The sequence below is a fragment of the Bos taurus genome, chromosome 6 (assembly GCF_002263795.3).
Source record: "Bos taurus isolate L1 Dominette 01449 registration number 42190680 breed Hereford chromosome 6, ARS-UCD2.0, whole genome shotgun sequence".
In the NCBI taxonomy this organism is placed as follows: domain Eukaryota; kingdom Metazoa; phylum Chordata; class Mammalia; order Artiodactyla; family Bovidae; genus Bos; species Bos taurus.
The window spans coordinates 58,621,777-58,881,965 of NC_037333.1; the positions used below are offsets into that span (position 1 = coordinate 58,621,777).

At 38.7% G+C, this 260,189-nt stretch overlaps 2 protein-coding genes and 1 non-coding gene across 17 annotated transcripts; 1 reads left to right on the forward strand and 2 right to left on the reverse strand.

The window, feature by feature from the left end:
* Nucleotides 1-7,963: 7,963 nt before the first annotated feature.
* Nucleotides 7,964-152,539, reverse strand: SMIM14 (small integral membrane protein 14). Of its 13 annotated transcripts, XM_059887647.1 has the most exons (9): nucleotides 68,935-69,157; nucleotides 59,181-59,376; nucleotides 55,757-55,826; nucleotides 55,009-55,041; nucleotides 46,361-46,432; nucleotides 40,553-40,662; nucleotides 19,354-19,402; nucleotides 13,315-13,457; nucleotides 7,964-11,183 (listed from the first exon to the last, which is right to left on the reverse strand). In XM_059887647.1, the coding sequence occupies exons 6-9, from the start codon at nucleotides 40,625-40,627 to the stop codon at nucleotides 11,151-11,153; spliced, it is 300 nt and encodes a 99-aa protein (XP_059743630.1). In that variant the 5' UTR covers nucleotides 40,628-40,662; nucleotides 46,361-46,432; nucleotides 55,009-55,041; nucleotides 55,757-55,826; nucleotides 59,181-59,376; nucleotides 68,935-69,157; the 3' UTR covers nucleotides 7,964-11,150.
* A 287-nt stretch (nucleotides 152,540-152,826) lies between these two features.
* On the forward strand, nucleotides 152,827-232,457 carry UBE2K (ubiquitin conjugating enzyme E2 K). Of its 3 annotated transcripts, none has more exons than XM_024992978.2 (7): nucleotides 152,827-152,960; nucleotides 198,542-198,635; nucleotides 202,811-202,869; nucleotides 214,331-214,413; nucleotides 224,252-224,351; nucleotides 227,307-227,435; nucleotides 228,073-230,505. In XM_024992978.2, exons 5-7 carry the CDS (start codon nucleotides 224,262-224,264, stop codon nucleotides 228,145-228,147), a joined length of 294 nt encoding a protein of 97 aa, XP_024848746.1. In that variant the 5' UTR covers nucleotides 152,827-152,960; nucleotides 198,542-198,635; nucleotides 202,811-202,869; nucleotides 214,331-214,413; nucleotides 224,252-224,261; the 3' UTR covers nucleotides 228,148-230,505.
* On the reverse strand, nucleotides 205,820-205,942 carry LOC112447195 (U6atac minor spliceosomal RNA). The gene has a single exon (XR_003035301.1). It is a non-coding gene; the product is annotated as a U6atac minor spliceosomal RNA (small nuclear RNA).
* Nucleotides 232,458-260,189: the final 27,732 nt, after the last annotated feature.

Here is a 260,189-nt window from a genome sequence, read left to right on the forward strand (position 1 = left end):
GACCATTTTGAAACACGTCGAGGAAAGTGGATAGAAGTTTATAAAGGCACGTTAAAATACCATATAGATGACAGATTTCTGATATGAGCATGACGGGCACTTGAAACAAGCTGTTGAATTGTTGTGAATCCTAGAAAAAGTGATACCATATGTAGGTGTTGTACATTCTATATGCTTAAATTGATTTATTCAGCAAAGATTTAGTGCCTATTGTGTTAGACATTATCCTAGAGATCAAAGACAGATCAAAATCCGATTCTTTCTTCCAAAACTCACAGGTTTGTGAGAGAGACAAATGAACAAGTAATTTCAATGCATTTAATAGAAGTGTCTTTTTTTTTTTTTTGGTCTTTTGGCCATGACACACTACTCTGCATATGGCATCTTAGTTCCCAGACAAGGGATTGAACCCACACCTTCTACATTGGGAGCACAGAGTCTTAACCACTAGACCACCAAGTCAGTCCCAAAGGTTTTTTTTAAGTTGGTGCATACATAGATTTGTTTACTGTTACAGTCAGCTTTCTAAAAAACCCACTATTCTAGTCCCTTTATTTTGAATTCAACATTTTTCTACCTATTATTCACTTCACATTCTTTGTATTTTAACAATGATCATAATCTTCACAAAGCTCAATAGAATCTTAGAAATGAAATCAAATTATATTAGCTAGAATGGGCCTTTAGATATAGGACACCGGTTCTCAGGGATCCAGAAGGTAAAAAACATTTTTATGATAATACTAATATGTCCCTTTCTTTTTTCACTCATTCTGTCACAAGGATATGGTAGAATTTTCCAGAGGCTATATGACATGTGATATTATAACAGGTCAGTGCGTGTTAGTTGCTCAGTCATGTCCAACTCTTTGCAACCCCATGAACTATATATAGCCCACTAGGTTCCTCTGTCCATAGGATTCTTCAGGCAAGGACACTGGAGTGGGCAGCCATTTCATTCTCCAAGAGATCTTCCCGACCCAGGGATCGAACCCTGGTCTCCCTCAGATTCTTTACATCTGAGCTACCAGGGAAGTCCCTGTAACACATCAGTGCAGATATTATAGATTTACAAAATGTAAAGCAATGCCAATCTTCTAATTTTTTATTTAGAAGTAACTTTTTAATAAAAATACATTATATTGACATGTAATGGACTTACAGCTTTCCTCGTAGCTCAGTCGGTAAGGAATCTGCCTGCAATGCAGGAGACCTGGGTTTGATTCCTGGGTTGGGAAGATCCCCTGGAGAAGGAAATGGCAACCCACTCCAGTATTCTTGCCTGGAGAATCCCATGGATGGAGGAGCCTGGCAGGCTTCAGTTCATGGGGTCACACAGAGTCGGACATGACTGAGCGACTAAACTACCACCAATGGGCTTATTATTGCTAAGTTTAAGGAACTGATGTATTTCTTTGTGATTTATCAATTTTCATTTCTACAGGGTCAATACAAATGGCTATAATATGCATGAAAAAGCTTTTTGGGGTCTTCAAATTTTTAATGTGTAAAGGAGTCCTGAGAACAAAAAGTTTGAGAACTCCATGTGGTAGAGAAATTATTTTCAGATTATGTATCATGGAGCTCTGAGTTTCCCTGGTGGTGTGTCAGAGTCTATATGAGAAAGAAAATGAGTGGGAAGTTAAAGCTGACAGAGCACTGTGTCTCCGACTTCCTCCTCCGTATCAGAGCAGTTCTACTTTTATCTGTCAATCTGCTTCATATTATCAAAATTTCATGTAGGATTTCAATTTACAAACAAGTTCCTCTTAAAATTTAAAAAGCGCTTGATTCAGTCATTTAATAGGAATTTCCTCCAAGTGTTTACTATGTGATAAAACTGTGCTAGTCATTAGAAACAGAATCGTGAGTAAAGAATGGTACATTCCCAGCCTTCCTACATTTTACTCTCTATGGGGAAACATCAGTAACACAGATGCATATAAAATAACTATTAAGGAAGATACATACAGTCTTGTGGGAATACACAATAGAAGCATCTAACATAGCAGGTCAGGGATGCTTCAAGTTTATTTATTTTTGGCTGTGCTGGGTCTTTGCTGCTGCTCAGGCTTTTCTCTAGCTGTGGCAAGCAGGGGCTATGCTCTAGTTGCAGTGAGCAGACTTATTGCAGTGGCTTTTCTTGTTGCCGAGAACAGGTTCTAGGGTTCAGTAGTTGTGGCACATGGGCTCAGTAGTTGCAGCTAGGCTCTAGAGCACAGGCTCAATAGTTGTGGCAAATGGGCTTAGTTGCTCCGAGGCATGTGGGATCTTCCCAGGACCGGGGATTGAACCAGTGTCTCCTGCATTGGCAGGCAGATTCTTTACCACTGAGCCACCTGGGAAGCCCCTTCCTGAAGTCTTGAAAATTAAGCTCCTAAAGGAAATATAGGCATTAACTAGGGGAAACAAAGAGGGTGGTCAGAGGAATAAAAAGGATGAATTTAGGGCAAGCAATTCAGAGCTAATGACAGCCATCAAGAATTAGAAGCAGTATGTCCATTGTAGTAACCCAAGAGATTTAGAGCAATGAACAGATTCAAGAGATGATCAGGACTTCCCTGGTGGTCCAGTGGTTCAGAATCCGCCTACCAATGCAGAGGACAGGTTTGATCCCTGATCCTGGGAGATCCTATAGCCACAGGGCAACCAGACCCCATGTGCTGCAACTATGGAAGCCAATATGCCCTAGAGCCTATGCTCTGCAACAAGAGAAAGCCTACATGCAGCAATGAAGACCCAGTGCAGGCAAAAAATGAATAATATTTTTTAAAAAAGAGCAAGATGATCAGGGAATAAAAGCATGATGATTTTATTAACATCCTCCCCCTCCTCTCATCTCACACCAAAGGTGACACTATCTTGGCTTTGACAGTAAAGGTTAGTTATGCCTTGCACAGATATATTTAAGGGTATCAATTTCTTAATCAACTAAGGGAATAAATTTCTGGCTCAACTTTCACAGGTACTCTTTCTCAAAATTAATTTGTCCAAGAATAGTGGAGAAGGCAATGGCACTCCACTCCAGTACTCTTGCCTGGAAAATCCCATGGACAGAGGAGCCTGGAAGGCTGTAGTCCATGGGGTCGCTGAGGGTCGGGCACGACTGAGTGACTTCACTTTCACTTTTCACTTTCATGCATTGGAGAAGGAAATGGCAACCCACTCCAGTGTTCTTGCCTGGAGAATCCCAGGGACGGGGGAGCCTCGTGGGGTGCTGTCTATGGGGTCGCACAGACTCGGACACGACTGAAGTGACTTAGCAGCAGCAGCAGTGCATTTTACAAAAGAAAGACTTACCTTTTATCCAAACAAACCCTTACTATGATCCATTCACCAGGGGTAAAATTCTGGGAGCCAAACAAAGGGATAAAGTGAATTCTGGTTTGGGGAAAGTCCCTTATACTGAATAATCAAGACACTTCAAATCTGTCTTTCCTCATTTTATATTTATTTTTGTTAAGGGTGAAGGTCAGAGGTAGAAACAGGACATTTTGGACATGTTCTGAATTAAAAAAAAAAAAAAGAATCCACTTAAATTAATGAGTTGGAATATTTTAAAAGCAATTTAAATATTTTGCAGGACTACAAAAAATGGCAAGCGGTAGTGGATAAAATTGACATGGATAGAATTTAAAAGATTTATTCAGTAAAATAGTTAGTTATATCAAATCTTACAATACTTTTTCCACTTGGAGGTTTCATCTTATATGATGTTTAATACTTTTATTAACAAAATTATACACACTTATATCTAAAAACATATTAAATGCCAACTTAAAATGGTCTGAGCATTGACTAAAGTCAGAGCCATTCTCGAAAATTTCCAAGGTGTTTCAGTTCAGTTCAGTTACTCAGTCATGTCCAACTCTTTTCGACCCCATGGATTACAGCATGCCAGGCTTCCCTGTCCATCACCAACTCCCGGAACTTGCTTAAACTCATGCCCAGCATGTCGGTGATCCATCCAACCATCTCATCCTCTGTCGTCCCCTTCTCCTGCCTTCAATCTTTCCCAGCATCAGGGTCTTTTCAAATGAGTCAGTTCTTCGCATCAAGTGGCCTAAGTTTTGGAGTTTCAGCTTCAGCATCAGTCCTTCCAATGAATATTCAGGACTGATTTCCTTCAGGGTTGACTGGTGTGACCTCTTTGCAGTCCAAGGGACTCTCAAGAGTCTTCTCCAATACCACAGTTCAAAAGCATCAATTCTTTGGGGCTCAGCTTTCTTTATGGTCCAACTCGCCCATCCATACATGACTACTGGAAAAACCATAGCCTTGACTAGATGGACCTTTGTTGGCAAAGTAATGTCTCTGCTTTTTAATATGCTGTCTAGGTTGGTCATAGCTTTTCTTCCAAGGAGCAAGCGTCTTTTAATTTCATGACTGCAGTCACCATCTGGAGTGATTTTGGAGCCCAAGAAAATAAAGTCTCTCACTATTTCCCCATCTATTTGCCATGAAGTAATGGGACTGGATACCATGATCTTCGTTTTTTTAATGTTGAGTTTTAAGTCAGCTTTTTTTCTCTCCTGTTTCAATTTCATCAAGAAGCTCTTTAATTCCTCTTCACTTTCTGCCATAAGGGTAGTGTCATCTGCATATCTGAGGTTATTGATATTTTTCCTGGCAATCTTGATTCCAGCTTGTGCTTCATTCAGCCCAGCATTTCTCATGATGAACTCTGCATATAAGTTAAATAAACAAGGTGACAATATACAGTCTTGATGTACTTCTTTCCCAATTTGGAACCAGTCCTTTGTTCCATGTCCAGTTCTAACTGTTGCTTCTTGACCTCTATACAGATTTCTCAGGAGGCAGGTCAGGTGGTCTGGTATTCCCGTCTCTTTAAGAATTTTCCAGTTTGTTGTGATCCACACAGTCAAAGGCTTTGGTGTAGTCAATGAAGCAGATGTTTTTCTGCAACTCTTTTGCTTTCTCTATGATCCAGCAGACATTGGCAGGATGTTGATCTCTGGTTCCTCTGCCTTTTCTAAATCCAGCTTAAACATCTGGAAGTTCTCGGTTCACGTACTGTTGAAGCCTCACTTGGGAGAATTTTGAGCATTACTTTGCTAGCCTATGAGATGAGTGCAATTGTTCAATAATTTGAACATTCTTTGGCATTGCCTTTCTTTGGGATTGGAATGAAAACTGACCTTTTCCAGTCCTGTGGCCACTGCTGAGTTTTCCAAATTTGCTAGCATATTGAGTGCAGCACTTTCACAGCATCATCTTTTAGGATTTCAAATAACTCAACTGAAATTCCATCACCTCCACCAGCTTTGTTCGCAGTGATGCTTCCTAAGGCCCACTCGACTTCACATTCCAAGGTGTTTAATCACACTGATTCTGGCATGAAGGACAGCAGCTGGGCTTGCAGTTATCTGAATGCTTTGAGGCTATCAAGTTTTGTCTGCAAGTCTTACAGTTTCTTGTAGTTTCTGCATTATAATCTTGCTGTTACTTGTAGCTTTACTGAACAACTGTATTGAAATAAATGAAGGTAGTTGTAGAGATTGTTTGGCTTGCTCACACATGGAGCCAAGTTTAGGTGAAAGGTACAAATCAAGGCTTAGATCCCCTTCTACCTCCTTGTGTATTTCAGCAAAATACAGAAAAAAAGAATTAAAATGACATCAGTAGTACGGTTTCTGAAGTGGGACGGACACATATGAACCTATGTTAAGAAAGAGCATCAAGATTGCTTTGCACTGACTTCTAAAAGGAAAAAAAAAACATTTAAGATAGTATGCCACTTTTCAATATTCTCTTAGGAACATACAAGTAGTAAAGTTTAAAATTATAGGTCTAGGATTTGCTCATGGAGTGGACGGCTGCAGGTGTGTAGAAAATGAGATAACTAGAGGATGTTAGGGGACTGAGTATTGAAAGGGTTGTCTTCTTGGATACTGATACCAGAATCACCATAGAAGAATGCTGAAAAGACAGGCAGAAGTCCAGTGCTAAAATCTTCAAGGAGTGAGGAGTAATCCAGAGGTCTATAAATAACTGTGAAAGCTAGGGTAGAATACTCTAACAGCATGAGCTTCAAGAGTTGGAGAGTTTTAGGGAGGACAGAATGATAGCCTGGCTGTCCAAGAGAGAAAGTGGGAAGAGGTTCACTGTGTCTCCATTCCTTGGTCATTGGTCTGGAAAAGAAAACCGCTCTCACTCAAGAGGCAAGAGTTAGTACCCTTAAGAAGATACCATGTTTTGGGGAAGAGAATGTTCAGAGAAAGGGTTGAAAATATGGGGCTTTTGCAGATGATGACCCTTAAGTTTAGGAGGTTTGGGGCATGAGGAAAGGTATGAGATTGAATCAGCTGAGGGGGAATGAATGATGATGGCCTTGGAGTCTTGGACTTATGGAAGCCAATATAAACAGGGGTATAGGACATGACAGGATTAATCAAGGTAGTCTCTAAGGTGAATTACCACAGCCAGGCCATGAGTGTAGGGAGAGAGTAGGGAGCCTTGGCAAAAACATGTAGGTATCAGTGAGTCTTGCTGTCAGACACGATGATATTGGGGCTGAGGCCAATACAGGGGTGACCTCACTGTGGAGGGGTCTCTTTGGGTATCACCTGACAACTCTGCACATATTCTTATCTTCCATCTTAAAACAACAGGAATAGAAACTTCTTCTCGTCCCAGACCCACATCGCTCTGAAGTTACTACTCCATTTCTCTGCTCCCAATCACTGTAAACCCCCTCCAAAGAGTCACTTGTACTTGTCTCTCCTTCCTTACCCTAATTTCTTTCCTTAACTACTCCAAGCTGGGTTTTCATCATTACTCTAACAAAACATCTTTTCTCAAGTTCACTATGAATCCTTTGTCAAAATGTTTAACTCTCCACCTCGATGTTTTTTCTCAGTAGAATTGAACACCGCTGAGCCCTCCTCCCTTTAGAGATTTGCTTTCTTTCCAGGCTTCCAAGACTACATTCATATGGTTTTCTTCTTCTTTCACAGGGTGCTCCTTCTCAGTCTATTTCGTAGGTTCCTCTTTCAACCAGGGCTCTAAATACGTACCCAGGTCCAAGTCGAAATATAGTTGACATAAAGCATTATGTTAGTTTCAGGTATACCATGTAGTGATTTGACATTTATATACATGAAATCATCAGAAGTCTAGTAACCATCTGTTTTCAGTTATTAGACTATTATTGACCATAGTCCCTATGCTGTATATTACCTCCCTGTGACTTATTTATAACTGGAGGTTTTTGCCTGTTAATTTCCTTCAGCTATTTTGTCCTCCCCTGCTTCCCCACACCACCTCCCACCCCGCTCTCTCCCTTCTGGTGACCACCCATTTGTTCTGTGTATCTGTTTTCATTTTTTCTTAATATTTCACATATCAGTGAAATCATATGGTCTTTCTGACCCACTTCACTTAGCATAAAATATCCTCCAGATTCATTCATGTCACAAATGGCAAGATTCCTTTTCTTTTAATGGCTGAATAATATTCTATTCCATGTATACCACATCGTTATCTGAGCATCTGTCAATGAACACTTAGTTGCTTCTGTGATCTTTAGTATCTGGATGCACTCCAGGTCATGGAGCAAAAGCAAATTTTCACTTTTGTGTGTTTTCGGAACAGTTACATGTCTAGCTCCTTTTGGGTAACATATATCTGCTCATATAATTAACACTATTGGATAGCAAATGTCTGTCTACTGGACCTGTATTCTAGGAAGAAATAACAAAGGAAATGTAACTGCAATCTAATTTCCTAGAGATTCTTAGAATCCTTCTGAATACTGGCCCCAGACTGCTATTACATAAATATTCTTCGTATAACTCAAAGTTCTTCTTGCTCAGGAATGTCTTAGTTAAGGGTAAAAAAAATCTTACCAAAAAAAAACCCTGTTTAATAAAGGACTTTAACATTTTACTAGGCAAAAGATGCTTGCTTCTCTTCCCACAAAAATCAAACAGAAAACAGTGAGTGTTACTAATGTTTCCTATTTATTCATTAATAAAAAGTGCATAGTACAAGCCCTTTTTCCCAATCCAAGTACTCAGTAAAAGATTACAATAAACCCTGGATGGCACAGACATGATTTGTTTGGCATGATTTAAACATTTAAAAACAGCAGTTAACATTTGGTACATCACATGACCACTTTTGCTTTTAACAAAGTAATCATCAGACACAGTAACAAATACATATGACTTTTCATTTAGAAATGTTATAAAGTTAAGACTAAACCTACTATTGCAACAACAAAAATTTCACCCATTAATTTAAACTCTCGATTTCTCCTTCAAGTTGCTGTTTTGTGTCTTAAGCTGAGCTGGTCAAATTTTAGCACATATTCATTGACAGACTTTGATTCAGGGTGTGAGACTTCTGAGGTTCCTTTGAAAATATAAGATACAGATAATTTATAAACACTGTAACATCGCATATCACAAAGACACTAAAAGTAACCACTGAATGGCTGTAGTTAATAGTTACTTTAGAAACTCTCTCCAAGTAGTTTAAGTAAAATATGACTTGTTGAACATGGGATAGTGTTTGGATAGATACATCATAAAATCTTTTACTATACACAGTTCTAATGTTTTTTCCATGTGGAAAGCAAAACAAAACAAAACATTATTTTGCATAAAATAACATTAAATAACTCTAAAACAAAATAAACTATTAATGGCATTTGTGGGCTGTTTAAGAGCCAAAAGTGATTAAAATGTGAAGCTTTTTTCCAGACTATTTAAAAATTATTGTAGCCATAATTTAGGTGAATGTTTACAAGCCAAATAATGAGTAAGGGTGTGCTCAATACAGAATAATATAAATTACTAATTAGGTTAAAAGGAATACTTTATGTGCTACCCCATACTATCTTTGTTGGGAGGGCAGAGAAATTGTACAAGCAGAAAAACCAAGACTAAATACTTCACTAAGAACTTTTGTTATTAAATAGATGGTCCATATAGGAAAAGGTTAATATTCTAATGTAATGTCAATTAAGTATATGTGACAGAAATGAAGAACTAGGAATAAGAACCCAGATTTCCAGGTCTCTAGCTAATACTAGATATTGTTTCTAGGTCACAGCCACTTCCTTCAACCAAAGTCAATTCTTCTTTGTGGCTTACAGGGTCTTAGTTCCCTGATCAGGGATTGAACCTGGGCCCTAGGCAGTGAAAGCATTGAGTCCTAATCACTGGACCACAGGGAATTCCCCGAAGTCAATTCTTAGTTCTTTGTGAACCACAGATTCAGTGACACATCACTATCTCTTCCAGAGACTAGCTTTCTAGCAGCTTAAACAGCAGACCGTTACAAGATATGTACTAGCCTTCAAAGTTCAGGGGTGAGGGCAGAAAAAGAAATGATTACAGGGATTCAGCTCCATCTTAGGCCATTCCTGCCCTTTCTGCTTTAAAAGCTATGAAGCTGAGAAGGCTTTTAATAGGCCATATTGAGAGGAAAAACCTTAAATCTATGGTGTTCTTTTACCCAGGATTTGACTTACCTGTGTTATGACACCCCTCGATTAACACAAGTAATTAACAGTAGGTTATTTTATTTCAAGAAAAGTTGAGCACAAAGCCAAGATGCACAGGAGGAATGCAAGCATTCGATATCAGGTTATATAATGAAATGAAGCCCTTACAGTGTTTATAGCCTAGAACAGAATCATAATAAAGGAGAAAAATACCCTACAAGTGTCACGTAATTGTATCAGAAACTCTATTAAACAGTACAATAATATGGAGAAGTTTATTCAATTCATACAAGTAATTTCTCAGATCTATACAGTGAAAAGCTAAACTGATCTGGGAGGTGGAGCATCCTTACATTGACAGCAAAATATCTTCTAGCCCCCATAAATCATCTGCAATCATTTGTTAGAAAAAAATTCTATAACCACACAGGTCATGCAGACTTTTTATGCCATTTGTATTCATTTTCTTTCAAACTGAACAAGAACAAATGAAACCTTTTACATTTTTATTCATTTCAAAATTTTCCTTATATTAGTGCTCCTCCCCACCCCAATCCATCCTATTACCAAACAAGAATGAGACAGAGATTGAGAAAAAATATCCTTGATTGTTTCTCATTTTCCTCCTTTTCCCTTGGAGTAAACCAAGAATTCATTAAATATTTTTTAAAGTCAGAAAGATAACAAGACTCTAAAATTTTTCTTCCAAAAAAAAAAAGAGAGTAAGTAAATAGCATTCAAATGTCAGTAATCAAACAGGCCCCCAAGACAGCTTTAAGATCGTTTCATTTAACAGGGAAGTTTACAACACAAAAGCAGCTTCCTGAGAGGCACCCACTTTAAAAATAAGTTATAGCTTAAATTATTACTGTATAGATTATACCTGGCAAAGGTAGAAAGAATTAAATTTTTTCCTCCTTTCATGAACTGTGTAATAAGGCTAGTGTGCAGAGGCTTACAAATTTCATATAATGGACTGTAAATCATCCACCATATTTAAATCATGTTTATTTAAAGTTTTCTTAATATTAGACATTTTATGGGAATAAAAACTTAGTAAACAGTTATTTCATTTCTTTTCTCCTCTTCTTAGCCACATAAATCATCTGTAGTGGATGATACAGATTTCAGCTGTAATTTGTAAAATATTCCAAAAGTTGTCACAGTCCTAAGAACTAGAGAAAACTGCCATCCACAAATAAACTACCAAGGTAAATATAAATACAGTGTGGTTCTAATCTTCTTTCATACAATCTCAGGTAACCCCAAATACCTTTATAAATACCTTATTAAAAAAACAATTTTTAAACCCATTGAAACTACTTAAAATATTTAAATGTAGAGATCTCAAATTTCCTTCTATCAGGCCGGAAATTACCACAAAAATTATGATCACAGTTACAAACAGAACGAATGGAATGTTTAAGTTCAGGATAACCAAAAAAGCCCCATGTAACTTTTTAATGTAATCATTTACTCAAATATAGGAAAGGTGATGACACAGGAAGCAAAAATAAGCTCGCAAGTGAAATTTCTAGAAGCTCATGAAAACAATACCATCCCATACTGCAGATGCAAAAGAAAAAACAGTTCTAATGGGGTTAAGAGTACTCTGGTCATCTTCGTTCATTTGGTCGTGCAAGGTGTTAAACTATTTTCACTTCCCATATCCACAAAGTTAGTCCACAGGAGGGGCTGGTGGATCTTGTCCCTGACATCAGAGAGAGAGAAATTATGAAATTGACTTCTTAAATTCCCCAGTGCAACCAATCTAACACATACAGTAAGAACTGAGCAGCGATGGCCCTCAACTTCCCATCCTAAATCATATACTTATTTGGACTTCTATGTTTCTGCACAAGAGAGCACTGTGATTCACCAACATTTATCTTTCTTTGTAGTAAGGAAAAAAAGAAAATTTTGTAACAGTGATATTGACTTAGGTGAAAGTGCTCTCCCTGACAGCTCCAGAGGTGATATTTAAACCAGTTAAGGTAGTCTCATCCTTCTTGCTAATAAGGTGACTGAGTACAGTACAATTAAAATGAAGCTAAGGACTTGTATTTCTCTCTACAGAACATCTGTCAGTGAGGAAATAGGTGGCTCCAGCTCCTACTGGTAGCTGTCCTACAGGGACCAGAAAGGGAGCCTACCTTGGAATAAATAATGGTCTGAGGAAGAAACTAGGTCTCTAATGAACTGTTAAAACTTTCTAAACACTGACCCTCCCTCTGGATTTCTTGATATGTACACCAATAAAGCCAATTACTTAAACCAGGCTGAAATGATTTTTGTTACTTATAATAGAAAGCATCTGAACTGTAAAGGAAAGAGCAGAGCTTTTAGGAACCTTTAGCAAGATTCCACTTATTTATTACTCTGATATGCTATATGAAACCCCAGATGAGGATAATCAATTTTTCTGCTTGGAATTGGTCAATATGTCTTCATGCTTATTCACAGAGCTGTGGGACTACCACTCCTAGAACTGCTGGTCTACAATGAACTAAGGTTCAGGGGATGGTAATCTTGCATTTCTGTCACTTTTAAATGGCTTCTAATTTAGCTCCAAACATTGAGGATGTTGCTCTTTGATATGAAAGTAACAAAACTGTACATAGAAAGAAAAAAGGCTAGGGAGAAAGCACTTTATCAAGACAACATACAAGCTGTTTTATGGATACACTCCTCCTCTCCAAGAAAACCTAAAAATAAGGCATTTTATATAGGGCTAATGACAGCTTCTTTCTTAACTAAAGTCAGCATGTACATATCTAAATGTTCCAGTCCCAAAGCACTGACCAATTAACGTTGCATATTTGCTTTCTCCTATATAAGCAACTGGTCTAGTTAAACTTCTTTTTAATATTAGCAACACAAGATTGGGGGAAAGAAGCAATTATTTTAGGCTGAAGAAGGGAACTAGTGGGATAATTTGGTGTCATCAAGTGAATCCACCATGGAAACAGTTTTAAAGAGATAATACCCAAATGAAATGAGAAAGAAAAAAAGTATAAATATTGGCTCTGAAAAGAAAAAGAATCCTTTAATGGAGGCTCTATTAAAGACGGTAATCAAAAACTCCCTGTTGGGTCACTATATTGTATTTTTCATTTAGGTTCTAAAAATTGTTATAATCATGATATCAAAATTTATCAACATAAATGATTCCTACCATTCCTTTTGCCAGCTCAGCTGACCTATTGAGATGCAGAACTGTCAGAATGAATTTGAGAGAAATAGGATGGGAAAGCAGGTTGAGCCAGATGGGCTCTGTGTCTCTGCTATATTTGACATCTAGGACAGAAGGGGAGAAAATGGAGAGAGAGAGAGTGAATGAGTGAGAGACAGAGTGTGTGTGTGTGTGTGTGTGCGCACATGCAAGTGTGTGTGCACGCACGCAAGTGTGTGTGTGTGTGTGTGCACGCGTCCGCCCAAGTAGGGACATTTGAACTGTAGCTAGTAAGAGTATCTATGAACCTTGGGACATGAGAGGCAAGGGATCAACTGTGAGGTGGACAGAACTAGAAACTGGAGGACTGAGATTTGAGAACTATCACTGTGGATTATCATGAACTGGACCATTTTTTACGTTTCTTGTATGAGTAAACATTGAAATTCATCTTAAAATGATGTGGGGGCTATTGGTCTGTACTTCTCTATGTGTAACGCCATGAAAACTAAGCCATTTGGAATTGCAAGACTTACTGGAACTACATAGGAAGAATTTAATTTACTCTATGAGCTAAATCTTCCTTTTGCTAATTTAGATATTTCAGTCAAAACAACTCCACCCCTTTCCCAGACTACACCCCAAAAGATCTCTAATCCACAACACTTACATTATGAGGACTGGCTGGTTTTCCAGTTAGGTTGGATCCTCTTAGATTAGGAGGTCTCAACAGAAACAAGATCACTGCAATAACCATCCAGGCCATCAAGATCATGGTAATACTGATGCCATTATCGCTAGAGGGTCCTGGCACTAAAGACAAACAGAAAATGTATTTGCAACAAAAACTGTTGAATAATTACCATGTTGTTAGTAAATGTAAAAACAAACTTTAATGTTTAAATAACTTCAAAATTGTATTAATATAAAAACTATTAATAATTTTAAGAATTATTAAATATTTACATCTTCAATTTCCCTTTCCTCCTGTGAGAAAATCTAAATGGTAAATGGTATAAAATAGTCATAAGCCAGAGACTATTAAATAAAGATTCTTAATAGTATAGTAGTTCTTAATAATTTGGGGTAATAGAATCCTTTGAGAATTTGATAAAAAAAAAAGACTCCACTATAAGAATCCATGTATACACATTTAACAATTTTGTATATATTAATAATTGCAACAGATTCATGGCAATTCATAGCTATACTGAGATCTGCAGAACCCAGGTTAAGACCACTTGATATACAGAAAAGCCATGCTAGGGGAGAGGGGATTATGCATTTTAATTACAGAAGCATCCTGAAAAAACAATAGAGCTTAAGGAAAAGGGGACATCTCAGTTGTGAATTAAAGATCCCTTTAATGACATTTTCAAACAAAGAGATTAATTTGGCCTTGTTTTGGAAAAAGAATTTGGATTCAGATCTAGCTATTTCAAAGTCTATGCATTTATCCAGAGGGAAAAAAATCAGGTCTGTATAGCTATCAGTCCCTCACGGCAGCCTTATCTTATTTATTTCAGAATAATAAGTACCTGGCTCATGGAACAAGCTTAACAAATTTATAATATATGAAATGCGTATTAGAGAACTCAACGTATCAGAAATGAAAATTCTAGATGAGATTTCTAGAGAAAATAGTATCTATAGGTGGTTACTGTCAATTTTAGTTTTTAAATACCACTCAAATCTGTCCACTTGCAGCTCCACACCCACACTTGTTCAAGCTGCCATCACTTCTTGTCTGGTGTACTGCTATGGCTTCTTAACCAACCTCCTCATACTTACTCTTGACTCCTTTAATTCTATCCTTTAAGCTGCTTCAAGAGTGATTTTTTAAAAAAAGCAAAATATTATCTATTATTTTTATTACTAAATAATAGTTAAAAGTTGAGCGGCTACTTTGAACCAGGCATTATCTCTCTTAATCCCTTTTAACAATCTTTTTATTTTTATTCTGGCTGAGCCTAGAGACGTGTGGGATCTTGGTTCCCAGCTTCCCAGACCAGGGATGGAACCCAGGTCATCAGCAGTGAAAGTGCTGAGTCCTAACTACTGGACCTCCAAGGAATTCCTTAGCAATCTTATTTTATGGCAGGTATATAATATCTTTCATTTTATAGATGAGGAATCTGGGGAATGGAGGGTTAAATCCCAATGTCATACAGTCGGCATGTGGCAAAGCTGCAGTTTAAATACAGTGGTCCCATTCCAGGGTCTGTGCTCTTAACCTCTTTACTATGTCATAATCTCTGACAGTATCACATAGAAGACAGGCCCCTGAAAATTATTACTCCTGTGGGTAGTAAAATTGGCAAATACAGATTTTAAAAGGATTTTTGATAAATTTACAACTAGCTGTTAGAGTATATAAAGGTAGTCAAAGAAAGAGAACTGTGCTGTCTACATATGATTACTTCATATAGTGCACCACTCAGAAGTAAAATGCTGCACTGGTTAGACCTCAAGTGTAAGCCCAATGCCAATTCAGTGTAGAAAATGGGTCCCTTGCTTTTTGATGCTCTTCACGAGTAAAGGACTGTGAAGTTTCAGATAGTTAAACCTCTGATCCCAAGTTTGCTAATGCCTAGTTCTAGACAAAGCAAACGTGGTAAAATGCTCACTCTCTGTGTGAGACTCTCATGGTGCTAACATGACTCCTAGTCCCCCGATGTTGTCTCCTAGCTTGGTTCCTACCGCAGCCTCTCCTTCCTGCACGCTGCTGCTGAAAAAGTCTGCTTACGACACTGCTCTTCACACCCCTCTGCTGACTAACCCAGTGACTCACTCTCCACTGTCTACTGCTTTGACTCTGAATGCTTCAGCCTGGCCTTTCCTCATAAGACGTGGCCCTACTCATCAATGTTACCTCTTACCATTTCTCAGAAAAATCATCCTCTGCCCTAGTCAACCTCACTCCTTCTTCCTCCTTTATCCAGTGGATCCCTGACTTGCCTGCCCAACAGAATAGCCTGTGACAACATCAACGTCACCATTTCTAAGGCCCTGCCTCATATCATCTCATTCAGGAGCACCTCCGGGGTGGGGTCAGGAACCAACAATATTTTTAAAGCTTTCCAAGTGACTCTGATGCAATAGTTCAATGCTAGTTTGGCTGCCATTCATCAACTTCGCAAACTCTGTCCTTCTGGGGACTCATTATTTTTCCCAGTCTGGCATGATCTCATTTAACTCATTCAACAACATCCTACAACCTGCTCTCGTCTGGTGAAAAAAAGCTCCATTTTCTCTGCCCATTCTTTCCTTTCTTCTCTAGACTAGGGTAGCATTTCTAGTTTGAAAGAACAGTTTCCTACTTCTCCTAATTAGTTCATTAACTTTTTAAAAATGAGACTATCTCATAGCTGTTTGACTTTACCTCCCCTTAAATAAATAATCCCTGTGCCTCGATTTTTTTTACCTGTGAAATGGCAATATTACCACCATCTCACAGAACCGTTGTGAAGACGGAAATGATCAGTACACGAAAAGGAGCACAGTACCTGGAACACAATAGGTATTCGATAAACATCAGCCATTACTGATCTGTGCTCTAGCTGATATGTCCATTACATAGACATACTCTGCAGGGTTATTAACAAAAAGCTGAAAACAGACCTAAACATTTGCCAAGAGCATCCAATTAAGAAATTATGGTATGTGGGGGTTGGGGTGAAGCTGTAACACAATGGTGAGGTTTACATGAGACAAGCAACAAGCTATTTCTTGACAGAGGGGAAAAAACAGGTGAAAAACAGTGTGTACTAAGAAAGGGGGGTGGCAAATAATAAATATTTGCCTGTATATGCACAAAGAAATTGTGGAAAGATACCCAGAAGGCCAATAATACCCAGAGACAGGACCTGGATAGATGGGAGAATATGAGCAGGAAATCATCTTTTCACTATATACTAATTAACTGCTTGAGTTTTGAACCACGTATTTTGGGATTAGAGATACCGGATACCTGAACTGACTTAGGCTTCTTCATGAAGTCTCAGAACATATAAGCTACTCAAGCTCCCTGGCACTGCATGCAGCAAATACAAACAAGTATCAGGAGCAGCTGTTGTAAAGTCAACAGGGAGAAGGGAAAGAGCCTTTACATGATCTGGCCACTATGGTTTTTATTGTGATAACTTTTTGGTACTAAATATTCTAAACATTAATATAGTACCAAATAATCTGATATTAAAGAAGTACAATCACATGGGGGATATAAAACCTGTTCTCTTCACTGCCTAGGAATTATTTGCCTTAAGAGGATAAATACTTTTTACTCTATGGTCTAGAAAAATGTCACATCATAAAAATGTAAAAGGATTTTGTACAGTAAAATACACTGTTGCATTCTACTCAATGGTTAAGTCTTTGGTTACAAGAAAAAGTAAGTATTATAATCAAGTAAGATGTCAAACGGGATAGTCACAGTGACGCTATTAACTTAGTTGGACACAAGGAAGATGATAAAGAGAGAGGATCTAACAGCTGACAGATCCTGAGGGATTATTTCTCTAAACTTATATAGACGGCCAATGATCTAGTCATTCACGCCTATGAGACGGAACCTCCATAAACCCCCTGAATGATGGGGTTCACGGAGCTTCTGGGCCAGGGCACACATGGAGTTAGCCGGGAGGACGGTGCACCCAAGAAGACAGGGAGGCTCTGCACCCCTTCCCCTGGTACCCTGCCCTACGCACCTCTCCCATTTGGTTGTGGCATCTTTTATAATAAACTGGTAACAGTAATTTAATTATTTTCCTCCATTCTGTTAGCCATTCTCACAAGTTACTGAAACAGAAGCGGGGTTGTGGGGACCCCTGATTAATACATATACTTTATATATGAGCATTAGCTCGTTGCTGAAGATTTAAAATACACAGAAAAATAATTACATATCACTCAGAGGAAACAACTGCTTAAACCACTTAAAGACATGGCTGTTAGAAAGGATTTCCACCAAATGCTAAAAGGACTGGGGTGAGCAGAGCGGGTGGTGGACAACTGGCCAAGATAACTGAATTAATACTCAAGCTCTAGAGTCTTGCTTTTATGTTTGGATTAAAGAAGTGAAATTTCACCCACAGAAATAGGAGTATATTTGGTTTACAGGTGGGGCTGGCTCAAGGGTCACAAACATCATAGATACAATAAATTTATTTTTTCCCCCATAAGAAGTTCAATGAGATTAATTTCAACAAGAAGAACAGGTTTTAGTTTTTCTGCTGAGGCAAAAATCTGAGCTGCTTATCAGAGGGAACACTCTAGGTTAGTGAATGCTGCTGAAGAGGCAACGTGAAGAAACCTGGAGTGGGGGACTGATCACCACCCATCATGCCCCAGACCTAATGGAACGTCTGTCCATTACTTTCTTGCCCAGAGGCGTATGGTTATTGTCCTGTTGCACCAAACGACTACCTTCTGACAAAGCTTCTACTTTGAGCCAGGCACTGTACTAGCTTCTATTTCTCTAAGTTGTTGCATTTACAGAATTTGATGGGATGCCCAGTTCACACAGTATTAACAGTAATTAATAATGTAGTAACGAGCCTCTTTATAATGATACCTTACTGTGTTTTGCTTTAGCTTCATATACATAATAAAGCAGCACTCAGCTTCAGAGATATGAAGTACAAGCAACTAGCCTACTAATTAGTGCAATTTGGCAATATGTCAAAAGCCTTAAAATGTACATAAGGATGTTTATTTAAATATTATTTATTATAGCAAAAATATATTAGTAATCTAAGATTCCAACAGAAGGGAATTATTTGAACACTGGTACATCCTCATAATGAATTATTATTTAGTAAATATTTTTAAGGTAAATACATGTTGATATAGTCACAACATAGTAGTGAAAACCAACATATACAAAGTGACCCCATTTTTGTAAGTATATATGAATGGAATTGTGCCAGGCTTCACCATCCTGTGAATGTCATACTTCCATTCCTATGGTCAAATTATTATGGTACAGGACTGGTTTGGCTATGATTTCCCCTCAAAGTATCCCTCAGGTTATTTCTGCCCTGAAAAAAGATGCCTCATATTAGGGCCACCAAAGTCCGCCAGCTACATTCACCATGCAGGATCCACCTTCCTACACTGATTCTCACTTTATCATCACCACTGCCTCAAAAGTCACGGAGAAACCTCCCCACTGTCCATACCCTCTTGAGACTACGAATGTCAGAGCCAAGGGAATGATTCCAACGGCTCCCAAAGCTTCCAAACCTTGGCAAAAAATGGCCTCCCCTTCCTGCGCTCACAAACTCTCAAAGTTTTCAATGGATGCAGACAGATGCTAGGGAAAGAGTGAGGGGTTTGTGCTAAAGCCCCGGTGTTCAGTTCAATGAGCCCAAGGTGCCCGGTTCCTCACATATTTGCCCAAAAAAAAAGGTCTGCGAGGGTTTACACCAAGTTGTCAACAATGGTCATCTTTTATTATTCTGGAACTTTTTCTTTATTTGTATCTGTGGTTTTATGATTTTATTCAATGAACCAGTTCTGATTTCGTGGCAGGACCAAAAAACACATTTTTAACTTAAAAAATTAAGTATTTTAAGTAGGAGATATGTTACTGAGAGTCATTTCCTTAAACAGCAAACTGTAAGAATAATTTCTGGCAAATGTTCAGTCGTATTCTGATCTCTAATTGTGCCCCCAATGCCAAGCGTCCTCCTGTCCCATCATTACTTACATTCCTGAAGACATTCTGTGTCTGTGCAGTAGGACTGGGACTGCCTCAACTACAATGAATAAGAAAAAAGGAAATTAGCCACCAGACTTACCAAAATGGATACTACTTATCAGAAAGATCATGCTTTGTTTTTGTTTTTGTTTCTTCCGTTTCTCCTCTCTTTATTTTTTTTTAATTTTATTTTTAAACTTTACAATATTGTATTAGTTTTGCCAAATATCAAAATGAATCCACCACAGGTATACCTGCGTTCCCCATCCTGAACCCTCCTCCCTCCTCCCTCCCCTCCCTCCCCTCCCCTCCCTCTGGGTCGTCCCAGTGCACCAGCCCCAAGTATCCAGTACCGTGCATCGAACCTGGACTGGCGACTCGTTTCATACATGATATTATACATGTTTCAATGCTATTCTCCCAAATCTCCCCACCCTCTCCCTCTCCCACAGAGTCCATAAGACTGATCTATACATAGGTGTCTCTTTTGCAGTCTCATACACAGGGTTATTGTTACCATCTTTCTAAATTCCATATATATGCGTTAGTATACTGTATTGGTGTTTTTCTTTCTGGCTTACTTCACTCTGTATAATAAGTTCCAGTTTCATCCATCTCATTAGAACTGATTCAAATGTATTCTTTTTAATGGCTGAGTAATAGTCCATTGTGTATATGTACCACAGCTTTCTTATCCATTCATCTGTTGATGGGCATCTAGATTGCTTCCATGTCCTGGCTATTATAAACAGTGCTGAAATGAACATTGGGGTACACGTGTCTCTTTCCCTTCTGGTTTCCTCAGTGTGTATGCCTAGCAGTGGGATTGCTGGATGATAAGGCAGTTCTATTTCCAGTTTTTTAAGGAATCTCCACACTGTTCTCCATAGTGGCTGTACTAGTTTGCATTCCCACCAACAGTGTAAGAGGGTTCCCTTTTCTCCACACCCTCTCCAGCATTTATTGCTTGTAGACTTTTGGATCGCAGCCATTCTGACTGGCGTGAAATGGTACCTCATAGTGGTTTTGATTTGCATTTCTCTGATAATGAGTGATGTTGAGCATCTTTTCATGTGTTTGTTAGCCACATGCTTTGTTTTTTAATGAACGCTACCACACTATCTATTATACCTTCAAAATCAAATATCAGATAAAAACACAGAATATATATAGGTCCTGATCAGTTTGGTGGGATTTTTTTCTCCTCAACATAATACTCAAATATACTGTGCTCTGGTGCAATTCACCTACTTAAATTAGGAATTTTAAAGTTACTTGTGACAGAAACTCCTACTGCCATATGTTATTAAACTTACCAAAGGAAAAGCACTTAACCATAGAGGACAGCTACTGAAGAAAGAGTAAACTTTGTTAACAAGATTTTTTTCTCACTTAAAATTAGAAGCAAAGAGAGAGAAAAATAGGTTCTCTTTATAGAAAAGGCCTTTTGAAAGAAAGGAATTTTTTTTTCCTTTTAGCTTACATCTGCATAAATAGTAGTTGGATAAATAAGAAACTAATAAAAATGATACCACAGGGATTGGGCAGTGGGTTGGAGGAGTAGAGCAGGTTCTGATGAGATGGGATTTGAAGTTTTCATTGTCTATCTTAACATAATTTCATTTTGGAACCATATGATTATGAATTTTAAAAGATAACTGGAAAGAAAAGACCCATCTATCAGTAAACAGACATCATCCTTTTACGAATGTTCCCCCCATGCTGAGGCCTTTTAGGATGTTTAAAAATGATAATCTCATATATCTTAAAAGAGATGATAAACAGAATGAGCATGCAACTTTTCAATTCAGCCTCATTACTTTATAATCACACCCTCTCTCCATTAAAGCAGGTTAACGTCACTTGCAATTATTGAGGGAAGCCACTCCATGGCAGTCGTGTTTAGCTGGACTCTGAAGAAAGACAGATCTTGATTTAAAGTCAGGCTCTGCAACTTTCTAGAGTTTCAAGACCTTTGGCAAATTTTTTAACACCTTTAAGCTTTAGTTTCCTCATGTGGTAAAATGAGGATACTGCCTATATCTGAATACAGGTAAGAATTAAATACACAGCCCATATGAAATGGAGTGACAACCCAAGAAAGAAGAAATGTTAGCTATTATTATTACCATGCTAGACAAATTATGACCTCATCTAAAACAACAGAATAAATCATCTTATAAATTGCTAAGATGATCAGACTTGTTTTTCTGTATACCATTAAAAATAGTTTTATTTGAATTAGAATGGGAAAACAGATCTTAATTATTGTAAAAAAAATATTCTGGATACTTTAAACCTTCCTAAATATGCAAAGAATCAATTCAAAAACCCTTTTATACATTCTACAGCTATTATCAAAAAGACAGTAAATAATGAGAGCTGGTGAGGATGTGGAGAAAAGGAAACCCTTGTACACCATCGGTGGAAATAAAAATTGGTAGCAACCACTATGGAAAACAGTACGGAAGTTCCTCGAAAAGTTAAAAACAGAACTACTATATAAAGCAAGCAGTTCCACTTCTGGGTATTTACCTTATGAAAACAAAAACACTAACTCAAAAAGATACATGCAACTGCATGTTTTTATGTAGCATTATTTGCAATATCCAGGATATAGAAATAACCTCTAAGTGTCAACTGATGGATGAATGGATAAAGAAAACACACACACACAAGTAATACAGGAGTATTATTCAGCCATAAAAAAAGAATGAAATCTTGCCACCTGCAACAATATGGATGGACCCCAAGGGCATTATGCTAAGTGAAGTAAGTCAGAAAAAGATAAATACTGTATGATTTCACTCATATGTGGAATCTAAAAACAAAAATCTCATGAATATAGAGAAGAGACTGGTGACAGCCCGAGGCAGGGGAAGAAGGGGAAGAAGGGAAAATGGGTGAAGGAGGTCAAAAGGTGCAAATGTCTAGTTAAAAGAAACATCAGTAAGTTATGGGTATGTAACATACAGCATGGTGACTATAGTTAATACTGTAAACAAATTATACATTCTAAAGAAATTGAAAAAAAAGACTTCTAGCCCCTTGGGTCACAAATCAGACCTAATGAATCTCCTACTTTGTGTATATTCTGTTTAAGTTTTACTAATTTTTTCCCAATAAGTAATATGTATATACAATACGGAATTCAAAAGTACAAAAAGATACTCCATGCATGGTAAATCTCTCACTCTCTCCTAACCTTCAGTTCAGTTCAGTCACTCAGTCGTGTCCGACTCTATGCGATTCCATGAATCACAGCACGCCAGGCCTCCCTGTCCATCATCAACTCCCGGAGTTCACTCAAACTCATGTCCATCAAGTCGGTGATGCCATCCAGCCATCTCATCCTCTGTCATCCCCTTCTCCTCCTGCCCCCAATCCCTCCCAACATCAGAGTCTTTTCCAATGAGTCAGCTCTTCGCATGAGGTGGCCAAAGTACTGGAGTTTCAGTCCGTTCTTTGAAAGGACTGATGCTACAGTCCTTTCAAAGAACACCCAGAACTGATCTCCTTCAGAATGGACTGGTTGGATCTCCTTGCAGTCCAAGGGACTCTCAAGAGTCTTCTCCAACACCACAGTTCAAAAGCATCAATTCTTCGGCGCTCAGCTTTCTTCACAGTCCAACTCTCACATCCATACATGACCACTGGAAAAACCATAGCCTTGACTAGATGGACCTTTGTTGGCAAAGTAAGCCTCCACAAAACTCAGGGATTTTTGTGAATCTCGCTAGAGATGTCCTTACATTTTTATAAGCATATGTATCTTTTCCTATTACTCCTCCTCCACCTCTAAGTAGATTATGTAAAATATAAAGGTTTATTAGGTAAAAAGTGTCACTGGGTAGGACAAACACTATCTAATCACTTAAGACATCAAATAAGGAGTAAAAAGAACTTTTGTGGGTTTAATATTTAGCAACCACACAGCATATCCCCAAACCTACAGCTCTGATTGAAATGACCAATGAATGATCACTTCTTTGTACATTATGTAACTCAAATGCCGGCTCTGGCTTCTGGCTATAGCTCTACTAGAACTGCTGCCCTTGTCCTGAGGTCTGACTTGCTGGCTAACTGGAGCTCAATGACATCTACAAATAACATGATTTCCATGTGAAAAGCCCTCAGATCCATTTCCTCACAGATTTACTTCAATGGAGGGCTGCATCACCAGCTCTAGGCTTCTTCTTCATGCCTGCATCAGTCCCATCCTCCTGCTTCAACGTGGGTCTGCCAGAGAAGATGCTCAGTGTGTTCTTTTTTGATGTTCCAGCGATGATGCAGGTCAGAGTTTCACCCCACACCCTTGCAGTGGTTTTGTAGTCTATAGCAAGGTCACCAATCTACAACCTGCAGGCTGGAGGCCTATTTTCAAAAATGGTTTACTGAACCATAGCCACATCCCTCTGTTTACATATTATCTGTGGCTGCTTTCACTAAAACAGATGAGTTTAGTAGCTGCCATAGAGACTCCAAGCCTAAAATATTTACTATCTAGCCCTTAAATCATTCAACACTACTTATAATGACATCAGGTAAAGCCATTAGGAACCACCGATGAAAGAAAAGAAAAAAGAAACATTTTTGTGTATCTATATACAAATGCTCATTTTAAAATGTGAGATTCTCATTAATTATGTCTAGTTATAATGCAACAATCATTTATATTCACTTATTCATTCAAAATGTTTACTAAATGCTTACTATGTGCCAAGTACAGTTCCAGGTACTGATGATATGATGTGAAAAGGACAAAATTTCTACTCTTAAAGGTCACACAGTCTTGTGGGGAAAATCAGACAACTAAGAAATATAAAAATGTCAAAGAGTCCCAGAGAGAATGAAAATATGGCATACAAGGGCAATCCAGCAGCCACTTTAAATCAGGCACACAGAGGCAGGAACACTTATGGGACTATCCCTATGACAGTAACAGTAAAGAACAAGGACATGAGAATTCAGGAGTTCCAGACAGAATAACAACTAGGAAAGGCCCCTGGATGAAAAGGTATCTGGGAGTTGGTGTTGAGGAACCACGAGGCCACTGTGTCTGGGGCATACAAGCAATACTATTCAGCTGCTGGATTTAGTCAACCTCACGCTCTTTGTACATGCACAAGTCAGCACACGTTGCTGTTAATGACATTAGTCTGACTGCCTCTAATTCTAAGATAAATAACAGATACTGATATGTTTAATCAATGTGGAATAGGAGTACCTTATTATTATCATATTAGAAGTACATTTAAATACAAATACATTTTAATGATATGAATTTATAAATATTACTTTAAATTATAATTTAAATAATTATTTGTATTACAGTATAATACAAGAAACATTACAGAATACTTAGGAATTAATGTGGATTAATTCTCTGCCTAGTACAATTATCATTATGTTTTCTAGTCTTAAAATATGCAAGTTTCACATAATCACAATCAATCACCAAGGTTCCTCGTGGCTTAATCGGTAAAGAATCTGCCTGCAGTGCAGGAGACCCAGGTTCAATCCTTGGGTGGGAAAGATCCCCTGGAGAAGGGAATGGCAATCCACTCCAGCATTCTTGCCTGGAGAATCCCAGGGAGAGAGGAGCTTGGCAGGCTACAGTCCAAGGGGATGAAAGAGTTGGACACGATTGAGCAACTAAATCACACATAACTACAACCAGTATAATAACAAATATTTACTAGGAACTTTCATGTGGTAGGGACTATACTAAGAATTTAGATAATCCTCACACTCACTAGAGGAGGCAGGGGCTATTATTCCTTCTTTATAGATGAAGAAATTTGAATTTGGAGGAGGTTAGCTAATATATCCAGTACTAACTCTGAAGTAGAGATTTTTAAGCCCAATTCTATTTTACTTTACAATGTACAAAATGTTGTATCATAATTTTTATTAACATATCATTAGACTGAAACATTGTGTAACCAGCCACAATTTTGAATGGTTACAAAATATTCCAGTGAATTGATATACAACTGATATACAATTGAACAGAAGCAAATTCAGAGTAAGGTGAAAATGACCGTATCTAATTATCTAACGGCCTCTAAGATTAACATAGCCAATGTTTTCCTTCAGCACTAAAAGAGATCTCTTCCTTTCGGTATCACTACATGGAATAAGCTTCCTTTTGGGACTATGATAAAAACAGTAATGTATAATTTGTGCTGCTATACAAATTTCTAGAAAATTAATTCACTCACATACAATTGACAAATATAGAAATTATGTCAGTTTTATGTGGTAGCTATGTCGATTTAGAACTGATTTTTTTCTAGGTAAGGGAAGCCAGAAAGTGGGAAGTCAAATTACAACTCATGCCTTGCAGAAAGAAGCCCTTTCAGCTTTAATAAAAATGTTAAAAAGTGCCTGCACACACACACACACACACACACACACACACACAAGACCAAGAATGAAAAGAAATTATTCACTGAGAATCCGGCTGACTGAAGCACCATGTCTCCAGTCCAAGCTGCAGCGAGTCTTTGGGACATTCCACTGAGAGCTGGAGCTGGATCCTGCTCTCCTGGCTGGTCTTCCACACGTTACTGGCTACCTACGCTCTACATGTTCACAGGCAGACGATGCTGCAGGCTCTGCATAATGAGGTGCCAAAGTATCATAACCACATTTCTAGTCCTGGACTTACATGTTCTGTCCAAACCAGTGTGTTGGGATATATATTCAGTATGTCAGATTCAAACACTTGTGATGGGTAAAGTATACAGTCTTTAAAGAATTAGAAAAACACATTTGGTAAAACAAGAGAATCTCACTGCTTTGATAAAAGTCTTTAAACGGAGGTCTAATTTACAGTGCATCTCAGTATTCTCTTGACTTATCTGAAGAACACGGTGGGACTACTGATGCTGATTTTGGCCACTCCAAAAGGAAGTCATTTGTGAAAACAAAATAATTAAAAGAAAATCAATAAACAACAAGGTCCTACTATATAGCACAAGGAGCTAAATTCAAAATTCTGTGATAAACCATAATGGAAAGGAATATAAAATACAATGTGTACATATATATATATATAATACTGAATCACTGGTATATGACAGAAAGTAACAGAACATTGTAAATTAACTATACTTTTATTTTTTTTAAAAAAGGATAATAATATAAGGGAAACAGGCATAGCAGTAACTTCAAATATTTTCTGTATTGCAGTGGAGTGGGGGGAACCACATGCAGACTATTTAGTCAATGGTTGCTCCCCAGGTAAACCCTTTTGCTAACTAACACTGATCCCAGGATCGCAGGGAAGAACTAAAAGTAAATTTAGATTTCCTCACCTAACCAGGATGGTCATGTAAAGTTCCTTAAATGAATTAGCTTCAAAAAAGATGAGACAAAATAGCATGGTTAGAATAAATGTTTTTCTTCATTGGGGAAAAAAGGAGAAAACAGAGATTAAAAGAATGTAAGAGTCTTGGCACTGAGATTTCATGTTAGGGAAAATGTAGAACCTAAAATAGTCTCTTAGGATATCTAGGAAGCCTAATATAGAACTTTGGCTGTCAGAGGCTGATGGAAAAAAACATAGATCAAAGAGAAGACTCTAATGGCAAAAAAGCAGATAAATGAAACTTCTATGACTCGATCGACAAGAGTCTGGGTGAACTCCAGGAGTTGGTGATGGACAGGGAAGCCTGGCATGCTGCAATTCATGGGGTCGCAAAGAGTCGGACACGACTGAGCAACTGAACTGAACTGATGAGGAATCTTAGCTTGGAGAAATTCTTTAAAAAAATTACAAGAAAAACAGAAAATCTCTCTTTGGAATTATGAAAAGGTATCTGCTATGGATGTTCGTATTCCCTCCATCCCTCCAAATTCATATACTGAAGCCCAAATGCCCAGTGTGATGATGGAGTTTGGGGGTGGGGGTCTTTGGGAGGTGATGAGGTTTAGATGAAGTCATGAGAGTGGAGCCACCCTGATGGAATTAGTGTCCTTATGAGAGAGTGAGAGCAGAGCCCTCAGTCTCTCTGGGCCACATGAGGATACAGCAAGGCGGCTATCTGAAAACCAAGAAAAGAGTCAAATCACCAGATACCAAATCAGGCAGCACCCTGATCTTGGACCTCCCAGAGCCTCCAGAACCACGAGACGTAACTACTGTTTGAGGCCCCCAGTCTGTGGTTTTGTGCTAGAGCAGCCCGGGGCAACTAACACAGAACCTAAACAAGAACTTATTTGCCATTTTCTGTGTCTACTCAAGAATCTCATGTGTATTGGAGGTACTCTTCTTTCCCAGGCACAGGATCTACCTGCAGACTGATAAACAGTGTGATACAGAACAGTGGTTCAAAAAAGAAGCTTCAAAGTCAGAGGTATCTGGGTTCAAATTCTGTGTCTGTTACTTTCTAAAGCAGAATGTCAAGCTACAAAAGAAATAAATACAGTCTGTTATCAATGTTAATATCATGGTGAGGATTAAAAGATATATACAAAATCAAATACAAAATGTATATAAAAAACTCAGGTCATGGCCCATAGTATGCTTTAAGATTATAGCATTATGCAGTAAAGGGCTGTCTGTTTATGTGAGTAAGCTTGCTCATAGTTATCACTTTTTTTTTTTAAGTGAAATGCCAAAACCAACAGCAAAAATGTACTTTCAAATCAATGGTTAAACAGTTGGTCAGTGTTCCCTAACCAGACCTCATATAGTTCTCAGTAATAAGAGTGGCTTGAAATAACCTTAGACTGTCAAAACCCAGCTCTACCTAATTTTTAATACTGTACCACATTCCATTTAAATACATAATTTCCAAATTTGTATATGAAAAACAATGTTGTGAATGTTTCTATAAAAACATTCTTACATACTGGTTAATCTCTTTAGAATATAGAGAAGAGTTGCTATAATGAAGGTATATACATTTTAAGTTTTGATATACATTGCCAAATTACAGAAGGAAAACTTTAAAGAAATGACATAATACAAAGTTACATTCAAGAATTCCTGCATAATCACGCCACTGAGGAAAGGAAGCCCAATGTCTCAACTGAGAGATAGCTAGAATCTAATTATATCTGATCACATTTAGTTCTCTTAACTCAAAAATGGTTTAAAATTAACTCAAAATAAATTAAAGACCTGAAGCCACAAAAATCGTAGAAGCAAACATAGGTGGTAAGCTCCCTGACATTAGTCTTGGTGATGAGTTTTTGGATGACTCTAAAAGCAAAGGCAACAAGGGCAAAAATAAATACAAATATGCGAAAGTTGTTTAGTAGCTAAGTCACATCCGACTCTTTTGAGACCCTATGGACTGTAGCCCACCAGGCTCCTCTGTCCACGGGATTCTCCAGGCAAGAATACTGGAGTAGGTTGTCATGTCCTCCTCCAGGATGTGTACACACACACACACATATAATGGAATCATTATTCAGCCTTAAAAAAGAACAAAATCTTGCCTTTCGTGGCAACACGAATGGACCATGAGGGAACTATGCTAAGTGAAATAAGTAAGAGAAAGACAAATAGTATATGCGGAACTAAAACAACAAAAAATAGAGCTCAAAGATACAGAGAACAGATTGGTGGTTGCCAGAGGTGGGGGAGTTTGGGGGTCGGAGGTGAGTGAAATGGGTGAAGGAGGGCAAAATGTACACTTCCTGTTATAAAATAATTAAGTTATAGGGATATAATTTACAACATAGTGATTATAGTTAATAATACCATATGCATACTTGAAAGTTGCTAAGAGAATAGATCTTAACAGTTCTCATCACTAGAAAAATTATGTACATACAAAACATACATACACATACTGTAACTGTGTATGGTGACAAGTGTTATTAACTAGACTTACTGTGATGGTACTTTCCCAATACATGTAAGTCATAAACCTGAAACTAATGTTAGTTATAAATTATACTTCAATTTTAAAAAGAGGTGAAGTCTATTGCCCCTCTTCTTGAAGCTGAGCAGGCTCAGGACTGCTTCAACCAAAAGTATGGCAGAAGTGTTGTATGTGACACCTTAGGCTAGGTTGCAAGAAGTATCTAGCCACTGCACGCTTCTTTCCCTTCCTCATCCTCCCCTGGGATGGATGCCTGCCCTTGGAACCATGCCACTGTGCTGTGAGGAAGGCAAGAAGCCACATGAAGGGCCGCATGTAGGTGTTCTGGCTGACAGCGCTAAGCAGGGTTTCAGCCACCAGCCAGCATCAACTGCCAGACAACAAGTGAGCAAGCCTTCCATGCTCTTCGTGCTCCCAGCCTCTCAGTCTTCCAGCTAAGAACCCAGACATTACGCAGCACACTAGCCATCTCCACTGTGCTCTGTATGAACTCCAGACAGAGTTTGTCCACTTAATTAAAAGGTTTTGTTATGCCACTAAGTTTTAGGGTAATTTGTTATACAGTCCTAACAATGGAAATATAAAAGAAACTATGAATAGCTTATAATTAGTAAAGCGGCAATGAGAGCTGGCAAACATAGGGAGATTCTTATTTTCCCCTTTATACACTTGGTACTCCTTGAATTTTGGGCCATGAAGACATGCACTAGTTATTGTTATCTTTTAAATAAAACATAACCCCCCTTCTGTGAAAACAAAGGAAAACCAGGAGGCCAGAAGGGAGAGCTCTTACACAGTACAATTTGATGCCAATTTTAAGATTTATCGATTGTTACAGACCTCAGTAGAAGAGTCATTAATTATAGGCCCCAATGGTACAAGATGGACGTTGCATCTCCTATAAGAAATTGACTACCCCAGAAATTCAGCCAATGAGAAATCATAATCACCCTGAACTCTCACTTTTCTCCAATGGGCTTTTGTTCAGAATGACCCCTCCCAACTTTCTCCTTTTTCTCTATAAAGTAATGTTCCTTGGACTTGCCTACGGCTTTCACTGTGGCTTGCTTGTCCTGAATTGCAATTCTCTGCTATTCCCAAATAAATCCATTTTTTCTGGTAAAATAACTGACTTTTTTCTTTTCAAGGTCAACACTTTCTAATTGGTAAAATCAATTGTACCATAAATTACAGGACTATTTAGTTTTCCAGTGGCTAGATGATATTGATAAAAAATATTAAGATTTGAAAGAAGGAAATACAGAACATCTCCTTTACTGATTAAAGTAAAAACCAAAAGTCAACCATATTATTAAAAAGGCTTTAAAGCAACATGGAAAATGCTCAATATTATTAAATTGGGGATAAAAAATATATATCATAGTATCTAAATGTTTGTTAGAAAGATCTGGGAAAATGCATACCAAGTTCATCTAGGGAAGTAGCATTATGCCAGATACAGAGAAGTGAGTAAGGAGGTTGGTCTTACTTTTAACACATTGATTGCTTTTTTGAAAGAATATTACTCTATTTTTTATTTCAATAATTAAACATTTAACAAAAAATATATTAAGAGGAAAAGATACTAGGAGTAGATAACATTTCCTGGGTAGAGAAGTTTCTTAAACTTTTAAGGCATACATCTTCCAGGCCAATAACAGGTCTTACTTAATGTGATTTATTTAAGTACAGTGGACATTAGTCACAATTTACAAGGCCTTCAGGCTTTTAAGCGGAATCGGACCAATGATCTCTCAGAGCACATGTTTATAGTACTTTAATACAGAAACAAGTTTAAGTAAATTAAAGATGCTGAAGTTTCAGGTATACTGTTTAGATAAGGGCTGAACTACAGAGCTCAACAAACAAAAAAGGAATTATCTACATTTCAAATCTTAGGTTACAACGGAAGAGGAAAAACACAAAACATAATCTAAATTCACATTTTTAAATCCATCTGTTCTCTCCTTCCGGAACTCCTATCATTAATAGATGAAACTGTATGCCAAGTGAAGCCAGTCAAGGAGAATAGAAGGAGGTGACAAGAGAGCAGAAGAGGATAAAAACAGAATAATTCTGCAAGTGGCTTCAGTGGGAACTGAAAAAGCCTCTCTCCAGGCCATCTTTATGGTTGTAAGGAAATATAAGTGATTTTTTAAAAACCAAAACAAACTAGATATATTAGTTATAAGGAAACACCTCTTTTTAAAAATACCCTCCAAGACACAAAAATTATATAACTTAAAAGAATGATTTATAATTAGACTGTGATTTTGTGTTGACATCTTTCTATCTATCTAATAGCATTCTACTACTACATCAGTAAAAACCAGTATTTATCAACAGATGTATTACCACTATTAAATCAAGTAATGAAATAGAATTATATGTAACATGATAAAGATACCTGATTTTAACTGAAAGGGATTTACTGCATATTCCTATCCATCCCTTTAAGTCTTATCAGCCAGTATCTAATGAGTAAAGCATTAGAGTTCTAATTAGAGTATTAGGCTAGGATAGAAAGAGATCAGTAACGTCAGATAATGCCTCCATTTTTTCATGTTTCTGAACATTAACAGAACCTGGCAAAGAAAACCGGGCAAAACACGTGCCTGGCAAAACACAACCGCATTAAGAACAGTCTGACGCTTGTGTAACCTAAGGCAACATGCCAGCAGAGTAAGTAAAGCTTTGTCATGAGCACCCCAAAATGGGCATTCTCTGTACTGCAGTTTTACCAGCCTTGAACTGAACCACCATTTGTAATGTATCATTTAAAACACTCCTATGAGAATGTAGTCAGAAATAGTCATTTGCTTTAAAAGTCTTATTGGAAATGTACAATAAAATGTATGAAAACCAGATTTATATTCTTTGTACTGGTACAGCTTAGCAGTTAAAATAATCAGACCTTACACAGCAATGATGAGGCAGTGGTACAGAGTGTGAATTGCTGTTAATGTCCATTTAGCCTTCGGAGACATACAAGGTTTTCCTAATTTTATATATATTTTTGACATGAGAAAAATTCTACCAATTTAGAAATCAACAAAGGTAAGATAAGACAGTCTTATTAAAGTTATTAAAAGGCTAGTAAATATTGCAGTATATATTTTCTTTGTAACAGTGCATTCAAACACTTTGCTATTCAGTGGGAAAAGTCTAATTAATTTTGGTATATAACTGTACTGCTTATAATGCCTTTGAAATGCTAACAAAGTTTTATTTCTAAGTTAATTACTTGAATAAGTAATGTACTCACACAGTTTTAAAAGATAAAAAAGTACAGTGAAGAGTCTCCACTTTTTTCCTATCCTTCTACCCACCCACCCTTGATCACAAATACAGTACTTTTCAAGGTACGTGACGGAAACCAACAGGGAGCAGAGCAGATCACCATACTGAAGAAACAGCACAGGGTTAGAGCTAAATGTCAAGCCCAAGTGTGCCTCTGCGACTCGCTGGTCAGCTTTAACCCTTAGGAAAAGTGACTAAACCTCTCTGTACCTCAGTGTCCGCATCGGTAAAAGGAGACTCCACGGGCTTCCCTGGTGGCTCAGTGGTTAAAGAATCTACCTGCCAAGGCAGGAGACACGGTCCGATCCCTGATCCGGGAAGACCCCACAGGAGACAGTGCAAGTAAGTGCATGTGCCACAACTGCTGTGCTCTACAGTCTGGGAGCCGCAACTACGGAGCCTACTTGCCTCTCTGCAACAAGACAAGCTACTGCAGTGAGAAGCCTGCAAACCACAATGAAAAGTAGCCCCCGCTCACCACTAGAGAAAAACCATCGCAGCAATGAAGACTCAGTTCAACCAAAAATAAATACATAAAACTATTTTTTTAAAAAAGGAGGATCAGCATCAGAGACTTTCTATGGCTTTAAAAATAGTGCCTACACTCCTGTCAAACTCTCTCCAATATAACCATTGTTATAAATCTGAGATATATTCCTTAGATCCTCTTCCACACATTTACAAATGTGACCTTGACCTACACATTTTTTGTCTTCTTTTTGGGTGCTGTGCTTAGTCGCTCAGTGGTGTCCAACTCTTTGCAACCCCGTGGACTGTAGCCCACCAGGCTCCTCTGTCCATGGGGATTCTCCAGGTATGAATACTAGAGTGGGTTGCCATGCTCTCCTCCAGGGGAATTTTCCCGGCTCAGAGATCGAACCCAGGTCTCCCGCGTTGCAGACGGATTCTTTACCAGCTGATTAAGATTTATTTATTTATTTTAGGCTGGGCTGGGTGTTAGTTGCTGTGTGCAGCTTTCTCTAGTTGCGGCAAGTCGGGGGCGACCCTTGTTATGGTGCATGGACTTCTCGCTGCAGAGCTCAGGCTCTAGTGCCTGGGCTTCAGTCGTTGTGGCACAAGAGCCTAGTTGCTCTGTGCCGTGTGGGATCCTCCCTGACCAGAGATCAAACCTGAGTCCCGTGCACTAGCAGATGGATTTCTAACCACAAGACCACCAGGGAAGCCTGACCTACACACACTCTAACCTGAACCTGCAAAGGCATCTCTATGGCTTTCACTAACATTTCTCAGACACTTCCAAAATATGTTCCTTCTTTCATTTCTAATAGTTTTTGCATTCTCTGTTGTTTGGGACATAAATAGCTTGTTCCAAACACGATGGATTCTATCTTTTGACAGTATTATTCTTGTGTTCAACTGTTTTGGCTTTGGAGTCTATTTTGTCTGAGATTAATACCACATCCTTTTGGGACAGCTTCCTGCCTCTCCACTTGTTTATCACTTACCTACGATATTTTGTTTTCAGTGTCTATCTCCCCTGTAAATAGCATTTAAAAACTCCAATCTGTCTCTTTTAAAAAGGGACTATAATCCACTCACATATAACATTTTACTTTATGCTTTCTATTAACCATGCTTCTCTTCTTCATGTCTGCCTTCAGCTTATTTGGATTTCCTTTTATGAACCCTGTTTCTCCCCCTATTCAAAAGTTCTCAAGTGTGCCAGTACTAGGGCATCTGGACATCTGCAAAGCAGCTCTTTGGTTGTTGTGACTGGCTGGCACCCCTCCTAGCTTTCAAAGGTCCTGCCACATATTCATGTAAGTGAAAAATCTGGGCCTAAAATCTAAGCCCACTTCAAAGAGTAACACAAAGTTATTTTTTGGGTGGTTTTACTTGAATAGAATTATCGAGGAATTTAACTGGACTTTCACATTTAAATCAAGGGAAGATATTAATTTTGTTTTTAACTCCACCAAGAATTTGGTGACGTTGTAACTTTACCACTTAGAAAAATCATGTTGCCAGTGGTACTTAAGACCAGCACAACCTACGTGTTTGGGTCAGTATTTACAGCTATACGTTCATCATGACTTCTGTTTTTTTGGCTGCACTGGGTCTTCACTGCTGCACTACCCTCCAGGTGCAGTGCTTGGGCCTCTCGTGGTGGTGGCTTCTCTTGTTGAGCAGCACAGGCTCTAGAGCACCTGGGCATCAGTAGTTGCGGCACACAGGAACTTAGTTGCCCTGCCAAGGATCAAACCCATGTCCCCAGCACTGGCAGGTGGATGCTTAACCCACTGGGCCACCAAAGAACTCCCCATTATGACTTTTCATATTAGAAGGATCTATTTCCTCTTGTCTTCTAATGTAGCTGTACCTGAGACCACATTGTAGTACTTGTGTTTGCTTCAACTCTTTGCTTGTTTTTCTGTTCATATTTATTAATGAAGGACTACGCTGGGTGAGCAGTTAGGGTATACAAATAGCATCCCTTATCAAGGAAGCATGCAGGCAGCCTGCATGTACTGTACCCCACCAGGCTCCTCTGTCCATGGGATTCTCCAGGCAAGAACACTGGAGTGGGTTGCCATTTCCTACTCCAGGGACCCATGCAGGCCGCCTAGAGAACCTCTTAAGGTTCCAAGTAGGGAAGACTTCATTTTAAGGCTTACTAGTGCATCCATTCTTGGACCAGGCATCCTTTTTTTCCCTCCTATTTCACATCCACTATAGAGCTTGGGGTTACCTTGGCTTCTGTCTTGGTCCTTAATACCCAACTAGCAGCCCTCCCATGAATATCTTCCACTTTCCTTTAAAAAGCAGTAATCCTGGTTTCTGCCTGGTAGCACTTTATATTCCATAGAGGGGGAAAGACACACAACATAATTAGTTATCCACAAGTCGCACCTTCTTTTTGTATTCACGAACTTGTAAGGATTTTGCTCTTTAATTTTTATTAGTTATGCATGTAAACAACTTCAACTGTTCTATCAGTTTATTCTCCAAAAGAGCATTTCCTCAGCGCTTCCTATTTCCCCCTCCACAGAGGCATACCACTTTCAACTTTTAGCTGATTATTTTAGCATTTACCTCCATGTCTTTTTTTCTTGGCCATGCCATGTGACTTGTGTGATCCTAATTCCCCAACCAGGGATCAAACCTGAGCCCAGCAGTGAAAGAAACAGTACATGAGGCAACATTTTTGAAGACCCTATTTGATTGACAGTTTGGTTGGATATAGAATGATGGATTGGTAATAATTTCCCTTCAGAATTTAAAGTCATTGTGTTGTTGCCTTCCAGTTTTGCTGTTGAAAAGTCTAAAGTCATTTAGACTCTTGATCCTTTGGATGTGACCTGTATTTTTCAGGAATGGCAACTGGTAGAACTAAGTTAGCAAAGACGAACCAGTGGGGTAATGGGCCACATAAATTTTGTGGGTTTATTTTTTTTTTTTTTGGTTGTGCAGCATGACATGCAGGATCTTAGTCCCCCAAACAAACGAAACGTGTGCCACCTGCAGTGGCGGGTGCAGAGTTTTAACCACTGGTCCGCCAGGGAAGTCCCTAGGTTTTTTTCTACTACAAATGTCTGAAGGGGGAGCTACTGCATAACTGTGAGTAAAAGAGGTATATTAGCTGACTTATCAGAAATAAATCATTTAAGCTGCTGTAGTGAGACTACAGTTGAAGAGAATGGAGATGACAAGAGGAGAGAAGCAAGGAGACTGGCAAGAAGGCTAATTTCAATAATCCTGGCAAAAATGACAGTGTAGATTAGACTAGGGTGTTGCACTGGAAGTGTGAGAAAGGGATGGATTCTGGATATATACTATTAAGGTTGATCCAAAGGGACTTTTTTTTCTTCTTTTTTTTTTTTCATTTTCAGTCTTATTTATTTCTGAAAGGTGATTTAGATTAGATAATTGAAACATTCTCTGTGTGCCCACTACATTAGATTTTTTTTTTAACTTTACAATATTGTATTGGTTTTGCCATATATCAACATGAATCCGCCACAGGTATAGTATACTAACGCAAAGGGACTTTTTAAAACTGACCCCTGGTTTCTGCATTAGCCACTGGGTTGAAAAGAACAGAGTAAAAAATGATGCAAACACTGTTGCCTGAGCAGCCAGAATAATGGAGTGAATGGAGAAGACAGGGAATTGCCTGGCAGTCCTATGGTTAGGACTCAGTGCTTTCACTGCTGTGGCCCAGGTTCAATCCCTGGTCAGGGCACTAAACTGTTGCATGGTGTGGTCAAAAAAGAGAGAGAGAGAGAGAGAAGACAGAAGTATAAGGTTGGGGCTAAGAAAAGTCTAGTTAAGCACTCATCAAGTATAAAATGTTTACTATTTGTCCAAATGGAGATAGTGTATCAACAGTGAAATATACCAAAATCTGAAATTCAGGAGCAGCAGCTTTTTGGCTGGGCCAGTTTTAAAAGCATGGGCTCCTTTTGGTATTTACATTCCCTTTGCTCCTATTCATTTTTCCCTGCCAGTCTCTTCAGTATGAGCCACATGATACTTTTTTAATATGTCCTTTTCCTGCTTAAATCAGTTAGAACTTCTCTTACTTACAATGAAGAACTTACAACTGATATAATTACTAAATCAGGAAAATAAATTAGTTCTAAATTGTGAATGAACAGAACTTTATTAAAATGGAAAGGAACTAATGGCAAAATCTTAACTGCTCCTAAACTGAATATATTCCTTGGCAAAGCCCACCTATTTCCACAGAATAGGCCAAACAAAACTGCAACTCATTAGCAACATACAGCTAATGAGCTAACCATAACCAATCATTAAAATCCTCAAGTTTCAAGTTTTTACTTGCTATTAGTATTTTAAATTCTCAGGAATTGGTAATAACTTTAACCTATAAGAAAATCCAATTTTATTATACATGAAGTTGAAAATAACAAAAGTTCCAAATTAGGACTTGAAATTAATGAGATGTTACTTTATTACAAAGATGAATTAAATGTCCAGTTTTTTAAAAAATAAGAATCTCTGCCCTGTCATCACACTATAACACAGTATTATTACACCCGTGAGTTTCCTGAGCATGCAGACATCTACATTCTGGTAGCTAGAACTAATATAGAAAAATTATATTAAAAGCAGATAAGCTGCTTTTAATATATATGCTGTAGACTTAAGAGTTCTACAAGGTAATAAGACAATGCTGCTGCTGCTGCTAAGTCGCTTCAGTCGTGTCCAACTCTGTGCGACCCCATAGACGGCAACCCACCAGGCCCCACCGTCCCTGGGATTCTCCAGGCAAGAACACTGGAGTGGGTTGCCATTTCCTCCTCCAATGCATGAAAGTGAAAAGTGAAAGTGAAGTCGCTCAGTCGTGTCCGACTCTTAGCGACCCCATGGACTGCAGCCTACCAGGCTCCTCCGTCCATGGGATTTTCCAGGCAAGAGTACTGGAGTGGGGTGCCATTGCCTTCTCCCAATAAGACAATAGGTACTGTGAAAAAAGGATCCTGTGCAGTATAAGTAGAAGATAACACATGCATGAGAGGTAGAAAAGACACCTAATGTATTACAAAAGGAATACTGATAACATTTAAACGAAAATGTTGATAGCTTTCATTAGATACCCTTTTTCTGATTATAAGATTTATTATCACAGAAAATACAGGAAACTATAAAAGAGAAGTCTCACCCTATATTCCAGAGATTGCCAATTTTAACATTTTGATGTATTCTCTTCCTAGTCTTTCTTCCTATGCACACATACATATGAGGTATGTGTGCACACAAAAGCAAGATCATACTAAATGTCATTTGTGTATTTTTTTTTCATTTCATATAACACACATTATTTCCCTTGTGTTTTTAAATATTGTTCAAATACAACTATTGCAAACAAGATTTTATCATATAATTTCCATGATATAATCACTGCTCTACTAATTGACATTTAGGTTGCTTTTAACTTTTGATTACTATAAGTAGTATTATTCAGAAATATTTGAATTTATGAATTTAGAGACCATATTTCTAAAGACACTTCTTTAGAAAAAATGTTTAGAAAGCACTTAAATACCAAACGACTGAGTGACTGAACTGAACTAAATACCAACAAAGAGTAGTTATGACCCCAAAATGCTGCTTGATTCTGAATTTAAATCAAAGAATACAAATGAAATAAAAATTAAAAACCACAATTCAATATCTATCAAACTATCAGCATGTTATACACAAGCGGAACATTCATCAGTAATTTATAGTGATGTGAAAATATCTAGCACACACTAAGAGATGTGGACTTTTAAAAATTTGTAAAATCTGAAATCTAGTTTATCACAAAATTACTATTTCAAACCAAGATTGCTATAAATAATGTGCCATCAAACATGAAATAATATGCTCATTTTTATGCCTTATATTTGATTGAATTAAGACATTAAAACTATCAGCTTAAACTTTATAAATAAACAGGAGAAATTTATTTACTAATTTATTTTGCTGGACCGCACACCTTGTGGGATTCTAGTTACCAGACCAGAGAATGAACCCCAGCTTGCTGCAGTGGAAGCGTGGAGTCCTAACCACTGGACTGCCAGGGCATTCCCAGACAGTACTTTTTATCTTCTCTCCTCAGACTGGTGCGTCCCATGTGGCTCTAGCAGTAAAGAACACGCCTATCAGTGCAGGAGACAGAAGAGACTCTGGTTCAATCCCAGGGTCAGGAAGATCTCCTGGAGGAGAGCTCAGCAACCCACTCCAGTATTCTTGTCTGGAGAATCCCATGGACAGAAGAGGAGCCTGGTGGGCCATGGTCCACAGGGTCGCAAAGTGTCGGACATGACTGAAGGGACTATTCAGATTAATCAATTTTTATGTCAAGTTATCAGAGAGATGACACTGCCACATTTCTATACTCAAAAAAGTCTGATTTAATTTTTAAGTTCCTAGTTCATCTCTACCCTCTTAAAGCATTTTTAAGGATCATAAGCCCTAGTATAGGCTAACTCTCAAGGAGTATCATTCATAATCAATGCACTGATTACATACACACTGAGTAGGCAGGAAACTTGCTAATTAACTACCAACAATTCAAGTATTTCAGCAAATGTTTGAACCAGCCTGTATTAACTGGCCTATAATAATACACCCTTGTACAAGACTTAAACGAACAAAATGTTATAATTAATAACATAATAATAACATACAGCTGATCTCTGAATGAGGAGGTTAGAGACGCCAACCCTCCATACAGCTGAAAATCCACATCTAACTTATAGTCGGCCCTCTGTACTGCAATTGCTCCCAACAAGCAGTCCTGTATCCTCAGATTCAACCAACTGCGGGTCACGCAGTACTGTATGTAGTATTTTACTGAAAAAAATCTGCACATAAATGGACCCTCAGTGTTCAAACCCATTCAAGCGTTTGTTGTTCAAGGGTCAATTTTATTCTATTGTTAATAATAGTGAAGTCTTTCCTTAAACAATGTATATTATATATATATATATATATATATATATATATATAAATTATATAATACATAAACAGCCTTGTGTTTAAGGTTATAGACTAGGCAAGTCTTAAACCTACAATTGAAATCTCACTATACTCCAATAGAACCTATCAAAAACCTGTTCAGAAATCTGCCTCTATCAAATAATTGCTTTGGATTTGGAAATGATCTATATAGAAATCTTTATTGTCATGCCATTCTTTAGAGTAGGATTTGAACTATATCATAAGAGGATGTGTGACTTCATAACAGTTTATCAGGTAAACGAGCTCTGTATAACCAAAAACTATATGCATTAATACAGAAAAGTCTACATAAATGTGTTTACCACTCACGATGGTGAATTCCACCAACATAAATCTACTATAAATGAAGACAGCAATCTGTTTTTATCTCTAGTAAAAGAAATGCTTGGAAAAACAAAAAAGAAATGCTGGCAAGCACTGTAACCATTATGACTTAAACCACTGTGGAATTTTCATTATGAAGTAATTTTTAGTGTCCATCGGATGAAAATTTTCCAAAACCAACATTCTCCCAAAAACAAGACAGAGGGGGTACAGTTCAGTTCTGAAGAGGACTGTCCTGTTCATCTCACCAGATTGATCAGCCTTCTCATCGCATGTTCATGAGAGCAAACACATTCACAGGGATCGAATCCACCTTCTGCCATGATTACCCAGCTTGATTTAACTTGACTGTTTAAATCTAGGAGGAAGGAAAAAATATTATAAGACTGCTATTCAGAGTTACTCTTTCTCTTGAGCTATGAAGAATTCATGTTATGTATAGATTCATAATAGTTCTCTTTATAGTTCAAGTTTATTGACATATCTATGAATTACTATTCTTGAATTATGAATCTATACAAATGACTGGCTACCACTTTACCATCAGACTGATTTTCTATAAATACAAAAGTCTTCATATACTCTCTCTACTGGTCCCACCTGTGAAGATGCTGTTGCTAGAGCCCTATTCTGCTTAATCACCTAATCCTTTAACTTTGTTAGCCTCAGCACTGCTATGGACTGAATGTTTGTGCCAACCGCTGTGCTCCCCCCAGACTCTTACGTTGAAGCTTTAATCCCCAAGGTGATGGTATCTGGAGGTAGGATGGTTGGATGGCACCTCAACTCCATGGACATTAGTTTGAGCGAACTCCAGGAGATAGTGAAGGGCAGGGAAGCCTGGCATGCTGCAGTCCATGGGGTCACATAGAGTTGAACATGACTGAGTGACTAAACCACCACCACTACCTTTGGGAGGTAAGGTTATCAGAGTAGAGCTCGTATAAAACGGATCAGTGCCCTTAAAGACGAGACATGATATCCCTTTCTTTGACATGTGAAGATACAGCAAGAAGGCATCCATCTACACAAGGAGGAAGAGATTCCACACCAGGCACCTGAGTCACAGGCCTCCCAAAATCCAGAACTGTGAGAAATCAATGTTGTTTAAGCCATTCAGTTTGTGCTGTTTTACTAAAGCAGCCTAAGCTGTGTCAAATGGAGAAGAAAATGGCAACCCAATCCAGTATTCCTGCCAGTGTAATCTCATGGACAGAGAAGCCTAGCAGGCTACAGCCCACGGGGTCAAAGATTTGGAAATGACTTAGCAACTGAACAACAACAGTAAAGCTATGTCTACTTTGCAGTCTTCATCCTACCAGGAAAGTCCTCTGAAAGAAAAGAAAAAATGAGTTATCTAAAATGATATCCATGTCAGGGGGAGGGGGGAAGAGGGGCATGAATTAACAAGACAATAGCCAGGAAACGGCTGGAAGATGTTGAAAAACAAGAGTAACAAGTGAGGAGATCTGTCCAAGATGGCAGGGTAGAAGGACGTCCCTCTTCTCCTGAGAGCACTGAAATCACAACCATCGACAGGAAGACACTGGAACCCACCAAAAAAAAGATACCTGACATCCAAAGACACAGGAGAAGCCATAATGAGATGGCAGGAGGGGCACAATTGTGATAAAATCAAATCCTAAAACTGCCAGGTAGGTGAGGTGCAAACTGGAGAACAATTACGCCACTGATGTTCTCCCACTGTAATGAAGGTTCTGAGCCCCACATCAGGGTTCGCATCCTGGGGGGGTCTGGCAACAGGACTAGGAATCCCCAGAGAATCTGACTTTGAAGGTCTGCTGGATTTGATTATAGAACTTACACAGGATGGGGGAAAGCAGAGACTCCTTCATGGAGGACACATAAAGTCTTGTGCATAGCAGGACCCAGAGGAAAGCAGCAGTGACCACGGAGGCTGAAGCAAGCCTATCTGCTAGTGCTGGCAGGTCTGCAGAGGCAAGGGGCGGCTGTGGCTGACTGCCAGCAACAAGGGCACTGACAGCAGCAGTTTGGGGAAGCACATCTGGGTGGAAGCCCTTTTAGGGGCCACCAACAGCTCCACCCGGAGAAGGCAATGGCACCCCACTCCAGTACTCTTGCCTGGAAAATCCCATGGATGGAGGGGCCTGGTGGGACGCAGTCCATGGGGTCGCTAAGAGTCAGGCAAGACTCAGCAACTTCACTTTCACTTTTCACTTTCCTGCGTTGGAAAAGGCAATGGCAACCCACTCCAGTGTTCTTGCCTGGAGAATCCCAGGGACGGGGGAGCCTCGTGGGCTGCCATCTATGGGGTCGCACAGAGTCGGACACGACTGAAGCGACTTAGCAGCAGCAGCAGCAGCAAGAGTCCCACCATACAGCTGTAAGCTCCAGTGCTGGGTCACCTCAGGCCAAACAATGATCAGGGAGGGAACACAGCTCCACCCATCAGCAGACAAACAGATTCAAGTTTTATTAAACTTGCCACCCCTACCCACCACCAGTCCCTCCCATCAGGGAAGCTTGTACGAGCTTTTAGATAGACTCATCCACCAGAAAGCAGACAGAAGAAGCAAGAACTACTACAACCTGCAGCCTGCAGAACCAACCCTCCAATCTCAGAAAGTCAGACAGGCAGAAAAGGCAGAGGATTACGTCCCAGATGAAGGAACATGATAAAACCCCAGAAAAACAACTACATTAAGTGGAGACAGGCAACCTTCCAGAAAAAGAATTCAGGATAATGATGATGAACACAATCCAGGATCTTGGAAAATGAATGGGGGCACAGTCTATGAAGATTTAAGAAATGTTCAACTAAGACCTGGAAGAACTAAAGAGCAGTACATCAAATCACTGGGGGAAAGATAAGCTATTCCGTAAACAGTGTTGGGGAAAGCTGACTCCTTATCCTCATTCCTAAAACAAAACAAATTCTAGATGCAGGAGCAATTTAACTTTTTAAAGTGAGGCCACACACACAAATAGTAACCAGAGCAATGGATCAGAACAGAACGTTGGCAAACTGACCTATGATTTTACCAGAATTTTGAATGTAATAACGGTGGTACTTTATTTATTTTTAGAATATTTATAAAAGTTATTCTTAGAAATACTCTATCTAGACACATATGTATTACTTGAATTTATTTTTTATAACAACTTCACTGAGATAAATCACAATACTATACAGTTCAAGTGCTGAAAATGTACTATTCAATATTTAGTATATTCTCAGAACGGTGCAATCATTGCCACAGTTTTAAAACATTTCATAACTCCAAAATGAAACCTTTACCCATTAGCAGTCACTCTTCACTTTCCTCTCTTCCTCCCAGTACTAGGTAATCACTAACTGGCTTTCTGTCCCCATGAATTTGCCTATTATGAACAATTCATGTAAATGAAATCATACACTATATGGTCCTTTGTTATTTGAATTCTTTAACCAAGAATTACTTGTTATTTATGGACAAGCAAATTAAAGACACTTTAGCCCATAAAGCAGAGAAGTCAATGCTACCCCACTCCAGTACTCTTGCCTGGAAAATCCCATGGATGGAGGAGCCTGGTAGGCTGCCGTCCATGGGGTCGCTAAAACTCAGACACGACTCAGCAACCTGACTTTCACTTTTCACTTTCATGCATTGGAGAAGGAAATGGCAACCCACTCTAGTGTTCTTGCCTGGAGAATCCCAGGGACGGGGGAGCCTGGTGGGCTGCCGTCTATGGGGTCGCACAGAGTCGGACACGACTGAAGTGACTTAGCATAGCATTAGCCCATAAAGAATCCATCCGCAATGCAGAAGATGCAGGTTTGATCCGATCCCTGGGTCGGGTAGATCCCCTGGAAGAGGAAATGGTAACCTACTGCAGCATTCTTGCCTGGGAGATCCCATGACAGGCTACAGTCCATGGGGTTGCAAAGAGTCAGACATGATTGAGCAACTAATGCTTTCACTTTTCATTCTAAAAAACAAACTTCAAAGGACTACTGTGTTGTTGGAAAAGACTCTTGAGAGTCCCTTGGACTGCAAGGAGATCAAACCAGTCAATCCTAAAGGAAATCAATCCTGAATATTCATTGGAAGGACTGATGCTGCAGTTGAAGCTTCAACAGTTTGACCACCTGATGCGAAAAGATGACTCATTAGAAAAGACCCTGATGCTGGGAAAGACTGAAGGCAGGAGAAGGGGATGACAGAGGACGAGATGGCTGGATGGCATAACTGACTCAATAGACATGAGTTTGAGCAAGCTTCAGGAGATGGTGAAAGACAGGGAAATCCGGCATGCTGCAGTCTATGGGGTTGCAAAAAGTTGGATGTGACTGAGCAACTGAACAACAACTGTGTTATCATATGCCACAGTGGTAGTAATCCAAAATATAGTTTTCTATGAGAGATTATATATCCAAAAGTTTGATTCACCATACTGAACATGGTGACTGCAGCCATGAAATTAAAAGACGCTTACTCCCTGGAAGGAAAGTTATGACTAACCTAGATAGCATATTCAAAAGCAGAGACATTACTTTGCCAACAAAGGTCTGTCTAGTCAAGGCTATGGTCTTTCCTGTGGTCATGTATGGATGTGAGAGTTGGACTGTGAAGAAGGCTGAGTGCCGAAGAATTGATGCTTTTGAACTGTGGTGCTGGAGAAGACTCTTGAGAGTCCCTTGGACTGCAAGGAGATCCAACCAGTCCATTCTGAAGGAGATCAGCCCTGGGATTTCTTTGGAGGGAATGATGCTAAAGCTGAAACTCCAGTACTTTGGCCACCTCATGCAAAGAGTTGACTCATTGGAAAAGACTCTGATGCTGGGAGGGATTGGGGGCAGGAGGAGAAGGGGACGACAGAGGATGAGATGGCTGCATGGCATCACTGACTTGATGGACGTGAGTCTGAGTGAACTCCGGGAGTTGGTGATGGACAGGGAGGCCTGGCATGCTGCGATTCATGGGGTCGAAAGGAGTCGGACACAACTGAGCGACTGATCTGATCTGATTTTGTCACTGAGAAAAGTTTCCTAGTTTACTGTCTGAGCTTTCTTAGTAAAAATGAGCCAAAATCTTCAGCTCTGTTTCTTGAAAGGTGCCATTTTAAACCATGGACTATTTAGAAATGGTAAAATAGCTGTCTATTTCTTTAAAGTACGATGCATACATAAAGGACTGGAAGAAAATACATTAAATTTAATGAGTGATCAGTTCTGGAGAGGAGAATATAATTTGGAGGACAGACATTCATTTTGTTAATTTTTAAACATTTCTTAATAATGACTATGTACATATATATGAAAACTTTTAAAATATAGAAAAAATTAAAAAGTCACAATATATAACCACAACCAGGTCACTGGGATGAATGTAGAAGAACGTAATTCCAAGAAACTATAAAGGATCAGTAATTTTGACAGTTAAAGTGATATTCATTACTATAAGCCAAAAATACACTGTGAAGACAAAGAACTTAAAAAAAAAAACACCTTCAACACGTATCAGGGTTAATTTCCTTACTTTACAGATAGTTCTGAAAAATCAGTATGAAAATGGCAATCTAACAGATAAAAGGAGCAAAGAGCATGTTCACAAGGAAAAGAGAACCAATAAGCAACTACAAAATGGAACAAGTGCAAATCTAAACATCACTTTTACCAGAAAATTGGAAATTTTACATGAATGACTTAGATATCCATATCCAAATAAACATGCAAAATTTTTGTATAAGGATGTCCACTGCAATGTTTTTCATAAGAGCAAAAAGTATTAATTCAAAGTGTTTATCCATGTAGCTCTAATTAAATAAACAATAGTATGAGTACATGAAGTCCTATACAGCTGTTGAAAAGAATGAGTCAATTTTCTATGTGATGATTTGGGGAAACATCCAAGATACACTGAGGTGAAATCAAGTGGCATAACAGTCAGGGAAAACCTATTTCCCATCTAGTATCTTCTTGCCTGAGCTAAGGGAAGTGGGTTTGGGGAGGGGAAGCGGAGTTCAAGGCAACCTAAGCTGGACAGTCTTACTCTCCAGAAGGTAGGAAATATCAAATACAAACTCTGACTTACTTCAGTTTTGTCTGAGGCCACTCTGTGTCCATATGTTCTTTTAATTGATAAGCTTTCGATGTAGAGAAAACCCTGAAAATAAACATAATTTACCCTTATGTGTACATAAAGTTCAGCCTTGGAAGTCTAAAGGGCTCGGATTGTGCTGGGTGTGGACATACGCAATATCCGCAAATATGGGTCCTTCCTCCTGCCCTCTCAGTGCCTTGCCAGGCCAATACAATGTTGGTTGAAATTAAAAGATATAACCGTAAGTTTTTTTTAAATAAAATTCAAATACTAAAAGTCCGATGTCTATCCAGTTCTATAGTCCCTTAACACAGAAATACTCTAAGAAAGTGCTATCAAACTGACTTTTATAAAATGAAAGGAGACTTGTTTTTTAGCATCTATCAAAATTATAAAACAGCTATTTTTAGGTCTCTTTAATCTATTTGATTTACAAAATTAGACTCCACCACTACCCACCCCTCCAGACAAAAACACAGCTTGGGGGCAGGAGCCCATTTTAGTCATCACTCTGTCTCTATAAACACCTCCCTCTTTGCTTAAGCCACAACAATGAACAAGTATTCTTTAATTTTGGACAATGTTTATTTTCTCTGTATCTATATATGCCAGGAACATGTAAATCAACTAGAATTTAAAAGTATCTGCTGGTCTTAATTAGCCGCCAGTAAAATACGAAAATGCATTTACAAATAGGACATTCCTCAATAGTGCAATGCTTCTGTGGAAATTTCTGTATGTAAGCTTGAGCTGTTCTATGTACTATTTTCAGTTAAGAGTTTCCACTTTAAAATTACTTAAAAAAAAAAAAAAAAGAATGGAAACAGTTATCTTTTGGCTAGGACTTCAGAACAAGCACCAATGCACATCAGCAGCTGAGTACTAGAGCAAAAACTACCCGATTCCACCCCATATTTAAACCCCTTGGTGGCCAAAGACATTAAGAAGCTGCTCTACCCTGGGCAAGACACAACTGGGCTACTGCATCAGAATTCTGGTAAATCGGCCGAGAAGAGCCCTTTCATAGAAAGTAACTTAAAACAATGCTTTTGCTTTTCATGTTTCAGAGGAGTTATTCGCCTCCTCAATACACTTCCCTAATGTGAGAACAATGCTAAATAATGTCAAAGTTATGGGTTTGACCCTTGAAGACAACCAGTTTTACTCCAATTGGTCACAAAAGGCCAAAGTCATACAAAATAAGAACAGTGTTCTGAAGAAGTTCAAAATAATCTAGGACAGGAGAGAAGTAAATATGGCACAGAAGAAATAGAAGTGGCCATGAGTTGATAATTACTGAAGTTGAGTGATAGATACAAGAGAGCTTTTATACATTTCTACTTTCTTCTATTTTAGGATTTGCCATAATAAGCATTTAACTTATATACCACATCAGTATTTTCCCACTATAATGAATATTTGTGATATTATGACTGGGTGTAAATTAAGCAACAGTTTACAGATGACTTTTTAATGCAGTATAAAGGACAAAACATATCTAAAGCTCTCAAACCATCCACTCTTCAACAACTCTCAGTACAGGACAGCAGTAAAATAATCCACTCAGTATGCTGGGAGGGCAAACACAATTTCCCATATTCCTCAGATCCGGGTCATTTCCTCCACCAACTACAACTAATAAACCTTCCCCAGTAGACTTCAGCTGTAGTTAAATTGGTTGAGTCATCCTGTTTCCGTATGTGCTGAAGGAATTTTCCAGTGCTGTTAACCAATTTACTATCTGCGGTTAGAACCTTAAACACTCTAGCTCACGCTAGGTAGGTTTAATTTACCTTAGTTCATCTTTGGGGAGTCAAATTCAATTGCCTGTTTATAACTTTGGAACAGATGAAAAAAGTAGACACTACTTTTCTATTACTGTGTTTTTTAGAATTATGCTATGGAATTGCATGCTTATATACAGGATTGATTCTTTAGGAAATAAAACTTTTAAAAAGTGGTTCCTGCTTAGGCCAAACACTCTTAGTAGCAAATATTTGTAAAACAGCAACATTATCAGTGTTACATATTTAGTATCAGTGGTACCCCCTGGAAGCACAGAGTAAAATGGCAAATGTCAACCTTCCCATTTCTTGCTTCCCAATTCTCCACCCTTTCCCCAGATGTACCATAGTTAACAGTCAAGTGTGACTACATTCAGGTCTTTTTATATGTATTTATATCCTTTTAAATATATATACACACACATCATTTTGGTAGGTTTTAGGAGATCATATTATACATGTGCTGCAGCTTGCTTTTGGGTAACGTAAGTCTTGAAGACCTTTCAATATATAAAGCTCTACTTTATTCTTTTTAATGGTTACATAATACTCCAAAACATGAACACACAATCTTAGCATTTCTTTAGTAAAGATAATTCAGGGCCTTTCCAACATTTGTTACTATAATGTTGCAACAAATATCTCTGCGCCCATATTTTGTAGGACTAAGTTAAAAAAAAAAAAAAGAAGAAATTTCTAAGTCTAAAGGCATTCACAAAAAGCCTTTACCAATTTCAATTCTATCAGAAGCACATAGTACATATTACTAATTGCACAGCATGGTAGTTAGCAATTCATACAATGTTACCATCACTAATAGTATAACAATACTTAGATATACCAAAAAAACCTTTTTTTGCCAGAATGTCAGGCCCCAAAATATGTCTCATTGCTTTTATTACCCATGTAATGAGGCTGCACATCTTTTCAAGTTATTTCTTCTTTTTCAAACTCTTTTTGTCTAGTTGATTTTAGGAGCTCTTTATATTATTGAGTATTAATCCATTATATCACAGTAAGATTAAGAATGTGTTATAGGTTATTTGCTTCCTTTTCTTCTAGGAATCTAGAAGACCTTCTAGGAATCTACAAAGCCAGATTTGTACGGGTCTCAGTTCAGTTCAGTCGCTCAGTTGTGTCCGACTCTTTGCGACCCCATGAATTGCAACACGCCAGGCCTCCCTGTCCACCACCAACTTCCGGAGTTCACTCAAACTCATATCCATCGAGTCGGTGATGCCATCCAGCCATCTTATCCTCTGTCATTCCCTTTTCCTCCTGCCCCCAATCCCTCCCAGCATCAGAGTCTTTTCCAATGAGTCAACTCTCCCATGAGGTGGCCAAAGTATTGGAGTTTCAGCTTCAACTTCAGTCCTTCCAAAGAACACCCAGGACTGATCTCCTTCAGAATGGACTGGTTGGATCTCCTTGCAGTCCAAGGGACTCTCAAGAGTCTTCTCCAATACCACAGTTCAAAAGCATCGATTCTTCGGCGCTCAGCTTTCTTCACAGTCCAACTTTCACATCCATACATGACTACTGGAAAAACCATAGCCTTGACTAGACGGACCTTTGTTGGCAAAGTAATGTTTCTGCTTTTGAATATGCTATCTAGGTTTGTCATAACTTTCCTTCCAAGGAGTAAGTATCTTTTAATTTCATGGCTGCAGTCACCATCTGCAGTGATTCTGGAGCCCAAAAAAATAAAGTCTGACACTGTTTCCACTGTTTCCCCATCTATTTGCCATGGAGTGATGGGACCAGATGCCATGATCTTCGTTTTCTGAATGTTGAGCTTGTTGAGCTTTAAGCCAACTTTTTCACTCTCCTCTTTCACTTTCATCAAAAGGCTTTTTAGTTCCTCTTCACTTTCTGCCATAATGGTGGTGTCATCTGCATATCTGAGGTTATTGATATTTCTCCCAGCAATCTTGATTTTAGCTTGTGCTTCTTCCAGCCCAGCATTTCTCATGATGTACTCTGCATATAAGGGTCTATTTCCATTTAAATATTTATTTATTAGACTGTTAGCTAAAGAGTTAACAGAACTGTAAACCGTAGAAAAATAGATCTAAAATCCCAAGAGCAATTAAAAATAACATCCAATGACACTGTGAAATATTAGGAGAGTACTCTCATTTTCTTTAATGCTGTAACTAACACACTATCTTCTTCCAGGAACAAGCTGGAAGAACTGAAGGGTAACCATAAACCCTTGATTTTCTTTTAACAATTTTACTTCAGCTCTTTTACTTTGGAATTATTTGTTACTGTCATAATTGTTAAGGACTAAAAGGAAGTAAAAAAAAATAAAATAAAATGTCTTCCAAGCCTAAAAATTTAGGTGGGAAGGCCTTTATATATTTGCATATGTGTGAGAGTTCATCTTGGTTTCTCTGACAGAAGAAACTATTTGGTTTGAATATATCTTTGCAAGAAGCTATTATCACCTACGTTTCTTTTCTAAGAAATTATACTTTTTTAAAAAGAGGGTATTTTACAATATCTAGGGGTAATAAAAATTCCCAAAACATACTAAAATGTTAACATAGATTTCAAGAATATAAAAGTTAATCTCATACTTTTGTAATAAACTGCTGTTGCTGCTGCTGCGTCACTGCAGTCATGTCTGACTCTGTGCAACCCCATAGATGGTAGTCCACCAGGTTCCCCCGTCCCTGGGATTCTCCAGGTAAGAACACTGGAGTGGGTTGCCATTTCCTTCTCCAATGCATGAAAGTGAAAAGTGAAAGTGAAGTCGCTCAGTCAGATCCGACTCTTAGCGACCCCATGGACTGTAGCCTACCAGGCTCCTCCGTCCATGGGATTTTCCAGTCAAGTAGTACTGGAGTGGGTTGCCACTGTCTTCTCCATAATACACTGCAAAATAGTAAATATTTATAAAGTATAACATAAAAGTACTTTTAACACAAAATGCTTAGGAGAACCAGTCATGAATTTTAAAAGCAAATAATTCATATGCTAGACTACCCACAAAGAGTTCTCACATTAATTTGGAATGGAATTACCATTAGATGACTTTTACCTAAAATGGCCTTACTTCTTTACTTCTTGCTTTACCAATGGCTGCCAAATTTCCTTATCATATATACAGGTAAATGCAACAAGAGGAAAAAAATTTAAAAGAATACAACAGGAAGAATGATGTGATCATAAGATATGAATAAAAGACAAACCCCTGAAGATGATTAAAAATGAAGGACCAGTAAGCAAAATGTAAACAAATCTCTTAAGTCTCTAAGAGAAAAAGGAGTTAAAATAGCTAAGAGAGTCTCTAAAAGACATTTAAAATAAGTAAAGACCAAGGGAAAAGATAATTCCCAAAAGAGGTGCTACAGCTAATTAACAAACATTTTAAAAGGTCACCCTAACAAGTAAAATAAATGCAAATTAAAACGTAAACTTTCACCTAAAAAAACCCCAAAAAAGTACTATGAAAGTTTAGTCATGCATTGCTAGTCCTCCAGTTAACGGCCATAACCCTTCTGGAGTTTAATTTAGTAATATGTATCACTGACTCAATGGACGCGAGTCTGGGTGAACTCCGGGAGTTGGTGATGGACAGGGAGTCCTGGCGTGCTGCGATTCATGGGGTCGAAAAGAGTCGGACACGACTGAGCGACTGATCTGATCTGATCTGATCATGAACTATAAAAATTCTATCAATGACATGTGTGTTATCTATGGTTTGCTTTAAAATACTCCCACAAAGGGAGAGGAAAGTAGGAGGGAAAGGGACAAATCTTACTTATAAAATTCCAAGTAGTATTAGATTTATCATGCTCTGGGAGGTAAAGCTTAATCCTACCCCACCCTTAAACATGGACTAGATTTCCTGACTCCCTTCTAAAGGACAGAATTCAGAAAAAGGTAACTTTACAGTAGAAAAACCTATCAAACACTCTCTTAACCACAAGATCAAGGTAAGCCTACAAAACAGAGGAGACAGACTAATATTACTTCCAGGCGATCCTAGGAAAGTCCTTATAAATGATAAAAAGAAATTGACTATTACTGATTTTACTTATCTTAAATTAGTAATATTGAGTAATATAATATTTTCTTTATATTTCTATTTATTTATTTATTGGCTGCGTCACACAACCTGTGGGCTCTCAGTTCCTCAACCAGGGATCCAACTGGCATCCCCTACAGCGGAAGCATGGAGTCTTAACTACGGGACCATCAAGGAAGTCCTGGGTAACGTACTATTAATTCCACCAACATTTATTGTCCTCCAGAAACATTTTGGGATCGCCCTCCTTGAAATCCTACCAAGAAGTTTATAAATTAATATTGCTTTGAAGCAAGTACTGTGCATTACGCTTCCCTGGTAGCTAAGATGGTAGAGAAACCGCCTGCAATGCAGGAGACCTGGGGTGGATCCCTGGGTGGGGAAGATCCCCTGGAGAAGGCAATGGCTACCCAAGGCATTTCTGTCCTTCCACGCAAACATTTTAAACAACAAAATGTCAGCTTATCCTTGGATTCAATCTTGGATTCAATACTCTCTAAAAAAAAAAAAAAAAAAAATCAAAAGAAGAAAAAAATAAGAGCAATCATTTCTAAGAACCTCGAAATACAGAAACTTGACTTTTCCTTTATTTTTCTCAAGATTGAATTATAAAAATATGTACCCTTATTTAACCTCCATACTCTTGCCAATCTCTCATTTCCCCTCTTCTTCAATAAAGGTTAGTTCCCTGCTCCTGCTTCCAAGAGCAATATTACTAAGAAATTCATATCCCTTATAAGAGATGAGTCAGAAACCCAGTATGCTCAATACGAAATTCTTGTGGTTAAGGGGGGAAAAGTATGTAGAAGTATTATGTGGCCAGCATTTAAGTCTACGGGAGAAGTACCAGTTCTGTTAAGGTTATCAGATGTTTTTTCTTGTTTTCCTAATTTTCTATATTTTATTTTTTAAATTGAATCACATATTTACATATGGGTATGCAAATCTGTCACATATATGTAAACACAGATACATGTAAACAAAAGATTCTATCCAAAATAAATACTAAAGGTTGATGCCAAACTTCCTTCCATTAATAACTTAAAGATAAATTTTCTTCTATGGACACTCGCCAATCATCTAAAACCATAAGAATTTAGTATTCAAAAATGATGTGACTAGTGGCCCAAGTGTCTAAGGGACAGAGATAGTAAGAAAACTTGTCACTGTATACTGCCTTTGTGTCTTCTGAGTGATTCAAAAAATATTAACTTTTCAAAAGAATAACTTTACCGTGAGCATCCTGTTCTTCCCATACCAGAACCATTTGCTCTAGGGACAAATAATTACATCTCAACTTTCCTCTTGAACTGAACATGCTAAATTATCTTAAGCACACTATCTGACCTTCCATCATCACTGAATTTGTTAGCTAGCATTAAGCATAAAAAATGGTATTCTAAACTCTGGAAATATATGTGTTACAAAGTAAACCAAATCCCATTATTAGTGAGAAATAACCAAGTATATAAACAGACCATACAATGGATATTTCTAAAGTCAGCCTTTGCCCTAAATCTGAGGTAGTCATTCTTTATAGTATACTACAGACTAAGAACCACTGGTCTAGATATATAAAAACTTGTCTCTGGATTGGAAAGTACATAAGACTATACCCTCTGGCTCAGGGTGTAGCCAGTTTTCAATGTTTTACCTTTCCCTTCCTCTACTCATCCTCTGGTGGAAGTATTAACAGTTAAAGAGGATCAAAATGCTGTAACAACGGAGTATGCTGGTATAATGTTTTGGTAACATCTGGTCAATTGAGTTTAAAATAAAAGCAAATGGGAATTCATTTTAAAAATACACATATAACAAGGAAAATAAAGGAAAACAGATGAGAACTAGACTAGGTTTTTTTTTAAGTGTTTTCCCAAGACTCAGTCAGAATCAAAGACATCTGGATACATTTCATAGACGGGAAGCAGAAAAAAGAGGGTGGAGGGAGGAGAGAGATAAGCGATAATATTAACACTCAGTAAACAGGAAAACAATTCCTTTTTCTAGAATTTTCTGAACATACCAACCACAAAGTGTATTTATATATCAAAACTTGAATTACAAATAAATGAGGGGATCAATAGTTTAATAAATGCTAGGAATGTACAAAGTACATGCTAAGAATGCCTTCTAGCAATTAAGGAAAAAAAAAACCCTAAGTGATTCTAGAAGACAAATTTAGGTGAGTATTTGATCTTTAACGGCAGAACAATGAAAAATATCAACAAACTTACAACATAATATATGCATTAAAAAATCTCAAATACAATTACAACAGCCAAAGAATAGGGGGAAAAAATCACACTCCACTAATATGATAAGCAAAGATTTCTTAATAACATAGAACATATACAAACAGATTCTTAAAGTGGGAACTGCACTGGAGATTACAAACTATAATTTTATGGCAATATGAATTCAGAAATTAAAAAATGTTCATGCCCTTTGAATAATTCCACTTCTAAGGTTCTATCATTTTTTTTTAATCTGAAATACAAAGACCTATGTACTAAGATTGTTATCACAGCTTTATCACAGTGAAAAACTGGAAACGGTCTAAATGTCTGGCTGGTGACTCAGTGGTAAAGAATCTGCCTGCCAATGGAGGAAATACAGGAGACTCGGGTTCAATGCCTAGGCCGGGAAGATCCCCTGGAGGAGGAAATAGCTACCCACTCCAGTATTCTTGCCTGGGAAATCTCATGGACAGAGGAGCCTGGTGGGATGCAGTCCATGGGGCTGCAAAGAGTTGGATGCAACTAAACAACAGCAACAACAAATGTCTGGCTAAAAGGAAATGCTTAAATTAAGATACATACTGTGAAGTATCGTGCAGCCAAATGCTTCATCTTCTTTCATAATGACATGGGGAAATAAGCACAACGTAATATTAAAATATATTAAAAAGGATATAAAAATAAGCAAAGTACATGCATATATTTTAAAAGCGAAAAAAAACACACTTGAAAAAGTTGAAAGAAAACACAGGAAAACTAACATCGGGAATCTCTGAGTGACAAGATTTTACTTTTCATTCTGTATATTTTATCTTTCAATATCATAGAATTTTTTTTTTTTTTTGCCAAACTGCAAGGCATGTGGGGTCTGAGTTCCCTGACCAGGGATCAAACTAGTACTTTCTGCATTGGAAGTCAGAATCTTAACCACTGGGCCACCAGGGAAGTCCTCATCAAATAATGTGGAGTCCCTATCAAATAATAATTATATATTAACTTTTATTATAAATCAGGAAAAATGCTGAATGCAGCAAAACTAAGGAAAACTAACTCCAATTTTTCAATAAACAAATAGTAAAAAGTAAACAAAACTTCAAGCGATGGCAGGGATATGGTTACAGTTTAAGAAATTTTAGAGCTATCAATCGAATGCTGTATATAGACCTTGTTTGAATCCGGAAGCAAACAAACCTAGCAAAAGGACAATTACGATACAAACAAAAAGGAACTCTGAACACTGACTGGATTAAATGTCATGTAGGAAATTACCCTGCATTAAATTTTTTAACATAACTATAATGTCAATTGTCACATCTGAAAGAGTCTTTACCTCTGAGAGATCTCACTATGTATTTCCAGTTAAAGAGATTTTTATGCCTGGGATCCAGGTGAAAATGACCCTGCAAAAGGGGAGGTGTGGATGAAATAAAAGTCATAAGTTCAGTAACTGCTGAAGCCAGCTGATGGATACATACAGATTCATGACCGGTTAGTACTAAAAATTTCAAGCATACCTCAGTTTTTTAGAAATACATTTTTATAGACTAACGAAAATTCTTTTGATTTCTCCCCATGCAAACAGAGGGCTCTTCTTGAGAAAGCAGGTATAACCAAGCCTAATTCAAGGTAAGAGGATGAAAACTATCTTTCTACTGTAATTTTAAGAAGGTGACTTATGATAAAATCACTTTTTCAATTAGTCCTATCTTTACAGTGATCAAGACAATGTCAAAATTCTTCCCACTTAAAAGTTAAAAATAAAAACCCACAGCAAGGGCAAAATACAAAGTAACAATTTAGAATACATGCAATTTGTTTTTACAATACAGAAAATAGAGATGCTGTCAGTGAAATGAGGAACTCAGAAGTATTTTATACATTTTTACCTAAAAAGCATCAGTGCTACTAACACTCCAAAGTTATAAAAACCAAGAGAGTAAAACATACCAGAAACAGCTACAACTGCCCCTCAGACATTCAGGAAGATTACCTTTGCATTTACTTTCTATTTTTAACCTTATTCCCAATTACAGGAATAATTACTCTACTCTTAAAAATAATTTTTCTACAAGCTCCTTTCTGAATCCGCTTTTGCCCAGTAGCCAATTAGAAAACTGATCAACCAATTAAGGAGAGCTATCCCAAAACTCTGGCTACCTTTCATATTAAACAGGGAGAACAAAATATTTGCCTATCAATTTCAGTAATATTATATCATACACTGACATGTATAATTAGAAGTTCAGATTACTTTTATCAGATGACTCAACATCTTAATGTAATAAGGTGTTCAAATTCCCACAGATACAATGTTTTTGCAACATACTCATTTGCTTTATTCTTTTATCAGAAATGGATCTCAATCAAACAGTCATATCTAAAATAGTTATGCCTGCAGCTTTCTAACTACTTTCATAGCTTAACAACAGCCCTTCCAACAAGTTAAGCAAGAAAATTATTCCTCTTTTAAAATGAGGAAAATAAGTTCAGATAAGTGAGCAATTTGACCATGATCACATTTCCATCCAGTATGAGAGAGACCTTGGACAGGAAGTCATAATGTAAATTCCTGACCAAGACTCATTGCACATCTGTCGGATATGACCAATCATGAAGCTTATACTTGTTTCACTCTCATAAAGACAACTTTAGAGCACTACAGAAATTAGATAACCATCAATTAACTTCCTAATGCTTCTTTCGAGTTACATATTTTTCTCTTAAACTACATCTGCAAGTCTGATTCTCTGATGGGAAGTGCGCAAGGAGAAAGGATGCAGTTTCAAGTTCAGGTCAATCGTCATTTGGTAAAAAACTAGGCTAAAATGCTGCCTGGGAGATTAAAGTCATTTTAAAATGTAAATGTTGAAATAAATCCATTATATTCCTTAAATACCACAATTCTCTGTGCTTAGGAGTTAAAACTTCCTGAGTTCTATCATGACAAATTTTAAAAATTTACATTAATAACCAAGCAATTACAGTTACAAATTCCTAATACTACTCCCTATTTGATCCAACAGGGTGACCCTATACTGTGTGTAAACAAAGAATGTTGCCTGCCATTCCAGTTCTTTAAGGATCAAATCATTAGCCACAATAGCTGCTGATCTATAAGTACACAATGAAAGAATTTAGGGTGACACATTCTGTGTTTTGGATTAATGGACCCCTAGGTGGGCTTTCCTGGTAGCTCAGCTGGTAAAGAATCCTCCAGCAATGCAGGAGACCTGGGTTTGATTCCTGGGTTGGGAAGATCCCCAGGAGAAGGGATAGGCTACCCTATCCCTTCAGCTCCAGTATTCTTGGCTTCCCCAGTGGCTCAGATGGTAAAGAATCTGCCTGCAATGCAGGAGACCTGGGTTTGGTCCTTGGGTTGGGAAGATCCCCTGGAGAAGGGTATGGCAACCCACTCCAGTATTCTTGCCTGGAGAATCCCCATGGACAGAGGAGCCTGGCAAGCTACAGTCCATGGGGGAGCAAAGACTGGGACATGACTGAGCAACTAAGCACAGCACAGCAGCACAGATAGTTGAAAGGCCTATCTAAGGAAGAATTCCAATGACCTCAGATTGTTGCATCTTCCCATGCACAGAAAAGCGCTAAAATTGAGATATCTGATCCATGCAACTTCAGTAACCTTTCAACTGACTGTACATATAGATACCAGCTCCTCCAGTACCTTTGGAATGGTTCCTCAGAGCTAGCTGAGAGCCTATCTCCCGTGTTATTCCATGTCAGTAAGACATGGAATAAACTCAACTCATGACTCTAGTGTTGTGCATTTTTTTTCACGTCGACAGGCCCATCCAGAATTAGCTATTTACAAGAGAAAAATAAAATAAAGACCACATCCGAAAATCTTATTATAAAACATTTTTACAGGATAACAGAAAGCTTAAATATATTCTTTCAGAGGGCATACTATTCAAAAGGAAGAGATGAGAGTAGGCTAGAAAGAATGACAATAAAATGTTCTTTCTTCATCAAGGAGAATGGGAATGTACAGGAAAAACAAGGTCAATATGACTAGGAGGCCTGTGCAAGACAGCATAGTATAGATGAGGTATGTATCAGAGGATGCTAAGTCTTCATTTATTCATATTCAACAAACCACAGCTTCATAAATGGTACTTTTAAAATGCTGGGGATGCAGCAGTTCTCATTCACTCATTTAAAGAGAAAAAAAATTGAGACCCTGAGAAAGTCAGTGACTTACCCAAAGTCACCCAGTAGAGCAGGGCTTCAAACCCCTGTCTTCTCTCACTTCTCCTTTACTGAAAAGGATCTATCTGACAAGTCCCCAGGGGACTAGGTAGCTAGCAGAAGAGTTCAGAGGAGGATACAGAAGAAATAAAACGTTAAGCCCTACCTCCAAGCGTTTGCAATCAAGTTAATTACTAATTATAATTCATTCTTATTATAATAATAATATAATCACATACTAGTATATAATTAACAGCCAAAATAAATGTCTCAGACAAACAACTACTGTGATAATCTCTCCAGAGAAAGTTCAAAAGGAGAACTACTTAACTCACTTAACATCTATGCCTTTTATACTAACAGCTGTACTGTTCACAGTTATCAAGAATTTCTGTATCTCCTTAATTCCTCTATGTGGGTGTAGCACAGGACTCGGTTAAAGGTCCCCCCAACCCCCACGGCTGCCATTACTTTTCTGGAAATTCCCTGCTAATGTGACCCTATTTTCCTACACCTTTTCTTTCCTCTACAACCTTTTTCCCCCTTACCTGTATCTGATTGTGGGCTTCCCTGATGGCTCAAACGGTAAAAAGAATCTGCCTACAATGCAGGAGACCCAGGTTAGACCCCTCAGTCGGAAAGATCCCCTGGAGAAGGGAATGGCAATCCACTCCGGTATTCTTGCCTGTAGAATTCCATGGACAGAGCCCGACTGTATTCTAGGAATCACCTTAAGAACACCTGCTAAAAACAGCATGGGATAGCAGAAAGAATATATCTTAGATAAGTGACTTAAGTTACGACACTACTGAAAAAATGGATAAATGAGCCTCTCTGGAACTTCAGTTTCCCTACCTATAAAACAAGAGTGATAATTGAAACTATTTATTTTAATAGGTTGTTCCAAGGATCGGATGAGAATTTTAAAGAGTGCTTTATAAACTGTAAAATGCTCTGAGGCAATTCAACTCTAAGCCTTTAGATTTGAAATGTATCTTCAACCCTCAACCCAAGTTCTTTGTATACTGCTTTGGGGTTGGGGTGGGGGTGTGTGGGGGGGTGGGGTTGAATTCCCCTGGGGCTCAGCCATCACTCCTTTGCATAAAAGTGAAAAAGAAGAAAGAAGTCTTCTGTTCTAAATCTTGGTCCCTCATCTACAAATTTTCTGTTCTTCCCTGGCTATTCTTTACTCTTGTACAATCTTAAAGACTCTCTCAAGGCCCAGGGGTAAAATTTATTATAAACAGCCAAACAAGAGAAAAGTCTGCAATTGAATCATCTTTGTTTATATTCAGTATCTTAACCCAAAGTTTCATATTCTGAAAACGTTCTCTGAAATTTCTACTCGAGTACTACTTAATCACATTCTGAATAAAAATTTTTTAATTCAGGAAAAAACACTGTGTTCCATAAGTTAGAAACAGAAAAATTTAACAGATGGTATAAAAATTCCATATTCTGTGACCGCCCCCGCAAATCATAGAGGATACAATTGTTACGAAACCAGTTTTCAATAGCTATATTACAAAATAACAAGCATGGTCTGAAATTCTGAAGTACATCACAAGTCATGTTACACATCTGCGAATGATTTGTTGTTATTGTTCAGTTGCTAAGTTGTGTCCGACTCTTAGTGACCCCATGGCCTGCAGCACACCAGGCTTCCTGTCCTTCACCATCTCCCAGAGTTTGCTCAAATTCATGCCTATTGATTCGGTGATGCCATCCAACCATTTCATCCTCTGTCGTCCCCTTCTCCTCCTGCCTTCTATCATTCAACCGTTCAAATAAACCAGAGCAGAATCAAAACTTTTTCTATTACTCCCCTTCACTTCCTTGCCTACATGATTTTTGTCACAGAACAGAGTTATGGCTACTACTCTCCCAACTCAGATTAACCATGGCTTATCTCAGCCATGCTACAGCCTAGACGACCTATCTGAACACAGGTGCACACAAATGCCATTCATAATGACAGGAAAAAAACGCTTAGAACCACTGTGATACAAAAAGCAACGTTATTAAAAAATGAAACTCGACTCACGACCATAAAGCCTGTGCTCCACAAGAGAAGCCACTGCAATGGGAAGCCCGCACACTCTAACTAGAGACTAGTCTCCACTTGCTGTAACTTGAGTAAATCCACTCATAGCAACGAAGACATACCACAGCCAAAAAATACATCAATCTTTTAAAAAAATGAAATTTGAATAAGCACCACAGGAAAAACAGAAGTCTTCAAAATTGCAAGCAAGTCAGTTTCTTCTACATTACCTCTGCCAGGAGTACAGAGCAACAAAATACATAATATGTTAAAAAAAAATTAGCTTTTTTTTAAAAAGTATAAGCTAAAACAAGATAGCAACCAGAACACATCCTCTAAAACTTCATTTACCAAGAAGATGTTCACTGTGTCCCTAACTTGATTTGAAGCATCTTTATCATTCTTAAAATTTGAAAGTGCTGCACCTGCAATACTTGCCAATGAGCGCAGTCAAGCATAAATCAGCTTTATTCTGTACTTTTACAAACTTGAGACTCACATCTGTGTTTTCACCTAAATTTTAAAAAGGAAATGAAAATTCGATATGAAAATAAAGCAACAAAAAGGTAACTTTCTTTAAACAAAAGCACTCAAGTTTGAAATGTTACAAACAAAATATAAGCCTTACTATAAACCTAAAACTTGGTTCTGGTTTAGAAAAACATACTTTCTCAAGGAGTTGAACTTTTTTTAATTTTAAAAGCAATCACATTTATACTTTTACAATTCAAATACAGAAGTTTAAAAAAACCACAAAAGTAAAAAAGGTACTCTCTTCTTCTCAGAGGCTGCTGCTGCTGCTGCTGCTGCTAAGTCACTTCAGTCGCGTCTGACTCTGCGGCCCCATAGACGGCAGCCCACCAGGCTTCCCGTCCCAACCCTCATGTAGGAGCGTCCCCGAGTGGCTTCAGTTCAGTTCAGTTCAGTCACTCAGTCGTGTCCGACTCTTTGCGACCCCATGAACTGCATGCAGCATGCCAGGCCTGAGTGGCTTAGTGGTAAAGAATTCACCTGCCAAGGCAGGAAACACGGGTTTGATCCCTAATCAAGGAAGACTGCACATGCCGAGAGGTCACTAAGCCCGTGCATCAAAACTACTAAAGCCCAACTCTAGAGCCCATGCTCTGCAAGAGAAGCCACTGCAATGAAAAGCCCGTGCGTCGCAACTAGAGTAGTCCCTACTCACTGCAGCTAGAGAAAGCCTGTGTGTAGCAAGGAAGACCCACAACAGCCAAAAAGTGTTAAATTAACAAGTAAAATTATTAAAAAAACAATAAAAACCCTCGAGTAAATTTTCTAGGATTGCAAGAATATATATGCTGTATATACTTGCTGAACGATGATTAAAATCGCATTTCAAGTCATTAAAGTGTGATTATGTTTTTTTACATAATTAAGACTGGTTGGTTGGCTATTTAAAGCCATGGTTCACCACAATATTATTTATAATGGTGAAAACTGGAAACTACATTCATGTTTAATATTAAGTGAAAACTTCAAGTAAACCAGTTTATTCAAAACATCTTATAAAATGCAGCCAGTTAAAATCAAGTTTAGGTATTTTCTAAGGCCATGGTAAAAAGATCACTATGTTGACCCCACTCTCATCCCTCAAAAAGAATACAAGCTTATGTGAGTATTACATCTCAGCTGTACCAAAGATGAATTTTAAAAGTTAAAGACTGGAAGGAAATATATGTACAGGATTGTAACTTTTGTTGTTGGTTTTATATATTACTATCCTTTGCAGCTTTTCAGTAACAAGCATGTCTCAGGTTTTTTTCTCTTTTTTTTAAAGGAGGGACTACTAGACATGCATATCCAATTTAGGTTTAAACAGAACAAAACAATTCATGAAAGTACTTCTAGTAGCATAATCTGACAGCTAAAACAAGTAGGTTTACTTATTATAGCTCCCATGATTCTCTAAGACAAAAAGACTACTCAACATTGTTGAAATATAAAGTTTATGAATTTTGGTCAAAGAAAATTGAGTTTGAATCCCACAAGTCCCAAGTGGCTTTACCTTAAGCAATTTACTAACCAGAGCCTGTTTCCTCCGGTATAAATTGGGGGTGACAATGTCCGACTTGGAGGGCTGATGTGTAAGCTAAACATATAGGAAGTAATGAAAGTCAAGAGACTAGCATATAGACTCCATAAACAGTAAATGTCATTGCTATTGAGATTCAGACAGGTAACTGTTTTAATTTCAGATTCAAATAATTTTCAGCCTTCTTTTCAAATCACTTTGAAGTGCCCAAACTGTTACTTAACTGTAGGATCTAATGCCACATGCATACAACCAATTCAGATGGTTAGCCCTTGTTCCGTGGACTGAAACATGAACGTGAACATAAGCACACACCAAAAGAATACCTTTGCTTATAAGCTTGTAGTAGTACAATCTTAAAAAAAATTCTAATATAAGTCACAATATAACTGTCGGGAGTGCTTACTTTCTGCAAAATCTTTACAACTCATATATTAATATATCACCATTAATTATCAATGTAAACAATTTAGTATCTTTTATTGAAGCTTTTGTTCTAAGTCTTATTAAACTATATGGGAAAAGATTTTTACAAATACTGCTTTTTAGCAATGTACTGCTTTTTACAGATATAGTTAAAGTTGATATTTTTCTTCATTTATTTATCCCATCAACAAGCCTACTGTTGCTTAATCGGTCCTCCCTGACCTCATGGGCCTCCCAATCAAATAAGCCAAATAGCCACAGACAACTGAATATGAAAAGTGAAGCTAAAGGAGCCACACATGGTTATTTACAAAAGCCCAAGATGGGTTATGATAGAGCTCTGCTAAAGATCACGTGTGACCAGAGCTTCCATAGATAAATATAGCTATCCAGGCTTTAAGACTAGGAAGAGAAGAAAGACAACCAGTATTTCTCTAGATTAAGTATCCTCCCCACCCCAAATCAAAGTGAAAGTGAAAGTCGCTCAGTGTGCCCAACTCTTTGAGACCCCATGGACTAGTCCATGCAATTCTCTGGGCCAGAATACTGGAGTGGGTAGCCTTTCCCTTCTCCAGGGATCAAACCCAGGTCTCCTACATTGCAGAAGGATTCTTTACCAGCTGAGCCACAAGGGAAGCCAAGAATACTGGAGTGGGTAGCCTAACCCTTCTCCAGTGGATCTTCTTGACCCAGGTCTCCTGCATTACAGGCGGATTCTGTACCAACTGAGCTATCAGGGAAGCCCCCCAAATCAATGCATCAATCAAATTCAGTACTTTGAACTCATTTGGAAAGGGTCTTACAGTGAGAAATCTGTTCAGTTTATGATGATCCCATGGTAGTTCAAATATTACAACACCCAAATCAATGAAGGAAATGTATGAAGAATTCAAATGAGTATATGAGCAGGTAGAAAAGTGATAGACTCTGGGTGTGTGGAATGCACGGCAATGCATAGGGAGGAGAAAAGACCTCAAATTCACTTTAAACCTGGTAGTTTTAAATCTGAAAACTCAATACAACAAAGCAAGAAGACGCAGGAGTCTTTACAGATGCTCCTTGAGGTCATCTACCAATTGTGCAACTTCAGGCACAAAGACCAAAAAACAATGATCTTCATTAAGGACTGGAAATGGGACAGAAAACATTATTTTGCCCTTAACAAAAAAATGGCTTACTAAAACTAAAGGACTGCATATAGTTCTAAACACTGTAGGGTATACTGATTAAGAGAACTGACTTGGGTTCAAATCCAACCTTCTACTCAGTATGTCTCAGTTCTTTTATTTGTACAGAGGGAGCAGGAACACCTATATCTGAGTTGTTTTACAGTTAACTGAAAAACATGTTAAAAGTTTTTAGCATAGTATCTGACACATGCAGGAGACATACAAGACTTGGGTCTGATCCCTGGGTTGGGATCCTCCCTCCAGGGAAGATCCCCTGGAGGAGGGCATGGCAACCCACTCCAGTATTTTTGCCTAGAGAATCCCCATGGACAGAGGAGCCTGACAAGCTACAGTCTACAGGGTACAAAGAGTTGGACACACTGTAGCAACTGAGCATAGTCAAAACTATGATTTTTCTAGTACTTATGTATGGATGTGAGAATTGGACCATAAAGAAGGCTGAGAACCAAAGAATTGATAATTTCTAACTGTGGTGTTAGAGAAGACTCTTGAGAGAGAAGACTCTTGGACTGCAAGAGATCAAACCAGCCAATCCTAAAGGAAATCAACATTGACTATTACTGGAAGGACTGATACTGAAGCTCTAATACTTTGGCCACGAGATGCAAACAGCCAACTCACTGGAAAAGACCCTGATGCTGGAGAAGACTGAAGGCAAAAGGAGAATGGGCAGCAGAGGATGAGATGGTCAGACAGCATCACTGACTCAGTGAACATGAATTTAAGCCAATTCAAGGAGATAGATGCTTTTGAGCTGTGGTGTTGAAGCAGACACTTGAGAGTCCCTTGGACTGCAAGGAGATCAAACCAGTCAATCCTAAAGGAAATCAATCCTGAATATTCATTAGAAGGACTGATGCTGAAGCTGAAGCTCCAATACTTTGGCCACCTGATGCAAAGAGCTGACTCATTAGAAAAGACCCTGATGTTGGGAAAGACTGAAAACAAAAAGGGATGACAAAGGACGAGAGGGTTGGATGGCATCACTGATGCAATGGACAAAAGTTTGAGCAAGCTCCAGAAAATGGTGAAGGACAGGGAAGCCTGGCGTGCTGCAGTCCATGGGGTCGCAAAGAGTCGGACACGACTTAAGTGACTGAACAAAAAGTATAACACGGCTGTTCCCTGATCCAAACATCAAGAACTATTGAAGTAGGAGAATCAAGGTACACCCCTACAAAAGGAGACTGAAAATTAGGGTTCTGCCATAAAAAGAACTGGTTTAAAAGAGACAGTAGAGGGGCTTCCCTGGTGGCTCACTGGTAAAGAATCCATGTGCCAATGCAGGAGACACAGGCTAGATCCTCGGTCTGGGAAGATCCCACATGCAGGAGAGCAACTAAGCCTGTGCATCACAACTACTGAACCTGTGGTCTAGAGCCTGGGAACCGCAACCACTGAGCCCAAATGCAGCAACTACTGAAGCCCACATGCCCTACAGCCTGTGTTTCATGAGAAGCCACCGTAATGAGAAGCCACTGCAATGAAGAGTAGCCACACTCACCAGAACTAGAGAAAAGCCCAAGCAGCAATGAAGACCCAGCAGTCAATAAATAAATAAATAAAATTAAATATAAGAAAAAGAGTGCATTCAACAGTAATACAGATATGTTCAAGTTTATTCATTCAACCATCATATTGAGCACCTGCTTGGCAGTGAAAAGGACAGACAAGGTCCTCATTTGCCCAGAGTTTAATTTCTAGTATAGGAGGCAGAATATAAAAACAAAGGAAATTCCAGATAGTGATGTTATAAAGAAAATGAGAGAATGGTGGGATAATTGTGGGAACAATCTCCTTGAAGAGACTGAACTGAGACCTGAATGACATGATGGAATCAGCTACAGGAAGATCTGGGAGAAGACTGAAGCCACAAGGAAGAGCAAGTGCAAATGCCGAGGCAAGAACAAACCTGGCAAGTCCCTAGGACAATGCTAGTGCAGCTGGAACACAGGAAGAAACTGCTGTTGCCATTCTCCTGGGTCCTGATTAAGGCATTTGGATACAAGGTGAGACAGAGGAAGGCAGTGCCGAGACCTCTACTGCTTGGCAAACCTTGAGAAAGAGGTTGGATTTTATTCTGAACGTGATGAGAGACTTTCAACAAAGGGGTGACGTGATCTGACATTTTAAAGGATCCCTCAGGCTGTGGGAAAGGGGATGCACCATAAAAAGCCAAAGTGGAAGCAGGGAGACCAGAGGTTTCTGCAGTAGGCCAGGTGAGACACAGTAAGAGTTGGCAAAGGTGGTAGCGGTAGAGAGGGGAAGAAGTGGACAAATCTAGAATACATACTGAACACTACCATTCAAGGCACATGTAGGTAAGTTTATGACTAAGGGACCCAAGTGGGCTATTAGTATATTTAGGATACTCTTTAGTAAGTACTTATCCTTTGAAGCTGAGGTACGGGGAACCTCACTTCTCTTTTGGCACCACTGATAAAGCACTGGACTAAACAGGCACACATCCAAGACTCAGTGTTCATAAAGCATACTAAGTGTATAAAGTAAAATCTTATAGGACCTTACTGCCGGAGGCCTTGCCAGCTGGTCAACATTTGGGACATACAGGAGCTATGGCACAGAACTAAACCCTTACCTAAATCAAATCACCAAGTGACCAAAAGCTTTTCAAACTTCCACAGTGTTAACTCAGGCTATTCTGTGCCTGTTTTGCCAAGAGTTAAACAAGCAAAGTCTTAGTTTGTCACACAGTGCATACTGATTTCATAAATCTTATAATATCATCATGAGAGATTTGAGAGGAAATCTTTTAAAACTATGATTTTAATCATTATGGTTTGGCAAACATACAGCGAATACTCTATAAAAGTTAAGGTCCAAGAGTATCTATTAAAATTGTAATGTGTTACTCAAAAACGAAGTGAAAAAAATATGAAAAAGTAGGTTACAGAAGAACATGAGGTATGATACCATTTTTGTATAAAATATCTAAATGCAAAAAAGTCTGGAAGGATATAAACCACTGCTGACATTCTGGTGGTCTCTGGATGGCAAGAATACTGATGACTTATTTCTTCTTTTTTTCACTTATCTGCTTTAATCAACATTTTCTCCAATTATCACAAATTATTTCATATAAACAAAATTATTTAGGTATAGATTAGCTTAAAAAATAAAAAAAAGAGAAAGAACTTCAAGAAAACATAATTTCATTTGTTTCGATCAGCGGCATTCCAACTGTGGTATTAAGAAAAAACGATCTCGATTGCACACGCTGAAGGAAGAAATTTGCTAGGAAGAGGTCCATTTTATACCACACAAGGACATAATATACCCTTCAAGGGAGTAGTTCAAATTCCTAAGATCTCTTCCTGGATTTGATATATGACAATCAATTTAATACATAGCTCTTTTTCTTTCTTGCCGTTTGCTAAAGAAACACCTCAATTAATGAATTCTCTGGAGGAAAAAAAAAAAAAAAACTTTAAAAAAACTAAGGACAAAACAGAGGTTTGGTCTTCTGGTCTCATTCATGCGGTGGAAAGGCGCGGAGGGTGGCAGGGCTCGAAGCAGGCTACCCCAGAGGAATCTGCGTGGCGGGTCATCTAAAGTGGAAGGGAACACAAACCCTCTGCAGGCTCCACAGACTCGGCAGTGAGAACACCTCCTAAGGGTCTCAGGACTTCCCCTGGAAGGGCTGACGCCGTCCAAGTTATTCTACGCTGCCAACGGTTTCCGACAAAACACAGTAACTGGAAGATCTCTTTAAACGCGGGTATTACGTGCAGGAAGCTCATCCGACTTTCTCTATGCAAAGCCAAGACATTCTCCTAAGGCCACATCCTCGCTTCTGTGAACTAGGGCAACTGAAAACACCCTATTGACTCTCTCCGGCTAAAGAACATCACTGTGGCTAAAATCCTAATACACACGCGAACAGACACTTCGGAAAACTGGCTCTAATGGTAACACGGGACTTCAGGTACTCCGGTAACCAGTTTATCGCACTTTATCTGTTACAATAAAGGGTACCACCTCTTTACTGTCAGCTCTGGTTCCACGTACTGAACAAACAGAAAAAGGGATTCCTTTAAATTCACAACACAATAAGGGCTAAAAGCTCCCGCTTTCCGGATGGCAGCTTTCTAGTCTCATCAATCACAACAAAGGACGCATACCGGTGACTACATCAGACCCGGCAAGGGCTGAGAAACAGAGGTAAATGATTTAGTGAAGATTGCAAGGTTTGTGAGGGATTCCTTCCAGCTACGACTCACTCACTCTTCTTTTTACTCCATTATACGCCTCCACCCGAGTTGACTGCTTGCCCTAAAAATAAAACCACCCGTGGCTACCGTCCACTTCCCTGCCAAGTCCCGACTCTGGTCTCCTGCAGAGAAAGCCAAATCTCAGGCTCTTCGCCCCACTCTTCGCCGAAGAACGCGGGCTCGACAGCAGCGGGCTTCTCCCGATGCACAGTCGCCAGCCCGGTCGGGGACCCCTTGAGCCCGAGAAGCAGCCCCGCACTGCCGCAGCCGCCGCAGCCCGCCAGAGCCCCCAGGAAAAATCGGGGCGAGGGAAAGGTGGGCCGGCAAACGGCGGTGGGAGAAATGGGAGACACTCACCCGCCCAGACAACAACCGACGGGGCGGGGAGGTTGGGGGCCCGGACTAAGCCTCGGCAGAAAGACCGCCTGGAGCTTCCGGAACGCTGCGGCTGCTCGGGAAGCCGCTGCCGCCGCCGCTCCTGGCCGCCGGCTTCCTCCCCTCCTCTGTTTTGATTCGACTGACCACGTCACTCTAAGCCACGAGACCCGGATCTGCCGGCTCCCGCGGGCGGAGGCGCAACAGATTGCAGCGGCTCAAGACCCAGGCAGCCGGCCTGCCGAGCATGCGCGCGCCCCGCGCCTGCCCAGTGGGTCCGGAGGGGCGGGGCGGCCGCGAGCGTCACGCGGTTCGAGGGGGCGCGGAGCACCGGAGTTGCAGTTCCGGTTGGGAGGGGTGGGGCGCAGCGTTGTGTGATGGAGAGGGCGAGGCCCCGCGTTTGTTGAAGTGGTCTGCGTAGGTTCTGTTTCGTGTGTCGTGGACGTCCTCTGCAGTGTGTCTCCCTTTGCCGAAGCTGATGGCTTTCCTCAGCTGGAGTCTTGAGAATAGCGGGGGTAGTGGTGCCCAAGCTGATGGCTTTCCTCAGCTGGAGTCTTTAGAATAGCGGGGGTAGTGGTAAGTGGGGGCGCAAGGTGGTGTCTGATGAGACTTGTAGAGATTGTTTTGGATCACTTAGGCTCAGGTGAAAACTGGAGATCGAGGTTTGGTCTTATATATACAAAAGTATGACAGACGTGGCAGTTATTGATCCCCTGTCCCGGAGGCAAACTGCACTCGGAAAGCTGGCTAAATTCAGTTCAAGAGGAGTGTTAAAGGGAATGTGGGACTGATAGAGCGATAATGGGGAACTGGGAGAGGAAAGCTGTTGTTAGGCAGTCAGCTCAAACCTTTGTTGCTTTGACCTTTGGGATTGAAATACTTATGGTGTGAGAACCTCATTTCTTCTAAACCAAGGTGATGCTTCCTACTCTCTCATTCTGGCCTTCTTAGTCTCCCCACTGAACAACGGGCCCGAGAGGTTTCCCACTTTGGGAAAACTTCGGGCTACTCTGTTTTCTTAGGTCCATAAATGGACCGACTTTAAAGCGAGACTAGTGTTTAAATGAAAGTGTGAGTTCCAAAGATTTCACAGAGGTGCTTATTTGCCTATCGTGCAGGAGAGGTGAAAGCTGTAAGAAACTGCCTTCCTTATTCTGAGTTGACCTTTTCGCCTAACCTGGACTTCTACCTCAGTGTCTGGTTTATCACCTCAACTAGCTGAGTCACTTTCAGCGAAATTAGTATAATCTGCGAGAGCTGCTTTTTTTTTTTTTTTTCAATAGTACTTCCCTGGTGGCTCAGACGGTAAAGCGTCTGCCTACAATGCGGGATACCCGGGTTCAATCCCTGGGTCGGGAAGATCTCCTGGAGAAGGAAATGGCAACCCACTCCAGTATTCTTGCCTGGAAAATCCCATGGACAAAGAAGCCTGGTAGTCTACAGTCCATGGGGTCACAAAGAGTCGGACACGACTGAGCAACTTCACTTATTTAACCTAATTTATCCAAAATATGGGGCTTCCCAGGTGGCTCAGTGATAAGAACCCACCTGCCAATGTAGGAAACTTAAGAGAGGCGGGTTGGATCCCTGAGTCCAGGAGGTCCCCTGGAGGAGGCCATGGCAACCCATTCCAATATTCTTGGCTGGAGAATCCCACGGAGAGGAGCCTGGCGGGCTACAGCCAATAGGGTCCCAAAGAGTCCAACACAACTGAAGCAACTTAGCAAGCATGCATCCAAAATATAGTTTCAACATACAATCAATGTAAAAATTATTAATGAGATGTTCATGTTTACCTCATACTAAGTCTTCAAAAGTGGATGTAAATTTGCACTTAGAGCAGGGCTCAAGTGCTGGGTGTGGCTAGTGTCACTATATGGGACAGCACAGCTCTAGAGCATGTGAGCTAACAGGCGTGGGGGACTGGCCTGGGCCTAAGCTGGAGGCAAGACCCAAGGACAGTCGTTTGGGAATGACAGGCTGCTTATTTCGCCCAATCTCCTTGTGCCTTGACTTCTTTTAGAATAACCTATGTAGAAATAGGTTATTTCTTTCCAAAGAAAGGCAATGCCAAAGAATGCTCAAACTACCTCACAATTGCACTCATCTCACATGCTAGTAAAGTAATGCTCAAAATTCTCCAAGCCAGGCTTCAGCAATATGTGAACCGTGAACTTCCTACTTCCTAATGTTCAAGCTGATTTTAGAAAAGGCAGAGGAACCAGAGATCAAATTGCCAACATCCGCTGGATCATGGAAAAAGCAAGAGAGTTCCAGAAAAACATCTATTTCTGCTTTATTGACTATGCCAAAGCCTTTGACTGTGTGGATCACAATAGACTGTGGAAAATTCTGGAAGAGATGGGAATACCAGACCACCTGATCTGCCTCTTGAGAAATCTGTATGCAGGTCAGGAAGCAACAGTTCGAACTGGACATGGAACAACAGACTGGTTCCAAATAGGAAAAGGAGTCCGTCAAGGCTGTATACTGTCACCCTGCTTATTTAACTTATACGCAGAGCACATCATGAGAAACGCTGGACTGGAAGAAACACAAGCTGGAATCAAGATTGCCGGGAGAAATATCAATAACCTCAGATATGCAGATGACACCACCCTTATGGCAGAAAGGGAAGAGGAACTCAAAAGCCTCTTGATGAAAGTGAAAGTGGAGAGTGAAAAAGTTGGCTTAAAGCTCAACATTCAGAAAACGAAGATCATGGCATCTGGTCCCATCACTTCATGGGAAATAGATGGGGAAACAGTGGAAACAGTGTCAGACTTTATTTTTCTGCGCTCCAAAATCACTGCAGATGGTGATTGCAGCCATGAAATTAGAGGACGCTTACTCCTTGGAAGGAAAGTTATGACCAACCTAGATAGCATATTCAAAAGCAGAGACATTACTTTGCCAACAAAGGTCCATCTAGTCAAGGCTATGGTTTTTCCTGTGGTCGTGTATGGATGTGAGAATTGGACTGTGAAGAAGGCTGTGAAGAGTGCCGAAGAATTGATGCTTTTGAACTGTGGTGTTGGAGAAGACTCTTGAGAGTCCCTTGGACTGCAAGGAGATCCAACCAGTCCATTCTGAAGGAGATCAGCCCTGGGATTTCTTTGGAAGGAATGATGCTAAAGCTGAAACTCCAGTACTTTGGCCACCTCATGTGAAGAGTTGACTCATTGGAAAAGACTCTGATGCTGGGAGGGATTGGGGGCAAGAGGAGAAGGGGACAACAGAGGATGAAATGACTGGATGGCATCACTGTCTCGATGGATGTGAGTCTGAGTGAACTCCGGGAGTTGGTGATGGACAGGGAGGCCTGGCGTCCTGTGATTCGTGGGGTTGCAAAGAGTTGGACACGACTGAGCGACTGATCTGATCTGATGTAGAAATAATTGCTGTGACTTTAAAATAAAACATTCGTAAAATGGCATGTGGACTTAGAAAATCGTGTTCTAGCTAAAGATGGGTAAATCGTTAAGGGCAAGAGCTTTTTAATTAAAGTGGGAACACAGGTAAAAATGTCTAGAAAATGAAAGGTTTCTGGTAAAACTCACGAAGTGTTTCAAAGTTAATTAACATTACAAGTAGGTAGAAGTCAAGCTTCTTAAACTTTGCATCTTGAACTCTGTTTACTCAAATTCAGAGAGTTTTAAGTGGTATCTAATGAAGTTCACAGAAGTTCTAATGTGACTTAATGAAGTTCAGAGGCTGACTGTAACACAGGGTCTTTAATCTGTGGAGCTTCATTCTGTGGAACAAAGTCTCATGCTTGAGTGCGCCCATGTGCACACATGTGTTTGAAAGTACAGCTGTGTTTGAGAGCAGTATGCTACAAAATTGGAATGGTACAAAACATTGAAAAATTATCAGTATTTGCTTTATAAAGTAAATTACAGGAAAATCAAGATGTTGGGATCTTTCATAGCTAGCTTTCAAGATAATCCCCAGTGATTAGTGATTCTCAACTCTGGAAATAAGATTCTTTCAGTCTATTGAAAAAGGGCTGCTCTGACCTGTAAAATACAGTTGAAGGTGTGTGACTTCTAAGGCTAGGTCATAAAGGCATTGATTGCAGCTTTCCACCTCATTGTCTTGGATTGCTTGCTCTCGAGGAAGCAAGGTTCCATGACACTCCACTCAAGCAGACCTATATTTGAAGATGCCCAGGTGGAGAGAAACAAAAGCCTCCACCAACAGCCTCATCAGTTTACCAGCTGTGTGAGTGAACCGCCTTGACTGGGCTCATCCTGCATCCCCAGTCTAGCATCAGATTACTGCACCCTTGCTTAACGTCTGCTTGCAATCTCATGAGAGATAGAAAGGACCAGCCCTGACACGAACAGTGAGACAGGATCATACGTGGGTTTTTGCCCTAAGTTCAACCTTTGAAAACTAAGCAGTGGAAGAGTCAAAAAGTATGTGTATAATTCTCCATATAAAGTAATTTAAAAAGCAACATAGAATTCCCACCACAGTACTTAGAACATAATGAATAAATATTTGTTGAATGGACATATATAATTAAAAGACAAAACAGTCTGGGAAATATTTGGAATAAATGTTGATAAATGAAAGGGTAATGTAATATATGAAGGACTCACACAAATCACTAAGAAAGATATTAATGCCTCTAATATGTGTATGGATAAAGAGTATGAGTTACACACAAAAAGACACAAATGACTTAATAGTTATTTGAAAATCTTCAATCTCAGTAGTAATAAAAAATACAAGTTAAGATTTCCTTTTTTAACTACAAATACTTTGGGAGTTTTTGGGGGGTTTTTTGCTTTTTTTTTTAGCAGAGAGGGAGATATTTTTAAATATGACTATCTAATATTGGTACTGTTAGCACTGCTGACAGTAAGTTGGCAGGTACATTTTGGAAATCAGCTGGCAATATATATCAAGTTCTGTAGAAGTATCATGTCCATTGACCAATTTTCATTACTGGGAAACTAATGAAATAGTTTTAAAAAGAGTAAAGTTATAAAGATGTGAATTTGTATTAATATGATGGGCAAAAAATAAGGAAATAACCTATGTGAACAATGGTAATGGAAAAGATAATGTTACATTGTATGTTAGGATCTAAAAAATATGAGGATGGAAATAATTTTAAATGACTATAAGGAAGTTATTAACATTTTATGATGGAAAAAAAATCTAGAAATAATCTAAATGTACAATGGTAGTAGAATGTATGAATATGTAAAATTATGTTTTAGGCATTAACAAACTTGAAGATATCTTCCTTTTTTTTTTTTTTTTATCTTCCTTTTCTGATCCAGACCTACTTTGATTTTTGCATTAGAAGTAGAAAGTGTTTGTAATTCAAATATATATGCCCCATGTATTCATAAAGTATTCTGATAGATATTCTTATAACTATTGGCATTGGTTATTCTGGGGTGGGGGGTATGAGAGTCTCCCTTATGATTTTTTACCCTTTGTATAGTTTGAATTTTTTCATATCAATGCATTATTTTTGCAGTTCAAAACATCATTAGTGAGTTTTTTCTTAAAAAAAAAAAAAAAAGCTGTGGTTATGTTAGGCTACTCAGGCTCTCATAACCGAATAGGACAGACTAGATGTCTTAAACAACAGAAATTTATTTTCTTGAAGTTCTGGAGGTAGGAAATCCGGAAGATCAAGATCTGGCTTGCAGATGACCATCTTGCTTTGTTCTCACATGGCCTTTACTCTGTGTGGAGGCAGTTCTGGTGTGTCTTTCTTTTCTTATAAGGACATTATTCCTATTGGATTAGGGCTTGTCCTTATGACCTCATTTAACCTCATTTACCCACTTAAAGGGAGATTTCCCCTGTAGCTCAAACGGTAAAGAATATTCCTGTGAGGAAGGAGACCAAAGTTCGATCCCTGGGTTGGGAAGTTTCCCTGGAGGAGGGAATAGCAATCCACTCCAGTATTCTTGCCTAGAGAATTCCATGGACAGAGAAGCCTGGCAGGCTACAGTCCATAGGAAAGCAAAGAGTCGGACACGACTGAGTGACTAACGCATTATAAAACACACCCCCTTAAAGATCCTATTTCCACATAGTCGCAATGGGGGTTAGGGCTTCAACATATGAACTTGAGTGGCCACAAGTCAGCTGTTAACTGGTTAAATATGTATATAACTTAACATTTACCATTTTAACCATTTTTAAGGGTACAGTTCTGTGGTATTAAATACATCCATCTTGTTGTACAACTATTACCAACATCTATCTTGTGAACATTTTCTTATTTACCTATTAAAACTCCGTGCCTATTATACTCTTAACTCTCCATTATCCCTTCATCTCATTCCATGGAAACCACCATTCTACTTACAATCTCTGTAAATTTGACTATTTTTAGTACTTCAAGTAAGTGGACTTGTTTAATATTTATCCTTTTATGACTAATGTATTTCGCTTAGCATAAAGTAAGGTCATCCATGTTGTGTGTGTATATATACACACACCATATTTGTTTATTCTTTCATCTGTTGATGAAAACTTAGCTTGCTTCTATATTTTGGCTACTGTGTATAACACTGTTGTGGACACGGGTGTACAAATAAAGTTCAAGTCCCTCCTTTCAATTCTTTTGGGTATATACCCAGAAGGGAAATTGCTGGATCATATGGTTATTCTAGGTTTAATTTTTTGAGGAACCGTTTCACAGTGGCTGCATCATTTTACATTCCCACCAACAGTGCATGATGTTGTTGCTGTTCAGTTGCTAAGTCGTGTCCACCTCTTTGTGATCCATGGACTGCAGCACGTCAGGCTTCCCTGTCTGTCACAATCTCCCCAAGTTTGCTCAAACTCATGTCCATTGACTCGGTGATGCCATCCAGCCCTCTCATCCCCTTCTCCTCCTGCCCTCAATCTTTCCCAGCATCAGGGTCTTTTCTAGTGAGTGCATGAGGATTTCAGTTTCCCCACATCCTCACCAACACTTATAACTTTTTTTTTTTTTCAATATTAGCCATCCTAATGTGTGTGAGTTGCTGTTGCAATATAGTCTTGATTTGTATTTCCCTGATAATTAGTGATGTTGAGTATCTTTTCATATTCTAGTTATCAATTTGTATACCTTCTTCAGAGAATGGATTACTAAAGTCCTTTGCCCATTTTTTAATTGGGTGGGGTTTTTTTTGTTAAGTTGTAGGAGTTCTTTATGTGTTCTGCATATTAATCCTTTATCAGGTGTATGATTTATGATATTTTCTCTGATTCTGTGACTTTCCTTTTCACTCTTTGATAATGTCCTTTATGCAGAAGTTTTTAGTTTTGATGAAGTTCAGTTTATCTTTTATTTTTATGAAGTACAATTTATTTTTTCTTTTGTTGCCTGTGTTTTTAGTGTCATATCCAAGAAATTATTGCCAAATCCAAAGTCATGAAGCTTTTCACCTGTTTTCTTCTAAGATCTTTTTATAGTTTTTAGCTATAACATTTAGGTCTTTAATCAATTTTCACCTAATTTTTATGTATACTGTAGGGTAAGGGTTGGACTTCACTCTTTTGCATTGGATATTCATTTTTCCCAGCATTTGTTAAAAAAAAAACTATTCTTTCCCCATTGAAAGATCTTGGCACCCATGTCAAGAAGTTATTTTATTATATATGTGAGTTTTTTCCCTAGGTTCTCCATTCTATTACATTTGTGTATATATATCCATCTTTATGTCAGTACCACATTATTTTGACTACCATAAGTTTTGAAATCAGGAAACGTGAGACTTACAACTTTGTTCTTTTCACTTTTAAGATTCGTTTGGCTAGTCAGGGTCTCTGGAGATTCCATCTGAGTTTTAGGATAAATTTTTCTATTTCTGCAAAAAAAGTGTCATTGAGATTTTGATAGGGATTGCATTGATCTGTACTATCACTGGATAGTATTGATATCTTAATAATATAAGATCTTCCAATCTGTAAACACAGAATATCTTTCCATTTGTTTGTGTATTTAATTTCTTTCAGCAGTGTTTTCTAGTTTTCAGTGTATTAGTTTTTCACCTCCTTGGTTAAGTATATTCCTAAATATTTTATTCTTTTTGATGCTCTTATAAATGGAATAGCTTTTTAATAAAGATTTCTACTCTTTTTTTTCTACTCTTCATCTCTCCTATTTGCTTCAAATATTCTTTCAGTTCACTATCTTTCATTTTATTAATTATAATTTTAATATACTAAAATTAAATTTTAAAAATTTAGTCAATTGTTTCCTATTTTCCTTTGAGACAGTTTTTTTTTTTTTTTTTTTACTTTGAAACCTACAAGGTTATCTGGTTATCTTCAGTTCAGCAGGTATATGTGGAATGCCTACTGTGTCTTTGGCTCTAGGGGCACATTTATGAATATGAAAATCCTGAGGGCTACAAAGAACATTCAGATCCAAACATTTAATAAATATTTCATTCAAATTTCTTCTAACTTTTCAATTATTTATTATATTTAAACAATTTATTTGGAATTAATTTTGGTCAACAATGCTTCTCAAGTTTTTTGAGAGTTAATGAGGCAGTTAAAGCCATTTTATTATTTGGGGTAAAACCCTCACTGTTAGCCAGTTGAAGTTACTTACACAAATTTGGGAGAAATAGATCTTGAGAAAGTATGTTCACTTTTATAGGAATAAATTAAATTACTCCTATATTTTGAAGAGTTTACAATTTCACTGCTATCTTACTATTTCCTGAAGATAGAGAATGTGAGTAGTATTTTCATAATTTAAAACTTCAAAGTGAAACATTCTACATATTTATTTTTTGCTATATAACAATTGATATATTGACAATATTCTCTGTACCAATTTTTAAGAAAGTAATAGAATGATTTTTCAAGAATTTATGTAATAAAAATTGAAGAAGGGGACCAAGTGAGGGAAAATAAGGAAGACATTAGAAACTTTATGGGAAGAAAGAAAGATATTTAGTGTGAAGAAAATAAAAGGCAAACTGAGTTCTGACCTTGGGGATAATGTTTAATAATAAATGTGGAAAAGCAGCTGTGATAGCTTCTGTATGACTGCCAAGTGCCCTAAACATTTCTTTTTTTAGAAGATATTGCTTATTTCATCCTCTGGAGCATGTTATACAGACACACACACACAAGGAGATAATTGAGTTCTGGAATTCATTATGCTATGTCTATTTTTATTCCTCAATCTCCACCTAAACTGTCATAAATGTATTTCAGTCTTTCTCTAAAGTTTATCTAAAAGATATATCACCTTCTGCGATCAGGATATTATTTCTCCTAATGTGATGTTTAGGATTGTGAATTTTGAAGGAAACTGTCAAAATACAGGAGGATTTTAAGTGCTTCTATCCTATTCCTAACCATTACATTATCTATTACGAGGAAATCCACAGACTTTTATTTTAGCTTCAGTCACAATCCAAATGGCATACTAGACAAGGTTGTAAGAATTAAAAGGAGGAGGAAATAGAATCATGGAGGGGTACACAGGGCCCCTTCCATGGGCTACTTATTTAACTTTCCCTTAGTAGCAGAAACCAACTATCAATATATACACCTTAAATTCTAAGATATATGTTTTTCTTATATTGTAACAAAGACAAATAATGGTAGATATGCAGAGAGTACAAAAATCCCAAGACAGATTCCAAATGCAATTGTTAGAAATAATCTACGTGCCAAATTAATGGGGGAATAAAATTGATGAAAAGGTATTCTTTCCTAAAACAGGTTTTAATCTAGAATCAGCTCTGACTAGAATTCTTGTGGGTCTGGAAAGGAGGCTATGCACTTTGAGGAGGAAAGGTAATTGGAAAGTTAACTAGGAATCCGGGGTACTCTGGAATTTTCCAGTGTAATCTCTGGATAGGATTGTGGATCAGCGATAGCCCAGACAATTAAGTGGCACAGTATATGTGAAAATGGTTTGTTAAAAGTAATGACTAAACTATTAAAAAATCCAACCAATACTGAAATTTGTAAAATTTGTCTTATACATATATTTGAGAGTCACTACCAGAAATGAGGCACTTACACTGCTAATTATATGAAACAGCATTGGAAAGGAGTCCAACCCATATTATTGTTTATATCAGGGATTCTTCATCTTAAGTAGAATGAGATCCTGTTTTTGAGCTCAGAGCTAAGGATATACAGCTAAAGATAACACACTCATGTTTGAGAAAACATCAGCTTTTGGAATCTCTCCCTTCCCCACTGGATCCAGTGAGAGGTACCAGTTAGGAAAATCAATGCTACCCTCACCATTATCCCCTTCCTCAGAAGGGGAAGACAGAATAAGTGGAAGTTGCCCTTTGTGGGGAATGCAGTGTTCCAAGGTGAAGTTATTCTCTCTCCCTACATTATGAGAGAAGGCAGAGAATGTTTCCATTCTCTATGACTGAGGGGTCATTAAAAGAGTCATTAATGGGTACTGGCACAAAGACAGAAATATAGATCAATGGAACAAAATAGAAAGCCCAGAGATAAATCCACGCACATATGGACACCTTATCTTTGACAAATGAGGCAAGAATATACAATGGATTAAAGACAATCTCTTTAACAAGTGGTGCTGGGAAAACTGGTCAACCACTTGTAAAAGAATGAAACTAGAACACTTTCTAACACCATACACAAAAATAAACTCAAAATGGATTAAAGATCTAAACATAAGACCAGAAACTATAAAACTCCTAGAGGAGAACATAGGCAAAACACTCACCGACATACATCACAGCAGGATCCTCTATGACCCACCTCCCAGAATATTGGAAATAAAAGCACAAATAAACAAATGGGGCCTAATTAACCTTAAAAGCTTCTGCACAACAAAGGAAACTATTAGCAAGGTGAAAAGGCAGCCTTTAGAATGGGAGAAAATAATAGCAAATGAAGCAACTGACAAACAACTAATATCAAAAATATACAAGCAACTCCTACAGCTCAACTCCAGGAAAATAAATGACCCAATCAAAAAATGGGCCAAAGAACTAAATAGACATTTCTCCAAAGAAGACATACAGATGGCTAACAAACACATGAAAGGATGCTCAACATCACTCATTATCAGAGAAATGCAAATCAAAGCCACTATGAGGTACCATTTCACGCCAGTCAGAATGGCTGTGATCCAAAAGTCTACAAGCAATAAATGCTGGAGAGGGTGTGGAGAAAAGGGAACTCTCTTACACTGTTGGTGGGAATGCAAACTAGTAGAGCCACTATGGAGAACAGTGTGGAGATTCCTTAAAAAACTGGAAATAGAACTGCCTTATGATCCAGCAGTCCCACTGCTGGGCATACACACTGAGGAAACCAGAAGGGAAAGAGACACGTGTACCCCAATGTTCATCGCAGCACTGTTTATAATAGCCAGGACATGGAAGCAACCTAGATGTCCATCAGCAGATGAATGGATAAGAAAGCTATGGTACATATACACAATGGAGTATTACTCAGCCATTAAAAAAGAATACATTTGAATCAGTTCTAATGAGGTGGATGAAACTGGAGCCTATTGTACAGAGTGAAGTAAGCCAGAAAGAAAAACACCAATACAGTATACTAATGCATATATATGGAATTTAGAAAGATGGTAACAATAACCCTGTGTACGAGACAGCAAAAGAGACACTGATGTATAGAACAGTCTTATGGACTCTGTGGGAGAGGGAGAGGGTGGGAAGATTTGGGAGAATGGCATTGAAACATGTATAATATCATGTATGAAACGAGTCGCCAGTCCAGGTTCGATGCACGATACTGGATGCTTGGGGCTGGTGCACTGGGCCGGCCCAGAGGGATGGTATGGGGAGGGAGGAGGGAGGAGGGTTCAGGATGGGGAACACATGTATACCTGTGGTGGATTCATTTCGATATTTGGCAAAACTAATACAATATTGTAAAGTTAAAAAAAAAAAAGTCATTAATGACTTCCCTGGTGGTCCAGTGGTTAAGACTCTGTGCTTCCAATGCAGAGGATACCAGTTCAATCTATTCTGGGGGAACTAAGATTCCACGTGCTGTGCAGTGTGGCCAAAATTTTTTTCTAATTTTTTAATTGAAGGATAATTGCTTTACAGAATTTTGTGGTTTTCTGTCATATATCAACAAGAATCAGCCATAGGTATACCCATGTCCCCTTCCTCCCAGACCTCCCTCCCATCTCCCTTCCCACCCAACCCTTCAGCCTGTCACAGAGCCCCTGTTTGCGTTCCCTGAATCTTACAGCAAATCCCCATTGGTTATCTGTTTTACACATGGTATTGTAAATTTCTATGTTACTCTCTCCATACATCTCCTCTTCTTCCTCTCCTCCCACCTTGTCCATAGGTCTGTTCTCTATGTCTGTTTCTCCATTGCCGTCCTGAAAATAAATTCATCAGTGCCATCTCTTCAGATTCCATATATATGTGTCAGTATATGATATTTATATTTCTCTTTCTGACTTACTTCACTGTGTATAATGGGCTCTAGTTTCATCCACCTCATTAGAACAGATTCAAATGTGTTCCTTTTTATGGCTGAGTAGTATTCCATTGTCGGAGAAGGCAGTGGCACCCCACTCCAGTACTCTTGCCTGGAAAATCCCATGGACGGAGGAGCCTGGAGGGCTGCAGTCCATGGGGTCGCTGAGGGTCGGACACGACTGAGCAACTTCACTTTCACTTTTCACTGTCATGCATTGGAGAAGGAAATGGCAACTCACTCCAGTGTTCTTGCCTGGAGAATCCCAGGGACGGGGGAGCCCGATGGGCTGCCATCTATGGGGTCACACAGAGTTGAACACGACTGAAGTGACTTAGCAGTAGCAGCAGCAGTATTCCACTGTATATATGTACCACCACTTCTTTATCCATTCATCTGTCAATGGACATCTAGGTTGCTTCTGTGTTCTAGCTGTTATAAATAGAGCTGCAGTGAATATTGGGGTACATGTGTCTTTTTCAGTTTTGATTTCCTCAGGGTATATGCCTTGGAGTGGGATTGCTAGGTCATATGGTGGTTTTATTCCTAGCTTTTTAAGGAGTCTCCATATCATCTTCCATAATGGCTTTATCAGTTTACATTCTCACCAACAATGCAAGAGTGTTCCCTTTTCTTCACACCCTCTCCAACATTTATTGTTTGTAGACTTTTTGTTGATGGCCATTCTGACTGGGCTTCCGTGGTGGGTCAGATGGTAAAGCATCTGCCTGCAATGCGGGAGACCTGGGTTCAATCCCTGGGTCAGGAAGATCCCCTGGAGAAGGAAATGGCAACCCACCCCAGTACTCTTGCCTGAAAATTCCATGGATGGAGGAGCCTGGTGGGCTACAGTCCATGGGGTCACAAAGAGTCAGACGTGACTTCACTTTCACTTTCATTATGACTACTGTGAGGTGGTATCTCATTGTAGTTTTGATTGGCATTTCTCTGATAATGAGTGATGTTGAGCATCTTTTCATGTGCTTGTTAGCCATCGGTATGTCTTCTTTGGAGAAATGTCTCTTCAGGTCCCGTTCCCACTTTTTGATTGGGTTATTTGCTTTTTTGGTATTGAGTTGTATAAACTGCTTGTATACCTTGGAAACTAATTCTTTATCAGTTGTTTCCCTTGCTATTATTTTCTTCCATTCCGAGGGTTGTCTTTTCACCTTGTTTATAGTTTCCTTTGTTGTGCAAAAGCTTTTAAGTTTAATGAGGTCCCACTTGTTTATTTTGTTTTTATTTCCATTACTCTAGGAGGTGGGTCATAGAAGATCTTGCTTTGATTATGTCATCGAGTGTTCTGCCTATGTTCTCCTTTAAGAGTTTAATAGTTTCTGGTCTTACATTTAGGTCTTTAATCCATTTTGAGTTTATCTTTGTGTATGGTGTTAGGTAGTGATCTAATTTCCTTCTTTTGCATGTAGCTGTCCAGTTTTCCCAGCACCATTTATTAAAGAGGCTGTCTTTGCCCCATTGTATATTCTTGCCTCCTTTGTCAAAAATAAGGTACCCATAGGTGCATGGGTTTATCCCTGGGTTCTTAATCTTGTTCCATTGGTCTATATTTCTGTTTTTGTGCCAGTACCATACTGTCTAGATGACTGTAGCTTTGTAGTATAATCTGAAGTCAGGAACGTTGATTCCTCCAGCTCCATTCTTATTTCTCAAGACTGCTTTGGGTCTTCTGGGTCTTTTGTGTTTCCATATGAATTGTGAAATTTTTGTTCTAGTTCTGTGACAAATGCCATTGGTAATTTGATAGGGATCACATTGAATCTGTAGATTGCATTTGGTAGTATAGTCATTTTCACAATATTGATTCTTCCCACTCAGGAACATGGAATATCTCTCCATCTGTTTATGTCTTTGACTTAACTAAATCAAATTATTTTAAAATTAATTTTTTAAATTATTTTTAATTTAAAAAATCACTAATAAAGTAGGGGTCCTTGAACCCTCTGAACTATTATCGACTTCAATGAGCTGAGAATTAAGGATAACCTCTGGACCAGAAGTTGCCAAGCCATTCTCCTGATGGCTAGGAAATAGAAAAAGGGACTTGAGAGAGTAGGTAAAACTGAAAGAGGGAGGTGTCAGCAAAATAGTGAGGCACTCTGTATTTCTACGATTTGGAATGATAAAAAGATCCCCAAGAGTTAAGTGGTACTGCATGATATAGTAGAGCCCAAGACAACGGCCTATGACCACATATATACACAAGTGCACATATGACGAACACCATACCAGCTGTATATTATTTCCAGTTCAAGCAGTGAAAGAGAGTTCTGGAATTTCTAAATCTCATTTCCAAATTTTAGGGAGAGAAGAGCCAATTGGCCCAGCTTAGTTTATTCCTGGCCCAACTGGCTGGGGGCTGACAAGGGAATAACATGTGTGAGCAAACTCTTAGAGTAGGAGGCGCAGACAAGTTCATTTAAAGAAGAGAAAGGGTGGAAAGGAAATGATAGACATCATGGCACAGTTATGTACAACCAATATTTTGATGGTAAAACCAAAATCATGAACACCACCCACTGTAGAAAAAAAACATGTTCCATTTCCTGCCCAAATCTTCCATTATGAGTTAAAAATCTGAAGGACAGAAAGAGAAAGTACTAATTTGGAATAACTGTAGTTTTAGTTAATCATTATGTAACTGACTGCCGGGCAAATGTTTCTTGGACCAGGAAGAAGGTTCACAGTCCACAAATAGTCATCATTGTCAACAAGGATAACAAACATGTATCGAGCGCTTGTAAAAGGTCAAGTTCTGCTGCTGCAATCTTGGTTCAATTCAGTTAAACTGAGAGCCTTCTATGAGCAAATCATGGTCTGCAGTGCTATGCTGGTTCTGGGACAACTGGGAACCCACGTTAAAAATCTTAAGTACTCAGCTTGAGTTTTTACATATGTAAATACGCATGTGACCACCACCTAGATCAGGATATAAAATATTTCCAAAGATTCCCTCATTCCCCTTTCCATTCAATAAATTTAAATGGAGGAAAGTCTTTAAAGAGAAATTTACGGCCGAATGAGTTTCTGGGGAATGCAGAAAGGAAGAAAAGGAGAGCTGAGTTAGCTAGTATAAGACTGAGAAGTGGCCTGAAGTGTAACAATAGGACAACTTGTTTCCATAGTAACTTAAAAATATTCTAATAGAAAAATTGCTACCTATGAAGTTTATTGTAAGTGGTTTCATGTATTTCAAGGATCAGCTGAGTACAATAGTTTCATAAATTTTAATTCAGTTTAAAAATCCAAATAAATCTGAGGAATTAAAATTCCTTAATTATTTGTGATTTTCTTAGCATTTAATGTATCTTTAAAAAAATTATTTATTTTTGGCTGCGTTACTTTGCCAACAAAGGTCTCTGTAGTCAAAGCTTTGGTTTTTCCAGTAGTCACCTATGGATATGAGAGTTGGACCATAATGAAGGCTGAACGCTGAAGAATTGATGCTTTTGAGCTGTGGTGATGGAGAAGACTCTTGGGAGTCTCTTGGACTGCAAGGAGATCAAACCAGTCAATCCTAAGGGAAATCAGTCTTGAATATACTTTAGAAGGACCGATGCTGAAGCTGAAGCTCCAGTACTTTGGCTACCTAATGCGAAGAGCTGACTTATTAAAGAAGACCCTGAAACTGGGAAAGATTAAGGGCAGGAGAAGAAGGGGACAACAGAGGACAAGATGGTTGGATAGCATCACTGACTCAATGAACATGAATTTGAGCAATCTCCAGGAGATGGTGAAGGACAGGGAAATCTGGCATGGTGCAGTCCATGGGGTGGCAAAGAGTCGGACACGACTGAGCAACTGAACAACAAGGTCTTCATTTCTTTGCGCAGGCTTTCTCTAGTTGTGGCGGTGGGGGCTACTCTTTGTTGTAGTGTGTGGGCTTCTTATTGCAGTGGCTTCTCTTGCAGAGCATGGGCTCCAGGTTGTGCAGGCTTCTGTAGCTGCGGCATGTGGACTCAGTAACTGTGGCTCCTGGGATGCAGAGCACAGTCGTTGTGGCCCACAGGGTTAGTTGCTCTGAGGCATGTGAGGTTTTCCAGGATCAGAGATTGAACCCATGTCTCCTGCATTGGCAGGCAGATTCTTTACCATTGAGCCACCAAGGAATCCCCAATGGTTTTCAAAACTCGGTCATTATGATTATTTATTATAGTTTTCTCTTTAATTTTGTCAAAATTGATCCATAACTTGTATTTATTCAAAAACATGTTTCTTGTTGGATATTTTTCTTATCATAAATGGTATTTTTAAATGTATTTAACCATGCTTTTCACTTCTCTATGAAGAGCTCATTGTTAACCATCCTAGTAATTAAGAGTTCAGTATATTATACTAGGGGCTTCCCAGGTGGCTCCATGTAAAGAATCCACCCACCAATGCAGGAGACATAGAAGATGCAGGTTCAATCCTTGAGTTGAGAAGCCTGGTGGGCTATAGTCCATGGGGGTTGCAAAAGAGTTGCACACAACTGAACACAAATACATATTTTACTAGGTCTACAGATCAGTAACTGAACCAGAAGTTTGAGAAGTTCTTTACAGTCTTTCAGAAGTTACATGTGCAACACTGTATTTATGATTTTATACCCATTATTCTTTCCATGTGTGCCTATTAAACTTACATTATCAATAATTAGTGTTCTGCTGGAATCAACTCAATCTTGCTTCTTCCCTATGAGAGCCAATTGTGCCCATTTCTTTCCAAGTTCAGTGATGTCACATTGATAGTTTGAAACTAACACATTCAGAATATTTACACCATTCAGTTCAGTTACTCAGTCGTGTCTGACTCTTTGCGACCCCATGAATCGCAGCACGCCAGGCCTCCCTGTCCATCACCAACTCCCAGAGTTCACCCAAACACATGTGCATCGAGTCAGTGATGCCATCCAGCTATCTCATCCTCTGTCGTCCCCTTCTCCTCCTGCCCCTAATCCCTCCCAGGATCAGGATCTTTTCCAATGAGTCAACTCTTCGCATGACATGGACAAAGTATTGGCGTTTCAGCCTCAGCATCAGTCCTTCCAATGAACATCCAGGACTAGTCTCCATTAGGACTGACTGGTTGGATCTCCTTGCAGTCCAAGGGACTCTCAAGAGTCTTCTCCAGCACTACAGTTCAAAAGCATCAATTCTTAGGTGCTCAGCTTTCTTCACAGTCCAACTCTCACATCCATACATGACCACTGGAAAAACCATAGCCTTGACTAGATAGACCTTTGTTGGCAAAGTAATATCTCTGCTTTTGAATATGCTATCTAGGTTGGTCATAACTTTCCTTCAAAGGAATAAGCGTCTTTTAATTTCATGGCTGCAATCACCATCTGCAGTGACATTGGAGCCAAAAAAATAAAGTCTGATGCTATTTCCACTGTTTCCCCATCTATTTCCCATGAAGTGATGGGACCAGATGCCATGGTCTTAGTTTTCTGAATGTTGAGCTTTAAGTCAACTTTTTCACTCTCCTCTTTCACTTTTATCAAGAGGCTTTTTAGTTTCTCTTCACTTTCTGCCATAAGGGTGGTGTCATCTGCATATCTGAGGTTATTGATATTTCTCCTGGCAATCTTGATTCCAGCTTGTGCTTCTTCCAGTCCAGCATTTCTCATGATGTACTCTGCATATAAGTTAAATAAGCAAGGTGACAATATACAGCCTTGACGTACTCCTTTTCCTATTTGGAACCAGTCTTGTTTTTTCGACAATCCAGCAGATGTTGGCACTTTGATCTCTGGTTCTTCTGCCTTTCCTAAAATCAGCTTGAACATCTGGAAGGTCACGGTTCACGTATTGCTGAAGCCTGGCTTGTAGAATTTTGAGCATTACTTTACTAGCATGTGAGATGAGTGCAATTGTGCAGTAGTTTGAGCATTCTTTGGCATTATCTTTCTTTGGGATCCAGTCCTGAGGCCACTGCTGAGTTTTCCAAATTTGCTGGCATGTTGAGTGCAGCACTTTCACAGCATCATCTTTCAGGATTTGAAATAGCTCAACTGGAATTCCATCACCTCCACTAGCTTTGTTCATAGTGATGCTTTCTAAGGCCCACTTGACTTCACATTCCAGGATGTCTGGCTCTAGGTGAGTGATCACACCATCGTGATCATCTTGGTCTTGAAGATCTTTTTTGTACAGTTCTTCTATGTATTCTTGCCACCTCTTCTTAATATCTTCTGCTTCAGTTAGGTCCCTACCATTTCTGTCCTTTATCGAGCCCATCTTTGCGTGAAATGTTCCCTTGGTTCTCTAATTTTCTTGAAGAGATCTCTAGTTTTTCCCATTCTGTTGTTTTCCTCTATTTCTTTGCATTGATCGCTGAGGAAGGCTTCTTATCTCTCCTTGCTATTCTTTGGAACTCTGCATTCAGATGTTTATATCTTTCCTTTTCTCCTTTGCTTTTCGCTTCTCTTCTTTTCAAGCTATTTGTAAGGCCTCCCCAGACAGCCATTTTGCTTTTTTGCATTTCTTTTCCATGGGAATGGTCTTGATCCCTGTCTCCTGTACAATGTCACAAACCTCCATTCATAGTTCATCAGGTACTCTATCAGATCTAGTCCCTTAAATCTATTTCTCACTTCCACTGTATAATCATAAGGGATCTAATTTAGGTCATATCTGAATGGTCTAGTGGTTTTCGCTACTTTCTTCAATTTAAGTCTGAATTTGGCAATAAGGAAGGAGTTCATGATCTGAGAAACAGTCAGCTCCTGGTCTTGTTTTTGCTGACTGTATAGAGCTTCTCCATCTTTGGCTGCAAAGAATATAATCAATCTGATTTCGGTGTTGACCATCTGGTGATGTTCATGTGTAGAGTCTTCTCTTGTGTTGTTGGAAGATGGTGTTTGCTATGACCAGTGCGTTCTCTTGGCAAAACCCTATTAGCCTTTGCCCTGCTTCATTCCGTATTCCAAGGCCAAATTTGCCTGTTACTCCAGGTGTTTCTTGACTTCCTACTTTTGCATTCCAGTCCCCTATAATGAAATGGACTTTTTTTGGGGGGAGGGGGTGTTAGTTCTAAAAGGTCTTGTAGGTCGTCATAGAACCATTCAACTTCAGCTTCTTCAGCATTACTGGTTGGGGCATAGGCTTGGATAACTGAGATATTGAATAGTTTGCCTTGGGAACGAATAGAGATCATTCTGTTACTTTTGAGATTGCATCCAAGTACTGCATTTTGGACTCTTTTGTTGACCATGATGGCTACTCCATTTCTTCTGAGGGATTCCTGCCCATAGTAGTAAATATAATGGTCATCTGAGTTAAATTCACCCATTCCAGTCCATTGTAGTTCGCTGATTCCTAGAATGTCGACATTCACTCTTGCCATCTCCTGTTTGACCAATTCCAGTTTGCCTTGATTCATGGATCCAACATTCCAGGTTCTTATGCAATATTGCTCTTTACAGCATTGGACCTTGCTTCTACCAGTCACATCCACAACGGGGTATTGTTTTTGCGTTGGCTCCTTCCCTTCATTCTTTCTGGAGTTATTTCTCCACTGATCTCCTGTAGCATATTGGGCACCTACCGACCTGGGGAGTTCCTCTTTCAGTATCCTATCCTATTTTGCCTTTTCAGTTGGCAAATGCTATAAATGAAGGACTGCTTTCCTTCTCTCCACCATACATCCCTAGACATTTGTTAAACATTGACCATCACATCACTGACAATAAGGCTTTTCTTGCCATATGAAGTAGATATCTGTAAATATTTGTTAGGTATTCATCGGAGAAGGCAGTGGCACCCTACTCCAGTATTCTTGCCTGGAAAATCCCATGGACGGAGGAGCCTGGTAAGCTGCAGTCCATGAGGTTGCTAAGAGTCGGACACAACTGAGCGACTTCACTTTCACTTTTCACTTTCATGCACTGGAGAAGGAAATGGCAACCCACTCCAGTGTTCTTGCCTGGAGAATCCCAGGGACAGAGGAGCCTGGTTGGAGGCCGTCTATGGGGTCGCACAGAGTCGGACACGACTGAAGCAACTTAGCAGGTATTCATAGTGTAATTAGCACAAAGGTGCCCCTCTTGAAGGAAATTTGATACACTAAAGACTAAATTTTATAAAAGTATTAAAGGAACTAATTATTATTTACACTGCAAAAAGAATTTTTAATTTTAAAATAATTCTCTGTATGAGAGAGTCATTTCCTAGGCAGGTTGATAAGGAGTCTAGGGGTTCCCAAGGAGAGAGGGGTCTGGAATTCTCAAGGAGGAAGAAAGGACAAACCTTTTTCTTTCTCCACATTCCTTAGGATTATATAACAATAATGTATCCTGCCTAAGGACAGTTTTTGGATTAAACCTTCTGTTATCTTAAAATGTAAATTATGGGAGTAGGTCTGATGAGGTCTTTACAACCTCCAGACATTCTTTGGATTATATAACTTCATGGTTAACACTAGCAAGCGGGTATTCTTTCTGCCCCCTTCTGATGCCTATGTCAGAAGCTTTCTCTACCTCCTTATACTTTAATAAAACTTTATTACACAAAAGCTCTGAGCGATAAAGCCTCGTCTCTGGCCCCAGATTGAATTCTTCTCCTCTGGGGGCCAAGAATCCCGGTGTCTTCACGTGATTCAACAACAACCTTTCACGTATAAGCATTATACATAATTGTCCAAAACTGGAAACTGTCCACTTGTTCTTCAATAGATAAATGGGTAAATAAACTGTAGTTCATCCACACAATGGAATGCTACTCAACAATAAACAGGAACGGATTATTGGTACATACATATGGATGACTCTCAAATGCATTACGCTACGTGAAAGAACCAGTATCAAAAGATTATATTCTGTATGTTTCCATTTTATATGACATTCCAGCAAAAGCTAAAATATAGAAACATATAATGCATCAGGTCAGTGGTAGCCAAGATGAAGTTTAGAAAATGATCTAAATACAAAGAGGCAGCAGGTTGGCATTCTTTCAGGTGTTAGTGGTTTTGTAGCCTGTCTGTGGTAGTGGTTACAAGAATCTATGCTTGTGTAAAGGAGCTCCCTGGTTGGTAGTCCAGAGGTTAGGATTTGAAGCAGTCACTGCTATCGCTTGGGCTCAATCCCTGGTTGGGAAACTAAAACCCTGCAAGTTGCATGGCCAAAAAAAGAGAAGAATCTATGCATGTATAAAATCTCAGAAATGTACACACATATCATCATTTTGTGTTCAAATTTTTTTTATTAAAAAAAAATTCTCTGAATAAAGAGCTTCCTTGATGCCTAAAAAAATGTTACTTTGTTTATCTGTATTTAGCTTATTACGAGTTTTCATAAATAAATCTGTGGTATGAATGAAGTTCACTAAAACTATACCAATTTCCATTAAGAAGTTTCTATATCTGTGAAAAAGATCAAAGATTTTTTTAAAACAATCTTAGTGAGATAAAAGTAAATTAAAATAAACTACATGTTTAAAGACGACAACTTGATGAGAATTAACGTGCATATACATCAATCAAACTATCACCACAACCAAGAAAACTAAGTTATGTAGAACACCAAAGTGTTGCTTTTGTAATCTCTCCCTTCTCTTCATCCCAGTCCCTCCTTCCCAGACAATCACTCATCTTAGTTTCTGTAACTGCAGATTATTTTACATTTTCTAGACTTTTAGATAAATGAATCCATATAATATGTACTCCTTTTTGGTCTAGCTTCTTTTACCCAGTATGCTTATCCCTGTTGTTTCATGTATCAAGACTTAACTCCTTTTTATTGCTGTGTAGAAGAATTGATGCTTTTGAACTGTGGTGTTGGAGAAGACTCTTGAGAGTCCCTTGGACTGCAAGGAGATCCAACCAGTCCGTTCTGAAGGAGATCAGCCCTGGGATTTCTTTGGAAGGAATGATGCTCAAGCTGAAACTCCAGTACTTTGGCCACCTCATGTGAAGAGTTGACTCATTGGAAAAGACCCTGATGCTGGGAGGGATTGGGGGCAGGAGGAGAAGGGGACAACAGAGGATGAAATGGCTGGATGGCATCACTGACTCGATGGACGTGAGTCTGAGTGAACTCCGGGAGTTGGTGATGGACAGGGAGGCCTGGGGTGCTGCGATTCATGGGGTCTCAAAGAGTCGGACACGACTGAGCGACTGAACTGAACTGAGCATTCCAGTGTATGGATATACCAGGATTTACTACCCACGCACATTTGGGTTTCCAGCTTGGGCTGTTATACTAGGAACACTTGTGTATAAGCAAGGCAATGTTTCTTGAGTAAACACCTATAAGTGGAATAGTTGGGTCTTATGGAAGGTGTGTATTTAACTTTTAAGAAAATGCCAAACTTCCAAAGTTTCACTTTAAATTCTTACACCAGTATATGAGGATTAATTCCTCCATATTCTTACCAACAACTGTCATGGTCAGTCTTTTTAGTTTTAGGCATTCTAATAGGTATGGAGTGTTATCTCATCAAGTGTTATCAAGTGCCATTGACTTGCACTTCCCTAATAGCTAATGATGTTGAGCATCTTGTCATGTGCTCATTTGCCATCTGTATATCCTCTTTGGTAAAGTAAGTCTAAATATGTTAATGAAGCAGCTTTCAGGAGATATAAACATGAAGTTTTGTTTTTGTTTTGGCTGTACCACTTGGCCTGTGGGATCTTAGTTCCCTGTAATAGAAGCACTGAGTCTTAACCACTGGATTGTCAGGGAAGTCCCCAAACATGAAATTTCAACTTTCAAATATTTATTATTTTCTATAAGAGCTCCTTTTTAATAGTTTATTTAATAGCTTTATTGAGATACAATTCACACAGCATAAAATTCACCCTTTCAAGTGTACAATTTAGTGGGTTTTAGTATAATCATAGATTTGTGCAGCTATCTACTTTCAAAACATTTTCATCCTTCCAGAAAGAACCCCCATAGCCGTTAACAGTCATTTCCCATTTACCTCCTTCCATTCCCTGGCAACCACTAATATACATTCTATTTCTGTGGATTTGCCTATTCTGATCTAGCAGCAGAATTGCTGTGAAAGTGTCCAATTCAGCAATTCAGTTGTTTCTGACTTTTTGCGACCCCTTGGACTGTAGCCACCAGGCTCCTCTGTCCGTGGGATTCTCCAGTCAAGACAAATGGAGTGGGTAGTCATTCCTTTCTCCAAGGGATCTTCCTGACACAGGGATCAAACCCAGGCCTCCGGCATCACAGGCAGATTCTTTACTATCTGAGCCACTAGGGAAGCCAGCAGGAGAATTCCTAGGGCATATGATAACTCTAAATTCAACATTTTGAATAACTGTAAAACTGTTTTCCAAAGTGGCTATACCATTTTACATCCCACTGGTAATGTATGAGTATTCCAATTTCTCTGTATTCTCACTGACACTTGTTACTGTCCTTTTTTTTTTTTTTTTTTAATTTTAGCCCCCTTGTCAAATATGAAGTGGTATCTCAAAGTGCTTTTGATTTGCATTTCCCTAAGAGCTGACTCATTGGAAAAGACTCTGATGCTGGGAGGGATTGGGGGCAGGAGGAGAAGGGGATGACAGAGGATGAGATGGCTGGATGGCATCACTGACTCGATGGACATGAGTCTGAGTGAACTCCGGGAGTTGGTGATGGACAGGGAGGCCTGGCGTGCTGCGATTCATGGGGTCGCAAAGAGTCGGACACGACTGAGCGACTGAACTGAACTGAACTGAACTGAATGACTAGTTATGTGTGACATATTTGCGTGTGCTTATTAGCTATTTGTGTCTCTTCTTTGGAAAAATATCTACTTATATTTTTCACACACTTCTAAATCAAATTGTCTTTTTATTGTTGAGTTGTAAGAGTTCTTTATGTACCCTGGATAAAATATCCTTTATCAGATATATGATTTGCAAATATTTTCTCTTATTCAGTGGGTTGTCTTTTTCATTTTCTTGATAGTGTCCTTTGAAGCATGAAGTTTTTAAATTTTGTTGAAGTCCAGTTTATCTTTTTTTTTGCTTTTGGTGCCACACTTAACAAATATTGCCTAATTTGGGGTCATGAAGATTTGCCCCTATATTTTTTCTATGAGTTTTATATCTTTTTAGCTCTTAGTTTTATGATCCATTTCGAATTAATTTTTTATGGTGTGAGTTAAGGGTCCAAGTTAATTCTTTTGCATGTGGAGACCCAGTTGTCTGAGTACCACTTGTTGAAAAGACTATTTTCTCATCTTTTTAATAATTGTAAGCTCTGATTGGGAAATATATCTATGCAAATTTATACATCATTTAATTTCTAAACTATCATTCATACTTAATATCTACCAGAATTATCTGTCATCTCATGATTTGAACTTTAATGGTCATAGTTTTAGTTCGCTTTGACTTCTGAAAGATCTCCAAGATGTAAATTGTATTTGCTTTTTGAAGTTATGATTCTAGAAGTTCCAGAATTGAGGGTCATGGCTCAGTATGGAAAGTTGTGGCCCGCTGTCTAACAGTAGTAAAATTCTCATCAAGGAAGATAAAAACAACTTGGTCCAGGAGGCTAAATTATAGGATGTATTCCTGGCAATGATAAGAATTAGATACAAGTAAACACCCTACTTTTTGAGTATATACTGACTCTTGACCAGTGGATTTGCATATTAACCTGGCAAGTGGACCATAGATGACTGGGTGATAAAAAGGATACTGCTATTTGAAAATCTTTATGTAAGTTCTAAGAGCAAACCAAAGTAGTGCATGTTGATGCTCACCAAAGAAGCCTTATGCAAAGAATCAACAAATCAACTAAGTTATGATTTAGTTTGACCACTTGAATTGGCAGCCTGGGTACATGAATAGAGTCTACATGGAGGAATTCAAATCATGTATCAATGGATCAATTGACAGATTTACCAGTAGCCCTTACTGAAGCTTAAACCATTAATAATAAATATTCCATTTGCCATCAAAAAGGCAGTGTTTGCAAATAGCCCTGGGAAGTATTCCCAGGAGGGAAGATCCAACTCATAGCTGGCAAGTAGATAATACTGACTCTTTATCTATTGCCTGGGGGGAACTTAGATGGATATTAACAAAACTTGACTCATATTTTGGGTTTGGCTTTGCATACCTAGTGACTGAAGCCAATGCTTTGAATACTATCAAAAAGTTAGAACAAAAATATTGTACCAGTTTGGCCTTCCTAGTTACATTTCCTTGGATCAAGACCCTCACTTCTCTGCCCACATGATACTAAAATAGGCAAAGAAATACCACATTCAATGGACTGGATTTATCATATTCCTTATCACACCCAAAGTAGTAGATTAATAGACAATTGAAACTGAACACAACTGCTTAAAAAGGTGTAGGGGTGATGACATATTGAAGGATTGAAGGATTGGTCCAGAACCTATAGCCTGTAGTTTGCAACTTAACAGGAAGGTGACTAGAGTCATGTCTCCCTTAGATACATTGTTTTTACTATGGAAGTAGGGAAAATAGAGTGCAGAATGATGCAGGAATTTAACTACAAATCTTCCATAATTTTCTTTTTCAATGCTGTCTTTGTTTGGGCTGCTGTCTTTGGCCACCTCATGCGAAGAGTTGACTCATTGGAAAAGACCCTGATGCTGGGAGGGATTGAGGGCAGGAGGAGAAGGGGACGACAGAGGGTGAGATGGCTGGATGGCATCACTGACTCGACGGACGTGAGTCTGGGTGAACTCCGGGAGTTGGTGATGGACAGGGAGGCCTGGCGTGCTGTGGTTCATGCCGTCGCAAAGAGTCGGACACGACTGAGTGACTGAACTGAACTGAACTGAATGAAGTGTCATAGACTGAATGCTTTATGAACAACAGTTCTGGAGGCTGGAAGTTGGAGATCACGGTGCTGGCAGGGTTAGATTCTGGTGAGGACCCTCCACCAGGTTGCAAACTGCCATCTGCTTTGTTCTTACAAGGCAGAAATTAGGCACCCGCAAGCTCCCTCCTGACTCTTATAAGGGCATTAATCCCATTCATGAGCCCTGCCCTCATAAAGTGTGCTCAGCCACTCAGTCGTGTCCAACTCTTTGTGACTCCATGGACTGAAGCATTTGAAAGAATACTGGAGTGGGTAACCATTTCCTTCTCCAGGGGATCTTCTCAACCCATGCATCAAACTCAAATCATGCATTGCAGGCAGATTCTTTACCATCTGAGCCACCAGGGAAGCCCTCTGCCCTCATAATCTCATTTAATCCTAATTACCTCCCAAAGACCTCACTTCCTAATACCATCACACTGGAGGTAGGGTTTAACATATTAACTTGAGGGGATACACAAAATTCAGTCTATGACAAATGCCAAATTCATACTCTCTAGACTAGGTATGTAACTAAAACTCCAGAGGCTGATAATGCAAAACAAGATACTGTTATTATTTTGAACCTAATGCAAGAATTCCAAAGAGATTAGTGGGATAGATTATCCTTTCCCCCACTTCCACAGGCTGGGGTTAACTGTAACAATGTTTCTTTGCTCGTGGACAGGAGAGCATTTTCTCTACTTATCCAATCTGACCTCATACAATTAGGAATGGACTGAAGGGGAGTCCAGCCATGTCCAGCCAAGATGAGCTTGCTACCAGTCATACAGACAAGCTCAGTGGTTGAACCACAGAGATCTAATAGGGGAAAGACTAGGATTAAAATTAATGATTAATGAAAGCAAGGTGAAATTATTGATGAGAGGAAAGAAGCCAATATATGGGTTTCATGAAAAGGAAAAGCCAACAATTCTGATGAGACTTAAAATAAAAGAATAATATTCTGTCAACTTGGACATCAATGCTTTTGGGGAGAAGGACTCTGACAAAACTTTTTTCTCTTTTGAAGAGCCAAGAAGTGAGCTGAATGAAAAATGAACTTCCAGAAGTAGTCTACATTCTCAAAATGAGTGAAAAAAGGGGAGCTCTAACTATGGCCACATAGAAAAATACCAATGTGGCTACATCTTTTGATTTTTCTTTCATAAGACATTATTTCTATGGAGAAGAATTGACCTAAGGAAGATGTAGACTTAATTAATGGTAGATTGATTATGATTCTTAATCATTTAGCTGGTATATACCTTAAAGTTCAGGTAGCTATAGATCAGAGAGGCAAATGAATTATAAAGTCAGTATAAAATATGAGAAAATTTGTGCTATTATTATTGGATGGTTTAGTTTCTGTTTAAATCTATACCAATGCCTCACTGATGACTGCAAATGTTTAGAACCTAAATGTGCATTTTGATAGTAAGGCAAGTTAATCTCTGTTAAATTAAGGATAATTGTTTTGTCGTAGAAAGGTCTTGAAACACAAATCAGGGTGGTAGACCTTACTGTGACAGTTAATTACAAAAGGCCAGGAATCAACCTGCACTAAAGTTCTTGCATGGCACTGACCCTTGTCAAGTCATGAAACATACTGATTGACAGTGTTGATTTGAAACCACAAGTTGGAGGAGTTTCAGGGTTGTTGTGGTTCGTGCCACTTCGGCAACATTGATTATTAAGAGATCAGTGTTTTACATCTGGACTCAGCTCTGTCATTGAGACTGGTTATTTAGCAGGAACTTGTCTATGTGACCAGCAAATATAAAAGACTCTGCCTAAGACTCCATTTGGAGCTTTCTGCTTTCAAAGTAGTCTGTGTTCACATCAGTGGCTCCTGGGCCCTCATCTGACCTCAGCTCTTATAGAAGGTGAACAAAGCAGCCCCACCTGGCCTCCCTGGACCCCTTACAGTGAAACAGCCTTTGCAGGGATGCAATCCTTACTTTCTTTTGAACTGTGGTGCTGGAGAAGACTCTTGAGATTCCCTTGGACTACAAGATCAGACCAGTCAATCCTAAAGGAAGTCAAACCTGAATACTCACTGGAAGGACTCATGCTGAAGCTCTAATACTTTGGCCACCTGATGGGAAGAGCCAACTCACTGGAAAAGACCCTGATGCTGGGAAAGATTGAGGGCAGGAGGAGAAGGAGGCAACAGAGGGTAAGATGGTTGGATGGTATCATCAACACAATGAATTTGAGCAAACTCTGAGAGATAACAAAGAACAGGGAAGCCTGACATGCTGCGGTCCATGGGGTCACAAAGAGTCAGACACAACTGAAAGACTGAACAACAACAACAATCCTTACTTTAATACCATGGATATAGTCTTTTCCTATAGTAAACTGTAAATTTATAAGCATTGACATTTAGAGTCCTTCAAATCTTTTTTATCAGTAAAACTCTATTTATAAACTACTACTGTTAGTGCACATATATTGCACATTAAATAAATTATTCTAAGACAATAAGGTCATGAGGTTAGGCTATTATCAGGGGCTCTGTTTAAAAGATAATAAAAAATGACAAAAGGAGGTAATATTACCTAATTAGGAGAAAAAGTAATAAGCAGAATATTTTGACACTAGCTCTCCCATTACTTAACAGGAGAGTCAACAGTGGCTGCGCCAATTCCAGTTAGAACCATCTTCAACACAGAAGCTTATTTGAAATTAAAATACTTGGCTAAACTTTTGGCTGCTATGATATCACATGGCATGGTTGGCCAAAAGTACGGTCAGATTTCAACAAATGATTTAATGATATTTAAAACATTCAATCCTACATTCTCTCCTAACTCCAAGCTAAGGGCACCATGGTTCATGTCTAAAATGAGACTCTGATGGGAATTCCCTGGAAGTTAGGATTCCATGCTTTCACTGCCAAGGGCCCGGGTTCAATTCCTGGTGTGGCCAAATAAAATAATTTAATTAAATGAGACTCCAAGGAAGTTTAAGGAGAGGTATTCATAAATAAATAAATTGGCATGTCTGATGAAATATTAGGTTGGCCAAAAAGTTTTTTTGGAGTTTTCAGTATGCTTTTATGGAAGAACCAGAATGATCTTTATGGTCAACCCAATACTCTGTAGCCTCCAACGTGAATTGAAATGAGAAGTTGGAAACAGATACCTCCCACAGAATTTTCAGTTCTCTAATGTAAGTTGTCTAGGGCTAAGGCAACAGTTTTGAGACAGCATAAGATCACCTAAATCCAAACAGTAAGAATGAAAAAGAGATTATATTTGGGCAAGAATTTGAAAGCACAGTGTGAAAAATGAAGAAGTCTTACTCTAAACATATAAAAACCAATGTATTTTTATTTGAACCAGGGACAAAATCTGGGATGCAGTTTTCTGAGCAGAATGATTTATTTGGGTGGAGGCCTGCTTTCTCTATGGAAAGACTGACCTGACTTACAGACATAATTTGGGTTCAGATATCATTTTCAACAATTAAATCATAGATACTGAGTAATAGAGGGCCAAAGACAGACACTGAGGTTACTTAATGACTGAATAAACATGACACAGAAACAGAACACAGAGTCCTTGGCTTTGATAAACAGTTCTCCACCCAAATACTGGAAATCATATAAGCAGCAACTGCCATTAAATCATAGATGACTCTGTCTACCAATTACTTGCACAGTAGATAAGTCACTGGGGACAGTCTAAAATAAAACCTAACAGTCACTCGCCAGCAATTGCTGAGCATTTTTTATTTGCCAGCCCTCATGCTGTGTGTGATTCTCACAATAATGCAACAGATAACATTATTACTTTTTTACAGATGAGGAAACTGAGAAAAAAAAATGGCGTTTCAACTTTCTGACTTGAGAGCCAGAACTTCTAATCTCTTTTCTCTAAAACTCTCATCTCCACAGTCCATTGTTTCATGACTGGTGCAGAGTGGTTAGAAGCAACACTGGGGAAACGATTTCTGAAAATAAAGCAACTTACTAGACTTTAATCACCCAAAAATGATTACTTCAAATGAAGAATTCATCATAAAGAATTTATTCTACCTCTTTTTTTTCTATGAGGTGTACATAATTTATGTGTCATAGCGTCGATTACATTTCTACGTGTATAACAGTTTCTCTATCATCATTATCCAGCGTTAACTGTAAACTGCACATGGCGTGGATGATAGAATCTTAAAGAGTCAATCAATTAAAAGGCTAATTGACTCCCAGGGTGATTCCTGATGCTTCCTAGTGTGCTGGGGATTTTATTAGATGCTAATTCCTTTCAATAAAGTAAAATAAACCCTGCCTACACAAGTTTTCAGAAGGCATTGCATGATACAATTAGATAATGTCTGTCTGATAAAGAGGTGCTTCTTTGCCCTTATCTTACTTATATGCAAAATATACACATTTAAACTCATATTCTGAGAGGAGAAAAGCAACAAAAGAACCACTGAATTGACATTATGTAAGGCAGACTTTTTTCCCAAATGCAAAATTTTACATTTTAAACAATGTTGTCGTATTTTTAGTAAATATGTTTCAAACAATGTTTCTGAAGACAACAGTGTACTCAGGAGATGCTTCCTAGTGGTTTTACAAGCACAGAAATAACTTTTAGTTTGAAAATTTTTCTTTTAAATATGACACCAATGTTTGAGTCTAAGTAAGATCCAGAGTTCCTCAAATGTTCTTGCTTGTTTTGGTTGCACTTTTCTCTATGCATTCATACAATGTGCTTTCTTAGCCAAATTTCCCACCATAATAAAAAAAAATTAACAGCAACAACAAAAACCAATTAACAGATAACTACTCAGCATTTGTCATATATATATGTGTATATATGCAAGTATGAGACTTATTTTGAGGGACATTCTGAGTTAGAGAAAAAAAAGAACGGTAATAAATGACATGCTGTTATTCAGTCACTCAGTTGTGTCCGACTCTTTGCCACCCCATGGAACTGCAGCATGCCAGGCTTCCCTGTCCTTCACTATCTCCTAGAGCTTGCTCAAATTCATGTCCATTGAATCGATGATGCCATGCCATGAATGACATGGCATTTGCCTATGAACAGTACTTAGTTGGAGAGGTAAGAAAAAACAATTGAAAAGTAAACTCTCCTGCCCCTCTCATGGTTACAGAGAAGCCATTACAGCCATTACAGTATTTGGTTTCACAAATACTGGCCTCTCTGGGCATGCCTCACTTTTTTTTGTTGGTTCCCATCACTCAGCATTGCAACTGCTCCTCAACGTTCTCTTGTTCTTATCATACACTGTCACCCTAAGTGCTCTCAAATTCTCCCAAGTCCTCAAATTAGCATCAGTGCAGACGACTTCCAAATCTGCCTCGCTTTGTGCTCTGGAATCACATTTGCAGTTGTCTGCAGGGCTCATTCTCGTGGATTTTATCTCCTCTATCCATTACACCCTAGTTCCAACAGTAGGTTTCATTGATCTAAGAATCCTATCCAACCACCTTGCTAGTAATTGGTTTAAATGAGCACAAAGCATTCCTCTGGTCTCAGGGATTGAATCATGCTGGGCATGAGATTCAATCTAGGCTCTGACAAGTGAGGAAAGACCAATCTACAGGTGAGATGGCCTCTTTGTTCTCCAAGATAGTCACCTGCAGGTGTAAGGCCAGAATAGTTGCAGCATTCTTAAAAATCAGCCCAAGGAACAAGCTGACATAGGGGACAGAGAAGAGCCAAAGGAACCACTGGAAAATGGAATTGGAGACACTTTAGGTCAACCCTAAAGCCAATCCCTGGAGAAGGCAATGGCACTCCACTCCAGTACTCTTGCCTGGAAAATCCCCTGGATGGAGGAGCCTGGTAGGCTGCAGTCCATGGGATCGCTAAATCGGACATGACTTAGCGACTTCACTTTCACTTTTCACTTTCATACATTGGAGAAGGAAATGGCAACCCACTCCAGTGTTCTTGCCTGGAGAATCCCAGGGATGGGGGAGCCTGGTGGGCTGCCGTCTATGGGGTTGCACAGAGTCGGACACAACTGAAGTGACTTAGCAACTTAGCAAAGCCAATCCCACCTTTAGATTTCCAATTTGTGAGCGAAATATTGCCTTTATCATTCCAGCCATTTTGAGTAGGGGTTTTTGTTGCTTGTGGCCAAAAATGTATTCATTGATGTGCTCATGTAAATAGGCTCCTGACTGGCAGAAAATTTCAAGATATCTAGAACTAAATTCATCAACGCTGCTCCCAAACCTGACCCTCACTCTGTGTTTCCAGTGTTGGCTCTTGGACTCATCATGATGCTAATCACTTAAAGCTAGAAATCTAGTCATTTTGGATGCCCCCCTCTTTCATAATCACATTGTTCTGTTGTTTCTGCCTCCACAATGTATCTCACTTTGGTTCCTCTTTCCATCCCCAATTTCCATTTCCCATTGCTATCACCTCTCACGCACAACACTGCCAAATTGCCTAACTGGAATCTAACTTTAATCTTTACTCTTCCTTAGATTCATTCAGCATGTTTCTGCCAGATGTTTCAAAACATAGATTCATGCCACAGTCTTATAGAAACTCCAATGGACTTCCGTTACCTATAAAATATAAAAGCAGTTCCTAAAATGTGTTTCATAGAACAATAGACCCAGGAAATTCCCTTTTTTATAAAAATGTTTTATAATCAAATACATTTAGGAATTTAATCATTGGTAGCCAAATTCCAAGCTATGCCCCCATGATCCTTGTCTCATGGTATTTCCTCCCTTCTGTGGTGCTTTTCCACAGTGTATCAGAGTTGGTCTATGTGACCACAGCAGAAGTGATGGTGTGCCACTTCAAGGTTAGGTCATAAAGGCTAACTTTGTGTTGGTCTTTCTTGGGTCACTCATTGTGGGAAAACCAGTTGGCACATTGTAGAAAGGGGTCCATTTGACAAAGAGCTGAGGTATCCAGTTAAGACCCACAGTCTGCCTGCTAGACTTATACCCCTTCTCTACTGGAGTGCTTAAAAAGAATATTGTAGGGACTTCCCTTGAGATCCAGTGGCTAAGACTCCACGCTCCAAATGCAGGTGGCCTGGTCAAGGAACTAGATCCCACATGCCACAACAAAAAGCTCTCATGCCACAACTAAATATCCTGTATGCCACAACAAAGATCGAAGATCCCATGTGCCACAAGTAAGACCCAGTGCAGCCAAAAAAAAAAAAAAAGAATATGGTAGAAGAACTATTTCCCCCTCACTACTCTGTCCTTTCAGCCTCTACAACTAAACAGACTCTGCTGGAACAGAACTTAATAGGAGAACTTATATAGGAGAATTATAATATAGAAGAGGCAGGCATTAACATATCAGTTCAGTTCAGTTTAGTTGCTCAGTTGTGTCCGACTCTGCGACCCCATGAACCGCAGCACGCCAGGCCTACCTATCCATCACCAACTCCTGGAGTTCACCCAAACTCATGTCCATTGAGTCAGTGATGCCATCTAACCATCTCATCCTCTGTCATCCCCTTCTCCTCCTGCTTTCAATCTTTCCCAACATCAGGGTCTTTTCAAATGAGTCAGCTCTTGGCATCAGGTGGCCAAAATATTGGAGTTTTAGCTTCAACATCAGTCCTTCCAATGAACATTAAGGACTGATTTCCTTTAGGATGGACTGATTGGATCTCCTTGCAGTCCAAGGGACTCTCAAGAGTCTTCTCCAATACCACAGTTCAAAAGCATCAATTCTGTGCTCAGCTTTCTTTATAGTCCAACTCTCACATCCATACATGACTATTGGAAAAACCATAGCCTTGATTAGACGGACCTTTGTTGACAAAGTAATGTCTCTGCTTTTTAATATGCTGTCTAGGTTGGTCATAACTTTCCTTCCAAGGAGTAAGTGTCTTTTAATTTCATATCAGCTAACTTGAAATTTCCCTTGCATTCCAAAAGGAAAAGCACTCAAAGATTTCATTAGGAGGGAGTCCTCATTGGGCCCTCTCCTCCATTCCTAACAGGAAACTCCAGGCTTTGCCCCTACCTCTCCCCCAAGCACCTCCTCTTCAAGACACTCAGTCCTACAACCCCACATTACTCCTGGAGGCGGGGGTGGGGGAACACACTGCTCCTGTTCCTTCCACAGGAACAGATTCATCCCTTGGACCTTTCCCCCTCAATCTGCCCTAGTCTAGCCCTATAGACTCAAATATGGATTACAAGACAGAAGGAAGGCAGCACAAATCACCTCAAGAAGGCTGACTACATCGCATATCAACATTAATGTGCTCTTGCTAGACAAGAACTTTCTGAATTTTAACTAGGTGGGAAGCAATACTGCCAGTCCCTGGGTCGTATACAATGTGACTATTACTCCCAAGGACTTGCATTAATGGTTTTTATTGAAGGCATCAAAGTCTAGATTCATAATGAAGAAAGAATGTGTTCTCTGTCATCAAGACTCACTGTTGAGTTAACTTTCCAATGATCAATGGCTTCTTTTTCCCACTCTTCCATGGAGTTTGAGGGCACCACAGATTTACTTACTGGCTATTAAAGTCTCCTCGCTCCCTCTTACACAGAGATTCACACCAGCCTCAATTATATTCTTTGGACTCAGACACTACTCCTGATAAGAAGTGAGAAAGAGATAGTTAAATAATATTTTCCATCATAAGAGCATGGTCCGAACAAAGCAAGGACAAAAAAAGATCAAAGGAAAAAAAAGAAAACCGAGCCAGTGATAGCCTGAATGACTAATACTAGGAGAATGTTTCCATGTTCATTCATTCAACTATTGAGCATCTGCTATACGCCAGTCATTATGGGTATAGACAGTGAGGTGCAGAAGATATGAGACATGATTCACAGAGAACGCATAGTATGATAGAGTATTTATTGTTGAGAAATTGTTTAGTCAGGTGTTCTAAACTCCAGTCTAAATGTGCTAAATGAGGCATTTTGATTTCCTTGTCCTTAAAGCACAGTAAAAATCTCCTGAGAGTCTCAAACCATGATTGCCTAGGTTCTTAAATGTACAGTGTTTGATTTGGACAAATCTGTTACTTTCAGTTCCTGTTTCCTTTTCTAAGTTGACTTCAGAAATAGACTAGTATTAATAGAATCCAATCTCAAAATGCCTCTTTAAATTTATATCACAACCAAAGCAGCCAGCCAGCTCTGTGCTGCCTCCTCCTGGATCCCTTTAATTGTCAAGAATTAAAAGGTGAAGAAGGTATTCTTTCAGAGAAAGAAAAAAAGAAAGCAAAGCAAAATCACCAGCAACCAACAACAACAAGTGAACCTCAAGTTATTGTGAAGCCTTAAGTTCCAAATGTTAAATTTTTTAAAAAGCCTCTAACCACACAGTCTAGGCCAGTTTCATTCTCTGTCACTCACAGTCCCCTCAATTCCTTTCTAAGTCTCAAAACAAAGCGTTCAGTCCCCTCAATTCCTTTCTAAGTCTCAAAACGAAGCGTTCAGACATAATTACCTAGGGAGATATAAGTAGGAAATTTGTCTACTTTCCTTCCAATGAGCAGTACTATCAAAACAGCACTTGCATTTTCATGGAAACTCCAACCCCTCTCCCTCATCCTTGTCTTCATTTTGGATTCTGACACATTCCCAGCATCCTCTCTGCAAAGTGCAGTTGAGAGAAATAGGATGGGTGAAAAAGGTTGGAAAGGGAAGCCCACACAGGCCTGGAGAGCCAGTGACTAATTATAAATCAGGATTTTTCAATTCAACATGACAAACAGTTGTGACGTTGAAAATACTTCCCATATATTACTTTGTATAAAAGAAACTTGCTTTGACCTCATTTTCTTCTCATCATCCCTCTTCTCCTTTATCACCTATTGCAGGTTTTTTGTTTCTGTCTTCTTTTTATTGGATTTACATTTTTTCATAGTGTCCTTTATGCATTAGTTCTCCTTTTCCCTTTTCTTTGCACTGCTTAGTATATTGTACAAATGTATATTTTAAAGTTTCTCATACTTTTTGTTCTTGAGTAGAAATTGGGCAAGAGGAGGAGTTTATGATACAAGAAATTTGTGGTAGAGTCATTGTCTGCCTCGGTAGTGAAATAGTGCCTTCTAGTGTTTACAAAAACATTTTGTGTTTGCACCATTTCATCTGAAAAGTAAAAGTATTATCTTGTAATACTTTAACGTTTTGTAATTTTCCTACCATATTTTAAAATATATGGATGGCATTATTATCTTTATTTTGGAGATTTAAAAACCAGAATCATAAAACATTTATTTAATGATGGACAGGGAGGCCTGGCGTGCTGCGATTATTTGGAAAACTCAGCAGTGACCACAGGACTGGAAAAGGTCAGTTTTCATTCCAATCCCAAAGAAAGGCAATGCCAAAGAATGCTCAAACTACTGCACAATTGCACTCATCTCACATGCTAGTAAAGTAATGCTCAAAATTCTCCAAGCCAGGCTTCAGCAATATGTGAACCGTGAACTTCCTACTTCCTAATGTTCAAGCTGATTTTAGAAAAGGCAGAGGAACCAGAGATCAAATTGCCAACATCCGCTGGATCATGGAAAAAGCAAGAGAGTTCCAGAAAAACATCTATTTCTGCTTTATTGACTATGCCAAAGCCTTTGACTGTGTGGATCACAATAAACTGTGGAAAATTCTGGAAGAGATGGGAATACCAGACCACCTGATCTGCCTCTTGAGAAGTTTGTATGCAGGTCAGGAAGCAACAGTTCGAACTGGACATGGAACAGCAGACTGGTTCCAAATAGGAAAAGGAGTCCATCAAGGCTGTATATTGTCACCCTGCTTATTTAACTTATACGCAGAGCACATCATGAGAAACACTGGACTGGAAGAAACACGAGCTGGAATCAAGATTGCCGGGAGAAATATCAATAACCTCAGATATGCAGATGACACCACCCTTATGGCAGAAAGTGAAGAGGAACTAAAAAGCCTCTTGATGAAAGTGAAAGTGGAGAGTGAAAAAGTTGGCTTAAAGCTCAACATTCAGAAAACGAAGATCATGGCATCCGGTCCCATCACTTCATAGCAAATAGATGGGGAAACAGTGGAAACAGTATCAGACTTTATTTTTCTAGGCTCCAAGATCACTGCAGATGGTGACTGCAGCCATGAAATTAAAAGATGCTTACTCCTTGGAAGGAAAGTTATGACCAACCTAGATAGCATATTCAAAAGCAGAGACATTACGTTGCCAACAAAGGTCCGTCTAGTCAAGGCTATGGTTTTTCCTGTGGTCATGTATGGATGTGAGAGTTGGACTGTGAAGAAGGCTGAGCACTGAAGAATTGATGCTTTTGAACTGTGGTGTTGGAGAAGACTCTTGAGAGTCCCTTGGACTGCAAGGAGATCCAACCAGTCCATTCTGAAGGAGATCAGCCCTGGGATTTCTTTGGAAGGAATGATGCTCAAGCTGAAACTCCAGTACTTTGGCCACCTCATGCGAAGAGTTGACTCATTGGAAAAGACTCTGATGCTGGGAGGGATTGGGGGCAAGAGGAGAAGGGGACGACAGAGGATGAAATGGCTGGATGGCATCACTGACTCGATGGACGTGAGTCTGAGTGAACTCCGGGAGTTGGTGATGGACAGGGAGGCCTGGCGTGCTGCGATTCATGGGGTTGCAAACAGTTGGATACGACTGAGCGACTGATCTGATCTGAAAGAGTTGGACACGACTGAGCGACTGAACTGAACTGAACTGAATGCTGACTTGATGATAGCACTTGGACCAAACATATAAAAGGATTAGAAAAATGTATTCTGTTCAATGGATTCCCCATCCAGCTGCCCCCAGTCACCAACCAGTCATGAGACAGATCATGGATATGATTCATGATACCGCCAAGTCCACAAAAAATGCCGTAGACAGAGAACTGCAAAAGCTGGTTGAAGGCAACATGAACAGGAAATGTTACAAAAGAGTTGCTCAAACTTTCTATCCTTCAAGGTAACACTTTTAGGAATGAGTTGATTGACATGTATTCTTTGGTTCTGCTGCTCCTGAGTCACCTCACTTTCTCCTGGAACTAGCCATGTTGTTTTAGAGAAAAGCAGTGCTCTCAGAGAGGCAGATATATTCTTAAGAGTTTTATCAGATGTGAGAAGTTAGCTGTTGCCTAGTATTTCCCAACTTCTTGTGGATTTGCATAAGCATTCCCTGAAATAGATTCTTATTTGTTGACTATTCTGAAGACATGAAGAATAAGTACGTACACGTGTATATCTATGGTATGATATTAGTGTCCTTATGAGAAACAGAACCATTAAAATGTGTGTGAGTGTATTTATAATTATAAAGAGAATTATTACAAGGAATCAGCTCACATGATTGTGGGAGCTGAGAAGTCTCAAAATCTGGAGGGTGAGTAGTTAAACTGGAAGCCCAGGACAGCTGATATATTTCTAGTCCAAGTTGAAAGGAACAAGAACCAGGAGAGTTAATGTTTCAGTTTCAGTTCCAGTCCAAAGGCTGGCAGTCTTGAGAACCAGAAAAAGTTGATGTTTCAGTCTCAAGGTAGGAAACAATCTCTCTGACTTGAAGGAAGATCAGCCTTTTAATCTAGGCAGGCCTTCAACTGATTAGATAAGGCCCATTCTCTTAATTAGGGGGAAATCTGCTTTACTTAATCTACTGATTCAAATATTAATCTCACCCGGAAACACCCTCACATACACACCCAGAATAATGCTTGACCAAATATCTGGGCACCCTGTGGCCCAGTCAAATAGAGCTATAGAATTTACCATCACAGGTATTATCAACATATATAAATTAAAATATGTTTATTTCTTTGTCCTGCATACTCCTTAAAATGTTTCCAGAACCATGGTTTTAAAACAAGGATATGACTCCAGTATTTGTATCTTATTATTTCCTTTATTCAAAGTAGCATACTGTACAGTCTCTACATGAGTTATTATAGACAGCACCCTTGCTTTGCAAATAACTATTAATACAAGGAGTATGAAGATAACATTTATTCAATACCAACCATCTATTTGGAATTAACTATGTGTTTGTATGTTTAATTCTCACAACAATCAGTTGAAATAGGAAAGATTACTATCATTTTGAAAATGAAAAGACAGGCCTTGAGGAGTTAAATAACTTGACCCAAAGTTGCATAATTAGGAAGTGGTAGAACCAAAATATGATTAGAAATATTTGACTAAAACCCCATACTCTTTCTACTCCAATTTGTTATTAATAAGCTATATAACTGAAGGCAAACTAACTTCTCTAGGCTTCTGTTTTCTCATTTGCAAAATGACTATGACCTAGATGATTTCTTGGGTCTCAATGGTTAGGCAGAGATTTCAAATTGTCTATGCAATATCAATCAACCTATTCTTCCTTACCAATAGAATGGGGATAAACTCATTTGGCATTCATACTTCCTTTTGCTTTTCACCTTTACCCCTATTCCTTCCTGGAATACAGACATACTGTTGGAAGAGAAGCATTATGTCCCAATTTCTTGGTGCAATATTTGTTTTCTACTGTTCTCCTAGTTAATGATTTTTTCAGCTCAATCCCGGAAGGCAATGTTGGCCTTTGAAACAGAGGGTCACTCTTTCACACAGTCCACTCCAGGGCAGAAGTAAGACAATTATAGGTATAAAAATATAAATATACATATATTTAAAGCCATAGGTTTCTTGTGAATTCAGGGAAAACTTTTTCATTGAAGTAAATTGGAAAATACAGAAAAGTAAAAAATTAGAAGCTTGTTATTTCATAATTAAGAGAAAGAGCAGAGACTTACCTGGTGGTCTAGTTGTTAAGAATCCGCCTTGCAATGCAGGTGATGAGGGTTCAACTCCTGGTTGGGGAACTAAGACCCCATGTGCCACAGGGCAGCTAAGCCTGTGTGCTATAACAAAGAGCCTGCCCACATACCACAACTAATACCCCATGCAGCAATAAATAAATAATTATTAAAAACAGAGAAAGAGAAAACCATTTTTGAATTGGTGCTGTATTTGGCTTCCACTTCTGCTCATAGTGGAATAATCAACCATAAAACAGCACAAAACATATTAAGCAACTATTTTGAGAGTATACAGTAAACAGCATAGATTTCAGTTTCTGAGAGAAAGGATACTCATGAGGTGAGTTCCATGATTGATCAGCTCTCTGCCTGGGAACAATTTTCTAATTATAGTACAGACAGCTTGAATTTGAGCAGAGAATAGAGATCTTGCTCAACTGAGGACGCAGTATGAGAGTCTGCGGCCTCTGAGTTGGCTAAAATCTGCGGGGCAATGCATTAGAGAGGAACAAGCTATACAAAAAGGAGGCTCCAGATATATGTATATAGATATATAAACATAAGTATATAAATATATAGAGAGATCTAGATATATAAATATAGGTAGCTATGTATCTCCTGTCTACCTAGACAGAGAATGCATTTGCTAAAATTCAACAACCATTTATGACATAAATTCTCATCAAATTAAGAATAGAAGAGAGTTTCCTTAGTCTGAGTAGACACGTGTACAAACACTGCAGCTAGTATCGTACTTAATGGTGGACTAAGGAAAGCTTTCCCTCTGAGATTGGACATAAAGATAGACTATCCACATTCACCACTCCTATTACTATTATACAAGAGGTATTAGTTAATGCAATGAGGCAAGAAAAAAAAAGATATGGAGAGTCAAAAGAAAAGTAAAACTGTTTCTATTTGCAGATTATGTGATTGATTTGTTACACAGAAAATCATAGGGAATATACAGTAAAGTGCTTTAATTATTAAACAGATTTAGCAAAGAAGCAGAGTTAAAGAATCAATGGATGTCAACATCTTAGCAACAAACTATTGGAAAATACAAAAACTAAATATTATTTTTGTTGTTGTTGTTTAGTCGTTGTGTTCAAATCTTTGCGACCCTAAGGACTATAGTCCACCAGGCTCCTCTGTATATTGGATTTCCCAGGCAAGGATACTGGAGTGGGTTGCCATTCCCTTCTTCAGAATATCTTCCTGACCCAGGGATGAAACCTGAATATCCTGCATTGGCAGGAGGATTCTTTACCATTGAGACACCACTGATTCCTAAATACTATTTACAAAGCATTAAAAAATAACTGTATTACAAAGTTCCCCGATGGCCTACTGGTAAGGATTCTGGGCTTTCACTGCCATGGCCCAGGTTCAGTTGCTGGTCAGGGAACTGAGATCTTGAAAATTGCATGGCATAGCCAAAAAATGAAAAAAAAAAAAACAAAAAAAAAAACACATATGCTATGTGCTCAGTTGCTCAGTTGTGTTCAATTCTTTGTGACCCCATGGATTGAAGCATGCCAGGCTCTTCTGTCCATGGAAATTTCCAGGCAAGAATACTGGAGAGGGTTTCCATTTCCCCCTCCAAGGGATCTTTCTGACCCTGCGTCCCTAGTGTCTCTTGCACTGGCAGGTGGATTCTTTACCCCTGAGTCGCCCAGAACATAATCAGGAATAAATGTAATAAAAAGTGCCCAAGACCTCTCCATTGCAAAAGAGTAAAACATGACTGAGAGAAATTAAGGGTATAAATAATATACGATATTCATAGATTGGAAAACTCAAAATTGTTAAGATGTCAATTATCCCCAAATTGATCTACAGAGTCAATGCAATCTTAATCAATATTTCTGAAGACTCTTTAGAGAAACAGACAAACTGATTTTAAATTTTATAAGGAATACATTAAACTAAAATAGCCAAAACAATGTTGAATATCTTATTGTTTCAACATTATTTGTTGAAAAAGTTCCTTTCCTCATTGGATTGTTTTGATGCCTCTGTTTAAAAAAAGAAAAAAGTGATGTTATAAGTGTGGATCTATTTGGGGGCTCTCTATTTTATTCTATTGATCTATTTACTGATTTTTTTATGCTAGTACTAGACCATTTTGAAAATCCCATGGACGGAGGAGCCTGGTAGGCTGCAGTCCATGGCGTTGCTAAGAGTCGGACACGACTGAGCGACTTCACTTTGACTTTTCACTTTCATGCACTGGAGAAGGAAATGGCAACCCACTCCAGTGTTCTTGCCTGGAGAATCCCACGGATGGGGGAGCCTGGTGGGCTGCCATCTATGGGGTCACACAGAATCGGACACGACTGAAGTGACTTAGCAGCAGCAGCAGCAGACCATTTTGATTGACTTATATAAGGCTGTTGTTTCTGAGTATGTTTCTTGAGTCTGTACAGAGCAGGTACACAGAGAAGAAAGATGGATGTGAACTGGGGGAGGCAAGAACAAACTGAAATCTGTGAAGTTAACAGGATGGACTGGAACTGAGGTGAGTCTTTTATCACCTCCGAGTTTCCAACTTTAATGATGGGGGTATAATTCAAGGAATAAACTCGTGACTTTTATTGAAGGACTACTCAGGCATTTTCCCCAGGAGGTGGAGAAGCTGATGGAGGAGAACTAGCAGGAGCTAAAGTTTCTGTTAGTCTCTCTACTGCCCCATACCAGCAGCATGAGCCAGCAGATAAGAGACAACTCTAATACTTGCTAGTACTCTGCACTAACATTACAATTACACAAAGAAGATGGCTGCTACTTCACTTTCGCCTTCTAAATCTCATGCAAAAAATCCCTCATGGTCATCGAGCTATGTGTTGGGCAACAGTTCTCCATGGTTCTCTTACTCTTCTGTACATCTTGAAAAAAGGCTATATCATATTGTATTACAGTGCAGCCTTGGAAGAGAGAGATAGTGTCTTGCTCTGGGACAGAGGGCAGGTTGCCTTACTCTGCAGTATAACCAGACAATAATGTGATGTCACCTTCCAAGGCAAAGGTTGAGCAGATTTGCTTGCATTGCATGCTCAGTTGCTCAGTCGTGTCCGACTCTTTGCAACCCTATGGACTGTGGCCTGCCAGGCTCCTCTGTCCACGGGATTCTCCAGGCAAGACTTCTGGAGTGGATTGCTGTTTCCTCCTCCAGGGTATCTTCCTGACCCATGTCTGGATGGAGCCCATGTCTCCTGCATTGGCAGGTGGATTCTTTACCACTGAGCCACCTGGGAAGCCTAGATTTGCTTGCAATCCATTACAAAAGATTGGGAGGTTGTGTGTGTGTGTGTGTGTGTGTGTGTTTTGGTCAGGGTGGAGACACAAAATGAGCCATATGAACAAGAAGCTTATGCAGCCTGCTATGCTGTGAGTAACAAAACCTCTAACTGTAATCTTGGAGTCTCCTGTCTTCTGCCAGATCCCTGAACTGTGGCAGACTTTTATATGCACAGAATTTCAAGACTCTTTGCTACACTATGCACAGAAATGAATTCTGGGAAATGTAGTTCCAGCTTAGCTAAATTGACAACACAAATCCAGTGCAGAGGGCCAGGGAGAGAGAAGGGGGAGGAGAGCCACAAATGTGGCAAAAAGTTAGCACATGATATATCCAGAATAAAGCTATGTCAGTATACATTGTACTATTCTTTCAAGTGAAATTTTACAAAATAGAAGGAGGGAAAAATCACTCAAACTGCTATGTAAGAGAGCAGAGTGGGAAGAATTGAAGCAGGAGTACTAGCTATCCAAATCACAAACCAGAAATCTAGTACCAATACTTCAGTCAGGACCTAGGCTAATACAACAATCTCCTAAATGGTGATTCTGCCTTGAGTCCAACTCTCTGTAAGTTATCCTCCATATTGCTGGATGCTAGGATGATTTTCAAAGATCCTTCTCTGATGAGTCATTTCTCCATTCAAAACCATCCAGTTGTTGTTCAGTCACTAAGTCGTGTCCGACTCTTTGTGACCTCATGGACTGCAGCAGGCCAGGCTTCCGTGTCCTTCACTATCTCCTGCAGTTTGCTCAAACTCATGTCCATTGAGTCAGTAATGCCATCCAACCATCTCATCCTCTGCATCCCCTTCTCCTGCCCTCAATCTTTCCCAGCATCAGGGTCTTTCCCAGACAGACAGCTCTTTGCATCAGGTGTCCAAAGTATTGGAACTTCAGCTTCAGCATCAGTCTTTAAAATGAATATTCAGGGTTGATTTCCTTTAGGATTGACCGATTTGATCACCTTGCTGTCCAAGGGACTCTCAAGAGTCTTCTCCAGGCCCACAACTGGAAAGCATCAGTTCTTCGGTGCTCAGCCTTCTCATGGTCTAACTCTCACATCTGTACATGACTACTGGAAAAACCATAGCTTTGACTGTATAGACCTTTGGGCTTCCCTGGTGGCTCAGATGGTAAAGAATCTGCCTGCAATGCAGGAGACCTGGGTTCAATCCCTGGGTTGGGAAGATACCCTGGAGAAGGCAATGGCTACCCATTCCAGTATTTTCACGTAGAAAATTCCATGGACAGAGGAGCCTGGCAGGCTATAGTCCATGGGGCTTCAAAGAGTTAGACACAACTGAGAGACTAACACTTTCACTTTCTCATCCAGGCAAAGTTCAAATTTATTTACAGGGTATATATGACATATGACATCACAATTTGGACTTCACATTCCACTTACACATTGCACTAGAACATTGGTCATCTTTATTTTTACACACATCATGTTTTTACATGGTATATCTGCTATCTGGAATGTTGTTTGCATCTTGACTTCTTGCTGCATACCTATTCATTCTTTCATATCTGTGACTGTAACATTCATAGTATTCTGTGACACTTTTCTGAACCTCACAATGAGAGTGTCTTCCTTTGCACTATTTCACTCCTTTGCATATGTTTCCCTTGTTTCACACATCACACATGGTTGTATTATGTTGGCCAAGAAGTTCGTTCGGGTTTTTCTGTAAGGTGTCATGGCTAATGCCAAACTAACTTTTTGGCCAACCAGTATTTTTATTCCTTTTTTTTTTTTAATTGATATGGCTATCTTCCCAACTAGGCTGTGAGTGTCTTAAAGGGAGAGACTGACTCATAGTTGTAATCCAATGCAAATAACAGGTACTAAATGTGGCAGCTGTTTTAGAACACTTCATTGAAGTGAACTGAAAATCCTGCCACATTAAAAGAATTTAGGGAAGGCAGAGAAGACATGAAATGCTGAACATAAACCTTGCATAAATTTTACAGTGGCTAAATCCTAAGATGCCGACCCAAAGAGTCATCTCTGAGTCACCTCTTTTGAATTTCAAAGTCACATAAATGAAGCAACTGAACATAGCATCTAACCACTTACTTTGAAGAGGATTTCTTGCTAGCTATTTGGGGAAGTACAAAATTATGCAAATGTCTTTTTTTAACGGAAAATCTATGGAAATTCAAATCAAGTATAAAAACGCAAGGCCAGCTTACCTCTCCAGAGAGAATGAGTAACTTGGAAGGGGGGAAAATAGTCTAAACAAAATTTGTGTTATTAATATAGCATTTCTTATTTTTTCCTGCATTATCATTTTGTACTTTCTGGGAGATGGAACTCAACTTCTATTCCTACCATTTAAACAGGCTTCCACTTTAATTTGAAAAAGCTGAACGCAGAGAAACAGAGAATAGAATGGTGGTTACCAGGGGCTGGGGGAATGTGGGAAATGGGGAGATATTGGTCAAAGGGTACAAACTTCTAGCTATAAGATGAACAAATTCTGGAGATCTAATTAATACACAGCATGGTGGTAATTATAGCTAGTAACACCATATTATGTATTTGAAAGTTGCTAAGAAAGTTGATCTTAAGTATTCTCACCAGAAGAAATAAATGGTAGCATTGCATGGGATGGAAGCGGTAGCTAACACTATGGTGGTTATCATATTTCAATATTTAAATATATCAAGTCATCATGCTTGTACACATTAAACGTATACAATGTTCTATGTCAATTATATCTCAATAAAGTTGGGGGGAAAGGCTTTCATTTTAACAAAAAAGTAGTTGAATTACTGTCTGAAACTGCATTTTCAAGGAAATGTTGTAAATAGTATACTTTTCAGTTATTGTTTCATGAGGGAACAGCTATAAAAATGCTTCAGAATAGGTAAAATATTTTTAAAAGCAAAGTTTTGTACTAAATTGCTTATGATGTAGTTTAATAAATTAACCCCAAAACACTAACTTGTAATAATCATGTTTAACAGAACTAATACATAAAGACAATGTCAGGGAAATTGAGGTTCTGAGCAAGAAGAACAAGGAACAGAAGGTGTGATGACAACATGGCAGAGAAAAAAGCAGAATTGATCAGCTCCTACTTTGCTTCCATTTTCTATCACTGAGAATTATCATCAAATTAGAAAGGCTAGGACCTACATGGGAAAGAGGGTTTTTGGGGGGTTTTTTTTGACTGAGACACATGGCTCACAGGATCTCAGTTCCCCAACCAGGGATTGAACCTGGGCCTTCAGCAATGACAGCTCAGAGTCCTTACCACTATATTGTAGATAATTCCCTTCATTTTCTATAATGAGGGGGAAAAAATACTATAAGCCCGTGAGCACAGATTTCCTTGGGAAACTATAAGCCCAAGAGCACTTTTTTCCTCGGGAAAATTATGGAATAAGTAATTAAACAAATGATATGTGAATATTTAGAAAAGTGATGAACATGAGGCCAAGACTGACTTCACTAAGAAATAAGTGGGTCTTCCTGATAGGTTTCCTATTCTCCCTGGTCTGATCCCAGGCCCACAAGGGAAGAAAGTGGGCCTTGAACTGGAATGAGGCTGAATTTCAATCCTACTTCCACCACTTACCAAAATTCTCTGAGCCTGTCACATTACCCAAATGTAATGGAGCTCTTTGGGGCTAGCTCTATTCTCACCCAGGGCCTTCCTGGAGAATAGTCTCTACACATGGCCTTATCACAATGCAACAATAATAATCCAAACTTTGAAGGCATTGATAAAAAATGGGAATTATATATGACAAAACAAAAACTCCACAAAAATCCCCTTACTTAACCTGGACCTTTCCCTAAAATTCCTCCCCAAGGGTATCCAAATCATCACCTTCACTTCCAACGCTCTCAAAACAACAGCAACAACATTCCAGTTTCTCCAGGTATATTTCTGCTTTCCCACCAGTCAGGAAAACAATAATACTTAGAAAATTATGTGGTTAGGCAAAACCAAACCATACCTGTGTATGCCCTAGGGAGCCTGAATTATTCTGCCATAGCAAAAATTAAAATAATAACAGTGGACTTTCCTGGTGGTCCAGGGGTTAAGACTCTGTGCTTCCAATGCGGGGAGCATGGGTTTGATCCCTGGTCAGGGAACTATGATTCCACAATAATAAAATAATAATATGATAATAATACATACTTAACAGAATTTTTGAGAGGATTACATTTAAAATAATAAATGGAAAAATGCTTAGACTGTTGACTCAATAAGTATTCATCACTATTATTTTTCATTGTTACTCTTACTACTGTAGTAGATCAAGAAAATGGTGTGAACCTTATATATCCTTATTTTTTACAGCATTTGACAAATTTTCATGAACATGGAGAGCCAGATGATAGTACATTTTGTTGGAAGTTGAAATAATTAATGATTCCAGTAGTTTGTCAGAGGCCTTTATATAGCCCCATCCTGTTAAATATTTTCATGAATTACTTAATATGAATGAACATACGGGAAGCTCATTATCAAGTTTTCAGATAGTACAAATTGGGGGGGGGGTGTTTAGTAGATGATAAGCTAAATGACAGAATAAAGATTCCAGAAGATCTAAAACAGGCTGATCCAAAAGGAAATTTCATATGGGCTAAATAGAGGAAAACAACAGAATGGGAAAGACTAGAGATCTCTTCAAGAAAATTAGGGATACCAAGGGAACATTTCATGCAAAGATGGGCTCGATAAAGGACAGAAACGGTATGGACCTAACAGAAGCAGAAGATATTAAGAAGAGGTGGCAAGAATACACAGAAGAACTATACAAAAAAGATCTTCACGACCCAGATAATCACGATGGTGTGATCACTGACCTAGAGCCAGACATCCTGGAATGTGTATGGTGAATGGTATATCTTTATCTACCCTCCCCTCTCTTTATTTATCCATTATTTCTTTAAATGCTGTCTTGGCCCTGTTCTCTTTCTCCTCTCCTTCAGGGCTCTGATGATAGGAATATTAGATTTTTTGTTATAGTTTCATAGGTCCTCAAGATTCTGTTAATTAAAAAAAAAATCCATTTTTTCTCAGTTGTTCAGAGCAGATAATTTATATTCTTCTATCTTCAAGTTATGAGGAGCTACCCCATGTCTGAGGTTAGGGGCGGAAGCCGGGAGGACCCCATGCCCGAAAGGCGGAGGCCAAGAAGAGTTACCCCACGTCCAAGGTCAGGGGCAGCGACCGAGAGTGCCAGGCTGCGATGGCGCAGGAACGGCCAAGAGGAACTACCCAAGTACGAAGTCAGGGGTGGTGGCTGGGAGCTGCTACCCCACATCTGAGGTCAGGGGCGGCAGCTGAGAGGAGCTACCCAAGTCTGAGGCCAGGGGCGGCGGCCGGGAGGAGCTACCCCACACCCGAGGCCAGGGGTGGCGGCCGGGAGGAGCAACCCCAAGGTAAGGAGCAACTGCTGCGCTTTGCTGGAGCAGCCATGAAGAGATACCCCACGACCAAGGTAAGAGAAACCCAAGTAAGACGGTAGGTGTTGCAAGAGGGCATCAGAGGGCAGACACTGAAACCATATTCACAGAAAACTAGTCAATCTAATCACACTAGGACCACAGCCTTGTCTAACTCAATGAAACTAAGCCACGCCCATGGGGCAACCCAAGACGGGTGGGTCATGGTGGAGAGATCTGACAGAATGTGGTCCACTGGAGAAGGAAATGGCAAACCACTTCAGTATTCTTGCCTTGAGAACCCCATGAACAGTATGAAAAGGCAAAATGATAGGATACTGAAAGAGAAACTCCCCAGGTCAGTAGGGGCTCAATATGCTACTGGAGATCAGTGGAGAAATAATTCCAGAAAGAATGAAGGGATGGAGCCAAAGCAAAAAGAATACCCAGCTGTGGATGTGACTGGTTATACAAACAAGGTCCGATGCTGTAAAGAATAATATTGCATAGGAACCTGGAAGGTCAGGTCCATGGATCAAGACAAATCGGAAGTGGTCAAACAAGAGATGGCAAGAGTGAATGTCGACATTCTAGGAATCAGAGAACTAAAATGGACTGGAATGGGTGAATTTAACTCAGATGACCATTATATCTACTACTGCAGGCAGAAATCCCTCAGAAGAAATGGAGTACCCATCATGGTCAACAAAAGAGTCTGAAATGCAGTACTTGGATGCAATCTCAAAAATGACAGAATGATCTCTGTTCATTTCCAAGGCAAACCATTCAATATCACAGTAATCCAAGTCTATGCCCCAACCAGTAATGCTGAAGAAGCTGACGTTGAATGGTTCTATGAAGACCTACAAGACCTTTTAGAACTAATACCCCAAAAAGATGTCCTTTTCATTATAGAGGACTGGAATGCAAAAGTAGGAAGTCAAGAAACATTTGGAGTAACAGGCAAATTTGGCCTTGGAATATGGAATGAAGCAGGGCAAAGACTAATAGAGTTTTGCCAAGAAAATGTATTGGTCATAGCAAACACCCTCTTCCAACAACACAAGAGAAGACTCTACACATGGACATCACCAGATGGTCAACACCAAAATCAGATTGATTATATTCTTTGCAGCCAAAGATGGAGAAGCTCTATACAGTCAACAAAAACAAGACCAGGAGCTGACTTTGGCTCAGATCATGAACTCCTTATTACCAAATTCAGACTTAAATTGAAGAAAGTAGGGACAACCACTAAACCATTCAGGTATGACCTAAATCAAATCCCTTATGATTATACAGTGGAAGTGAGAAATAGATTTAAGGGCCTAGATCTGATAGATAGAGTGCCTGATGAACTATGGAATGAGGTTCATGACATTGTACGGGAGACAGGGATCAAGACCATCCCCATGGAAAAGAAATGCAAAAAAGCAAAATGGCTGTCCAGGGAGGCCTTAAAAATAGCTGTGAAAAGAAGAGAAGCGAAAAGCAAAGGAGAAAAGGAAAGATATAAGTATCTGAATGCAGAGTTCCAAAGAATAGCAAGAAGAGATAGGAAAGCCTTCCTCAGTGATCAATGCAAAGAAATAGAGGAAAACAACAGAATGGGAAAGACTAGAGATCTCTTCAAGAAAATTAGAGATACCAAGGGAACATTTCATGCAAAGATGGGTTCGATAAAGGACAGAAATGGTATGGACCTAACAGAAGCAGAAGATATTAAGAAGAGGTGGCAAGAATACACAGAAGAACTGTACAAAAAAGATCTTCACGACCCAGATAATCACGATGGTGTGATCACTGACCTAGAGCCAGACATCCTGGAATGTGACATCCTGGAATGTGAAGTCAAGTGGGCTTTAGAAAGCATCATTATGAACAAAGTTAGTGGAAGTGATGGAATTCCAGTTGAGCTATTTCAAATCCTGAAATATGATGCTATGAAAGTGCTGCACTCAATATGCCAGCAAATTTGGAAAACCCAGCAGTGGTCTCAGGACTGGAAAAGGTCAGTTTTCATTACAATCCCAAAGAAAGGCAATGCCAAAGAATGCTCAAACCAGTGCACAATTGCACTTATCTCACATACTAGTAAAGTAATGTTCAAAATTCTCCAAGCCAGGCTTCAGCAATATGTGAACTGTGAACTTCCTGATGTTCAAGCTGGTTTTAGAAAAGGCAGAGGAACCAGAGATCAAATTGCCAACATCTGCTGGATCATGGAAAAAGCAAGAGAGTTCCAGAAAAACATCTATTTCTGCTTTATTGACTATGCCAAAGCCTTTGACTGTGTGGATCACAATAAACTGTGGAAAATTCTGAAAGAGATGGGAATACCAGACCACCTGATCTGCCTCTTGAGAAATCTGTATGCAGGTCAGGAAGCAACAGTTAGAACTGGACATGGAACAACAGACTGGTTCCAAATAGGAAAAGGAGTTCGTCAAGGCTGTATATTTTCACCCTGCTTATTTAACTTCTATGCAGAGTACATCATGAGAAATGCTGGACTGGAAGAAGCACAAGCTGGAATCAAGATTGCCAGGAGAAATATCAATAACCTCAGATATGCAGATGACACCATCCTTAAGGCAGAAAGGGAAGAGGAACTAAAAAGCCTCTTGATGAAAGTGAAAGAGGAGAGTGAAAAAGTTGGCTTAAAGCTCAACATTCAGAAAATGAAGATCATGGCATCCGGTCCCATCACTTCATGGCAAGTAGATGGGGAAACAGTGGAAACAGTGTCAGACTATTTTTCTGGGCTCCAAGATCACTGCAGATGGTGACTGCAGCCATGAAATTAAAAGACGCTTACTCCTTGGAAGGAAAGTTATGACCAACCGAGATAGCATATTCAAAAGCAGAGACATTACTTTGCCAACAAAGGTCCATCTAGTCAAGGCTATGGTTTTTCCTGTGGTCATGTATGGATGTGAGAGTTGGCCTGTGAAGAAGGCTGAGTGCCGAAGAATTGATGCTTTTGAACTGTGGTGTTGGAGAAGACTCTTGAGAGTCCCTTGGACTGCAAGGAGATCCAACCAGTCCATTCTGAAGGAGATCAGCCCTGGGATTTCTTTGGAAGGAATGATGCTCAAGCTGAAACTCCAGTACTTTGGCCACCTCATGCGAAGAGTTGACTCATTGGAAAAGACTCTGATGCTGGGAGGGATTGGGGGCAGGAGGAGAAGGGGAGGACAGAGGATGAGATGGCTGGATAGCATCACTGACTTGATGGACATGAGTCTGAGTGAACTCCCGGAGTTGGTGATGGACAGGGAGGCCTGGTGTGCTGGGATTCATGGGGTCGAGAAGAGTCGGACATGACTGAGCGACTGAACTGAACTGAACTGAATGTCCTATTTGTTTTCTAAGACTTCCAATTTCTTTGCTGAAACTTTGTATTTTTCAATTTGTTTCAAGTGTGCTTATAGTTAGGCTTCCCAGGTGGCACTAGTGGTAAAGAACCTGCTTGCCAGTGCGGGAGACATAAGAGACCCAGGTTCGAATCCTGGGTCAGGAAGATCTCCTGGATGAAGGAAATGTCAACCCACTCCAGTATTCTTGCCTGGAGAATCCCATGGACAGAAGAACCTGATGGGCTACAGTCCATGGGCTTGCAAAGAGTCAGACATAACTAAAGCAACTTAGCGAATACACAAACACACATACTACTTATAATTGCAATGGCAAGCTGCTTTATCTGTGTCACCTTAGTGTTGGCATTTGCTAATTGTCTTTTTCTCATTTGCTTTGAGGTTTTCTTTTTTTGGTATGGTGAGTGATTTTTTATTGAAATCTAGACATTTGGGATATTATGATAAGAATTTAGGTCTTATTTTGTTGCTGTTGTTTAGTTGCTAAGTCATGTCCGACTCTTTTTCAACCCCATAGACTGAAGCCTGCCAGGCTCCTCTGTCCATGGGATTCCCCAGGCAAGAATACTGGAGTGGGTTGCCATTTCCTTCCCCAAGGGATCTTCCTGACCCAGGGATCGAATCTGTCTCCTGCATTGGCAGGTAGATTCTTTACCACTGAACCACCTGGGAAGCCCAGGTCTTATCTAGGTCTTGCATTTTAGCAAGCCTCCTCTGACACTGCTCTGGTGAGTAAAGGGGGCAGGGATTGCTACCTCATCACTGCCAGGTGCGGGTGGAAGTCTGGGTTCTCCTCTCTTCTTCCCTGGAGGAAGGGACATTTTGTTACTGTTGAATGAGGGTAGGAGTTCTGGCTCCCTCCGTGGCCCCTGCCAGCTCTGTGGAGGAGTGCACTGTTACCAATAAAGTGGTGAAAGTCCTGACTGTCTACTAGGCTTACTCTGACATCACTGGGCAAGGAGGAGGAGGTGTGCCTTGGGTGTGGATGAATGTCCTGGTTCCCCATATGGTCTCCGTTGACACCTGGAGTTGGAGGATCCAGTGCTCTTCCGCACTAAGCAGAGATGAAAGTCATGGCTCTCCATTTGGTTTTCTCTGTTACTACCCTGACAAGGACTTTGGGATGACTCATTACAGCCTGGAAAGAGTGGAAGTCTTGGCTCCCCATCAGGCCTTTGTGGGAGATTGTGTGGGTGGAGCCACAGTGTTTTTTCTGTGATATTTGCCTAAAGTAGAGAAATAATTGTTTAAAGGTTTTTGTCTTGCTAGGCTGCCCCTTTCCTAGTCCTTTGGCTAGAGAGAGCAAGTTTTTCCTGGGGCCTTTTTTTTTTCTGTCTGTAATCATTGGTGTGTCCAGCTGCTGGCTTCTCCAGTATTCAGTCTGGAATACATTCGGTGAAAATGAAACCCAAGGAGCTTACCATTATATTCCTCCCTGGGTCCTGACATCTTTAGTTGGTTTGCTGAGCTTCCCTGATGGCTCAGACGGTAAAGCGTCTGCCTACAATTCGGGAGACCTGGCTTTAATCCCTGGGTCGGGAAGATCTCCTGGATGAAGGAAATGTCAACCCACTCCAGTATTCTTGCCTGGAAAATCCCATGGATGGAGGAAACTGGTAGGCTACAGTCCATGGGGTCACAAAGAGTTGGCAACTACTGAACGACTTCACACACACACACACACACACACACACACACACTCCTCTATACTTCTTAGAATCTCCTTATATTTTATTTTATATAGAATATCCAGAGATTTTAGTTGCATTTAGTGGAAGGAATAAGTACATCTGTTCCATTCTCCTTGGAAGTAGAAGTTTTTGCTAGATTTTAAATTTTCATAACAATCCTATAAGGTAACTACAGTTATAGCCATTTCAGATGAGGGAGCTGAAATATAGAGAGGTTAAGTTATTTGTCCAAGATCACACAGATACTAAGTGGGGAGGTGAGGCTCAAACTGTAGTAATCTTGTTTCAGAGCCCATGACCATGTGAGTTTATGACAGACATTTATTTATTCATCACTTCATTCACAGACTGTTCACAGTATGATACTGTAATGGTGGTTTCAGTGCAGTGTGAAAATATATAGACCATAACTACAAACATGTTTATATCCAAGATAAAGAGGAAGTTGTGTGAGATCCATTTGCTGGAACATGAATGCCAATTGGGCAGTTTAAAATGTCTGGGCACTTGAATTAGATTTCCCTGGTTGTACTAAATGGGACAAGTGAGTTAGGCACTTTTTGTGGCCTTGTTAATGTTTTCCCATCAATGCTGATTCAAGAAGATTATCGTTCTGTCAGTAGACCAATGATTTAACTCATGTACAGTGGTGAGGAGTGGGAATTTTATTCAGATAGGGCTGGGTTGTTATTTGGTCCAAACCTGAGCTTTTTCTTTTTATCAAACCAACAATTTTTGAATTTCCAATAATGTTTTTCCTTTTCTGAGGTCAATTGTTTGGACCTTCCCTAGCTAGTTTTTCTACGTTTTCATTTGAGGAAATATCCTTATGGACAATGACAGGGATCTGGCTCCTGCTGGTCCCTTCAAGGGCAGCATTCCTTGAGGAAATAACAGCAAGGTGATTTGCCTTAGCTTACAGAGAATCAAGGTTAGAATTCTCTGAAACGTTAGTAATTAGTATTTACAATCCTATTAGGTAACTACAAGTTAAAGAGGCAGGTAAAAGTATTGCATCCGATAATTCCTGAACATAGAGGTCATTTTAATTTTTGTTAGTAAGTATTTTGAAAGTAAGGAAGCCAATTGCTTCCAGCTCATTCCCAAATCATGAGCTCTGAAAACATATCAATATATATACTGGCAGTTTTATCCTTTGCTAAAGTTCAAGTCCATGTAAGAGCCTACAGTTCATCATGTTGGGTTGAAGTAGCCACAGGTAAAAATGCTGCCTCAGAAACATCAAAGGAGTTGCAACAGCAAACCCAGCATAATATTTGCCATCAGGATAGTTTAAACAAGAACCATCAGTGAACCATAATGTTAAAGTCAGCTTTAACTACAAGAGTTTCTTATAGATCATTATGAGGAGTCAGGAGGTGCTCCATCAGCCTTAAGCAATTCTTCACAACTGCTTCATCAGGACAAAGGGGAAAGTAGTAGCAAGGTTAAGGTTGCTAAAAGATCTATGTGAGGAGTGGTTAACAAAAGGACTTCACAGGAGGTAATGTGGTTGACTGCGAATTGTTGAGTGAAGACAGTTCAGTAGAACTTCTATAGCATTTCGTACAAAACTGGTTAAAGGGAATCCCACAATGTTTTTCTAGGTCTTAAATCAAAAGAGCAGTGGCTGTAATCATTCCAAGGTAATGGGGGAGGTATCTGCGTGTTCCGTCTGGCTACTTATAATACCCTATGGGTTGAGACTTTCCTGGTGGTACAATGAATAAGAATCGGTCTGCCAAAGCAGGGGACAGGGGTTTGATCTCCAGTCTGGGAAGATTCCACATGCCTTGAAGCAACGAAGCCCATTGGCCACACAAAGACGCCACAACTACAGAAACTCCATGCATAGCAACTAAGACTCAGCACGGCCAATAAGTAAATATTTTAAAAATAAATTAGTTGTGATGATTAAAAATATTAAAAAAAATTTTTTTTAATACGCTATGGGTTAATAATGGTCTGTATATTTTTGGGTGAGTACCCCAAGTATACAAAAAGGAAAAGAGAACTCTGATATTTAGGCTACCCCGAGCAGGTGGGTTCATCAAGCTCTCCTTTAAGGTCTTGAAGGTAATATTGTCCCATTCTTTCCATAAAATGGGGTCCAGGTTGTTATTGTTTAGTAAAATATACACAGGGTTCGCCATAAGGCAGAAATTTGAAATGCAATTTCAGCAATAACCAAATAGCTCAAGAAAACCTTGCAGTTGGCATTTAGTTTTGAGTTTTAGGACACTTAGAACACCATGAAGTCTATCTGGATCTAGATATAGTCCTTGTTTTGATCAGATACCCTTACTTTCAAACTGTGTTTGGGCAAAACGTGGTTTTTGGCGATCTTATGCCCCTTTAAAGCTAAAAATTGTATATTATTTTTTTAAGGTTAAAGATGTTAGTATATGAATGCTGCCTTCCTGTGAGGAGGCTTGAGAAGAAGAGCTAATTACCCACATAGTACAACAAAGCACGGCCTCTTGAGAATTTTGTATCATTCAAATCAGCCTTCATGATTTTGGGGACATAACGACTCTCAGTAAAACCCTGAGGCATCCTCTTCAGGTGAATTGTTTTTCTTCCCAAGCAAAAGCAAAAGGGTATTGGCTAGCTTCATCAACTGAAATACTAAAGAATGTACTGCATAAATCAATTACAGTAGAGAATATACATCCCATGGGAATGGAAGTTAGTAACTTATCAGGCTTGTAAACAATGGGGTGTCAATAATGATGCTGTTTATTGCTTGAATGTCCTGGACAAACCTCTACCCTCAGCGCTTAGGTTTTCTTACTGGTAAATTTAAAGTGTTAGAGAGTCTAGTACAAGGAATTATGAGGTCTTGAGCCTTCAAATATTCTATTATGGGTTTTGTGCCTGGATGAGATCAGAGCAGATCAGATCAGTTGCTCAGTCATGTCCGACTCTTCGAGACCCCATGAATCGCAGCACACCAGGCCTCCCTGTCCATCACCAACTCCCGGAGTTCACCCAGACTCATGTCCATCGAGTCACTGATGCCATCCAGCCATCTCATCATCTGTCCTCCCCTTCTCCTCCTGCCCCCAATCCCTCCCAGCATCAGAGTCTTTTCCAATGAGTCAACTCTTCGCATGAGGTGGCCAAAGTACTGGAGTTTCAGCTTTAGCGTCATTCCTTCCAAAGGAACCCCAGGGCTGATCTCCTTCAGAATGGACTGGTTGGATCTCCTTGCAGTCCAAGGGACTCTCAAGAGTCTTCTCCAACACCACAGTTCAAAAGCATCAATTCTTCGGCACTCAGCCTTCTTCACAGGCCAACTCTCACATCCATACATGACCACAGGAAAAACCATAGCCTTGACTAGACGGACCTTTGTTGGCAAAGTAATGTCTCTGCTTTTCAATATGCTATCTAGGTTGGCCATAACTTTCCTTCCAAGGAGTAAGCATCTTTTAATTTCATGGCTGCAGTCACCATCTGCAGTGATTTTGGAACCCAGAAAAATAAAGTCTGACACTGTTTCCACTGTTTCCCTATCTATTTCCCATGAAGTGGTGGGACCGGATGCCATGATCTTCGTTTTCTGAATGTTGAGCTTTAAGCCAACTTTTTCACTCTCCACTTTCACTTTCATCAAGAGGCTTTTTAGTTCCTCTTCCCTTTCTGCCTTAAGGATGGTGTCATCTGCATATCTGAGGTTATTGATATTTCTCCTGGCAATCTTGATTCCAGCTTGTGCTTCTTCCAGTCCAGCATTTCTCATGATGTACTCTGCATAGAAGTTAAATAAGCAGGGTGACAATATACAGCCTTGATGTACTCCTTTTCCTATTTGGAACCAGTCTGCTATTCCATGTCCAGTTCTAACTGTTGCTTCCTGACCTGCATACAGATTTCTCAAGAGGCAGATCAGGTGGTCTGGTATTCCCATCTCTTTCAGAATTTTCCACAGTTTATTGTGATCCACACAGTCAAAGGCTTTGGCATTGTCAATAGAGCAGAAATAGATGTTTTTCTGGAACTCTCTTGCTTTTTCCATGATCCAGTGGATGTTGGCAATTTGATCTCTGGTTCCTCTGCCTTTTCTAAAACCAGCTTGAACATCAGGAAGTTCACGGTTCACATATTGCTGAAGCCTGGCTTGGAGAATTTTGAGCATTACTTTACTAGCGTGTGAGATGAGTGCAATTGTGTGGTAGTTTGAACATTCTTTGGCATTGCCTTTCTTTGGGATTGGAATGAAAACTGACCTTTTCCAGTCCTGTGGCCACTGCTGAGTATTCCAAATTTGCTGGCATATTGAGTGCAGGAAGGGCTCATTTACACATAAAGTATTAATTCTGGTAAGAGGTTTTGAGGGATCTATTTGAATCTTAATGAGAGGGGAGCTATGTAAATTTTGCCAACAGCAGCTAGAAATTTTGCCCATTAGGATTGGGTTTCCAGAATCTGTTCTAGTGTCATCAGAGATGGAGCAAATAAAAAATGTCAAAGTATGGTTTGATTCACCTAGTGGGTTATTTCGACAACTACTGTCAAATTCTAGAGTTAGTTCACCCTTTCAGGAGAGAGAAAATTCTGGCACAATATTTCTCTAAGAAGTCTCAGCGTAATAAATGGGTAAGGGTGGAGAAGGTAGGAGAAAAGGGTGTGTATCTCACAAAGGGGCTAAACAAATTGGAACGGGTTCAGAGGCAGGAACTCTTGAGAAGAGATCACCACTATTTGAACTGTTTTAGTACTCTGAGGCAGGGGCTGTTTTATAGCGGTGGGTTCAAGCATCAAAAGTGTGGCTCCAGGGGTCAGTTTGGACTGGAAGAGATTAATCCCCAGTCTGGAGAAATGTTTCTCCAAGCTAATTAAAAGTGAGGATTGAGAAGAGCCCCTGCTGTTCCTCAGAACTCCATCATGGAGAACTGGGAGGATGTCAGAAATTCTGGTTAGAGGACTGAAGGCCATTAGAGTGCTTATATTTGTAGTACTCTCTTTTCCAATGTCCTGGCTCTTTCCAGCAACAGAAACCAGAAGGGTTCTGTTTTCATTCAGAAGCAAGCCTTCATTTGCTAGAGTTGAAGATAATGAGGTTTGGTGGTCTTTCTTTCAGGTGACTCATCTAGAGTGTGAGAGAGCTGCTTTGACAGATTAACAAAATATGGAGTGGATATAGTTTCCCATTCCATCCTGGTCATTTTTACTACAAGTAAAGGTCCTGTGCTAAGTCACTCAGTCGTGTCCAACTCTTTGCGACCCCAGGGATTGTAGCCCGCCAGGCTCCTGTCCATGGAATTCTCCAGGCAAGAATACTTGAGTGTGTTGCCATTTCTTACTCCAGGGGATCTTCCCAACCCAGGGATCGAACCCAGGGATCGAACCCAGGTCTCCCACTTTGCAGGCAAATTCTTTACTGACTGAGCCACCAGAGAAGCCCAAAGATCCTGGTTTAGCCAACTGATAAACAGAGTTAAAAGCCACCCACATGGAATCAACATCTGGCAGAAGACCAGACTTTTCTTTAAAAATAATCTGAAATCAATTATAATAGTCATGAACAGACTCATCAGATTTTTGCATATGAGCCTGAATTTTGGTCCAGTCAACGGGCTTTGGAAAAGTTCTAGGACTTGCTTGGTGAAGTTGCCTAGAAATTGCCCAAACCTGATTATATAATAAGTTAGCAGACCGTTCTCCTCTCTGTAATTCTAGAGAGCTTCCAGGATTTTCCTAATTAGCAGTTTTTATCTAATTGCTGGGCCTGGCTTTCACAAGTAAGCATATGAACTAGCTCCTGTAAGTCAGAGAAATCAGGTCAATAAGTTTGAATGTCTATGTTAAATTTCTTAACAAATATGTGAGACTCTTCAGTTACTTTGCCAGAATCTTTGTGGCTTGCAGTTCAGTTTTGTCTAGGGAATACAAGAAATTAAGGATTTGGCATTTGGATCCTCGGAAGGCTTAATTTTAAAGTGACAAGTTCAAAGGAAAGGGGAGTAGGAAGAGTTTCAGAGAAAAGTGAAAGTTTGGTGAAAGAATCTGTGTCGGGGTATTTGAGGGAATAGACAAGGTATAGGTGGCATAGCGGAGAAGGCGATGGCACCCCACTCCAGTACTCTTGCCTGGAAAATCCCATGGACGGAGGAGCCCGGTAGGCTGTAGTCCATGGGGTTGCTAGGAGTTGGACATGACTGAGCGGCTTCACTTTCACTTTCATGCATTGGAGAAGGAAATGGCAACCCACTCCAGTATTCTCGCCTGGAGAATCCCAGGGATGGGAGAGCCTGGTGGGCTGCTGTCCATGGGGGTCGCACAGAGTCAGACACGACTGAAGCGACTTAGCAGCAGCAGGTGGCATAGAAATGTTGCAGCAAAGGGAACTCCCTTCTAGGGCCCAAAAGTGGGCTCGTCTAACACTCGGAAATGAATTGTCTGAGGAGAAACATGTGTTGACAAAGCAAGCAATTTTATTGGGAAAGGGCGCCTGGACGGAGAGCAGGAGGGTAAGGGAACCCAGGAGAACTGCTCTGCCATGTGGCTTGAAGTCTCAGGTTTTATGATGGTGATTCTGAGTCAATCATTCTGACTCAGAGTCCTTCCTGGTGGCAGATGCATTGTTCAGCCAAGATGGATGCCTTCGAGAAGGATTCTGGGAGGTGGTTGGACACGTGGTGTCACCTTTTGACCTTTCCCGAATTCTTCCAGTTGGTGGTGGCTTATTAGTTCCGTGTTCCTTACCAGGGCCTCCTGATGTAAAATAACTCATGCAAATGGTTACTATGGTGCCTGGCCAGGGTGGGCGGTTTCAGTCAGTGTGCTTCCCCGAACAACCCCTCCTTGAGAGACTTTATACTCAAGATACTTTTTGGGAATTGGGGTGGAGTTCTCTTTCTTCTGTAACTTCTTTCTGCTCTGTATGGGTGGAGGCCTGCCTACCAGAGCAGAAGTCTCTCTTTACCTGATCTAACTCAAGGTATTCTGTGCCTGAAACTAGCATTTACCCTTGTAAAAACAGCAATTTAGGTTGAAATTGTTGGCCCCTCACAGAGATTAAACAGACAGGGCCAAACAGGAGGCCTAAAAGGATGGTCATCAGTTCAGTTCAGTTGTTCAGTCATGTTCAACTCTTTGTTGCCCCATGGACTGCAGCACGCCAGGCTTTCCTGTCCATCACCAATTCCTGGATCCTGCTCAAACCATGCCTATTGAGTCAGGGATGCCATCCAACCATCTCATCTTCTGTCGTCCTCTTCTCCTCCTGCCTTCAATCTTTCCCATGGCCATCACTGGCCTTAGAAAGAGAAGGCAACATTTGGGGCAAGGGCTGCAGGGTGTATGACTTTCTTCTGATTGGTTGTTGGTTGTGAGCCAATAGAGTGGTGCTCCAGGAATCTTGTGCTCAGCCTGAAGTTACGATCCTCCACTTGGGTGGGGACCCCAGTTCTGCAAAAGAACTCAAAGACACTGTTAAGTGTATTTCTTGAGTAGAAATCAGGACCCTGCCTCAAGGGTGTACCATTATTTTATTGCTCCTCCTCTCTTTCCGTATTCCCTTCCTTCCCTGATCAGCAATTGTTTGAATCTGCCCTTTGGGACTCAGGAAAGGTCAAGGAGGCTGAATGAAGCCTACATCCTACAAACAAGAAACGGAGAACATAGAATGGATCTATACTCCAGAGCCCCACTGAATCCTGCTCAGTTTTAACTCAGGGAACTGGGCAACTATGACTTTGATAACTTCCTGGCAAAATGGGGCATAGGACTGTCTCAATTTGGTGAACCGACACTGAATTAGAAGTATTCCTGAGTTCCAAGTCCTAGATCTGAGTCTTGTATGATTAAAATCTCAATCCCTTGGTCTGGCATTTTGGTGTAACAGACCCAATTAGAAATAATTGGAGGAGTGACAACTAGAAATTAAATAGACAAAACAAATCTCATTTCTTTTCAGAAGAATAGACCTGAAACCCAGTCTGGACGTGGCACTTCAGGGAGACTTGGAGCCAGGTAGCCAGCTGCCTAGTTTTATAAAAAGTAAGGTTGAAGTTACTAGCTGCCAGCAGACATTGTTCTGAGAATGTCTGGTGGTATCCAAGCCTGACACAACTCAGAAAACTCAAGTATTTAGCAATACAAGGTCTAGTCTGAAATTACACCCATAGTATCACCTAGTTATTTCCTTGGATGTCCGAACCATAGCTACTCTATTTTGACTTTTAATTGTAAAATTTTCCTTAATAGCCAAAGCAGATGTCACTATTAACGATGTCATTGTTTCTCTAGGTATGAGAAGACACAAGAACTGGGACCCATAAAATCTTATTCTGAAAAGATCTAACTATCTAAAGGCCTGTTCTGCAGTTTTTCCCAGAGCACAGAGTGCCTCATTCCTGATTTTCACCCTAAACTCTTTTCAGGGGTCTTGAAGGTCAGCAGCTGTAGTGGACATGATTTAACCTTTCTGGAAGTAGATGGCAAGTGTCCCTTTTCAGTTGGCAGGGCCCTTTCTTGGTCATAAACTTGACCATGATTTTGCTGCTAAGCTGCTAAGTCACTTCAGTCGTGTCCGACTCTGTGTGACCCCTTAGACAGCAGCCCACCAGGCTCCCTCGTCCCTGGGATTTTCCAGGCAGAAACACTGGAGTGGGTTGCCATTTCCTTCTCCAATGCATGAAAGTGAAAAGTGAAGTCACTCAGTCATGTCAGACTCTTTGCGACCCCATGGACTGCAGCCTACCAGGCTCCTCCGTCCATGAGGTTTTCCAGGCAAGAGTACTGGAGTGGGGTGCCATTGCCTTCTCCAGACCATGATTTTGAGTGGGGGGCATTTCATGACCATGTCATCCCATGGTGCTGAGAATATTCATTCTCAGGTCTCAGGCAAAGATTCTGTTGACAGGCCACTCAATGTGTTACTGGACTGGGCCATAAAAAAGTATCCAAAGTTCTCTGGACCACCTGTCTTACTAGCTTCTTGGTCCAAGAAAACGTTTCCTCTTGTTGTTTCTTCCCGTATCTAGAGTTATACTGTTATCATCATTGATCTCATATGGAACTACATATTATTTTGTCAGAGGCCTCAGTCACACATTTGGCAGTGTAAGAAATAGCAATTTTGCCTGTAAAACAGGCAAAATACAAATAATATCAGCTAAGTTCAGTTCAGTCACTCTGTCGTGTCCAACTCTTTGTGATCCCATAGACTGCAGTATGCCAGGCTTCCCTGTCCAAATAACATAGCCCAGCAGCATTAGTAAAGTCGTAAGTAAGACTTAAGAACTTCCATTAGATGTAGCCCAGTATATCCCAGGTCATCTGACTTAGTCTATTCTGTACTAAGAATTTTTATCTTCCAGGGAAATTATATACTGGCACTGTCTATAAGGCATATAACCCAGTTTCCTAGTGTTACTAAACTGATAATCCTTCAGTTCAGTTCAGTCGCTCAGTCGTGTCTGACTCTTCGCGACCCGATGAATCGCAGCACACCAGGCCTCCCTGTCCATCACCAACTCCCAGAGTTCACCCACACTCACGTCCATCAAGTTAGTGATGCCATCCAGCCATCTCATCCTCTGTCGTCCCCTTCTCCTCCTGCCCCCAATCCCTCCCAGCATCACAGTCTTTTCCAATGAGTCAACTCTTCACATGAGGTGGCCAAAGTACTAGAGTTTCAGCTTCAGCATCATTCCCTCCAAAGAAATCCCAGGACTGATCTCCTTCAGAATGGACTGGTTGGATCTCCTTGCAGTCCAAGGGACTCTCAAGAGTCTTCTCCAACACCACAGTACAAAAGCATCAATTCTTTGGCGCTCAGCCTTCTTCACAGGCCAACTCTCACATCCATACACGACCACAGGAAAAACCATAGCCTTGACTAGACGGACCTTTGTTGGCAAAGTAATGTCTCTGCTTTTCAATATGCTATCTAGGTTGGCCATAACTTTCCTTCCAAGGAGTAAGCATCTTTTAATTTCATGGCTGCAGTCATCATCTGCAGTGATTTTGGAGCCCAAAAAAGTAAAGTCTGACACTGTTTCCACTGTTTCCCTATCTATTTCCCATGAAGAGATGGGGACCGGCTGCCATGATCTTCGTTTTCTGAATGTTGAGCTTTAAGCCAACTTTTTCACTCTCCACTTTCACTTTCATCAAGAGGCTTTTTAGTTCTCTTCCCTTTCTGCCATAAGGGTGGTGTCATCTGCATATCTGAGGTTATTGATATTTCTCCCGGCAATCTTGATTCCAGCTTGTGTTTCTTCCAGTCCAGCGTTTCTCATGATGTACTCTGCATATAAGTTAAACAAGCAGGGTGATAATATACAGCCTTGACGTACTCCTTTTCCTATTTGGAACCAGTCTGCTGTTCCATGTCTAGTTCTAACTGTTGCTTCCTGACCTGCATACAGATTTCTCACTAGGCAGATCAGGAAGTCTGGCATTCCCATCTCTTTCAGAATTTTCCACAGTTTATTGTGATCCACACAGTCAAAGGCTTTGGCATAGTCAATAAAGCAGAAATAGATGCCTTTCTGGAACTCTCTTACTTTTTTGGTGATCCAGCGGATGTTGGCAATTTGATCTCTGGTTCCTCTGCCTTTTCTAAAACCAGCTTGAACATCAGGAAGTTCATGGTTCACGTATTGCTGAAGCCTGGCTTGCAGAATTTTGGGCATTACTTTACTAGCATGTGAGATAAGTGCAATTGTGCACTGGTTTGAGCATTCTTTGGCATTGCCTTTCTTTGGGATTGGAATGAAAACTGACCTTTTCCAGTCCTGTGGCCACTGCTAAGTTTTCCAAATTTGCTGGCATATTGAGTGCAGCACTTTCACAGCATCATCTTTCAGGATTTGAAAGAGCTTCACTGAAATTCCATCACCTCCACTAGCTTTGTTCATAGTGATGCTTTCTAAGGCCCACTTGACTTCACATTCCAGGATGTCGGGCTCTAGATGAGTGATCATATCATTGTGATTATCTGGGTCATGAAAATCTTTTTTGTACAGTTCTTCTGTGTATTCTTGCCACCTCTTCTTAATATCTTCTGCTTCTGTTAGGTCCATACCATTTCTGTGCTTTATCAAGCCCATCTTTGCATGAAATGTCCCCTTGGTATCTTTAATTTTCTTGAAGAGATCTCTAGTCTTTCCCATTCTGTTGTTTTCCTCTATTTCTTTGCATTGATCACTGAGGAAGGCTTTCTTATCTCTGCTTGCTATTCTTTGGAACTCTGCATTCAGATGCTTATATCTTTCCTTTTCTCCTTTGCTTTTTGCTTCTCTTCTTTTCACAGCTATTTGTAAGGCCTCCCCAGACAGCCATTTTGCTTTTTTGCATTTCTTTTCCATGGGGATGGACTTGATCCCTGTCTCCTGTACAATGTCACGAACCTCATTCCATAGTTATCAGGCACTCTATCTATCAGATCTAGGCCCTTAAATCTATTTCTCACTTCCACTGTATAATCATAAGGGATTTGATTTAGGTCATACCTGAATGGTCTAGTGGTTGTCCCTACCTTCTTCAATTTAAGTCTGAATTTGGTAATAAGGAGTTCATGATCTGAGCCACAGTCAGCTCCTGGTCTTGTTTTTGTTGACTGTATAGAGCTTCTCCATCTTTGGCTGCAAAGAATATAATCAATCTGACTTCAGTGTTGACCATCTGGTGATGTTCATGTGTAGAGTCTTCTCTTGTGTTGTTGGAAGAGGGTGTTTGCTATGACCAGTGCATTTTCTTGGCAAAACTCTATTAGTCTTTGCCCTGCTTCATTCCATATTCCAAGGGCAAATTTGCCTGTTACTCCATGTGTTTCTTGACTTCCTACTTTTGCATTTTGATTATCCTTAGCATGATTTAATTGTTTCCAATATAGAGGAGACTTTCAACCTAAATTACCATAGCCTGGTGTTATCTATATAAATCTATCCCATAATTGAGGGAGATTTTTTCCTTTGTTGAAACTTTGCTGATTGCTGATTGAGCTTGAATAGTAGGAGAAAACTCAAATTTATGGCCAGGGTCAGGAGTAGGCATTATTAATTGGCCAGGTGAGGGGATCTCATCTAGTAATATCCATAGTGATCTGAATATGACTATAATCTTTCTTTTTAAGTAAAGTTTTTCAGGGCCAACTAGTTAGAGCCTTGGAGTAGAGCAATTCACCAAGGTAACCCTAAACTAGACACAGGTAATTGGTCACAAACTCAACAATTGGATTGATTTCTAAGACAAGCATAGGATCAGACCTATGATAGAAAAGCATTTGATTTATATGCAAAGGTATAAAAAGTCAAGAAAACATTATAAATGATTATATGAATCAGGTCCAGCATCTTGGGCAAGCTGTCTATCTCTGATGTTGTCATCTTCTTGTCCTAGTGTAGTGTAGTTTCTCTTCTGTTTGCGAGTTATTTTAAGGTGAGATCAGGTCAGCTGTTCTCTCTATAGACCAGTCCAGGGTAGGGGCCTTTGGAAGTGGGAATTAATCTAAGAGTCAATTTCCCTGTGCATTAGCTAGTTAAGAGTATTTGATAAAAGGTCCTTCCATCCAGGTCGGAAACAGTCTCTTAAATTATGTCTTTTTTCAGTCCTGGTTGTAAGTCATGAGGCATCTGATATTTATCCAAAGATAGATTACTGAGATGAGCTTCAGAAACAAGCTTAGGGTGGTTTTAAAGAATTTAATTAAACTTTACATTAATACCACACAACAGCAAAGAACTATCCAGGAAATGAATCTTACTAGATACAGACCTCCACTAACAAACTTAGATTTAACATTTATTGAAACATCTTTTTCTCCCTAAAATTACCCTTATTTTTATCAAATATAACCAAATTAAGACTAGTTTGTTTGCGAAATAGTTCTGCTCTCAATAAATTTGGCCTGATAATTTATATAATCATAACTTATAGACTTTTTGCTTTGTTGAAACTTTTATAGAGTCTCAGACTGACCCTTTAAAATAAAACAGGGGTGGGAAAGTCATGCCAAAGGCTTATCACAGATTTCACCTAACAATCCTAGGTGAATTTTTCCCTTTTCAAGGTCTCAAAAATTCCATGAGATTTCTGTACCTGTTAGTGAGATAACCTTCCTAACTCATCTGATAAAGTTACTGGAAACCTAAGAATTTTCAATCTCTGGAGGAGTCAAATAGAAATTATAATTTTTAAAATTTGTTTATAATGTATAATTTTACCAAATTACTGTCATAATTAGTTTGAGGGGAAGGTTTCCCCTACTTCTGGAAAACACAGATTCAAACCTGTAATTTTTTCAGATAGAAACCATAAAAGTTACAAGCATATTTGCTGGTTCACTCAGCCCCTTTGTTAACTTTTGTGAAGTCATCAGCTTTCCCATTAGAATACCAGGACATATCAGAATATTAGGAACTCCATATAATTTCTAGGATATCTATATTAGTAATATTTACTATACATTTTAACCTGAGAGGATTTATTACTCATTTGATAATATTTCCCATGTAATTTAACAAACCAAATAAACACAATTAGCTTAATAACTTTCTTTGGGATGTTTCAGGGGCCCTCTGAAGCATTCCAAAGTTAGCTAGAGGTCAAAAGAATTTCAACAGAATTTGATTTAGGAAGTTGTGTCCAAAAAAAATCAATCAAAAGAGTTTAGAACATTCCATCAGATTTAGTCAATGCTGATGGGTGGATCATTTAGCTTGCTGATATGTCTCAATGGGTGTGTATATACTGGAGGCTCAAGGTCTAATGAAAGTCAACTCTGCCACCTTGGACCTAGTTGGCTCTAACCAGTTTTCCTATGGTAATGTCATTCCTAACAAAATCTATTTATCTAACTAATTGTAACCCAATCCTGATCATGCATAACTCTTTTTAGTATTTTTTTATATACGTCTTCTACTGAAAACACATATTAGTTTCCCTGTTTTCCACAATGAGATGTGTTTCTTGTTGACAAATTTGTAACAGAATACAATCGTATTTGACCTCTAGAAAACCTAGGTACAGCAGAAGTATTATACTTACTGATAGTTCTGAAGACTTGTCTATGTTACCAGGTATCAATTTAATATTGAATATTTCCCAGTTCACATGAAACTGGAATTCATTTAGTTTAATTTAGAAGTATTTGATTTGTAAACATTTAATAGAGCTCATTTACAAATTAATCTTAAAAATAATATCCATAGACAAAGACATACCAAGACATACGCATTTTCAGACAGACAAAATGCAAGGTCTAGCTTCATTTTCTAAACATTTCTAAGTTTAGAAATTATATTGTAATTTTATATTAAAATATAAAATTCACTAGTTTATAAATAACAGTTGGAATAAATAAAAATTTTAAAGGCTTCTTCCCATTTTTTCTCAGTCTCAGGAGTTAGAGATGGTCTAGATAAGTGAGCCTGAGAGCGGTGGTCTCAAGGCACAGGGAAAGAAAATAAACTTCTAACAAAATGGCGGCAGGTCTAAACCAAATGGTGACCACACAAAGCAAAATGGCCATTACAAATCACAACACAGAACACACAAACCTGGCAGTCCTAATCAGACACTCCCTTAAATACAAGATTAGTCTCTCAGAAAACCTGCTATAGAGACACAGAACTTCAGATGTAAGTACTAACAGAATAAAAGAAAATATCTCAGGTCCTCAAAGATTTCAAAGAGACGAAAGGAAGCCAGGTTGAAAGAAGAGTGAGGTGGAGGCAGGAGAGGAGGGTAAAAGGGATGGCCTTACAGACATCTCCTGCCACCTGCAGACAACCAGGTGTTATGGAACTTTACACTGAACCTCCAGAGAAGGGAGGATTGGAACTTGGCCCTACCAGAAACCAGACCAGACTGGAACAGAACCAGAATTCAAACCAGAAAACAGAGCAGAACAGAACCAGAATTCGAGTCTCTGCCAAGAGAGGTGATCAGCCTCCAATCCTCAACTCAGGCTGAGACCCTTTGACCAGATATCTGTGTCCAGGACCGGGGGACTAGAAGAAAAGGTTAGGATAGGAAAGGTTAAGGAGAGGATCTGCTGGATTATCGAAAAAGCAAGAGAGTTCCAGAAAAACATCTATTTCTGCTTTATTGACTGTGTCTAAATCTTTGAGTGTAGATCACAATAAACTGTGGAAAATTCTGAAAGAGATGGGAATACCAGACCACCTGATCTGCCTCTTGAGAAATCTGTATGCAGGTCAGGAAGCAACAGTTAGAACTGGACATGGAACAACAGACTGGTTCCAAATAGGAAAAGGAGTACGTCAAGGCTGTATATTGTCACCCTGCTTATTTAAGTTATATGCAAAGTACAGTTCAATTCAGTTCAGTCATTCAGTCGGGTCCGACTGTTTGTGACCGCATGAATAGCAGCACACCAGGCCTCCCTGTCCATCACCAACTCCCGGAGTTCACCCAGACTCATGTCCATCGAGTCGGTGATGCCATCCAACCATCTCATCCTCTGTCGTCCCCTTCTCCTCCTGCCCCCAATCCCTCCCAGCATCAGAGTCTTTTCCAATGAGTCAACTCTTCGCATGAGGTGGCCAAAGTACTGGAGTTTCAGCTTTAGCATCAGTCCTTCCAAAGAAATCCCAGGGTTGATCTCCTTCAGAATGGACTGGTTGGATCTCCTTGCAGTCCAAGGGACTCTCAAGAGTCTTCTCCAACACCACAGTACAAAAGCATCAATTCTTCGGCGCTCAGACTTCTTCACAGGCCAACTCTCACATCCATACATGACCACAGGAAAAACCATAGCCTTGACTAGACGGACCTTTGTTGGCAAAGTAATGTCTCTGCTTTTGAATATGCTATCTAGGTTGGTCATAACTTTCCTTCCAAGGAGTAAGCATCTTTTAATTTCATGGCTGCAGTCACCATCTGCAGTGATCTTGGAACCCAGAAAAATAAAGTTTGACACTGTTTCCACTGTTTCCCCATCTACTTGCCATGAAGTGGTGGGACCGGATGCCATGATCTTCATTTTCTGAATGTTGAGCTTTAAGCCAACTTTTTCACTCTCCACTTTCACTTTCATCAAGAGGCTTTGAGTTCCTCTTCCCTTTCTGCCATAAGGGTGGTGTCATCTGCATATCTGGGGTTATTGATATTTCTCCTGGCAATCTTGATTCCAGCTTGTGCTTCTTCCAGTCCAGCATTTCTCATGATGTACTCTGCATAGAAGTTAAATAAGCAGGGTGACAATATACAGCCTTGACGTACTCCTTTTCCTATTTGGAACCAGTCTGTTGTTCCATGTCCAGTTCTAACTGTTGCTTCCTGACCTGCATACAGATTTCTCAAGAGGCAGATCAGGTGGTCTGGTATTCCCATCTCTTTCAGAATTTTCCACAGTTTATTGTGATCCACACAGTCAAAGGCTTTGGCATAGTCAATAAAGCAGAAATACATGCCTTTCTGGAACTCTTGCTTTTTCCATGATCCAGCGGATGTTGGCAATTTGATCTCTGGTTCCTCTGCCTTTTCTAAAACCAGCTTGAACATCAGGAAGTTCACGGTTCACATATTGCTGAAGCCTGTAATGTACATGGGCTCCAAAATCACTGCAGATGGTGACTGCAGCCATGAAATTAAAAGACACTTACTCCTTAGAAGGAAAGTTATGACCAACCTAGAGAGCATATTTAAAAGCAGAGGAAAAAAAAAATAATAAAAGCAGAGACATTACTTTGCCAACAAGGTCCATCTAGCCAAGACTATGGTTTCTCCAGTCATGTATGGATATGAGAGTTGGACTGTGAAGAAAGCTGAGCGCTGAAGAATTGATGCTTTTGAACTGTGGTGTTGGAGAAGACTTTTGAGAGTCCCTTGAACTGCAAGAAGATCCAACCAGTCCATCCTAAAGGAGATCAGTGTTCATTGGAAGGACTGATGTTGAAGCTGAAACTCCAATACTTTGGCCACCTCATGTGGACAGTTGACTCACTGGAAAAGACCCTAATGCTGGGAAGGATTGGGGGCAGGAGGAGAAGGGGACAACAGAGGATGAGGTGGCTGGATGGCATCACCAACTCGATGGACGTGGGTTTGGGTAGACTCCGGAAGATAGTGATGAACAGGGAGGCCTGGTGTGCTGTGATTCATGGGGTTGGAAAGAGTCGGACACAACTGAGTGAATGAATTGAACTGAACTGAACATCATGAGAAAGACTGGACTGGAAGAAACACAAGCTGTAATCAAGATTGCTGGGAGAAATATCAATAACCTCAGATATGCAGATGACACCACCCTTATGGCAGAAAGGGAAGAGGATCTAAAAAGCCTCTTGATGAAAGTGAAAGTGGAGAGTGAAAAAGTTGGCTTAAAGCTCAACATTCAGAAAACGAAGATCATGGCAGCTGGTCCCATCACTTCATGGGAAATAGATGGGGAAACAGTGGAAACAGTGTCAGACTTTATTTTTCTGGGTTCCAAGATCACTGCAGATGGTGATTGCAGCCATGAAATTAAAAGACGCTTACTCCTTGGAAGGAAAGTTAGGTCCAATCTAGATAGCATATTCAAAAGCAGAGACATTACTTTGCCAACAAAGGTCTGTCTAGTCAAGGCTATGGTCTTTCCTGTGGTCATGTATGGATGTGAAAGTTGGACTGTGAAGAAGTCTGAGCACCGAAGAATTGATGCTTTTGAACTGTGGTGTTGGAGAAGACTCTTGAGAGTCCCTTGGACTGCAAGGAGATCCAACCAGTCCATTCTGAAGGAGATCAACCCTGGGATTTCTTTGGAAGGACTGATGCTAAAGCTGAAACTCCAGTACTTTGGCCACCTCATGCAAAGAGTTGACTCATTGGAAAAGACTCTGATGCTGGGAGGGATTGGGGGCAGGAGGAGAAGGGGACGACAGAGGATGAGATGGCTGGATGGCATCACCGACTCGATGGACATGAGTCTGGGTGAACTCCGGGTGTTGGTGATGGACAGGGAGGCCTGGTGTGCTGCGATTCATGGGGTTGCAAAGAATCGGACTTGACTCAGCGACTGAACTGAACTGAACAGAACTGAAGCAGGTTTTATTCTTCCAGTCCCTCTCCATTCCAGTCTAGCCTAATGAGAGGCACCAGTATCAATGTTTCTAAAACATATTAGTGTATCATTACCTTAAAAACATTCAATAATTTCCCACTGTCTCAGATATTACAAATTCATACTCTTGCATTGCTTCAGATAGGATTCTATAAACCTAAGAGAAACAGGTCATCTGGCCCAGACTATAGCTCTTTCTGGATTACTTATTGGAATCTTTGGTATGTTTTCTCTTTAATTTTTTTGCCTCGCTGTGCAGGATCTTAGTTCCCCAACCAGGGATTGAACCTGTGCCCCCTGTATTGGAAGACCAGCGTCTTAACCATTGGAGTGCCAGGGAAGTCCTCTTTTCTTCCATTTGTAATAACTGCTTTGTTGAGATGTAGTTCACATATGATAAAATTCACATTTTTACCTGGACAGATGGAATTGGTGAGGCTATTTTTAAAATAACATCTTTATTGGAATATAACTTGCATACCATACAATTCACCCATTTACAGAGTTGCATAATGATCTTCATAATCAGTTTCAAAATATTCTCATCAGCCCCAAAACAAATTCTATGCCCATAGCAGTCACTTTCCATTCCTCCCTCCTCCCTTCCTCCCCTTCCATCCAGACCTAGGGAACCAGTAATTTACTGTTTGCATGAATTTCCTTATAGTTCATAAAAATGGAGTAACACAATATTCGACCCTTTGTGACTGGTTTCTTCCACTTAGCATAATGTTTTTAAGGTTCATCCATGTGGCAGTCACCACTTTCTTTTAACTGCTGAATAATATTTCATTATTCAATATGATCACATATGGTTTACCCACTCATCGGCTGATGGACATTTGCATAACTTCCTTTTTTTTTTTGCTGATATAGATAATGTGCTTAGTCGCTCAGTTCTGTCTGATTCTTTGTGACCCCACGGACTGAAGCCCGCCAGGCTCCTCTGTCCATGGAATTTTCCAGGCAAAAATACTGGACTGGGTTTCCATTTCCTACTCAAGGGGATCTTCTCGGCCCCAGGGATTGATCCAACCTGCGTCTCTTGCATCTCCTGCATTGGCAGGTGGGTTCTTCACCACTGTGCCACTTGGGAAGCCCAATATGAATAACATTGCTGTGAATATTTGTGCACATACTGGTATTTTAATGCTTAAAATCCATTTCTAAAACCACAAGCTCTGAACTCTCAAGACATGTAATTTCTGTGCTATTTGTTTTAAAATTAGCATGTGCTATCCTATATTTGTAGTAATTTTTTAATGAGATATTCCATCTCCCCCAATAAATAGGTAGTTTCATAACCAGAGTCCGTATCTTTTTTCTCCATGTATCCCTTGCATCTAATTTGATCTCTTGCATCATAGTTACTTGAACATTCATAAATGTTGATAATTATAGTGGCATTTATTCAAATTTAAAACTCTGCCTGGAAAGAAAGATAAGAATAACCTTCTGTGGTTAAAAGCTTGAGATGATTCCTCAAATATACTGTCAAGTGATTCTGACAAGGCTAAGACCCTTCAAGAGAGAAAAGATAGTCTCTTCAACAGATAATGCTGGGAAAACTAGATATCCACATGCAAAAGAATGTAGGAGGACTCTTATACCAAATGCAAAATTAACTAAAAGTGGATCAAAGACGGCTAAACAACTACAACTATACAACAGCTAAAACTGTAAAAGCCTTGGAATAAAATATAGAGGGAAATCTTATGACAACGGTTTGACAATGATGTTTTAGATACGACACCAAAAGCATGGGTGACAAAATAATTGGACTTCATCAAAACGTAATACTTTTTTGCATCAAAGGACACTATCAAGTTAGAGAAAAGTTCATGCACAAAATAGGAGAAAATATTTGCAAAGCATCTATCTGAATAAGGGATTAATATTGAGAATATATATATTTTTAAATCTCCAACAACTCAACAACAAAACAAACAACTTGATTCAAAAATGAGTAAAGGACATGAATAGACACTTACTTCTCTAAATAAGATATACAAATGCCAATAAGCACGTGAAAAGATGCTTGACATCATTAATCACTAGGGAAACGCATATCAAAACCACAATGAGATATCACCTCACACTCATTATGATAGCTACTGTTTAAAATATAAAAACAAAGTAAAAAAGTATTGACAAAGATGTAGAGAAGCTGGAAGAAATGTAAGATGGTGCAACCACTGTGGATAACGGTATGATGGTTCCTCAAAAAATTAAACAGAATTACTAAATGATCCACCAAATTCACTTCTGGGTATATATTCAAAAGAACTGAAGCAGAGTCTCAAAGAGAATTTGTAGACCTATGTTCATAGCAGCATTATTCACAGTAGCTAAAAGACAAAAAAAAAAAATCCATTTGTCCTTTGATGATGAACAAATAAACTAAATGTGGCATATATGTACAACGGAATCTTAAATTACTGTTTTGAAAAGGAAGAAAAGTCTGGTAACATGCTACAGTGTGGATGGACTTTGAAAATATTGTTAAGTGAAATGAGACAGACACAAAAGGACAAATAGTGTCTGATGCTACTTACACAAGGTAACTAGAATAGTCAAATTCATAGATACAAAAATTATAATATGGTTACTGGAGGCTGAAAAGAGGGAGGAATGGAGAGTTATTTTTTAATGGATGTGAGTTTCAACTCGGGATGATGAAAAAGTTTCAGAGATGGATGGTGGTGATAGTTACACAACAACAACGTGAATGTATTTAATGCCACTGAAAAGTACACTTAAAAATGAGTAATAGTAAATTTTATGTTTTTTTTAATCAAAATTTCAAAACAAAAAAAAAAGCTGTAATGAAGTGTTGCAAAGAAATCTAATTAGAGACTTTATAGAAACCCTTGGTACTTAGTTTTATATAATGGCAGAAATCTAAAAATCTAATTATCCAGTGTCAAGAATAAGGCATTGTGGAGACTCCTGTGGTGGTCCAGTGGCTAAGATTCGGTGCTCCTGGCTCAGGCTGGATCCTTGGTCAGGGAACCAGATCCTACATGTTGCAACTAGGAGTTCACATGCCTCAATGAAGATGGAAGATCCAACATGCTGCAACTAGAGTAGCCAAATAAATACATATTAAAATATCGAACAAGCCTTTAAAAAAAAAAAATTCCATTCATCAGTGAATGTGTTTAGTCTACATACTAATCTAGACATATCTGAAACTCTAATTGGTGTAGTCAGTTCAGTTTATAGTCACTCAGTCGTGTCTGACTCTGTGACCCCACGGACTGTGGCACACCATGCTTCCCTGCCCATCACCAACTTTCGGAGCTTGCTCAAACTCATGTCCATAGAGTCAGTGATGCCATCTAACCATTTCATCTTGTGTTGTTCCCTTCTCCTGCAGCCTTCAATCTTTCCTAGCATCAGGGTTTTTCCAATGAGTCAGTTCTTCGCATCAGGTGGCCAAAGTATTGGAGTTTCAGCATCAGTCCTTCCAATGAATATTCAGGACTGATTTCCTTTAGGATGGACTGGTTTGATCTCCCTGCAGTCCAAGGGACTCTCCAAGAGTCTTCAACACCACAGTTAAAAAGCATCAATTCTTCTGTGCTCAGTTTTCTTTATGGTCCAACTCTTACATCCATACATGACTACAGAAAAAACCATAGCTTTAACTAGGTGGGCCTTTTGTCAGCAAAGTGATGTCTCTGTTTTTTAATATACTGTCTAGGTTGGTCGTAGCTTTTCTTCCAAGGAGCAAGCATCTTTTAATTTCATGGCTGCAGTCACCATCTGCAGTGATTTTGGAGCCCAAGAAAATAAAGTCTCTCACTGTTTCCATTGTTTCCCCATCTATTTGCAGTGAAGTGATCTTCGTTTTTTGAATGTTGAGTTTTAAGCTAGCTTCTTCACTCTCCTCTGTCACTTTCATCAGGAGGCTCTTTAGTTCCTCTTCACTTTCTGCCATTAGAGTGGTATCATCTGCGTATCTTGATTCCAGCTTGTAACTCATCCAGCCTGGCATTTCTCACAATGTGCTCAGATATAGGTTATATAAACAGGGTGACAGCAGACAGCCCTGCCATACTCCTATCTTGATCTTGAACCAATCAGTTGTTCCATACAGGGTTCTAACTGTAGCTTCTTGACCCACATACAGGTTTCTCAGAAGACAGGTAAGATGGTCTGGTATTCCTATCTAAGAGCTTTCACAGTTTGTCATGATCTACACAAAGGCTTTAGCGTAGTTGATAAAGACAGAGATAGATGTTTTTCTGAAACTCCGTTGTTTTCTCTATAATCCAGTGAATGTGGCAATTTGATCTCTAGTTCCTCTTCCTTTTGTAAACCCAGTTTGTATATCTGGAAGTTTTGGGTTCGCATAGTGCTGAAGCCTAGCATGCAAGATTTTAAGCATGACCTTACTAGCATGGGAGATGAGTGTAATTTTCTGATGGTTAGCACATTGTTTTAGTACTACCCTTCTTGGGGACTGGGATGAGGATTGACCTTTTCCAGTCCTGTGGCCACTACTAGCCCTTCCAGATTTGCTGACATACTGACTGAAAAACCCCTTCATGGATCACTGCCTTGTTGTGGTGAAGGGCTTACGTAATTCAATGAAGCTATGAGCCATGCCGTGAGGGCCACCCAATACTGATGGGTCACAGCAGAGCTCTGACAAAACATGATCCACTGGAGGAGGGAAAGCAAACCACCTCAGTATACTTGCCGTAAGATCCTCATGAATTGTATACAAGGCCAAAAAGATATGACACCCAAAGATGAGTCCCCCATCTTTGCAAGTGTCCAATACATTACTGGGGAAGAGCAGAGGAGAACTGCTAATAGCCCCAGAATGAATGAAGCGGCTGGGCCAAAGTGGATAAGAATTCATACTACTGGCTAATACGTCAAAATCATTTTAAAGAGAGTAAAATGTAGTTTTTACTGAGCACAGTGCTTTTGCTGAGATGTTTATATAATAAACATGTCTTCTGCTACTTTAAATTATGATTTTCCTTATGTTTCTTTAGTGTGTCTAAGTCGTGGGGCTTGCTAACTTCAGGACCTAAATGGGAATTCTTTTGAATTGTTAACCCTGGAAAGGAGTCATTTCTTAGGTTAGTACAGCTGAATGCTCAGCTATAGGGAGGGGAAAGCGGGTGTGAATCTCCACTCCAGGGAGCACCAATTAAGGGAAAGATACTGATCTACTGTTCATAAGGCAATGCCTCAGCTGACCCTTCAGAGTTTCACCTTAGTGGGGAGAACTGTAACTTTGAGTTCCTCAAAATAATTCTGATTTAGAGACTGTAGTGCAGGAGAGATTGATTGGTAATTTTTCTAAATAGCAACCACATTCAGGAGAGTAGGGAATTATGGTTGTACCTTAGTCTATCAGACAGGGTCCTGGCAGGAAGTCAGTGGTAATGAGAAGAATCTGTTTAAGAGACTGTTTACAAATGTTAAAGGAAGCTGCTGCTGCTGCTGCTGCTGCTGCTAAATCACTTCAGTCATGTCCGACTCTGTGCGACCCCACAGACGGCAGCCCACCAGGCTCCGCAGTCCTTGGGATTCTCCAGGCAAGAACCCACTGGAGTGGTTTGCCATTTCCTTCTCCAATGCATGAAGGTGAAAAGTGAAAGTGAAGTTGCCCAGTCCTGTCTGACTCTTAGCAACCCCATGGACTGCAGCCCATCAGGCAAAGGAAGCTAGCAAAGGCTAACAACAGCAGGGAGCTCTTGGTGCCTCTGGGCTTGAAAGGATAGGAGCCCGTAATTCCTGGAATCTTGAAAGAACAATAGCAGTAGCTGTAGCTGCAGCTGAAGGAAAGAACTATTGAAATTGTGGCCTTTGGGAGGGAAAGGTAGCATTGTTAACCCATGGCCTCATCTCCTGCCAGAGCATTCCACTGGCTGTGTTCAACTGGAATCCAGAAAGTAAGAAAGCTTTGTACATGTAGTGAACTCCTTGGCAGTCCATACTTCCAGAATCCAGGGGCACAGAGTAGAGAATACTGGAGAGTGGATTTAGAGGAGCAAACAAAGAATATCTGGCCAATTTAATGAGGCTTATATGATTTGTCAAAATCTGTATTCTAAATGAATGATAGGTAATTGACAATCAAGGGACTAGGTAGGTAGAAGTTAGTTGTGGATTTTAGTTAGCAGGAAGTCCCATGTTGACTAGTTCATGGTCTTTGAGACAACTAAAAGAAGAGGAATTTGAAGAGTGGCCTCTGGAGGACTGGGATCTTTCACTGCAGCCCCAGTGATTCTAGGGTCTAAAAGAGAGGACTCTGGTTTAGAGGAGAGAAAGGAATTCACGAACTCAGCAAAAATAATTGGGATGATCAGCAGAGGGCAGTCTACCGGAAAGGTGGCTGATACCTTGACTATGACTTATGAAGGTCCTATAGCCATGTCCCAGCTGTAGCTGCATATTCCCTGGACGGAGTGGAATTATGAGGTCCTTTCCTAAAAAGCTCCCACCTAAACAGCCTGTGTGTCTGACAGGAAGAAAGGTAATTTAAGGCAAGGAAACATTATTCTGTGCTATTGAAACAGCTTTCCCCACCATGCTACAGATATTCTGAAAGCCACAATGGTGGGGGTTCTGATTTAGTCTCTATATTGAAATAATACAGTGTGCATTACAATCAATACTGTGGTGCCCACTGGCCTGGAGTTAAGTTCAGCAGTTCAACTGTGGATCTGAATGCTGGTTTCCACTCTTGCTGCTAGAGTTCCTCATCCCATCTGGGGTGGGTAGGGGAGAGGAGCTAACAAGATGGGAAGGGTAGGACTCAGTGAAAGAGGGGAAAAAATGCAAACTGACCTTGGAATTATGACTGGGTGTTTCAAAAGGAGAGTTAAGTGAGAGGCTTGGATAGAATAGGCAGTGGTGAGGGACAAAGGAAAAAAGTCTCAAAAAACTGATAAAACACAAGGTCAGGAAAGGGCTGTAGGAAAAAAAAAAATTCCTCTACATATAGAACAGGATATTTGAGTCTGTAGAGCAGTCATAGTAACTAGCAGGAGCTACAAAAAGGAAGACTTACTTGTTTCCAAGGTAGGGGAGTATTATCAATGGCCAGCAAAGCACGATTATGCCTTGCCACATTTCTTTTTATGTGAATCAACATATCAAAACACATTGTTCTGTTAGAGACAACAGAGAGTTAGCAGATGAACTTTCCTCCATCCATCTAAAACCAATTTCACACACTTCAAATAAATAATGTTTATATACTTTATATATTCTGAAAGTGGAGAACTTTTTAGATCTAAATCTCATGCTTAAGCAGTACATTTAAACAGTCACAGGCACCAGGTACCAAGTGGTGGTGTGTGCTCAGTCGTGTCCAACTCTTTGTGACCCCATGGACTGTAGCCCACCAGGCTTCTCTGACCACAGAATTTTGCAGGCAAGAACACTGGAGTGGCTTGCCATTTCCTACTCCAGGGGATCTTCCTGACCCAGGGATCAAACCAGCATCTCTTGAGTCTCCTACATTGGCAGGTGTATTCTTTACCAACTGTGACACCTGGGAAGTAGTACAGTATGCTCAAATGTACTCCATTATACTCTTAAAGAATATATTGAGGATTCCAAAAAGCATTTGTTTACATGCATTAAAGAGCATTGTGTTAGAAATTAAAACTAAGAAATTACTGAAGTATTTACTAATAAATAATAAAATCCATTATATGCTTATATAAATAGTATAACTTCAGTGAAAAATAACTATTTTCTAAAACAAAATCTCTTTAATGCTGGCTTAATGGAACACAGCTGCATTTTAATATATGCCTTTGCATTCAATATGTTGCACACGTTGCTCTGATTGAAGTACATAAAGAAAATCTAGCCTTATGCAGATTGGAAAGGGAAGGAATATTTTAATAACCTTTTCAGATAACTGCGGATATTATTTACACTACACTAAATCTAGACAAGTGGTAATTTCTCAAAGGTTAGCTGAAATGTTATGAATGAACTTTTTGTACTGTTACATTAAAATTCATCAGTCTGTCTTGACCCTTTTTGTCTTGATCCTTGAATGAATGTTTTCCCCATGATGATTTTGTAACACTATGCGTTGGTATTTAGATCAGTTATTACCTCACTAATTTATGCAGATCTTCCAAATGTTGACATACTCCATTGTATAATTTCTAGTAATCACATTTGTCAATATCACCCAATTTAATCAGAAAGGTCTTTAAGCATATTGGGAAGCTATCAAGTCACAGTGGGAGACATGTTTTGTAAAACTTTAATTTTCAGTTGAAAGCTTGAATTTATCATGTTTAACAAATTCTGTCAGTTATTTTCCTTGATGTGATAGCTTACATTGTTCATTTTTGATAAATCACCTGCCAAATAGCCAACTCTTAAGAAAAGTTGTTTGTCTCAATCATTAAGTGAAAATGGTGTTCCATGAAAAAAATGATTAAGTTCAGCTTGCAGCTCGACCATTTTGTACAAGTGCTTTACCATGAGCTTTGGTATACAGAAGTCCTTTATGTATCCTTTGCCTGTGTGTGTGTGAGAGAGTTGCTCAGTCATATCCGACTCCTTGCCACCCCATGGACTGTAGCCCGCCAGGCTCCTCTGTCCATGGAATTCTCCAGGCAAGAATACTGGAGTGGGTCACCCATTCCCTTCTCCAGGGGATCTTCCCAATCCAAGGATCAAACCCAGGTCTCTTGCATTGCAGGCAGATTTTTCACTGTCTTAGCCACCAGGGAAACTCCTTTTCCATGTATCATACAAAACATTAAGACTTTACTTGAAAGTTGAGGTTTAATATAATTAATAATCCCGACTGCTTCAGTGAAGACATTCTAATGTGAAACAGTTTTAAATAGTGAGTGGATGACTTCAGTAACATTATTACTAGCACAGTAATTTTTTTGCTCACTACTGCGTTTACAGCACCATTACACCATTTTTTAAAAAAGACTTCCCTAAAAAAAATAAAAAAAAATAAATAAATAAAAAAAATAATAAAAAAATAAAAAAGACTTCCCTGTAGCTCAAATGGTGAAGAGTCTGCCTGCAATGCAGCAGACCAGGGCTCGATTCCTGAGTTGGGAAGATCCTCTGGGGGTTGCAAAGAGTCGGATGTGACTAACATACACACTGCTTTTACATCATCAGTGCATGTGTGAACACAGTAAAAAGGAAAACAATGTCTTAGTTTTATTTTGATAATAGTTTAGGCATTGCAGACATCTCAGGGATCCCTCTTCCCACGTGACTGCAGACTATACTCTGAGATGAGTATTTCCTTATCCTTGCTAGAATGTAAATCCTACGACTGGAAGGTTTTTTTGATCTTGTTCACTGGTATGCCTCCAGGGATTAGATCATGCTTGGCACACAGTAGGCATTCAATAATTATTTAATTAATTATTTAATGAAGTAATCAGCACTAACTTATAACAGCGAAGAGATTATAACATGCATTCTGGAAATTCATTTTTAAAAATTTAGTTTTCAATAGGTAAAATATACAATAGGATACATGATGAAAAGTCTCCCACTTTGCCTTCCCCAAGGAACTTAAATTGCTATCTCAGAGATTACCACTGCTGTCAGTTTCTGATGTATTTTTCCAGTGATACTTTATGGATTCACAAGCATATACACAAACATATTCCTTTCTTCCCTCACACAAATGGTGGTATATTATACACAATCTGGACAGAATCGTAATTTTTTTAAAACAGCAATTATTTATTTATTTGGCTGCACTGGGTCTTAGTTGCAGCATGCAAGATGTTCAGTTGTGGCATATGAACTTAGTTGAGGCACGTGTGATCTAGTTCCCCAACAGGGATCCCCTGTATTGGGAGCATGCAGCCTTAGCCACTGGACCACCAGGAAAGTCCCAATAATGATTTTTTAAGTAAACTTTTCCTTTCGGAATAATTTTGGATTTACAGAACTGTTTCAGAGAATCTTGTATACCCTATACTAACTTCTATTAATGTTAGCATCTTACATAATCATAGTATCATGTCAAAACTAAGAAATTAACAGTGTTACACTATTAACTAAATTACAAAATTTTTTCAGATTTCACTAATTATGTCCTTTTGGTTCCAGGGTCCAATCCAGGATACAACATCACTTTCAGCATAGTGTTCTTTTTCTCCCTAAAATGTATTTTGAGGATTGCCTCATGTCAGTTAATTGGCAGTTGCCTCATATTCTGTAAATACGAAGGACTTTAATAGGACTGTAAATAGGAAGGACTGTAAAAATGGAGTGAAAGTGGAATTTCAGGGCCAGTGATTATGTGCATTTAAAAATTACCAAACTTCTCTTCCCCAAATAAATTAGCATACCCTTCTAATTAGTTCCCCTGTGATTTGAGTGTTTTAAATTTCTTTGAAGCGACAAGATTAATATTGGGGACTGAATTAAAGTGATATAGATAAAGTATTCAAAAAGTTTTTTCACACATTGAAATAATTATTTGTAACGTACTGGCACAAATACACATAGCATTGCAATACATACATTATACCATATTTTATTGTGCCATTACCCACATGTATAGTTGGTTCGCCTTAGGACCACTAGGGGGCTCTGCTGGAAGGGCTTTTATAGTTCTTCCGTTTAGGGGAATGTTTCCAGATGATGCTTCAGAATTCTAAACTCTTAAAACTCGGAAGAGATCATCTCATCCAGCTTCCTTGTCTTGCAGAAAAGGAAACCAAGGTTGAAAGAGAGCGAGCTGGTATGGAAGAGGGCTGGAATTTAAAATCCCCTCTTGGTTCCTGCGGCAGTTCAAGAAATTTTTTTTTTGCCATGTGCCTCCACTGAATGACTCATACCCAGGGGCTTATTTTTTTTTACTGCCACAATTTTGGTAATTTTTGCTAAGATGGTGTATTTGTGATATTTTCCTAACAAGATGCTTTACTGATTAGTTAGGTGAAAGAAATGCATGAAATATAAACTTCTAAATAAATAGTATTACAAAATGTTTTCTACTCAAAGCATCCCTTAGTATCAAAACCATATTACGGGCAGCCTTAACAACCACTTTTAAATTGCCTTTAAATTTACTTCCCACTTAAAACATTTACTCTTTACTCATTTATTCATTCAATATTCATTGAGAGCCTACTAGCACCAGCCACTGTTGTAGACTCCAGGCTTACAGAAGTAAAGCTGCCCTTCCTTCCCAAGAAGCATAGGTTTCTCCAGTTTTCCCTATATGTTCAGATATCTTAGTTCAGTGGTTTTCATACTGTGGTCTCTGAACCAGCAGCTCGAGCAGCAGCACCTGGGAACTTGCTACAAATGCAAATTAGGCCCACCTTGCACTCTTTGTTTTTTCTTAAGCTCTCCAGGGATCCTGATGTACATTCAAGTTTTAAAGCTATGGTTTTAGTTCCACGGCTTGTTATTAATTATCTAAGTAGGCCAAAGATCAACATCTGGCTTCTAAACCCATCTCAGGCATCTCCACTGAGACCTGGTCTCAATTACAACTGAGATACAACAATGACCATACTTAATTTAATGATTTGTTGTACCTGGAAAGATCCTGGGATGACTGCAGTAGTAGAACTGTAACGGCTGCAGGACAAGAACGAACCGCAGTGGCTTTTCAGAACCAATAGAAAATGGGCCAGACCGAGTTCCCGGACAGTGTTTTCCGACACTAGACACAGCCGGATACATTAAGCCCTCGGTCTGGCTGAGTCAGGGCGGCGCTCCAAGCCTAGAGGGGCCGCGTGAACCCATCAGGTTGGACTCGAACCTTCGGTTAGAGGCGAAGGTCTGGAAGCCTCCACCATACCACCTCCATTCGTACAGGGGCGGAGGCGCCGGAGACGACCCGTGAGGCCCGGGCAGCCCTGGCCCGCGCGGAAGCCGCACCCTCCTGGCTTCAGACGCCGACGGGGCGGAGCCACGCGGCCGCAGCTCAGGCAGAGACACGCCGCACAGCGCGGCGCAGGTTCGCGGCTAAGGCGTATGGGGCTACAACGGGAGCGGCTGCGCCGCCCGGCCGGGTCAGCGTCGTGCGCATGCGCGGACCCGGCGCCATTTTGGTGGCCGGGCGCGGAGGTGATTCCACATTGAAGATAGTGCGGCGGTCGGGGTGGCAGTGGCAGCGTTCGTGTGCTCGGGTGTGAATCGCCGGGGGAGGAGGCGGTGGAGGAAGAGGTGGCGGCGGTGGCGGTGGTCGTAGCGGTGGCGGAGGAGGCGGGTACGAATCAGCTGCGGGCGGAGACATGGCCAACATCGCGGTGCAGCGAATCAAGCGGGAGTTCAAGGAGGTGCTGAAGAGCGAGGAGGTCAGAAATGAACTCCCGGACGTCCCCCACATCAGCCCAGGGCGGGAGGGCCCTTCCGGTGGCAATCCCAATATCCCTGGTAACCCCCGGTTGGCCTTCTTTGCGGCCGCCCTTCTGCCTGTGGGGAAGCAGCAGTCTCCCCCTCCTTCCGCCGCCTTTCCCTCCCCTCCCCGGGCCCTGGGATGGACGGTCTCGCGGGCGGGGGTTCTGGGGAGGAATAAGGTTTAGGGGGCAGATGGAGGAAGGGCGCTTAAAGGCGGGTGTGAGCTCTAGAGAGCGCCCCACGGCAGTGGCAACAGCTGGAAGTGTGACTAGGGTGGGGAGGTAGCAGGCCAAGCCTGAGAAAACCCGGGAAGTGGGTTGGGGGAAGGGGAAAGGTGGTAACTGGATCCGGAGAGCCGCGCCGCTCAAAGGCCCACACTTTTCAGGGTATTCTGGGTTATAGCCGGTCTGGCGGCCACCCTCCTTTCCTTACGGAAGGAGTGATTGATGAAAGAAGGAGGTTCGGAGTTAACTCCCTCTCGGTTGGGTGTTGGGAGAAATGAGAAGACATAATAGGGTACTAGCTTATTTGAGTGGGCGATAAGGGAATTTTCACCTGAGATAGAAAATTAATTCCTCATTAGACTATTATCTCATTTCCACTTACTCCGACATTCTAGGCCTCTTTTTCGGTTGACATCTGAAGCTTTTTGACTAGATACAGGCACGTTCGGTATATTAGAGACGTTTAAATATTTTTAGCTAGGATTAGGAAAAAATAGTGGAGTGTGTGAGTAGCTTATTTCAAAAAACCTGTTTACAAGTTACAGACGAGAGAGTCTGTCCTAAGACAATGCCTCTGTGACACTACTGTGTTGTGCCATGAAACTTCATTATGATGTCCCCATAGTTAGTTCTTACTTTTGAAAAACTGTCCTACTTAAAAACATGAGATTTCAGATTAATATATTGTTACGTTTCTTTATTAAGTAGGTTTATTCCAACATATATCTGAAATGATTAAATTTTTTTTTTTTGTCTCAAGCTACTCTTGAGTCCTGTAGAAATTTTAGATATGCTGATATTGGCCACATTTGTTAATGTATTTTAAATGTTTGGGTAATTTGACTCAAAATTATGGAAGTATAGTACAGTTTTTCACACCCAAAATCAACAGGAATGCTAGTTTTTTTTTCTTCTTGGACTCAACAAAGATTAAAAATACTGAATGGTTATTTTCAAGATGTCAAATATCATTATCGAATATATTATTGCTATTTGTGTTTTTCTCTTACGTTGGTACTTTAATGATCTCAATGATTTGTGAAATTCAGCATTCTAAACATGTGATGAGTTATTGACAAGTCTGATAGCAAGCACTTGAACTTTATTTGTGCCACTGAATCTGAAGTGACTGTGTGTCTTTACAGTTAGACGTGGAAAAGATTCTTTAAAATTATTTAAAAATGCCAAATCCTAGCAGATTTATTGAATATAATAGTATATAAGTAATGATCGGTTTTACAGAGCATGTGTATGAACTCTGACCTCTGTATTTGTTCAAGTGCCAAAACTCTGAATGGAAGGATGACTTTGTGTTTTTGTGGTACAGTGCAGAAAAAGAATCATAAATACCTGCACTGTGATATATAGTGAGACAGTGATTCTAAATTTTTCTTTAGTAAGAAAATATTTTCCAGGATACTTGACGTATATCTTCCTAATGAAAGTTTGCAGCTAATATTATTGCCAGTAGCCTAGAACATTCCTTCTGTAATACGTTTGTACAAGCCTGAAACTTAATATAAGACTTTAATGCTTTATTTTCTATTACTTAAAAGTGGTCACTGCTCTCATAATTCGTATAGTCTCTGCATTATGTGAGGTGACTTTTCACCATGATATTCTTAGTACTTGAAGTTTAAAAGAAATCTTGTATTGCCCTAGTAATGCATATTGTTAAAATAATACAGCTTTTTATATATAAACAATGATGAAACCTTGTTTCAAGTAAGTGACGTGGTGTTTCAGAGGAAGAAAACAAAATCCAAACAGGAAAATTATTTTTTTATCTGGAATGAAACTTTTTCCAGCAAGAACATTTAGGAAAGGATCAGATAATTTAATATTGGAATATATAACCAATAAATAGCTTTATTTTCACCAATATTTTATTTCATTGATACTTAAGTCCAATTCTATAGGTGGATTATGTTGATTATTTTCAGTACATTGAAATACAGTCCACAGGTTTCCTTTTTATGTATGTAAATGCAGTATTTGAGTGGCTGGTATATAATAAGTATTTCCTCATGTTTTCTATGTAAATTTTCATTTTACCAAAGTTTATTTCACATTTTTGTGTTTACTAAGAATCTTGATTGATTTTAAGGATTTTCCCTCCCCCTTTTTAAGTGTCTTTGTAAAGATAGCTTACATCTGGCCTAAGAAGTTGTAAATGGCCACTGTTGGAGTGTGTTGTTAATTAAAATACAGCCTAAAGATAAATGTGAAAAGTACAGGGTAGAATCAGAACAGTGAGAGGAGGCCACCATTAGTGTCAGAAGTAGGGGAGTATGTGTATTTGTATAGGTGAAAGGATTAATGAGAACTTGGTAACATTGTTTCTCTGTAGGAGAATTGGGTGTCTGGGGCCACAGGCATCAAAAGAGTCCTTTTGAATTTTGAGTCTGCTAATATGTTATTTACTAAAAATAAATAAACCATGTAGGCCTTTTTTCCATGAGACTGTGTTTGGAAATCTGTCACTTGTCTGAGATATTAATTTACTTAAATCTGTGTAAGTTTAAGTAATATTTCAAAGTTGCAAGGAATAGAAAATTGATTTAAAGTACACTTAATAGGTGTTTTTTTTTTTTATTGAATTATGTAAGTGAATTGTAGCTTATGAGGACAGAGTAAAGCTATAATCTGTACTCATAGGTTATATTATTTATTATAAATTGTTACTGGTATTAACAACCACCATTTGTAAAGGAACTAGCAGCTCCATTTGTTTATATATATTACTGCTAATTCTCAAGAACAGGTTGTTGAATTAGATTTTTTATTTCTTAGATGAGAAAATTGAGATTCAGAGAAGTTAAATTATTTGTCTGCAAACATACACCTTTGGGATTTAGATCTAAGTTTGCTTGTGTTTATATTATACCATGCTGTCCTGACTTGTCAAGTGTAGGCATACTTTTAATTATTTAAAAATAATTGAACCTGGTTTGTATTACTGATTAAAAGATTTAAATGAAGCCTAATTTAATTGTTTAAACATTAAGCATTACCTGTAATTAAAGGTTTGCTTGCATTTCAGTATGCAAAATATTTTTAAATTTGAAGTTCACTGAAGTAAAATGCCCGTAAATCAGTCCACATACCCTTGTTTGTTCTTGTCCTGTATGGTACCTGTAGTTTTTTTTCATATTGTAACTGCACTTTGCTAACATTTTCTAGGATTCTCATAGGGAATATTTAAATATGTGGCATTAACAAATTGGTTTCATGAAAACTACTCTTGTATAAATTTCCCTTGAGTATTTAAATGGATTTTTGTACCTGTTGTCATTTTAAATTTTATATATTTGACTATTCTGTATAGAACTAGTTACAGATCTTTAAAGGGAAGTCTTTTAATTTCTGTTGACCATGGTGTCTCAACCTTGGCACTGTTGACATGTGGGGCAGGTAATGGCTTTGTTGTGGGTGGTTCTCCTGTGCATTGTAGGATGTTCAGCACCATCGCTGACTAAGAGCACTAGATGCCAATAGCACAGGCAGTCTTCCTCCCACCTCCCTACTATTTCCCTGCCATTGTATCAACTAAAAATGTCTCCATACTTTGTCAGACGTTGAGAACCACTGCTGTAGACAGAACTCTTTAGAAGAACATTTAAGACTGTTAACTATATAGAGTTTGTAGTATAATTTATCTAAAAGATGAATGGACAGTAACTGTACCAAAAAATTGATTATAGCATGACTACTACTAGCTTTGAGTGTTCTGTTTTGTTTTTAAGACTTTGCCCCTGGTTTATCAATTATTATCTTTTTCTTTTAAAGTTTTTCCTTTCTAGTTTAAAGACAAAGGTGAAATTTCCTGCTATAAACTAATGTAACTAGAATTTGAACAATTTTTTACGAGTAGAAAAGCGATTTGTTTTTACAGCTATGTAAGTTTTTAGTTCAGTGTAGCTTAGCCTTATGAGTGTGTTATTGACTCTGGGTGTGTTATTGACTGAGTTAAAAAAATTAAAAGCCTTTCCAAGTAGTGCTCTTGGGGTGCATTTCTTTTTTTAATTTTTTAAAGGCTTTGATCTATCCATCAGTCATCTGGGATTCCTTTGCAGATCATCCCTTTGTAAAGAATGTGTTTTCTTATTTCTTAGTAAATATGTTATCAGCATTTATTGAGGATATTTGCAAACAGCCCTGAAAGACTTACCTGGTTGGAGACAGATAAAAATGATAGATGGAGAGAAGCAGAGCTGTGGGAATTCTGAGGGTGTGTGTATGTAGGAAGAGAGGTTGTTGAGCTCGGTTCCAAAGGAAAGTGAAGACAATTTCAGGAGACAGTCTTAAAAGAATTACAAGAATACTGTATAATTTATAAGTAAATGATCTCTTCAGTAGACTCCTGAATTGGAATTAGGGAGCAGGAGTTGTGGACAAAATTAAGCTAGAAACATTTATATATTAATAACAGAAAGGTTGCACAGCTCTAATATACACAAACATAGTTGTGGAGTTAGAACACATAAGTTATCTTTGGGGGAAAACCACCTTTTTCAGATCAAAATAATAAAAGGTAATATACAAAGCACATATGATAAAAGTGTGACCAACACCCAAAACAAACAGAATGTTAACATTACCAGCATCATCAGAATCCCCACACCCACCCCTTTCCAGTCAATTTCCTGATTTTTAAAAACACAGGTTAGCTTTGGATATGTTTGAGTAAAAGGATAGACATAAGAGCATATACTATATGATTTAATTTTAAATATTTTTCAAAAGCTGTCTTTCAAAGTCTTTGTTTAGAAAATGCATTAACAGTGTCTAGAGAATGTGTTAAAATGCATTGAATGTTTTAGTTGAAAGAGACGTTAGATCTAGGTGAAAAACCTCATCTATAAGTTCAGGAAACTGAAGCTTAGAGAGATTGATTGTTGCTCAGTGACACAAAGATCTGGTTAATGGTGAACTTCACCTGGGTTGTGTGTTGTTTTTTTTTTAAGATTTTTGTTTTTTTGGTTGTGAGTCTTCATTACTCAATGTGGGCTTTCTCTAGTTGTAGTGAGCGGGGGCTACTCTTCCTTGTAGGGCCCAGGCTTCTCATTGCAGTGGCTTGTCTTGTTGAGGAGCACAGATTCTGGGCACACAGGCTTCAGTAGTTGCGGCACATGGGCACATTGCCCCGTAGCATGTGGGATCTTCCCCGACTAGGGATCGAACCTGTGTACCCTACATCAGCAGGCAGATACTTAACCACTGTGCCACCAGGGAAGCCCCCTCGTCCAGGTTTTTTGCATACCAGTTTACTCCAGCTGTTATATATGGTTGCTTTATGAGATGATATTTTTCATAAACAATACTATAAAAGTTGAATGCTAATAAAATGATGTATCATTACAACAATGTATGACATGTCATTCAATGTTGAGAATTGCATTAATCTTTAAATATGTTCTGCTTTTCTATCTTGGTGTGAGAAAAGTTTGCCAGGAGGCAGAGATACTTATTTCCCAAGCATAATGTAGTACGTTTAGCTTAGTGATTAAGAGTGTGGGCATTGGAATTTCAGTCCTGGCTTTTCAGCTTAATACCTACAGCACTGACTATTTCAGTTTTCTTCTCTGAAAATAGGAGATCAAGAGAGTCTTTTCAGTGCTTAGAGCAGTGCTAGGAATATTCAGTAAGTGGATACTTGTAAAGATGTCTGAATTAATTATATTCTGCTTTCATATTCTGCTTATTGTTGTCCTTGGATCATAAAAGTTTCCTTCAATGGTTCAGTGATAGCTCTATGTGAATGTGACTCCAGAAAAGGCTTAAGATGATGACTTAAGTATTGATACTTCTGATAATGTTTCTTTGTGTGTAAATAACCTATGGGGACTGGTGGCCAAGGGGAATACAAAAGTATAATTGGACTTAGTTCTGAAAATGGTTAGTCTTTCTTAAGGAGACAGTGGGATTATTTTGGATTTCTTCACATGACTCTGGTCTCCTTTAACTGGACCATGGAATCCAGATTCTAATCCTCTGGTGTGTAACTTTGAATTCCTTTGTAAAATCCCTATTTTAAAATTGGGTCTTGGAAGCTAGAAAGTGGTAGTCACATACATCTGACATCAATGGTAAGTTCTGCTACATAATCTGAAAAGGTGAGGCAAGTTCGTTTCATTCAAAACCCTCGCCATTTCCCTCCATTTAGTTCTTTTCTTTTACTGCAAATTTAAAATAATAACTACCTATAGTTGAATGCCTACTATCTGGTATTTTATATCTATGACAGCCTTATGAGATGGGTTGCTTCTATTACAGATTAGAAAGTTGTAGCTCTAAAGAAATTAACTTTCCACAGTGTCAAGTAACTTGTTGGTGGTTCAGTTGCTAAGAGGTGTCCAACTCTTTGTGACCCCGTGGACTGCAGCGCTCCAGGTTTTTTGTCCGAGCAGGGATTTAAAACCAGGTCTCTGACTCCATTTAACTTATTATGATGGAAAGAATAATCATATGCTGCTTGCTTCCAATCCATTATTTCTAAAGATGCTTTTAAAAATTACATTTTATTTTAGACTTAGAAGTTTAGAAATAATATATGAACTTTTATATCCATGGTCCAGATTTAATAGATCTTAATCCTCATACTGGCTTTAGCCTCTCCGCAACCCCCCAAGAAATAAAACCTCCAGAGGAAGCTCACTTTCCAACCTTTTCTCTATTCTGTACTCTCCTTGGAAGTAACCATTATGCTGAAGTTGAGTATATCCCTCCCATACATATTTTTTTACTGCTGATAAACATAGTATTTTTTGAGTGTAAGGTCACTTTTTAGTGTTTTAAAAATTTTTAGAAGAACTTCATAGATGGTTATAATATTCTGCATCTCCTGCAACTTTTCTTTTCAGTGTTGTTTTTTAAGGTTTATCTGTGACAACGCATATATTGCTCAAGTTCTTCAATTTTAAACTGCAGTTGACCAACATGAGTTTGAACTTCATGAATCTACTTATATGTGGATTTTTTTCAGTAGTAAATACTGCAGTCCACAATGATTCACTGTTGGTTGAATGTGTAGATGCGGAGAAACTGTATATGGAGGGCCATCTATAAGTTATACTTCGATTTTTGTCTGAGCAGAGGTTTGGCATCCCTAACCCCCTTGTTTAAAGGTCAACTGTATAGATTATTTCTCCTGTTGATGGCATATAGTTATAAAAAAGACACATTGAACATTATTATAAATGTTTTCTTGGGTATTTTTTAGGAGGTAGATTTGCAGGATCTGAGTGTATTTGCATCTTCTGCATGATTGGATATGCATTATTGTTCTCCCAATGATTGTATCAATTTACACTCGCTCTAGAAATCTGTAAGAATTCTAGTGACCTGACATCTGCAAAATTTAGATTTTTGTCAGTCTGATGGATATGAAATGGTAGCTTATTTTAATTTTTCTTTGTCAATAGAGATATTAAGCATATTTTTGTGTCTATTGGCTGTGGGCTTTCTTTTGTAAATTTAGTGTTTCCATTATTTACCCATTTTTAAGAATTTTTGTGGTTTGTATTTTTCTTACTGATTTGTAAGAATTCTTTATAATTTTGTCTAATTCTATTATGTGGCTTAATTTTTTAAATGCTTTGAAAAGCATTTTTTACTTTTTTAAATGCTCTTTTTAAAAATTGCGTTAAATAACTCATATAAAACTTTACACCTTGTGTATTTTTAAGCAGACAATTTCAGTGGTGTTAAGTACATTCACATTGTTGTACAATCAATACCACCATCCATCTCCAAGACTCCGCATTTTGTAAAATTAAAACTGTACCCATTAAACACTTAACTCCTTACTTCTCCCATGCCCAGCTCCTGTAGTCAGCACTCTGCTTTTTGTCTCTGTGAGTTTGATTACTGTATTATACGTTGTTTGTTTTACTGGCTTATTTCACTTAACGTTATCACATCTTTGATCTTACTGAGTTTACCTTTAAAGTAGTCAAATTTGTCTGCCTTTTCCTGTGTGGTGTGCTTTTTTTTTTTGTATTGGATTGGCTAAAAAGTTCTTTCGAGTTTTCCCACAGCATCTTTTGGAAAAACTTGAAGGAACATTTTGGCCAACCCAGTATTTTGTTTAAGGAATATTTTCCTACTCTGGTTATCAGAAAGATACTCTCATGTATTTGGTTCTTAAAAGTGAATTCATTCTTTTTTGTTTTTGGTTGTGCTGGGTCTTCCTTCATGGGCACGGGCTCTCTCTCGTTGTGATGAGCAGGGGCTGCGCTTCCTTATGGTGCTTGGGGTTCTCACTGTGGTGGTGTCTCTTGTCGCGGAGCACAAGTTCTAGGGCGTGTAGGTTTTAGTAGTTGCTGCGTGCAGGTTCATTGGTTGTGGCTTGTGGGCTCTAGAGCCTGTGCGTTGTGCACAGGCTTTAGTTGCCTGCAGTATGTGGAGTCTTTCGGACCAGGGATTGAACCCGAGTCTCTGCATTGGCAGGTGGATTCTTATGCTCTGTACCATTAGCGAAGTCCTAGTTCATTCTTTAACTTCTGTACTCAGGCTTCTTCAGTTTCTTGTCATTCTGAAATTACTTTTTCAGGCATTACTAACATCTTCTAAATTGTTAAATGCATATGCCTTTCTTCAGCATTTCCATTTCTTAGAGCTTTCCGCTTTCAGTTGCTCTGATGCTAAATTTTGGTTTTTCTTTAACTTCTGTTATTACCCTTTATAAGTCTGATTTCATCTCTTATCCTCCATAATCTCCTGAATCTTTGTTTCCTCTTTTGTGTTCTTTTTGTAAATTGTCTTAGATCAGGCTTTCTTAGATAAACTCTTTATATTAAGATAGTTTGCTAATTTACATTTAGTTCTCTGCCTTTAGTCTGTCCCAACTTTTAATTCAACCCCCCTGGTGCCGTGCTACTGGGTTATTTATTTATTTTTTAAAAATATATTTTAGTCCCTCCCTTGAGGCACGTGGAATCTTAGTTCCCTGACCACAGATCAAACCTGTGCCCCTTTGCATTGGAAACATGGAGGATAAACCTCTGGACCACTGGGGAGGTCCCTGGATTTAATTTTTAAAACATGATCTTGTCATTTTCTTTTAGATTGTCTACCCCTTATTGTGTGAAGTCACAACCTTTTCATTTCTAGCCTACCTTTCCTGACCTGCTTCCTGTCAAGTCTCAACTCAGCTGCATGCCTAAACATACCTCAGACCCTCACTCTCCCTCCAACCTTTAGCTAACTAAATTAATTGCTTGCTGTTGAGTTGTTTTGTCTGCATGGAATAAGCCGTTATCTTCTTACTTTCGAAAAACTCATTCTAAAATGCCATTCCTAATAAGCTTTTCTTGAACGCAGATTACCTCTTTTTTTGTAGTTATCACTTTGTCAGGATCTTTTTTTTTTTTCTTTAAAATGTCAAGCTTTATTAAAGTATAATTTACATATAAAGTACAATTGGGTTAGGTTTTTTTTGACAAATGCAGTGGAGACATCACCACAGTGTAGATAAAACATTTTTTTCACTCCAAAAACTTCAGGCCCCTCTGCTGTCAGTCTCCTTCCCCAACACACCCGGAAGGTAATTTATCTACCGGGTACAGTGAGTTCTGCTGCTGCTGCTAAGTCGCTTCAGTCGTGTCCGACTCTGTGTGACCCCCATAGACAGCAGCCCACCAGGCTCCCCCGTCCCTGGGATTCTCAAGGCAAGAACACTGGAGTGGGTTGCCATTTCCTTCTCCATGTCAGGATCTTTTTAGAGCAGTTACTGTATTGTTAATGATTATATGTATGTCTTTCTGCTCCTGCTAGATCATTGAGCTCTTTGAGGGTTTTATATTTTTCTCTTCAGCATCCAGCATGGTGCCTGAATTGTAGTAAGCTTAGTAACATTTAAAGTATGCCCCAAATCTTCAAAAGGTGTCTAATCTTTTAGAGCTGTTGCTTAAAGTGCTCTTTACCTAGGTTTAGAACGGATTTGTTTACTCTTCATTATTTTTAGCCTTTGTGTGATTATGAATTTTTCTAGTAATTACAAATGCAGGGCTAGCTAGCATGTGTAGTATTTTCTCTCAAGTGACCGTGTGATGCTTTACTTTCAAGTTTTGTTGTTTTATGTGAACCATCCTGTTTGGGATTGGTGTACTTAATTGTGGGTTGTCTGAGACTGGTGATTTTCAGCAGTGATATAAAATATTTTGTGCTTCATTTTTCTTAAATTTTTCAGTTCATTCAGTTCACTTCATCAGTAGTTCAGTTCAGTTCATTTGCTCACTCGTGTCCGAGTCTTTGCGGCCCCATGAATTGCAGCACGCCAGGCCTCCCTGTCCATCACCAACTCCCAGAGTTCACCCACACTCACGTCCATCGAGTCGGTGATGCCATCCAGCCATCTCAACCTCTGTCGTCCCCTTCTCCTCCTGCCCCCAATCCCTCCCAGCATCACAGTCTTTTCCAGTGAGTCAGCTCTTCGCATGAGGTGGCCAGAGTACTGGAGTTTCAGCTTTAGCATCAGTCCTTCCATTGAACACCCAGGACTGATCTCCTTCAGAATGGACTGGTTGGATCTCCTTGCAGTCCAAGGGACTCTCAAGAGTCTTCTCCAACACCACAGTTCAAAAGCATCAATTCTTCGGCACTCAGCTTTCTTCACAGTCCAAGTCTCACACCCATACATGAGCACTGGAAAAACCATAGCCTTGACTAGACGGACCTTTGTTGGCAAAGTAGTGTCTCTGCTTTTGAATATGCTATCTAGGTTGGTCATAACTTTCCTTCCAAGGAGTAAGCGTCTTATAATTTCATGGCTGCAGTCAACACCTGCAGTGATTTTGGAGTAGTTCCTTTATTTTTAAAATGTGTGTGTGTGTATAGTATACTACAGTTTATGCATTGGATATTTGGTTTGTTTCCAGTTTCTTGCTGTTGTGTATGTGCAAGAGTTTAGGGTATATGGGTATTTGGATGAAATTTTAAGTGGGTATGTCAGACTTTTTAAAAAATATCTCTTGGCTTGGTCATATTTTGATTATATCCTTAGGTGTTTACTTAGGTGCTTTGTCTCCATCTGCCCGATGAAACTGAGTGTGAGTCATTGAGGACAGAGACCTATCGTCCTGATTTTCTATTCTCCATTGCTTAACACATTGCCTGGTAAGCAAGAGGCATTTGTTTTCCTGAATGAGTTTAAGGTTTCTTAAGGTCCAGGAAGCTAATCCCAAGCCCTACGAAAGTAATACCTTTCATCCTACTTCTGGTACTGCTGCTGCTGCTGCTAAGTCTCTTCAGTCGTGTCCGACTCTGTGCGACACCATAGACGGCAGCCCACTAGGCTCCTCTGTCCCTGGGATTCTCCAAGCAAGAATATTGGAGTGGGTTGCCATTTCCTTCTCCAATGCATGAAAGTGAAAAGTGAAGTGAAAAGGCTCAGTGGTGCCCGACTCTTAGCGAACCCATTGACTGCAGCCTTCCAGGCTCCTTCGTCCATGGGACTTTCCAGGCAAGAGTACTGGAGTGGGTTGCCGTTGCCTTCTCCGAAACTTTTGGTACTAGGAAGAGTTGAATATGCTGATAAAGATGGCCTCCAGTGAAATTGAGTTTCTTTTGATAATGTAGTTAGGTTCTGAGTTGGGGTAATATCAGGTCTAAGTCTAAAACTTAGAAATAAGATGGTGGGAAGGGAATCTTTTCTGCTTTTTTTTTTTGTAGTTCTCCTTTCATGATCTCAGGGGGCATCTATTTAGTATTATATATGACATCATCTGTACTTAAATTGTTTAAGCTTTTTTTGGTGCACTTCATGGCACACAGAACTTCCCTGACCAGGGATCAAACCTGTGTCCCCTGCAGTGGAAGCAGAGCATCTTAACCATTGGACCACTGGGGAAGTCTGATGGTTTAAACTCTTTAGTAATTCTACATTTTCTTCATTTATTCAACAAATATTTATTAAAAGCCACCTCTGTTAGTTAATAAGATAGACATGGTCCATGCCCTTATGGAGTAAATTATGGCCCAGTAAGATAGTAAAACATTGAAAAGGTAGTTGTGTGTGCTTGTTGAGTTTAAGGAGAACTGTGAGGATGAGGTAACCTAAACTCAGGGAAAGAGTTTCTTGGAGATAACTCTTAAACTACTTGGGAAGATAAATTAAAATTAACTAACTTAGTCATACATTAGGATGATCAACTCTTACATGCACATAGAAAGCTAATAGTCATTATATAGTGAAGAATGTAAACAATATAATTGCTTTTCTCTTTTAAATAAATAGTCAAATTCTGTGAATGTAAAAGTAGCAAACATTAAACTTTGATAAATATGGGGAACCATATTCAAGTAAAAATAATCTGTAATTTCACTCCTAGAGATAATTCTTTTTTTAAAGCAAAATTTGTTTTGTTTATGAAATATTTCATATATACAGAAATACATCTTAATTTTGATATTCCTTTCATTTTATCTGTGTATGTACATATGTATGCGTATTTTGAATTTGTTGTTGGGAGAAGCTTTGAATACAGTTCCCATGGGACTTTAAACCAAAATCTGTAATTTTTAAAATTATTTGAAGCTGTTTTTCCCTATGAGACTCCAAGCTTCTCACAGGTAGGCATCATGTCTCATCCATCTTTGTATTATTAGTACCAAGAGCTCTTTAAAAGATACTTGAGGGCTCCCTCTATGCTAGGCATCATGATATGTGTTGGGGATATAGCAATGAATGGGGCAAGGGAAGACAGACAAGTAATAAATGCAGTGCAGAGTAGTATAATAATATTGTACAGCTATAATAATAATATTGATGAAAATAAAATTGATAAAATAATATTGATGAAATTAATTAGTTGGCTTTGATTGGGTGTTCAGAAAAGGCCTCTCCTAGAATTGTAAACTTAAATTGAGATCTGAATGATAACAGCATGTCTCTAGGGGAAGAACAGTCCGAATCAGAGGAAACTGTTAAAAGTCTCTAAAGTTGGGAATGAATTTGCAATGTCTCAGCAGCCAAAAAGGTTTAGACTGAGTATTGTGGGTAAAGGTGGAGAATGGTGTAAGATGAATTTGGAGATGTAGGCAGGAGCCAGATCACATACAACTTTATAAGCCCAAAGTAAGGAGTTTGGATTTTAAGTGACTCTGAAAGCCGTTTGAGGATTTAAAGCAACAGACAGAATTTGTGTCTTTTTAAAGATCAGTTTGACTGCTGTGGAGAATGAATTGACACTGAAGATGTGAGGAAAGGTTTAGTATTTAAAGGTTGAGTTTTGCTGGATATAACAAAAGAAACAGTAGTGATTTAAATAAATAGGAGTGGGGAAAGCACACTGGAGGTTGAGGAAGATGAGAACTTTGTTTTGTTCTTGTTAGGTTTCAAGGCTAGAAAGTAACAAGCAGTTGATTATGTGAATCTGGAGGTTAGAGCTGAAGAAAGATCAGGGCATCATAGGTATAGAGATGGTGTAGTTTAAAACTTAGGCTGGATGACTTAACTCTAGTAGGAGAATTTGATTAGAAAGGGAGGGGTCTAGGACAAAGTCTGAACTTGTCTTGGGTCCCTGGCATATGTTGAATTGATGAGAACCTACAAAGGAGAGTGTGATGTCATTGAGGCTAAGAGAAGACCGAATTCCAAGAATAGACTGATCAACTTTGTAATGCTGCTGAATAGGGGAAATGACCGTTGAGTTTGCAATGTGATTGTTGGTGACCTTGACTGGAATATTTTCATTGGAACGATGTGCATGTCTCACCGGAGTGGATTGTGAGAGGAATGAGATGAGGAACTAATTGGCAACCATAGATGGTCAGGTTTTTAAAGGAGTTTTGCTTTGATAGGAAAGGAGAGAAGATAGGGAGCTGGAGAAGACCATGACTTCAGAGATCTTTAAAACAATTTTCTATTAGCTTATCAGTATGTTTGTATATTAATGAATGGGAGAAATTGATTATGCTAGAGAGAGGAGGAGTAATTGAGGGTGCAAAGTCCTGGAGAAGAACAGGGAGCGGTGTTCCAAATATAAGTGGAAGGATTAATCTTTAATATAAGCAGAGATACTTAGGACAGTGTTAAGTTTCCACTTGGGATTTGTGTTTTTCACTTGAACAGGAGACTTATTAATGCTGGTTGTTCTTTGCCCCTCCCCAACAAAGCTGCTAGGGGTAGATGCAAGGAGTTTTTTTTGTTTTTTAGTTTATTGGGGGAATGAGTTTAATTAGCATTGGGACTTTGCCATATGAGTACACTAAAGGAAGGAAAGTATCATTTGTCAAGAGTATTTGCAAAGGATTGATTATAATGAATGTCCAAGGAATCAAAACTGGTTAAGGAGGGAAGTGAGGACAGTAAAGGTGATTGATAATGAGGGAGAGTGGTTCTGTTTTGATGAAGTGAGCCAATAGCTGGGTTTGAAGTATCAAAGTGAATTTATTTAATCTACAGAAGTTGGGAATCTGAGGAACTTAAAATGAGTTTTGGAGAAGGTGCAGGTTTAGGTGATGGCAAACGCAAATAGATGGGGAAACAGTGACTGATTTTATTTTTGGGGGCTCAAAAATCACTGCAGATGGTGATTGCAGCCATGAAATTAAAAGATGCTTACTCCTTGGAAGGAAAGTTATGACCAACCTAGATAGCATATTAAAAAACAGAGACATTACTTTGTCAACAAAGGTCCGTCTAGTCAAGGCTATGGTTTTTTCATTGGTCGTGTATGGATGTGAAAGTTGGACTATGAAGAAAGCTGAGCACTGAAAAATTGATGCTTTTGAACTATGGTGTTGGAGAGTCCCTTGGACTTCAAGGAGATCCAGCCAGTCCATCTTAAAGGAGATCAGTCCTGGGTGTTCATTGGAAGGACTGCTGTTGAAGCTGAAACTCCCAGTACTTTGGTCACCTGATGCGAAGAGCTGACTCATTTGAAAAGACCCTGTTGTTGGGAAAGATTGAGGGCAGGAGGAGAAGGGGATGACAGAGGATGAGGTGGTTGGATGGCATCACTGACTCAATGGACATGAGTTTGGGTAGGCTCTGGGAGTTGGTGATGGACAGGGAGGCCTGGTGTGCTGCGGTTCATGGGGTCACAAAGAGTCGGACACGACTGAGCAACTGAACTGAAAGGCAAAAAAGGCCAAATGTCTGTCTGAGGAGGTCTTACAAAGAGCTAAGGAAAAAAAGAAGAGAAGTGAAAGGCAAAAAGAAAATGAAAAAGAGAAAAGGAAAGATATAACCATCTGAATGCAGAGTTCCAAAGGAAAGCAAGGAGAGATGAGAGCCTTCTTCAGTGATCATTGCAAAGAAATTGAGGAAAACAATAGAATGGGAAAGACTAGAGATCTCTTCAAGAAAATTAGAGATACCAAGGGAACACTTCATGCAAAGATGGGCACAACAAAGGGTAGAAACAGTATGGACCTAACTGAAGCAGAAGATATTAAGAAGAGGTGACAAAAAGGCACAGAAGAACTATACAAAAAAGATACTAATGACCCAGATAGCCATGATAGTGTGATCACTCACCTAGAGCCAGTGTGAAGTCAAGTGGGTCTTAGGAAGCATCGCTATGAACAAAGCTAGTGGAGGTGATGGAATTCCAGCTGAGCTATTTCAAATCCTAAAAGATGGATGCTGTTAAAATGCTGCACTCAATATGATAGGAAATTTGGACAACTCAGCAGTGGCCACAGAACTGGAAAAGGTCAGTTTTCATTCCAGTCCCAAAGAAAGGCAATGCCAAAGAATGTTCAAACTACCGCACAATTGCACTCATTTCACATGCTAACAAGTTCAGTTGCTCAGTCGTGTCCAACTTCAAAGTAGTGCTCAAAATTCTCCAAGCCAGGCTTTAACAGTATGTGAACCAAGAACATCTAGATGTTCAAGCTGGATTTAGAAAAGGCAGAGGAACCAGAGGTGAAATTGGCAACAGCCGTTGGATCATAGAAAAGGCAAGAGAATTAGAGAAAAACAACTACTGCTGCTTCATTGACTACGCTAAAGCCTTTGACTGTGTGGATCACAACAAACTGTGGGAAATTCTTAAAGAGATGGGAATACCAGACCACCTTACTTGCCTCTTGAGAAACCTGTATGCACGTCAAGAAGCAACAGTTGGGAACCAGACATGTCACAATGGACTGGTTCAAAATTGGCAAAGGAGTACATCAAGGCTGTATATTTGTCACCCTGCTTATTTAACTTCTGTGCAGAGTACATCGTGAGAAATGCTGTGCTGGATGAAGCAGAAGCTGGAATCAGGATTGCTGGGGGAAATATCAATAACCTCACATATGCAGATGATACCACCCTTACGACAGAAAGTGAAGAGGAACTAAATAGCCTCTTGATGAAGGTGAAAGAGGAGAGTGAAAAAGTTGGCTTAAAACTCAGCATTCAAAAATGAAGATCATGACATCTGGTCCTGTCACTTCATGGCAAATAGATGGGGAAACAATGGAAACAGTGACAGACTTTGTTTTCTTGGGTTCCAAAATCACTGCAGATGGTGACCGCAACTACGAAATTAAGACACTTGCTCCTTGAAAGAAAAGCTATGACAAACCTAGAGAGTGTTAAAAAGCAGAGACATTGCCGACAAAGGTCTGTCTAGTCAAAGCTATGGTTTTTCCTGTAGTCATGTATGGATGTGAGAGTTGGACCATAAAGAAGGCTGAACATAAAGAATTGATGGTTTTAAACTGTGGTGTTGGAGAAGATTTTTGAGAGTCCCTGGGACTACAAGGAGATCATACTGGTCAGTCCTAAATCAATCCTGAACATTCTTTGGAAGGACTGATGCTGAAGCTGAAACTGCAATACTTTGGCCACCTTATGCAAAGAACCGACTTAAAGACTGTGATGCTGGGAAAGATTGAAGGTAAAGTCGATGACAGAGGATGAGATAGTTGGATGGCTGAACAACAACAAAATGAAGGGTATGATTATGTGGAGATAAGAACTTACAGTCTTGGAGAAGGAAATGGCAACCCACTCCAGTGTTCTTGCCTGGAGAATCCCAGGGACGGGGGAGCCTGGTGGGCTGCCGTCTATGGGGTCGCACAGAGTCGGACACGACTGAAGCGACTTAGCAGTAGCAGCAGCCAAGTAATGTCTCTGCTTTTTAATATGCTGTCTAGGTTGGTCATAGCTTTTCTTCCAGAGAGCAAACGTTTAATTTCATGGCTGCAGTCACCATCTGCAGTGATTTTGGAGCCCAAGTCTGTTACTGTTTCTGTTGTTTCCCCATCTATTTGCCATGAAGTGATGGGACCAACTGCCATGATCTTAGTTTTTTGAATGTTGAGTTTTAAGCCAGCTTTTTCACTCTCCTCTTTTATCAAGAGGCTGTTTAGTTTTTCACTTTCTGCCATAAATGTGGTGTCATCTGCATGTCTGAGGTTATTGATATTTCTCCCGGCAGTCTTGATTCCAGCTTGTGCTTCATCCAGCCCAGCATTTTGCTTGATGTACTCTGAATATAAGTTAAATAAGAAGGGTGACAATAAATGGTTGTTTTACAAACTTATGTTCAAAAGAAAAAAAAAAAAAGAACTTACAGTCTATCTGTATTTGGAACCCACTCAGTCCTAATCCTGTCTCCTTGCTCTTCTGTGAGAATCGAGAAGAAATGTACAAAGATGACAAAGTAGGCAGCAGTATCTTTTAACTATAGATAGCTGTTGATATTAACATCCTTCTGTTTTTTAATCAAATCAGAATCTTAATATTTTTTTTTTTCCTGTTAATACATTTGTGTTTTTTCTTTGGTACATTAAGTATTCTTTTTAAGTATTTAGTGTTTAACTTGAGCATTAGAATTAAATAGTATTTATATATTTAATATTTAGTACTACCTAGTGAACCATCTTTTTGTTGCACATTTATATGTTGTTTCTATTTTTTCCCACTGAAAGGAATATCTTTACATAATACTTTTTATCTGAGTTTATTTCCCTAAGATAGATTCCTGGAAAGAAATTACTAGATCATAGAATTTGAACTTAGGACCAAGGTGCTTTCTAGAAAGGTTGTAAATTGCGCTCAGCCTTCTTCACAGTCCACCTCTCACACCCATACATGACCACTGGAAAAACCATAGCCTTGACTAGACGGACCTTTGTTGGCAAACTAATGTCTCTGCTTTTGAATATGCTATCTAGGTTGGTCATAACTTTCCTTCCAAGGAGTAAGCATCTTTTAATTTCATGGCTGCAGTCACCATCTGCAGTGATTTTGGAGCCCCTAGAAATAAAGTCTGCCACTGTTTCCCCATCTATTTGCCATGAAGTGATGGGGCCGGATGCCATGATCTTCGTTTTCTGAATGTTGAGCTTTAAGCCAACTTTTTCACTCTCCACTTTCACTTTCATCAAGAGGCTTTCGATTTCCTCTTCCCTTTCTGCCATAAGGGTGGTGTCATCTGCATATCTGAGGTTATTGATATTTCTCCCGGCAATCTTGATTCCAGCTTGTGCTTCTTCTAGTCCAGCACTTCTCATGATGTACTCTGCATATAAGTTAAATAAGCAGGGTGACAATATACAGCCTTGCTGCTGCTGCTGCTAAGTTGCTTCAGTCGTGTCTGACTCTGTGACCCCATAGACGGCAGCCCACCAGGCTCCGCCGTCCCTGGAATTCTCCAGGCAAGAAAACTGGAGTGGGTTGCCGTTTCCTTCTCCAATGCATGAAAGTAGAAAGTGAAAGTGAAGTCGCTCAGTTGTGTCTGATTCTCAGCGACCTCATGGACTTCAGCCCACTAGGCTCCTCCGTCCATGGGATTTTCCAGGCAAGAGTACTGGAGTGGGGTGCCATTGCCTTCTCCGATACAGCCTTGACGTACTCCTTTTCCTATTTGGAACCAGTCTGTTGTTCCATGTCAAGTTCTAACTGTTGCTTCCTGACCTGCATACAGATTTCTCAAGAGGCAGGTCAGGTGGTCTGGTACTCCCATCTCTTTCAGAATTTTCCACAGTTTATTGTGATCCACATAGTCAAAGGCTTTGGCATAGTCAATAAAGCAGAAATAGATGTTTTTCTGGAACTCTCTTGCTTTTTCGATGATCTAGCAGATTTTGGCAATTTGATCTCTGGTTCTCTGCCTTTTCTAAAACCAGCTTGAACACCTGGAAGTTCATGGTTCACGTATTGCTGAAGCCTGGCTTGGAGAATTTTGAGCGTTACTTTACTAGTTTACTAGTTTACACCTTGCGTATTGAACCCTGGTAATGGCCTCTTGATGAAAGTGAAAGAGGAGAGTGAAAAAGTTGGCTTAAAGCTCAACATCCAGAAAACTAAGATCATGGCATCTGGACCCATCACTTCATGGGAAGTAGATGGGGAAACAGTGGAAACAGTGTCAGACTTGATCTTTTTGGGCTCCAAAATCACTGCAGATGGTGACTGCAGCCATGAAGTTAAAAGACACTTACTCCTTGGAAGGAAAGTTATGACCAACCTAGATAGCATATTTAAAAGCAGAGACATTACTTTGCCAACAAAGGTCCGTCTAGTCAAGGCTATGGTTTTTCCAGTGGTCATGTGTGGATGTGAGAGTTGGACTGTGAAGAAAGCTGAGCACCAAAGAATTGATGCTTTGAACTGTGGTGTTGGAGAAGACTCTTGAGAGTCCCTTGGACTGCAAGGAGATCCAACCAGTCAGTCCTAAAGGAGACTAGTCCTGGGTGTTCATTGGAAGGACTGATGCTGAGGCTGAAACTCCAGTACTTTGGCCACCTCATTCGAAGGGTTGACTCATTGGAAAAGACCCTGATGCTGGGAGGGATTGGGGGCAGGAGGAGAAGGGGACGACAGAGGATGAGATGGCTGGATGGCATCACCGACTCGATGCCCATGAGTTTGGGTGGACTCTAGGAGTTGGTGATGGACAGGGAGGCCTGGCGTGTTGCGATTCACAGGGTTGCAAAGAGTCGGACGCAACTGAAGTGAACTGAATGGCAGTGAAAGCGCTGAGTTCTAGCCAGGGAATTCCCTGAATATAGTTTTTTAGTCTTTTAAACTTTATGATGGTTCTCCTGCATATCTCTCCATTTTTAATCCTGGAGATTTCCTCATGGTGGTGTTTTAACTTGTATTTCTTATAAACTGGGAGTTAAGGTATAAAGGTTTGACTAGATTATCACATAAAACATTTTTGTCAGGACTCCAATTGTAATGTGTAATTCATGTTGAATCATGTTAATATATATGTGTTAATCATGTTAATATATATTTCTCATTGTTAGTGATGTTAGGTCACTTGGGTAATAACTTGATTAAGGTTTGAGCCACAAGACCTGTTTGTGAAGAGATATGTTTTATTCCTTTTACAGTTAGCAAGTAAACTGAAGTGAGTCAAGATATGATACAATAGTCACCTCCATTGGCAACAGAGGATTTTCTTCCCTTTTTAATCAGAGTGTGGATGTGTTAGCCGATGCTGCCCCAGCAAAATACCGTAGACTGGGTGGCATAAACAACAGAAATGAATTTTCTCACAGTTCTAAAGGATAGGTACTTAAAGTTACAGCTTTGAAAGTAATTTAAGATTGGTGTCTGTTTGAAAATTCTTGTGGTTAAAATAAATTTTATGCAAAATTTGTGTTTAATTTTATAAAAGAGTTTGTGTTTAAGTGGAAGGATTGCTGTAAGTGGTAGCAGTAATGGCAGATATTCTTATCTTTTCCCTTTTTTAAAGAAAATATAATTTTACCTCAACTTTAGATATATATTCTTTTTCAAATTAAGACTTGCATTTGTCAAATTAAGGCATTTTCAAATACCTTTCTGATAAAAATTTTTACATAACTATATTCTTGAATTCTTGGAGCAAAACCCTCTTGGTCATAGTAAATGTTGTTGTTCAGTTGCTCAGTTGTATCCAAGTCTTTGCGACCCCATGGGCTGCAGCATAGTGAATAGTACTTTACATTTGTTATGGTGTGTTAACCAAGAGTTTGTTGAGCATTGTGTATGTTTTTATGGCTTCCCTGGTGGCTCAGATGGTAAAGAATCTGCCTGCAGTGCGGAGATACGGGTTTGATCCTTGAGTCAGGAAGATTCCCTGGAGAAGGGCATGACAATACACTCCAGTATTCTTGCCTAGAGAATTCCGTGGACAGAGGAGCCTGGTGGGCTATATATGGGGTTACAAAGAGTCAGACACGACTAAGTGACTAACACACAAGTGAGACTAGTGAATATTTGTTCAGAATTGTGCTGGCTAAGTTTGGGGGATCAAAACTATTATTCATCCTATAAAATGTGTTTATAATCATTCTATCTCTTTCATTTTTTTTTTTGAAACTGTGTGATCTTTGGTGGTTTTTTTTTTTTTGTAAAGGGGGATGTATGTTTGAGGACCAGGTGGCTTTTTATAATGTGGCTGCTAAATTTTTGTCAGTTGAGGCTTTAAAAAATCTCTTATTTAAAATGTACTAGATTTCATTTCGGAGAAGGCAATGGCACCCCACTCCAGTACTCTTGCCTGGAAAATCCCATGGACGGAGGAGCCTGGTAGGCTGCAGTCCATGGGGTCGCGAAGAGTTGGACACGACTGAGCGACTTCACTTTCACTTTTCACTTACATGCATTGGAGAAGGAAATGGCAACCCACTCCAGTGTTCTTGCCTGGAGAATCCCAGGGACGGGAGCCTGGTGGGCTGCCGTCTATGGGGTCGGACACGACTGAAGCGACTTAGCAGCAGCAGATTTCATTTATTAATTATGGTCTGTTTTTAATATGTGGTAAACACAGGATATGGTTTAGCTTCTTTTTTGTTTGTTTATCTCTTTTTTTTGTTTCCTTTCTTTCTCCTGCCTTTAGTTCACATATTCTCTGTTTTATCAGTTGAGCCACTGACTTTTGGTTTCACTTTATTGAGTCACGGTTTCATTGTTTTTCTTCTTTTTTGTTTGGTTCAGTTCTCTTTTTTAATTTTTTTACGGTCAGTACTTTGAACCCTTTAAACTTTTTAAATGATACAGAAGTTTGGAAGGTTAAAAAAAAGTTGTTTTTTTATGGCTACAGGATTTCATTGTTAAAAATTATCAGTTATAGAAATAAAGAGTAAAAGTTCTCGTTACCCATCCATTCTTTCCTTCCTTCCCTCTCAGAGGGAACCTTTAACAACTTTTTTATGTGTTTACATATTCAGAAAACATAGGAACTTCTAGTTTGTCGACTGAAAGCAAAAGCACAACCTATAAGTTGAGAATTCTATTTTATTTGATGGGTTTTCTGAGGATTTAAGCATGGAAGACTCTCGGATTGGTCTAAGGAACTGACTCGAAGTAAGGGAGGAGCCAGGGCTTATAGGAGTTTTACAGATAGTCAGAACATGAAACGGTTACTATCAATTAAAGAAATCCAGACATCTCAAGCACTATTCTCTGTATGGGAAGATGTGAGAGTCTGGACTAAATGAAATCATTCCTTTGTTATGTACCTTAACTATCTAGGGGCTTCCCTTGTGGCTCAGAGAGGAAAGAGTCTGCCTGCACTGCAGGAGACCGGGTTTGATTCCTGGGTCAGGAAGATCCCCTGGAGAAGGAAATGGCAACCCACTCCAGTATTCTTGCCTAGAAAAATGCCATGGACGGTGGAGCTTGGCTGGCTACAGTCCATGAAGTTGCAGAGAGTCTGACACGACTGAGTGGCTGACACTTTAACTATCTAGGGCCTGTATCCTGCTTTTTCCATCCTGTATTTATTACTTATGAAAGTTGCTGGATGTTTATAAATACAGACAAGAGTACAGACAACATTAGAAGTATTTTAGGGCTTCACTGGTGGCTCAGTGGTAAAGAATCTGCCTGCCAATGCAGGAGACTCAGGTTCAATACCTAGGTCGAGAAGATTCCTCCTAGGTGGAGAAGGAAATGGCAACCCCCACTCCAAGTGTTCTTGCTTGGGAAATCCCATGGACAGAGGAACCTGGCAGGTTACAGTCCATGTGGGTAGGGTAGCACAAGAGCTGTATAACAACTTAGTGACTAAACAACAGCAGCAATATATTTGATGAGTTTTTTTTTAATTAGTTTACCTGCAAGGAAATGTTGAGTCTATGATTAAAATTATATTTATTTACTTTTTGTATTTCTGCTTGTTTTTTTGATGCTAGCCAAATAAATATTACAGTATTTTTGATGTGCTTGTTGTTTCTCAGTGCTTTTTAGATGATAGGTAATGACTACTGGGTTTTGTTTTTAATATATATATAGTGACACATTTGAAATTTCTAGTTGTTTAGATATATTAATATCTTATTTATCAGTTAATATTCTAGTATTCTTGTCTCTCAGACTTTGTATTTGAAGCCTATTGTGTCTGCATATATGGTAATTGTTTGATAGTTTCAGATCCTTCAGGTCTTAGAAATACTTTAGTGACCCAAGGATAATTTTCATCTTGCCTTTTCTTTATTCAGGAATTTTAAAGCATATGCAGGTTATCTTATCTTTTTAGCCTCGTGTATAAATGTCTTCCATATTCTCAGCTTATGTTAATATCTTTTTTGTTTTAATATATTTAGAAACATTTTCTTACACAGAAGTACCAGTATTACTTCTAACAAATAACCAAAACATCTTGATATCATGTAATAAAGTCCATATTCAGATTTCTTCAGTTGTCTCAAAAACATGCAAAGACTCTTTTTCATTTTTGCTACCTTTTTAGTTTTTATTCTGCAGATTTTTGTAGTTGGTAATCACAGTTCTGCTTCTGTTTTTTTTTCTTTACATATCACAAACACTTTTGAATGTTTATTTAGTATTCATTTTTTTAAAGATTTTTTAAAAATAGCAGTTTTAGGTTCACACAAAATAGAAACATACAGAGATTTCACATAAACCTCCTGCCTCCACATGTGCATAGCCTCCCTTATTATCAACATCCCCCGCCATCATGTATGTACATTTGTTATAATGGATGAATCTATGTTGATACATCATAATCACCCAAAGTTCATAGTTTACCTTTGGGTTCACTGTTAGTGGTGTTTACTCTGTTTGGACAAATGTATAATGACATGTATTTATCATTATAATATCATACAGTATATTTTCACTTCCCTAAAAATCCTCTATGCTCTGCCTATTCGTCCCTCCCTTCCCAAAATCCTACTAGCCACTGATTTTTCAACTGTCTCCATACGTTTGATTTTCCAAAATGTTAAAGAGTTGGGATTTTACAATATATAGCCTTTTCAGATTGGCTTGTTTCAGTTAGTTATACGTGTTTTAAGTTTTCTCCATTTATGTGTTTAAGTTTTTTCCATATCTCCTTTTGGCTTGATAACGATTTTTATTGCTGTATAATGTCTTATTGTCTGGTTGTAAAACGTATTCATTTAGTTGCTAATGAACATCTCATTGGCTTCCACATTTTGGCAATCATGAATAAACCTGCTATAAACATCTGCTTACAGGTTTTTGTGTGGACACAAGTTTTCAGATCCTTTTGGTAAATACCAAGTAGTGTTATTGCCAGATCATACGTTAAGACTATGTTTAGTTTTTTGAGAAACTGCCAAACTCTTTTCCAAAGTATCTGCATGATTTTGTATTCCTACTGGCAGTGGGTGAGAGTACCTGGTGCTCCACAAGCCTTGTCAGCGTTTGCTCTGGTCCGTGTGTTGGATGTGGGCCATTCTAATAAGTGTATAGTGATATCCCGTTTTAGTTTGCATTTCCCTGTGACTTGACTGGCATATCTTTTCGTATGCTTGTCATCTGTGTGTCATCTTTGCTGAGGTGTCTGTTTAGGTCTTTGGTCCATTTTTTAATTTTTTTTCAAATTGAAGTATAGGCGTTCTTTGTGTATTTTGAATAACAGTCCTTTCAGTCAGTTCAGTCGCTCAGCTGTGTCCGCCTCTGCGATCCCATGAACTGCAGCTCTCCAGGCTTCCCTGTCCATCACCAACTCCCAGAGCTTGCTCAAACAGTCCTTCTAACCAGATACTTTTTGTGCAGATACTGTCTCCCAGTCTAGTCTTCACTTCCTTGATCTTTTCTTATGCTGAAAAGTTTTCGTTTTTTACTTTAGTGAAGTCTTACTTATTAGTTATTTCTTTCATGAATTGTGCCTTTGGTGTTGTATCCTAAAAAACCCCAGTCACTCACATGGTTTTTAGATCTTCTCCCATGTTATCTTTTTGGGAGCTTTTATATCTTTTATATCTTGCATTTATATTTGTGATCCATTTTGAGTTAATTTTTATGTAGGATGTAAGGTCTGTGTCTAGGGTGCTTTGTTTTGTTTGTTTTGGGCACGTGGCTAGTGGGATTTCGGTTCCCAGACCAGGGTTTGAACCCCAGTCTCAGCAGTGAAAGCCTGGAATCCTAACCTCTTAGCCACCAGAGAACTCCCTGTGTTTGTGTATCATAATTGTTTCAGCGTTGTTGTTGAAGACTGCCTTTGCTCCATTGTATTGCCTTTGCTCTTTTGTCAAAGATCAGTTGAGTGTATTTACATTGGTCTATTTCTGTGTTATTCTGTTCTGTTGATTTATTTGTTAATTCTTTGGTCAATACTTCTTTGTCTTGAGGTCTGTAGCTTTATAGTAAGTCTTGAAATTGAGTAGTATTAGTCCTTCACTTTTTTAGTTTTTTTTTTATATCATTCATCAGAGTTTTGTAGTTTTCCTCATACAGTTCTTTTTCATATTTTGTTAGTTTTATATGTATTTATTTTTATTTATTTTTGGTGTTAATATAATTGGTATTATGTTTTTAATTTCAAATTCTGTTGGTTCACTCCCCATATATAGGACAGCTATTGACTTTTGTATGTTAACCTTGTGTCCTGCAACTTTGCTATCATTACTAACTTGTTCTAGGAATTATTTTGTCAGTTTTTTTCAGATGATTGCACCCACAAACAGTGTGTTTTTTTCCTTCCCAATATGTACACTATTTATTGTCTTATTGCACTGGACTGAACTTCAAGGATGATGCTGACAAGTGATGAGACGGTATATCCTGATCCTAGTGGGAAAGTGTTGAGTTTCTCACCAAATCAGTATGTTAGCTGTAGGTTTTTTGTAGATGTTGTTTATCAAGTTGAGAAAGTTCCACTCTATTTTTTACTTATTGAGAGTTTTTATTGTGAATGAGTGTTGAATTTTATCAGATGATTTTCCTGCAGCTTTTGATATGGTCATCTGGTTTTTCTTTTTTAGCCTGTTAAATGGGATGGGTTACACTAACTGATTTTTGAATGTTGAACCAGGCTTGTATACCTGGATTAAGTCTCACTTGGTTGTGTATAATTATTTTTATATATTGTTGGAGTCAGTTTGCTAATATTTTGTTGACAATTTTTACATCCTTGTTCATGAGAGGTGCTCTAGCTTTCCTTTTGTCTGTGTTTGTCTCCTTTTACTATTAGGGTAATGCTGACCTCACAGAGTGAATTAGGAATGGTCCTTTTACCACTAGTCTGTGAAAGAAATTGTAGAGAATCTCTTCCTTAAATGTTTGGTAGAATTCATCATTGACACATCTGGGGCTGGCGTTGTTTGTTTTGAAAAATTATTATTAATTCAGCCTTCTTAATCTATATAGTCCTATTCAGAGTGTCTATTTGTCTTTGTGGGTTTTAACAGATTGTCTTTTAGGGAATCAATCCACTACATCTAGATTATCAAATTTGTGAGCATAGTCATTTGTAATACTCTTTTATTCCTTTGATGTCCATGGGATTAGTAGAGGTGGCTTCTTTCATTTCTTACATTTAATAATTTGTGTCTTGTCTTTTGCTGTTTTTAAACCTGTGTAGAGACCTATCTCCAGTACTCTTGCCTGGAAAATCCCATGGACAGAGGAGCCTGGTAGGCTGCAGTCCATGGGGTCGCTAGGAGTCGGACACAACTGAGCGACTTCACTTTCACTTTTCACTTTCTTGCATTGGAGAAGGAAATGGCAACCCACTCCAGTGTTCTTGCCTGGAGAATCCCAGGGACAGGGGAGCGAGCCTGTGGGCTGCCGTCTATGGTGTCGCACAGAGTCGGACACAATTGAAACGACTTAGCAGCAACAGTAGCAGAGACCTATTAATTTACTTGATTTTTCAAAGGACCTGCTTTTGATTTGGTTGGTTTTCCTTTGTTTATTTTGTGTTCTCAGTTTCATTGATTTCTGCTCTAATTTTTAAATTGTTTTTTCTTTTGCCTACTTTGTATTTAATTTTTTTTTTTTTAGTTCCATAAGGTAGAATCTTAGATTAATGATTTTTATTTTTTTTCTTTTCTAATATATGCATTCAGTGTAAAGTTGGCTCTAAGCACTACTTCACCAAATCCCACAAATTTTGTTGTATTTTTGTTTTCAAATTTCAAAATATTTTAAAATGTCTCTTAGTTTGTCTTATTTCACCCATGTATTATTTGGAACTCTGTTTAGTATTTTGAGGTTTTCTTGCTGTCTTTCTGTCATTGATTTCTAGTTTATTTCTACTGTGTTCTGAAAGCAGTTTTTGTATAGTTTCTGTTCTTTTGAATTTGTAAGTGTGTTTTATGGCACCAGATATGTCTCCCTGGTGAATATTGTATGTGACCTTGAGAAGAGTGTGAATCTTGCTCTTTGTTGGATGAAACAGTCTATAGATAGCAATTATAACGTATCCAATTTGATTGTTGGTGTTGATTCGTTCAGCTCTGTTTTTGTTTTTCTGCCTGCTGGATCTGTCAAATACTGATGCTGGAATGTTAAAGTCTCTGGCTATAACACTGGACTCATCTATTTTTCCTTGTAGTTCTATTGCTTTTGCCTTATGTATTTTGAAATTCTCTTGTGCTCAAACAGCTTAAGTTTTTTATTTTTATTTTTTTGCCACACCTTGAGTTTTATAGAATCTTAGTTCCCTGACCAGATTTCGAACCTGGGGTCTGGCAGTAAATACACCAAGTCCTAACCAGTGGGCTACCAGAGAATTTCCCAGTTTAAGTATTTTTAATATTATCTTGGATAATTGACCTGTTTATCACTATGTGATGTCCCTCTAGTAATTTTCCTTGCTTTGAATTTATCTGAAATTAAAATGACTACAGCTTTCTTTGATTAGAAATGCAAAAAAGCAAAATGGCTGTCCAGGGAGGCCTTAAAAATAGCTGTGAAAAGAAGAGAAGTGAAAAGCAAAGGAGAAAAGGAAAGATATAAACATCTGAATGCAGAGTTCCAAAGAATAGCAAGAAGAGATAAGCAAGCCTTCTTCAACGATCAGTGCAAAGAAATAGAGGAAAACAACAGAATGGGAAAGACTAGGGATCTCTTCAAGAAAATCAGAGATACAAAAGGAATATTTCATGCAAAGGTGGGCTCGATAAAGGACAAATGATATGGACCTAACAGAAGCAGAAGATATTAAGAAGAGGTGGCAAGAATACACAGAAGAACTGTACAAAAAAGATCTTCACGACCCAGATAATCACAATGATATGATCACTCATCTAGAGCCAGACATCCTGGAATGTGAAGTCAAGTGGGCCTTAGAAAGCATCCCTACGAACAAAACTAGTGGAGGTGATGGAGTTCCAGTTGAGCTATTTCAAATCCTGGAAGATGATGCTGTGAAAGTGCTGCACTCAATATGCCAGCAAATTTGGAAAACCCAGCAGTGGCCACAGGACTGGAAAAGGTCAGTTTTCATTCCAATCCCAAAGAAAGGCAATGCCAAAGAATGCTCAAACCAGTGCACAATTGCACTTATCTCACATGCTCAAAATTCTCCAAGCCAGGCTTCAGCAATATGTGAACCGTGAACTTCCTGATGTTCAGGCTGGTTTTAGAAAAGGCAGAGGAACCAGAGATCAAATTGCCAACATCCACTGGATCATGGAAAAAGCAAGAGATTTCCAGAAAGGCATCTATTTCTGCTTTATTGACTATGCCAAAGCCTTCGACTGTGTGGATCACAATAAACTGTGGAAAATTCTGAAAGAGATGGGAATACCAGACCACCTGATCTGCCTCTTGAGAAATCTGTATGCAGGTCAGGAAGCAACAGTTAGAACTGGACATGGAACAACAGACTGGTTCCAGATAGGAAAAGGAGTTCGTCAAGGCTGTATATTGTCACCCTGTTTATTTAACTTATATGCAGAGTACATCATGAGAAACGCTGGACTGGAACAAACACAAGCTGGAATCAAGATTGCCTGGAGAAATATCAATAACCTCAGATACGCAGATGACACCACCCTTATGGCAGAAAGTGAAGAGGAACTCAAAAGCCTCTTGATGAAAGTGAAAGTGGAGAGTGAAAAAGTTGGCTTAAAGCTCAACATTCAGAAAACGAAGATCATGGCATCCGGCCCCCTCACTTCATGGGAAATAGATGGGCAAACAGTGGAAACAGTGTCAGACTTTTTGGGCTCCAAAATCACTGCAGATGGTGACTGCAGCCATGAAATTAAAAGACGCTTACTCCTTGGAAGGAAAGTTATGACCAACCTAGATAGCATATTCAAAAGCAGAGACATTACTTTGCCAACAAAGGTTCATCTAGTCAAGGCTATGGTTTTCCCTGTGGTCATATATGGATGTGAGAGTTGGACTGTGAAGAAGGCTGAGCGCCGAAGAATTGATGCTTTTGAACTGTGGTGTTGGAGAAGACTCTTGAGAGTCCCTTGGACTGCAAGGAGATCCAACCAGTCCATTCTGAAGGAGATCAGCCCTGGGATTTCTTTGGAAGGATGCTAAAGCTTGATGCTAAAGCTGAAACTCCAGTACTTTGGCCACCTCATGCGAAGAGTTGACTCATTGGAAAAGACTCTGATGCTGGGAGGGATTGGGGGCAGGAGGAGAAGGGGACGACAGAGGATGAGATGGCTGGATGGCATCACCGACTCAATGGACGTGAGTCTGGGTGAACTCCGGGAGTTGGTGATGGACAGGGAGGCCTGGAGTGCTGCGATTCATGGGGTCGCAAAGAGTTGGACACGACTGAGCGACTTATCTGATCTGAACATAGTATACTTTTCTCCATCCTTCTATTTTTTTCCCCAAATTTGTGATAAAATACACACAAAATTTACTGTCTTAACCATTCACATTGCTGTGTATCCAATCTTCAGAATGTTTTCATCTAGCAAAACTGAAACTCTGTACCCAGTGGATAATAACCCCTTTTTCCTCTCTTTCCCTAGCCTGGGCAATTACCATTTTACTTTCTGACTCTAAGTAAAGTCATACAATATTTATCTTTCTGTGATGGATTTCACTTAGTATGATGTCCTCAAGGTGCATCTATTCTGTAGCACATGTCAGATTTTTTTAGAGCTGAATAATATTCCATTGTATTTATAGACCACATTTTGTTTATTCATCTGCCAGTAGACAGGTAGCTTCTCCCTTTTGGTTTTTTGAATAATATTGTGAACAAGAGTGTGCAGATTTTCTTATTTGAGACCCTTTCTCATTTCTCATGAGTATATACCCAAAAGTGGAATTGCTGGATCACATCGCAGTTTTGTTTTCAATTTTTTGATGAACCATACTGTTTTCCATTGTGGCTGCACCATTTTTTGTTCCTGCCAGCAGTGCTCAGGGTTCCAATTTCTGCACATCCTTGCAAACTCTTGTTATTTCCATTTTGTTTTTCATAGTGGCCATCTCAGTGGATGTGAAGTAGTATCTTGTGGTTTTGATTTGCATTTTCCTAACGGTAGTTATGTAGTGATGTTGAGCCTCTTTTTATTTGCTTGATGACCATTTGTATATTGTGTGGAGAAATAATCTGTTTGAGTTCTTTGCCCATTTTTAAAATAGGTGGTTTGTTTTTGGTTGTTGAGTTCAAGAGCTCTTTATGTATTTTGGATACTAATGACTTGTCATTTATATGATTTGCAAATATTTTCTCCCATTCCATAGTTTGCCTTTTCACTCTGTTGATTGTATCCTTTGATACACAGAAGTTTTTCATCTTGATGTAATCCATTTTATTTTTACTTTTGTTGCCTATGTTTTGGTGTCATATTCAAGAGGTCGTTGACAATTCTTTGTCGCAAAGCTTTTCTTTTGTGTTTTGTTTTTTGACTTTCAGTTTTTTTTTCCTTTATTGCTATTGTATCTTTGTCTTTGTATTTAAAGTGTGATTTTTACGGACAACATAAAGTTGAATCTTTTTTTACCCACTTCAGTAGTATATTGTATTATTATATTTATACCATTGACATTTAAGATTATCATTGATTCAGTTCGATTAGTGCCTACCGTATTTTTTAAATGGTTTTCTGTTCCTTGCCTTGTTCTTTCACCTTCCATTCTTTTCTACCTTATCTTGCTTTAATTATTTTATATCATTCTGGCTTTTTTCTTCTTAGCATAGCAATTGTGCTTTTTTAAAAAAGCTTTTCTAGTGGTTAGCCTTGAATGTGCCATATACACTTACTTTAAAGTGCTCTCCTGGAAAATCCCTAGTGGTCCAGTGATTAGGACTCCATGCTTCCACTGCCAGGGTCCTGGGTTCCATCCCTGGTGGGGAACTTAAGATCCCACAAGCTGTGTGGTGTAGCCAAAAAAAAGTGCTCCTCCAAATAATGTTACATTACTTCATAGGTAGTACATGTTTTATTTTATCTTCATTTATTCCTTTCATAATGCTGTTCCTTTCTTTATATACATTTAAAGTTTCTGATCTATATCATTACCCTTCTTTCTGAAAAATTTCTTGTAACATTTCTTGTAAAGCAGGTCTGCTGGCAACAGAGTCCCTCAATTTTATGTTTGTCTGAAATGTCTTTATTCTTGATTTCTGAGGGATAATTTTATTGTATATTAAAATCTAGGTTTGTGGGACTTCTTTCTTTTTTAAAATTTATTTTTAATTGAAGGATACTTGCTTCACATTATTGTGTTGGCCTCCCTATACATCAACGTGAGCCAGTCATAAGTATATATATGTCCCCTGCCTTGGAACTGCCCTCCCACCTCCCACGCCTTCCCACCTCTAGGTTGTTACAGAGCCCTAGTTTGACTTCCCTGAGTCGTATAGCAAATTCTCATTAGTTGTCTGTTTTGCATATGGAAGTGTATATGCTTCCATGTGGGTATCTTCATTCCTCCCGCCCTCTCCTCCTCCCCGCCCCTCCTGTCTCCCTAAGTCTGCTTTCTGTGCTGCGTCTCCACTGCTGCCCTATGATAGGTTCATTGGTGCCATCTTTCTAGATTCCCTGTATATGATACTTGTGGGTTTCCCCCTCTATCTTACTTCAGTCTGTATAATAGGCTCTGGGTTCATCCACCTCATTAGAACTGATTCAAATGTGCTCTTTTTCATGACTTAATTCCATTGTACGTATGTACAACAGTTTCTTTATCCATTCACCTGTTGACGGACATCTAGGTTGCTTCCTTGTCCTAGCTGTTACCCTAGTACTGCAGTGAACATTGGGGTACATGTGCCGTTTTGGAGTTTGACTTCCTCAAGGTATATGCCTGGTAGTGGGCTTGCTGGGTTATATGGTAGTTCTACTCCCAGTTTTTGAGGAATCTACATGCTGTCTTCCGTGGTGACTTATCAGTTTACATGCCACCAACAGTGGAAGAGGGTTCCCTTTCCTCCACACCCTCTCCAGCATTTATAGTTTGTGAATTTTTTGATGACGGTCATTCTGACCAGGGTGAGGTAATAATATCTCATTGTAGTTTTGATTTGTATTTCTCTGAGTGATGAGCGATGTTGAGTATCTTTTCATGTGTCTATTAGCCATGTGTATGTCTTCTTTGGAGAAATATCTGTTTAGGTCTTTTGCCTGATTTTTTTTTTTTTTTTTTTTTTGCCTGATTTTTGATTGAGTTGTTTGTTTATCTGGTATTGAGTTGTATGAGCTGCTTGTATAATTTGGAAATTAATCCTTTGTCAGTTGTTTCATTTGTTGTTATTTTCTCCCAGTCTGAGGGTTGTCTTTTCACCTTGTTTATAGTTTCCTTTGCTGTGCAAAAGCTTTTATGTTTAATTCTGTCCCACTTGTTTATTTTTGTTTTTATTTCCATTACTCTGTTAGGTGGGTCATAGAGGATCTTGCTGTGGTTTATGTCATACTGTGTTCTGCCTATGTTTTCTCTAAGAGGTTTATAGTTTCTGGTCTTACATTTAGTGTCTTTAGTCCATTTTGAGTTTATCTTTGTGTATGGTGTTAGGAAGTGTTCTAGTTTCATTCTTTTACATGTAACTGTCCAATTCTCCCAGCACCACTTACTGAAGAGCCTGTCTTTTCCCCATCGTATATTCTTGCCTCCTTTGTCAAAGATAAGGTACCCATAAGTGAATGGGTTTATCTCTGGGCTTTCTCTCGTGTTCCATTGGTCTGTATTTCTGTTTTTGTGCCAGTACCATACTGCGTGGATGACTATAGCTTTGTAGTATAGTCTGAAGTTAGGAAAGTTGATTCCTCCAGTTCCATTCTTTTTTCTCAAGATTGCCTTGGCTATTTGGGGTCTTTTGTGTTTCCATACGAATTGTGAAATTTTTTGTTCTGATTCTGTGAAAAATGCCATTGGTAGTTTGATAGGAATTGCATTAAATCTGTAGGGTACATCTGGTAGTATAGTCATGTCCACAGTATTGATTCTTCCTGCCCAGGAATGTGGAATATCTCCACCTGTTACAGTCATCTTTGATTTCTTTCATCAGTGTCTTACAGTTTTTCTGTCTACAGCACTTTTGTCTCATTAGGTAGGTTTATTCCTAGGTATTTTGTTCTTTTTGTTGTGATGGTAAATGGGATTGATTCCTTAATTTCTCTTTCTGATTTTTTATTGTTAATTATAGAAATGCAAGTACTTACTATGTATTGGTTTTGTAACCTGTGACTTTACTGAAGTCACTGATTAGCTCTAATAAATTTGTGATAGTATCTTTAGGGTTTTCTATGTATAGTATCATGTCATCTGCGTACAGTGAGAATTTTACTTGTTCTTTTCCAATATGGATTCCTTGTAATTCTTTTTCTTCTCTGATTGCCATAGCTAGGACTTCCAAACCTATGTTGAATAATAGTGGAGAGAGTCAACACCCTTGTCTTGTTCCTGATCTTAGAGGGAATGCTTTCAGTTTTTCACTGTTGAGAATAATGCTTGCTTGCTGTGGGTTTGTTGTATAGGGCCTTTATCATGTTGAGGTAAGTTTCTTCTATGCCCATTTTTGGAAGAGTTTTTATCATAAATGGGTGCTGAATTTTAGGGGGCTTTTTTTTTTTTTAACATTTGAAATATATCAGTGTTTTCATGAATTCTAAAGAGAACTCTAATGTAGAGCAGTCCTCTGTAGGCAAGGTGCCTTTTTTCCTTTCGCTTCTTTCAAGATGTTTTCTTTGTTTTGATTTTCTTCAGTTTGAATGTTACTCTTACCTTGGAAATCCCATGGACAGAGGAGCCTGGTGGGCTACAGTCCGTGGGGTCTCAGAGTTGGACACGACTTAGCAGCTAAACAACAACAACAGTACACTTTGGTATCGATTTTGGGGAGGTTTAGCTTGGTTTGAACTCTTTGTTTCCTGAATCTGTGATTTGGTATCTATCATTAATTTAGGGGAATTCTCAGTTTATTATTGCTTCAAATATTTCTTCTTTTCTTCTCCTTCTGGTATTCCCATTACTGTTATTTCAGCTTTGGACATTTATTGACATTTCTTCTAGCTCACTGTTTCTTTCTCCATGTTTAGGTACTAACGAGTTTATCAAAAGCATTTTTTTATTGGTTAGACAATGTTTTTGATTTCTAGCATTTACTTTTAATCCTTAGAGTTTCCGTCTGTCTCCTTACATTATCTATCTGTTTTGGATGTTGTCAGCTCTTTCTTGGAGAAGGCAATGGCACCCCACTCTAGTACTCTTGCCTGGAAAATCCCATGGACGGAGGAGCCTGCTAGGCTGCAGTCCATGAGGTTGCTGAGGGTCGGACACGACTGAGCGACTTCACTTTCACGCATTGGAGAAGGAAATGGCAACCCACTCCAGTGTTCTTGCCTGGAGAATCCCAGGGACGGGGGAGCCTGGTGGGCTGCCGTCTATGGGGTCGCACAGTCGGACATGACTGAAGCGACTTAGCAGCAGCAGCAGCAGCTCTTTCTGTTAGAGAGCTTAGCATGTTAGTCATAGTTTTAAATTTCAGGTCTAATTCCCACACTTCTGCCATATCTGAGTCTGGTTCTGATGCTTGCTCGGCCTTTTTAAACTGTGTTTTTTGTGTTTTAGTGTACCTTGTAATTTTCTTCTTGAAAGTGAGGCATGTGTATCTGATAAAAGAATTATGTAAGTAGGCCTTTAGTGTGAGCTTTTATGTTTTATCTGGCTAGTAATTGGGCTGTATTTACTATTTGCAGTAGCTGTAGGTGTCAGGCTAGAGGGGGCTGGAGGATATTGCCCCTCTCTCAGATGGGTTGGATCTGTTAAAACCCCAGTTGATGTTACGCTCTGGCAAAATAGTTTCTCTTGAGGAGGGCAGGCCTTGTTAGGAAGAACCGAATACTCTGGGTTTATTTCTAAATGAGAAAAATGGCTTCTTTCTCCCTTCCCTTGCCAGAATCTTGAAAGGAGTTTTCTCTGATCTTCTCTCAGAAAACCTTGTAGGAATCCTGGAGGTAAAACTTCAAAAAAGTGGTAGTCTTCTGAAAGTTTTTCACTCTTAACCTTATCCCCACTGTGCCTCCAGCAACGTCAACTATAATTTAGGTTTTCATTCTTTGGTAATGGTTCAAGAAGAGATGCTTGTGATCTTTTGTTCTGGTTTGATTCTTGGGGCCAATGGTTGAGCCTGTAACTTCCAGTCTCTGGATTTAAGAGTAGTTGATTTTCAGTTTGGATATTTATTATTCTCATTCAGGATTTCACCCATTCTAGCCATCCCACCTTCTTCGTTACATTATCTGTCGTCCTTATTTTTAATTTCTCAGCCCTCTACCATAGCTGTCCCCTGAGCATTTAAACATACTGCCTCATGGCTGTGTTGTGAAGAAAATCAACCTTCTGCCTCTTTCTCTGTCCAAACTCCTGCCTTGTTTCTCACTCCCCTTTTACAGTCAGTGTTTGGAAGAGTTCTCTGTTTGGAAGAGTTCTCTCTAATCACTGCCCTTCACTCCCTCACCTTTCATGTACGACCAGGTATAATGGGTGCTTTCATCTTTTCACTTTCCTGTTGCTGTCCATCAGGCTTTTAAAAGTGTTCTGTAACAAAAGTTATATGTGTGTGTCTTTCAAACAGCACCATAGCCTCTCATTTATCTCAGATTCATAGTTCTTTTTTTTCCTACCCTAAGGGATTCCTACCCCTCATTGCCAGTTTCTTGTGTGTGTTTTCAGAATTGTGTGTGTAGGCTTTCACTGCGAAGAAAATAATGTTTGCTTATTTTTCTTTATGTAGTCTTAAGAGTGATGTATGTAAAATCTAAAGTTTCTTTGAATTTGTGTAAAATAAAAATTCTAAATGATAAAAATTGTGTCATAGTATAAATTTTTTTTTGATTGGCAAACAGCGGGGCATCATGTAATTGATGATAATGAAATAGTATGTGCTGTGGCTCCTCCGTCGCTTTTGGAACCAGCCTTTGCTGATTATTAGCTTTGTGTGATCTCTTTGTGTCTTAGTTTCCTCATTGGTAGACGCATGAAATTATTATGAGGATTAAATGAATTATTACAAATAAATCCGGATACAACTTATAAGGTATAGTAGCTATTATTATTATTAATCTCTCAGCAACATTAGCTACTCTTTGAAACATTTTTCTTTCTTTGGTGCCAGTGATAACAGATGATCCTGAATTTTCCTCTTGCTCACCATATCATCAGCCCAGATCACTCTGAATTTTCATCTGTCTACTTGACATTTTGGATTTTTGTAGACATCTTTTTTCAGCATGTCTAAAATGGAATTTTTTATTTTCTCTCTTCCTCTCTTCTTTTATTTTCTCTTCTCTCTTTCCCTTTTTAATTTTCTGTCTGACCCCTCAATTTCATGTTTCCTCATCTTAGTTGTTTTACCATCCACCCAGTAGAAAATCAAAACCATAAGAGTGATCCTTGTTTCCCTCTTTAAGATCATACACTTGCAGTTTGTAATAGCTAAGTCCTATATATTTTATCTCCTGCCTCTCTTAATTGAGCTACTTCTCTTCATCTCAGTGAACTATCTAATAATTCTCACTGGATTCCTAACCTTTTCCTGGGTATCTACTTTAATCTCTCTCCAGGCATTTCCCTCCCAATACAGACAAGTTGTTTTAAAAGACCCAAACCTGTTTGTCATGCCACAACTGTTTTTCTCACTGTTCTTCATGACCCTGCATAATCTGGCTATTGCCTTCCTCATTTCTGCTCTTTTTTTCCCCTGCGTTTTTATTCTGTGTATTTTAGTCACATTGGTGGTGTTTCAGTTCCTACACGTGTCAAGTCCTTCTTTGCCTCTGTTTTCTACAGGATGAACTTTCTGCCTGAAATGCTATCACTGGCCTTACCTAAATTAATCTTTAATGATGGTTTCCTCAGAGAATCTTCTTCATGACTCTCCTAGTATCCTACACTTCTTTTAAAAATTATATAACTTATTTTTTGACTGTGGATTGTGAAAATTGATAAACATCTTTTACTATTGTGATTATGTCAAAAAAATTAACTTGCTGTGTAATACCTTAGAATGAAAATTTGTTTATGGCTTTAGGTTATGTTAGAGAACATTGCTGTTGATGCTTTTACCACCAGTACCTATTTGCTTTGTAGATAGTGGGTACTCAGTAAATATTCATGAAACTAGTAGGTTCAGAACCTTAATTATTCTGCATCTAGATTGTGTCAAGTGTGATGACAACAGTCCAGAAAGTAAAATTTTAATGGCACACTGTTGTAATTGGAGAGGCTACTACTTCCTGGTTCTCTGGAGCTGCACTGCACCCACTAGCTATGTGTGACAATTTTTCCTTCAAATTAAAAAAAAAAAAACTACTCTTTTGAATAATTCAGTGATTTTTAGTATATTCATAGGGTTGTGCATCTATTACCAGTCCAGAATATTCTCATCATCCCCAAAAGGATCATTACCCATTAATAGGTTCTTCTCATTTTCCCGTCCTTCCCCAGAAACCAGTATTTTACTTCCTGTTTCTGTCAATCTGGCTGTCACATGTGGCTTTGGAACACTTGAAGTGTGGCCATTCCAAATCTAAATGTTTTGTAATTGTAAATTAGACGCTGGATCTTGAAGACTTAGTATTATAAAATGTGAAATGTTTCCGAAATTTTAATGACATGTTAAAATGATAATTTTTAATATGTTGGAAGTCAATATTAAAGTTAATTTCTCCTGTTTCCTTTTACTCTTGTTAATGTGATTACTACAAAATTTAAAAATGCGTTTATGGAACACTCACAGCATACACAAAAATAAACTCAAAATGGCTTAAAGACTTAAATATAAGACACGATACTATAAAACTCCTATAAGAGAACATAGGTAAAACGTTCTCTGACATAAATCATATCAGTGTTTTCTTAGGTCAGTCTCCCAAAGGCAAAAGAAATAAGAGCAAAAATAAACAAGTGGGAACTGATCAAATTTATAAGCTTATATAGCAAAGAAAACCATAAAGAAAGCAAAAAAACCACTTATGGACTACGAGAAATATTTGCAAATGATGGAGCTGACAAGGGCTTAATTTCCAAAATATACAAACAGCTCACTAACAACAACAACAAAAACCCAGTTTTGAAAAATGGGTAGAAAACCTAAAGTAGCCATTTCTCTAAAGAAAACACAGATTACCAGTGGGCACACGGAATGGTCAACGTTGTTAATTATTAAGAGAAATACAAATTAAAACTGCACTGAAGTTTAACCTCACACCAGTTAGAATTGGCCATCATTTAAAAATCTACAAATTATAAATTTGTAGGAGAGGGTGTGGAGAAAAAAGAACCCTCCTTTATATTACTAGTGTGAATGTAAATTGATGCAGCCACAATAGAGAACAGTATGGAGGTTCCTTAAAAAATTGAAAATGGAGATGGCATATGATCTAGCAATCCCATTCCTGGGCATGTATCCAGACAGAACTATCGTACAAAAAGATCCATGCACCCCAGTGTTCATAACAGCACTGTTGGGTTGGCTAAAAATTTGATTCGGTTTTGGGTAAGGCGGCTCTAGTAGCGCTTAGTTCTCTTTAACTTAATTTGAAACATTTTAGATTGTATTGTGACAGTTGTCATATCAGTGTGCATTAAAAAAAATCAAAATTGGTGAATTTTTGTGTAGTCATTTTAATATTGAAGATGGAAGAAAAAAGTAACATTTTCAATATATTGTGCTTTATTATTTCAAGAAAGGTAAAAATGCAACTGAAAGAAAAAAAGATTTGTTCAGTGTATGGAGAAGGTGCTGTGACTAATCGAATGTGTCAAAAGTGGCTTGTGAAGATTCTGGCTGGAGATTTCTTGCTGGCCAATGCTCAGTGGTCAGGTAGAGCAGTTGAAGCGATCAAATCAAGGTATTAATTGAGAATAACCAACGTTATGCCAGGCTGGAGATAGCCAGTATATTCAAAATACCCAAATCAAGCATTAAAAATCATTTACAACAGCTTGGTTATGGTATTAATCACTTTGGTTTGGGGTATAGCATAGTTAAGCAAAAAAAAAATTTGTTGACCATATTTCCATGTGCAATTTTCTACTTGTAAGGAAAACATTTCATTTTTAAAACAAATTGTGACGGGTGGTGAAAAGGAGATACAGTACAATAATGTGAAGCATAAATAGATTGTGGGGCAGGTGAAATGAACCACCACCAACCACATTAAAGGCCAGTCTTCATCCAAAGAAGGTGATGTATATGCTAGGATTGGAAAGGGAGTCTTCTGTTTTGAGCTCCTTCTGGAAAACTAAATGATTAATTCCAACATGTACTTCTACCATTGAGACCAACTGAAACTAGCAGTCAACAGAAGTGTCTGAAATTAATTAACAGAAAATGCATAATCTTTCATCAGACTAACACAAGACTGTTCGTTTATTTGTTGACCAGGCAAAAACGGTTACAGCTTGGCTGGAAAGTTCTGGTTCATCTGCCATTTTCACCAGACCTTTCACCTTCAGATTTCCATTTATTTTGGTCTTTACAAAATTCTCTTTAATAAATATTACAGTTCCCTGAGACTGTAAAAAGCACCTGGAAGTTTTTGTTCAAAAAGAAAAAGTTTTGGGAAGATGGTATTATGAAGCTGCCTGAAAAATGGCAGAAGGTAGTGAAACAAAATGGTGAATGCATTGTTCAATAAAGTTCTTGGTGAAGATGAAAAATGTCTTTTATTTTTACTTAAAAATTGAAGGAACTTTTTAGCCAACCCAGTATTTACAATATGCAAGACCTGGTAGTAGCCTTGTTGTCCATCAACAGATGAATGGATAAAAGAGATGTGAGATACATATATGTATACATACACACACATGATGGAATACTACTCAGCAATTAAAAGAATGAAATAATGCCATTTGCAGCAACATGGATAGACCTAGAGATTATCATACTAAATGAAGTCAGAGAAATATCATTTTATACCACTTACAGGTGGGACCTAAAAAAAAAAGTTAAAAATATTGAATTCCCTAGTGGTCAAGTGGTTAGGACTCTATGCTTTCATTGAGGAGACCCAAGTTCAATACCTGATTGGGGAACTAAGATCCCACAACATGCATGGCGTGGCCAAAAAAAAAAAAGGCAAATGAACTTATTTACAAAATAAAAACAGACTTTCAGACATAGTGTACAAACTTACAGTTATCAAAAGAGGGGGGTGGATAAATTGGGAGTTTGGGATTAGTAGATACAAGCTGCTGCATATAAAAAGATAAAACAAGGTCCTACCATTTAACACAGGTAATAACTATGTTAAATATCCTGTAATAAGCCACAATGGGACAGAATATGAAAAAGAATATATATATATAGCTGGATGATTTTGCTGTATACCAGAAGCTAGCACAACATTGTAAACCAACTATATACCTCAATTTTAAAAAATACAGTCACTTATGAAAAACTGGAAAAAAGTAAAGTACATTTGTGGTTTATGTTCTGTTTCTGTTGGACAGCCCTTGTCTAGAATTTGTTTTTTGCAAGTACCACTAATGCAGCCCCATGGCCTCAATTTCCCATTTTTCTTAGTTTCTTAGTTTCTCTAGTCTCTCAAGTTTCCATATCAGCCCTGCTTTGGAAATATGATATGTCCTAAGCTTCAGGTTTTTAATTGCTTAGAAGGTAGAAATCTGTTTTCTTGAGCCCTGGAATAGTGGGAAAAACATGTTATTTATGTTAAATTATGAGAAAATAATGGCAACTGTTAAATCTTTTAAGCCTTATTTCCAACAAATAAGGAAGCATTGAATTTTACATTTATTTACATGATAGTAATAAGCAGTGTTCCTGAATTTGGTAATTGTGATTTGTCAAGGGAACAAACTTTTAAATAGCATATGAGAATTATCAGTAACTTCAGGGGTCATTTAGAATTATATTTGCTTATCTGAAATTTGGATTTAAATTGTATTTTAGAAAACTTTCCCCAGAATAAATAGAAGAGAGGCTAATGTGATAAATTAGCCCTTTAAAGTACAGTTTCAAAGTTTTCTGCTCCAGCATCATCATCAAAAGTCAACATATTGCAGTGTTAAGTGACTACTATACATTTAAGCATTTGTTTGGCATTATTAATGCTGTATTCATTAAATTCCCCCGTGACTGTATATGGTAGGTCCTATTATAATCTGCAGTTGACTGAAGATGAAACTGAGGTACAGAGTGGTTATTTAACTTGGCTCAGACTCAGGTAGCTAATGAGTTTTAAACAAGTTAAACAAAAGTAGCTTTATACTTTGTGCTTTTGTGATAAAATCCTTCAGTTTTTAGTTTTTCACAGGAGAATGTAAGCTCCAAGTGGGCAAGGGCTTGGTTTTGTTACTTAGTTGTTTCACTGACATTTGAGATATAATATGTAGTAGATCCCAGGAAGTATTTGAAAGATTTTGTGATTTTGATGATGTCAGTTCATCAAGAGACTTGGTTGTGAGAATCTACCAGAATTGCTTTAAATTCTGCACTGTTGCTTATTAGCAGTAATGTTCGTTTATATACCACTTCCAGATTAACTTCAGTATTATGTACTGTTTTGTATACTTCATGCATGTTATATCAATAAAATAGTTTATTTTAAAATTGTTTATTAGGAGCTGTGGCTTCTTTTCATCTCTTTTCCTTTTATGTGTTGGAAATGTATTGGAGCCATAAGGAAACGTCAGAAAAATCAAGAGAACTAGAGGTTCCACTGTGTGTTTAGATGAATTGGGAGAAGAAAGTATAGTAAAGCACCTTCCAGCTGTCCTCAGAAAAAATGTATAACGATAGTAGCATTCTTTAAGGTTTTATCCGAAAGCCTCAGCCTCTCTGGTGGTTTTGGTCATTAAAATTTAGAAACATGTAATTTTATTTTTAGAAATTAAAGTTTCCATTCCTAGTTTGAAAACAGGCCTGTGAAATAAATTTTATAAAGCAGGGCTTGAAATCTAAAGGTTTTTGTAATTAATATTTTTAAGGGAAGGATATGTGTGCTACTTCTATCCAGGAAATTTTCATTTAATTCTGAAGTATATTCTCATTTTATAATAAAATTGAGAGTTAGATGGTAAGTGACATACCTGAATTAACATCACAAGTAACTGGCAGAACTGGAAATAAACTCCTTTCTGTCTGAATCCAAAAGCTATGATTTTTAAAAATATTGTCTGTCATTTTGCTATTTTCTGTCTTTCTCCCTTATAGTTCTGAGTCTTAAAGTGGGATTTTAAATTAGTTTGTGTGGACAGTGGTCTTGGAGTTTTGGATTGTGGAGTACTGGATGTTTGCATTAGAGTATGAATGTAATAAAGAATAATTGGCATGATATAAAAATTAAGCTGTGAAAAGTCTTCATCTTTAACTTACCATAAAAACCAACTCTAGAACCAAGTACTTCTTTATAATGGGATTCATCATGGTGACGTATTTTCTTGAGCTTTTGTGGTAAATTTTTATACACAAAGTTTTCTTTCCCTGGAGTGCAAAAAATAAGAGCCATTTTTCTCTGAGTTATAATTTGGGGGGAAATGAGGGCAGAAATAAGGATAGAGGTATGACAGTTAATAATTCTTTAGCATTTTACTGATCAGACAATTGGGGCAATTTGCAGGGCAACTTTTCTAATTTGTTACTGCTTTCTACCCTTCCTCAAACTTTAGTGTAAGAGTGTCCTTTAATATCCTGCGGTTTTAGGGTTATTTACTTCTTTGGGGGAAGCAGATATTGTGGGATGCTATAGAGAACTTTGAAAGTATTCATGATTTGCAAGATCCATTTACTCTTGTTTTCCTTAGAAGTCTTAAGGGAGAAAAATAGATTCTGTAAGTTACACTTTTGGCTTCTTAAATTGGTCAGTGAACATCTAATACCTCTGATTTTCATTTTAACCTTCTTCATTCCTGTTCTTACTCAACAAAGTATTTTACCATTACTAAAGTTGTACATTTCATCCTCTTCTGCAGATATCAAAGATGATAATGAATGACTTTTTTTTTTTAGGGCATAGGAATAAGTTCCCTATTATGCATATTTATAATTAAATCTAATTTGGGGGTAAAATTATCTTCAGAAAAATATGAAATATTTTAATCTCAAATGCAGAAATGGTTGTGAATCTAATTCTATTTAAAATGCATAAAGTAAGATTTTTAATCCTATATTCTTATTAAAAATAAGATAAAAGTTACATAAAATCTTTAAAATTTGGGTTTTAAAGTTATATTTTTTCTGTACTTAACATTCAATACTAAATTGTTTAGAAAAAGTGAAAATGATGGTATCTTCTTTTGGGATGGGGGCAGTTAAGGACTTTAATAATTCTTACATTTTTCCATCTAGTAATCAAGGTTAAGAGGTATGTTGAAAAGCAAAAATTTTCTTTTAAAATCTTATGGGGCTGTCTTTTGTAAGAGTACATGTGTCACTTAGGTATAAAGTGTGAAGTACAAAGTAAGTTGTTCAGTCGCTAAGTTGTAACTGACTCTTTGTGACCCCAGGGTTGTAGCCTGTCAGGCTTCTCTGTCCATGAGATGATTTCCCAGGCAAGAATACTGGAGTGGCTTGCTGTTTCCTTCTCCAGGGACTCTTCCTGACCCAGGGATCGAACTTGAGTCTCCTGCTTGGCAGGTGGATTCTTTACCATATGGGAAGCCCCACAAAATAACTAAATGTAGATAAATATTTAAATCCTAACCAAAAAATGAAAACAAAACCTGTATTTTGAGGAATTACGGTTTTAAAAATTGAGAAAAGGGGAGGATTGTTGTGTTAGGTGAACAGACCAATAAGATACTAGTGAAGGTTACAAAATCTAAGTAGAGAGCCCATTTGCAAGCAAGTACATGTGACCACTGAAGTGAATCCCACTGGAGGGTTTTCTGAATCACAGTCATTATTTACTATGAGAATGGATTGTTAAAGATCATTGAGAGATTGAAGTGATAAGATTGATATGACAGTACTTTGAGAAATGTACAAAATATAGTAGATGTAGATAAATATAATATAAAAATCTGTTTTGAAAAGTAAGTAATTGCCACTGAAGTAAACTAAGCAGAAAAACAGATTGAGGAAGGCATTGGAAATTCTAGTGAGGCATTTAGGCTTCAGGAAATTGTGTGGAAAGGGATTAACTAGACACTTAGGGCTTTCATTGTCCTGCTTGATGGTGTAATATTTTCAGTTAACCTACACACCTAGAAATATAATTAGAGTGTATAGCCTAAATGAGTTTATAATGACCCTGAATTTTCTGTTTGTTTTCGAACCCATGTAGCCCAGGGTATCAAATGGCAATGTTCATCTATAGATGAATAGAATTATCACTTTGGATCTAATACACATGAATTTGGCAGGTATAAAATAGGTGTTAGCTATTTTTCTCTAAACATTCCTATAATAAAGTCAACAGGACATTGTACTATTATTCAAAATGGCATAATGTCGTTAAAAACATTGCAGTTAAATTTTGTTAGTGTTTTTGTTTTAAGTATTCTTCAGATTGGCTCATTACGTTCTTGAAAATTACAGAATATTATTTTTACTAGAGTAGATAAGCTTATGAAAGAACGGGTTTCAAAAAATTTTTATAGGTAATACTTTAATAAAAATAGGTTTTTTTCCTTGCTGATATAACTAACATTTATTTTCTGTTTATTTTTAAGACGAGCAAAAATCAAATTAAAGTAGATCTTGTAGATGAGAATTTTACAGAATTAAGAGGAGAAATAGCAGGACCTCCAGACACACCATATGAAGGCAAGTACTTTTTTCTGTATCAAAATATTGTGCGTATTAGAACTTATCTGAAACACTAAATCAGAAAAGTCTTAAGCATTTATAAACTACATGGAAGGTAACTTCATTTGGCTTAAGGATATATACAGCAGTTTTTAAATAATAAATTTAGATACTTACCTAGACCGATTTTTCTTACTGAATTTTAGCTAACTTTTTTCTTTTCCCAAAACAGATTTAGTAGAGTTAAGCTACAGGTTATATTATGTTAGAATTTAACAGTGTAAAATTAAATTTACATCTACATGTTAAACATTTAACTTACATGAACTCTCAGTTACCCTTCATATGGTATCTGTAACAAATTTTGTCTTAAATTTCTGACTTAAGTTTATTTTTTAAAGCAAAGTTCCTCTTCCCTGTTTGTCATTTAGCATGTAATTCACTCATATGTTTTTATACAGGCTGTATTCAAATATTTAATTTTCTTTATTCAGGAAAGCTTTAAGTGATCATTTCAAGGCATATAGAAAAGAAAGGAGGCAGCTTTCCTGAACTCTGTTGACAAACTAAATCTTTATACTTTAGACCATGGAATTGGGGTGGTAAGATACGGAAAGGAGCTTTGTAAGCTTTTTATTCACTCATTAGGCAGATCTTCAGTAGTGAATATTATTATATATTTGAGTTTATATGGCATAGCCAAGATTCTTGCATATAAGAGGCATTCACATATTTGATAGAAGTCATGTAATATTGTTTGTAGTAGTAGCATTTATTGAGTTCTTACTTATTTTGAGGTTTATGTGTCTTTTCTCATTCAGTCCTTAAAACATATCTTATGAGGTAAGTACAGTTATCACTGTTTCATAGATGAAGAAACTTAAGCTCAGGAAAGTTAAGTAACTGTTTAAGACATCTAAGCTGCACAGCTGGGATTTGAGTCCCTAATAGCCTATGACTCTAAAGCCTTTTTTTCTAATCTCTTTCTGCTCTTGAATAAAACAGGATTGACTGACTGATGGAAGTGACAGTGATGTCTCTCTTGAATGTAGTGGTTCTGTAATGAACAATAACTTAAAGTTTTTCAGAAAAATTCAGCGTCCTAGACTATTTTTCTGTTTTCATTTGAATTTTTAAAGTCCCTAAAATATCCTTAGCACATTCTACCAAATCTGAAATGATATAATTTTGTTTTTTGTTGTATAGTTCATATGAGCCATTTCTAGACTTACTTAATTTTTTATAGTGCCTCCTATATGCCAGGCCTCATCTGGATTCTTTCATGAATGGCTATTCATGTAGTCCTTTTGACAGTTGTTAGCTGGAGAAGAGATCTTGAGTTACCTTGCAAAAATCAAGTTCGTCCTTAGTAGCATATGTTATTTATGATATACTAGCTTCTTCTGAAGGCATACACTATAAATATTCTTGAATTACTTTTTTTAGGTTGTTTAGATGTGTTTTTAAAAGATAGTAGGACAGTAGCATTATCACCCTGCAGCTCTTCCAGTAAATTGATATTTATAAACAAGAGAGCTCCTGAACTAGACAGAGAGTTTGTTACTTTCTTAGCAACTGTTAGTAAAGGTACATGAAGTTTTTAAAAATTGGACAATACACACTTACTTGCAGGATGATTAAGTTATAACTATACCACATTCATTAGTTAGAAACAAGCTTGATAATTTTTAAGTGCTTATTTCTGCTGCTGCCACTGAGACATTAATGTTTGATAACACTAGTTTTAATATGCTTCTTGGATATGTATTTGAAGTAGATTAAATTGTATTCTCATAAAACTATTGAAGAGAGGTTCATTTTGTTTAAGAAAAGCATCATTTGAGGGCATTAGCTTAATACTTTTTTTGCAACATGAATGGAATAAAATATTTTGATAATGTGTATCTCAGGGCTCTTGATAAATTTTGAGGGTGTTTTTTTTTTAATCTCAATAGCTAAGACAAAAGTCTACATGGGAATGTTAAATTGTTAATAGCCATCATTAAGAAATCAGGCAGCTATTTTATGTAGTGTAGAAAGTAATCAGATTGAGTTAAAATGACCATGTTATTGTATATGTTACCTCAGTTTTCTTCTTTTGCCTTAATGGCTCAGTGGCAAAGGAGCAATTTAGTTCTTGAGCCTTTCTCCCTAAGAGCTGTTTTAAATTTACAGAGTCATTCTTGATGTTTAAAAAAAAAATCTCACTGCTACCCCAGCTTCCCTTTGGACTAAGTTAAATCTAAAGATTAAAGATGTTTAATATTAAAAGCTATTCTTCAAGAAGTAAATATTTTATAGTGAAAGCTGTTACGATAGTAATATAGTTATTGAATATTATAAAGCTTTCTTAGTTATGTTGTTCTGATGTATATCAAATAATGTTCTGGTTAATGCTGTATTGATTGTATATTGAAGTTGTCAAATAATGCAAGACAGAGCATACTAACAGCATATGGAGTAGAAATAGGATTTGGGGGACTCTAGGGTCCAGCATTATTTCTGTAGTATTTCAGGGCTCTCATACTGCTCCTAAGAGATTGTTTTGGACATTCAAGAAGGAAAAACCTTATATGAAAGGTTATAGAGACAGTAATTTGAAATTAATGGAAAAAAGTAAAGTTCATAGGAAGGAAAAAGAAGACTGTGCATATTACTCAGGCCAAATTTATTATACCTATATTTGAAGCTGACATTTATAACTGAACATAAAGTTATCTCTGTGTACACAAAAATTTCCTGAGGTCCTCTTCTCTTAGCTCTTTTTCTTTTCTTTTTGGCTTCTTTCCTTCCTGTTTCACTGCTGTCACGTCCTCTGTGCTTCAGGCATCTAGTTCTACTTGTATATCAGTCAGTCTGAGATTCTATTAAAAAGAATAAGCAAGAAAAGAAGAATTGGAACCAAAAAGGGCGAAGAAAGTGGTACCAAGTGAATTACTCTTTTCATTCTCAGATCGGCATTCATTCATTCCTAACAGTGAAAGAAGTGAAGGATATACTGAGGATTGAGTGTATAGAATTTTGAAATCGATAGTGTTCCTAGTGCACAGTTAATATTTGTATTTTATTACTTATTATTATGGAAAATTTCAGATACATACAGAAGGCAAATGGTATAATGAAACTTCCATGTACTCATCAGCCAGTGTTAATAACTATCAATTCATGGCCAGTCTTTGATCTAATTTGCTTGATTATTTTGAAGCAAATCCAAGATGTAGTTATAACTATTTCACTGGCACAGTTTTGTTTGTTATATTTTGGAATGGTAAATACTCTATGTTAATGGAACATAAAATTTTAGAATTAGAAGTTTCTTTAGAGTTAGGACTCAAATCCAGTCTGAAGTCCAGTGCAAGACACCCCACCCCCTTCAGAGTTTCCTGAGGGACAGTTATCCTCCCTTTTAATATCTTAGTATGGAAAGCTAGATAAACTTTTTTTAAAAAATACCCTGTTTAGCTGCTAGTTGCTCAAGATAACTTCATACCAGTATGTTGCCTACTGTGTATATATTACTGTTGAGAACAATCTTTTTGTAAAGTTTTGCATTTTATATACCTATTTAGAGGAAGAGAGTAGGTTTTTGTCTTTGTGCCTACCTCTTGTCTTATTGTTGAATTTTGTTTTTTAAATTTTAACAAGAAATATTGGCATTTTATGTCCCAAATAAAAGTTTGGGACAGTTTCACGTTTGAGAGAACCAGCTTGATACAGATTTTTTCAGTTTATGGCATAATCTGTGTATCTTTATTCTCTGTCCCTTCTATGCCTTTATACTTCCCTACCGTCTTTCCTTTTTTCTTTCCATTTTTTTGTCTTATTTAGCAGCTTTTATCAGTGTAGACTAAAGGAAGCAAAAGCAGATAGAACCTGTACTCCGTAATTGTTCCAGTGAAGTCTTTGGCATTGGATTGTCTACAGATTTAATGTATTCATCCATCTCTAGTCTGATTATTCACTGATAAGCTAATATCAGTTGTATAAAATGGGTATTCTGTATGCTTTAAGTGACCTTTAAATTAAAAACTAGTAATATTTTGTCTGTTTCCTTTTTGGGTTTCAACTTTAAAGTGAATCTGTTGTAATTGAATATAAAATAGTATATGTTTTGAAAAGTTCTATCACTATATTTGGCTTCACATATTTGAGGCAAGCAACATTCTTAACTTTCTGTTTTCCCCATTTTTTAGGAGGAAGATATCAACTAGAGATTAAAATACCAGAAACATATCCATTTAATCCCCCTAAGGTATTGTAAGCCCATTTTTATGTATGAACTATATTTCTTGGTTCATTTAATTAATATATACTCTAGTTTGTATGTGTGTGTGTTTGCTGTGTAAATTTGGTGTGGACAGGGTTTCAGGTAATGGCAAACAGTTTGCTTCTGGAATTAGAATGAAAAGCAAGCTTACTTAGAGGCAGCTAGTAATGTATTTAGACAGAACAAGATCTATATCTGACAATGGCTTAAATTCTAGGTCTGGTAAAACTTGCAGTGTCCCAAATTTAGAGAATCTTATACAAATTTTTATTTGCCTCAAAGAAATATATATATATAAAAATATATATATATATATATATATATTTTTTTAGGGAATAGTGTATTCTAGATTTATTCAACATTTATTTGAATGCTTTGTGCCAGTATAGCAATAAATAAAGCTTTTACTGTCCTTGCTGTCATGGAACTCATGTTCTAGTGGGATGAAATAAATGAACAAACACTGCAATTGTGATAAATGTTAAAAGAGGAAACAAAATAACCTAGGATTGTGTATAACAAGTGGAACTAACCTAAACTTACATTTTGACTTAACTGCTTCCTTTACCTCTTTGCTTTTACTATCATCACTATTTTAGTTTAGGCTTTCAGCTTTGTTACTTCCCCTGTTTTGCCTGTTACTTAATCACCATTTCATTTTTGTTCATTGTTTGTAGTGCTGTACTGTAAATCTTCCTAAAGTGAATTTTTGATCATGTTTCATTTCTTCTCTTTCCTTGTTAATAGTCTAAACTCCTTATAGCGACGGGCATTTAAAATCTCCTATAACGTGCCTCTGTGGTCTTTTCCATCCTAATCTTCTGCCTCTTTCACCCACAAAATTGGTTTCATTTTCCAACCTAGATTATTTTCTGTTTGTATAATGCTTATTCTTTCACACTTCCCTGTCATTTTCACTTGAATCATTATCCCTGTCATTGACAATGCTAGTTTTCTTTTGAGGTCTGGGTAAAGTATCACTTTCTCCATTAAGCTGTGCCTGACAAAATGTTTCTCCCTTTACTCTCAATAGCATTTTATATAACTTACATAGGACTAACACAGTTATAGTATGAATTAATGTACTGTATTATTTGGGGATATGTATCTTTTTCTAGCTTTTGTGTTCCTGAGGTCAAAGACCATGGCTTAATAGACATTTGTATTTTCTCTGATTCCTAAAAGTACAGTGTCCCTTGAGCATAAATTAGTCTTTCCAGAATTCATTCACTCAACTTACTGGTTGTCCCCTGTTTAAGAATAGACAGGGTAATGGAAGTTCCAGGGTAAAGTTGTGTCACCTGCCATTGTGAGGTGCCTGTTTCTCTGTTATTTATGTTCATCTATTTTCTGATAAACCTGTTTGATTTTTTTAATTGTGGTAAGTAAACATAAAACTTATTACCTTAACCAATTGTAAGTGTACAGTTTAGTGGCATTAAGCAGATTCAGTTTGTTTTTCATCTATCACTACCATCCATCTTCAGAACCTTTTTTCATCTACTAAATAATAACTTCCTGTTTCCTCATGCTGGTAACCAGTTATACTTTATGAATTTTGGTCTACTCTAGGTACCTCATTTAAGTGGAATCACTCAATTTGTATTCTTTTATACCTGGTTTATTTCACTTAACTTAATGTCTTTCAGTTCAGTTCAGTTCAGTCGCTCAGTCGTGTCCGACTCTTTGGAACCCCATGAATCGCAGCACACCAGGCCTCCCTGTCCATCACCAACTCCTGGAGTTCACTCGGACTCACGTCCATCGAGTCAGTGATGCCATCCAGCCATCTCATCTTCTGTTGTCCCCTTCTCCTCCTGCCTCCAGTCCCTCCCAGAATCAGAGTCTTTTCCAATGAGTCAGCTCTTCGAATGAAGGCTCATCTCTGTTATAATTTGTATTGGAACTTCTTTCTTTTTTAAGGCTTAATAGTATTCCATAAACACTGCATTTTATTTATCTATTGATGGGCATTTTGGTTGTTCCTACCTTTCAAGCCTGGTTGATTTTTTTTCCCCCTCCTGTTATAAAAGTAGTTTGTATTTGTTGTAGAAATTTGAATGGTGATGTATTTCTTGAAAAAGAACATCTTTTCAGTATGACCACTTAGAGGTGACCACTATTAAACTTTCATTTTATATCTATGACATAATATTCATCCTCATCTTAGTTACCCTCTACTAGGTAATCTTGATTGTCAATATTATCATTAAAATAAGTAGCAGTCTGTTTAGTTTACATTAATTGTAGAATACTATAAATTTAAGAAAATATTTTAAAATGTTTTGAGATAAGGATGACCTCCAAGCCTAAGCAATAATTTTTTTAATGGAAACGAGGGAAGAAAGAAAAGATCTCAAGAGAGACTGCTCTCAAACACTATATTTTTACTATTAAGATGTCACTTGCATTGTGCTAAGAATTTTATATGCCTTCCTAAGACAGTCTTAATGAATGAGGGAACTGAGGGTTAGAGGTCAAATAGAAACTAAATTTGTAAGGCCCACCGTGCTGCTCTACTTCCTTGATCCTAATGCGAAAGGAGTAAGGGCCGAATCTCTGAAACAGTGATTGTGGCTCTTCCAAGAACAAGAATAATCACCCATAGTTCAGATCTTACAGCATTTGACAGACTTTTTGATCTTAGGCAAGTTGTCTAAGGTGTTTCCTCATTTGTAAAATCCTTTCAAAGGAGTAGTACATTTAAAAAATAGTATTTCAATTATGCTATGAAACTTTTTTTCACATTTTTAATATTTCTCAAATCAGGGTATATCTTTTAGTGGATGAGATAATTTAATTGGCCCAGTTTTTTTCTTTCTCATGGTATATAAAATAATGGTGTATTGAGTACTTGATGGTACCCGTGGTTCAGTAAAATACAGTACTTAGAACAGCGTGTTGTAAATATTAGCCAGCATTATTTTTTTACCAAAAAACTTGATGGTTAGATACAGTGAAGTAGGTGGCAGTGCCTTAACCATATACATGTTGTCAGGCCCTAGAGCCTCTTCTGTCTTTATCAAGTGGAGTTGCTACCTTTCCTTTCGTACAACACATAGCAGTTCTAGGTATCTACTCAATAGAAGAAAGTGTGCCTATACAACAGCTTGTACACAAGTGTTCATACCAGCACTAATTCATAACTGCCAAAAAGTGGAAGCTCTCTAAATGTCCGTCAACTTAATGGAAAAATTAAATGTGGTGTATTTACCACATCTGTTTATGATGATGAATGTGCTGATATGTGCTATAAGATAGATGAACTTTGAAAACATCATCCTAAATGAAAAAGCCAGGCATAAAAAGCCACACATTGTATAATGTCATTTACATGAACATTAGAAGAGGGAAATCATAGAGAAAAAGGTAATTTGTTGGTTGCTTATGGCTGGAGGAGTATGAAGGAATGGGAAGTGACTCCTGGTGGTTACATAGTTCTTTTTGAGGTGTTGAAATGGTCAAAAATTATATTTTGGTGGTGGTTGCACAACTCTGAATATACTTAACACCAAGAAGTTGTGCATTTTAAATGAGGATGGATTATTGTCTCAATAAGTGTTTATTTCCCTCTGTTGTTTTCATTCAGTCACTAAGTCGTGTCTGACTCTTTGCAACCCCATGGACTGCAGCATGCCAGGCTTCCCTATCCTTCACTATCTTCTGGAGTTTGGAGTTGGCTCAGACTCAAGTCAGTTGAGTTGATGATGCCATCCAACCATCTCATCCTCTGCTGTTCTCTTCTCCTGCCCTCAATCTTTCTGAGTGTCAGGGTCTTTTCCATGAGTCAGTTCTTTGCATCAGGTGGCCAAATATTGGAGCTTCAGCTTCAGCATCAGTCCTTCTGATGCATATTCAGTGTTGGGTTTCCTTTAGGATTAACGGGTTTGTTCTCTGTGCTGTCCAGGGGACTCTGAAGAGTCTTCTCCAGCACCACAATTCAAAAACATTGATCTTTCAGCACTCAGCCTTCTTTATGGTCCAACTCTTCACATCTGTGCATGATTACTGGAAAAACCATAGCTTTGACTATATGGATATGGACCTTTATATACCAAGGTATTGTCTCTGCTTTTTGATATGCTGTCTAGGCTTGTCCTAGCTTTTCTTCCAGGGAGCAAGAATCTTTTAATTTCATGGCTGCAGTCAACATCTGCAGTGATTTTGGAGCTCACAAAGATAAAATCTGCCACTATTTCCCCCTTTTCCACATCTATTTACATCAAATGATGGGACCAGATGCCATGATCTTAGTTTTTTGAATGCTGAGTTTTAAGCCAGCTTTCTCACTCTCCTCTTTCACCCTCATAAAGACACTATTTAGTTCCTTTTTTGCTTTCTGCCAGTAGAGTCGAATTATCTGCACATCTGAGGTTGTTGATATTTCTCCTGGCAATCTTGATTCCAGCTTGATTCATCCAGTCTGGCATTTTGCATGATGCGCTTTGCATGAAAGTTAAATAAGCAGGGTGGCAGTCTAAAGCCTTGACAAACTCCTTTCCCAGTTTTGAACCAGTCCATTGTTCCATATCCTGTTCTGCTGCTGCTTGAGCTGCATACAGGTTTCTCGGGAGGCAGGTAATATGGTCTCATATTCCCATGTCTTTAAGAATTTTCCATAGTTTGTTGTGATCCACAAAGTCAAAGGCTTTGGCATAGTCAGTTAAGCCGAGATAGGTGTTTTTCTGGAATTCCCTTTCTCTGTGATTCAACAGATGCTGGGAATTTGATCTCCAGTTACTTTGCCTTTTCTAAATCCAGCTTGTGCATCTGGAAGTTCTCAGTTCATGTACTGCTGAAGCCTAGCTTGAAGGATTTTGAGAATTACCTTGCTAGCATGTGAAAGGAGTCTAGTTGTACAGTAGTTTGAACATTCTTTGGCATTGCCTTTCTTTGGGATTGGAATGAAAATTGGTCTTTTCCAGTCCTGTGGCCATTGCTGAGTTTTCCAAATTTGCTGGTATATTGAGTGTGGCACTTTAATAGCATCATCTTTTCACATTTGAAATAGTTCAGCTGGAATTTCATTACCTCCGATAGCTTTGTTCGTAGTAATGCTTCCTAAGGCCCAATTGACTTCACACTCCAGGATGTCTGGCTATAGGTGAGTGACCACACCATAGTGTTTATCTAGGTCATTAAGACCTTTTTTGTGTAGTTCTGTGTATTCTTGCCTCCTTTTTTTAATCTCTTCTGCTTGTTAGGTCCGTGTCGTTTTTGTCCTTTATTATTGTGCCTATATTTGCATGAAATGTTCTTAGAATCTCTGATTTTCTTGAAGGGATCTCTAGTCTTTCCCATTCTGTTGTTTCATATATTTCTTTGCATTGTTCTGTTAAGAATCTCTTGCCATTCTCTGAAACTCTGCATTCAGTTGAATATGTCTTTCTCTTTCTCCTTTGAATTTCACTTCTCTTCTTTTCTCAGCTATTTGTAAGGCCTCCTCAGACAACTGTTTTGTTTTCTTGCCTTTCTTTTTCTTTGGGATGGTTTTAGTCACTGCCTCCTGAGCAGTATTACAAAATTCTGTCCATAGTTCTTCAGGCCCTCTGTCTACAGATCTAATTCCTGGAATCTATTTGTCACTTCCAGTGTGTAATCATAAGAGATTTCATTAGATCATACCTGAATGGCCTGGTGGTTTTCCTATGTTCTTCAATTTAAATCTGAATTTCGCAATAAAGGAGCTCATGATCTGAGCCACATTCAGCTCCAGGGATTGTTTTTGCTAACTGTGTAATGCTTCTCCATCTTTGACTGCAAAGAATATAATCAATCTGATTTTGGTATTGACCATCTGGTGATGTCCATATATAGTGTATAAATATAAATCCAGAGTGATGTCATAGTCCTAGCTCTGTTTTAGGCACTTGATACATTATTTCATTTAATCTTTAAAATCACTATTTTAACCCTTCCTCTTTCCACCAGTTTTAGAAAACTTAGAAAAATAGACTAAAAACATAAGAACTGAGGTCTGTCTGATGTTTTTGCTACTGTTGATCGCTCATGTTGCTTTTCAGGCCACTATGTCTTAATTCCAGTCATTCCATATTGAGGTAGTGTCAAGATTTAGAAAAGTCTTCCTTCAGTCAGCCCAAATTTGCTTTCCTTTGGCTTCAACCAGTTAGTTGTAGCTGGAATTTAGTATCATTTTAAATATGGTCCTCCTCTAATTTATGGTATTAAGCTTTTGCAGTAAATGCTTATTAATGTTTGATAAATATGTTTTGGATATTTCCTGTATTAAATTTGAATTTTTACTGCTTGGTAAATATAATGGAAAGAGTGGGGAATAATTGTGTAAATTTCTTGCATAATTATGTTCACATATGTTTAATATGTAGCCTCAGGTTTCATTTTTTTTAAAATAATCATCTTATGTGTCTTGGGTGCTTGCCAAACTGTTCTCCAGAAGTCTTTTTTTTTAAAAGTAATTTATTTTTGGTTTTGCTGGGTCTTTGTTGCTTTGCAAGGCCTTTCTCTAGTTGGTGAGAGGGGGCTTCTCACTGTGGTGGCGTCTCTTGTGGAGCTCAGGCTTCAGTAGTTGTGGCACACAAGCTCAGTAGGCTTAGCATGTGGCGCTTGGTAGCTGCTGCTTGTGGGCTTATTTGCTCCAGGCATGTGGAATCTTCCTGGGCCTGTGTCCACTGCATTAGTAGGTAGATTCTTATCCTCTGCACCACCAAGCAAGCCCTTAGATTTAATTTTAAACTTTATGAGGTTAAAGTATTGAAGTTTAACTGTTAAATTCTCAATGCTGTGCAGCTAAAATTGCACCACATTGAAAGCTTATGTTGATTTATTTTAACATGGTCACAGAGAATTTTCTGCTCATTTTATTTTTGCAATAAACTATTGACCTCAAGAGCAGAAGGTTTACTTCTGGACAGAGAAGATAAATCTTTGAGTCAGCTGAATATAGTGTAGAAGGAATTTGATTCAATGCATACCTAAAAGTAAATTGTAATATATACTCTATTAATGAAAAACTCATTAAATTAGTAAAACTAGCTCAGTGATTTGTCCTGCTGATGGTTGGAGATTAGATTGTGAATTTTCTTGTTTTTCCTTGGTGTTACAAATATACTCTTATAACCTTTAGTGAGTCTTCTTTTCTGCATATGCATATTTAAAATAGCATTTTCTTTTGTACAAGTTAGTTAAAGCAGGTTTAATATTGTAACTTCCATGAGTTCCAAGCTTGAAACTGGAAATTCCTGATGGAAATAGAGTTCATATCTACCATGAGGTAGAAGGTGAAATTTTTGTTGAATTAAAGAGTGTAAAAATAATAGGATACATCCTGTAGGAGGAGATAAGATTACTGATGATGGTGCACTAATATAGAGAATGACGAATAGTCCCCTTCCTTTACTTCAGTCTGGTCACATTGCTGCTGCTGCTAAGTCGCTTCAGTCGTGTCCGACTCTGTGCGACCCCATAGACGGCAGCCCACCAGGCTCCCCCATCCCTGGGGTTCTCCAGGCAAGAACACTGGAGTGGGTTGCCATTTCCTTCTCCAGTGCATGAAAGTGAAAAGTGAAAGTGAATTCGCTCAGTCCTGTCGGACTCCTAGCGACCCCATGGACTGCGGCCTACCAGGCTCCTCCATCCATGGGACTCTCCAGGCAAGAGTACTATGTACATGGTATTAAGATTTTTGTTTCTAAATTCGTTAAGAGCTCCTCAAAATTAATGATTGTTGTCAAGTTACCCAGATGGTGCTATTATTGGTTTCATTTGTGAAAATAAGGAAGCTTGACTTGTTATTTGTGTAAGTATTTTAGTACTATTTGTTTTTGTTGTTGTTCAGTCACTCAGTCATGTCAGATTCTTTGCAGCCCCATGGACTGTACCATGTCACGCTTCCCTGTCCTTCACTATTTCCTGAAGTTGACTCAGACTCATGTCCATTGAGTTGGTGATGCCATCCAACCATCTCATCCTCTGTCGCTCTCTTCTCCGCCTGCCCTCAGTCTTTCCCAGCATCAGGCTCTTTGCATCAGGTGGCCAAAGTATTGGAGCTTCAGCATCAGTTCTTTCAATGAATATTCAGGACTAATTTCCTTTAGGATTGACTCATTTGATCTCCTTGCTGTCCATGGCACTTTTGAAAGTCTTCTCTAGCACCACAATTCAAATCCATCAATCAGTTCTTCAGCGCTTAGCCTTCAGCACATGGTCCAACTCTCATGTTTCTACATGACTACTGGAAAAGCCATAGCTTTGATTATACGGATCTTTGTCGGAAAAATAGTGTCTTTGTTTTTTAATATGCTGTCTAGGTTTGCCATAGCTTTTCTTCCAAGAAACAAGAGTCTTTTAAGTTTGTGGCTGCAGACACAGGGAGCTCTGCCTGGTGCTCTCTGTAAAGACCTAGAGGAGTAGGGTGGGGTGGGAGGGAGGGTGAGTCAAGAGGGAGAGGTTATGTGTATACTTATGGCTGATTCACGTTGTTGTATAGCAGAAAAAGCAATTATCCTCCAATTAAAAAAAAACAAAACTGTGGAAGACCACACAAAGAACTACTTACAGGACAGTTATATCTGTACTAGTAGATAATGGAGTGACTTTGAAAATTATTCTCTTTATTATTATCTCCAAATTCAGAGTTACGTGTTCCTAATTGGAGATTGTAGTACAAAGAAATAAAGTTTAATAATAATATGCATATTAGTTTTCATGTAGAGTCTACTGAGAATCATGTACTGAAGATTCTTTAAAAAGCAATATACAATCCACACATCCTTAGATCATCAGCCTAAATCATAAACCTTTTGACATCTTCAGTAGTAGATTTTTAAAATTCTGTTTTCCTTGGGACTTCCCTTGTGGTCCAGTGCTTAGGAGTTCAAGCTCCCACTGCATGGGGCACAGGTTTTTTCCCTGGTAGGGGAACTAATGGAGAAGGCAGTGGCACCCCACTCCAGTACTCTTGCCTGGAAAATCCATGGACGGAGAAGCCTGGTAGGCTGCAGTCCATGGGGTCGCTAAGAGTCGGATACGATTGAGGGACTGCCCTTTCACTTTTTACTTTCATGCATTGGAGAAGGAAATGGCAACCCACTCCAGTGTTCTTGCCTGGAGAATCTTAGGGACGGGGAAGCCTGGTGGGCTGCCGTCTATGGGGTCGCACAGAGTTGGACACGACTGAAGTGACTTAGCAGCAGCAGCAGCAGGGGAACTAAGATCCTGCATGCCTTGTGGGTGTGGCCAAAAAGGAGCAGAAATTTTCTGTTTTTTTCTAATCTTGTTGAAAATATTTAAAGTCAAAATACTTTGCTGTCCTTGTGTCACTGAAATTGTGGCTTATTGTTATCTCATCATTATAAAGCTTTGAACTCAAATGGTAAAAATTGTGATGTGAATATCATGGTTATATCTGTTACCAAGAAATGTTTTTAGTACATGAGCCCTATATGCCTGTCTTATTTGATCTTCACTATACTTGAGAAGGATAACGTTTAGCCTTTTAATAACAAGTTTGTCGTAATGTTAATTGTATATTTGTTCAGTGTGAGGCACTTCAGATGCTTGGAGTGCTCTACTAAGCAAATAGACACCATGCATTTTAGGGAAGACTAGGCAAATGTGGGAGAGATTATAGAAGTGTGATCAGTACTGTGAAGTAGAAAAGTGCAGGGTGCTATGGGATCAGGTCAGGGAGAGTGGTTATGGAAGTTGAAACTTGGAGAATCAGTATGAGTTAGCCAGAAGAAGATATTAAGGTGTGTTATTGGAAGAAATGTGTGAAGGCCCTGAGGCAAATAGGACTTATTGAGCACTTACTTTGAATGTGGGGTGATAGTGAGGTTTGAGAGGTAGGCTAGAACCAGTTTAAGAGTGTGGGCTTACATAAAGGAAATGAGAAGTCCTTAAGGGGCCTTAAGTGAGTAGTGTCATGAATCTGGTTTGTTTTGAAGAGCTCTCTGGTTTCATTGTAGAAAATGGATTAGAGGAACAAAACTGAAAACAGGAAAGCCAGTAAACTGTTGAGTAAGCCAGGAGCATAATGATAGTCTCCTTTAAGGAAATGGCGTTCTGTGGATGGAAAGAAGTAGGTATCAGTGAAAGCAGTAAGTGTAATTTTTTAAGAATTATAAAAGAACTAGAGTGGAAAGTCTCCATTAGTTTTAGGTATTTTGAAGTCATTGGTGACTTAAAGTGCTTTTTCAGATGGTATATATGTTAGTGAGTTTGTGGGGAATTAGGGACAGATAGCATAGACAAGGAGAAGGAAATGGCAGCCCACTCCAGTATTCTTGCCTGGAGAATCCTGTGGACAGAGGAGCCTGGTGGACTGCTGTCCATGGGGTCACACAGTCAGACACGATTGAAGCAAGTTAGTATGCAAACATGCGTTGGAGAAGGAAATGGCAACCCACTCCAGTATTCTTGCCTGGAGAATCCCAGGGATAGAGGAGCCTGGTGGGCTGCTGTCTGTAGGGTCGCACAGAGTCGGACACAACTGAAGTGATTTAGCAGCAACAGCATAGACAAATCACGAGAAGCAGAAGCATAAATATTTTAGCTACTTTCCATTTATAGCTTAGATTTGGAACATAGATTGATGAATTAATTGTTGTAAGGTACTTTCAGTTTGGCTTGTAGTAGTCTATTAAGTGTTAAAGAATTTTGACTTAGGTGACTATCATATACTTGTCAAATCATATACATGTACTTGGCCTCCTTCATCTTGTATTCCTCCTCCTAAAGCTCGTAAGTCAGAGCTGATGAACTTCATTTCATTTCAGAGTTAGCATTTTCACTTGTTGATTTCTTGCTCTTTCATGCTAAGACAAACAGGTACATTTAGAATCTGAGATTAGATTGTGTGAGTTTGTATTTTCTATTGCTAACTAGTTATTTGATATTGAATAAATTTCTTAGACTTTAAGCCTCAGTGACTGGGAAATAATAGTAGACCTTTAAGTATTACATTTTTCTAAAGTATTTGAGAAGAAAATGCTACAGAAAAATCAGAAGCAATCTTGCCATCACTTACTACATCTGTTTTCATGTATTGATTTTGCTTTTTCCTTCAAACCTATTCTATACCCTTTGTCACACTAAAAAATCATCATTTGCTATCTATATTGACTTTATGTACTACCTAAATAGATCTTAATTCATGTTAAATTTCTCTTAACATCTAACACTATGCTAGGTAAGTTATAAACACCTTAGTTATAGTTAATTGATGGCTTTCTTTGAGCATTTATTAAAAAGAATGTACGTCATTGACAGCATTCAACTTACTGAATGCTTTGTCTTCTACACCCATCCCTTGACCTAGGCAAAATGATGAAATCTTAAGTATGGGCTTTTTAAAAAAAAAAACACAACAACTTGAGGATTTCTTTTTTTTGAAGTTTTACTTAAATTATATGGTTGTTTTTTTTTTTCCTGTTACTTAAAAACTCAAATGTGCTTTATATTCTAGGTCCGGTTTATCACTAAAATATGGCATCCTAATATTAGTTCCGTCACAGGGGCTATTTGTTTGGATATCCTGAAAGATCAATGGTAAGAGATTTTGAATTCATGTTCAAGCCTCATATGATTCTAAGTCTGTTAGCATGTTAAATATGTACTTGGCCTCAAAGCTTAAGCATGTTATATTTTCTCTTATTTGGGAAGTAATTGTAAAACTTGATGAAATCTCTCAAGTACATTAGAGAAAATGTTATAATTGAAATTGGAATCTGTATTTAAATAGTGATTTATTAGGAAATGTCAGATGCTAACTTGACATCTTGAAAAGTCTTGGATTTTATTTGTTGTTTTGGTAAAAATTACCAATCTTTGGAAGATTTTTATGAGAGACAAAATTGAAGTACTGAAGTAATCAGCTCTGACTTGGGTGGAGTGTAGGCACCAAAATGTTAGAAGTTGTGCTAATTGAACACGATTAAGGCTCTAAGATTCTATGAGGTACCACCTTTATAGGTGGTGTCTTCATTTGTACAGTGCTTTCACATATTTTGTCTGATTTCTTAGCAGCATTGTGTTTAACCATTAGGTTAAAATTGTGGCTTTGCCATTTACTTGCTTGTGTGGTCTTAAGTAAATTACCTGGTCTTTATGCCTTTAATTCCTTATCTGAAAAAAAAAAATGAGGTTGCTATCTATTTCATAGGGCTAGTGAGAAGCTTAAATGAGTTGTTTTATGTATTTCTCTTAGAGTAAAGCCTGGGAATACAGATTGAAAAATTCAGACAAGAGATAAAAAGTCATTGGAGTGGAAGAAAACAAGTTATGTGTTTGATTTGTCAAGAAAGGGAAAGAATGGAAGCTGAATAAGATAGAACAGGAATGACAACATTTAGCATATGGGTCAGTTGGTATATTTAGAAACTGGATGAAGAGACAAGAGTTGCTGGTTTTGTTTTTCCATTCTGATAGCACATCTGAGTAAAGCCTCTTCCTCAGTAGATCATTGCTTGAGATCCAGTTCCTTGATCTGTGTTTCCATACTCTTAAACATTGAACATTATGGAACAGACCTAACTATTTTCTGTGATTCTTTTGATTTGTGACTTTATAATTTGTTGAATTTCTGTGCCTCCATGTTTTTATCTTTAAAAGTCATCTCAAAGGTCCCTTGTAGCTCTTATTGTTCAGTGATGTTAATGAAAATTTGCAGTGTTAGAGACACTGTCATTTTTTTTCAGTTGGTTGCCAGGACATCATTTCTTCTGTTTTCCCCTTCCTTTTCCCACTCCCAGACTTAATTAGTTCCTCCCTGATCTCCTGAGCTTTTGCACATGATAATACTTCAGGGCTAAGTCATGGCCTCTGCTTCTTTCCATCTATACTCAATTTCTTGGTGAGCTCATCTGATTTCATAACTTCAGCGTTTATATACTAGCAACTCACAAATTTATCTTTTCTGAATTCCAGGCATAGCACCTATACTTGACTATGTAATAGACATCTCAAACTTAAAACATGCTGAAACTGAACTGTTGATAATATTTCCCCAACCCAAAACTTATTTCTGCTCCATCTTAAGTTTTGGCAGCAACATCCTTAGAGTTGCTAAGGCCAGACCTCACCGTGATGCTTCTTTCTTTGGTACTCTTATACTTCATCTGCAAATCCTGTTATTTGGGGAACACATGAGAAATAAAGGAATAAATTAAAAAAAAAAAAAGATGAATAAGGTCTGAGGACATAAAGTATAACATAAAGACTATAGTTGATAACATTGAATTCTATAATTGAAATTTTAAGAGTGTCAAACTTAAATGTTCTCACCCAAAAAAGTAAAAAAAGGTAAATATGTAAGGTGATGGCCTTGTTAATTAACAAGATAGCAGGACTCTTTTTACAATGTATATCAGGCATCCCAATGTCACTTTAAATATTTAAAAAAAAAAATAAATAAAATCAAATCAAAAGGTTGTTAAAAAAAAAAAAAAAACCAACAGCGTTTTATTAGTAGTCTGTTACTACTGCCCTGGTTGAGGTTACATTGCCTCTTGCCTGGATGATGGCAGTAGCCTGTCCCTCTGCTTTTAACTTCAGTCAGGCTATTCTTAGCAGACAGAATGAAACCTCTGCCTCTCTGAAAACACAACTCCACACTAAAATTTTTCACTGTCTTCTCTTTTTGCTGAGTTAGCCAGCAGTACTACCACTTCTGATTATCTTCCTATAAATGGTTGAAAGATTATAGTGTGTACAGAGACAGAAAACTTGAATTTTTTTATCAGATCACTATTGTCAGCTATTCTCATTTTCTAAGGCAGGTCAAATAGCTGAATTTGGTCTTTTTTCATATCTGTATTGTTCAAATAATAAAAGGTATCAGAGACATTAGATAAAATAGGTGAGATTGGATATCCATGGGTTTACTGGCCCTCCCCCTGTCCCACCAGCTTTGCTGAGGTAATAGACCTTCAGTGTATTTGTAAATGTCAATATTTAGGCTAATTTGGAATCATTATGTTGGAAAACAGTTTGTTAATCTGAATCTTTTATTAGTATATGTGGATGATGATTTACCTTTAATATTTGATGACTTACGTGTTAGTACGGTTTATTTCTTTACTTCATAACATAACCCCACATTGAAACTATTTTCTAATGTTTTTCCCCTGACACCTCTTATGACTAAAGGTGTCTGTTTACCTGGGGAAGAAAATGACAACACGTAAAAATAGCATTCATTGATACTGCTCTTTCAAAAGACATGAACAGGCAGAGAATATTTGAATGGTTGATAAGCTGTGCTCAGTACCATTAGTCATCAGGGAAGTGCAAATTAAAATCATAGTTAGATACCACTGTAGTGATGGTGGTTTAGTCACTAAGTCACATCTGACTCTTTGGAACCCCATGGATTATAGCCCACCTGGCTTCTCTGTCCATGGGATTTTCCAGCCAAGAACATTGGAGTGAATTACCATTTCCTTCTCCAGAGGAACTTCCAGACCCAGGGATCGAACCCACGTCTCCTGTGCTACAGACGATCTCCTGCATTGCAGGTGAATTCTTGATAGACTAAGCCACCAAGGAGGCCCATGATACCACTACACACTTGTAAATGGTTCTCATGCATTACTGGTAATAATGTGGTTCAGCCACTCAACCAGCTGTTCTTGCCAAAGCATATACCTTCAATATGGCATAACAGTTCTACTCCTCAGTATTATATGTAAGAGAAATCTGAGAGAAATGAGTGCGTATGTCTACCAGAAGACTTGTACAAGAATAGTCATAGCAGATTTATTCAAACTGCAAGTAACCCAAATGTCTATAAGCAAGAGAATGGCTATATAATGGATTAATTGTACTCTGAAACACTACATAGCAGTAAGAAAAAAAAGTCATGTTCATGTTGACACAATAACATGAATGATTCTCATAGACATGTTCAGTGACAAAAGCTAGACACAACGAAGTACATACTGTATGATTTCATTTTATGAAATTCATGATGAGTCAAAACTAATTTTGGGTGATAGAAACCATGACAGCGGTGGGGATAGGTAAGGCTCGTGAATAAGAGGGGCAAGAGGGAGGCTTTTTGAGTGCCAGAAGTACTCTATATTTTAATCTAGATGGTGATTGCTATGAATGTATACATATATAAAAATTCATCTAGCTGTCAGGCAGTTTACTCTTAGTACACCTTAACAAAAAATTATAAAAAACCTGCCATTCTCTTTAAGTAGATGCTCTTTAGGTAGCATTCAGTGTTTTGACTGAAAATAGATTTATTTATTGATGGTCTTCTGGAAGATCCTTGACAGACAAGTTAGTCTATAATACAAACAATTCAGTGCTTTTTATTGTACATATTAAAGGCCCCACCTAGTCCATATGATGAAGAAGGCAATGGCAACCCACTCCAGTACTCTTGCCTGGAAAATCCCATGGACGGAGGAGCCTGGTAGGCTGCAGTCCATGGGGTCTCAACAAGTCGGACACGACTGAGCAACTTCACTTTCACTTTTCACTTTCATGCATTGGAGAAGGAAATGGCAACCCACTCCAGTGTTCTGCCTGGAGAATCCCTGGGACAGGGGAGCCTGGTGGGCTGCCATCTATGGGAGTCACACACAGTCAGATACGACTGAAGCGACTTAGCAGTAGTAGCAGCAGTCCATATGAATGAATATTTAATTAGCCATATTAACTGTGCTTATTCAAGTTTGAGATCTGAATAAAGTTAATTTACTGAAGATAGTTTATAAGGTACTCACTCATCAGTCATCAGTTCAGTTGCTCAGTGTGTCTGACTCTTTGTGACCCCATGGACTGCAGCACACCAGGCTTCCCTGTCCATCACCAACTCCCGAAGCTTGCTCAAACTCATGCCCATCGAGTCAGTGATGCCATTCAACCATCTCATCCTCTGTCGTCCCCTACTTCTGCCTTCAGTCTTTCCCAGCATCTGGTCTTTTGCAATGAATCAGTTCTTTGCATCAGGTGACCAAAGTATTGGAGTTTCAGCTCACTTATATCCACTGATTAAAATTAGCTAACACATTTTGAAATTTCATATTCTTGCTTGGCTGTTAGGATTTGTTTTTAATAGATTTATGCTAATGTTACACATTATATGCTAAAAATCTCAAAGTTATCAGTAATATGAATTTAGTCAGTACTTTGTGAAAAGAAAAATAAATGAAAACTAAAGATTGTATTTTTAGTTGTATATTTTTCTCACATTACCAAGTTTAGATTCAAAATTTCATGTAGAGCAGTCAAAAAATGTACACATATCTTTATACCATCAAAGATGGTATATACTTTCTATCGTACTTAGGGCCAGAAGAATAAGTTTTGTTTTAATGTTAATTTTATTACAACTAATTTTGAAAAAATTGTTGTTGTTTACACTGATTTTGTGTTCAACTTTTAAGAACTTTGCATTTAAGTTTCTTTTTAAACCAGTTAATTCTTAATGGTTTATGAATACCTTTCCAACATTATGAAAGTTTTCAAGCATACAGGAGACTTAAAACTTCTCTCATGGAGATTGTTATTAATTAAATCCAGTTACAACTCTAGATTTTCCTTCAGTTTTCAGAACAAACTGTCCCTTTGCATTCCCACAACAGTGTACAGGATGCCAATTGCTCCACATCCTCGCCAACAAATGTTATTTTCTGTTTTTTTAATAGTAAACCAGCCAAATGGATATAAGGTAGTGTGTGAGGTTTATTTTTTTGTTGTTAACAAGTTGTAGGAGTTCTTATATATATATATAATTCTTACATAGTTGTATATATAGTTCCTGTATATAATTCCCTTGTCAGATGTATGATTTTGTAAATATTTTCTCCCCATTGTGTGAGTTGCCTTTCACTATTGATTATACTCACTGCATAGGAAGATTTATTTTAAAACTTTTTTTTCTTTACATAGGAGTTCTTAATTTTGATATAGTTGTAGACCAGTTTTTCTATTTTTTATTTTGTTAGCTGTGCTTTTGCCTGTCCTTTGATATGCTGGAAATCATGGCATGCTGCACTGTCATGGAGCTTTCACCCTATGTTTCACCTTCTGAGAGTTTTATAATAAGTTTTAGTCTTGGGAATTCCCTGGCAGTCCACTAGTTAGAACTCACTTTTTTTACTATGGGGTGTGGGGTTTGATCCCTGGTTGGCAATTAAGATCCCACAAGCCAGGCACAGCAGCCAAAAGTAGTTTTAGTGTTAGCTTTAGGACTTTGATCCATTTTGAACTCATTTTTTTCTCTTTTTTTTCCCTAATTTTTCAAAAATTGAAGAATGGTTAACATGTTGTTAGTTTCACATGTAAAGTGATTCAGTTGTACATACATATTCTTTTTCTGATTCTTTCCCATTGTAGGTTATTACAAGATATTGAGCATAGTTCTCTGTGTTAATTTTTATATAGGATACAAGGCAAGGTGGGAGCTTTTAAAATACAACTTTTTTTATTATTTTTTTTTTATTTTTAATTTTATTTTTAAACTTTACAATATTGTATTGGTTTTGCCAAATATCGAAATGAATCCGCCACAGGCATACATGTGTTCCCTATCCTGAACCCTCCTCCCTCCCCAGACCATCCCTCTGGGTCGTCCCAGTGCACCAGCCCCAAGCATCCAGTATCGTGCATCAAACCTGGACTGGTGACTCGTTTCATACATGATATTATACATGTTTCAATGCCATTCTCCCAAATCTTCCCACCCTCTCCCTCTCCCACAGAGTCCATAGACTGTTCTATGCATCAGTGTCTCTTTTGCTGTCTTGTATACAGGGTTATTGTTACCATCTTTCTAAATTCCATATATATGCGTTAGTACAGTGTATTGGTGTTTTTCTTTCTGGCTTACTTCACTCTGTATGATAGGCTCCAGTTTCATCCACCTCATTAGAACTGATTCAAATGTATTCTTTTTAACGGCTGAGTAATACTCCATTATGTATATGTACCATAGCTTTCTTACCCATTCATCTGCTGATGGACATCTAGGTTGCTTCCATGTCCTGGCTATTATAAACAGTGCTGCGATGAACATTGGGGTACATGTGTCTCTTTCCCTTCTGGTTTCCTCAGTGTGTATGCCCAGCAGTGGGATTGCTGGATCATAAGGCAGTTCTATTTCCAGTTTTTTAAGGAATCTCCACACTGTTCTCCATAGTGGCTGTACTAGTTTGCATTCCCACGAACAGTGTAAGAGGGTTCCCTTTTCTCCACACCCTCTCCAGCATTTATTGCTTGTAGACTTTTGGATCACAGCCATTCTGACTGGCATGAAATGGTACCTCATAGTGGTTTTGATTTGCATTTCTCTGATAATGAGTGATGTTGAGCATCTTTTCATGTAAAACACAACTTTTGAAAATTTTATTGAACTTTAATTGACCTTAAATTACGCACATTAAAAATATACAGTTTGATAAGTTTAGACACACATACATCCATGAAGCTGTCACAAATCAAGATAGTGAACATAATCAACATACTCCAGAGTTTTCTAGTGGGTTCCTTTGTAATTGCTTCTTCCACACTTCCTGCTCCGCCATCTCCCAGCAACCACTTCTCTGCTGTCACTATAGATTAGTTTGCATTTTATGGAGTTTAATATAAATGACAGTTCCAACAGCATTTAGATAAAAAACTATTTGTATTATAATTTTTTTCTAAGAGATAAAATATAGACCTATGTTGTGACACTGATTTTATTTTAGTTTAGAACAGCCTTTCTCAATTAGCTTTAAGTTGTATGCACTGAAGCAGTATTTCTCAGAAATTAACTTGCATCAGAATCACCTGGAGTATCTGTTAAACCACCCAAGAGGTTCTAATTTAGTAGATCTGGGATGAGGCTAAGAATTTTCATTTCTTACAAGTTCCCAGGTGATACTGATGCTACTGTTTGTAGAAACTGTATGAAACACATTTCATCAAGAAATTTGTTGCTGATAATAAATTAACTTTCCTAAGCATGAGATGGTACTATTTATATAACCATTCTTAGCGAAATTGAGACTATACTTAATTATCTCTCTTCTCTTATTAAAAATGGGGAACCCAGTTGAAAAAGACTGGTTTGGAATTATCTATGTCAGACTTTATTTTTGGGGGCTCCAAAATCACTGCAGGTGGTAATTGCAGCCATGAAATTAAAAGACCCTTACTCCTTGAAAGGAAAGTTATGACCAACCTAGATAGCATATTTAAAAGCAGAGATACTACTTTGCCAACAAAGGTCCGTCTAGTCAAGGCTATGGTTTTTCCAGACATGTATGGATGTGAGAGTTGGACAGGGAAGAAAGCTGAGCACAGAAAAATTGATGCTTTTGAACTGTGGTGTTGGAGAAGACTTGAGAGTCCCTTGGACTGCAGGGAGATCCAGCCAGTCCATCCTAAAGGAGATCAGTCTTGGGTGTTCATTGGAAGGACTGATGTTGAAGCTGAAACTCCAGTACTTTGGCCAACTCATGGGAAGAGTTGACTCATTGGAAAAGACCCTAATGCTGGGAAGGATTTGGGGCAGGAGGAGAAGGGGATGACAGAGGATGAGATGGCTGGATGGCATCACCGACTCAATGGACATAGATTTGGGTAGACTCCGGGAGTTGGTGATGGACAGGGAGGGCTGGCGTGCTGCAATTCATGGGGTCGCAAAGAGTCGGACACGACTGAGCAACTGAACTGAACTGAATGTGTGGTGAAAATGGACATGTTGTTTAATAATCTTCTACATTTAAAATAGTTCACTATTATGTTATTTCACTATTCATAAATATTTATATAGTAACTGGTCAAATAATTTTTTAACAAATGCTTAGAATCCTTTCTGGTTAGGTAGGCAGCATTTTCTAGATAAATATTTGCTTTATAAACATTTAGAAGCATGAATATTAAGCAAAAAGCTTTCTTTTTTCAGAATGTTATGGAGTGATTTATTTTCTTTCATTCATTTAAAATTTTTTATTGTAGTTGCTAAGTTACAGGTATACAGTGTAGTGATTTTCAAGTTTTAAAGGTTGTATTCCATTTGTAGTTATAAAATATTGGCTATATTACTGTTGAGTGCTTAGTTGTGTCCGACGCTTTGCAACCCCATGGACTTTAGCCTGCCACGTTCCTCTCTCCGTGGAATTTGTTGTACAATATATCATGCAGCTTATTTTATACCTAATAATTTGTACTTCTTACATCCCTGGGCTTCTCTGGTGGCTCAGATGATCAAGTATCGTGCAGTGCAGGAGACCCAGGTTTAATCCTGGGGTCAGGAAGCTACCCTGAAGAAGGGTATGGCTACTAATTCCAGTATTCTTGCCTAGAGAATTCCATGGACAGAGGAGCTTAGGGGCTAGTTTATGGGGTCACAAAGAGTCAGACACAACTGAGTAACTAACACTAACACATCCCTACCCCTATATTGCCCCTCCCTTCTTCTCTCTCCCACTGCTAACCACTAGTTTTTACTTTTTTGTTATAGTCACTAGTTTGTTTTCTTTTTTAGATTACACATTTAAATGTTGTTATATTTTGTGTGTGTGACATATCACTTAAGCATAATGCTCTCCAAGTAATTTTATACTTTCTTGAAAGTAAAGGATATTTGCTTGATGGTATCTTGTTCTTAGAGTTACACAGAAAGGAAGTTTCACATGTTACTTTGTCACTTTAAGTTTATATCTAAAGAAATGGATAGAAAGTTAAGTCAGTAGATAAAGCTGACCAGAAGGAGCTAAGGCAATTTGAGTTATCTTAAGAAACAGAAAGATTTACTTGTTTTAATATATATATATATATATATTTGTACTTCTTACATCCCTGGGCTTCCCTGGTGGCTCAGATGATCAAGTATCGTGCAGTGCAGGAGACCCAGGTTTAATCCTGGGGTCAGGCTAAGCCTACCATACCATATATATGTATGGTAGGCAGATATATAATTATAAATTTCTAAGACTTAATTATATGATTGAGATAAAAATCTTTTTTAGCTCCAGTAGTTTTCATGATTGAGATAAAAATCTTTTTTTAGCTCCAGTAGTTTTCATATTGGAGAAGGCAACGACACCCCACTCCAGTACTCTTGCCTGGAAAATCCCATGGATGGAGGAGCCCGGTAGGCTATAGTCCATGGGGTCGCTAAGAGTCAGACACGACTGAGCGACTTCCCTTTCTCTTTTCACTTTCACGCATTAGAGAAAGAAATGGCAACCCACTCCAGTGTTCTTGCCTGGAGAATCCCAGGGACGGGGGAGCCTGGTGGGCTTCGTCTATGGGGTTGCATAGAGTCGGACACGACTGAAGCGACTTAGCAGCAGCAGCAGCAGTTTTCATATTTCTTCAGAAAACATCTACTTTGTCATGCAAACTGTTTTCAACTGGGATATCTTCCTGTTTTGAATTTTAGGGCAGCAGCAATGACTCTGCGCACGGTATTGTTGTCATTACAAGCTCTGCTGGCAGCTGCAGAACCGGATGATCCACAAGATGCAGTAGTAGCAAATCAGGTAAGATAGTTACTTTTGAAAGATTGCCTTATCTAGTGGTTTGCAGTGTTAGAACATAAGCATGTCTATTGAAACGAAATCTGGAAATGGTTTCCTTTCTTGCTGTGAGATTATTATATTACATATAATAGTGAAAACCTAATTTAGTGATTTTTTTAACATAGTAGTTTAATTGGGTGTATTAAATAAACCCAGTACAGTCAGTTGCTTTTTTCTAATATATTGTGCCGTTTTCAAGAATTACATAGTGAACACCCATTTATCTGCCTACTGTCTTGATTCTGTGCTTAACATTTTACTTCATGTGTGTGTCCATTTGTCTTTTAATTCAGTGATGATCTTTCCCTGATGATACTGTTAATCAGCTCCAGCTGTGGCACTGAAGTGGCATGATGAAGGTTATCAAAGACCTTGTTGTTGCCAAATGGAATAAATATTTTTCAGTTCTGATCTTTGATTTCCAAGGCAGAGGTTAGCAAATTACAACCAGACTGGCTGTTTTTGTAAATAATGTTTTATTGGAACACCCCCATTTGTTTACAGCAGAAAGTGGCAGAATTGAATAATTATGACAGGGACCACAAGGTCTGAAAGCCTGAATAATTATTATAAGAAAGTTTGCCAGCTCCTACTCTAAACCATTAGGATTTATTGAGCCTTGTAAGATTTTTTGTTTGTTTTTTTTTAACCCAGAAGTTTTTTTCATCTCTTGACTTCTCTTCCTGTCTTTGTAGTTGTGGTTGTTCCCTCTTAGTTCCTACCATTACTCCCTCAGCCCCCACTTTTTTTTTTTGCCATGTTGCCCACCCTCTAAAATCTTAGTTCCCCAACCAGGAATGGAACCCTTGCCCCTGCAGTGGAAGTGTGGAGTTCTAATCATTGGGCTGCCAGGGAATTCCCTCTCCTCTCTTTTAAATATACTTCCTCAGTTCTTATTACATCCTTTCTTTCACTTTCCATTTTATACTCTTATTTGGATGATCATATCCACACTGATGTTGCCACCTGTATGTTGATACAATAGTCAGGCTTGACCTTTCTCCTAAACCCAAAAACCTGTTTGGAACCAGAGAGCTCTATATGAATATCCCATGAGTACCTTAGTGCAACATTCCCATAACTGAAAGCAGACTCTTAAACCCTGTGAACCTGTCCATCCTTCTACAGACAGCTTGTTTATATATCCAAGTCACAGATATGGAGTACTTCTCTATGTCTCCTTTTCTCTCATATCTCAATATGTCTGTCATAATACTTCTCTAACTGCTTTCGTTCACATATTTAAAAATTCTCATTTGACTGCTCTGATGGAATTTCCTACTTCAGCCTTTTCTTTTTACCTTCTACACTGATAGCAGTTAGCTTTATAAAGTTCAAATCCTATTTCATTTTACTATTAAAACCTATTAATACCTCTACTGTCACCTACTTGGTAAATCCAAATTACTTAGTTTGAAAAGTTCCTCCATGATTTGAACTATGTCCTAAATTCTTCAGTTCAGTTCAGTCGCTCAGTCATGTCTGACTCTTTGCAACCCCATGAACAGCAGCACACCAGGCCTCCCTGTCCATCACTAACTCCCAGAATCCACCCAAACCCATGTCCATCAAGTCAATGATGCCATCCAGCCATCTCATCCTCTGTCATCCCCTTTTCCTCCTGCCCTCAATCTTTCCCAGCATCAGGGTCTTTTCCAATGAGTCAGCTCTTCGCATCAGGTGGCCAAAGTATTGGAGTTTCAGCTTCAGCATCAGTCCTTCCAATGAACACCCAGGACTGATCTCCTTTAGGTTGGACCAGTTGGATCTCCCTGCAGTCCAAGGAACTCTCAAGAGTCTTCTCCAACACCACAGTTCTAAATTCTTACTGTTCCTCAAACTCAGGCTATTCAAGATTGTCGTTCCTACATGTCATTCCACCCAGTCTGTCATGTTTCCTGCCTAAGAAAACTTTTCCTTTTACAAACTTCTTCCTTTCCTTTGAAAAACTGTTCACTCCCTATTTTATGTATATTCCTGTTAATATGTCCTACTATTATTTGCCATAGAGTGCTTAGAATTATGGTTTAACATGTTATATATGTTCTATTGATTTCAGTTTTGATAGAAGCATGGCTTGGACCTCAGCTTTGATTTCCTGTTGAGTTCTGAGCCTCAGAGGTTGAGATTGGACTCAGTTTTCTTTTGACTCTGTTGGGTCGTCTCACTTATTTCCTTGTTAATAATGGTAGAAACTAGATTTATAATTTTAATGTATAGAAATACTCTGTGTATAAAACATCTTAAGAAATATTAAAGCAAATTTAATATTTTAAATTTATAATTTGCTTTATTAAGTAATGGTAGTCTCAGAATACTTGAGAATAAATTTACCTCTTCCAATGCATATGAAGAATCTTACATTTTAAAAAGTGCTCTGTCGTGAGTTCATAATCATCTCAAAACGTGCTATAAGTTAGGATTGCACATGGAGTTTCCTTAAATCACTACGGTAATAGAACTCTCACAAAACAGCCAACTCTCTGTATTCTAGCCCAAGCTGTGATTAATACAAAAATTGGTCACATTTATTAGTTACTGTCCACTTAATTTTAGAAGCTAGTAATTCTGTTTATCTGTGTAATGTTTGCCACTGCACGATGATTAGAGGCATCTCTGATAACTCCATTTAGTGTTAGTTTTCTACTACTTTGTTGAAATTGGAGATTAAAGTTGATAAATATTATATATCTTTGTTTTTCTTTCATCAGTGCAACTTGTGAATTGCAGGTTCACGTTAAACAGTCTTTTCTTCAGTGACATAGTTTGTTTGCTATGGAAAGTGAATCAGTCACATTTAAAAAATCTAATCTACATTTATTTAGAAAAATCAGGTTTTTAGGCAATTAAGAGATGAGTTCCTATTTTTAATACTATAACTGCATTGTCATATCAATCAATTTTTCCCCCATATAGTACAAACAAAATCCTGAAATGTTCAAACAGACAGCTCGACTTTGGGCACATGTGTATGCTGGAGCACCAGTTTCTAGTCCAGAGTACACCAAAAAAATAGAAAACCTATGTGCTATGGGCTTTGATAGGGTAAGTACATAAAGGCATGTTGATTTTTATTTATTTGTTAAATTATTGTTGCAAATCCTTGGCTGACAAAAGTGGTTCAGCGGTACTCTAAATCTAATTTTGATAAGCAAACTTTGTTATTAAAACTAGTGATTTTTTTTTAAACTTTGGCTGGTTCAGTCATTGATTTTATTTTATTTTAAAAAATAATTTTATTTATTTATTTTTGGCTGTGCTGGGTCTTCACTGTTGCTCGGGCTTTTTCTCTAGTTACTGCAAGCTGGGGCTACTCTCTAGTTGTGGCCTGCGGGCTTCTTACTGTGATGGCTTCTCTTGTTGCGGCACATATCGTCGTGACTTCCTGGGTTGTAGAGCACAGGTTCAGTAACGGTGGCACACGGGCTCAGTTGCTTCACTACATGTGGGATCTTCCCCAGCCAGGAATCAAACCTGTGTCTTCTGCATTGGCAGGCGGATTCTTTACTTCTGAGCCACCAAAGAAGCTCTAGTCGTTGGTTTTAGAGTTTTTAATGCACTTCAAGTGCAAGGTAACTTGAAAAAACAAGGTGTGGTTTTTTTAATATAAAGACAGTGAGTGATACAGTATTTTAAAAATATTTCCTTGAGATTTTATTTTGTCCCCTTTTCTTTTCTACAGAATGCGGTAATAGTGGCCTTGTCTTCAAAATCATGGGATGTAGAGACTGCAACAGAATTGCTTCTGAGTAACTGAAACATAAAGAGAGATGCTGATATAGTCAAGCTTGCCCCTTCTTGGAGGAGCATCAACATCTGTTATTTTTAGGATTCTGCATAGATTTCTTTTAAACTGGCATTCTTGCCTAATGATGTTATCTAGGCACCATTGGAGACTGAAAAAAATCCCTGCTCTGTAAATAAAGCTAATTAAACGTCTGTGTAAATTTAAAAAGGGGAAATACTTTAATTTTTTTCTTACTTAATAGTGTAAAAATTCTTTTGAGCTAAGCTAAAACCATGGAAAAAACATGCTACTTTAGTGTTTAGCAGTATACCAAGACTAGCAAGAGTTTGCTTCAGGATTTCGTTGAATAATTAAGATAATATTTTGAGTGTGTCAGGGCCATTCAAATTGTTGGTGTTGCATCACAGCTACCTTAACTGTTTTTAACATGGATCCTCTGTGCCTGTGAATTTACTTGCATGCTTGTACTTGACTTCTTAGGATGGGTAGCTGAAAAGACCACCATTTTAAGCATTTGAGAATTCTTCAATATGAGATTTATCCAGAAATGAAGATGGTGACCTAGTCAGAGCCTTTTTTGTCCTTGTCAACAGACTATGACAACATATCTGTTTTTCCCCTCTTTCCACACACAGCTAATATTCTAATATTAAATTTCTCAATATTTGGTGGGGAAATGTGCTGAAGGACAGTATCCCTTGCTCCATTTTAGGTCATCCATTTGGAATGTTTTGTCACAATTCTCCACTCTTAAAACTTTCCTATATAAGTAAATAATGTTGTAAAAATGGAGCTGCCAATTTTGTTTCTTTTTTTTTTTTTAAAAAAAACAGTAAATTCTTAATGTTGCAGTATTCCCAGATTAAATGAAAAGAACCCAGCTTAATTTTTCAGTGAATTTAACATCTTTCGATTTTTGGACTGGTGGAATTTTTCTTTGAGAACTTGCAAGGATGAAATCAACTGTTTGCAGGTTTTTTAGCCTGATTTTGGCTTTATAGAGATTGCTTGCACTTCCCCCTGTTAACACATGAAAGCTGTGTTGGTGTTTTACTGTACATACTTCAGATGCACATAGGAATAGAAGTGTGTTATAAATCTAGCTTTCTTTATGATGTTTCTGATAATATGAGAATTGAAAACTTTACCTTCTCTTGTACATAGTCAGACTTTCTATACGTATTAAAGTTACACTTCACTCTAAGTTCAAAGTTTGAAAATTATTAGTTTTGCAAGCTTTAACACTAATGTGAACATTTTATGAAGGGTGAAATGGATTTGTGTAGGCAGTTCTATACGTAGAAACACAGTTCTTATTAAATATTCAGGACCAATGCAGAAATAACAAAAATGTAATGAAATCTGAATGAATTAAAGTGAGGCTGTATATGGAAAGTCATATTATAAAAAGTTTGCTTTCTTCAAGTGTTATTTATCCTAAATTATAATGGTTAAGTGTTTGGAAAATAGTTTTGAACAGTAAATTCAGCATAATTTCATTTGACTTCTCAGTAATCTTAGAAGCAATAAAAAGAACCATTATTAAATATATTGTAATGTTAAGATGTGAAGGTTCTTCCAGAAACTTGTAAGGCTTTCCTAATCAGTAGTAAAACTCTTGTAGTTGATTTTATTGCATACTAAACACAAGTTGCTGTTTTTTCCCCTTTGTTTGCCTAAGTATAAATTTCTTTATACAATCACCTTCTTTAATTGTAATTTAGTTACTTTCTAAAGATGCCAAAGGAAACAAGATTTTCTTTATTTATTTTAAATAGCTAAAACCATGTACTTTTCTTTATATTTTGAGGTAAGGTTGGAATTGTGTGAAAATGTGGACAGTTTTTGTTCCATCGTTGTTTAGAATTAATTTTTTTTGTTTTGTTTAGTGGAGGGTGGCTTGGTAATGTTAGTAATATTTGCGTTATTTTAAATATCAAACACCTCTACCCAGTTTACTATTTGCCTGTATTATCAGGGTATATTTAATTGTCCTGTGGTTTGGCAAATGAGAGAGAGAACTCAGAAGTTACTAAGGATCAAGCATTGTATGCTTTGCTCTTGGCGGCAGCTGTAACTTGCCTATGACTTTTATGCACATTAGCCCCTTAGGGTATACTCATCTAGCTGCAATTCAGTATCCCCAGTGTCCAGGAAATGGAAAACTACAATATTTGGTATGAGAGGTTCTCCATAATGGATTTTCATTTCAAAAATTTACCTCATTTACATTTAATGTGATTATCTGTTTTCTGGTACATTTCCCACTATCGCCTTCTTACTGGGTTTTTTGTTTGTTTGTTTTTTTCCTATTTTCTACAGGTAGATTTATTTCCCCAAACATAAAAATAAACGCATTTGCTTTTTTCTCTTGTCTTATATATGTTTAGAAAAAGAACAGTAAAAGTACAGGTCTAGGGAAAGCATACCCTGTTGGAAATTATTTTTATAATTCTCAATGGTTTGTGATTTGTTAGTTGTAAAGGCTTCAAAAATTATAGTTAAATGTATGTGTAGTTTTATCCCATCTGGGCAGATAATTTGCTACAAGTCACTGATACTCAAATAGTCTTCTGTGATGATCAGGTCTGTTTCCTGAGTGTGTGTCTGACTTTTAAAAGAACAAATAATTAGTTGTGTTAGTATTTCAGTACAGACTGAATGAATAAGTAGCAGTTTGTGATCCAAATAAGTATGCGGTAAGGTATATAAATATTTGAGGAACTTGGTACTAAATTAGATGCCCCATGCTGGCTCCCCCAAATGTTTGGAATTGTGGCTGTGATTTACATAAACACATAATGCATTCAAGTATATATATGTGTGTTTATATTCTGACCATTTTGCTTTTGAGAAGCATTTTCTGTGAAATGAAAGGCTGGGTTTTTTTCTTTTTTGGGGGAAGTGTTTCACATTTGTGATTGCTGATAGTGCATAAAACTATGCAAAATAATTTTAAAGTATGAGAAAGAACTGGCAGATAAAGTACATATTGCTTATTTTTGCAGTACAGAATGCAGCATGTTGTGTTACTGCTGCTTAACAAGTTTATCAGTGTGAAAAGCAATTCTTAGCTCTAAGTGTATGCCTGATTTGAGCTTTTAAAACTCTGCAATAGGGGTGTAATAATGTGTCCACGATCCTTGTTAGTAACACAGGAAACAGAAACTTTGTTTTTTTAGTTTTGTTTTAGAGATAGATTTGGGCATGGGACAGTTGGAGCCATGTATACTTTCTTGTACATAGATGGAAACAGTGTTTGGATAGGAAAGAGGAAGCTGTTTACAGTTAACTTTATTTCATGGATTTTTACAAAATAATGTATGACTCACTTTTTACTTGTACGAACCATTGATTTTGAAAATTTGCATTTCCATTCTTTTAGTACTAGTTAAAAATAAATGCTTAACATCAGCTGTTTACTATCACTGGGGAAGAAGTTAACTTGAAATATTTACTGATAAATAGCCTTTTCTTAAAGTGTGACTTTTCTGCCTTGTCTGCATACTATGTCACATGTTCTATTTGCACTGTTGCAATATGGGTCAAAAGTCTTGTGGCATAGGGCTAGGGAAATGTCAGTCTCTCACTTGTCCCATTTGTTCTGTTACTGTTCTGTGGGACTGATCTACCCTCATAAACCTGTGATCATCGCCTAAATGTTAAGTTGTGAATGTGTCACCTTTTGCTTGGTTATTTCAACCAGGCATTGAATATATATGTATATGTATATATTCAATGCTGCTGTATATAATCAGATGTGGCACAGTTTATCAGTTTGGTCCTGGGGGTGAATGGATTCAGAAATCATTTGCACTGTGCTGTTAAATGATCCTTGTGTGCTTGCTGTTACCTACTTTTTACAGGCATCGTAATAAAAGCTAGACTATTTCTTTGGGGGGAAAGAGACTTATTTAATGTAATTTAAAGACTTTTCCAATAGAAAATGGAATACTATTGAAAATAATATCTATTTTTTAGCTTTCAGCAATTGATGGTGCTTTGTTGTGGTGTCTGCTGGAAGTCTACTGCCATTATAGGGATACTCATTAACCTCACCGAGAAAGAATCTTGCTTGTTAGCTTCTCTAGATCTCTATTCTAAACAATCTGTTAGTGATGATAAATTCTATAGGAGGATCTGTTCTGAGCCGTTAACTTCCTGTAAGGGGAAAATGGGTGGGTTACCAGAAAGACCATTGAAGCAGGGTGGGCCGGGGGTGGAGGGCTGGGTATTTGTCTTGAGAATTAAAAACTACGAAACACTTTTGTACACAACTGATTTTTTAAAAAAATAAACACATTTTTAAAGATGTTGAATTTTTTTCCCCCCTTACTGGGAATTCTTAAAAATAAATGCATGTGTGTTTTCCCCTGAAAATGGTTTATATCTTCTTTCTGGGTACTCAGCAATGGACCGGCAATTAAGCCCCCACATTACTTTAAATAAGGAAAGGAACCAGGTGGATAGTTTTACTAGACAGCTTTATAGTGATGAATGTATGTTGATAAGTGCAGTAAATTATATTTGTGCTTTGAATCTGAGTTAATTTTAATTGATTAAAAGTGAATTGGAGTTAATTTTAATTGATTATTTATTTGAAAATATAACATTATTTGGCTAGATTCTGATTCAGAAATTTAGAATAATCCAGAGGTAGTTGATACTGAAAGTAGTAATTTTAATTTTCATATAAGCACAAAAATCTTTCTGAAAAGGGTGCCTCTTACAATGGAAAGGACTGAATTGTTTCAGAAGTGGGTTATTCTGTACGTGGATTACTCCTGCCTCTATTGATACTCATCATTAGAAGAGGCTATGCTGTTAGGATTTGTATTAATTATTTCAGATGACAAACTGATTGTTACTTTGTGTCTCTAGGACATTTATAACCAGCTTTCAGCAGGCCTGTGAGTTACTATAGCCTGGAGATGGAATTGCTTCTCACTGGAGTAGCAGGATGAAGGGCTAAGGATGGTGCAGGCTATATATTTTAAAGTCAAGGGAAAAAATGGAATTCAAGACCACTCATGATATTCCCTAGAACAGGATGGTCAAATCTAAAAGATGGTAAACACTTGGTATGTGCTTTGTTTCATCAAAGAGTTAACGTGAATTCTCTAAAATTTTCTGAGAGTATGTCCGGTAGTAATATACCATCTACTCAGATATTTATGTTGTAAAATTCATTTCCCATCATTTAATTTCAGTAAAAATACATTAAAGCACAACATTATAATTTTACTTATCTATTACAGTAAATTACTTTTTGATAGGATATTGACCAAAGTCAAGAAGGCCAAGCGGTTTTAAAATCAGTTAACGATACTTGATGCTTGTAGATCCTTTTTTCAAGAACACAGATAAAACAGGGTAAACACTAAAAAACTGGGCAAAATTTCAGAAACCCAAGTATTTTTTATTTCTTGCTGAGTTAATATACTTAGTACTTTGTTTCTTCCTTAGAGTATGTAGAGAATATACCTAATTTTTATGTAAGGGCAACAGATAGTGCCTTTTGTTTTACATAGCTAACATTCTAATTATTGTATTTAATCCTCAGCTCTCCGTTTTTAATATGTGAACTATATATTCCATTGCTATATATGTTCATTATTTGTATTATATTGGTTAATACTGAGGAATAGGATTAATGACATTCCACTGGTATCTCCAAACCATGTTCATAGGATTGCAGAATTTTAAGGAAAAGGAGATCTGTCAGTCTCCTTTTTAAAAATAGATCAATTTAAGTAGGATACCCAGTGAAAGTGAAAGTCGCTTAGTCATGTCCGACTCTTTGTGACCCCATGGACAGTCCATGGAATTCTCCAGGCCAGAATACTGGAGTGGGTAGCCTTTCCCTTTCCCAAAGGATCTTCCTAACTGAGGGATCGAACTCAGGTCTCCCGCACTACAGGTGGATTCTTTATCAGCTGAGCCACAAGGGAAGCCCAAGAATACTGGAGTGGGTAGCCTATCCTTTTTCCTGAGGATCTTCCCAACCCAGGTATCCAAGCAGGGTCTCCTGCATTGCAAGCGATTCTTTACCAACTGAGCTATCAGGGAACCTAGTCATAGATTATTTTAGGGGGAAATGCCCTAATACTGTTATTTATGTTTGCCTACTAAACCTGGTAGGTGTTTGAGACCTGAGAGGTTATTCTTGTTTTCCTTAAAAATAGGAAATGTGGAGGGATCATTTGCAAGCGTGAATGAAAAGGAAAAAGAGTTCAGGTGAGAGGTCTTCAAGGAAAGTATATACAAACCAGTTCTCGTGGTGAGAATTGAACAGCATGTTTTGATGAACTAGGTTCAACTGTAGGGTGTCCTGACTTCTTCTAAATTTGCTTTACATGCACAAAACACTTTTCTGATATTTGGAAGAATAGAAGAAATACCATTGTTTTTGGATTATGGGCTCTAAAAGTCATTGTATTCCATTACAGATACTTTAGTTCTTGATTTCATAATGTCATATTTCTGTGTATTTGAGGAGAAGAGGTAGTTCCTCTTGGTTTAACCTTAAGATGTCACATAGGACCTGGAGGTAAAATTAAAGGGCACAGTTTTAATAAACGTTCAGGAGAATCATCTGCTGAGGTGATTATTAGAGGGTTGATTTTCTCCATTAAAAATTTTTTTTTCAAATAATAAAGAGGTATTTTTGAAAATTTGTAATAGCAGAGAATCCTCAGTGTATATAATCTATGATCCTCTTCCTACCTCTACTACTAGTCCATAGAGATAATAGTTTCTAAATTCCTCTGCTTAGGTTTTTTTTTTTTTTTTTAAGTTAATTACCTCCAGGTGACTAAACAATGCGCTTACTCCTCTTTTAACTCTAGGTTTTATTTATAACAGTAAGTTAATTACATTTCTGTAGCATTAGTTATAACTAGTATCTCTTCACTCTCTATATCCCTAACCTTTATCTTCATTTAGTAATGGAATTTATATTGAGGGAGGGCTGTCAAATGCACAAAAGCATTGAGAAAGTAGTGTGATTTTAGGGGCAGGGAATGTACAGGTAAGGATTTACTCACGGAAACAAACTGCTTTGGAAATGAGGTAGAGGTAAGGTTCAAAAGTAAACTGAAAGGAAAACTGATAGCTAGATTGGGGTAATAATTAAAAGATGAAGAGATGGGGAGAGATGAGGAAAGGAAGGCAAGATGTAGTAGAAGATCAAGGTTGTGAACCTCTGGAAGGGAGGGTAGGAAGGGAAAAGAATGCCTGTACGGGAAGACATATGTAGGGAGTTTAGGCAAAGACCTTGGCCCTAAATGGTAATCTTTAATTTGTTCAAGTTACATTCTAGCCCCAGCCCTTTCAGCTCAATTCAGCAGAGTGATGATACTCTCTTCACTGGTCCTATGAGTAAGCTTCTCTTCCCAAGGATACCTCCTTACACTGTTTATTTCTTTCTATAGGTCTAGAGGTTTTTTGACACTATCCCTTTTTATAAAATTATTCATACTTTTATTTCCTTTTCCTACTCCACTTCCTATTACAGTTAACAAAATGCTGCTTCCTGAATAGTTTGCACCTTTTATTTATTAACTCTATTTGGGCCTGGCCTTAATCGTAATACTTAATTTGGTCTGAAAATCCTATAGCTCTTCACTTCCAATTAGATACAAAAAAATGAGGCCTTGACTTGCCCGGAAATGATAAGAAATTTGTCTGACTGAGAACTTGGGTTTTCTATACACATATTTCTTGTTTTAGACTCCAAAAAGTTTTAACCCTGCATCCTAGAATTAAGTATTTTTGGATATTCTCTCCTTGCTGTATGGTTTTACACAGGTTAATGCTCTGTGATTGTCAGTGTTTGACTTTAAAACTGATAATCACAGTTTTTAAAAAAATTCATTGGCAATCCAGTGATAAGGATGTGGTGCTTTCACTATTAGGGCCTGAGTTCAGTCCTTGGTTGCAGAACTAAGATACTACAAGCCACATGGTGAAGCCAAAATTTAAAAAAATTCCTTGTGTAATTATTTTAAATAGCTATAAATAAGTCATTGAGTTGGGCTACCCTATTTTACTTACTGGTTACCCTATTAGCTGTGTGGATAGTTTACCACTTTTATCTGTTACAAATTATGCTGCCTGGACTTTGACTTGACGTAATGGATACCACAAATGCTTTAGTACTAGCTGCCTTGTCGATAGAACTCCACTGAAATGACATATTTCTGAAGGTATAACTCTGGAGCCTGAGAATGGAAGCTGGACCATGGACCAAGGAGTAGAAACTGATTTCAATATAGTAGAGGAAGTGTAAACCTAATTAACTACAGAAGGAATGCTTATTTAGAAGCAAGCTGATTCGCTCCTTAAAATTCAGAACAACCTAGAAATGGGGGGGGGGGGGATTATTGCTGAATGTGGCGATCAGATTTTAAGCTGGAAATAGGGGTGATTGAAAGTCTGATTCTATGCAGTTAGGTAGCTAGATAGTTTACCTTTTACTGTGGAATGAAAATCGGTGTTTTGTGAATTTGAAACAAGTCTTCAAACAGATAACCAGACATGAATTGAAAATGAAGATAAATTAAAATTCTGTCTTATTTGGATGGCGTATTCATAGTTTCTAGAATAGTAACAGTTAGGTCTCAGGGGAAAAGAGGGAGGATTATTTTCTGTAGAAACTCAGTGGTCCTAGACAAAATACCTGGAAAGAGATCTGGACATCTGAAGATTTTCCAGTGAGAAAGATGAGTCCCCACCAAGTGAATTTTAAAATATGAATAAAAAACCAGATTTTTGAAGATTGACCCAGCACTAATAAAAACCAAAACAGAATCAATATAGAGATGAAAACCTGAAAATGAATGTTTTCAAAGATAAGAAATTGTATCCATGAAAAAGCTACAGAATGCTTTAGAAAATAGATTTTGTAAAATATAGTACAAGTTAATATATTTAAAACAAGTTTAAGGATTATGAAAAATAATAAAAATACAAAAAGATGGATTTTTTAAAAAAAAGATCACTCAAGAAGATCTAACATCTAACAAATTTCTTAAAGTATCAAAATAATTAAGGACACGACACACTATGCCACTTCGAGAGCACTTAGCAAAATGAATCCAGTGGATGGAAAAAGATCCACGATAAGGCATGATTTGTTTCAGAACAAGGCAAGATGAAAAAGTCCAAAAAAATGGGATTGGAATGTGGAGATTGGGCCCCTAAAATGAATTGGGAATAAGAATGGCATCAAGTTTCTCATCAGGAATGGGAAGCGATGCTTCTAAGTTCTGAGTGAAAATTATTTTTAACAATTCTACTTCAAGCTAAGGTGTCAAGTGTAGAATGCTTTCCTATATTCAAGGTGTCAAGAACTTTTTGTCTTCCATTGCCCCTTTCTTGGTAAGTACCTGAATGATACACTCCACCAAAACGGAGGAGTAAGCCATGCAAAAGAAAGGCGGGTACAACATCAGCTAGTTATTTCCGGAATGAAGAAGTCCAGAATGCGAGCTGTGTTGCAGCCTTGAGCAGCCATTTTAGTACCGACAGAACTAGAAGGATGAAATAATCAGGGAAAAGATTAATAAAATGAAATTGAGGAACTGATAGATAATCTGATGGTAGCTAATAAACTAGTCATAGTACTCTTAATCACAGTCTTGCAGTGCCTCACTCTTAACCATATGCCAAAGCTAAGATATAAGGTTTGAGAAATGACAACATAAAAGAAACTGGTAGAAACAATGTAAGGAACAGAAGAGTAGTTTAAAGGTCTAGTTGATGTTGAAGAATTCTTTGGATCCATACGATACAAGTTGCTGTGAAAAAATCTTTAAGAAATAAGAGCTTTTTAAAAAATGACCATTAAGTTAGAAAAAATTCTTTCAAATTTATTTCTGTCCTGGCAGGATTTAAGGGAGATCCAGAGTAATGCCTTGTAATACTTATAAGACCACCATGACCTGTCACACACTTTATCACCACAAACAACCTAAGGGACCCATCCCGAGAAGGAAGGTATAATCATAACCAAATATAACTTCTAGAGGTTTTTCAAAACTAATTTCATCATGCCTTCATCTGTTTTATCTTCCTCATCTTTTTCAAAGACTCAAAGGTTATTTGACAGCACATAGATTTTAACCCTAAGAAACTTATTTCCTATTCTGACTCAGTCTTACTATTTGACCCTTCTCCACATCCTTCCACCATGTCTAATTCTTGGAATTGCCATAATGAAATTGAAGCTTTACTCCATGAGGCCACTTTTCCCTGAGTCTTCTCAATTGGTGGTGGTGGTGATGGTGGTTCAGTTGCTAAGTCATGTCTGACCCTTGTAACCTCCTGAACTGTAGCCAGCCGGGCTCCTCTGTCCATGGGATTTCTCAGGCAAGAAGACTGGAGTGAGTTGCCATTTCTTTCTCCAGGGGATCTTCCCAACACAAAGATTGAATCTGAGTCTCCTGCATTGCAGGCGGGGTCTTGACTGCTGAGGCACCAGGGAAGTTGCCCAGCCCCCAGCCCCGTTTGGTCCTGTACTTTTTTAATGTTGACAATAATGTAATCTGTGACTAGAGACAGTTTTACTTCATTTTCAACCTGTTAAGTGTGATGTTGAGTACGGGTGGTGACAGAAGCCATCCTTGAATTGTTCCCAATTTTAGGGGGAAAGCCTTTAGCCTCTAACCATTATGTTAACTAGATTTTTTACAGATGTTCTTTATTAATTTAGAAACGTTTCCTTCTAACCTTAATGGATGTTGAATTTTGTCATATTCTTCTACATTTATTGAGATGATCATGTAGCTTTTCTTAGCCTGTTTAAATGATGATTAATTTTCAAATGTTGAACCAGCTTTGTGTTTTTGAAATGAACCCCAGTTGGTCATGATGTATTATCATTTTTATATGATGCTGAATTTAGTTTGCTAATATTTTGTTGAGAATTTTTCATTTATGATCATAAGGGGTATTGGTTTGTATTTTTCTTATTATGTCTTTGGTTTTATTAGTGGCTTCATAAAATGAATTGAAAATGTTTCCTTTTTTTCCATTTTCTTGAAGACATTGTGTAAATTTAGTATTTTTCCTTAAATATTTCTACTGTTTTTCTGTTTTCACTTTCATTAATTTTTCTTTAGTCTTTATTGTTCTTCCTGTTTGCTTTAGATTTAATGTGCTCTTTTCTTAAGGTAGAAGTTTAAGTTCTTGATTTTATAGCTTTCTTTTTTTTCTTACATAAGCACTTACTATGTATATTACAAAAAGTATAAAGATTTCCTTTAGGTGCATCTCACAAATTTCACTGTTATATTTTCATTTCTTTCAGACTGAATTACTTTTTGAATTCTCTTGAGACTTCTGTTTGATTCAAGGGTTACCTAGATAGTAGGTGTTTGGGGGTTTTCCAGATATTTGTGCTGTTGATTCCTAGTTTACTGCTATTAGAATCTGATAACATATTGTTTCAGATTTTCTTTATTAAGTTTATTAAGATTTGGTCTATAGCATGGAACATATGGTCTGTTTTGTTGAGAGGTTACATGTGTACTTGAAAACAAGTGTAACTTGACATCGTTGAGTAGAATATTCTGAATGTCAGTTTATCAAGGTGGTTAATAGTGTTGCTCTGGTCCTCAATGTCCTTGTTAATTTCCTGCCTACTTGTATTATCAATTACTGAGAGGAATGTTGACTTCTGCGACTATATTATGGACATAATGTATTTTCTTTTCATATCTATTATTTTCGCCTCATGTATGTTGAAGCTCACTTGTTTCCGGTGCATTCACATTTAGTGTTGTGGCATCTCGGGGAGACCTCTGTTATTCTCTAGTGTTCCTCTTTATCTCTGATAGTATTTGTAGTTTTGAAACTTCATATGAAATTAATACGAACACTCCAGCTTTCTTCTGGATAATGTTTGCATGGTATATCTTTATCCCTTTACTTTAAAAATATATTTTCATTTGTTTATTTGGTTGTGCTGGGTCTTAGTTGTTGCATACAGGACCTTGTGGCGTGTGGGATCTAGTTCCCTGACCAGGAATCGAACCCAGAGCCCCTGCCCTGGGAGGGAGGAGTCCTAGCTGCTGGACCCCCAGGGAAGTCCCTGTCCCTTTACTTTTAATATATTTATTTCTTTAAGTAGATTTCTTATCACTAGCATATATACAGTTTGATCTTTTTAATCCACTCTGAGAGTCCCTTTTTAATTGGTGTGTTTTGATCATTTATATCTAAAGTGATATGATTTAAAATCTTCAGTAACTATTCCTTTGATCCTGCTGCAAGCATCCTCATTCTCCCACGAGGGATTGAATCCATGCCCTCAGCAGTGGAAGCTTGGAGTCAACCACTGGACCACCAGGGAAATGCCTTCAGTTACTACTTTTAATCCCATATCCCATATTCCTGCAGGTGAGACTGATACACTGATAACAAGTTTGTTGAAATCTAAACAATCCAGTTTAGATTTCATGGCCCATCGGTATAACCATCCCCTTATTGTTTGCTCGCAGTGTCTCATCTCTGACTAATCAGCTCCTACATATATCTGCATGGCTATTTTTACCTGGAGAAAGACACAATTGTGCTGATTGTTCTCACAGTCAACTGATAACCACTTTTTTGAAGTGGGCCTTTAGCACTTAGCTAGAATCTTGTATCTCTCTGATCATTTCAATCTTCCACTCTCTGAGGTGACTTTTGCACAACTTACTCAATACTTGCCTCAAATTTCCAACAGCTTCTAATCACTCATAACTAATCAACTAATTTTGTATTATTGAGAGAGAAGCCAGGAGCATTACATCTTTTCATTATCAAATATATCTGCCTACCTGCCACTGGATGAAGCACAAGCTGGAATCAAGATTGCCGGGAGAAATATCAATAACCTCAGATATGCAGATGACACCACCCTTATGGAAGAAAGTGAAGAGGAAGTAAAAAGCCTCTTGATGAAAGTGAAAGAGGAGAGGGAAAAGTTGGCTTAAAGCTCAACATTCAGAAAATTAAGATCATGGCATCTGGTCCCATCACTTCATGGCAAATAGATGGGGAAACAGTGGAAACACTGGCTGACTTTATTTTTGGGGGCTCCAGAATCACTGCAGATGGTGACTGCAGCCATGAAATTAAAAGATGCTTGTTCCTTGGAAGAAAAGTTATGAACAACCTAGACAGCATATTAAAAAGCAGAGACATTACTTGGCCAACAAAAGTCTGTCTAGTCAAGGCTATAGGTTTTCCAGTAGTCATGTATGGATGTGAGAGTTGGACTATATAAGAAAGCTGAACACCAAAGAATTGATGCTTTTGAACTGTGGTGTTGGAGAAGACTAGAGAGTCCCTTGGACTGCAAGGAGATCCACCCAGTTCATCCTAAAGGCAATCAGTCCTGAAGATTCATTGGAAGAACTGATGCTGAAGCTGAAACTCCAGTACTTTGGCCACCTGATGTGAAGAACTGACTCATTGGAAAAGACCCTGATGCTGGGGAAGATTGAGGGCAGGAGTAGAAGGGGACAACAGAAGATGAGATGGTTGGATGGCATCACCGACACCATGGACATGAGTTTGAGTAAACTCTGGGGGTTGGTGGACAGGGAGGCCTGGCGTGCTGCAGTTCATGGAGTCACAGAGTCGGACACAACTGAGCGACTGAACTGAACTGAACCTGGCTCTGGTGTTACAAACACACTCTGTCTTCCCTCTAGTCTATGTAAGGACTTCACTCACATCTTGCTCCTGAATTATTTCTTTTTTTCTTTTACTTCAGTATACAAACTTCCTCTTATATCTCTATCTTAAAGAAAAAAAGGAAATCTTTGTAGGCTCCATACCCCATCCAGTCTAGGAATTGAACTCATGCATGCAACTCACCTCCTTGCTTTTAACCATTATGTAAGACATTTCAAACTTATGGTTAAGAAACAATCCTGGGAATTCCCTCGTGGTTCAGTGGTTAGGACTCCATGCTCCCACTGCAGGGGACTTAGGTTAGATGCCTGGTTGGGGAACTAAGGTGGAGCCAAAACAAGCAAGCAAACAACAACAAAAAACCAGAGTCCTGTTCCCTCTCCATTACCTCCCAAATCTGCTGCTTCCTTCATCTTTCTTCATGGGGTTTAATAGTAGATCATTAATCCAGTTGCTCAAGCAAAAACTTACCAAATCATCCTTTACTCCTTTTTTCCACCTAATGGCCCATGTTCATTAACAACTCTTACTAGCTTGACCTTTACATATATTCTGGTTCTGATTTCCACTTATTGTTGCCTGCCACTTACCTAACCAAGCCAGTATCACATATAAAGTAGTGCTTACCTGTTCACAATGGCTAAATTTAGAATAAAACCCATGTTCCGTACCATGTCCATAATGTGACTAAATGTGACTACCACCCCTTCTGCTCCTAACTGTTCCTCCAAGGAAATCACTTTCTCTCCCTTGCTTATTCTACTGTAGATGTACTACCTCTTGGTATTTATCAGACACACCAGGCTTCTTGCAACCTGGATAGCCTGTTCTCTCTGCTTGGAATTGTTGTTCAGTCACTCAGTCGTGTCCAACTCTGGACTCTGCGACCCCATGGACTGCAGTACACCAGCTTCCCTATCCTTCACTGTCTCCCAGAGTTTGCTCAAATTCATGTCCATTGAGTCAACGATGCTTGAAATGCTTTCTCCCAGATCCTTACATGTCTTGCATAATCATTTCATTTACATTGCTGTTCAAATGTCAGGCCTTCCCTGATCCTCCTACCTAAAACAGCTTTTACTTCCATTCATATCTCCTCCTGACTGCTTAATTTTTCTTATGGTACTTTATGGCACTATTAACCTACTTTTCAATTTTGTCCAACCTAAGGGTTGGGATTATCTCACATATTACTTTATCTCCAGTTGCCAGAACATTGCCTGGGATGTAGAAGAATTTAGTAGGTTAGTCATCAGTAAATACTTGTTGAGTGAGTGAATGAATGAATAGAAAGGTAATAGAGGATGTGTCAATGGAAAAAATGAAACCAAAATGGAGAAGATAGAAGCAAAAATATGAGGAATGGACCAAACCAGATGTTTCAACAACTGATCCCAGAAAGAGAATAAACTCCACCAAGAGAGGATAGAGAAACAAGGGGTTCCATTATCAAAGAAATAGTGCAAGAAAAATGTAGAGCTGAGGGACACAAATTTCCAGGTTGAAAGATAAGAGTAGCTTAGTGTAATCAATAAAAAAAAGACATATCTTTTTCAGACTTTGGAGCACTGGGCAGAAGAAAGGATCCTAAAAGCCCCTTGAAAGAGAAAAGGACCAATAGCGTCAGATTTCTTTAAAACTACACTATTTTCAAGGAGTCAGTGGAGGAGTTTTTAACCACTGATAAAAACTCTTTTCACCTAAATTTTCATTTAGTTGTCAGTCATTTCTTAGGCTGGAATAAAACTTTTTGAAACAAAAACTTAGGAATTTTACATATATACACCATTTTTAGAAGTTGGTTATAGGACTTCTCTGGTGATCCAGTGGTTAAGAATCTGCCTGTCAATTCAGGGGACACAGGTTTGATCCCTGGTCTGGAAAGATTCCATATGCTGCAGGGCAAATCAGCCCAGTGTGCTGCAGCTGCTGAGCCTGCACTCCAGCGCCCATGTTCCACAAGAGAATCAACCCCAGAGAGAAGCCTGCAAACTGCTGAGCCCACACTCTAGAGCCTGTGCTCCACAGCGCATGCTCCACAAGAGAAACTACTCCAGAGAGAAGCCTGCAAACCCACACAGCGTACTAGAATCCTCCACATGCAGCAACAAAGACCCAGCATGCCCCAAAATAAGTGCGATTTTAAAATGTATAATAATATGTTTTAAAAAGAAAGTTACTTGTAGATAAGCTGTAGCAAATTGGAGTATATCATGAAATAAAGATACATGGGGTCAAAGAAGCTGAATCTAATCCAGAACAGTAATACAGGAAAGACCCATGATGACAGCACACACACAAAAAACTATTGGAGCAGGACAAGGTTTTGGGAGGGAGGACTCTTCGAAGAAAAGACTTGATAAAATACTAAGATATGGAGACATTGCCTTATAACCACGTTTATTGTTTCCATGTGAGTGGGGCCCCATGGTGTACAGTTCACATGGATGGAGCAACTGGAAAAGCACAGGAGAAAGATAAATGTAAAACTCTAGTACAAAACCCACAGTAATAGGAATAGCTAACATTTTCTGGCTATATACTAAGTACCAGCAATTGTTCTACATACTTTTACATGTACTAACTCATTTAATTTTATCACAGCCCTGGAGGTCCTGTGCTCATTTTGCACATGAGGAAATGGCAGAGGGGTTAAATAAATAGCTTGCTCAAAGTTAATACAACTAAGAACTGCCTTATTCAGGGTTTGAACTCCAATATGGCTGCAGAGCTGTGTTACTGTTAACTAATAAACCTTTCAAGAGGAGAAATATAGCAATTCATCTGTACAGCTTGGTACTTCATGAACAACATTTGCAAGGCAATAAACAGTGATAATCGATTTAACCACATGCAATGATAAATCTGAGTTGTAAGATGAGGGGGGTGCTGCTTTTGTGTGTGCTTAGTTGCTAAGTCATGTCCAGCTTTTTGTGATCCTGTGGACTGAAGCCTGCCAGGCTCCTCTGTACATGGGATTTGCCAGGCAAGAATATTGGAGTGGGTTGCCATTTCCTCCTCCAAGGGATCTTCCTGACTCCAGGATTGAACCCACATCTCCTGTCTCGGCAGCCTAGTTCCTTAATACTGGTGCCCTCTGGGAAGCTGGTAAAGTAAGTACTTTACTACAGTAAGTAGTAAAGCTACTTACTGGGAAGCCCCAAGTAAAATGTCAGATTTTCATCTCAGAGCAGATTGTAGATATATCCAGAATTTATGAGCTAAGAAACTATTCAAAGCACATTATTTTAAATTATGATGGCCAGTGTCTGAAGAAATGGTTGAGAAAGCTTATCTAAAAAAAGTAGGATCAGACACTGAAAAGGCTGGGCAGAAGACTATTATTTTCACTGTAAGTCTTTTGTTTCTTTGACTATCATTTATTTTTTTCTTTTCATAAAAGTTTATACTAAAATAGCTTCCACTTTCACTGTATAGCAGTGTTTCTCCAAGTACACATTGTACTTTCTGTCACAGTGCATTTAAAATTAATATTGCTTCTTTTGGATATGATTCGCTTCCATTTCCACAAAGTGAAATATTTTCCTCCAAGTCTGCCCCCAAATGCTACCACCTCAGATCTCTGAAAGGACTGCATAAATGTTCCAGTACTTGTCCGCATTCTACCTTATTTCCTTGTTAGTTGTTTACCCAGTTGATTGTAAACTCCTTTTTGTTGTTGTCACTGCCTTGCCTGCAAGATTTTATTTCCCTTGTGTATGTTCAGTCACTCAGTCACATTTGGCTCTTTGCGACCCCATGGACCGTAGCCTGGCAGGCTCCTGTCTCTGGGTTTTTCAGGCAAAAATACTGGAGTGGGTTGCCATTTCCTCCTCCAAGGGATCAAACCTGCATTTCCTGTTTCTCCTGCATTGCTGGTGAGTTCTTTACTGCTGAGCCACTGGGGAAGCTCTACCAGGAATTGAACCTGGGGCCATAGCAGTGAAAGTGCTGAGTCATAACCACTGGACTGCCAGGGAATTCCCTGTAAACTCCCTTTTTTTTTTTTTTTAAGTTGTAAACTCCTTAGATAACAATCTTGTTACTGTCATGACCTAACTGCTGCTGCTACTGCTAAGTCGCTTCAGTCGTGTCTGAGCCTGTGTGACCCCATAGACGGCGGCCCACCAGGCTCCCCCTTTCCTGGGATTCTCCAGGCAAGAACACTGGAGTGGGTTGCCATTTCCTTCTCCAATGCATGAAAGTGAAAAGTGAAAGTGAAGTTGCTCAGTCGTGTCCGACTCTTAGTGACCTCATGGACTGCAGCCTACCAGGCTCCTCCATCCATGGGATTTTCCAGGCAAGAGTACTGGAGTGGAGTGCCATTGCCTTCTCCACTCATGACCTAAACTAGGTACTTAATAAATGTCATTTGAATTGAATTATGTGTGTACTGAAGAAAGGTATCAAAAAGGGCAGATGAAATGGGAACCAGAGGAACCAGAGATTAAATGGCCAACATCCACTGGATCATAGAAAAGGCAAGAGAGTTCCAGAAAAACATCTACTTCTGGTTTATTTATTATACCAAAGCCTTTGTGTATATCACAACAAACTGGAAAGTTCTTCAAGAGATGGGAATACTAGACCGCCTTACCTGCCTCCTGAGAAATCTGTACACATGTCAGGAAACAAAAGAAACAGACATGGAACAACAGACTGGTTCCAAATTGGGAAAGGAGTACGTCAAGGCTGTATGTTGTCACCCTGCTCATTTAACTTAAATGCAGAGTACATCATGTGAAATGCTGGGCTGGATGAAACAAGCTATAATCAAGATTGCCAGGAGAAATATCAATAACCTCAGATATGCAGATGACACCACCCTTATGGCAGAAAGTGAAGAACTAAAGAGCCTCTTGATGAAAGTGAAAGAGGAGAGTGAAAAAGTTGGCTTAAAGCTCAACATTCAGAAAACAAAGATCATGAAATCCGATCCCGTCGCTTCTTGGCAAATAGATGGGGAAACAATGAAAACAGTGAGAAACTTTATTTTGAGGGGCTCCAGAATCACTGCAGATGGTGACTGCAGCCATGAAATTAAAAGATGCTTGCTCCTTGGAAGAAAAGCTATGACCAACCTAGACAGCATATTAAAAAGCAGAGACATTACTTTGCTGACAAAGGTCCATCTAGTCAAAGCTGTGGTTTTTCCAGTGGTCATGAATGGATGTGAGAGTTGGACTATAAAGAAAGCTGAGTGCCAAAGAATTGATGCTTTTGAACTGTGGTGTTGGAGAAGACTCTTGAGAGTCCCTTGGACTGCAAGGAGATGCAACCAGGCCATCCTAAAGGAGACCAGTCCTGAATATTCATTGGAAGGACTGATGAGAAGCTGAAACACCAATACTTGGGCCACCTGATGTGAAAAACTGACTCTTTGCAAATGACCCTCTTCCTGGGAAGGATTGAAAGCAGGAGGAGAACAGTGAAAACAGAGGATGAGATGGTTGGATGGCATCATTGACTCGATGGACAAGCTCTGGGAGTTGGTGATGGACAAGGAATCCTGGCATGCTGCAGTCCATGGGGTTGCAAAGATCGGACACGACTGAGCGACTGAACTGAATGGGACTAAGGAGGCACCACCAGCAACATTAATGGCATCAGAAAGATGGAACTGATTTAAGCTGGTTGTTTCATAGGGAAACTATTTTCAGCATTTTCTTGGTTTTCTTCCAGTCTGAGCAGTTTTGGTCACATGATAGGATTAACAGCTAGTCTGCAAGTTACAGTGGTGAGCTGAAACTTGAGAAGTTGGGCTGTTGAAAGCAATTACCAAGTAGAATCAGGTGAAGGTTTGCTTTCTTTCTAAGGTATGATAAACTCGTACCCAGACTCTTTTTGTGACCAAAGGAGAAATGCCATAAGGGAGAGAGGAATTAAAGATGTTAGGGAGAGGGAAGATAATTATCTTTTGGTGGGAAGAGAAATCAAGAAATACGTTGTTGTTATTTAGTTGCTAGATCGTGTGTGACCCTTTGTGACTTTGGTCTGTAGCCCACCAGGCTCCTCTGTCCATGGAATTTCCCAGGCAGGAATATTGGAGTGGGTTGCCACTTCCTTCTCCAGGGGATCTTCCCGACCCAGTGATCGAACCCCCATCTCCTGGATCTCCCATGTTGGTGAGCAAATTATTTACTGCTGAGCCACCAGGGAAGGCTAGAGTGTAGATGGCTGTAAATAGATCCTGGAGGAAGTACATAGAGCCATAGAGATCTTTCAGGCAATCTTTCTTGCTTTTACTCACATTAGAAACTCGCATTGAGATGTGACTTGCCTAAGCATCATGTATACATTCGGAGAAAGCAATGGCAACCCACTCCAGTACTCTTGTCTGGAAAATCCCATGGACGGAGGAGCCTGCTAGGCTGCAGTCCATGGGGTCGCTAAGTCAGACACGACTGAATACTTCACTTTCACTTTTCACTTTCATGCATTGGAGAAGGAAATGGCAACCCACTCCAGTGTTCCTGCCTGGAAATCCCAGGGACCGGGGAACCTGGTGGGCTGCCGTCTATGGGGTCACACAGAGTCGGACACGACTGAAGCGACTTAGCAGCAGCAGCAGCATGTATACATTGTTAATCAAGTATGGAATTCAGACTATCTTGAAATCCATGTTCTTCACATCTTCCAACCCAGTCTGAAATATCCTGTCTCCCTGCTAATTAAATCCCTTTTTAACTAAATGTCACTTTTCTGAATCTTTCCCTCTTAAAGTTCTCTGAAGTCCCTCTCTTTCAAACACAATAAACTTTTTCCAGACTCTTTAACTTCTTTGTGTAAAGGTTTATTATAGCAGGCTTATAATCACACTGTATTAGCAGAGTTTGTTTTCATGTCAGTCTTTTACTCCCTAAGGGTTGGAGCCACATCTTTTTTACCTGTAACCCCAGCACAGAGACTGGCAGAGTACTAATGCTCAATAAAAAGGCAATGCCAAAGAATGCTCAAACTACCGCACAATTGCACTCATCTCACATGCTAGTAAAGTAATGCTCAAAATTCTCCAAGCCAGGCTTCAACAGTACATGAACTGTGAACTTCCAGATGTTCAAGCTGAATTTAGAAAAGGCAGAGGAACCAGAGATCAAATTGCCAACATCTGATGGATCATCGAAAAAGCAAGAGAGTTCCAGAAAAACATCTATCTCTGCTTTCTTGACTATGCCAAAGCCCTTAACTGTGTGGATCACAATAAACTGTGGAAAATTCTGAAAGAGATGGGAATACCAGACCACCTGACCTGCCTCTTGAGAAACATGTATGCAGATCAGGAAGCAGCAGTTAGAACTGGACATGGAACAACAGACTGGTTCCAAATAGGAAAAGGAGTCCGTCAAGGCTGTATATTGTCACCCTGCTTATTTAACTTATATGCAGAATACATCATGAGAAACACTGGGCTGGAGGAAGCACAAGCTGGAATCAAGATTGCTGGGAGAAATACCAATAACCTCAGATATGTAGATGACACCACCCTTATGGCAGAAAGTGAGGAAGAACTAAAGGGCCTCTTGAAAGTGAAAGAGAAGAGTGAAAATGTTGGCTTAAAGCTCAACATTGAGAAAACTAAGATCATGGCATCTGGTCCCATCACTTCATGGGAAATAGATGGGGAAACAGTGGAAACACTGGCTGACTTTATTTTTGGGGCTCCAAAATCACTGCAGATGGTGACTGCAGCCATGAAATTAAAAGATGCTTGTTCCTTGGAAGAAAAGTTATGACAAACCTAGACAGCATATTAAAAAGCAGAGACATTACTTTGCCAACAAAGGTCCGTCTAGTCAAGGCTATGGTTTTTCCAGTAGTCATGTATGGATGTGAGAGTTGGACTATAAAGAAAGCTGAGTGCTGAAGAATTGATGCTTTTGAACTGTGGTGTTGGAGAAGACTCTTGAGAGTCCTTTGGACTTCGAGGAAATCCAATCAGTCCATCCTAAAGGAAGTCATTCTTGAAGATTCATTGGAAGGACTGATGCTGAAGCTGAAACTGCAGTACTTTGGCCACCTGATGTGAAGAACTGACTCATTGGAAAAGACCCTGATGCTGAGAAAGATTGAGGGCAGGAGTAGAAGGGGATGACAGAGGATGAGATGGTTGGATGGCATCACTGACTCGATGGAGTTTGAGTAAACTCCAGGAGTTGGTGATGGACAGGGAGGCCTGACGTGCTGCAGTCCATGGGGTCACAAAGAGTTGGACAGGACTGAGCAACTGAACTGAATGCTCAATAATGTTTTCAGATGGAAATTATTATTATTATGAATCATTTTGACCTGTGGAAATGGTCCCAAAGGTGTTACGTATATGCCATGCCAAACATATGCACGCAGGTTATGTTTGTGGACACCGTTTTGAAAATAAGAGGCATCTAAATAGCCATCAGAAGTCTCAGCTTAAAAGTCCCTCAGGACTTTGGTGATTTTTGGTCTTAGTGCTCATATTCTAAGCCACTATGAAAATCAGGCATATCATTTTTCTAAGAAATGATTTAGAAGAAAGGGAAAGTGGATTGAGTGTAAAATAGCTCTGTTCAAAAGGCCTCTGTTATGTTTGTTTGTTTTTATTTAAAATGTATTCATTTATTTTTGACTGTGGTGGGTCTTTGTTGCTCACGTGGGCCGTCTGTAGTCGTGACGAGCAGGGGCTACTCGGTGTTTCTTCTCTCTGTGGTGGTTTCTCTTGTTGTGGTACATGAGCTTAGTTGCCCCAGGGCATATGAACTTTTCCCGGACCAGGGACTGAGCCTGTCTCCTACATTGGTAGGCAGACTCTTAGCCCTTGGACCACTAGGGAAGTCCTATATTTTTTTTGTAAAGGCCTGTTTCTGTTCTAGCTTCTTCCGATACTCCTTTTCATTTATCCCTTGACAAGTATCAGAATAGATTTGAGGCAAGTTTTAAAAACAAGAAGAATAAATTAATGGCAACATAACTGTATTATGGTCAAGAAGAAGAGAATAGAGTCAAGAGCAAAGACTCTTGAGTCCCTTGGACAGCGAGGAGATCACACCAGTCAATCCTAAAGGAAATCAACCCTGAATATACATTGGAAGGACTGGTGATGAAGCTGAACCTCCAGTACTTTGGCCACCTGATGCAAAGAGCCAGCTCACTGGAAAAGATCCGGATGCTAGGAAAGATTGAGGGCAGCAGAAGAAGAGGGTGACAGGATGAGATGGTTGGATGGCATCACCGATGCAATGGACGTGAACTTGGACAAACTCCCGGAGATAGTGAGAGACAGGGAGGCCTGGCGTGCTGCAGTTCATGGAGTAACAAAGAGTTGGACACGACTGAGCAACTGAACAATAACAACTCATTTACCTATTTGTTATAATAACATAGAGGAATCATTCCAATAACTACTGTTCCTTTTTGATTCCTTATCAATAACATACCCAATCTGTTCAGCACCTGCAGTGGATCATTTTTTAACACCCCTTATGCTACAGAATTATTTGCAGGAATCATTGAAATAATAATAAAATACAGTGAAAATTTTCTTTTATTGAACTTCATGTATGTAAAATTACTTAAAATCTCAGTGCAAATGAGGAAAAGTAAATAGTTTTAATTTATATTAATATATTTTTTGAGAAAGAAGAAAACCATATTAGAATGATATATAATGAATATTGCCACTTTTGAATCTTCTCTAAATTTAGTTATATTATCAAAATTGATCTTTCTATATTAATGTTCAAAAAGATTATACCCAGATTTTCATTTATCCTTACTGTACAGCCCATGGAATTCTCCAGGCCAGAATACAGGAGTGGGTAGCTGTTCCCTTCTCCAGGGGATCTTCCCAGCCCAGGGATTGAACCTAGGTCTTCCACATTGCAGGGGGATTCTTTACCAGCTGAACCACAAGGGAAGCCCAAGAATACTGGAATGGGTAGCTTATCCCTTCTCCAGGGGATCTTCCTGACTCAGGAATCGAACCAGGGTCTCCTGCATCGCAGGCAGATTCTTTACCAACTAAGGTATAAGGGAAGCCCATATTAATGTTCAAAAAATATTTTACTCATTTTTATTTATCCTTACTCATAGTTGAATGAAGAACTTTTTGTTTTAATTTTTAAAAGTATTGCATGAAGCAATAGATTACCAGTTATAGGAAAAGTATTTAAGGATAGTGTCAAAAATTCATGAAGTCCCATATCACAGAATATTCCAGAAATTGCAATGCTGTCAACATTTTGCTTTTAAGGATTGATTCTAGCAACTTGAATAGAAAAAAAACCAAAACACAAAAATTCCAAGTTGTAAAGTGGTAAGTTTGCTGTGATTGAAGTTTACTTTCTTTATTTCATTATTTTAAATCCAAGTGCTTCAGGCTTCTGCCTTCTGCCTAGAATGTAGAAAGCCATAAAGAGGGTGATTCCCACTCGAATAAGAAAAGGCAGATAATCCACAAAGTCATAACTTTTCTTGAATCCATCAGAGAACTGAAGTAAGCCAGTTCAGTTCCGTCATTCAGTCGTGTCCAACTCTTTGTGACCCCATGAATCGCAGCACGTCAGGCCTCCCTGTCCATCACCAACTCCCGGAGTTTACCCAAACCCATGTCCATCGAGTCGGTGATGCCATCCAGCCATCTCATCCTCTGTCGTCCCCTTCTCCTGCTGCCCCCAATCCCTCCCAGCATCAGAGTTTTTTCCATTGAGTCAACTCTTCTCATGAGGTGGCCAGAGTACTGGAGTTTCAGCCTCAACATCAGTCCTTCCAGTGAACACCCAGGACTGATCTCCTTTAGGATGGACTGGTTGGATTTCCTTGCAGTCCAAGGGACTCTCAAGAGTCTTCTCCAACACCATAGTTCAAAAGCATCAATTCTTCAGTGCTCAGCTTTCTTCACAGTCCAACTCCCACATTGATACATGACCACTGGAAAAACCATAGCCTTGACTAGATGGATCTTTGTTGGCCAAGTAATGTCTCTGCTTTTTAATATGCTGTCTAGGTTGGCCATAACTTTCCTTCCAAGGAGTAAGCGTCTTTTAATTTCATGGCTGCAGTCATCATCTGCAGTGATTTTGGAGCCCCAAAAAATAAAGTCTGACACTGTTTCCACTGTTTCCCCATCTATTTCCCATGAAGTGATGGGACCGGATGCCATGATCTTCGTTTTCTGAGTGTTGAGCTTTAAGCCAACTTTTTCACTCTCCACTTTCACTTTCATCAAGAGGCTTTCGATTTCCTCTTCCCTTTCTGCCATAAGGGTGGTGTCATCTGCATATCTGAGGTTATTGATATTTCTCCCGGCAATCTTGATTCCAGCTTGTGCTTCTTCCAGTCCAGCGTTTCTCATGATATACTCTGCATGTAAGTTAAATAAGCAGGGTGACAATATACAGCCTTGACGGACTCCTTTTCCTATTTGGAACCAGTCTGTTGTTCCGTGTCCAGTTCTAACTGTTGCTTCCTGACCTGCATACAAATTTCTCAAGAGGCAGATCAGGTGGTCTGGTATTCCCATCTCTTTCAGAATTTTCCACAGTTTATTGTGATCCACACAGTCAAAGGCTTTGGCATAGTCAATAAAGCAGAAATAGATGTTTTTCTGGAACTCTCTTGCTTTTTCCATGATCCAGCGGATGTTGGCAATTTGATCTGGTTTCTCTGCCTTTTCTAAAACCAGCCTGAACATCTGGAAGTTCACAGTTCATGTACTGTTGAAGCCTGGCTTGGAGAATTTTGAGCATTACTTTACTAGCATGTGAGATGAGTGCAATTGTGCGGTAGTTTGAGCATTCTTTGGCACTGCCTTTCTTTGGGATTGGAATGAAAACGGACCTTTTCCAGTCCTGTGGCCACTGCTGAGTTTTCCAAATGTGCTGGCATATTGAGTGCAGCACATTCACAGCAGCGTATTTCAGAATTTGAAATAGCTCAACTGGAATTCCATCACCTCCAGCTTTGTTTGTAGTGATGCTTTCTAAGGCCCACTTGACTTCACATTCCAGGATGTCTGGCTCTAGGTGAGTGATCACACCATCGTAATTATCTTGGTCATGAAGATCTTTTATGTACAGTTCTGTGTATTCCTGGTGGCTCAGAGGTGAAAGCGTCTGCCTGCAGTGTGGGAGACCCGGGTTCTATCCCTGGGTTGGGAAGCTCCCTTGGAGAAGGAAATGGCAACCTATTCCAGTATTCTTGCCTGGAGAATCCCTTGGAGAGAGGAGCCTAATAGGCTACAGTCCACTGGGTCACAAAGAGTTGGACACAACTGAGCGACTTCACTTTCTGTGTATTCTTGCCACCTCTTCTTAATATCTTCTGCTTCTGTTAGGTCCCTACCAGTTCTGTCCTTTATCGAGCCCATCTTTGCATGAAATATTCCCTTGGTATCTCTAATTTTCTTGAAGAGATCTCTAGTCTTTCCCATTCTATTATTTTCCTCTATTTCTTTGCATTGATCGCTGAGGAAGGCTTTCTTATCTCTCCTTGCTATTCTTTGGAACTCTGCATTCAAATGGGTATATTTTTCCTCTTCTCCTTTGCTTTCCGCTTCGCTTCTTTTCACAGCTATTTGTAAGGCCTCCTCAGACAGCCATTTTGCTTTTTTGCATTTCTTTTTCTTGGAGATGGTCTTGATTCTTGTAGAATGTCACGAACCTCCATCCATAGTTCATCAGGCACTCTGTCTACCAGATCTAGTCCCTTAAATCTATTTCTTACTTCCACTGTATAGTCATAAGGGATTTGATTTAGGTCACACCTGAATGGTCTCGTGGTTTTCTCCACTTTCTTCAATTTCAGTCTGAATTTGGAAATAAGGAGTTCATGACTCGAGCCAACCCAGTGGCCTAAAATATAAAGACTGGTGCCTGAGACACACAGGAGGAGCAGGTGCTTATGTGGTCCTCTGTCAGCGCTCACAAGGAACATCCAATACTGGTGGAGGACTGAGATGAGACTCTTGGTAGTGCAGGCTAGAGGGAGCTGAGAAACTGCTGCTATGGAAGAAAAACCAAGCCCTGCCCAAGTTCATCTCTGCTAGGTAAGAAAAGCAGTGTCTGCTTGGGGAGAGCAGCCTTTCACCCCAGACTACAAGTGAAGATCAAATGAGGCTGGAGAAAGAAAAAGAAAAATCTTTGTCCCATGGGGAAGAGGAAGAAAACCGTCCTGGAACCAGGCCATGGGAGTCTCCTACTGCTGAGAGGGGGTCAGGGTCATTGAGGAAGCCCCATCCCTTAAATGTTTTGCTGCCAGCCGACCCGCTTCTGGTGAGGCTTCTTCCTGGACTGTAGACGGCCACCTTCTTACTGTGTCCTACGTGGCCTTTCCTCGGAGTGCAGGTGGGGAGAGAGTGCACAAGTTCTCTGGTTTCTCATGACGACACTAATTCTACTGCATCAGGGGTCCACCCTATTTTAACCTTAATTAACCTAATTAGGTCATTAGACCTAATTTAATTAACTCCTAAAAGCCCTATTTCCAAATACAGCCATATTGTGGGTTAGGGCTTCAGTGTAAGAATGTTGGTGGGGGTTGGGGGGACTCAGTTCTGTCCAGAACAGGTGATAATGTGATGAACTATTCACTATGGTATTCATAATAAGGTACCATCCCTTCATACCTGCTGGAGTTTCACTGCTTTCTGCCCTTGCTGGGCCCAGGAGCTGATACCCAGATTACGCCCCATTTTCCTGAGGGTCTGCTGCCAGCAACCACTTCCAGTACAGATTTATTAGGAAAAATCAACTCTAGCTTATTCAAGAAGAAAAGAAATTTGTTAGTGAGGACTCTCTGGGAGGACCAGAAAATTCAACTCAGAGGTTCTAGAGCCAGAAGCAATGCCAAAAATAATATAGAACTGGTCCTGTGAAGGTCCAACCTCAGCTGCCAATGCCTGGGCACCCAGCCCGCCCACGGCACTGACACGACTAGGCGTGAATGCTGGACACTGCTGCCCCCTCTTCCAGGGTGGAGTGGCCCCTGTTCTGTGGTGTCACAGTCCACATCTCAAAGTAGGTATAGGTGTTTGGTTGACAGCATCCAGGTCATAGGAAGACTGGGAAAGTTATGTTGGTGTTCATAGCTTCTATAGAGGGAAATGGCTTTGTCTCATGGGGTGTCAGTTAGAGGGGGGTGCTCCCCAAACCCCAAAAGGGCATTCAGAATACTGACTGTCCAAAAACTGATGGTAAAGTTTTACTCACAGATATGGCTTATTTGGAGTTGAACTATATGGGAATGTGAGGAAACTTTCTACATGGCTCAAGAAAGACTAATGAACAGAAGTGGGGTGGTTGGCTCAGAGCCTGGAAAACAGATTCAGCAAGCAAGAGCAGAAGTATCTGAGTGTCTTTGATCACTGCCTGAGGATGTTCTGGTGGGCTGCCAATCTGTTGAATGGTGGCAATAGCTGTGAGCAGGTGAGAACTCACTATGGCCAGGCATTCTGTGAGGTGTTTCCCATATTTTACCCTCATGACTCTGAAGCACTTATTATTTTACAGGTGAGAAACTTGAGTTGTGAAAGGTCCTATAAGATTTCCAAAATCTCACAGTGCCAGGTGTAATCAGGATTCTGCAGGCAACTGCAGCTTTTGGAGGTGATATGGAGATGACCCAGTGGACTTTTCCTGTAGAGTCTACACTTCCCAGACCTCATTCAGCTCAGCTTCCCACAGACTTCCCAAGCAGAGAGGAGGAACTGATAAGTCACTGTGAACATGCTGGTCTTTGGTTTACACATGGTCCTTTGTGTCTGGTTAGTAAGGCCAGTCCCATGGGAAAACTTTTTCCTGCCACCACTCCCTCCCCCCAGCGGAGGACAAGACTAACCCCAGCGAGTAACCCTCTGAAAAGGAGCTCACTGGTGGGAAGATGGTGTGCCTATATAATCAATGATTGTTAACAATGGTGCTTTTGACATAATGTAGATTCAATAATTTTTTTCTTAAGTAGATGTAGTTTTGTATAGGTAGACTTACTTTTTTTGAGATATCTCATTTATCTGAAACTTTAAGGTACAAATTACATAAAACACCCCTCCTTAAATGTTTAATTAATTCAGTGATTTTCAGTCAATTTACTGACCTGTGTTACTAGCACTATGATCCAGTTTTGGAGCATTTCCATCACTTCAGTAAGATTCCATGAGCCAATTTACAGTTAATTGTTGCTCTCAACCTTAGTCCCAGGCAATCACTAATCTGCTTTCCATCTCTGTCGATTTGCCTTCTCTGGATAGTTCATATAAGTGGAAGCATACAGTAAGTACTTCTCTGCATATGGCCACTTCCACTTTGCAGAATGTTTCTGAGCGTCCTCTATGTTGTAGCTTGATCAGTATTTCCTTCCTTTTAATTTCTTGAAGTGAAGTGAAAGTCACTCAGTCGTGTCTCTTTGTGACCCTCTCTGGAATTCTCCAGGCCAGAATACTGGAGTGAGTAGCCTTTCCCTTCTCCAGGGGATCTTCCCAACCCAGGGATTGAACCCTGGTCTCCCACATTGCAGGTGAATTCTTTACCAGCTGAGCCACAAGGGAAGCCCTTTTATTGCTTACTAGTATTCTATTGTATATACATATTTTGTTTATATATTTGTTATATATGGATAGGTCATATTTTGTTCATGTATTCACTAGTTGATGGATTCTTGTTTCATTTTACCTTGATTTCCTTAGATTATTGTTTGCAAACACGGAGGCAACAAAAAACCACAGGTGGTATCACCCCAGCTTCTGCCTACCGTCTTGTGTTCCTTGTCGCCTTCCTACTCTCGTATTACACTCACCATCAAGTCCTAGAGAGGTTGTGGGCCTCTCAGAAAGCTGGTTGGAAAGGTTTAAAGAGGAAGCACTCAGTTGTGCAGTCAGACTATGTGGATTTAAACTTCCTCCTTCTTACTGAGACTTGGGCTTATGGTTTTAAACACATCTCTGAGCTTCCCTGATAGCTCAGTTGGTAAAGAATCCGCCTGCAGTGCAGGAGATCCCAGTTTGATTCCTGGGTCGGCAAGATCTGCTGGAGAAGGGATAGTACCCACTCCAGTATTCTGGCCTGGAGAATTCCATGGATTGTATAGTCCACGGGGTCGCAAAGAGTCAGACATGACTGAGCGACTTGCGCTTTAATGAGCTTCGGTGACATGTGTAAATGGAAATGAATGTAGTAGTTAAGAGATTATCATGATGATTAAATGCGCCAGTGTATGTAAAGTGCAACGCTTTTGATAAGTTAGTAGTTTTATTAGCTTTGGGTGTAGGACTAAAGGTTGGGCAGAACAAACAGCCTCTTCTCTGTTTCACTTTCTTTTAGTTAAAACAGAGCCAGGACAGACTAGGCAATCAAGGACCAGTACACTCTGATCTGATGGTCAGGGTGGGAAATGTGCTAACTGGCCAATCTCCAAGGTGACTGACCGAATCTTGCCCCATGAAAGGAAGGGGCTCTGTGGAATAAGGAAAATGAAAAGCATCTCAGTGGTGCTGAGCTGTATGAGGCCCAAGGAAGCAACTCTTAATTTGAATTCCTAAGTAGGAAAATATTCTGGCCTTCTTTACCTAATCATCCTGTTCCAGCACAAATGAAGGCCTGTGTGTCAGACTCTAATCCTGCAGCGTGGGACCCGTACACAGCCTTTAGAATTCCCCAGCTGGGCTTCTCTTGAGGCACTTGCCCTTCTGAGTATCCAGGAGAGATGGTAAGGCCTCCCAGGCCTGCTGGCCTTTGCAGTTATTTTAAGGCACATTATCATCCTCACCTGTTCCCTGCCACGTGATTGATACTGTGAGATACTCAACCCAGGCCTTCAAGGGTTTCTGCCTGAATTCACAGAACAAAAGTGTCTTTGCATCTGATAAATGTGTGCTGCCATGATTCAGCTTTTCTAGGGGATGAGAAGCTAGTTGCAATGCCAGCCCTTTCTGAGCTTATCTGGTCAACTATTATTGTTAAAAAGTATTCATTATAAAAACTATTCATTATAAGCATGGATATTAAAATGAAAGGGAACACAGTGCGAAATGTTTCTAATCTGCTTCTTCCTACTTTCACAACTCTGTTCTCCCCAAAGCCATATGGTAGTGAAGGCCATGGGTTTGTACAGTGGCTTTCTTCTTTTTTAGAAATGCTATCGAAGTATAGTTAATTTACAATAGTGTATTAATTTTGCTGTACAAAGAGTTATTTAGTTTTATATATATATATATTATTTTTCATACTCTTTTCCATTATGTTTTATCACAGGATATTGAATATATTTCCTGTGTTATATAGTAGGACCTTGTTGTTTATCTGTAATAATAATTTGCATCTGCCAATCCCAGACTCCTTATCCTTCCCTCCCCAACTCCCCTCCCCTTGGCAACCGCAAGTCTTTTCTCTCTATTTGTGGGTGGGTCTGTTTCGTAGATATGTTCACTTGGGTCGTATTTTAGATCCCACATGTAAGTGATACCCCGTGGTATTTCTCTCCCTCTTTATGGCTTACTTTACACGGCGTACAGTCTCTGGGTCCATCCGTGTTGCTGCAGGTGGCATTGTCTTGTTCGTTACAGCTCAGAGATGCTCCACTGTGTGTTTGCCGCGTCTTATTCATCCTTCCATCTGTTGACACGCATTTAGGCTGTCTCCATGTCCTGCTCCTGTAAAGAGTGTTGCTGTGAGCACGGGGGTGCATGTATCTTTTCAAATTAAAATTTTCTTCTGAAATATGCCCAGGAGTGGGATCATATGTTAACTGGATCATAAGTTTTTTTTAGGAACAACCTCACTGTTCTCTATAGTGGCTGCACCCATTTACATTCCTACCTACAGTATAGCAGAGTTCCCTTTTCTTCACACTTTCTTCAGCATTAATTAATTCGTAGACTTTGTAATGATGGCCATTCTGGTGTGAAGTGATATCTCATTGTAGTTTTGATTTGCATTTCTCTAATAATTTGCTATGTTGGGCATATTTTCATGTGCCCATTGGTATCTTTGGATATGTATGTCTCCTTTGGATAAATGTCTATTTAGGTCTTCAGCCCATTTTTCAGTTGGGTTGTTTCTTTTGTGTTAATGAGTTGTGTGAGCTGTTTGTATATTTTGGAAATTAATCCCTTGTCAGCTGCATCATTTGCAAATGTTTTCTCCCAGTCCATAGGTTGTCTTTTCATTTTGTTCATGGTCTCCATTGTTGTGCAAAAGCTTGTAAGTTTGATTCGATCCCATTCATTTATTTTTGCTTTCATTTCTATTGCTTTGGCTGGGCTAAAAAATGCTGGTATGATTTATGTCAGAGAAATTTTTTTCACCAATTTTTGCTGTGCTAGGCCTTTATTGCTGCATGCGGGCTTTCTCTAGTTGCAGCAAGTAGAAACTAGTTTTGGTGTGTGGGCCTCTTGTTGCAGA

Excerpts from the sequence above, each read along its gene's own strand:
- SMIM14 (XM_059887645.1), bottom strand. The coding sequence starts at position 127,132 with ATGGGCAAAATTTCTAGCTGCTGTTGGCAAAATTTACATAGCTCCCCT.
- UBE2K (XM_024992977.2), top strand. The coding sequence starts at position 152,986 with ATGGCCAACATCGCGGTGCAGCGAATCAAGCGGGAGTTCAAGGAGGTG. Across the intron at positions 153,049-214,330 it reads AGGTGCTGAAGAGCGAGGAG|GTCCGGTTTATCACTAAAAT; the intron begins GTCAGAAATGAA and ends TTTATATTCTAG. Across the intron at positions 227,436-228,072 it reads GTGCTATGGGCTTTGATAGG|AATGCGGTAATAGTGGCCTT; the intron begins GTAAGTACATAA and ends TCTTTTCTACAG.